At 48.3% G+C, this 250,783-nt stretch overlaps 1 protein-coding gene and 2 long non-coding RNA genes across 4 annotated transcripts; 2 read left to right on the top strand and 1 right to left on the bottom strand.

Moving 5' to 3' along the window:
* The first annotated feature begins 19,834 nt into the window (after positions 1-19,834).
* LOC116796966 lies at positions 19,835-21,764 on the top strand. Its single transcript, XR_004360550.1, has 3 exons — positions 19,835-19,991; positions 20,852-20,980; positions 21,678-21,764. It is a non-coding gene; the product is annotated as an uncharacterized LOC116796966 (long non-coding RNA).
* A 72,184-nt stretch (positions 21,765-93,948) lies between these two features.
* Positions 93,949-242,199, top strand: COL5A1 (collagen type V alpha 1 chain). 2 transcript variants are annotated; one of them, XM_032708398.1, is made up of 66 exons: positions 93,949-94,268; positions 127,339-127,506; positions 133,072-133,285; positions 133,885-134,047; positions 158,880-159,011; positions 160,681-160,827; positions 160,963-161,211; positions 165,801-165,953; positions 166,249-166,305; positions 170,437-170,478; positions 170,720-170,782; positions 176,648-176,722; positions 178,387-178,479; positions 181,147-181,203; positions 181,334-181,387; positions 182,013-182,066; positions 182,904-182,957; positions 184,579-184,632; positions 185,526-185,579; positions 186,978-187,022; positions 189,777-189,830; positions 191,382-191,426; positions 192,111-192,164; positions 192,783-192,827; positions 193,926-193,979; positions 196,467-196,511; positions 198,034-198,087; positions 200,189-200,233; positions 201,235-201,288; positions 202,859-202,966; positions 203,588-203,641; positions 204,881-204,934; positions 209,402-209,446; positions 209,729-209,782; positions 210,717-210,761; positions 211,395-211,448; positions 212,031-212,084; positions 215,424-215,477; positions 216,952-217,059; positions 217,225-217,314; positions 217,407-217,460; positions 218,093-218,200; positions 219,888-219,995; positions 220,598-220,651; positions 221,350-221,403; positions 221,584-221,691; positions 221,786-221,839; positions 221,929-222,036; positions 222,174-222,227; positions 222,571-222,678; positions 223,738-223,791; positions 224,151-224,204; positions 224,654-224,707; positions 225,150-225,203; positions 225,932-226,039; positions 226,453-226,506; positions 226,600-226,653; positions 226,773-226,880; positions 227,311-227,364; positions 228,014-228,049; positions 228,812-228,865; positions 229,222-229,480; positions 229,900-230,012; positions 232,143-232,211; positions 235,880-236,113; positions 239,193-242,199. In XM_032708398.1, the coding sequence occupies exons 1-66, from the start codon at positions 94,169-94,171 to the stop codon at positions 239,337-239,339; spliced, it is 5,514 nt and encodes a 1,837-aa protein (XP_032564289.1). In that variant the 5' UTR covers positions 93,949-94,168; the 3' UTR covers positions 239,340-242,199. The 2 variants fall into 2 exon arrangements, with proteins under 2 accessions (XP_032564289.1, XP_032564288.1); XM_032708397.1 differs by lacking the exon at positions 232,143-232,211 and adding an exon at positions 232,020-232,088.
* Positions 160,382-179,055, bottom strand: LOC116797132. The gene is made up of 4 exons (XR_004360577.1): positions 179,044-179,055; positions 172,125-172,133; positions 171,337-171,341; positions 160,382-160,548 (listed from the first exon to the last, which is right to left on the bottom strand). It is a non-coding gene; the product is annotated as an uncharacterized LOC116797132 (long non-coding RNA).
* Positions 242,200-250,783: the final 8,584 nt, after the last annotated feature.

Raw genomic sequence — 250,783 nt, 5'->3', positions numbered from 1 at the left:
GAGTCAGTTCACCCATGGCAGAACCACAGGGGGAACCCCGAGTCTCAGCCAAGGAACGTTTTTCCTTTTCCTCGGGTGTTTTTCCATGAGTGATTTTCGCATCCCATTGACATCTCCAGCTGAACCTGCTGGGGACCCTATTGCCCCCTCACACGTTCCCGTTCTCCTCCCCTTCCAGTGGGACAAGTGGCCATTGTGGCCGCTGGGATGCCCGTGGCCGGACCCGCAGAGGGATGTGCCAGCCGGGTGCCAGCCTGTCCCTGCCTGGGTGGCACTGAGGTGACCAAGGCCGCCCTGGGCACACCAGGGTGATCCCTGTGCCGTGGCAGCACGGGCGGTGCTCAGCTTTGGGCAGAGCCAGGAGCGTGGAGAGTGGGCAGCACCCCCAGCCCGGTGATGAGTGTGTACGGAGCGTTTTCCAGCGCCCATCCCTGCTGGAGTTACCCCATGGAAGCAGGAGCGGTGCTGGGAGCAGTGGGTGGGAGAGCAGGAGCCGCTAGCGCTGGCCTTCCCTTAACCTGGGTCTGTTGCCAGGTACAAACAAGATTGAACTCGCTCTGGGGTTTACAGCGCAGATAAATCCTCCCCCGACGGCTGCAGAGCCGGTCAGATAGAGACGGAAAATCAGTGTCTCAATTTGGTTAGTGACGATCCCCGGGTTTGCAGCTCGGCTGCGATATTTCTTCATTTGGGAAGCGCTGGGAGGAAGCTTTTGGAGGGCGGGGGAAGGGGCACGGGGGGTTATCCCCCTTGGCAGCGACCTGCTGCTCCCCAGAGCTGCCCATTCCCACTCCCTGCCCCATTTTGGGAGCCCCCAGGGACCCGGGAGCACCCGCCCGGCCACGCTCCCATCTGCCGGCTCCCGCTGCAGAGGGTGGTTGTGTGTCTCGTTAACCTCCGGGCAGCGGTTTGTGTTTGGAGAGTAAATATTTACCTCCCTTCCGGAGGGTTTTTGTCCCTCCATCCCCCGGGTGGAGCGCCTTGGGGTCTGTGGGGCAGCACTCGCCGGGATGCTCCGCGGGCTGCCCGGGGTCACTGCTGCCCGCGGCGCTCCAAAACCACATTTTGCTTTGAAAATCGGGTTTGCTTCTATATTTAACGATGCTAATAACAGAAAGAAAAGCAAAGCCAAGCTGGCCCCTGGTTTTCTTTTTTTTTTTTTTTTTTTTTGGTTGCTGCTGTCTTTCCTGCTGCATTTTCTGCTGCCACCCACTCCCCAAAGGCGGGGGGCATTCCCAGCCCCCCAAACCTGGGGAAGGACTCTGCTCCCTCTCCTCTGCTGCCGGCGAGGGAGGACATGGTTTGGCCAAGTCGTTGCTGTTTTTCCAGCTTCTGCGGGGATCAAAGTGCCTGTTTTGACTCTCCTCCTGATTCCTTGATAAGAGAAGATGATTGTAATGCAATTAAGCATCTCACACATGCAGTGGCTTTGGGCTTTTGTTGTGTCTCCGGGCTGGGTGTGCGCAGGATTCACCCTTGCCCTGTGAGCAGCACGGAGACAAGGAGCTCAGGGACAGCGCACACAAAGGGGCTCGGAGCCCTGTGGTTTTTCAGGAGCCTCCTAACACCAGATTTCCTTAAACCCTGAGCTCTCGGAGATGTGGGATCAGGAGGAGACTCCAGCTTCCCCTTCAAAATGCTATTCCTTGTCCTCTGGGTGCTTGAGGGGGTGGAGAGTGGAAGATGCTGTGTCGGGGGGTTGGGGGCAGGGCATCCTCGGGGGGCTCACTCTTGGAAATACATTTTGCTTGGTGGCACCGGTCTGGCCACTTAATTTCTGTGCATCCCCCGTGCTGACAGAGATGGAGTGAGGTGTCAGCGGAGTGTTTTGAAACCCTTAAGAGAAGGGCTGTGATCCCGGCCCTCTCCGTGCCTCGCTTTTGTGGCGAGGAGGGGCTCTACAAATAAATACAGACAGATGAGCTCTTTCACTGGTAATTTGTCACTTCATAATTGCCAAAGAAAAGCAGGTTAGTTTTCTCCTTCTGACCTCTCTCAAGTAGCCTTTTCACCCCAGCTGGCCCCAGGGCCGGGGTCGGGGTCCCGCCGTGCCCCCTCGGGGCAGCCCCCGCCCGCGCTGGGGCCGCAAAGGGCACCTTGGCCTTCTGCGGCACGTTTTCCAAGTGACATTCCCATGGGTGTCCCCATGGCATCACCAAGCCGCAGCGACACCCACCCCCAGGCATGTCCCAGGGTACCCTCGCTACCTCGCCCCTGCGTGGGTGGAAATGGGAGCAGTTGGGAGCACTGGGAGAGCTCGGAGGACCTGGATTCCAGGGTCATACTCTGTTTCAAATAGAATTTGGGAGTTCGAGCAGTGGAGACACTCTAAGATCCAGCTGATCCTTTCCCTTGCCCCTGTGCTTTCCTCTCCATCCTTGGGTCCCCGGGGGGGGGGGAGGGGAGCTGCACTCCAGCTTTTTCCAGGTGGGCCTTCGTTCTGGAAAGTCCTGGGCGGTTCGTGTGCTGGAGCGAGCGTGGGTGAGCGGGGATGAGCAGGGCGGGAGGCTGCGGTTACAGACGGGGGCGGGCGAGCGGCTCCGCGGAGCGGGGCTGACCCCCGGGGGATGCGGGGCCAGAGCCTTGGGGAGCCCCCGAGGGCCGGCGTGGCCCGTCCGAGCAAAGAGCAAAGTGCTGCTGCCATCTCCCGACCGGAGCGAGCCCTGCCCGGGATGCCCTTCCCCTGCCAGGGATCCCGCTTCCCTTCCTGGGATGCCCACTCCCCTTCCCGGGATGCCCACGCCCATGTCCAGGTCCCATTTCCCTGCTCTGAGCAGCCCCGAGACTGGAAGGAAACAATATATACTATATATTTGACATCATTCGGGAAGCCTTCAAAGACCAGGAAGCAAAGCTCTCCCTCTCTTTTGTGCTCCATGGTGCCCAACATCAGGTCCTTCTAAGCAGCTTTCTGCCCCTGAGAGATGCTTTGCTATCAGTCACCCCCATCTTCTTCCCTCCTCCTTGCCCTGACTCCGAAACTTCTGTCCTGACTGAAATTTCTTGCTGAGGTGACTTGCACAGATCAACAGCCCACACACTGTATCTGAAGTATTTTTAACTCATTTCCCCCTCAAAGCACCAGCTCTGCTCTTCCCTTGCAGTCTGACAAAGGGTTAACAAACTGCTTCAAGCAAAGCATTGCCTAAAATGAGGATCTTTCATTTCCAAAGAGCTCGAGATCCCAAGGCACAGGCGAGAAATACTGGCCACAAAAATTTTGCATCTCTCTCCCTTACAACACTGGCAGTGAAAACCTTGTTTGGCTTCACAGGCAAGATTTTCCATACCGTGCTCCAACGCAACTCAATTCCACTAAGCCCACATCTTGTTTTTCTTCTGACAAAGTGAGGTATGATTCTTGGCTCGGTGATTCTCTGCTGTGGAAGACTAAATGAAAAGATGCTTTTAAAGCTCATTCACTCAACACTCAACCCAAAACCCAAGGGGAGGGTCAAATGGAAATTCGCTGAAGTTGTCAGCCAGGCTTTTTGCTGAATTTCTTTTATGGTGGGTATTAGGGTGAAGAGCATTAAATGAAGACACAAGTGTTTGCTGGGATGCTGTTAAAGGTAGAACAGCCTGATGAGTAAAGCAGCAAGGCCATTTAATTTATTTTCTTATAAAAAGCTTGTGTTTGAGTCACGGTGATTCCTGAGGACTCAGCTCTCGGTGTTCTTTTGTCTGGACCTTTTAATTGATAACATAAAAGCACCCTGCCTTGTCATAAGAGGGGCCACGTCCTTCACAAGGTAGGAGCTGCCTTGTGTGAGCTCACTGGAGAGCTGGAGAGAGCCAGGAGGGAGGTGAGGGGATGGAGGGGGAATTGCCTGGCTCGAGGTTGGCCAGCAAGCCAGGGGAAGAGTGGGGAGAGTGTTCCCACCCTTCACAGCCTTCCACCATCCTCCTGCTTTGCTGCTTGGGAATTTTGCAGGCTGGAGTCTGTTCCTGGGGCTCCCTGCCCCTTCCTGCCTGCTCAGGGGGTTGCTTTCCACTCGTCCTGGTTGTGGTGGGTATGGCACAGCCACCATCAGTGGAAGGTGGTGGGGCCCTGAGGACACTGTGACACCAGGAGGGGCTGGAGGAGCTGCAGGGCTTCATCTCAAGGGCAGGGAAAATGATCTCCAGTGTCCTCGAAGAGCCTGGCAGAGGGTTACACCACACACTGCAGACAGCGGAAACCTTTGTCCCTGCATGTCCCACCAGCCCAGAGTGAGGGAAAAGCCTTTCCTCAGCCCTGGACTGGCAGTGAAATGGGCTGTGACCATGATGTGCCACAGCAAAAGCAGAGAGGAATGGCACTGTCCTCCTGCCCTGGGTCTCTTGCCCCCCATCAGCCACCAGCCAGAGCCCATCATCCCTGCCCCATTCCTGTTCTATGCCAACCCCATCTCTGCCCCATTCCTGTTCCCTCCCTGCCCCATCCCTGTTCCATCCCAGCCCCATCTCTGCCCCATCCCTGTTCCATCCCTGCCCCATCCCTGTTCCATCCCTGCCCCATCCCTGTTCCATCCCAGCCCACGCACTACAGCCGAGCAGGGAGGCTGACAAGGTCAGGTTTGGAGGGAGGGCTGCTCCTGTGTGTCCATGGCCATCAACATCTGCCTCCCCTCCCAGCTCCCTGCCTGAGCACACACACCAGGACGTGGGTTCCTGGGCGATCCAAAGACATTACCTAATCCTCTGAAACTGGATCCTCCCGTCAGACTCCGGTTGGATGAGAAAAGCTTGCTCTGGCCTGTCTGTTCCTGCTCCAAAACTGTTTCCCTCCTCATGGCAAAGAATGTGCTGTGCCCGATTTCCTGCTGTCTGGAGGGTGGAGGTGGGTCCCCAAAGACCCCACGGATTAACCCCTGCCTGGAAGGGTTTGGTCTCCATGTGCTGATAAATCTTGTTTCTTTTTAGGGACCAACTGCCCGTGCCATCTTTCTGCGCTGGAAATTCCCACCTCTCCTGCCCCTTGCCCCTTGGAAGAGTCCCACTGACAGGAGATTCCTTCAAGCACATCAGAAGAGCTCACCATGAGTTTCAAAGCCAGACGAGCTCGGTTCAGCCAGTTTTTAGCTCTGACCTTACACGGCCCCATGTCCCACAAACCAGACTGTTCTGGTGACAGCAGGGAGAGTGAGGATGCTCTCGGGGCCCAATTTGTGGTAAGGAGCCAAGGATGAGCCACATGAAACATTCCCCACTTGCAGAGCCATTTGTACATCCAGCTGGCTGTGGATTCACTGGTGCCCAACGTGGGATGCTCCCAGAGAAGAAAAATCTATAGGGGTGTGAGTGAGAGGGTGCAACAGGGGCACCTGCCCAGGGCACCCTTGCTTGGACCCTGCAGGCAGGAGGAGGGCTTGGTGGGATTTAGGGAGACCCTCTGTACGGCTTGGTGGGGTGTGCACAGCCTGTTTCACCCTCCTGGCTGGGTTCTGGAGGCTCTCTGAGCATCTCAGCCTGCTGACAGGCAGGAGAAAGGCCGGCAGGAGACACAATTTGTGGCTGGTTATTTGCTGTTGTCACTCCAACCATTTCACCTTACGAGGCAATAAAGATGAAAGCCAATAATAAGCAGCCAGCCATCATTTGGAGGGAGGGGGGGGGGAAAGGCTGTAATTTACTGTGCCAGGGCTGCAGGGAGTCCATCTGAGGCCGAGGTTATTGACAGCAAGTCTAGATGGTTGGTTTCTCACAGTACTTACGTGCGCTCAGAGCAGTTGAGGGTGACATTTTTAAAATCTAAAAATATATAGCCAGTAGCAAACTTCCAGCAGCATGGAAGGGAGGAGGAGGAGGAGGAGGATTTATGCCCAGAACATTTTGAACTTTAAGGCAAATGTGTTTGTAGAAAAGGTTTTAAAGGGGTTGCAAGAGGGGAGCAGGCCCCGGGCTGCTGCTTGGCTGGGGGTGTCACTGGTGATGGTGGGTTTTGCTGAGGGTCCTTGTCCAGATGCTGTCACATCTTCCTAGGGGTGTAAATTAGGACCTGGGTGATCCTGCTCTGTGGTTCTTGTTCTGTAGCTGGACCAGGTGGTGGCTGAGAGTGAACCCAGCTATGGTAGGAGCAGACATGTGCCCTTTGGTCTGGAGCAGAGCACAGGGCTGTCACACAGCTCCGTGCAGACACAAGAGAAATTAGGTTTTCAGCCTCAAAGGAAGATGATTTGGATTCTCATTTTCTCCTGCTCAAAATAAGCAGTAACCTTGCTGAAAACAACACTTGCCCTGGGAGTACAAGGGCTTGATTCTGCAAATCTGGGGAACCCTATGATTAAGAGATGTCACAGACTCCTTCACAAGGAGATTCAATCCATCCTTCCCTTCAAGCCATCGTCCTGTGGGGGAGGGAGGAGGTGGTTTCAGGAAACACAACGAATGACTAATCTCTCTCCTGCCTCTGCCAAGGGAGAACAACCAGCCCCACGAGCACCCCTGCTGCTTGCAAGAGCTCTGGGATGTCAGCAGGGTTATGATTTATGGCAATCAATCCCTCAACCTTATTTATAGCAGCAGCTCTATGTGAGATTTCACACATGAAGATTGGATTTTTCTATGGCCTCACTCTTGCCAAAACTGTCTCTGGCCCTCCCCGCCTTCCTGGGGGCCCTTGCCATGTCTCTGCCATGCCCATGTTGGGAGGTGCCTTTCCTACCCCGTTCCAACCCACTTTTTCCATCTTTATTGCCTCTATCAGAGCATGTTCTCACAGCCAGAGGTTTCCAGGCTGGTGGGAAGTGGATGAGATGGGAAGGGAGATGTTTACTCCTGCCCTGCAGGTAGACACAGGGCTTTCCTTCTACCAAGAGTGTGGGGCTGCACTTTCTTCGTTGAAAATGTGATTTTCACCTCTGTAAAATGCCCTTTTTGACTATTCAAAATATTTTCCTGCTTGCCAGCTGTTGTTGCTCAGGCTCTTTTCCATCCTGCTGGTATTTTACCTGTTTGTCCTGCTGCTCCTGGATGTCTCGGTGGCCGCTGGTCCATGCAGGCTGGCACTGGTTTCCAGGACCTTGGGATCTCCCAGTCATCTGGGAAACTCTGTTTTCCTCTGGTAGCTAAGGGAGGCTTCTAATCTGCTTCGAAAACTGTGACTCAGATACAGCCCTGAAGCTTCAGCAAACATATGGCAAATAAAGGGAATGAGCACATGTGAACCCCTGATCCTGTGACAGGAGAAACGAGCGGGGGTCTTGGGGATTGCAATTATGTTTTCTCCCTGATTAATTGGGAATGGGCGCCCTGGAAACCCTTTCTCCCTGTCATAATACACGGTGACAGTGAGGGAAAACGTTGCAGCCCCTGCTTAAGGCTGAACCTGCTCCCAGCGGTTGGGTCAGCCCCGTTGCTGCTGCGCCGTGATGAATGGAGCCCCGGGACCTGCTGCCTGTAACAGCCAAATCACTTACCTTGGAAATGCAAACCTTATGGAGAGGGAATCAATAATTTCTGGAGCCTGGGCTTCGCTGACACGCGGCCCGAGCCCGCAGGAAATAAACCCTTTGTTAATCTTTCTCGGGAGGCACACGCAGCCCCCTATAAAAAGCTCCTGAAGTAAGTAACTAATTACAGGCTGCACGAGGCTCCAGTCTGTCACCCCCGACAGCTCTGTGGGAGAAGGAGCTGTGCTGCTGCTGGCCAGGATGATGGACGAGTGTGCACGAGCTCCTGGCTCCGCTCTGAAAGAGGGAGAATTAATGGGCAAATAAATTACAAATCAATTATTAAACCTTAGCAGCGTGCAGGGCCCTGCTCAGGCCGGGTATCAAATATACATTTCTAATTAACTCAACAACTCTTGTCTAATGTGCACTGGATGCTGCCTGCTCCCTGAAATAGGAATTTTTGTCATGGGCTCTAAATAGAGTATTTTATTTCTCCCTTCTTGCCTGGAGAGGCAGTTGAGGCCACAAGTCTGTAAGGCCCCTTTTTATGCAGAGGCAGCACTGAGGGACCCTCAGCTTCATGCTGAGGCTCAGGACAGCCCTGGGCAAGCTGCAATGTCTTGGGGAACAAATCTGACACGTACTAAGCACTCGGGGTGCTGAGGGATCCTGTTGGCTTTCCCTGAGCCCCAAATCCCTGATTAAGAGGAAGCCACAGTATTTTCCTCCCCTCCCAGCTTTCCTGGGACTGTCTGTCAGCACCTGGAGCTATTGCCATGAGAATAACCACTGCCTGATGATACCTGCCTGCAGTGTCTAGACAGATCCCAGGCCAGAAGTTCTTCCTGGAGCTCTAAGAAAATAAAAGGACTTGGCAGAGGGACGGCTGCACTCGCACACCCACCTCTGCTATCCTTGGATGAGTCGTGTCCTCGAGCTCTCAGCGTCCTTCCACATTCAGCACCACTCCTGTGTGAGGGCTGAGAAGCCCCTCAGGGAACTGGCTGCCACTGGGGTGTGGATGGAGGGTGATTTTACAGGATTTGTGTTGGAATGAACGTCAGGCCCCTCGAAGGAGCTGAACCTCTGAGGGATTCAGCCTCTGCGCCACGACAATATTTCTGCAGCTCACTAATCAATTATGATTCTTAGACAAGCTCCCATATGGTGCCTTTATAAATCACTCTCTCCAGTTATCAAGCCTGTCTTGTTTGCCTGACATGAGCTATAAGGAGGGTGGTTTTTAGGCTAATGTTAACTCAAGCACGCAGAATGTGATTTATTTATAGGGTTTTATAAAAGTGGTTTTTAAAAGTCAAATTCCGGGTCCTAAGGAGATAACCAAAAAGCTGGAGACTCATCCTGCCTGAGCATCACTGTAACAAGCCCTGGTTCAGTGGGCTGGGCCATAAATACATGTCCTTGGTAACAGCACAGAGACCTGGGCAGGGGTCAAGCCCCTACTCAAGGGGCTTTGGTGGTGGTACCCGTGTCTGTCCCCCCTGGAGCAGTTCTTCATCCCAGTGCTCGGCCTGTGGGACCCTGGGAACAGACAGGACACTTAGACAGCGACCTGAAGGTGAGGACTTGGTGGAAAAGCTGCACAGAGAGCTGGAACAAAGGGTGTGAGGAGGAACAGGGCAAAGAGAGGAGCCTTTCACCTCCTCGTCTGAGTAGAAACCAGCACAAGGTCTTTGGAGCACGGATCTGAGCACACAGGAGAAAACCAGGGGTGTGGCAAAGCCATGTCCCTTGTCACGGGGCAGACAGAGTAAAGGCCAGCCCGGAGTGGATCCTGATGCTGGGTTTGTCTGTCAGACACCTGAGCTGTTCCCGGCTCGGTTCCCTCACTCCGGCTCACTTGCTCCCCCCAGTGCACTCAGCCGGCTCCCCGAGCATCCCCGCGGCATCTCCTGCATCTCCCGGGATGTTTCCTCCATCCACGAGGAAATTCCTCTCTTTCTCGACTCACTACTAATCTCCAAACCCAATCCTTCTTTCTGGAATCCTTCTTTCCTGGCCTTGTCTTCTTTTCAGAGTAATAAATCCCCGTTTTTCCTGATCTAAATACTCAATATGCAGGAGCACAGTGTGTGATCCAGGAGCTGTCTCCTGTCTCTTTATTAGTTGTAGCATTCAAGATATTCCACTTTATGTTATCAAAATATACAACCAGCCTGCTCTGTTTGCAGATTTGCTTCTGGTTGAGAGCTCCAAAGTTTGCCATTCCCCTCCCCATAGATACACCCCTCAGTTACCTCCCACCTGCAAAATGTCACAATTTCAGCTGTGGATTTTTCCTATGACAGCCCTGAACTGCACTAATTCTCTCCACTCTGCTCAGAGGCCAAACATTTTGGGTCCTGATGCTGCAGAGTTCAGCCCCTCTCCCCCAGACCTTTGGTTCTAGCACCCTCGATGCCAGGAGTGTGGGTATGGGGGGGCTGTTTCCCCTCCAGACAGCGCATAAAGAGCGTTTTTCTTTTTCCCATGGGAAAAATTCAACCTGAAAGGAAAATCCAGCACATCAACATGGTGTCATGTGGAAAGAGCACCTCCCTGGGCCTGTTGTGTTTCCAGGATTTGCATGATCTGAAGAGGATAAGCATGTGGAAGCCAGCGTTAGGAACCAGGAACAGAAGGCAGTGGTATGGGCAGGTTTCTCGGGAAGCCTCGGGAAGTTCTCATTGTCCAGCTTCATTTCCTGGTGCCAACAAGTCCGAGCTTGCCCCCGTTAAGGCAGTTTTAGGGAGGAAGGCTGTGGCTTGTTAACACGACAGCGGGTTTATGCGAGGAAGAAAGACTTTTAAACTTGGGTCCTCAGGTTCCCGCTGGGTTTATCAAGTTCAGGAGCACGAAAGAACTCCCTTGACTCCCGCGTTCTGCTCCCGCTGGGCTGCCGTGAAACTCCAGCGGGATCCAGGATTACATGGAGATACCTCGGCGTGTTCCCGTGGGCCCATCGCCGGGGTGGGGTCGGGGTTCGGGGGTCCCGGCGGGTGCCGTGTCCGTGCCGGGGGGGTCCGGAGGTGCAGATGCGATGTCCCCTCGCACCCAGCAGGTGACGCCCCAGCCCCGCGCATCCCCCAGCGCACCGCCCTCCCATTGGCTGCGCCGGCGTGTCTCCATGGCAACGCGGGGACCAGGCCCCGCCCCCCGCATCCCGCATCCTTCATCCCTCAGCCCGCATCCTTCATCCTTCAGCCCGCATCGCTCGGGGCTCCCACGAACTCTCTGCTGTTCCCCTTCCCTGTTCACCCCTTTCCCCTTCCCTTCTCTCACCTTTCCTTTCCCTTCTCTCCCTTTCCCTTCTCTCCCTTTCCCTTCTCTCCCTTTCCCTTCTCTCCCTTTCCCGTCTCTCCCTTTCCCCCTCACTGCTCTGCCCGGCTCAGCCCCGCGGGATCAGCAGCAGCAGGGGCACGGGGTACCCACAAGTGTCTGGTGACAGAGGGTCCCGAGTGGGAGGGCAGTGTGGTGCCAAACACAGTCCCACTGACACAGGGAGGGCTGTGCCAGGGCACTCTTTGCTGCTGCTGTGGCTTTGCTGCTCGTAAATTCGTCTCCTGAACACAGACATGTAGTGATAGGACAAGGGGGAATGGCTTTAAAGCAAAAAAAGAATAGGCTTAGATGGGATATTGGGAAGAAATTCTACCCTGGGAGGGTGGGGAGGCCCTGGCACGGGTTGCCCAGAGAAGCTGTGGCTGCTCCATCCCTTCAAGTGTCCAAGGCCAGGTTGGACAGGGCTTGGAGCAACCTGGGCTAGTGGAAGGTGTCCCTGCCCATGGCAGGGGGTGGAACTGGATGAACTTTAAGATTCCTTCCAACCCAAACCAGTGTGTGTTTCCATGATGTTTCTCCATGGACACACACAGGGCTCCACTGAGCAGGGGCAGTGCTGCAGACGGGCTGACCTTGGGCAGTGACCTGAGACGGCAACATCTGCTTGGCCTGGGATAAGAAGCACAAGCACAGACTATTGAGAGGCTCAAGACAATCTTTCAGAGGCCAAATTCCCTTTCCTTGCTCGGGCTCCTCCAGCCAGGTCTCATTCTTGCCCTGGGTGGAGCTGCATTTCTATCCCACCGGGAGCGGGAAACTGTGCTGAGGGTAGAGAAGGTCCTTCAAACCCTGCCCGTGGATCTGTACAAATGGGATGTGTTCCCATGTGGATTGCATTGAACCCTTTCTGTGCCTGCACTGGGAGGTGGAAAACAAAGATTTTGCACAACTGAACAACCCTTGAGCCTGTTACCTGTTCTGAGCAGGGAGATGGGATGCATCACACTCGCTGTTGTTTCTAAAACAACTCATCACTAGACCCAGGGGGCTGCAGTTATGGTTCCTCCCTCCTCTCCATCAAGGGCAGAACATCTGGAATGGGTTTGGATTAGCTGTATTTGCACTCCCAACAGGAGGCTGGAAACCACCCCCTCACTATTAGGAGTTTGATGCTCTGAAAACACTGGATATGACTTAATTTTGAGGTCTTTAAGTCGATTCAGAGATGCATTTGAACCAGACTCTCATCAGTTCTTGGCTGGCTGCATCCCTTCCCACCCCCTCGTGCTACTGGTTCTGCAGGCTCTCTAGTTCCTGGGAAGTGCTTGATCCATTTTTGGTGAACTGTACCTGCCTGGCTGCCTAACAACTATTCTGGACTCACTGCTCAAGTGGTGTCCTCGTGGTGGTGTCCTGGGGCTGCAGCCCCCTGTGTGCTCAGGGGAATGGTGCTGGGAGCACTGGTGCATCCTCTGCTCTGTCAGCTCCAAGGGAAGGTCATTCCCACCCTTTGGGGCCATCCCTGCTTTCTTGCAGACGCTACAAAGCTCCAGGAAAGCACTGGAGATGGGATTTCTCTGCTGGGTGGGGAGGGAGGCAAGGCTGGTCTGGCTCCCACGGCCTTGTCCCTCCTTGGAGTCAGAGCTCACCCCTCTCCACCTCCTCAGTGGGCACTGGGCCTTCTCCTCCCATCACAGAGCAGGGAGTGGCACGAGGTGAGACTGGCACAGCCAGTCCAAATCCATAGAAATGGTGGTTTATCAAGGTCCTGGAAGTGCTCAGAGGTCAGGAAGGGGCTGGCAAAGGTTCTATCAGAGCCATGGCTTCAATAAGGGGTGAGGAGGCAGATCAGGAGCCTGGTCTGAGTTACAAGGTTGCAAAAAGTCCTGCATGACTCTGGAATTTCCCCAAAATGTGGGGGCTGACTGTGTTCAGGACACATGTTGATGCTCAGCATCTTTTGCTCAGCTCAGGACCTTTACAGGCTTCCCAGCCTGGACCATGAGCTGATGGAGAGGCTGAGGCAGCTCCCAGGGATTTTGGGATGGGATGGGATGAGGGGGAGTGGTCCAGAAAGGTCTCTGTGCCCCAACAGCCTGGAGATGTGCTGCTCCAAACCCAGGCTGCAGCTTCCACCACTCCCCTCCTTTGCCTGGGAGCTCCTGCTGCCACGTGGCCTTTTCCACTACAGCACCCTGTAGTCTGTGCCTTGCTCTGCCTCTTGTTCTTTTTCTTTTTTTCCTCAGGAAACATCTGGAAGCTGAGTAAGAAACATTAAAAGTGGGAGGGAAAAAAAAAAAAGAAAAGGAAAAAAGCAAGGGGGAAGGAATCTTGGGAACACCATATGATTTCACTTTCCTAAGACAAATGCAATTATGCCTTTGAGGCTTTACCAGTCACTGTAGATTCAAACCATGTTGGATGATGTAAGTGGGAAAATATGAAGGGCCTACTGGCTGATAAAAAAAAAAAAAAAAGGTAAAAAAGAGAAAAAGAGCAGTTTCTGGCATTTTATTTAACATTCTGAGTCAGAAAAAGGGCGTCGTCCAGATGGACTTTTTCTTTATTGCTTTCCTAGGCTTGGTTGGGCCTTGCTGGTCCCTTGGGAGAGGGGAATTGCCTCCTGTATCTCTCCAAATGACCTGCTCCTCTGTCCTGCAGCCTCTGCTTCTGTCACGAGCCCTGAATTCCCCACGGACAGTGTTGGGAATGGATTTCTCCCAGAAAAGACACGTCCCAGGCTGGGCTCTTCTTGCTCAGGGACCACTTACTTTTTGGAAGCTGGTGAATGGGATAAGCAGGAGATGTCAATCCCAGTTCAGCACCCATGAGAACTCCTGTTTTCAGGCACCTTCCAGATAACCTGTGTGTTTGACACTGGGTCCTGGGCAGTTTTGGGAGCTTTGGATGTGGTGTCTCCATGCTGAGCCTGGAGCTTGGCACTGGGGCAGATCCATTGGGAAGGATAAAGGTGCTGCTGTGAGATTTAAAGGAATTTCCGGAGAACTGGGATTTCAGCTGACAGGGGTTAAACTGCCATAAAATAGACTTGGGAATAATTAAATATTTCCCACCTCAATTCCCAAGGGAGGAAATCAGCTTTGGAGAGAGACAATGCTGGGCATTGCTCACAGGGCAGGACTGGGGCTGTAATCCCTGTGCAAGATCCTTGTCAGCTCCAGGGTGATGCTGGGATCCTCTCTCCTTGTGGGTCAGAGGATGGTGGGGGGGGAATTGGCACAGCCCAGACAAACATCTCTGTATGGAACACTGTTGGAATTCCATGGAAAAACCTCCTTTTATAGAAGGCATGTATGTGTGTTTGCTCATCAGAAATGAGGGAAGAGGAGATTCTCCAGGAGTTTTGGCTGAAAAGCAATGAATTATTTCCTAATCTTTTGGCTGCTGAAACTCAGAAAACGGTGCTCGGCTGGAATTTCTCAGCTCACTGTCACTGAAGACACAGACCCTGATTATTTCAGTACAAACCTGGGATTGCTTGAAGGAAAATATGCAGTGGAAAAAAACTTGGGTTTCACCAGTTTCTCAGGAGAAGTAAAAAACCCTCTAAAATCCAATGCAGGGGAAGCCCTGCCCTGCCTGGGTGACCACCAGCTGAGTGAGGTCCTGTCACAGGGGTGGCACAGACTGTGGGCACAGACCAGGGCAGTGGGTGGCTGTGGTGGCCCCAGTGATGGTCCCCAGCACCCCTGCATCCCAGTCAGGCCTGGGCTGAGCTGCTGGGTTGCATGGCTGGGGTTTTTGGAGCTGCCCTGAGCGTGGCAGGAGTGGTGGGAGATGCTCTACAGCCTCACTGGTCTCCCAAACTGAAGTTCTGTGTGGAGGCGAAACAACCCTCCCCGTGCTGCCTTCCCTTCTGCCTCCCATCCCTGAAAGGATGGGAAAATTCATTCAGCTTGAATAAAACCCCCCCACAGACCTGCCTTGTGTGACAGACACCTGCCTGTCCTGCCTGGGGACTCCCACCCTTGGGGCCTGGGGGCTCCTTGCCTGTCCAGCAACCCCCTCTCTGGGCCTCCTCATGGGCTGAAAAGCCAGAGTGAGCCCATCAGCTCCAGCACAGGAAGGTTTTGCTGTGGATTAGCCCTCCTGGGGTTTTCCTGGCATCTCTCCATCAGCTTGCAACCTTCTTTTTGCTTTGCAGTTTAGAACAGCAGAGAGGGATCCTGGCAGAGCTTCGGCTGTGTGGAGGGAACTGGTCATAAATCCAGGGAATTCATAAAACCCAGGGGTTGGAGGGAGTCCTGGGGGCTCCATCCCCCAAATTCCTGTCCACCCAAGCCAGGGACCAGCTCTTTCCTGCTTTGATGTATCCCTGAGCACATGGAGGGACCAGGTGCTGCAGACTCTGCTCCTTCCCAGGTTCTGAGCATCCCTATGGAGAGCAAACCCAACCACACTGCTCTGTGCAGGGATCAGCTTTAGCTTGATTTCCCCAGAGCTTAAAGATGCTGCTTCCCCAGCTTCCCAAGGCATCATCCTCCAGGGATTTGACTTTTTACAGCTCCTTTTTTACCAGGGGAAGATCTATTTGCAGATTAAAAATTCCCTGGATCTGCATAAACCAACAGCCAAAGTGTATCAGGCAGTGGGAGGCTGTAGGAGGGGACGCCCCTCTGGGTGATGCTGGAAAACTTTCCAAGGTTTCTTGCAGCAAAGGGAATCTTAAATTAGAGTCAAAAAGTGGGGGACCACTGCCTGGAGGTGAAGGAAGGAGGAAAGCTCATCCCATCCCAACCTCTGCATAAGGGGAGGGAGTCAGTGCACCCACAGAGACACCCCAGCACCTGCACTGACCCCAAAGTTCTTCCCATTTTCCCAAGAGAGGCAACAAGTAAAGCAGAGGGATAGGAAGGAGCAGGACTTTTCCAAGGACGCCAAAGCCTCGATTTTCCTTTTCCTCTGAGCAATCTGGTCCACATTTTGTCATTTAACCAGTGAGTCCTGCAGGGCTTTTGCAGAGTTCCTGCACCCTTCTCCAATGAGATCACTGGAAATGGAGCATGAATTTCTGCAGAGCCCAGCTTTTCCCTGGCACTGCCCTCAGGATGAGGCTGTGTTGTGACACAGGGAGCTCCCAGCAAAGCAGGGCAGCCCAAGGCAGCCAGCCTGGCTGGAGCTGCCTCCCCCAAATCCCAGAGTGTGCTGTGATTGCAGACAACAGCCAGGACTGCATTAAAACTCACTCAGGCCAGTGCAAATCTTCCACTCTCTCCAGCAGTTTTGGTGAGGCTCGTTTTGAGGCAATGGGATTTTGCTGCTTTTATGGGTTATCAAAGCCAAAAGTTCATTTTCATGCAGGCTGGAAACACCAGAACACAAATGTTCCTGGAAAGCAAAGACATCAGGACTGCAAATATGGACACAAGAACAGTTGCAGTTGGATTCCAGCAAAGGCACACACAAAAGCCTCTCGGAGGGAGGGATGTGAGGAGCATCCTTGGGATGGTGGCCCAAGGTGCCTTCTGCTCTAGGAACAATAACACCTACACAGCTGGCACTGGTCAAGTTTAACCTGTCCAGACTCACTCTGAAGAAGGAGAAGAGATCAGATCAGCAGGTCCCAGGACGTGACCTCTCCTTGCAGCACAATGTGGCTGCTGCCCCTGCCTTGTCCCTTCCAGGTGGCTGTGTCAGTGAACATCCCGTTTATACATTCAATCCACGCAGCCACTTTACACCCCAGCTGTCCTGGGTGTGTGTGCTTTCCCTCCCCTGACCTTTCCAAGCTGTTAACACTGCCCATGGCTGATGTCCTGAACCCTTTACAAGATTTTTTGGCAGTGACAGCAAATGGCATCTCCTGACACGTTTGTGGTGATGCAGGTCAGGCCTTTTGATAACACACCACGAACACCCTGCACACGATGCTCTCAGCATCCTGAAAGGCTTTGCTTTGCTGGCTGTTTGCAAATCCTCAGGGAGAGGCAGGAGTGCAAATGAAAATTCAAGTGTTTACAGCTCACAGCCTATTCCAGCTCCTCCTTGCAAGGGATTCTCCTGTCCAAACATCCCTTGTGTCCCAGAAACACAGAGACAGCACTGCAAATATATTTAGGGACCTGAGTCACACCAGTTTCCATCAGCTGGGTGTTGAACGGGAGATGCCCAAACCCTCTCCCAACACCCACCTTTGCTTTCCTCATTGCCATGTGAAGAAAATATTCCTTCACTACTATTCTTTCCACAGGCTATTACCCTGTGCTATTTCAGCTCGTGTTACAGCTCCAGCCTCACTGTTTGAAGCCAAAACTAATCCTAAATCGTGAATGGATATTAGGCAGGTGAGGTGAAGGCGAGGGCACTGCACAGTGTGCCTGGCTGAGCTCCCTGAGCACGTGGAGGAGCCCTGGCAGGGCTGGGGGCTGGAGGAGCTGGTCCCCATCAACCACATCCTACTGCTACCTCTGTACTGCTGCTGCCTCCTCCTCCTCCTCCTCCCTCCACTCCCAACTGCATCTCCTCCCCAGATGGTCCCCCAGGGTTGTAGCCCCAGCACAGCGCCCACGGGTGCCTGGTACCTCTGGCTATTTGGCTCAAAAAGTGCTTTACAGCACTGAATTGCCCTTTGCAACCCAATTAAAATGTTCATTCGAGGACTCCAGCAGTCGGATTACAGCAATTAATTCCCTTCCACGTCCCCAGGCACATCCTGCTCACTTGCTCCGGTGAAATCAGGAGGAGCATTTCGGTTTCTACCCGAAACCCCCCGACTTCAGCTCTCCCTTTGGTGGCTGGGAACTGAGCCTAGACGTGAAATAATGAACTAAAATCCTTCCATGCGTTGACCAAAGAAAACAGGCTGTCAAGTAGAAATATTCCCTCACTTCTTTTCAAGGCAGCCCGACTCTCCTTCCCATCTGTAGGTATCGCTCTGTCAGGGAGGCAGCGCAAGTAACTCAGCAGGAAATTGTCAGCGACAGCATGTGATGCTGTTTGTAGAGCATAAATCAGCCTAGGAAATGAAAAGCACTATCCTCCAGGTTTTTTTTTTTTTTCCAGGTTTGCTCAGCGTTTTATACCTCTGCGGGGATGCTATGAAGGAGATTTTTTTGGCAGATTAAACCCAAGTCCAACATTTGCTGTTAGGGCCTTAATTATGTTCAGTCTTCTTAGTGCTGTTTGCATTAGGCCATAATATCTCCCTCTCCAGAGCTCCAGTGACTTCACTTAAGCATGAAAATGCTGGAGGAGAGACTGAATCTCTGCAGGTTTTCCAGCTTTTGGCTCAGCCTGGAGAGTGACAGAAGCCAGGACGATTTCAGTGCCTCTCTCACGTGGGTTTCCCACCACGGGAAGCTGAAGCTGTGAGGGGGGATAATGCAGGAAACTGGGCAGAGATTTCTGGGGGCTGAAAACTGAAAAGGGGTTGTGAAAGGGCAGATTTGTGCAGAGCCCCCCTGCAAACACCAGAGGTTTCTGACCTCCACGGCCGAAGCTGTCAGGAGTAGCCCGAGCTCAGGCACATCTGTGCTGCAGAACTCACAGGTTGATGTGGTCAATACTCACCCTGAAGCAGAGAAACTTTGCAATTGCCCTTTAATCCTGGTTAAAGATGACCTGCACCACCTGTATTGAACGCTCCTCTAGCCTAAAGCAGAGTCACAGAATTATAGAATATCCAGAGCTGGAAGGGATCCACATCATCGAGTCCAACTCCCAGCCCTGCACAGGACACCCCAAGAATCCCACCAGATGCCTGAGATGATTGGCCAAACACTTCCTGAACTCTGACAGGATTGGTGCTGTGATCACTTCCCTGGGGAACCTGTTCCATGACATGCAAAGAGGCTGTTTCCATTCTCATCTGGAGCAACACAGGAGAGGAAATGTGTGAAGTTGTCCAATATTTGCCAGAAGACAAGTGGTTCCAAGTCTCATTGGAATCAAATTGGTCCAATCTTACCACCAAGTGGCATCTGGGTGGTGATGGCACTGCTGGGCCAGGGCACACTGTGCCTGCATCTCCACAGGCTCTTCCACGTCCTTCTGCCTTGGTACTGAGAGTTTTAGGGCTCAGCTCTTTACCCCCAGTCATCCTGCCCCTCTTCCTTCCCAAAAATCAAACCAGAGCTGATTGTGTTCCTGGGATCCCACCCCTGCTCTAGTAGCAGTTCAGGCTGCAGAGCTGTGAATTCTCCAGCAAAGCAACAATCAGTACAAATTCTCCCAGCCAGCTGCTCCCATCTGCTCCCTGGGTTGTTTGTGTTTGTGGAGTGCAGAGAGCAGAGTTTTTCCTGAACTCACATGGTTCTTGCAGATCAGTTTGATAGAGTGAGATGAGCCATTTAATTTAAGTCAGTTCCTTCCTATTTTTTCCAAAACCTACCTGAAAGTTTGGAGTTTGGCTGTGTGATGATGCTGCATCTACCAAAACCTTGGGGGAGGCCTAAGATTTTGGAATGTCTTGGCTGCTTGGCTGATGAGCTGTAAAAATGGAATGAGCTTTTACATGGCTTTGTGTTCAGCCAATCTTTGCATTTTTGCGTGGTTTTGCTCAAAGGTGCAGGTTTCACTCAAGCTGCACAGGGAACAAATTCCTTCTTCCCTCCCTAGTCTCTCCTGCTCACGCTGCACAATCAGCTGGAGACCATGATGATGCATCAGGGCTGCAGGTCCTGGAGCTGCAGAGCCCTCAGGAAATGCTGTTTTTGAGATGCTTTGGTCTTGCAGGGAAGAGGGTGACTTCAGGCAGGTGGTTTCTGCAGAAGCCCTTGCCTCAGCCTTGCAAGGGTTTAGCCATGGCCAGTCAAACAGCCTGGAAATTCTGGAATAGGAAGAAATTCTTCCCTGTGTGTGTGGGGAGGCTCTGGCACAGGTTGCCCAGGGAAGCCTGTGGCTGCCCCATCCCTGGAAACGTTCAAAACCAGGTTGGATGGAGCTTGGAGAAACCTGGGCTAGTAGAAGGTGGCGTTGCACCAAAAAAATAAGCAGAGAGGTCTCCAGCAGTTCCCACAATCAGAAAGCATCTGGTCCTCAAAGAGAAACGTCCCCCAGATTCAAACAGTTCTGTCCAGTGAGGAGTTATTATGAGGTGTCGCTGGAGCAGCCTCACAAAGCTGGACCCTGCCGTGCTCTCCTGTCATCTGGAATGCATTTGGGATAGCGTGTGGCTCAGCCCTGCATCTTGAGCCCAGCCGGGCTCTCGGGTCGTGGCACAGGACGGCTCCGCCACGTGGTGATGCTGCTCGGCCCGGGGTGGTGATGTAATGGTGGGAAGGGCCAGGCAGAGCCTTCCAGCAAACCTGCTGGCTCCTGCAGGGAATTGATACGGGGGCAGTGGAAAGCTGAAGTGTGAACTGGAGATAATAGGTGAATAATCTCCTGATTTTTATGTGATATTGATGCTCTGCAGGATGGTTGCCCTGGTCCTGAGCACAAAGGAGGAGGGGGGGGGAAAGGCAGCGTGGGCTGAAGTGAGCTCAGGCTGCTCCAAGCATTGCCCCAGGGACATGGGTGTCCTCCCTGCCTCGTGCCATGTCCCACAGCCCACCTCAGAGCCTGCCTGTGCCTTTTCTGATCTGTATTTGAGGAGTGAACACTTCCCAGGAGGCCACTTCCCGCTTGGTTTTGATTCCTATCTCCTGCCAAGCTGCTGCTCCCCCTTTACAACTCGCCATCTGTTTCCCAAGGGAGAGCACAGTGAGAAGGGCCCTTTGTCCAGCTGCCTTTTCCATGGAGCAGCAGGGCAGTGTGAGCTGCTGGGATTAAAATGGGGCTTTCAAACCTCTTGGCCTGTGGACTTGGCAGGAAACATCCCATCTCCACTTAAAAAGCACTGGAACACGAGTATGGCCAGGCTGTGCTCCCTCTGCCCTTGTGCTGTAGATGTTGAGGCCTCCCTGTCCCCACGAGATCTTGTCCTTGCTGTCCTAATGCCCCTTGGTCCTGGGAAACACCAACAGTCCCTTCCCCATGCCTTTTTCACCTAAACCCTCCTCTCCTGTCATGGTTATTGGCCAGAGAGATGTCACAGAACCATGGAATCACAGACTGGTTTGGGCTGGAAGTGACCTTAGAGATCATCATGTTCAAGCCCCCTGCCATGGGTGGGGACACCTTCCACTAGAGCAGGTTTCCTCAAGGCCCATCCACATGTCCTGGTGCATGTTCCTTTTGTGGAGCATTTGGAAGCAGGCAAGCAGCTGCTGTGGCATTTCTGTCCCCACCAGGTTCAGGATGGTGAACCACGAGCCCAGGGAGGGCTGCACAGCACCGGTCCCAGCAGGGCCTCACAGCATTCCAGGGTGGAGAGCAGAGGCAAAGCATCCCATCCAAAAAGACCTGTGCCAGCCTCACCTGTGAGCCTCCAAAACTCCCCTGCACAGCCCAGGGATGCCCACACCAACCCCAGTGTCTGCTGAGGGGGATTCTGGAAGGTGGTGGAGCTGACAGGGAATGAATGGAGCTTCTGTTCAGGGGGAAGGGCTTGGATTTCAGCGTGGGGAGGGAGAGTGTGCTGGAGGAGGGAGATTGTGCTGGAGCAGTGGGAGAGGCCCTGGTTTACAAAACAAATAAACCACTGTGGCTTCTAAGCACGGGTGATCTCTTAGTCCAAAAGGATCAGGCATAATTTACCACCTGATATCAAACTCCTCTGCATTTTGAAAGGGAAGTTAACAAATGGAAGCTGAGACAGAGAAGGGGAAAGGCTGTTTTTTCCCAAAGTTGCTCTGTTTTGGAACTCCCTTAACCCAGGCTGTCCAAACCCAGTACATTACTCTGCCTCTGGGGACAGGGGTGAAGGTGGCCATAGCTTGTCACTGAGACCAGGCAGCACACTGGGGCTGGGGGTGCTGCCATCCCAGCACTGTGCATCCCATTCCATGGGCTGGGGATGCTGCTGTACCCCTCACCCTGGTGCCTCCTGTCCCCTTTCTCCCACCTCAGAGGCCGTGCTGATGGGAGTACATGAGGGTTTATCCCACCTGCATCTGCTTTGGGGTCAAACCCTGCAATTCTCAAAAGGAGAAAAAAAGTGATTATTTTCTTTGGCAGCTCCATCTGACTCCTGACAACAACTGTGGCCACCCCTTCTCCATTCATGTGACATCATTCCAGCTTAGTCTGTGGTGGTTAGAGTGGGCCTTTTTGTTTGGACTAATTTAATCTTTCCATTTTCAAAACTGCTGATTCCTATAAACAGTTTTAAGCCAGAGGCTGAGCTGGATGCTCTGTTTCCTTGGAGTATGGCACTTACCCAGCTCAGCTACGTGAAAATGCTGTCTCTGGACAATCCCTGGGCAATTCGTGTCTGACATTCCCGGTGATGGGAGCCAGCAGGACCCTCCTGCCCCGCTGCTCTCGGGGTCCCGTCGGAGGTGCTGCCGCAGCTCCGGGCTGTGCTTCCCTGCCTGCTGCAGGCTCTGGCAGCAGGATCCATGAGGAGAACACTAGATGGCAGGTTGAGGCCGTGTCTGAGCCTGCCGAGCCCAGAGCAGGGCGATGTGGCATCGGGGACGGCTCGGAGGGTTGTGCTGGCTCTGCCCAAAGGATCTTCCAGACGGGGCGGGTGCAGGATCCTTCCGGCTTTGTCCAGCTGCACGTTTGCATGAAACTTCTTCCAAACTCTTCCCCTCGGGCCTCTGGGCCTCTGCCAGGTTTGGCAGGAGTTGGCAAGGAGGTTTTGAGAGGAGAGCTGGCAGCTCTGCAGGCAAGGGATGGTCTGAGCAGTGGATTTGCAGAAAGTGAGGATGGAAACTGGAAAGAGAGGGAGTGTTTCAGCCCTGCTCTGTAACCCCCGTGCCCCTTCATTTGCAACCCCAGTCACTTCTGAGCTGCTCAGCGTGACCTGGAATGAACCCCACACAGGATCAGAGCAGGTCCCACGCCCCCAGAGCAGAGGGCACAGCACCCCAAAACACAACCCCTGCCAGGCATCATCTCACCATCCCCATGAGACATGTCCTCTCAGCAGTGCCTGGGGCAGAGCACAGCACCCTCTGCAAGGTGCCCCCAAAACCAGGACAATCTGGGATTTCTGTCCCAGAAAGGGCGACTTTTGAGGAACAGCTTTTCCTGTCTCCCTTTCTTAAATTTGAACAAGCTGGAATCCCAGATTTATTACTATCCAGGGATCCTGCAGGCACATGAGAGACTGATTAGAGACATTCCAGGGCTTTTTAAGGACAGGGACAAGAGGTAAGGCCATCCTCTGGCATGACACTGGTAGTTACCAGGTTTTTGTGTTACCAGGTTTTTGTGTATCTAGAACGTAGTTTGTAGCTGCTCAGTGTCTCCAAGGGCTCCCAGGAGCTGTGAAAAATCAGGGAGTGAGAGAAGGGGAGCAAGATGCAGAGGTCTGGGCTTCAGGTCAGTGTATGATAGTAAATATGCCTGTAGCTCTTTGATTTCTGGAGCAAAGCATCACTAAAACAAAGGAGATGGGAGCTGTGGGGTGCTGGTTCTGGGCTCTGAGCTGAGTTCAGTGTAAAACCTCCCAGACAGGGGCTGGATTTTTATCTGCTCTTGGGATTCTGACTTTTAAGAGAAGCCAGTGGTTGGACACAGCTTTTCTAGGCCAATTTTGCAGATTGGAGTTGTTTCACATCAGCCATGGCTGAACTCCTGAACTCCCACACACTTCCCAGAGCTGCAGCCTGGCCCTGGGGCTGGTTCTGACTCCAGGGAAAGCCTCTCCTCCAGAGTCCCTGGGGACAGCAGGGATGGGGCTCCTCAGGGGCAGCTTTTTCACCCATGGAACCTCCAACACTCCTGACACTTCCTAGTTCAAAGCAGACACTTGGACCTGACAATTTTGGGTGCCAAGAGCTGGAGGAGGCGACACCCAAATAATCAACAAAAATGGCAAACCCCAGTGTTTGGGCTGGGCAGGCAGAGAGCAGCTGATTCACTGATGCTCAGGCAATAATTAGTGAGAAATCCCCCGGGATCTTGCTCTGAAAAGGGAAATCCACTGGTGTGGCAAAGGTTTACTGAGCATTCCTCAGAAGGGGACTGTGATGAGAGCTTGCAGCTGAGGGAGGGTGGAAAGGACCTTAAAGCCCACCCAGTTCCAACACCCTGCCGTGGGCAGGGACACCTTCTGCCAGACCCATCCAAACTGGCCTTGGGCACTTCCAGGATGGGGCAGCCCCTCCAGGCTCTTCACCCCCAGCTCTGTGGGTCGTGCAGGTGCTGGGGTTGCTGTCGGGGAGCCGCCGTGGCCGTGCCTCAGCAGAAGGGAATGTTCTTCCCGAGCAACTGAAAGGCGGCCTGGAACGCTCGGGCCAGAGCTCATGAGTCACCTCCCACTGCACACGTGGGCTCCGCCACAGCCAACATCCCCCAGCGCCAACAGCAACACCACGTAGCCTAGCAATGGGGAGCAACCCTACAATAACAACCCCGAGGGACCCGCAGCCCCGAGCAGCAGCCCCGGATCCACTCGTTGTGTCTGAGGAGGATTTTCCAGAGGGCAGCCGGCACGGGCTGGGATCGTGAGGAGGGAAAGCAGAGGGAAACCATTTGTCTGGTGCAGCCTCGAGGTCAGGGCTGTGTCTGCCTGCTGCTCTCACACCTCCTCCAGCCTTATTTTCCAGTCTCCTCATCTGTCTCCCTCCGTGAAAGCTTTTTTTTCTGAATCCTTTTCCCCGGGTGTTACTCGCCTGCAGTCACTGCCACGTGGAGCCCCTCAGACCTCCCCTGGCCATGTGATGTCCCCAGAGCCCAGCTGATATCAGTCAGAGCTGCTGGCCATGGCCAGACTGTGTTGGGAGCCAGGCCCACAAGCAGCTGAACAGCAGCTTGAACTTCTCCAAGGATTGCAGCAGGCTCTGAATCATGCCTTGACTGCTCATTGCATCTTGTCTGGATGGTGCTCCCACATGTGGTCGGCTTTAACTGAGCTCCTCCTTGAAACATTTGAATATATGAATATGCTTGAACCCCTCCTCCAGCACAGGATCCCTCTGCCATGGTCAAGGACAGAGAAGTTCCCTGACCTGGGGAAAATTGTTCATCTAAAATATGGAGACTGGCCCAGCTATGGTCACTTGTAATGTCTTTCAGGTTTTTCAGTCATAATTTCTAAGGATTTAATGTCTCCACCTGCCTCTAATGGGATTATTCTCACAGCTATTGCCATAGGTAAAGACTTAAAGTCAGACAATAATTACTCCCACGAAAGAAACACTGTTTTCTTGTCATGTTCCATTAAATTGTTCACTCCAGGAGCCAAAGAATCACTGACCTTATTGCCTGGCCTTCAAAATAAATCATATTAGAGAGGAGAGAAGACACCAGGAGTGCCAGTGCTCTGGACAATACAGCTACAAGGCTGTTGGGATGTTTAACATATTTTATCTCACTATTGGTTTAATCAACAAGGGTTGGAGGGAGATTTTGGGGAAGGACCCTGGCCCGGGGAAGGTGGCTGGGCAGAGATGTTCCCTCTCTGCTGGGATTTGCTGAGGTTTATTTTTCATCCTGGCCAGTGCCATCGGCTCCATCCAGGCCTCACCTGGGGTGGGTGTGATGTGAGAGCTATTTTTGCTGCTCCATGAGGGCTGGAATCCACACACCTTCCCGTGGTGACAGATGTCAGCTGGGGAAGCGAAGGTGCCACAGCCACGTGCTGGCAGCCAGAACCTGAAATTCATTTGATTAATGAGCATTATTGTCATTTCCCCTCGAGCTGGAGAGCCTGGCAGGCTCCAAGGGGCTTGGAAGTACATCAAATCCCCCAAGGAAGAGAGGCAGAGTTTCCAGCCCTCCTGCACGGGGAGGATTCGGAGCGGTTCATCTCCCGGACACCTGCAGACACCCTCATGCCTGTGCACGAAGGTTTGGCTCTGGGGGCTCAATTCCTCCTGCCCCAAGGGCTCATCTTCCACCTCCCTGCCTCTCTGGCTCTGAGGATTAAGAGATTTGCTCAGTGGAACAACACTCAGCTCCTGAGCTTCCTCAATCCAGGAGGGAGGCAGCTCACATGGGGACACCGGGACCTGTGTCTGCCAACAGGACATATGGCACAGGGAGACCAGCACAGGCCAAATCCAGGCCAGGTCTGCCTTGGCCCTTCTCAGGGTGCCATACTTCCCTAGGACATGGTTTTAGCAGCAGACCTCGGGATATGAAATGCCAACCCACTGCCACACACTGGGAAAGCCCAGTCTGGGCTGACTCCGTCTGCATTTACCTCATGTCCTGGGAAGTTTCTCTCTGGCCCACACGTCTCCCTGGACTCCCTTCCAAACGTGTCAGGCAGCCCAGGAGAGCACAAAACAAAAAGGAAATAAATCTTCTTTAAATTGCTTCGAGGTTTTACTTTTTTTTTTTTCCCCCCTTTTTTGGTTTCTGCTGCACCAGTCCTTGCAGACCAAATGTTATCCCTCACCTCTGGATGGACACAGCAGCTGTAACCCTTTTAACAACACCTTCCTCTCCTAAACACCAGCCCAGAAAGCTCATGTTTATGTCCATTGGTCTGTATTGATTTCTTTACCTATTTCTCTTTCAGGGCTGAAAAACTTAAACTGCTTTTAAGACAGAGGGACGCTCTGCTGCTGATTTATGTTCTGCTTCAGCCTGATGACATTCAGCTGGTTTGAATGATTTTTTAATTAGGGGGTCGAGGCCTGATGGCACTTTAGGGTTGAAAAATGATCTCTACACACTTACAGGGTGTTTACACCACACGGCCCTCGTCCAGCAAATGTAATTTTAGTCGAGGCAGTGAACTCAGCTGAGGACAGTGGGACGCCTTGGAGCAACACCAGACATGCAGGAGCACAGATGCTGTTGGGGTAGGAAATATCTCCATCAAAATCAGGCTCAGAAAGAACCACTGGATGCCAGCAAACACCCTGAACCTGCTTTCCTTACCTAAAAAATTGTTGACACGTGAGGTGTAATCAGCGTGGTGTTTTGCAACATTTTCAAATGTTTATTTAACATTTAATCAGCTTCTTCAACATTTGTTCAGTTTCTTCAGGCACTGGGAGTGCTGTGGCTTGGGTTTGTTTGGGTTCTTCTTCTTTATTTTCAAAATGTTCTACTTTTCCCACACCGAGGGAACACTTTCTGCCTTCCTCCTATTCCACAGAGGCAATAAAAAGCTCAACTGTGAGGAAGAAAGGAAAGTCAGGCTCACTGTTAGTATCCAAGCTTCCTTCTTATGGCTTTAGGATTCACAGGCTGATACTCCCACAGTTCTACCTGTGCACTTGGAAACGGATTGTTATCCAGAAAGTGTCTTGGATTTCTCTGGATAGGGAAAAATACAAATCTAATGCCCTCTTGTGGCTCCTCCCAGCAGTGTCTGGCTGTGCAGTGGTGGCAGGGATGTCTCACCCTCTACCTGTTTTGGGGTAGGAATGATAACTCTGAGGTGGGAAAGACAACAGGGGGTGTGTGTCCCATCTCTTCACCCCAGGAGGCTCCTGGAATGAGTTGAGGGGAACTTCCTTCTCCAAGGGAGAGAGGAGAAGTGTTTTGCAGGATGTTCTCACCGACGGGGAGGGGGAATGTGAAGCTCGAGGGCAGCTCTGGCTGCAGTGCCCGGGACATGTTGAGCCACGGGCTGTCATGGAAGGCACCCAGTGACACACCCGAGCACAAGGACAGTGGTAGAAATGCTCTGTGACTGAGAGCCCTCGTGCCTGTCCCCACACCAGCCTTCCAGGAAAGACCTCCATCAGCATCTGCTTCCTATTAAGCATCGTTGGGTTCCAGCCCAGAACAACTCCAAAGATTTATTGACTTCCATGATTTCTAAACAGCTCCCAAGGAGCAGTGGGGAGCCTGGTGCTGGCTCTGCTAACCCAGTGGGATCAGAGGGTTCTCCATGCTCCTGATCCCACAGATTACCAGAATATGGAGCCAATCAATCACCCTTTGAATATTAACCTAAAACCACTTCCACTGTGAAATTTTAGGAATTTAGGACTCGTAGAATTGCTGAGCAGATCTGCAATCAAACCAGTGGTCCACATTACTCAACAACCCCGCCCCTTCTCCAGCAGTGACCTCCCACTGCCTGGGAGAAGTTCTCATCCATTAGAGAGGGTGTCCTAAAATAGGATGACCACAGCTCCTCCCTGCTTTTGTTTCAGTCCTTGTTCTTGGAATGAGGAATAGTTCCTCATTCCAATTAAGTGCTGAGCATCTGATTGAGCCCTGTGAGTATCTGGTGGTTGACAGTGCCACAACCTCCAGGATCAGCATTGCTGTCGAGGTGGTTTTTCAATATTTATTTTTATTCACGAGAAATTTCAGCAGCACCAACTTCTCTGTCAAAATACTGCTTTAGAACATCTGCAGAGATGTTTTCAATTTGAAGTTTTCCTCTATAAAGCTTCTGAACTTAAAAAAAAAAGAGAAAAAAAGAAAATTTTAACTTTAAAATTTTTATTTTCAGCTCTTTGGCAAAGACCCAAAGTTATTTTCTTAGGAAAAGTGTGAGCTGAGAGGGGACAAAGTTCCTTTAGTGATCACTGCACACACCATCAGGAGGATGCTTACAAAAATAACAGCTGAAGAGCTAAGACATCTTAGCCAACTGCAGATGTCACATGGGCTTGTCCCCACTGTGGGCAGGGGCACTCTGCTGGGCTGAGAGCCAGGAGCATCCAACATCCAGCTTTTTGCTCTGGAGTGAGGATCCACATGGATCCTCCCTGCTGGGATGAGTCTTTTCTACCCCTTACCTTCTGGCCAAGCAAATCTTTCCCCCTCAGACATCCCTCTGTGGTCTTGGCTGCTCCCTGGCCAGCAGAGAAATGGAACATGTGTGGGCACAGCTGTGAGCAGAGAATCCCAGACTGGTTTGGGTTGGAAGGGACCTTAAAGTCCCATGGGCAGGGGCACCTTCCACTAGACCAGGTTGCTCCAAGCCCAGTCCCCCCTCATTTCCCGTGGGCTTTCAGTGAAGTTGGGCTGTGATATTACTGCTGTGTGCTGCGTATGAGCTCTCAAATCTGGGAGGAACTGCCCCATAAAACAGCAGGGAAGTTGTCAAGTGAGCCCCTGTTTGCTGAAGAGCAGCCCCAGCTCTGCTCCCCCTTGCCTTGGCCAGGTGAGCTCTTTCAAGACCCCACGGGATGGCTCAGGTTTACCAGTGTGGGACTGTTTTAGCTTTTCCTGGGGTCTTCAACACCTTCCTAGGGAAAAATGTGTGATGCTCACACCCTGAGGAGCCCCTGGAAGTGTTCACCAAGCAGGGGATGCAGGGGAAGAAGCGAGCAGGGGTTTTGGCTGAGAGGCATCATCACACATCTGGCCCTGCGAGGCTCCATGTGCAGTCCCGGCACTCTCTGCTCGTTTCTCACTTTTTCCTTTTTAAATGTCCACTTCAGAGAGAGAAATGGCTGAGAAAGGAAGGATGATCAGCTCTTTTGGCCCCAGGCCTGGAGAGGATCTGGCAGCTGGTGGTGCTGGAGGCACCCGGAGGCAGCGGGTGCTGCACGGGGGCTTCCAGGGTTCCTGTTACCATGGCTTGTGTTTGAAAGGAGGGATGTGGGAGTGGGAGGGGAGCAGATGGACAGTGTTGGAGGCCTAGTGATGGTCTGATGGCTGAGATGCTGTGACAAGGGGAAGGGTAAGGGGTGCAAAAGGGAATTGGCAGCTTCTCAGGACGTTTCTGGTAGGATTTCCCTCCTTACTTCCAGGCTCTGTTCAAACCAGGTTGTTGTTTTCTGCCTTGAAAGCAGAGGCTCCTTAGAGGGGCTTTTCTTTCTCTCAAGTAAACACAGATCTACTAAAAAGCATGGCTCTGCTCTGTGCCAAGAGCTCCATTTCCGTCAGGATTTCAGGCACTACTCAGTAACTCCATTTCCTGGGAATCTCTTTCCAAGAGCTTTGTGCTGATCCTTCCTCTCTTCACTGTGGGTGTTTGGGACAAGCACTGAGACTCTGGAGGGTGGGGGGATGCTCTCATCCAGCTGCTGGGCATCACATCCACGCTGTGCCTCATGTGCCACATGAAGTGGTTCCTCCAGGCCCTGCCACTTTTGTTAATGTAAAGCAAAGCCTTGAGAAGACTCAGGGAATTTTGCACTGGGTGCTTTGCACTGTCTCAACCTGGGCTGCACTGGAGATGTGCACATCAGTTCCTATGGCAATAATCACTGAGCAGGTGAGAGTCAGGACACAGTGGGAACATCAGCCTGATCCAACACTCAGCCCCCTGAGGGGTTTTTGCACCAGAGAGAAGGTCTGGGGGAGTTACCACGCTCTGCACAAGTCAGAGCTCTGCTGGGTCTCTTAGTGAGAGGGGCAGGAGGGTGCTGCAGGCAGGGGATGGGACTGTCTGCCAGTTGCTGCTGTTCCCAGACAGAAAAGAGATGGAAAAGCCTCAGTCCTCACGCTTCTTTTGTGGCCTGGACAATGTGAGATTCCCTGAGTGCCTGGGCCACCCAAGGCTGCTGCCTGCTGTCCCCCCATGCCCCCAGCACTCTGGCTCCCTCTCTGCCCCCTTAACATGCCTTGAGTTCAAGGGGGAATGTAGAGGGACATATGGGAGAGTATGGAGTGACAGGGAAATGGAAGGAGAACAAGTCCCAGGCAGCTCCGAGCAGAGCCGGAGTGTAGCAAAGGACTCCAGCAGGAGCGTTCCCAAGACCTAAGGATCAGCAGTGGGACAGAGGAGTAAATTCAACACATATTTTCCATCCTCGGCTGTCCACATTGCCCCTAACCTGATCCCAGTTAGATACACAGAGGCAGCTGCCAAGGAACTTTTATGACTCATTTGAAAGGGAGCCTGCACAAGAACCTCACATTCGAATCCAGCTGTCTCCTCTCTGCTGTTGTTTAGGGAGGACATTTGTGCTTGCTTAGCTCACCTAGGAAAGGGCCAGCGGGCCCCTGGATACAGGGGAAACTGGTCTTCAGCCCAGCCTGGGAACACACTGTGTATTCCTTAGGAAAAGGGAGAGCCAGAGTTGAGCTGACAGGGAGCACGGCTCAGCATGAGGTGGTGTGGGCAGCAGATCTGAGCTCTGGGGAGCCCTCCTTGCCACGTTCCCTTTGCCTTCACAGGCTTGGCTGTGAACAGAGCCATTCCCCACCAACACTGCCTCAAAAACACCTGGGAAGTGGAAAATCCTGGGGCTTGGCAGCTGCCCCCGTGTTGGAAGGGACATGACCCTCTCCTCTCACAGAGGCACCAGCAGAAGGGAGAAGCAGAGAGTGTTTGATGCACCCTAAAAATGGGCTGGTGTTCAGCAGCAGGTCTAATGACACAACCAAACCTTGCTCAGGAAATCCCAGGTTAAATGAGACCTTAAACCCACCTGGGTCTCTTACAGCAGCCAGATCCTGCTGCTCTGGAGCTGGTGGAGGATTTTCAGAGCAGAGCATGTTCCTGCCCATGCTGAGTCCCATCCCAGTCTTTAATAACAACAGATCAACCTAAACCCTGAAGAGTGAGATGGAAAATCCCTTCCCAAATGCTTTCTGGTATTATAACTGCAGTGATTCTTGCTATTGCCACAGTCCACAAATTGCCTGCCTGTCCCCTGGTGTGCTTTAGGTGTCTGGGACAAGGTGTATGGGATGTTCTCAGCTGGAATTGGGCAAAAAGGTAGAATATGGTGAATATTTTGTGTCAGGAGTTCAGAGGCTGTCAAACTAGTCTTTGTTAAGAAAATGCATCATTTCTGATTCCAGTCTGGTACCAGAAAGCAGGAGGTTTATCTTCAAAGCCGTGACTTTAAAACAAAACAGACAAACAACCCCCCTCCTCGTGAGAGAGCAGAACAGGTTTTTGGTGTCTCTGCATTGCTCAAAATTCTCATTGATTCTACAAAACTGGCCTGAAGATGCCTCAGTCTCAGAGATCCCTGTCCCAGGCAGGATTGATTTTTTTGGGCAAATTCCCTGACTTCCAAACATTTTGCTTTCCATATGTAACAGGACACATTTTCCCTCAATACCTTGAAAATTTTCACTGAGTGGAACCGTCCTTTTACCACCCATCTCTAAAATTCAGTATCTGCAACACCTGGCTTTTCAAATTTCTGAAGCCCTGCCACTCTTTTAGCTCATATTTTCCCATCATTTCGAATAAGTACCATTAAACAAAAGTTGAGACACTTATAAATTCACATGAACCTGGAAAATGGATCATGGAGAAAAGCACCTGAATGGATCATTAAGTAAAGTACCTGCTATCCCAAAACCCTTCCTAGCAAGTGCCATCATGTCTCACAAACCCAGGTGGGATCCTGCTGCCATGTGCATCCCCTGCACTTCCAGGGCAGGGAATTTCACAGCCTGAAGCTGGCTCAGCATCCTGCAGAGTTAACAACCCTCTGCTGCAAAAAAAGGGGTGGTGGAAAGCCCATGATGAGCTCCCAGGAAGGGCTGTGCCAGAGGCTGATGTGAAAGAGTGGGCATTGCCCCCATCAGATGGATGAGCAGGGTCGGGGAAGGGTTTGGACCACCCAGGAGGTACTCTGGGATGGGATTCCCTAGTTTCCCTGCTGCTAACATTCCTCTTATCTCTCCCTGGGGCTGGAATGCCACACACAACACCCAGCCCTGCACACTGGCAGCCGGCCCAGCACATCAACACCCAGCCCAGCACACGGGTACCCAGCCCGGCTCCCGCGGGGTTTTTGGGACCGGCTGGCTCAGGGCCGGCCCGGGCAGCCCGCACGGAGGGGACCGCACCGGGACCGCCGGCAGCATCACTAGATGGTGCTCACGCCTGCCTTTTCCCGAGCTCCCGGAGCACCGGAGCCGCGGGCACCCGCAGGGATGCTCAGGTGGCTCCCGGCGGTCCCCGAGGCCTCGGGAGCCGTCGCGGCGTTGCCATTAATAATAGCGGCCACGAGGAAGATGATTCCCGGCTCTCCGCTTGTTTCCAGGCTGCCAAGGGGGGGGGAACATGCTGCAGGATGCGTCCCTGGGGTGTTCACGGAACCTGTTCTCCCTCTGCTGCTCCCTCCGAGGATGCCTCGTGCCAGCCCCAGTGCACTGGGCTCCTCTCCCCAAATTCCTCCACCTCCCGCAGCCGTGAGTCACCGCAGCCAGCCCTGCACCACATCCTCTGAGACAAACCCACACAGGAGCAAGAGACGCTCAGGGCATTCTCTGGAGAAATTGCTTTCTCATGACTAGATATTAACATACGAGAAAAAATGATCTATGGCCATAAATTTACTTAAGACCCATCATCGACTCCCCAGCCCAGAGGGAAGTCTGGTGTTGCTGCTGTGGTGTGAAGCAGATGAAGGGAGAGGGGTTGGGTGTGTGGGTGAGGGATGCTCCAAGCACCTCCTTTCCAAGAGCTTCCTGTGGCCAGCTCATGACCTGGGCTGCAGGGAGCTCGCTGGGGTGGCCTCCAAGAGGACAACTTCTTGGCTTTATTCTTATAAATAAGGATCTATTTATTAGCAGCTCCTTGCAGCACAAGGGAGAGGAGCAGCTGGGATTGCACTGACACGCAAGCTGCTGGGAAAGCTTCAAATCCGTTCTGGCTTTCGGCGAGTCCCCAAGTCCCCTTCCCCAGGCAGAGCAGGAGCCACTGCCTGCCAGGAGCCCTGGGGTGGGGTCACCCTAATTAAAAATCCACTCCAACCTGCAACAAGGACACCCTCATTTTGCTTTATCATCTCCCCTCTCCTCGGGTTTGAGGTTAGAAAAGTGCCAGCACCACACGAGACAGAGAGTTCTGGTAGGCATAGCTGGGTGCCAGTCACCCTTGGAATTTTGTTAACAAGCTGATCCAGGAGCAAATGAAACCACTGTAAGTGATATTGTTTCTGCACAGTCATGGTCAGAAAAGTTTCAGGCTGTGTCCCCAGCAAATTTTCTTCTGCAGGATATGATTTGCCCTTGGTTATACCAGGACTGGGCTGGCGTTGGGAGCATTTTCAGTTCTTTAATAAAAATGTTGTCTGGACAAACCAGACCCTGCACTCCAGAGCAGAGAGTAGAGGAGTGGGAAGGGCAGAGAGCAGGGTGTTGACCACAGGGACAAGCTGGCTCAGATCGAGCTGGGAGGGGAAGGACAGGGGTCCAGGAGAAATTTGAGGGAAAACCTAAGGAGGCAGAAGGGATTAGTCCCTGCAAACGTTAGCCAGGATGAGCTAAATACCTGGCTGGTCATGCTTTCATCCAGCACTGCAGCTGAGAGGATCTGCACACATTGCAGGAGGATTTTGGATGGTTTGGGGGAGTGCAATGCCTGTGGGATGTGATCCCCTGAGGGGTGCTGGGCCCTGTGCTCTGCTGAGAGCTGCCTGACCTCCTGCTCTGCACCGTGGAACTGGGGAGAGAGCGAAAAGGAGCCTGAGCAACACGAGCAAACCCAAATGTGTTTCCACTTAGCGGCTCCTCCGAGGCCAAATGATGTAACTCCCGCGAAGCTCTGCAATATGTTGGCAGGAGGAGCCTAGTGACAACTCCAACTGTAAGTTCCTGAGCTAATGAGCACAAAAGTTGAATAAAAATAAATAAAAAAAAAAAAGAGGCTTTTTTTTTTTTGGCTTAACACAGCGATCCTCCCCGGGACTGTTTCCTGAGCAGAGAAACAGCACACTGAAGGAAAAATTCCAGCCCCAAAGACCCTGGTTCCTCTCCCCTGGGTCTAATGGGGCAAAGCCAAAGGGTCACCACCCATCAGGGCAAGCATTTCAAAGCAGCAGAGCTGGGGTTTGCTCAGCCTGACGAGATGCTGAAGCAGATCCCTGCTCCAGAAGGAGCTCACTGCCATCCTCTGCTCCAGCCTTTATGGAGTTAACCACAATTATTATTACTAAGGTTGGGTTTTTCTGTCTATGTGTGTGTGTTACCAGCAAAGAATGTTTTACTACAGCTCTCCACTCAGCCACCAGCCTCCAAATGGACCATGTTACAGTAGAGCTAAATATTGTGTCAGGGACCATGTGTTTCTTGTAAGATGGGCTCGAGCCACAACTGTGTAGGAAATTGTTTATCTCTCTCCCCCCTCTCCCTCTTTCTGCCTTTATCCTCCCACGGGCTGCGTGGACAGACAAGGCTCGGATGATGGGAACTTTCCTGGGGATGCTGGCGGGGTTTTTTCCCAACTATTAATCCAGTGAGGGCAACTGCAGGCCATGATTCATCCCTTTCTGGCTGGTGACATGTCACTCCTGCTCCCAAGGGGCACAAGTGGCTCTGTCACTGGGCTTGGGTGACACCAGGCAGTGGCCAGCACCACTGAGGAGGGCTGGCTCAGCACCACAGATGCCTGGGGAACCTCTGCTGGAGGGTTGGGATGGAGCAAACAGCATAATGTTGATGTGTGTTTGGAGGTGTCACAGAGGGAAATTTGACCAGAGAGGTGTTGGTCAAGGTGGAGATGAACCCTTGGAAATCTCGATGTCTGCAGGGTGGACTGCAGAGCCAGATGGTTGGCTGAGAAGCAGAGCAAACCCTCTGAAAATGGATTTATTGCTGCTGCAGCCAACACAGAACAGAGCAGCCCCTCTGGGTGCTGGTCTGAGCTGAGCCTTTGCCATCCATGCCACTGGTGTGACACTGCTGTCACCGTGGGCAGGGCGAAGGCTTGGCTTGCACATCCCTCCATGATTCCGTGCACAGCAGAGGCACCACAGACAGGAAACTCCCTTTTGCCTTCACTGAGACAAAATCAGCAGATCTGGGACTTGTTTGTCCCCTCCACTGCTCTGCCAGAGGGATGTCAGGGAAACCTGAGCCCCTCGTGCCTTCCCCTCCTTATCCATCCATCTCGACGCCATCCCCAAACGTAACAAGGCACTTTTCCTTTTTGCTGCCTCTGCTCTCTCCTGGCCACTGATCTGTACAAAAGCATAATTGTACATAAACATCTGATTTCTTTTACTTTGCCTCAGTAATAGCTTGTAGCAACCCTTTCCAACATCTATTAATACTGTGCAATGTATTAGATCCAGACTTCAGATCCCCAAATGTGACTGTCTTCAAATAAAGTGGGGAAAGGCTGAACCCGGATCAAACATTTGCTCCCTGGTCATTTTTAAATACAGTATAATCTGTGTGTCTCTATACATTTAGCAAAGGCTCTTGCTTTTAAGCACCTTGGATTTTTCTCTGGGTGAAATATTATGGATGAGGCCCACCTGGATCAGACTGATGATCTCCAAACAGCAGAATCCAGAGTTTCAGCCAGGTGGACCTGGCAGGGCAGTGATGCTCCCACTGCCTCTTATCTAGAGCAGAGCTGTAGGAGATCAGGATGTCTATGTGGGGGAGGGAAATCACGAGCACAGAGATGAACTGACCCATCCCAAACCACCCAGTAGCCAGGTGGGAGGTAGAAACCACCAGAGATTAATGATGGTTGCTCCCTCCAGCAATCCCAGGACCTGGGGTGGGTTTTGGATGGGAACAATGCTGAGATGCAGAGATGCAGAGACTTCAGAGGTGCAGTTGCTTCCTGAATCAGCAAGGCTTGCATTTAACTTAATCTTTGGAACAGGAGGGTTTTAACAGATAGAGAAACTAATGTTTTTCCAGACAGACTTTTTTTTCTGAATCGTTTTGACTGCAGACAGATTTGGGGGCCCTGTCATTGAAGGTGACTTGCTTTATCCCTGATCCACCTGCAGAGGCAGAAGCAAAAAGCAGCAAATATAGCTAAAAATATGGACCATATCTAATTCCTATTCCTTCCCACTATAAGACAGGATAATTTTGAGCAGTCTTGTGCTGGCAGAGCTGCAGGGCCTGGCTGTGCTGGCATGCAGGGCACCAGGCAGGACCAGCACCCTGCCTGACCAAAGGCAGAGCTGGGGAATGGGGCAGCACTTCCATTGGGAAATTGCCTTTCTCTGCAAAAGTAAAAATCCACACAGCTTATAATAACAAAAAGGTGTGTTAGCCCTGACTGTATCTCTGGGAATGAGAAAAACAGCCAGGGTTAAAACGTCCAGCTAGTTATGGTTCCTGGGAAGTGCCCCCTGCCCTTCCTTATCAGGGCACCATCAGGGTATAGACCCAACTTTTTTGTGCAAAAAACCCATAAACCTGTGTCCTCAACTGTATTTTTCTTCCCTTGCTCCATGCCATGCACACACCACTGCTGGTGCCAGTGGTGGCTTTGTACATCCCATTGCTCCCTCAGAGTGATCCAACAGATGATACTTGAGGAGAAAAGGACACTGAAGAATTTGGCTTGGAGAGAAAAACTGTCTGTGAAGATCTTCTGGGGATGTCTTTAGGTTTTCAGGCTAAAAGAGATCAGGCCGTTTTTCTTCTTCACCAGAAACAGCAATTTAGGGATTTCCCTGGTTCTGCTTTGCTTCTTTCTGCTGGTCACTGGTCTAAATCAGGAAAGGGACTCTTTCTCTCTTCCTTGAGGTCATTAAAAAGCCTGAATTGTACCATGGGCTGGTCCAGCCCTTCAGATGCCAACCTGTTTTACCACCAGCCTGTGCCCCAAATTCCTGCATCTGGGAGTCTTTCTCTTTGATCCATCCCTGCTATTAAACAGCTTCAGATAAAGCCACGAAGCTCATTTCTAGGAAAGGGAACTGAACAACCTGAATCTTGGAGCTGAGCAGCAGTGGGGAGCCGATCTTCAAACTGCGTCTCCTCACCGGCTTCAAAAGCAAAGCAGCTCATTTTAACTCACTACACGACACTTCAGCAATGATTAAAGCACCTTAAACGTGCACCTTTTTCATCACAGCCCCGTCTGCTGACAGGGTGCCAAGTGCAACAAACCCCATCAAAAGCGTCGTCCCCGTGATGGATTTAATTGTCGTCGTCTTGTTTTTCTTTTCGGAGCAAAAAAATAGAGCCTGGAGAAATATGCACGTCCTCACACAGAAATAACCCCCTAAAAGCAAAGTGAAGCCGTGGAGGAGCCAGTCTGCCAGGCACAGACACAAAGTGCTGAGCCAAGGAGATAACTGGCTGGTGAGCACCGGGAAATAATGCCCTGAAATCCTTCCGAGCCCATTCATCACCCCGGCTCTAGTGATCATCTCAGCAATAAATTCCCTTATCATCCTATTGGAATTTGACATTAATGACCTGCCTGTTATTTCAGAGGGAGATGGACTGTAACTGGCGGGTAATTGGTAGGAAAAATTGCCGGTTATAGCAAAGATCTGATACCGTCAGAGTAGTTACACCACGAGAGAGGGAGATTAGGGAGCTTTGTTTACCACAAGGGGCTTATTCATCCTGAATAAATGTGTTCACTTCCCAGAGCCTTCCTCTTACACCCTGATTGCCCTTCAGTGGCATCTTAATATCAGCACTAATACATTTTTTTTTCCCAGTGGCTCCGGCACGAAGAACAGCAAAGGAGCTGCTGTCAGTGCACAGATGTCTGTAAAAATGATTAAAAAGTTCTCATCAAACCCTCATTAGTTTATGCATTTATTTCTGAGCTGTCTCAGCAAAGGCAACTGTAATTTCTTAATCATTCACATTACTCAGAGTGCTTCTGCAAGCACCTCTGGTCTGCAAAATTTTTCGCAACCAAATTGTGCCTGGTTTAGGTTTTGTTTCTCTTTCTCTGCTGGAGCGACACAACTGGTTTATTAACATTTTTCTTTGCACCTGCGGGTCAACTTCCAGTCTGCTGTGCCCAAATAATCGAGCCCATGTTCACAGGGGGAGCCTGCAGCCTTAACCAAAAATAGGACAACTGACTTCCCTGGAGCGTGTTGGGAGAGAGCCAGAAGCAAATCCAGAGGTAAAATCCTGGCTTTGCTGCAGTGAACGATACCTTTGCCCTGACTTGATGAGTCTGTGCCTTTCTCAAAGGTTTCCTGTTCCTTCCATCCACTTCCCAGCTACAGGACCAGCAACAGAGACAGAACAGTTATTTTTTGGTGAACATTCCTGCTTTTTAAATTAGCTCCCTGGAGTGTTCACAAGAACAAAGCTGCAAGGCATGGCCACAGGAGGACTGAGGCTGCTGCAGAAGTACCGGCACAGGTTCAGAATAAACCATCTGCATTCTTTGCACAGCTCTGACTGTAACTTCCCAACACATCCTTCACCTTTCTGGGAAGAAAGAACTGGTGATGGTGGTGGGAAAATTGCTTCACAGGAGCTAAGGGAGGTTTTGCAATCACTTTCACTGGAGCCAGGGCTGCTTTTAACCCTCTGTATTCCCCATCTGTCTCGACCACCCTGTGGGCTCCCACCACTGCAAGCAGTGATAGAGGAAAATCAATGTTCCTTTTCCAGGCAGATTCTTCCTGGAGTGCCTGCAGGTGGAGGGGGTGGCTCCAAAGGCTCCTTCAGAAGGAGACTGGCTTTCTCTACATCAAGCCTGACAAAATTCACCTTCCAGGCTCTTCTGAGCACTTGGATGTGCCAGGCTGGGTGTGAGTTCAGGATGATCATCACAATACCTCTAGCCATGGCAGGCCAACAAACAGCTGCCTGGCCTTGGCATCACCACAGGATGCCAGGATTTGGGAACAAAATACATGGCAGCAAAATCCTTCCAAAGCAACAAAACTACCCAGAGAGAAAGTCTGGCTGGAGCTCTTCTCAACCACTCTTTAAAACAGAGGTTTGAAATCGGGCTGGGAGCAGAGATGGAGCATCAGACCCCTAAAGAGGGAGCAGAGCTTGGAGGGATGAATGGAAAATTTGAGCTTTGCCTTAGCAGCATCTGAGACAGGAGGCTGGAACAGCCCTGGAGCCTGAGCACACTGCCCTGGAGCTGAACCGTCCCCTGCAATGGCTTTAACAGGGGTTGGGAGTCGATTCCCACGTCTCTGGTGCCGGGAGAGGGGAAGGTGCAGGTAACGAGCTGTGGCCGTGCCTCTGCTGGAGACAGCAGAACCAGAATCCTGGGGGCTGGATTTCTTCCCTGCAGCCACATAAAAGCTGTTAACTGCCAGTGCAGGAACGGAGCCTGCGGATCCAGCACTGCACTCTTTTTTGTGGAAGGTTGTCCGTGCAAAAAAAGCATCATCCAAATGAATTAAGCACCCTGGTAGTGGCCACATTCCTGAGTGTTCCTTGTGCTCTTCACTTGACTCACCAATAAGGAAGCCAAGGTATTTTGTAGAGGCTGTTTTGAAAACACTCTAATTGATTTAATTCATTGCCAGAGCCCTTCCAGCCCACTTGCTGGACACCCCTCCCAGGAACGTGCTCAATCCCTGGTTGCCCCATGTCCGTGGATTTGGTGTCCTCCAGCTCGTTCCCTCTTGGCTGCAGCGCTGTGCCTGGGGAATGGGGTTTTGCTGCTGGTCTTTGAGGCCATGCACAAGAACAGAAATATTGGTGGCAGCCTGAAACAAGCCTCAATTCCTCCCTGCCTTGTTGAAAGGCATGTTGTTTACCGCAGACAAATCGGAGATGAACACGCCATGAAGAGTCCAGGGAGTTCATAAATTAAACCCTGAATAATTGCAGTATTCCTCCAAGAAGGGTTTTCTTATCTTGATTTCCCCCCTTTTTCTCTCTCTCTCTCTCTTCTCTCCTCCATCTTGGACTAATCACTACCAGAGCAGGAACCCTCAAACAGATTTGTTTGGAGACTTGGCCTGAGCTCGTGGTCGCTGAAGCCGTCGCTTCCCCTACGAAAAACAGAGCCTGCTTGGAGGGGAAGGAGAGCTCCAGTCAGAACTGAAGTCAGAGCCTAAACAGCACACGTTGCAAACCAGATGAGAAGTAGAAAGCTGCTTAAAACATCTCTGGTGCCTGCCCTGCACATCTCCAAGAGAACCACTTTCCCTCCGGGTTGTGCCGGAGGAGTCGCAAACGTGGCGGGGATCGACCCTCCTGTGGTTTGTTCTTTGTGTGTTTGTGAGGCAGCTTCCAAAACAAGTCTGGAGGCATCAATCTCATCTCTCACAGCCACGGACAGTGATGTGTCAGTCTGTGGGAGAGCCCGGGAGCTGATTTGCACCCAAGAACTGTTTTAGCTCCCCTATGCCCTGCCTGGTTCCATGCTGGAAAATAGGGTGTTGTGGGGTGGGATCTTGGGCATCTGTAGTAGAAATAGATTTATGAAAGCTGGTGAGAAGACCCCCCAAGAGCTGCCGTGGTCTGGAGCAGCCAGGCAGCCCCTCAGCCCTGGGGAAATGCTTGCTGATGCCCAGAGCTGAAACACAGCTTTGGGAAGGGGGTTGTGCTTGTGGCTGTGCCCTGGGGAAGAAAACCCTGCCAGGAGGTTTCTGCCCATGGGGCAGAGTGAGGGGGTCATTTTCTAAGGGTGGGAGAAACCTTTCTGCTCAGCCCACAGGGAGGAGTGGTGAAAATTGGGGATTTAATACCTTTCTCAGCTGGAAATTTCAGCCAATAGCAAAACAATGGAAAGCACCCCAAAAAGATGAGAGTCTCAACCAGAGGGATTGTCCCCCAACCAGAGGCAGGGATGATGCCTGGGAAAGAAATGTGTTGGCCATATGAGTTTGTGAGTCATCCTGGTTGTGAACAGCACACTAGTCAAGCGCTGGCTCACGATACATCAGGACATATCCAGATAAATCTCCCTCTGAATCCTTCTCTTTACCTTTCTGTCCCAGAAAACAGCCAAGCTGCAAACACTCTGAGGAGGATGACACAGCAAAATAAATGTTTTAGTAAAAAAAAAAAACAAAAAACCAGAGAGAAATGAGATTTGCATGTGTTTTTCTGGGAAAACCACCAAGTTTTCCCTGCTGGAAAATGAATGTGTTGGAAACCAGCTTGTAAAACTCCAAGCCTGTTCTCGAGCAGGCTGTCACCTATGCTGGATGTTCATGAGAACTCCTCAGCCCTCTGTCCAAAAGGGAGGATTGCTGCTGATATTTTATTGAGGGATTTGTGGAAGAGCAAATCCTGGTCAGGGAAGTGACTGGAGCTTTCTGTGAATTTGGCAGCGGGCGAGGAAAGTTTGTGGAATACAGAATATCTCCGTGCTTGCTGCTGAGCTGTTCCCAAGGAGATTGGGAGCCCAGTGATAAATGAATTTCAGGAAGCCTGGGGGTTCAGCTTGGCTAAGGGGAAAACTGCTGGTGTCCATCTGAGCACTGCAAACCTGATTTTCCTCTTACACACCAGATTATAAATCAGCACTAAATGCACTTATGGTGACATGCCAAGTTTTCCCTTGGATGTCGTTCCATAGGCACACACTCCTTCGACCACAGGTGATTAGGTTTGATGAAGGAACCACCAAGAGAGGTGCTTTGGTGGGTATCAGTGGGAGATGTGTTGCTTTAGACACCCCAACTGGACGCCAGCAGAGACTGCAACCCGGTGGAGACCCAGCCAGCAGGAATCCTCTGTTTGCAAAGCTCCTCGAGTCTGGAAAAACTGGGCTGGAAATCTCTTAAGAGGTTTTTGATTAATGTAAATTGAATTTTTTTTCGCAGCAGCAAAGCAAAGCTTTGGTTTATATTCACGTCCCCTTGAGGCTTATTGAGTCTGAGGTTTCCTTGCTGAGGAGTGTGCACAGCTCTTCTCCCTGCTTGCTGTTAAGAAGGACAAAAAGCATCCCAGTGCCTGTATTCTCAAAGAAGTCAAGTCCTGAGCCTGCAAACCAGAGCCACCAAAACACAACTAAAGCCACGAGAACAAGTCCAGCACTCCAGGCTCCTGCGAAGGGCAGGAAAGGAGGCGCTTGGAAACTGGGGCAAAAGTTGAAACAGGATTTAACTTTATCTGGATTGATTCATCTGTCCCTAATTACTAATAGCTTCCCAGTGCATGATGTAAGAATATGCAGAGGGTTTTTAATGAATAACTCTCAGCTAAGATAAAGTGTAGCCATTCTCAGAGAGTTCTTTTATGTGCCAGCAGAGATTTGGGCAGTCAAAGATGAAAAATAGATGAGATCCCACAATCACACATGTTGAAGGTTAAAATCTTTTAGGATATAGATCCTGTCTTCTTACCAATTTATTGTGGAAAAAAGCAGTAATTTTTCCATATCCCCTGCTTTAATAACTGTATTTATTTTTACTGAGAGAGGACTGTTAAGCTCCCAAAACTACACAGCACATGATGCTGTACAGAGGGATGAGGTCCAAAAAACTCTCTATGATTGTTCTGAAAGTTCCAAAAACAGTTGGCAAAAAATGGCCATGTTTAATGGCACGTCAAAAAAAAAATAAAAAAATAAATGAAGCAATTAGTTAAATTAAAAATCCCCGTTTTCTAGTTTTTCACAGCAACAACATGAAACTGGGCCATGTCGATCATCTCATACTGCACAGTTCTTCTCTCTTCCATATCATTCCCTTGCTCCCAGTCATACCTCCTTGTACCATCCCACATATTTCATCTCAGTTCTCCGTGCTCACACCCTTGAAATCCTTCCAGGCTGCCTTCATATGCATTTCTCTAACTCACCTCTCTGAGCCAAGCTGTAGATCCAGGCTCTAATTCTTCCCTCTAAACTGATCCCTCTGAGGCCCTGACCATTCTCTGATATTTCCATGAGCTGTGCAATGTGTGAGTTCTTTGTCCTCTTTTAACATCAATAAAAGTCCAGAAACTTTCACCAGGGTGAGAGAAGAATCAGGTTTCTGGGTTCCTTTGAGCAGCTCGGGGATGCTGCTCGTGGTCCTCACCCAGCGGTGAAGAACCGGGGCAGGACACGTTGAGCAGATGGTGATTCTGGACTGCAGATGAGGGCTGAATTGCTGTGTTCAAATCACATCTTTGATACCCTTCCAGCTTTTATCAGATGGTTCCACTCAATGCTTGGCACAGCTGAGGCAAAGGGAAGGCCAGGAGAGCACTCAAACAGCGTGAGCAGCTGAAGCAGCCCCGCTCAGGAGAAGGGCCCTGTCCCTGAGGTGCTCTGGCTGTCACACTCCATCCCCACCACACTGAAGCGGGGACTTCCCTGACTGCCCTCACTCTTCCAGCACTTGCAGAGCTTAAATATTTACCCCCACATGCCAAAAAAAAAAAAAAAAAAAAATCCCAGTAACTCACTGGCTACAAATCCTCTGCTCCTCCTGCCACATCGCTTCACGTTGCGAGCAGCAATTGATTGTAAATCAAAATCTCTGGGAGGATTGATGGCATGTGAGCAATTTCTCAGAGTTAAAAGACTTCCCTCCTCAGGTTTTGGCTTTGGATGACCCGTGCTCCTAATGCACTCTTCACTTCATTCACCCCTGCCAGTGCCAATGCTCTTATTTATGAGGTCGGTAATCGCTTTCCATCAACACGCTCTGAAAATCTGCTCCTTCCCCAGAACATTCCTGCAAGTAAATCCTTCCCCATGAATATTCTCAGTACAAGCTGAGTCCGGGGCCTGCTCAGGGCAGAGGAGAGGACTTTCAAAGGACTCCCACTGAGTTCAGTTGGCTCAGACCCCAAGTGAACACACACCCACACCCACAAAGCTCTGTTATAAATGGCCTCGTGGAAGTTCACAAGAAGGAAACCAAACCTTTCCCAAAGCCCTTAGGAGGGCCCGGGGTTGTTTTGCCATCCTTCTGCTGCACATGGACCCCAAGGTTTTACCTCTCAGGAGGAATCTCAGGCAGCACCACAAAGCACACAGCTGAAGGGCTGTGCTGGCTGAAAATCCTTCCAGAACACTGAGCCTGGTTCTCTTTTTTCTCCCTTAACTTAAAAGCCAGAAAAATATCTAGAAATGCCTGTGCAGGAGAATCAATCACATCCAAAGGAACCTTCTGGGTCCCATGAAAGAGCCCGTGTTTTCAGCCTTGGCAGTTTATTCTTCCTCCTTTTGGGAGGCAGCACAGATACGTTTTCCATTTGGAATATCCCAGGGGTCTTGCAGCTCACGCTGAGCCCTCAGAAGTAAACGAGCCACTTTTCCCAGCAGCAATCTCAGCTACAATTAAGAAATGTTATTTTTTTTTTTTCAGCATACCCAGACTGGTACTTGGTTCAAGCCATAGGAAAGCAGAGGCACAGGGGCCACACCAGAGCAGAACCAACAAATACATAAATAAGAACATCTTTAGCTCAGCGTGTTCTGCTCCATCTCTCTCAGCTGTTTCACAGCCCAGGTAAAGCTCTTTATTGGTGTCATTTACTCAGCTGTCAAATGGGGTTTTTATCCTAAAGCTCTGCAGTGGGGAAATAGGAACCTGCAATGAACTTGCCCCAAATTGAAACAGATATTTAACTAGAATAAACCAGTGGCTGGACTGAATAAACACAGCAGGCAGTTTAGAAAGAATGTGAAGCTGACATAAGATCTGTTGGGTGAGTCCAAGAAATGGGAGACTTTGTGCTGGAGTCATAAATCTTCTGGGTTGAAAAGGGGATAGTGCTGAGCTCTGCACCTTGGTGCCCTGCTGGGAGAGACTGATGCAGGAGGTTTGCTGTCCCAGAGGTTGTTGGTGTGGCCAGGGAGGTTTCTTCCCCATCAGAGCTGCTGGGGAGCATGGACTTCATCTCTCTCTTGTGCAGCTCTGCAGCTCAGTGAAGCCTCTGGCAGAGGGTCCTGTCCCTGGCTGTGTGAACCTGGGTGTTCTGTGAGGAGCTGAATCTCTGCTAAGCCCTGACACACAAACACCTTAAAGCCCAGGGTCTCTGGGCCAACAGCATTTGTCCCAGCTGGGACAGCCCCAAATGCTGCTGAGGGTCCAGGCAGCGATGAACCCCAGTGGGGCTGCTCTGCAGCTCCTGCTGTGTTTGGAAAGCACAGTGCCCTCCCATGACCCTGACTCTGCTCTCCTTTGCCTCTGAAAGGCAAGGATGGGTGAAAGGGTGGATCTCGGTCTTGGCTCTGGATCTCCTCCAAGCAGCCTGGATGATCTGAGGGGCAAGTCAGAGCTCATTTCCTCCCGGTTTTGCAGCTGCCAGAGGTGTGAACTGCCCGGGGCTGGGCTGGGCATGGGGCACCCAACCAATTCCTGCCCCTCTGAGGGCAGGCTGGAAATGCTGACAGCCCCAGGTAACCTTCAGCTCTGTTCTGGGCAGAGCAAAGCCTTCCACAGTGCTGAAATCCCATTTAATATGGCTTTACCAGGACAGTCAGCTCTGCCATGGGTGGTTGTTGTCACTGTGTGGTGGCAGCCAGGCACAAAAAACCTCTTGGTTTTGTTTCTTTTATTTATTTTTTTTTTAAGAAAACTGCACTTATTAAAGAAAGGTTTTAAAAAAACTGGGTATCACTGAAAACCTTGACACACTACCCTACCTACAGTGATGGATTGCCTGGGCTGGCAGGACCTTCTAGTGGAAGGTGTCCCATGGCAGGGGGTTGGAACAACTTGAGCTTTCAGGTCCCTTCCAACCCAAACCACTCTGTCATTCCATGACCTGTGGGCTTTGCTCAGCCACACCTGGCAGCTGAATGCCTTGGGGAGGTTTGGACCTGACTGTAGCTCTGCCTCCATCTGCAGCCCCCACGTCCTGAGCGTGCAGGTCACGTTCCCTGGGGAGTGGGCTGATCTCAGCAAAACACTCTCCCTCCGTGGTACCTGCAGGGTGGACTAATCCATGGCCCACGGGGTGAGAGCCCTGGTAAGTCAGCATGTGCTAAAGAATCCCAGATGTTTAATATTTCTGGCCCCTGCTCCAAGGAAAGGCAGAGAGGAGCTGCAGAGAGCACAGCAATATTTTTTTTCAATACATTCCATATGTTTCCTCCATAAGTCAAGATTAAGCAGCCGTGCTGGTCAGAATAGAAATCAGCCAGCCGGCTGTTCTACTGTCTCTGGAGGCAGAAGGAGCCCCAGCACAGGCTCTGACCTGACTCCAGAACACACTTCCATGGGGACAGGTGGAATTGTCATCCGTGCTGTCACCGCTCCCACCGCTGCTGTTGCCTCTGCAAGAAGGACTGGTCAGCCCTGGCCCCACCTGCACGGTGGGGAAACCTGAATTTTGGACAGCTTCTTGGAGGTCACACAGTCCTCGTGCTGCAGCCCAGTGTGGCACTCCCAGGAAAAACTCAATGTCCTTCAGATCCCTCAGCCCCAGGCCAGTGTAGCCAGGTATGTCAAAATGAAGGTGGCACAAGGCTTCCAGCTTGTTCCTCCTCTATCTCGAGCCCTCAGTTATCACCCATCCCACCAGCACTCACAAGGTTTTATTTAAATTAAAAAAAAATTAAAAATCATATTTTTTTTTCCTATTTTTCCCCCTGATTTTCTCACTCCAGCAGCACAATTTCGGTCTTGTTGCCACCACCCCTCAGGTTGCTTAGTCAGCCACTGCAAAAGCCATCTCTGAGGATGGCAGGTCCACAGGGAGGAGGAAAACCCAGCAACCAGGAGGGGAAGGAATTTGCTCCCTCCTGAAGGGCACACTTGGAATAATTGTACCAACCAAGTGTGTGCAGAAAGTCCTCAGTAATTGCTATGGAAATCATCTCACATGTGTGGGATTTTTTAGGCTAAAGTATAATTACAGCTAATTGCTGTTTGATTTTATTCCTGTTTATATACCCATTAAAGGAATTGTTGAAATGTCTCTGCTAAAAGACTTTCTTCTTTCTTGTTGTTTTTTTTTTTCCTTCTCTTCTTTTTCTAAAATCATAATGGGAAAAAAAGGGATTGTGTTGCAACACTGGGAGTTCATGAATGGCCATTAGCTCTCCAATGATCTTACAACAAAGAACCATGGAAAGCCCACAAGAGCCTGATGTTTTCCCACTGTTGGGAACCAACGGGCCTTGAATTTGCAGAAGTAAGGAGAATTTGCAAAGATCTTGGCTGTTTGTTAAAGAAACCCTTCTGGGCAAGAGGCTGAGGGGAGATGGGAGGGTTGGAGAGGTTTGCAGGCAGGAGGAAAGGTGCCCTCGACCAGCTGGTTTGGGGAGGGAAATAAGTGACATTTCTGCTGTGTGTCCCCCATGGGAGGTTGGTCCAGAGTACAAAAATGATGGCCTTTGTTTTGAAGTGTCTCATTATTTTTCTTTCCCTGTCTCACACTGATTTTACACTTTGTCCATCTGTTAGAGCCAGCAGAGAGAGAACTGATGCTGGCAGAGCTCAGTGTGTGTGTCCTGGGATCCACTGGGAGCTTCTGTTGGCATGGTTGGTACTGGTACCATCACTGATTATCTTTTCTCAGCCCTGGTTTTTAGCACAGTTGTCCCAGGGCACAACTTGGAGAGAATTAAACATCATGTGTGCTCAAAATCTGGCGAGCTCTTATGTTCTAATGGCCTGCAGCGAGGCCAGAAAACTCCCTTATCAGTTCATCAAATAAAATATATGTATATATATACATATATATTCATCTTTGAGCCATCCTGCAGAATGGCTTTTCCAGGTTTTATTGTTCTACAGGAAAATTGACTTTATGTAGAGGTGTCGAGCAGGTTTTGGGAGAAAGAACAGAAGGAGTTAGTTTTCCTGTCCTGGGAGAATCCCCCACACCCTTGTTTCATTTGGAATGAAAAATGGAACTGGGAATGATGCTAAAAGTTGAATATATTTTTTACTATGTCCATAGAAGTGCTTTAGGTTCCTTCAGCATTTAGCAAATAAAGAACATGCACAAAAAAAAGCGTTGCTTCCTGGGCTCCACTATTTCAGCATCATTTTCCCAGGAGCTTCTCCCTTACCATGTGGTTCTTTGGGGGCTGAAGCACTTGGCAGAAGCTCATGAGGTGGGTGATGGCCAGTGGAAAACTGCTGGAAGAAGGGCTGGAGAGGGACTTTTATGAGTCCTTCAAAAACATCCTGGGAGAGGTACCAGGGGACCCCCTTCCAGGCTCTCCTACCTCACTGAAATGCAATGTCCCTGTGGAGGAAGGAGAGGCTGTGCCTCACAAAGCTGTAATATTCTCATTCCAGAGGTCTGTGCTCTTCAGAGAGGACCCAGACCACATGAAAAGTGTCCTGGCTGTGGTGAGCCACAGGCGATCGCTCCCGGCCCTCGGCAGCGCAAAATCCGGAGCAGGGAGAAAGAACAGAAAATACAGGATTACGTTGCTAAGGGACGGGATGGAAAGAGGGGCTGGTGCCATCACAGCCCTTTGCCTTGGAAAACAGGGAGCTTGTTTGCTCCATATTATTTTTTCCTTTTTTTCCCCCCCTTTCTATTTGGCTTCTGCCTCTGCTCTGAGGAGCCAAATTAGCTCATGGTCTGAGGCTCCAGAGCTGAACATAAGGGAGATGACATTGGCTGGAAATAGAGGTAGAAATAGAGCTGTTTACCATCCTGTTTCACTTCCACACTTGGAGGGAGCAGGAAACAATTCCAGGGCATGGACGCTCACACTACAGCCACCAAAAGCACCTCTGTAAGCACAATTGGTTCGTGGAATCACAGAACCACGGGATGGTGTGGGTTGGAAGGGACCTTAAAGACCATCTTGTTCCAACCCCCTGTCATGGACAGGGGCATCTTCCACTAGACCAGGCTGCTCAAAGCCCCATCCAACCTGGCCTTGAGCTGGATGGGGAATCCACAACTTCTCTGGGCAATGTTTCCCACGTGGCAGATGCTTTATGGCTGCTGCTTATCCCCACCCCAAAATTCTATGGGACAGGACATCCCCTGCTTCAGTTGGCAGCCCATCCAATGGATGTTGAGATGGTTTCCAAGGGACTGCATTTCTCTCCCTGAGCAGATGGGAGCCCATATTTCATCCAGGAATTGGTGAGGGAATATAAAACAGAGATTGAAACACACAGTAACCCAGCTGATTGCTTATCCCAAATTGAGATCCTGAGCTGGTGACTGCATCTGGAAGCTGCTGCCCCTCTCAGCACCACAGCCTGTAGTGTATTTTTAACAGGCTCTTCTGAGGAGGATAATGATACAGTGGTGCCTCTTCCCTGCAATTTTGTGAAGTCTCTGAATTTGGAACATGATTTCAGCCGTGGCACTTGTAGGCTAAATAGCAGGAGGAAGAAGAATGAGCTCTTGATTAAAATATGTCTAGACAGAGAGAGCCTTCTGTATTTTTAGGTCCTAGTTTAGAGAACACAGGTATGGAGAGATTTACATCATTTCCAAAACCTGATCAGTTGATTCTGATGGTTGTAGGACAGTTCTCTTGGTCAGTTCTCAATTTTAACAACAGTTTTGGTGTTTGGTGTTTTCCTGGTGGCCCAAATGGATCCCAGAGTAAACAAAATCTGCAAATGTTGAAGTTTCGGTGGGGATAGAATTGTAGAATCATAGAATGGTTTGAGTTGGGAGCTGGAAGAGACTTTTTAAAGATGAAACAACACTGCCATTAAATGGGATATTTTGAGCCATCTCATGACTTTTAAAGGCTTGGGGTTGCTGTGCCTATAGAGAAGACCCTCCTAACTTTCAGTCCACTTGTGTAGCTTAAAATCCCCAGTCCTGAGTCCAGAACTGCCAGCAGCCTGCAGGGTTTTTTGACCCAGCATCCACCAAACCCTCTGAAGGGAAACTCTGTCACACAGGAATGAGTGCCCCTGGGGACTAATGTGGCAACTGAGCCTTTCCACTTGAAGATCAGCTTGTTCCAATTCCAGCCATGTCGGCAGCATCCTGAGGATAAAGCCAGTCTGAGTCGGGAGCTGCTGCTGGCAGGACACATTTTCCAACAGTGTGAACAGACTCAACCTAAGAGCAATTTACTCTGCCTGTGGAAAAGCCTCAGAATCCCAATCAGCCATGCTCCAGGTAGCTGTGACAGCACAAAAAACCCCCTGATTAGTGGACACATCGAGCCCACATCCACTCCACTGTAATTATCGCTGGCACTCAGCGTGATTTGGAAATCAAGTTACCTAATAGCCTTATTATTTCAACTTGTTGAGCAGACCCAAAGTTGTGGCTGTACTTTCCATGCACTGACAATCAGCCTGAGTGTTTTTGCACCACTCAGCCCTGTGTTTGGTTACAAACTCTATTGGAGAGCTCCACAATTATTGACCCCTTGAATGCAGACACAGTTGATAACCAGGGTTAATCTTGCTGAAACTCTTTGCACTCCACCAAGAACAAAGAGTGGCATGTGAGTGTATTTTGCAGAGCTCTAGAGAAAAGCAGAGTCTGGAGTGTTTGGGTACAAAATTACTTCTGCCAAAGTCTATTTCTTCTGCAAGGCATGAGGATAATGAGAGTTGGACAGCTTTGTCAGCACCTCAGAAAACAGGTTTGCAAATGGTCACTTTTTGATCTGGTGAACTAAGCAAAGGAAAAGGGAGTGAGACACTAACTGAGATGTAGTTAAGTTTGTATTAATTCCTAAAAAAGCTCAAAGGAGAAAATCAGAGATTTTGCTCCTGGTAGAAGAGCTGATTTTCAATTACTCTCATGCCCAGAAACATTAAAATAATGACAGGATAAGAAGAAAAATGAGAACTTCTGGGCTTTTTAAAATCCTCTGTTCAGTTGGGCTTAATGGCTCTTTCTTTTTGAGAAATGCTTCATCCTGTGAGCGTGTAACCAGCCTCAGGACGAGGATGGCATTGCACACATCTGGAATAATGCTTCCTGACAGCTCTGTGGAGGTGGTGGGACTTGGAAAAGTTAATGAGAAACACAAGCTTTCAAAAAGTGGGTGGGAAAAAGGGTTAGAGATACAGCAAAGTGGTTTGCATCCAGATCTCAGGAACGTTTAATGACTCAGTGTGTGCTGACTTTTGAGCTAGAGACGTTGTCAACTCCTTAATGATTTCTCCATCCACGGGCCCACGAAGAAGGGTTTAATGTACTGGAGATGTGAGTCACTATTCCAGCCCTTACAAGGCAGAGAAACTCAGGGAAAAAGATGAAATGGATCTTTATTGTGCCTGTGGATGAGTAACCCCAGGAACTCTCTAACTTACATCTCAAGGGTATCATTGAAAACCAGTCTGGGAACCCTCCCAGTGCCACACCACGATGGTGGCTGGGCAGCCTGGGCCACGAGGCAGGGTTTATTTTGGGATGTGTGTCTTGCTTTCGAGGGCCATGATCCCTGCTCCCATGGCCTGTCAGCCTCCTGGGCTTCTCCTAGCCCGGGACCATCCCAGTCCCTTGGATGACTACTCATTTCAAAGGCAGACAAGGCTTCCCACAGCTATTGTCCTGTGGCTGTCTGCATATTTCAGCCCTTCACTATTCCTGCTCCCAGCAAGAATCCAATCAGAAGCTCTGAAGTTCAGCTGAAAGCACACAAATAAAACTTTGAACTAAATAAAAGACACCCCCCTCCAACTTTTACTGAAATACTCTTTAAAAACAAATCCTTATATATTCTAAACTCAAAACCATCTGGGTTTCCAAGCCCCAGGAAATTACAGCTCCCATACTGGAAATAAAATTCATGTTTGTCCATATATCGTATTAATTATACCCCATAATATGGAAAGAGGCCAGTGAAATGTTTTCCTGCTGGTTGGCAGATTTGCATAGCAATTTATTATATTACCAATTGTTATTAATATGATTATCATCATCATGTATTCCTTCATGTCAGCTGTGAGTAGAACTACAGAGTGTTCTTTGCTGATCAAGAGAGAAAATAATCTGGTCTCACAGCGATCTGATTATTATTTATCTGCCCTGGTTCACACTGGGGAATCCCAAAGCCTTGTGGACGTGCTGGTTTATTGATTGTAGCGTGTGATTTTAGCAAGGAAGAGGTTCATAATTGGATGTTGACACTGGTAATTTATAAAAACAAGCAATGACAGACTGAGGATGACAGATCTGTCCTCCAGTCTGCTCCTGGAAGGGCTGTGGTTCCATCCCTCCACTCCCAATGTCCCATCTCCCACGGGGAAGTCCCTCATGGATAGAATCCACCCTGTGCCACCATTCCTGCTCCTGAGCCGTGTGCCTTCAGCTCCTGGCCTGGGATGAGGGTGGCAGGAAATGCCACATCAGAAACATTCCAGCTACCGAGGAAAATGATCTGGGGACTGGGAAAAGTGCAGACTCCGGTTGTTCTTCGTGGGTTTTGCATTTTTTCCTGGTGAGGTACCGTGCCCAAAGCCCGTCGTGCTCCATGTGGTCAGCGTTTTACCATAAACAGAGCAGTTGCACGTTGTTAAATTACTATTAGCTCAGCTACCACTGGGAAGGTTGTGTCAGCTCCTCCAGCAGAGCTAAACCAAACACTCACTGGCAGCACGAGCTCTTGTGTGAGTGTGGATGGTGGCACTCCATGAAAATGCCCTGTGTCCCCTCTGTCCCCCTGGACACTGACCCTTCCTCTCCCCCCAGCCCTTGGAAAGGAGTCCAAGCCTCGGCAGAGGGAATTATTTTCAAAGACATGGGTTGACCTTGTGGATCCTGAGCAGAGGCCAAATTGCCTCAGACTTCAATACATGCCTTCATTGCCCAAGTTGTGTTGGCCCATCCTAAGTTGAAGAAGCCGCTGCCAAAGGAAATCTGGATGCGAATTTTGGATTCCAAAAACCCTGAAGCTGGCAATAGTTGTATCAAGAAATATGAAAGAATTCGGGAAGGTTTTCATGGCTAATTTTTTTCTGCCTGGACACAGCTCATGCTGTTCAGGTGCTCCAACATCAGCATCGATTTTGTGAGGTATTTTTATGGCATTTTGCCATGCCTATGCCACGGGAAAGAAGAGCATTACTTTATCAGAAATGATCCATAGAAAGACCATGCAGTAAATCCAACTTCTCATCCCCATCCAAGGGGCATCCATCAAAACAAGGTTAGGACTAAAAGCAGCTGTGAGTCTCAGCCTGAACCTGGAGTGCCCATCCCAGTGCTGTTGGGGAAGGAGGAGACAGCCAAGAAACGTGGCAGTCTCCAGCTGTAATCTCCAGCCCAGCTGGTCACAGTGTGTTATCACCACTGGATGGGAACGTGCCCTGCATCCCAGCCCCAGCTCACTGACCTCCCCACACCTCCTCAGCTGGAGTTCAGGGATGCAACTCCCTCAGCAGCCCAGGCAGGTCTCATCCTCTCCAATTAACAGTTTTTGGCAGCCAAGGAAGTGTATATTCCATCTGTGACACGATCTGGTGACAGCAACCTCCCCTCCCAGGGCAGGGGATGTCGAGCGAGACAAAACATCCCATTGCCTCTCCTCCCTCGTTAAAATAAATGTCATATACTCTGATCAGCCTCTGTGTACATGCACACAGCCAGCAGGAGAAAATCAAACATCAAAAGGATGAAAAAAAACCCCAACAACCCCGAACAGGATATTGCCATCAATAGGAGTTCTGTGGAGAGAGATGAAATGTAAAATTGAGCCGCAATCCGGCTGATGGAAGTTAAAGACGCCGTTAACCCTTGAGCAGATCCACTGCTGACATGAAAGGGAGAAGAGTTTGGGAAAGCTCAGGGCTACTTGTTCTTACACGGGCACCTGGGCTGTGCTTTTCTTAGGAATCTGGAGGGAATCTGGCACTCAGATTCCTTGGAAAGCCAAACACATAATGCCTTAAGTTCCCTGGGAATTGGCACTTCAATCACAGTTACAGGTCCAACATGTCGTGGGGGAGAAAACCAATTTCCTTCATTTTTCTCTCACCATAGTTTTTCCATTGCTTCTTTCCTAATGGAAAGAGCTCTTTGTTCCAGTGATGAAGGAGGGGGAAAAAAATTATGATAAAGGGAAAAGAGAGCAAAGGTGCAGGAAAAACTTTTCTGCCAGATTTATTGGTTTGGGATGAGAAATAAAAAAAAAAAAAAGAACTAAAAGAAGTTCCTGACGGAGAATTCTTGGCAGCTTTAATGTCACAACCTCTGACCTTTGGCCACGTCAGCCAAAAAGCTCCTGCAGACACTCTGACGTATTCCCAGCACTGTGGTCTGGGCACTGGGTCTGGATTAATCCACCCTTGAAGAAGCAAAGCTCAAGTTGGGAAATCAGAGCCCAAATCCAGTTCTGGGGGGTCAGCAATCCAACCCCACGCCCACTGGCTTGAACATCCTATATAATGACTGTGCCCTAGGGGGGCATGACCTTCAGCTGCAACCTGAAATGCCTGTGATGTTCATACTTATCCTTAGAAAACTCAGTTTATTTTCTTAACATCTCTTTTTTGTTTATTTTAAGAAATAATCAGCCGTAGAGTTTGTATTAAGGACAGTCTCTTCTTGCACATTTTTTTCTGACAGAACAAAGGGATTTATTTCTGCAGTGAAGAAATAGCAAAATAACTTGTAAAGACAACTGTAATTCCATCTATTTGAAGTTGTTTCTCACTCTGCAGCAGCCCCAGATAACTTCAGAAGTAAGTTTAGAAGGGATTTTTATCTCATTGCCTGGATAAGCATCTCCTTGACTTTATCCTTGGTTTCTCAACATGAGGCTGTTGTCGAAATAACAGGAAGCGACATCATAAAATCATAGAATTATTAAGGTTGGAAAAGACATCTAAGATCATTGAGTCCGAATCCCTGGGTCCAAATTTGCCCCAAGATTTGGGATGAAAGCCTGGCTGAATGTCAGGGGACCTCTCTCCCCAGAACAGATCAATCCCATGGCTTTTCATGCCGTGGATGAAAATTTGGGAGAGACAAAAATGTTTTGCTGGATTTGGACATCCCCACCACTTCAGGGGACAGAAGTGTACAGTGAAGTCTTGATGGAATAAAGCAGAATAATTCTGTGCTGAGGCTTCCTGGAGCAGGGCAGGGTGAGCAGGTCCCATCCCTGCCCCAGACAGACTCATCCCCACCAGGACTTGGGTCTGACCCTCCGTCGCTCCGTCTGCTCCGACGGTGCCAGTTGTTAACCAGCACCACTTGCTTGGCCTGAGCTGACCCGGCCTGTACCTGGAAGCAATGAAGCAAAGAGGCCACGAAGGCAAAGGGATTGTTATTTAACAAGTTTGAACAGGAGGGGAAAGGCAATTTGCACCATCACTCCGAGGTTTCCAGGCTGCTGGTGCCCGGAGCTCCCCATGCCGTGATCCAGGAGCCCAACCTCTGTCCCCTGTGCCTTCAGGGTTTGCTGCTTCTCAGCCTCGGGTGTTCAACTTGCATTTCTTCTCCTGTTCTGTTGAAATAGCCTTAATTATTCCCTATTGCAGCAGGATTAGGACAAAGTCGATGAACTGCAGGTTTTCCTGCACACGAGCTCAGGCCAATTCCCATCTGAGCCATGCTGCAGACCCGGGCATTAACAAGCAGAGCAGTTGGCTTTGGATTTGAACTTTTGGGACAAAATGCACGTGGCCCCTGCCCAGAGGGGCAGGCAGGGGGCTGGGGGTGCTCAGCTCCAAGCAGGATGAGCAGTGGGTGCCTTCCCAGTTCGGTTCTGCCGCTCAGCCCCAGGATGCTGGTATGTCACAGGGGCGATGACACAGGACATATGGAGCTCTGTGTTTCAACATACATTTTCAAAAAGCTATTTAAGACATTCCTTCGCACCGAGTAATGTGCTGGAAAGGATCCAGGCTCGGGGATATTTCTATAAACACATCATCTCTTGCTGCTCTTCTACCTCTCTCGCTGCGAGCTGAAGGATATGGTGTTTCCCTCTCGTGCTGTCACTTGGATGTCACTTAAGAGTTTGCTGGTCCATTAAAGCACAATTTTTCATTCTTACTCAACTTTCCAGTCAGTGCAGACCACGTCAGAAAACCTCAGGGTCTGTAGCTTTTCATATAGTCTGTGCCTCGAGGAGATGATTTCCTAGAAACAGCCTTCGATTTCTCCAGCTATGAAAACATTCCCGGTACATCCTGTGTGTGGAGATGATTAGACACAGCACACCCCCCCCCCCCCATTAGATTGTTTTGCCTAGCTTTTTTGTTTGTTTGAGTTGTTACTCGAGATAGGTGACATTTCCTCACAATGCTTGAAAACAAGCAGAAAATGCAGGTTCCGAAATACCAGAGGGCTTTAAAAATGTGCATCAAGCCTCCGGTTTCATCATCCGGGAAAAGATGAGCACACAAAGTTATTTTGAGATAGCAAGTTGGTAGGAGCAAGCTTTAGATCTGTATTTCTATAAACCAGCAAACAAATATGGATGACTGCTGAAAATATCAGATCCATTAGGTTGGGATTTTTGCTTTAAAAAGAACAAATATTTTAAAGCTTGGACTCAAACCTGGATGCTTTCTTTAAACCCAGACAGATGTATTCCAGTTGGGAAGGAGCTATTCCAAACAAAGTTTGAATGCTTTCCCACAATTTCTACATTGCCAAAAAGCCAAATTTTGGTTGTTACAGCCTGATATTCAAATCCACCCTTAACTGAGTCTGAAACTACAATAGTGGTTTATTTCCTACAGAAGAAAAACTCAGTGTTTAAATGCAGTGGGACATGGTATGGAAAAGCTTTCCTTGTCTCTGATGGACTGGAATCAGCCTCTGTCCCCAGCAGCCCAGGGATACCCAGAGCATCCTGAAGAATGTGCTGAAATTAGGGATTCAGCAGTGAGACTGACTGAAAATCACTATTTTTACAAAATAGTTTGCATCTCTAAAATGCAAATATTTCAGAGGAAAAATATTTTTTTTGAAATCATATATTTTTTAAAAAATGGATTTCCCCAAAATTACATATTTTGGGGGAAAAAAATTCTGCAGGAGTGGGGTGGTGGTTCCTCAGCACAGAGTGGAATAGCCAGTGGAAATGGGAACCATCTCAGAGCACACACTGGGAGAATGGGGGAGAGCCTGATCCAGGTCTAACTGCCCTCAAGGGTCCATCCACTGCATTTTCTCCTCTTCAGTTGACTCAGTTTGGGCCAAAAAGACACAAATTGGGCAGAACCAAGGCCCTGGAGCTGAGGACTCTGAGCTGAGTCACCCTCCAGCCCTGTGCTCTCTCCCAGGGAAGTGGTGATGGATGGAGAGCAAATGCCACGACCGTGACCTTGCCACTGCTGCAGCTCTTGCTCTCTCCCCAGCCCAGCCCAGCGATTTTCCTCATGGCCAGGAAATCATTTTCACGGCCTTTAACTTACATTTTTAGTTAAGTTTTCAGAGCTTGTCCTTAATAATTTGGACTTTATTTTCCTATCAGTTCCTGGCTCTGCCCCAGCCCATCATATCTGGAAGGAGCCTTTACTCAGCAAGTCTCCACTTTATCTGTCTTTGTGTGTGTGTTGAGGTTCTTGGTCACCAGGACAAATTCTTTCAAAGCAAAGCAAAATGTAAGAGTTAATTGGAACTTAAAATGCAGAGTGTCCTCCATGCACACAGAAATAGCCATTGCTGGTCTAAATTCTTGGTCAAATTACTCAGAGTGAGCAGCTCGTGGCACCAGTAATTTTTTAGGTGTCCAACAAGCAAAGAACTACACAAACCCTGCTCATTGTCCATTAGATCTGCTTAATTAGAGTCAGAAGCATCAGACAATAAGTTAGGGTCATGTTTCTATTTTATTCTAAAATTTCATTGATGTCTTTACAGCCGAGATAAGCAGGTTGTGCTGTGCTTTGCTCTCCCCCTTTGCAAGCACAAAACATTGCTTTTAATAGATCTTCATCTTTTTCCCCAGAAATACAGAGTGAACATGTGTAATTAGAGCAGGAATCACACGTCTGCATTCAGAGGGGGATTCCAGTAGATGCAGTTTGCATTCAGAGCAGTCTGGAGTTAAATCTGGGTGCTAGATCCAGACACCTCCAATTTTATTCTAAATGCTAATTGGAATCTGGAAGCTTTTTACTTCAAGGAACAAGAGGAAAACTCAGTGTACATCATTTTGCACAGTTTCCACTAGGCACGAGAACTGGCCTCCCAGTTTAATTTATGTTGTGAGAATCCCTCACTGCATGATGCCTCTGTTTCCAGATATTCTTAACAGAGCTGGAGTGTCCTTCCATGTGTTCTGGTGGAAAGTAGCTATAAATCAAATGTGCTTCTGGGATGATTGCAAAACTTCCATGAAACTTGACTCACAGTCTAAAAATGTGCCTGTGGAATGGTGGTTGCATCATGTAGGTGCTGCAAAGCAAACAGAAATTGAGGAACCTCCTCTCCTCATCCACACTCTTCCCTGCAGCACATTGCCACGCATTTCCTCCCCGAGGGATTGGGAAACGCTGGAAACGCATCCCCAGGAATCTGCAGTGCTCGTCTCCTTCTCTGCTTCCACTTTTCTTAGCAGCAAAAGGATCACTGGAGCAGGGATTCGAGAGCTCAGTTGCAGCTCCTGAGCTTATTCCTGCAGTGGAGGAGACCAAGGGAGAAGGGAAGGGAGAGGAGAAACATCTGGAGGCTGGTGCGTGGCAGCTTGGCCTTTGCTTCCAGGGAGCAGCCTCTGGAGAGGAAATTCCCTTGTGGATAGCTGATAGGAGTGTTTGCTCAGGGGGGAGCTGTGGGCCTGGGCAGGGGGGGGGGAAATTCCTGAGTGCCAAGTCAAATACAAGGAAAAAATCTGGATTCTGCAAGAAAAAATCTCCACTGGAGTGAGGCAGCCAAGTGCTGGCTGGGCACTGGGATGGGCAGCTGAGGTCCTGGAATGAAGCATGTCCTGGTGCTCTGGCTTCCTGCATCCCATTGTATCCATGGGCTCCATGCTTGGTCCATGCTCTCCCTCTGGCATGGCTGTTTTGCATGGCCAGCTCTCCACTTTAGGACTCATCTTGTGTCATCTTCCAGCTTCTTTATGACATGGAACAAGTAGTGAGGGAAAAAGCAGGGAAAAAGCAAGGAAAAAGGAGAAAGGAAAAGAAAAAGCAAACCAACACAGTTTTCTGTGACCCTCCTCTGGCTTCTGCTGACTAAAAATCCTGGCATCCACAACCATCAGGTCTCTGGTTGAACAACATTTTAATTTGGGCTGTATTAAAACAGTATGTTTTCCACGAACAACCTCGGCACAAAAGGGGAAGAGGAGGCTCTCAAGAACCTCTTCAGCTTGAGAGTCCCAACATGTGCCCCAGATGCCCTCACAACATCTCTGACAGGCAGGCCAGTTGATTTAAAAGGGGTCAGGGGGGCTCAGTTAATTGAAACCAGGGGTTTATGATAACCAAGTGTCCTACATCTTGTGCATCTCCCAGAGATGGCAACGCAGACTGTAAAAAAAGAAAAAAAAAGAGAGAAATAATAATGCTGCGTCCGTTTGCAGGGAGAGATCAAAGGATCTCCTGGAAAGAAGAGCCCAGTTGTCCCTTGAATGCATCTGGGCTGCAGGCAGCCTCTGGAAAAGCCTATTCCATTCATTCACGAGGCCGAGGAATGCTGTCTGGATGCTTTGAAAAGTGCATGGGCTGGTTGAGGGAGGAGAAGGCTCTGTGTAAAGGGAACTGAGGGACCTCAATATGGTTTTATGACCAGCCATGGGCAGGTCTCCTCACCCTCTCTTGCCATTGCAATGGGGTCCTCTGCTCTGTGCTCTCAGCACAAGGATCAGCTGGTGCTGTGGTACCTGGAATGCTGACTGGGGTCTGAAATGGGAGATAACTGAGGAGTAGGAGATCCAGCATGGCAAACAAACAGGTGTTGAGAAGCCAAAGCTCCCTTTAATTCCTAGGATACCTCAGGGTAAACAGCACTCTCAAAACTATTCCCTTTCTTTGGATAATTAAGGCCCAGGAGCCAACATGCTCCTTGAAAGCACCTTGGCAGAAACACATTTCTTCCCCCAGCCAGTGTCCTCTGAGGTGGCTCTGCCCACACCTGCTCTCACCTTGGATCTGGACCAGGGTTGGTGGGTGCAGTGAAGCTTCCTCTGCAGTGGAGGAGATGCTGTCTGGGTGAATCAGGATCATCCCAGCTCTTCCTCCTGGGATCGCCCCGACACGTTCCCCTGCAGAACATCTGCTCCTGCACACCCAGCTGCTGCTGGGGCCACACTCACCTCCCTGCTCCTGAGGCTCTCACCTCATCCAAATGGCTCCATGTGTCCCAGAACCACTTACACAACAGCTTTGGCTCATAACCAGGGAGATATTCCGTTCATATAGAAGTTCTCACTGTACCTGCGGTAAAGGAAAGGGCAGTGCCTGAGCACCAGATGATCTGAAGGAGCCTTTGATGGCTTTAAACTGAAAACCAGTGGGTTTAGATGAAATATTAAGAAGAAATTCTCCCCTGTGAGGGTGGGGAGGCCCTGGTACAGGTTGCCCAGAGAAGCTGGGGCTACCCCATCCCTGGAAGTGTCCAAGGCCAGGTTGGATGGGGCTTGGAACAACCTGGGCTAGTGGAAGGTGCCCCTGCCCATGGCAGGGGGTTGGAACACAGTGAGCTTTAAGGTCTCTTCCAATCCAAACCATTTTGGGATTTCATGAGCCTTGCTGTGCCCCAAAATGAATGGACCCAATTTTCCCCCCTCAAAAGTCAAACAGACGCCAGTGACCTGCAAACACAGCTCAGACACCTGAGCCCTCATTCCCTCCTATAACCATAGCACCAGCCCTTTTCCTCATCAGAGGGTGAATCCCAGCATAGGATAAATTAAAAATAACATGGACATGATTAGTGCAAATTAGCAGCAGGATATGGAGGTGAGAGATTTGTGCCTCCAAATTTGCTCCTCAATTTGGCTCTTCTCTGGTTGCCTCCAAGGCAACCTTCCCTTGCTCAGGAAGGCATTTCTGAGGAAAAAAGGGGAAGGTCTGGATGATTTTGAAAGGCATCTGATTGCACCAGATGGTAAATATATATTTTTTCACTCTCCTGGGAGGATGCCCTGTGAATCACCTAACAGGGTTTTATTGCTTTCTTCTGCATCCCCTGGCAAATTTCTGAGTGCAAAAACTCTGTTTTGTTTGCATTTGTAATGAGGCATTTGGAAACATCTGCCAACAGCTCAGCTTCCCATGCAGACAGAAAGCCCACTTTCATTTACGGGTATTTCAAACTGCAGTTAAAATTACAGACCATCTTCTCGTACTAACATGAGCAAAAATTGGGGAATGGCCTCTAGAAATCCAGAGTAACTGGAAGCAGAGCTTGCTCCCATGCTTTGACAAGTGTTATTGTGAATACAGAACACAGCAACCAGAAAAAAAAACACACAACCTTTTAATAAATGCATAGCACCGAGTGGATAGTTTTGTTAAACATTTATGAGATATTGGAAAATTCAAGTCCAGCCCTCATGTTTCATCAGCTGCAGCTAAATGCTTCAGCACAGATGGACAGGACCCAGATGGCAACCTCGGCTCTGGAATTTGTCTCTGCCCTGGACCATATGCTGCTCCGAAGGGAAAAGGACACGGAGCTCGCTTTGAAGCCTGGGCCGGGATGCTCTGAGGGTGGATGGTGCCACATGGACACTCAGAGCTCCTCATCTGCATGTGACCAAGGCATGAACTGAGCCCTGGTGACATGGCAGGGGCGTGGGGCTGGCACTCCCATCACTGTGTGCTCGTGGAGATGTGTCCCACCGAGGAGCAGGGAGCGTCCCAGGGAGCTGTGGACATTCCCATTGGGAGTTTTTGGTGGCATTACTGGGATGGTGAATAAGACAAATGGGGGTGTTACCAGAGTAAGGCACACTTTTTAAAGTGGAGTTATCAGAGTGAGAAAGCTTTGGGAGTTTGGGATGAGCATTTCCCTAAAAGCAGGGAGTTTTTCTTCCGTTTTTCTTTCTGGAGAAGGTGAGATCTGAGCAAGCACCTTCAGCAACAGTCTTTACAGAGACTCTTTTTGTCTCCTTCCCGAGATGCTGCTGCTCTGCAGGTAGGAATCAGCCTTCTTGATGCCTTCCTCATTCCCATGACATATTCTGTTTGAGGTGCCAAGCTTTGGATGAGTAACACTCCCCAACTGTGCACCAGTTTGATCATCTCCTGGTGAGCCAACCAGCAGAACCAGTGTGAGAGGAGGAGGAGGAGGAGGGTTCCCAGACACAGGCCTAATTGCTGAGTTGTCACCCTCACCCCTGCTGTGTCTGTCTTGGCACCCAGTGGCAAACTGGGGGCAAGGCTGCCTTGCTTCAGCACAGAGGGGCACTTTTAATGAGCCACTCAGAGACAGGATTTGGGGACAAGATGCAAGTGGATGCTTGATAGAGACACTAATGGCTGGTGGAGAAACCATAAGAGGGGGAACAAACAGATTTAAACAAGCTGTGTTTACTCTCCTCCATTTTCCTTTGCTCCTGGGCACGGGATGCAGCTCATGGCAAACTCTAGACCTTCTCCATTGGCATCTGTGTCCTTGGAAAGGCAAGTGCAGAGCAGCTGGGTGGGCTCCATCCCACCCTGCACCACGATTCCCAACTCCTTTCCCTGAGTTGGGACCAGACAAGGCCTTCAGAGAGCCCTGAACTGTGCTTATGTTTCAGAGACATATGTTTTTAAAGGTAGCAGATGTTAGAGAATGCTGTTTGCCAGCTCTCTCTGGTTTAACCAGAGCTCTGGGAGCTTTTCCCTTATTTATTACTTTTGAAAAGCAGGAGTGTGGGATCAGCCTTCATGGAGATGCAGTTTATTGATCCCCATTTTTCATCCTTCCCTTGCATTACACAGTTGTTTCTCCTTTCCCAACCCCCTGGCATCACCGTGGGCACCTGGATCTGGGCAGTGAGAGCAGTGCTGGACCCTTCCTTTCCCATTTTTGCCCTCCTGTTCCCCATCTCACATTTTGGCATGGCTCTAATGGAGAAGTAGAGAGGCATTTTTATTGCCCACACAGCTCTGTGTATCTTTTCCTCAGCATTTGTTTTTCCTAGATATACATGTGTTTATCCACAGCCACTTCTACAGCCAGAGATGTTAATTTGGCATCATATGTGGAAAGTTTTAGACATCTGATCAGAATCAGCACAAGCTTCTGGGAGCTGCTTGCCAGCACAAGGAGAAAGAAAGGCCAATATTAAAAAGAAGCCTTTCCTTAATAAACATAAGTACTGCAAACATAAACACTTAAAAATGCTATTAACTGTATTTGGAAGGTTCTGGTGAATCAATGGAGTGTGGAGGTGAAAGAGTCAAGCAGAGGCAATGAAAAAACTTGGGTTTTTTTTCTTTGAGTGCCCTGAGAGATCCAAGCTTTAAAAATCCGTGTCCCAGTCTGCAAGTCTGATTTTCTTTGTGCCACCTACAGTGTCTGCTTTGGGAATGACCCAAAGTCCCTCAAGGTCATGGAGATGGGCTGCAGTGGTGCTTCACCCCATCACTTGTTGCTGCATGAGCTGCAGATTGCTCAGCCCTGAGGCAGAGAATGTCTCCAGGAGGCCTCAAGCCACGGTGTCACCCAAGAAATGCCACCAGGTGAGGGCTTGGCAGCTGTTCTTCAACAATTCCTGCTTAGGACTGAGGTGGAAACCCCTGCATCTTTAGGTTTCTCCTGGACCAGGCAGCTGAGCCAGAAGGGGAGTCTCACATCTGGTCTGGTTTAGGTGAGGTATTGGGAAGAAATTCTTCCCTGTGAGGGTGGTGAGGCCCTGGCACAGGTTGCCCAGAAAAGCTGTGGCTGCCCCATCCCTGGAAGTGTCCAAGGCCAGGTTGGAACAACCTGGGATAGTGGAAGGTGTCCCAGTCCATGGCAAGGGGTGGAACTGGTTGGTTTTTAAGGTCCTTTCTGACCCAAACCAGATTGGTTTTGTATGATCCCAACTCCACCCTCACTCACATTGGTTCAAGAAGCAGCAGAGGCAGAAACTGTGGATTCAGGTAACTCACCCTCCTGCTACAGAGAGCTTGGTGACCCTGCGAGGTCTCTCTTATCTTCTCTCTCTGTTTTTGCCCTCAGGGCCCCAGGTTTGGCATGTCCAGCACTGCAGGTGCGAAGTGCACACAAAAGCTGGCTGGTAAAAGACCACAACCTTGGCAGAGGGGATGTGAGCATCTCACCCAGGAGGATTTTCCTGGTTGTGCAAAAAGCACAGTGCTCTTCAAATCCCCAGGAAATGCTCCAGGGACTTCCAGAGCACAGTGCTCTCCTGCCTTGGCTGCTACCAACCCAGAGCAAAGCCTGGCCCCCACCCACCCACACACCAACCCACAGCCCCCAGCACCAGTGCCCTCCCTGCAGGGCACGTGTCAAAAGGCCTCCTTAATTTTCCTGACATTCTTTTCCTGCTCCCAGGGCTAAATTAACACTAAATGAGACCCAGATTCCTCTGTAATTAAGGGCCTCTGTTCCACATCAGTCTGTTACTGAAGATCCTCCTGTCTCAGTGGAACTTGCCTGGTGCTTCTTCTTCTCCTCCAAGCCCAGTATCCCAAGATTCCTCCTTTTCTTTACATCTCCTTGTCCAATTCCCCTGGGATCCAGCTTCATCTTCTCCCTGCTGTCAACAGGGATGGGAGCACAGAGGGATTTCTCCCACCACTTGCCCTGTTCCTTGACCTGAGGACGGAGCACATGTTTTTCATGAATGAGAAAGCAATTTGAGGCCATGTAAATAAAAAGAGCAATGCCAACCAAATCTAACAGAACGACTCATGCTTGAGAACGGTCAGAAATTCTTGTCTTCTCTTTTCCCATGCAAGTTTTATTTCTCCCTATTCTTTCCATCATCCATGCTTTCCAGCTACCAAAGCTTGAGGAATCTCAAGATACGGTCGGCCCGTGGTGGCCCAAAGAGGAGAGAAAAACCTCTCCAGAAAGCTCATTTGGAAGTGTTCTTCCATATCCCTGCGATTTTGCAGGTTGTGGTAGGATTAGGATTTGTCTCCTCCACTTAGGCTCCAGCACATGTGTTCCTGGCTCCCAAGGAGGCACCACTGGACAGTCCATGCCAAAGGCTGCGCCAGAAACTTGACCTTCTCGTGAACTTCGGGGCTATTTTCTGTTCTGCTCCCAGCTCTGTGCAGGCAGGACTGTCTGGCCAGTGGATTCTGGCCCTTTTACATGGAAAATGAGCTGTGTCAGCCTGCATGGCTGGGTGACTTGCCAGCTGTGTCCCTGACAGCACTTCACAGCCTCCTCCTGCTCCTCCCTTGTCCAACGAGTCGCCTTTGCTCAGATTCTCTTCTCACGTGGGGCTGCAACGAGGGGATCACCCCTGGGGGCCTGGGGCCAACTGGACGACCCCCAGATTCCCCACTGCAGCAACCAGCTCTCTCCTCAACTCAAGAGAACTTTGTGGGACTTTTCCCTTCTTCTTCCTCTTTCCAGAATGCTCGATGTTTTGGTGACATTTTTCCCCATTTCCCCACCTTCCCCTCACAGCAGCTGGTGCTGGATAGCTGGTCAAGGTCCAGCTTGGGCTGGACATCAACCCAGCAGCACTCCCAACTCAAACCAGGATTATCTACCCAGCCCAAAGCCGTTTATGCTGATATTAATAACGAGGCACCAAGTTCCAGCACTAAGGATCTGCAGTGAGCTGTAGTTGAATTTCACAGCAACCTCTGTGTAGTTCCTGGGGTCACCAGCATCCTCAGGGGCCCCCAAACCCCACCTGGCCAACCCCACCGTGCAGCCCCTTCCTCCCTATCTGTAAAATCAGATTCCCAGATTACTTCCCTGTTTCTTCTGTGCTCACTGCATCAAAGGGAGATCTCTGGTTAAGTGGCTCTTCCAGTAACCCCCATTAACGAGTCTTTTAATTAGTATTTTTTTTTTTCCTAAGTAATTGCTACAGCATGAGATCCACTTGGGAGATGCAAATGAACTGGAAGCAGGATGCAGGAAGGCAGTGGAGGAGCTGAAAACTGCTGTTAATATCTTCTGACAGGCTGTGTTAGGAGGAGCAGCAGCCCCAGCCCTGGACAGGCAGGTACCTGCCAGGGATTGGGAGCTTCCCTTCTCCACCACACACCTGCCACGGTGCCAGGGGCTCCTGGGCAGATGCCACCTGCCTGCCAGTGGCCCCTGGCTGCTGCTCTAGCCACCTCACTGACCTCAAAAGATGTCACACGTGGTGTGAGTTGCAGCAAAGGAGACATTTTACCTGCATGAACCATTGTTCCAGACAGAGGCCAGGTTAGGCCATGGAAAGGAGTAACAGCTGCAGAGGGGTTGCTGTTCTCAACAAAATTAGATTGAGTTTGTGCCTGCACAGCTTTTCCAGCCCCACTTTGACATCCCCTCACATCAGGACAGCTTGAATATGGATATTACAGATGTCACTGGTTGTCACCATACAAGTGTGGAGGGGAAATTTGGGTGAGCAAGCGAGCAGCCATGCCCCAGGCAGGAGCTAAATCCCATCCCTAACCAGGATCTCGTCTCATTTACTGCACAAAGTGCTCCTTCACAGGCCTGGCTGCCCCAGCCCTGCAACAGCCACACTGCTCACGTGCTGAGCTGCCTTTTGCTCTTGAGCCAAGGGACTCTGTGTGGAATGAGCTGCTCAGCACTGCTGGCCGAGGCCTCAGCAGGTCCAAAGTGTGACTTCCCCCAGTGTGGCTGTTCTCCTGCCAAACCAGGAAAGCAGCAGCCTGTCCCTTCTGGAAAGTGGCTGAATGAAACTCAGCCAAAGCTGCTTTCAGTGTGAAAAAGGAGCCCAAAGGGGCTGTTCTGGGGAAGGGCAGTCCTTGTGTAGAACAGGAGGGAGATGTTCGACTTCAGGCAGCAGATACTTGGTGAAGACACTCAGTCAGATCAGCGGGGTGAGCCTGTTATCAAAAAAGCATCAGGCTCTTGGCACATGGTGCTGGATTCTGGGGAAGGCTCAGAAGAGATTTTGCCCGCTGGCCACATCCTTCAGCATCCACAAAGCAAAACACACCTTCAACAAAAGAGGGTTTAGGTGAGATATTGGGAAGAAATCCTTCCCTGTGAGGGTGGTGAGGCCCTGGCACAGGTTGCCCAGGGAAGCTGTGGCTGCCCCATCCCTGGAAGTGTTCGAGACCAAGTTGGACAGGGCTTGGAGCAACCTGGGATAGTGGGAGGTGTCCCTGCCCATGGTAGAGGGGTTGGAACAAGGTGATCTGTAAGGTCCCTTTCAACCCAAACCATTCTGTGATTCTGTGAAAAGGGACAGCATGAGAAGCCTGGCAGATTTAATTCTGCCCAGGCTGCCTCTCTCTGTCTGTTTGTCTGGGTTGTTCCCGTGCACCACTGTACCACTGCAGTTCTGCTCTGGCTTCTTTTGGGGGCCCAGCCCTGCTCCCCCACGTGTGTGCTCCTGCAATGGCCATCTGTGAAGTCCAGCAGGGAGGTGCAGCCATCCCTGCTCTGGAAAAGCCGGGCTCTGGGACAGGGAGGGCTCTCCAGGCAGCAGATGAGCTCACCGGGTCGAGCACCCTGGCATTGCCACAGCAGCTCAAATTCACAAGGAAAAGCAGAAAGAAGGGTCTGAAACCCCACTGGGAGCCAGGGCTGGAAGTGCTGCCTCAGCTAAAGCTCTCTTTGGGAAATTTCCAGCTTAGCTGAGTTCTGCTGGTGCACAATAAATGGAGACCTTTGTAGCAGAGTTGTTCAAGGGCACATTTCCCCCAGCACCACAACCACTGTTCCCTCTGTCAGTACAGCGAGTTCCCCATGAATTCACATCTCACCTCTCTCCTGGAGGCAGCACCCACGTGGCCATCAGCTCTGCTGCTGTTGCTGCCTTTTATCCTCTGCATCCCTGAGCAGAGCTCACAAGTGATGCTTTGTGCCGGGGCTGGAAAAAAATGAAAGCCGTGTGCCCTAACACACAAAAGGAAAAAGCCCCATCTCACCTCCTGTGTTTTTCCTGGATGTGTCAGTGCCTTTAATGCATCAAATAATTAGGATCACTTCTCCCCCTTTGTTTGCCTTGGCCCTTGCAGCTCACGTTGAACAGGCCAACATAAACCCACGCGTGCCGCAGGAATTTTGGGCGCAGCCTATTCCGTAGCTTTGGGCTCAGGCTGGGGAGTGACTCCCAAAAGCCAATTCCCTGGCTCTGCTTTGTGGCTCTGAGCAGCTCTGGGTGTAGGTGGCCACTGCCCTGAGGAACCAAGATCCTGCTGGTCAGTGTCCTGCTCCACTTGACTCCAGGTGGAACATTTTTTCCCAGGGACCCACCTCTAAGAAAACCCTCTGGCATCAGGGAGGAGAAAACTGGGAATGCAGTTCGTATGTGGAGGATATTTTGACTGGAAGTTGCCAAGACTGAGGAGCACTTGCCTGACTCAGAGCAGCCAGGAATGTGCAGGAGAGTGATGGGATGTGCCAGGAACCAGTAGGTTCAGCATCCCCTCCACACCTGACATGCCATCCATAACGGATGGATGGATGGATGGATGGATGGATGGATGGATGGATGGATGGATGGATGGATGGATGGACAACAGAGCCAGAGTTAGATCCAGGGGGAGCAGACAAGGGTGGCAGCACAGACCCTGCACCTCTGCTCCCATCACTGGCTCTGATGCCAGGTAAAATTAGGCCAATAGATCATTAAATAAATATTTTGAGGATTCGCTGAGCTGTAGGTATAGACCCCTTTCAGATTGGCTATGTTTCAGCAGGCATAGTTTCAATAATTAGCTAACACTTTTAAGAAATATATAAAACCTATGTTGCATAATTAGTCCTTCACTTATTATAAGACATTTATAAAGCAGATTTCTGAAGCAGAGCAATATATAAGGATCTCTTTTTAAATTGTAATACACGTAGTTATAATGAGAATTATTAGCTATCATCAAACATACACTAATGAAATAAAGAAACCCCATCACTAGTAACTTTACAACCAGACATACTCCAGGAATAAAGGCAAATAGGGGAATTTCCCCTCATAACAGTTTGAGATTTCACAAGACAAATGTGTTTAGGTGTCTCTGCATCTTTGAGGATATTTATAGACAAACTGACGGATTTCTTGAGAAGTTGTGTAGTTTTGGAAGCCAGTTTTTCTCCTGATTCCTGGTCATTATATCCCCTTGAAAAGCTCAAATTGGAAAAGCACCTTGCTGCTGCTGTCACTGCAGAGGCTTGCTGATGGTTTTTTGCAGAATTACATTCACTGGGAGATTTATTTGTACAGAGATACCAACATTGCCTTTCTTCCAGCGAGGAAATAATTGTCCAAATTCTTGGTGAGAAGAGCCACGTGGTTTTCAAATGATTTTTGTCTGAGAATGCAATCAGCTGAGGTCAGTCCTGCTCTCAGAGACCTGAGCAAAGCTCTTAAATATTACTCAGGGAGTTATTTTCATATTAAAGGGAAGAAAGTGGCCCTTGCTGTGTGCACCTTCCTAATGATCTTCACAGCACTCAGTCCATCTGAGCTCTTCCTCCTCACTGCACCACGCTGAAAACACACATACAGAAAATAAAAGCTGAAAATAGGCCATCCTTCCCTTACAGTGAGTGTAATTAAGCTTTGGAAGAGGTTCCCCAGGGATATAATGCATCCACAACTGCTTGGAGAATTTAAATCGAGTCGAGTGGAGATGCTTTGCTCAGAGCAGATGTGAGAGGCAGGCAAGTCCCCTGGGACACACCACTGGCTTTTGGGGTCTCCAGACCAGCTCTTACTGGGGTTTTGGCAGCTCTTTGGGCACCAACAGACTCAACTGCTCCCAGTTCAGCTTCTGATCTTCCCAGTTCAGCTTCCTGCGCAATGACTTTTGTTATAGGGCCAAATCAGGGAGGCTCCACTGGTTACCAAGCCCACTGGCTGTTTTGCCTGGTGTGTTTAATGGCATCTGTGTGGGAATGGGAATAACCTGGAGGCAGCCCAGGCTGCTCCATGGGTGTCTCACACCACGGCTGAGTCCTCCGTGCTGTGTCTGCTCATTTTGGGCTGGAGCTCTTCTTGCATCAGCTCCTTCTGTTCAATGGAACAACCCCAAACCCCCTGGGATTTGACCCAAAAAGACAGAGCTGCTCCCTGTGTAGGGAATATGATATTCCCTGATATTCCCCATGATATTCCCTGCTTCCAAGTCCAAGGACATCAGCCCTCAGACTTCCCGAGCCCATGGATGCCCCACAGCTCCACAGGTTTCAATATTGTCACCAGGTGAGCCTTGTCCACATCAATTTTGCTTTCTTACTTTGTTTCTAAGCTGGTGCTCGAGCTTTTTGGCTCATGGACAGATTTTCCCTTCCAAGATTTCAGTGCTGGAGGACTGTTTCCCTAATTCCCAATGGTTTAAGATTATCTCTGGCCAACTATTAATCAAAATCAGAATCTAGCACTGTTTGCTTTTGCTGTTGCACTTGAGCACATAAAAAAGAAATCTTTTTCCTCTGAAGAAACACAGTTGGTAGTTTTTTTTCATGTGTCCCTGATTCCTTTAGCACCAGCTCCTCAGACACAGAACAGCCACATTTCTCATTCAATACTCAATATCATACCAAGATGCCACAAGGACCAAGGGGGGCTTTAAAAACTCTGGTAAAACGAGCAAACACCAATTCAGGAAGGGCTTAAAACAAGCTAGAAAACAACAAAGAAACTCTGTTATATTTTCTCCTTCCACAGTGTCTCCTTCGAGTGCAGAAGAATGAATTGCCCTATAAAACCCTGGCATATTGATAGTCAATTAGCTCCTGCACTGACATGGCTTATAGAGCAGAAGATGGATTTTTACAGCACCTCCCATATGCCAAGTCTCCAAAAGCCTTTCCAGAGAAGTGAATTAGATGCCACTGACTTTTCAGGGTCGAGAGCTGGAATGGACCCTTTGCTTCACTAGTGTTTCAAGCCTGGCTGGTGTATTGCAGAGGAGGAATCCCACAGGATCCGAGGCACAAGAAATCCACTTAAAGGAGAGTCTTGCTCCCCCACTAACCTGGGAGCAAATTCCAGCTCGGCCACGCACAGGGTTTGTGCCTGGGGTAGGGATTTCTCCTGTTTCCCATCCTGTTTTGTCATTAAATCAATTCTGAACATCACCAAGCTCTCGTGGATGGTAGACTGGCACCCAGGGACCTGGCACTTCTGTAGTTGCCCTAAATAATTGATTTTTCAGTGCACAAAATGCCAAGAGGTGCTCTCTGGACACTGCACCTTGGAGAAATGTTAAAATGCAATCTAAATTCCTTAAGGAAAGCAGCATCCTTTCTCCCATGCCAGCTTCTCCCTGGGACTGCTTGGCACAGGGAAAGAGTCAATGATCCCACTTTGGACTCCCACAATCCCAAATCCTCCATCAGGAATTCCTGCTCTCAGTGACCCTGGAAGAGGTTCAGCTGCACCTAAACTTTCCATGCAGACCCACTGCAGACCCTGCGTGGGGAATTTTTTTCCACAGTCTTCTGATGGGGCTTTCACCAGCTCAAGCCGCCTCTCTATTTACATCTCTCCGGGCTAAAAGGAAAACACACTTCCCACAGCAACCCAAACCAGGGAAACTCGTGCTGCTTTGTCAGATCTAATTTCAGGCAGCTCCTTTCCTTAAGCTGGTTATGAGCAAGCGAGGATAATGCAGCACATAACTCGCTTCCGAGATGATTCTCCCATGCTGAGCCCTGATCTACTGCTGTCTGAGGCACTCTGCTCAAGAGATGACAGCACGATGCCAGCTCTGGCTGGCAGACAGCATGGAGCCAAAGCCACAAAACAGGATGGGATTTGCATTTGTCCCACTCATCCCGAGAGCTGTCACAGGGGAGGACGGAGCTCTGTGTGCTGAGGAATCCCACGTTATCACCGCTGTCATCTCCCGAGCTGGGTGTTACACAGAGCAGAAGAGCTGCCAAGTTGCTCCCTAAGCCAGTAGGTGTTCCTGGAGGCAAAACCCAAACTGGTTTTTGAGCTTTGCTTGGGTTTTATTTCCTCGAGAATTGGACGCCCCTCTCCCTCTGTCAGCTCGGACCAGACCTTGTTTCAAACTGAGGACCTGATGTAGAGCTCAGCAAGGCCAGAGGAGCAGCTCCCACTGCTACCAGGGCTTTCTGGGTCAGGCCCTGAGGGTGCTGCTCAGGGACTCATGTCCCTGGAACCCGTGGCAGGAGTGTCAGTGCTCAGAGCCTCCCAGCCCTCAGCTCAGCCTTGCTTTGAAGTCAAGATGTGCCTGGACCTTCTGCTGGGGAAGTTTTACCAAGGCTTTACCCAGCTGAAAATGGGAAGTTCACATAAAATTGTCATATAATAACCATGAAGGGTTCAATTTGTAAATGCTGGAATAGTTCTGCCTCCTCTATTTACCAGCCAGCAATTATCCTCACTTGAGTTACTTCTTATTTAGCTGCTCCCAAATTGAAATGAGCAGGAATGGCATTTCCTTGCTGAAGTATAAAATGGAAATCTTGTCTTCACTGAGGAAGCACCAGACAAGCACCAGCTCTGGCTGCATCCTCCACTTCCAGCAGTGACATGACCTGGGCACAGGCTGCAGGGAGGGGGGTGTTTTTAGGGAGTGTGATTATCTTTTGTGTCTCACCAGAGGCACAAAAATCCTGCTGGGCTAAACAAGCTGAGCTGCTCTAGGGAGGGCAGTTCTTCATCTGCAGGTGATCCATCTGTTCATCTCCTTTACTGAGGGACATCTGAAGATCTCTTGTGGAACCCACAGTGCTACATGTGCACGGTCAGAGAGCGCTGCCAGACCAAAATCAGGTGGGAGTTACACAAAGAGATAAGGAGTGGGAGAAAAGAGCCCTTGGCTTGTTTGCAGCCAAACAGCCCAGGCATGGAGCAATTAAACAGCTTGACAAAGGTCATGTAAAGAACATGAGGCAGAGCTCAGATGAAATCCAGACCCAAGCCTTTAACCATAAGGCTTCTCTCTCGTGTGTGCTGCTGCAGCACAGATCATAATTGATCCTGAGCTTTGTCCCATTCCCAAATAAATGTATAAAAGCTGAGGAACGACTTTCACACCCCAGAACTGGAGAGGACACGTGTGGCCCTGCAGCCTTCACACTGATCTCCTCTTCCAGGGTGGCTTCTGGTGTCCTGATGTACAACCTGGAGGGCTGAGCTCCAGCAGCAAAGAGCCAGACACCTCTCCAGTGGGATCTGCTGGGGCAGATGGGAGCTGGAGGAGCATGGAGGGTCCCAGGGACATGGATCAACCCAGTGTTTGCTGTGGCTGCAGCAGAGCCAGAGGTGCAGCCCGAGGTGCCAGGGAGGCCCTGAACCCTTCTCCGAGGACATGCTCCACCTTCACATCTCACCTACGTCAGAATTACCTCATGTTCATAACTCCAGGAATTTCCAGCTGGTGCAGCCAAACCTTTAGCTGCTAAATTAAAGTTTCTACCTCTTCCCCAGAGAGTTATTTTCCCTCCTTTCTTTTTTATTAATAAATTAATAATAAAGTATTGTACTGGAGAGACACGGTGGATTCAGCTGCAGGCGTGGCAGAGCAAAACAAGTACAAACATCAGCTTGTTTATGAGCACAGCTGTCTGCAGGGTTTGGGTACCAGAAATCAAATCCTCCATTTGGCACTTGCCAGAGCAGCTGGAAGGTGTGATGGATGTTTTCACAGGAAAGAATCCTCCTTCTTTCTGCCCAAACAGCCCAGCAGCCAAGCTCTGCTCCTTGGTCAGTCCATGGCACCCTGTCCTCGTGGGTGTTGGTGGGTGCTCCCTTCATCTCCTAAAATCGGAATTTCTTCAGTGTAGACACAAAAAACACTTAAATCCTCATGGACCCAGAGCAGCAAAGCTCTGGGCTTCCTCCCCACTCATCAGTGAGGTTTGTTTAGTGACAAAGACCTGCTTTGTCCCTCTGCTCTGCCCAATGTCAAGTTTCCAGAAGTAAAACCAGTCCATCCCCTCCGTGACTGGCAAAGCTGGTAAGAAGTAAAGCAAGGCTGGGAGTCAGCTATTTTCCTATGTTGCAAACCAAGATCTCATCCCTTTTCTCTATGAGAAGAGACATAGAGTTACTTCTTACACTTTTATTTTTTTAAGTCACCAATAATCAAATTCAAGGACTGTTCCTGCAAGGTTGCTTCAGGTTTTGACTTAAACAATTGTATTTGCTGCTGAATCAAAATATTTTTTCTCTTATCTAATTTCTAGCCCTGGAGGGAGCAGCAGGCAGCTGAAACATGATGGTGGAGGCAGGAAATTTTAGATGCAGCCACTGACCAGCGGGGCTGGGCTTTGATTAGGTACCGATGGCAGCCCCTGACGAGTACAAATGAGTTGGTTGGTTCAGAGAATTCCTGAACATGTGGAGGAGCCCGGGCTCAAACTGGAGCCAGCCCAGAACTGGGATTTCTGCAGCTGGTTCCCATGCCTGTTTTCCCTGCTCCCACACACCGTTGGTGCTGCAGGAGGGTCCTGCTTCCCACGTGGAGGGATGGGGAGCCCCTGCCCCAAACAAACCCAGTGCTGAGGGGTGTTCAGGTACAGGATTATATCTCAGGGAGGGAGAGGGCAAAATAAGGGAGAGCAGGTGGACTCTGTGCCAAGGCTCATCTTTTCCACATTTTCATGGCACTCTGCAACATGGTGTTGCTGCTGGTTTCCTAATATGAACCTGGAAAAACCAGCTGAGATGCAAGGCAAGGAAAAATCTTCTGTCTCCCATGAATAATCCGAGCCTCAATGGGCAGCTCTGTGCCAAGGGTGCACCTGCAGTAGGGCAAGGTGGGCTTGGGAGGGTTAATAAATCCCTGTGTTCACTGTGTCAGTGAGTTAAACACCACAACACACAGTGAACAGGGGTGGCCCCAAACACAGCAGATCCATGTAGATGTTATCACCCAACACGTGGGCAGATGTCCACGAGGGCAGGACATATGGAAAGCTATCTCTGGTTCCTGCTGTGATCCCAGCCCTGATGCCAAGGCACATCTCACAGCTGTAAACACAAGCAGAAAACTGCCCAGTCTGCAACCTGCTGGTTCGTTACAGCCTATATATGATTTTATCCATTAACCTGGGACCTGGTTTTGTAATCTCTGCACAAATCTCCAGCTGAACATTGATTTAGGGTGGTGCCTTTCCCCCCCCCAGCCTTTTGAGGCTTTGCAAGAACCACGAGCTGACCACACAGAGGGATTTTTTTTGGCACTGGGATGTGCAGCCATCTTTGGGCTGCAGCGTGGAAGGGCTTTAATGATGTACAGTGAAATGGCTGAGCCCTGGAACGTGGAGATGGGAAGGGAAGAGAAGAGGAACAGGCGCTTCTTGAACCTGTAAAGCTGTGACACGGCAGCAGTTGATGTTCCCTGAAATGTCACTCTGTGATGAATTATACATGTGATGTTAGGGAGGCAAAGTTGCCATGGGTTGGTTGGAAGTAACACACAACCCTGTGTTCATTCCCAGTGCAGTGGGAATTCGTGTCTGCAGAAGGCTCATCCCTGACGTGGAAGTTGGCCGGGAAAGCGGTGGCTGACACCTCCACTCTCCCTCACAGCACAGCAGGGCCTTGCTGGGAGCAGAACTTTTGATCTCCCAGCAAGAGAACTGCAGCAGAGCATCTGCTTGCCTGCTCCAGGACAATCAGGACAAATCCCATGGCACGTTACCCTGACCTGCTGGCAGAGGTCACGGGGCTGCTCTGGCAGCACAGCCAGAGGGGCTTCTACCTCTGTCAAGGGAGAAGGGCAGCAGGACAGGAGGGAAAGATTTACAGGGAGCACCCTGGAATGGCCAAGCTTAGGAAAAAAATAAAGCAGCAGCAGGTGGATGAGGTTAATCATGATCTGAGCTCAGCTGAGGCCCCAGCTGAGCCCAGTTCTGTGAGATTGGGGAGGTGGGAAGGGGCTTTATTAGGAGCCCATCAAGGGCTTTTTATTTTTTTTTTCTTTCTGCTTCCTGAGGTGGTGCTGGGCAGGCTGAGCTGAGCTGGAGGATGGACACATGGCCACACCAGGTAACAGCTTCCTCTGGGTACTGCTGAAGGACAGCAGATGTTTTTCATGCACCTTTGAGATGCTGGTCCTCAGCAAGAGCTGAATACTCTCAGGGAACTCCCCTGGGAAGTGTTTTCCTCTGTCTGGTGGTGTCTGGGGAACACTAGAACCAGCTCCATCCAGAGGATGGAGCAGCTGGGGAGGGCTCTCCACCTGGGAATGAAGGCAAAAAGAGTATTTTTTTTGTTTCTTTTAGTGTTTTCATTCCTTGTGCATTGGTCTATAAAAAATCTGTATGCTTTTGATGTGGGCCAGGTTGAATACTGTGGGTAATAATGGGATAAAATTCCTCAGTGGCCCTGTGGAAACAGCTGGTTGAACATTAGAGGTTGAATGAGAGCAAGTTAGCTATGGCCTGATCCAGAAATTATGGATATATCCCTGCATATAGCTATAGAGAGAGGGGTGTTAATGGGGGGAAGGAATATTTATATGTGCATTCCTAGTACAAAAAAGAGACTTTAATTCCAGTACCCTTATGTGGAAACAATGTATTGATATTACAGCAGCACCCCAGCAGTAGACTGGGATGTTATTTTGCACAAATGGAAAATATAAAGCAAAAGGTGTTTCCTTGTCCTATGATCTTGTAATCCAAAGGGGCTGAGGAACTGCCCAGGACACAGGGGCTTTTGGAGAGTCAAATCCCCAGGCTGGGAAGAGAAGTGTTTTTCCCTGCCTGGGAATAGGGAAGGAAGGTGAAAGGAAGGGCTGCTTTTGATCCCAAATCCTATTCAGGATACAGTCTTACCCTCTGAGAGTCTGTCTTTCTCTTCCTCCAATCCCCTGTAAAATGGGAATGGCAGATTTTTGCTTTTCTCCCTGGAATAATGTCTGGGTTGGTTTTTTTTCCAAAACTTTGGGATTAGATCTTGACTTTGTGAAGTGTATTTGCAGTCACACTAGGCAGTTTGTCAGGCAAAGCTCCCCTTACCCAGGCTCATCCACTGTGATATTCCCTTTTCCCTGTGCTTTGTAGATTGGCTGTATCCTCGTGGCTCCTGAGCTCACACTTTGCTACTGAGCAGCTTCCCAGTCAATCTTCATTAACCACCACCAACCTTGCAGAGCTCCTTACCCTGATTTCATGCTGAAATGATTCTTTAATCTTTTCTGGAGTTATATAAGCTCTCTATAAATTGTTTGGCATCTCCATGTTACAATTTAAGAAAGGGGGGGGGAAGGGATACACACAGAGAAAAAGATTATTTAGAAGCTAGACTTCAATCTCCACACAGCCAACTCTCTCCTAAATGTACATTTGCTGCACAGGAGAGCACACTGGTGGATTCATTTCAGAACCACCACGGGGATGGTGCTGCATGTTATTCATTGTGCTGCTGAATTCAGTGGTGCAGAGAGGTTTAAAGCTCCCCCAAATAATTTCCTGCCTGGGACAAACCCTGTGCCATCACCCTGCTGCAAAGCAGAAGGCACATGGGCCTCCTAATTTAAAAAATAAAGGAAAAAGGCATAAGCAGGGCTTTGAGAAACCACTTATAATTCCCATCCCAGCTTGCAGAAGTGTCACCTTGCCGTGTCCAGCCAAGAGAGACAACCATGTCCTGGAGCTGTTTTCCCCCAGTGTCAGCTCTTTCCACCATGTGTGAGGGGTTTTTGGGATGTGTGTCCTCCCTCCCCAGCCAGAGATACAAGTGGAAGCAGCAACAAGAGTCACCCTTCAGCCCCTGCCAGCTAAATGGAAGAACTAATCCATCTGTCTTGTTCTGCTTGTTTAATGTTCCTCTTCTGCAGAGAAGTGAGACACTTACTTACACTTTCCAATATGTTGGGACAGTCTTTTGGCCTCAAAATGCTCCAGAATAATGAAAAGGTCTATTTACAGTAGCAAAAGCTCAGTCTGTTACCTCCTGGGATTAATTTACTACACTGGGATTTCTGGGAAGACTGTTTTCTGTCTCAAAATAAGTGTCTTGGCAGCTCCTTACTAATGCCAGGTATTAAGTTTTTGCAAACTTACCATGTGATTTATTTCTTAAAGATCTGTGGGACTATTTTTTTTCTGAGGGGGAAGGGAATAACCTCTGTTCTGTGGAGATGGCAAGAGTGGCAGAGCTGCTCCTGGGCTGAGTTTGCATCTGGAGAGGCTGGAAGTCCTGTAACCAGGGCTGGAAGTGTTTGCAGAAGGGTCAGGCTGTGGCAGAGCTGCCCAATCCCTCCTTGTCCAAGGGCCACTGGTATTCCCAACCTAAAGGTGAAGGTTTTGACCCATTTGCTTGCAGGAGGCAATTGCAGCCCCAGCTCTGGACTGGAGCCAGTGTAGCCACAGCAATCCCTTCACTTTGCTTGGCTTGATGACTGGCCAAAATTTCTGGGAGCTCCTGGGCCACTCTCCTTGGTTTGAGTCACTATTTCAATTTACAGCTTTGGAAGCTGGTTTTCAGGCTGTCCCTTGGAGCTGGGAACGTGGTATTTTGTAGGGCTGGTTGCTCCTTCAATATATTCTGGTGCCTGAAGGGGCTCCAAGAGAGCTGGAGAGGGACTTTTGACAAGGGCCTGGAGTGACAGGACCAGGGGGAATGGCTTCTCACTGGCAGAGGGCAGGGTTAGATGGGATAATAGGAAAACAGTTCCTTGCTGTGAGGGAGGTGAGGCCCTGGCACAGGTTGCCCAGAGAAGCTGTGGCTGCCCCATCCTGGAAGTGTCCAAGGCCAGGTTGGACAGGGCTTGGAGCAACCTGGGCTAGTGGAAGGTGTCCCTGCCCATGACAGGGGGTGGATGAGATGAGCTTTAAGTTCCCTTCCAACCCCAATGAGTCTGTGATTCTGTTAGGATGGGTTTTGCATTGTTGTCCCATGTTTTGGTGGATAAGTGAAGAGGACAGCACCGTGAGCACCAGGCACATCCTGTTATCCAGGACTGGCTACATCTGTTCCTTTTGGAAGCTGCTGTGTTTATTACAGTTATTGTTTGCTTTGCTGTTATTTTGCTTTGGAGGAGAACTCCAGGAGGTTCTGGCTCTCAGTGCATGTAAATGCTCATGTAGCACTGAACCCTGATCTCTGCTGCCCTGATCTGTGGGATCTATTTATTTATTCTGCAAACTGGTGCCTGGAGCTGTGCCCCAAGGGAGGGCTTTTCTCTGGCACTGGTGAAGGAATGCTACCCCTGCTCATCCCAAGCTGTGCTCCAGCCCAAGCAGGGCAGCTTTTCCCACTGTAGGTGCAATTCTCCTCACGGGTTTCCACTCTCTGAGTTGCAGTTGCACTTGGAGCTCCTGCTGCAGCTTTGATTCACAAAACTCCAAGCTCATGTTGCTGCAGGCAGTTAAGAAAACAAAAGCACAGAAGAAATGGAAAAGCCAGCTGTGTGGTGTGGTAGGAACACTGGGAGTTTGCTATTGCAGGTCACAACTGGGAATCTCACTTCTGTCTCTTGGTGCCAGCTGTGGTACATCAGTCCCTGGGCTGCCCAAAGGGGTTACAGGTTTCTTCCTTGCAGCCTATAGATCCTAGAGGAAGACAGCTGATTTTCCATTACTGAGAAAGCCTCTGGATCCCAGAGGGTCCCTGAACTTAATGATTCCTAAGGCTGACCAGCTCATAAATTTCACATTCCATTAAATTGATTGCTCTTGTTTAAAAACAACATCCCAGCTGTTGCCTGTGTCCATCTCAGGTCTAACAAGGGGAAAAAGCAAGGTCTGTCCAACAGCCTTGAGGGCTGGAGCTTTTTCCATAGGATAACTGGAGGGGCTGGTAGACTCATTATGGTGTCTTGGAGCTGCAGGATGTGTTTGGCAAGAAGAAATCCCTTTTTCTCTTGCGTCAAAAGCAGGCTGTGGTATGTGTGAGAAATGCAAAGAGTTGGGTAATTTTGGAAGTCAGGGAAGATGATGGCCTGGATCCCACAGAGTGGGATTGAGCCCTGGCCCTGGTTCTTCACACTGTGCGTATATTGTCACCTGTAGCTGCTCTGTTGTCAAACCTCTGGACAGAATAAGTGATGAAGATGGTAAAGCCAGAAGTAATTCAGCTTTAGGGGGAGGCTGATATACTGTGCTATTTTTTTTTTTTCTTGCAAGAAACTTAATTAAACCTTACTAAATATCCTGAAAATGTTCAGGTTTCACTCTTCCATGGATGTAAAAAAGAAATACGCTGCTCTTCCACACGTGCCCATCTGTGCTGTCTGTTCACTAGAAGCAACAATGTAACTTGAATATCCAAATTTTAACTTTAAAGGGCTCCAGAAAAAAAAAAAAAAATTATGGCACTTTCCTCATCTTTCCACCTTTCCCTGAAGTGTGGCAGAAGTCGTGTTTCTCACTGAATATGAAGACTTTTCCACACTGATTCCAAGTGAAGCAGGTGAGCGCGCTGAGCTGGAAAGAGGCGACGGCAGCGCCACGAGGCAAAACCACGACAGGGTGACAAGCTTCATTTATTTCAAGCTCTGTGGTAGCAGTAGCTGGCATGTTTGCACCACTGGCACAGATGTGTTTATGAACTGGTGGCTCCTCCAAGGCACATGCTGGCAGTAATTCCCTCTAAGGCCCCCAGGAGCTGTTGCAGTCGCTGTGACAGCTGGACTCGGGAAAGCGGGGGGGATACTGGAGCAGTGCCTCTTGTTTTTGGGAAGAAACAAATGGTGAGTGCCCCAGAAGGGACAGCGTGTCTAGAAAGGGCCATTTGACAGCCTCTGAGCAGTGTTTTGGCAGGGATGCTCCCAGAATTATCAAAAGCCATAGTAAGCTGGAGTTTGCAGCCTCTCCTTTTTCCTAACAAAGGCCGCAGATTATCTCCTCTTCATATTACGGAGCTTTAAAAGGGGTGGGAGTGATGCTACAGAGAGAACAGCTCTTCTCCTCATCCCCAGGGCTATTGATGCCAACACAGCATTCGGGGGAACAACAGAGCTCCTGTTTAATCTAATAATATTAACTCCATGTCGTAGCAGAGCCTGTGAGGGGATGAATAACGCTGCGCAGTTAATTGCCATTTGGCTTGAGCTCGAGGATGAAAACATGCTGCCTATATTGTGTGACCTTTCCTGTGCAGGAGAAATGATCCTGATGGTGGGTCCTGGGGCAGTGTGGGGATGGCTGGAGCCTGGGAAGGGAAGGGCAGAGCTCTTTGCTGGGAGGAGAGCTCCAGGACAGGGTTACGATGGCCAGGAGGGCTCAAGAACTCCTGTTTGCACACCCTGCTTCTAACTGGAGGTGGTAAATCAGTGAGTGAAATCTGTGAGGTGGTAAATCACTGAGTGAAAAGCAGAGGCTTTTCTGGGTTGCTGATGTGCTCCACACATGGAGGTCTTCCAAATCCATGTAGTGTTCCTGGAAGAAATGTTTGCAGGGTGCTGGATTCACCCCCCGGTGAGCTGCCCTCTTCAGCACTTTCTCTTAATGCCAGTGCTCTCACTGCACATCACTTTCTCAGAGCTGCTGTAACAAATCCTGCAAATAATCTGCCCCTGGGGCTTTGTGCAAATGGCCCAAACTTGCTCTTGATTCTTGTGCTTGATCCTTGATGCATCTTGATCCTCGCTGCTGCTGCTGTTGTGGAAAATGCTGATTCTGCACAATTCTTGGCAGAGCTTTTTTGTGCATGGGAGGGTCTGCAGGTGAACTGACTTCAGTTGCACTGAACTGACATTTTTAACAGCAAATGTTGATCTCAATCCATGAGTTAAATACTTGTGCTGAACATCTGCAGTGATCTGAGATGCTCAGTGACTCTGAAGGCCACACTGATAATATTCCTTCTGTATTTGTGGGACCTTAGTGAATGGAAATGACAAGGAAGACATGGATATGGCTTATCAGACTTCATGTATCGGATACTGCAGCACTCAGAAGGTGCAGCTGGCAGCAGATAAAACAACCACCAGGCACATTTTTGCCATGTCCCATGGGGATGATGTGTGTGGTAGAATGAATCACAGGAAGGAATGAGCCAAGTGAGTCACTGTTGGGGTTGGGGGTTTGATCTGGGATTCCAGAGGGTCCCTTTCAGTGGCTGTCTGAGAGAATTTGGACTGTAACAGTGAGAGTGCAAAGCAGCAACTGGGCTTGTCTGGCTTTATTTACACCGAGGGGATTTGTGTGGGATAACGATTTTTCATTGGACTGTGGACTGATATTTTCATAAATGTGTTTCCAACCTGTGTGAGGAATTTGCTCAATCGATGCTTAAACTACAGACTGGAGGAATGGAGATATTCAGAGGTATTTAGTTATTCATTTGGGGATGCAAATATGCAGGTGCTGAAGAGGTCAGCATATAGCTTTATTGGGAAAGGATTGAAAGAGCACATCTGTTATTTCCCAGCACTAAGATGCAGTTCAGCTACTATAGAATACACCAAACCCCCTAAACTTCACATGGTGTGACTGTGCACTTTTCAGTACAACATTGCACAGGCACCCATCACCAACACTCCAGATTTAACACTGAATTAAACCACAGCTCTTCATACCTGGAAAAAAAAAAACAAACACTTCTTAGTTTTTCCCCCTTATCCTGCCTTGGAGCAGATCAAGTGAAAAGTCACAGGTGAGAGATCAACAGGATATTTTTCAGAGCTGCCTGAGACTGATTTTGACATGTTTTGCTTCCTTTGGGGTCGGTAAGCTCTGCTTCTCTGGGACTAAACCTTGTGGAAACTTATCATTTATCTTCCCTAGCTGGGAAGAAGGAGGCCAGGTGTAAATCTGTGCTCTGAATCAGGCACACAGCAGTGCATCTCAAAATCTCCAAAATCCCAGTGTTTTTTCCCAAAACCATCACAGGGACTGCTGTTTAACTTCTGACTGATTCACCAAGAGTCAGTAGAGGAGCTGGGAAATGTTTTAGGTTTCTTCCCCATGCCAGTGACTCAGTGAAAAGGCTCTTTGCTTTGGCTTTTATGGCCAGCTCCCAATCCAGGCGGGAGCTTCGCTCATCTTGCTGCTGGAAGTTCTCAGCCTGGTCCCCGCTGCTGTCTCTTGGTATCTCACAGGCTAGACTGCTTCCTGCAGTGCTAAGACAAATGAGCAGAGGATGTGGGAGAGGACTGGTTGGTTGGAGTGCCTGTCTTTGCTCCAGAGGCTTTTCATTAGGAGTGTGGAAGTGGCTCTATGGGGCAGGTGCTGTTCCCGCAGGCTCCGGCTTCCTCTCCGTGTCCCCTGCAAACCCGATTTCCTCCCCTCACACATCTGCTTCCCACATTTGCTGCCTCCTGCTCCAGCAAGGGGCTCTCAGAGCTACTGGGTGAGATCCCAGCTCCCCTTCATCCTTGGGGGCCCACCCAGCTGAGATCCTCCCCTGCTGGGAATGGGGAATGCGTTGCCTGCTGCTGAGCGTGCGGGAGGGATGGGGATGCCAGCAGGGAGGGATGGGGATGCCAGCAGGGAGGGATGGGGATGCCAGCAGGGAGGGATGGGGATGCCAGCATGCAGGGATGCAGTTCTGGCTGTCCATGGATGACTGTCCCTATTCAGATCCCAGTCCCAGCACCTGGGCTTTTTTTTTTTTTTTTTTCCCCCAAGAAAAAAACCCCTCAGTGAAGTCAAGGAAATTCATAGACAAGAGGAGTGCTGGGGTGGAAAGGAGTTCTATGGACACACTTGGGTGTAAGACAGCAGAGGTCAGACAGGGGGTCTTCAAGAGGAGACTTGATTTCTTTTTTTTTTTTTTTTTAAGTTATTTTTTGAGGACTTGTGTTGGACTGACTCTGCTTCATAATCATATTTTTTCATAATATGTCCCTGGTGTGTCAGGTTTAGATGGTCCTGGAGAGCTCAGAGGGAGAGAAGCAGCTTGCAAATTCCCTGTGGGGTTATTCTGTGGACATTGCAATTTCCAGTGGGGTGTAACAAAAATCAGCTTAGAAAAGCAGTGTTTGGGTGCTTAACCAAGCAGCAAACCTCCTGCAGGTCACATCAGAGGCAGGAGAAACTGTCCTGATGAAAAGTGAAGTTATTTGGAAGTTGAGAGACCTTTGCAGTTGAATGCAATTTTGAAAATGGTTTTTAAATCGTTTTTCTTCAGGAACTGAGCATCTTTTCCAAGTACAAAGAGCCTGTTTACGTGTAACAGTGTGAGGCATTTGGGGTAAAAGCTACTTTACTTCAGAGATGCAGAATGGGCGTAACAAATCCAAGGATGGGCATGGCCCTGAGGCTTTGCCTTGGTTATTGGTGTTGGAAGCACTGACAGGGAAAAAGGAGAGTAGAGTCTGAGGCTCTGCATCCTGAGAATCTCAGCTTGCACTACCTGCTTGTTAAAAGCTGGTGTCACCTGCAGTCACCCTGTGTGAGGCCATTTATCCCAAGCAACTGGACTTTTGCAAGGTTGTCCCAAAATCAGTGGGATACAGGAGAATCTTAAAGACAGGTTAGCTTTTGTATTTGTGGGATTTCCAATGCTGTATCGTGTAAACTTCTAGTAGTTTCCTCCCAAAAATCTTTAAATGTCAAAGGAAATAGTCTTCTGCTGAGTCTCTGCTCCCTTTTGAGGGAAAACACAATCCCAGAGGTGTAAGAAATGCAAGGAAAATCAAAAGGAACAAATGCTTTCATGACATAATGCCTGTGATGTGACTTGCCAGTGCAAACTTGGCTGGCCTGTTGATGTTGCATCCACAGGGTAAGCAAATGGTGTCACCCTCTTCCCAGATCCCCAACAAGCTCCTCAATGTGCAGGCAGCAGCTGCTGATCCTCATGGAACAAACATGTCCCCTTCCAACAGGAGAGACAACACAAGGTCCTTTGATTCCTCCTAATTGCATTTCAGTGTCTGTGGCTGAATTGTAGAGTTTCTGCAGAAGTTCAGCAATTTTGGTTGCTGGCTTCCTCTCCTCGCTGACCTACAAATACCAGTTTTCAGGGCAAGATTTATGAGCAGCATGAAATTACCCTCTTGTAAAAGCACAAATCACAGCTATAAATAGGGGTCTGGAATATGCACAGGAACCCCACGGGAATAGGGACTTGCTTTGTCTGTGCAGGACAGCCCTGCTAAACTAACCCAGGTTGAGGAGGAATCCGGTGCTTTCGACTTTTCTAACTGGCAGAATGCCAACCAACCTTCCCCTAATCCACATCCTCGCAAGGATGGGAATAACATCTGGCCAGACTGACAGTAGTCAGGCTTGGGAGTAACTGAGAGCCCTGAAAACTGAACCTTCTCAAGCCTTGTGTGCATTTATCTTCCTTTCCAGAACATTAGCAGGCAGAGTTTGTTTTCAGTGAGTTATTTAGCAGAAAGAGGGATTAGACCTTGGGCTAGCATTGATTAACCCCTGCATGTTGAGTTGTTTAACAACATAATGGATTAGTCATGTTTGCTGGTGACCTTTGTCAATTGAATCCTTCATCTGAAGCCTCGTCTGTCTTTTTAAATACACAGATCCTTAAAAGTGGAATATATGCTGCAATATCCCTCAAGGGAATGGCTGAGCACAGAACTGGGGCAAACAGTCCCTGGAATTTCTGATTTTAGGTTTGACATTGCACGGGTTGAGTCATGGGAGCCCCACTTACGGAGCTGCCCACGGAGCTGATCAGTGAGTGCTCGAGTCCTGCATGGGCTGGGAATGAATTGTTGCCTGAATGGAAAAGTATTTCTGGAAAGGGATTGAATTTTTTGTGGGTCTTGGGGAAGGCTGCAGAATCAGGGTCCAGTTAGCCACAGGATTTAATGTTGTCCTGGAAATTAAATCAGTCATGTTTGGTGATTGAGTAGGTGACTCTTTCATTTAAAGGCAGGGATGGGAGCAGAGGTGCCTTGAGCAGAGTTGTGTGAAGCCTCACTGCCTTTGATGGAGCTGTGAATATTTAAATCAGTTGAGCATCTTAGCTGGGTAAAATGTAATAAAATGTACATATAATATACAGGTAATTCTGCTGCTGATGCCAGGGACCAAAGGGAAGAAAAACTGCTCAGTGGGATCGAAAATGACACCAAAGAAAGCATCTTAAACTGCAGGAAGGCACCAATGGCAATTTAAGGGCTGCCAGAATTGTATAAAAGGCCTCACATAGGTCAGATTTGGACCCAGCAGAATGTGTCTGAGCTGAGGGTGTCTCTTCAGACCTTCCATTCTCTCAGCAGTGCCACGAGGAAGCTGTTTTACTTGACTCCTCAAGCAAAATACCTTCCTGCTGCAGCCAGGAGTTCTTTCTGGGCTCCTCTTGCTGCAGTACAAGTCAGGTCAAGAAGTTTGTTTGGTTTACTAAAAAAGATACTCTAGTTCAAACAAAACTTAATTCATTGAAGCCCCGTGGCCTCTGTGAAACATGAACCCCTCTGGCCTCATGATTTATGAATACAAAGCCATGGGGAAGTCTTGGCAGAGGAAAACAAGCTGTATGACAGGTAAATAAAAGGCACTGAGGCAGGAAAAGGGGTAAAGGCACCCATAAATGTGCAACCAGGCAGCTGGAAGGTGCAATGAGCTGCCAAGGGCTCTGCTGGCCCAGAGGGACTTTCCTTCTGTGGGAGGGGAGATGCTGAGGGTATTCTGGAGTTGGTGGCTTTCAGCAGAGGGTTTGGGACAGGTCTGCTGCAGCCCTTGACTTTTGGTTTGTCTGTGCAAACCTGGATAGACTTGAAAGGAGAATAAATCTACAGCAGCATTTTAAGGCTTTGTTTTGTGATGTTGAGAGGGGGAAGGGACTGAACCAGGTGAGAGCCGCTCAGGACTCAGCAGAAGGTTATTTCCTTTGACATGTAAAGATTTTGGGAAGAAACTTCCCATCAGAATAGGTCTTGGGGAAGAGGCAGGACTCAGCTGAGTCTCCCAGCCTCTCTCCCAGCTCTCCTGTGGGAGATGTCCTGCCAAATTCCTATTGCTGTGATCACCAGCAGTAAAAAACCCACACATCTGGTCCTGATCAGGATAAAAGAATCCTTATGGCAACTTGTTAATTATGCAGATATCTATTTCTTAATGTTTAGGAGTTGTTTGCAGGCATTAGATGTCTGGGGGTTTCTCTCAATACATTTGCAAACCTCCTAACAAGGCCAGGGCTAATTAAGCCACAAGGAGTGATGAAGCTGTGGCTGTGCTTGGTCTGGGACATTGTTTGGTGATGCAGCAAATCCTTTTAACCCAAAAAACCCAGAGGTACACAGGGTGAGTGGAAGTGCTCCTTGGACTTGTCAGAGGTGTTTGAGAGACATAAAGAATGAATTATAAAAACCCCAAACCAAAATAAGATGAGGCTTTAGGATGCTGATCTGGTCTGGAACTGAACTGGGAACAAAACTATTATTTAAAAAAGTAATTCAGCAAGAGGTGACCAACCCATCTGTGGTTTCAGATGGTTGTAGAACCTGTAACAACCCCAGCAGACTGTAAGACACCAGCACTGGGAGGTATCATCCCTAAACAGTGTTTGAGTATTCATAGAAATATGGTGAATATGTGGGTGCTGCATCCTGAAATCCCAGCTGAAATAAGAGACTGGAGCCTGAGCCAGTATTAGCAGGCAGTTGAGTGACCTGGGGAGTGGTTTTGGTGCTGAATCCAGATGGGTGAGCTTTGTGTCTCTGGGTGAAAACGTCACTGATCTGGTACCTTGTTCTGACCAAGGTCTGCACCTTTGGCCTTGCATTTTGGTCTTCCCAGAGCTCCCCAAACTGGAAAATTCATCTGTGTGGAGAGAAGGGAGTAAGTTACTCTGGGGACTTGTGGAAAGGTGATGTGTTTGAAGGTGACTTACTGGAAACACTGAACTGAGAAGTAAAAATTAGTCATGTTAGAGCCCACTCGGTAGCTGGATTGGATTCCTTGAGTGATTCATCCACGAAAAAGACTGCTTTGCCTGACATTTTATTTCCCCTGCCCATTTAGACAGTAGCTTACACTTAGTAAGACTGTGTCCCGTTGTCTGGATTGCTTTTTGATAGCTGGGTGGTGCACACAGAATCCCTGGATTCTCATAATTTCTAAACCACTACTTCAGCAAGGAGGGGAAAAGACAACAAAATGAAGGGTTTTGTCACTGCAGAAGCCCTGGGTGGAATGAACCTGTAATCTTGGAGAATCAAAGGGGAATCTACAGAATGTGCCCTTTTTTGGGGGATGGCTAATGCCACAAAATCAGAAATGGAAAGAGCTGCCTGGAAATTGTGTTACGTGGTTCATTGATGGAAATATTTAGAGGAGGGTAAATGTGGATGGAAATTGCTTGGTAAAATGAAATCTTTAGGATTTAAGTGACTCTAGTCCCTTCTTAAAAAGAGAAATAGAGCATGAAAGGACCATCAGATGATGCAAAATGTACTGAGGTGCTTTAATCAGTTACTAGACCTGGGTAGAATAATCCATAGATGATGTTAATTTGGGGTGTGCTTGGACATGAATGTTTTCCTTAGTTTATTTTGGTATTGATGTATTTGGAGAAGCTGCTCTTGCTGTGTTTGACATCCTTGGCCAGATTTAAAAACAGATGGGCCTTGACCTTCCTTATCTCACTTCTACTTGCTCTGATAACATCTCTTAGCAATGAAAATGTTCATCACACCCCAGTGGTGCTGATGAAGATCCTCTGATCCCAAGCTGAACCCCTGCAGCCAGAGGGGTGATTTGGGACCTGTGCATAAACTTTGTGGTTTGGGCTCACCTTTAATCTTCAGACATGATTATGATGGACAAACTGGAGCTAGAAAACGAAGCCTGTGGTGTTCAGCCAAACCTTCCCCGGGGTCAAGGAGAGTTTAGGAACTTCTTCATTTTTTTGCCCCTGGTGGAGATCATAGGGTAAGTCACAGGTCCCTGTTATTGAGCAGCCTCTTGGTTTAACATAACACTTTGTGCAGCCCCAGGGATTATCTCCTCAAGTCTAGACAGATTATACAGGGTTTAGCCTGAGCCATTGACCGCAGATCATAGGGCAGGGGGAAATAAAACCCAGGGATGTGAAGAGGGAATGGCAGCTCCTGCCAGGCCTCCAGGCTGGCACTGGGCATGGAGAGCAACAGGATGAAAGGGGAAAAGGGTCAGCTGAGTTCATCCTTCTCAGTAGGAACCGTGGAGCAATTTATCCTTCTGCCTTTAATAGATTGGGATGGTTCAAACACACAGAAGGCTTGGACTCATTAACACAAAGCTGAAGAGAAGGCAACAACACTGGAAAAAGGGGAGGAGTGGAAAGTCTGTTCTCTTTATAATGCTATTTCCTCTATTAAACAGACCTCTCTGACTGTGAAACATTTAAAACATACAAAAAAACAAGCCCCACCTTGTGTTGGCTGCTCTTTCCACTGGTGGGGCTTGTCCTGGTGCCACCTCATGGCAAAAATCAGATTTGAATTTCCACTGGGATCTGGGAGAATTGGCTACCCAGTTCCCAGCACTGGAGCTGTTTTGTAAAGAAACTGGATTGCAAAGCCAAAACAGGTGCTTATCCACAGGAGGGGAGGGAATTTTGCTTCTGTGATCCGTAATTTGTCTTTCTGGGGGAAAAAATTTAACTCTAGAAAGAGTTTTACAACGTGTTTTTTCCTGTTTGGGAGGTACCTGTTGAATCTATTTGTCATATCACCAGCCAGCCTGGATTCTAATTAAAGGATAAAGTATCTCCTCTATGTGGTTATCACCTGATAGCTTGAAATATTCCACTGGAAGTGTTGATGTGTTACCCACCACCATCTGCAAATGCAGATTTGTGATGGCCTCTGTTCAGAACAGTGTTTTCAGAAAGGTTTTTGGGCACTGGGGAGGTTTCTGCCACACTGCAGTGGGAATGGATATGAACAGTCCTGGATAGTGCAGTAAACACTTTGCTCAAATTAAAGACCACACAGGGCTCTGAGTTTGGGACAGTGTTCAGCTCTGGGATACCAGATGTGAAACTTCCTCTGTGGAGAAATGAATAACTTTATTTTTCAAGCCTCTCGATCCAAAATGTCTCAGTGGTGTTAAATTCTCAATTTTATTTTTTTTTTTTTAAGCTGAATTTGGGAGCAATCATTTTCAGGGCAACAGGTGTGAGATCCTAAGTCAGGATTGTGATGTAGGATCTCACTTCAGCAGGGGACAATTGCTAAAAATTGAGTTAAGGGGGAGGGCTGCAACTGTGTTTATATGTTTGCAAAGAGTAAAGGCAAACACTGAGATTGTGGGGGGGAAAATTGTCTGTTTTATATGTGTGCTCTTCATAAATATTATTTGTAATCATCCCTGAGAGCATTATATATGCATATATATATTATTTATACAGCAGCTCAGATAATTCTAATATCTCACTTTCAGTCTGTTCCCATCACTTGGCCATTGAGTGTTATCAATAACAGGCCTTTTTGATTCTCCCAATACTTTCAAGCTACAGAACAATGGCCTTTTGGGGGTTTTTGGCTGAATGCTGGTGATGATTTCATAGAACATAAATTACTTTTTAAAAAAATTACCTATATTTCTTAAGCTTTTTTTTTTTTTTTGGAAAGCTCACAAACGTGTCCTCCATCCCATAAACAACGGGCAGCTGGGCTCAAGATGCATTTAGCCATGAAAATACTTGTATAAACTGCTGTTCCTTAAAGATGTTTGGCCACCTGCCACTGCTGCAGTGTGTTCCTTTGGCTGGTCTGATGTTACCTCGGGTGGGATGGAGGGATTTGGAGTTGGAGTGAACCACCCCAGCCCTCATAAACCTCCTTGGAGCTCACCCCACCAGATGATCTGGCCCCCTCCAACCCAGAGCTTGGCTCTTTAAAACTTGGCACGTGGATGCTGGAATTTTCCAGTTTGCCATCGCAGGCTTATTTCTTTATTTCTCTGTTATTGTCGAGGAGGGGCAAACAGGTCTGTGCAAGCTTTGAAATCACCTGGAAAGCAACTGGAAACTCAGAGTTGCTGCTCAGCAAAAGCTCCCTGGGCCAGGTTCTCACTTAGTTGAGTTGCTTTGCATCTGATGTGGGTCCAGGTTTGGATATTCTGACTCGATTCTGGAGTTGAGAGCCCTTGGAAAATGGGTGGGGTGTGAGTGCATTGCTCTGAGCTACTTTTATTTCCTTGTCTGCAGTGCTTTTGGTGCTTTAGGTATTCCCCTCTCTGCAGCTATTCCCCTTCCTATAGCTGTATGCCTCTGGAAGGGCAAGGAATGTCAACACTTGCAGTGTTCAGGTGTCAGTGGGTTTTTCACTTGCTGCTGGAGAAGACAAAGTGGGGTCTCATTCCAAAACAATGGGCTGTTTGTATGGCCAGAAACGCCAGCCTGGGGTGAGCAGACCCAGGATCCTGGGACTAAAATGGTTCCCCACATCTGGCAGTGCCTCTCAAGGGTGATTAGACATCCAGAGAAATACTGTGGATCAAGTGATTCCTTTGGTGTCATAAGAGGAGGTTACTGGGAATCATAAAATCACAGAATGATTTGGGTTGGAAGGAACCATAAAGGTCATGTAGTTCTGACCCTGCTGCTGTGGGCAGGGGACAAGGGGAGGGCATTTGCAACCCATAGGGCCTGATGGTGTTTTCAGTTGTCCTGGTTCCAGGTCCGTATGCCTGGGATACTTCATGGTCTGTACGTGGAAGGGAGAGAAAGGATCTGTCATGGTGTGTTTGGGAGCCCAGGAACAACTTCTCTGCTCCACACCAGAGGCACTGGGGGCCTGTGGGAAGGACCAGCTGTGAGCAGAGGGGTATTTTAAAGCAGGAGGGAGGTGCAGCATTGATGGATGTTGTCACTGCTGGGCTGCACCCAGTGGGTGCTCAGAGAGGTGGTTGCAGGGGGTGCAGGGCTGTGGGACTGGGAGAGTTTGCCCCCAGGCTCCTCCTGCACATGGAACACCAGGTAATTTGTCTCACCAGCCTCCAGTCATCTGGTTACTCATGAAAGGCAAGACCTGGAAGGGGTTTTCATCTGAGAGATGTGCCCAGGAGTGCCACTGGCACTGTATCCAGGCTACACGTGGCTGCAGGCAGCACATGCTGTGTTCCTCCTCCCAGCTCGGGGGCTTGCAGCCAATCTGCCTTTCACCTCTGCCTGGTGAAAGGCTCTTTCAGCAGAGAATCTCTTCCTGTGTGTGGCTCATGCTCCAGCCTTTCCAGTTTCACAGGGAGGCTGGGAGGAGGGGGCAGGTATCTCAACAGGTTTGGAGGTAAAGGGAGGGATTTCCTGCAGCTCTTCTCCATTGAACCATTAGGAAACTTCATCACCAGGCTACAAGCCGAGTGGGTTGGGAGGACCCCTTCCCTTGGCTTGATCTGGGGGCTTTGGCCTCCTCTGCTTGTAGGTTTTGATGTGTTTGATAACAATTATCCATCCAAGTAACTCTCAATGCATCAGGGCAAAGGTTTATGCCGAGTGAATGGCTGAAGCTCAATATAAACCCTTGTGGTGCCGAGTTCTTCCACCAGGCAACCCAAATCAGGGACAGGATGAGTGATCCCTAACTCCTTATTGCCCTCCTTGTGTGTCCCAGGATGCCTGGTGACTGCTCAGGCTCCTGCTGTGCCTAGTGACCAAACCCACAGACAAGGAAACCAGAGTCCAGGGTAGGCAGAGTTTGGGAATTCGAGTCATGACAACATTTTTTTCCCCTGTGGATGATGAAGGCCTTAAGGATGATGCTGGGCAAGCAGTGGGGAGGGCTGGGATGCTTTGGTGTGGCTCAGGGTGAAATCACTGCTCCATGAAAACTCAGTACAGCTCAACCACCCAAGGAGCTGGGACTGCCACCTGGATATGTGCCAGGAATGATGGCCAGGACTTCAATGGCACTGACAAAGCAAGTGTTGGTGCCAGCAAGTGTCTTTCAAGCATTTGGGTTAAGGGAGGGGGCTGTTTTTTGTTGTTCTTCCTTCTCTGGTCTCCTGATAACCTGATTTTGATTTTGAGGGGTCTTCAGCAGTGGGGGCCACCAGTGTGATATCCATCCTCCTCTCCTGGCACCTGAGAGAAGGGGCTGGTGTAGGGGAGTCGTGTCAGCTTTTGCTTTTTTCTATAGAATAATGGAAAGATTTGAGTTGGAAGGGACCTTAAAGACCACCTGGCTCCAGCCCTCAGTGCCATTCTAATATTGCTGCCATACAATGCCAGGAAAAGAGCAACCATTTGAATTTGGGGTTCACCAGTGTGATGCACCAGTTGTCACAGGGGAATTGGGGCTGAGTGACACAGGGACTGGAGCAGGGCAGTGCTGGGGCTGGACTCAGGACCAGCCAGGTGTGCAGGGGGGGCTCAGCTCTCCATTCCTTCCCAGCCCCCTGTCTTGCCTGCCAGGGGTGGGTTTTGCCACCCAGCACCCAAGGGATGCACCATCCCTTTCCACTCTTTTTCCTGCTTGCACTTTTGCATGCACATTTTTTCCTGAATCCTTGCCTTTTCCATACTTCCACAAGCTTCTAGGCCTCATCTCAGAACTGTTGAATTCTGAGTAGGAAGGGACCCACAAGGATCATTGAATCCAGCTCCTGGCCCTGCACAGTCAATCCCTCCAACAATCCCCCCTGTCCCTGAGAGCATTGTCCAAAGACTCCTTGAGGAGGAGGTTTGGGGCTGTGACCACTGCCCTGGGGAGCTGTTCCAGTGCCCAACCACCCTCTGGATGGAGAAACTTTTCCTGATATCCAACCTAAACCTCCCCTGACACAGCTCCAGCCATTCCCCCGGGGTCTGATCGCTGGTCACAGCGAGGAGATCGCTGCCACCCCTCCGCTTCCCTGTCTCCTCTCCCCTCGGGATCGGGAAGAGCTGGGAGGGGGGTGTGGGGTGGGAAGAGAAGGAAAACTCCATCTGGTGCTGCCCCAGCGGGGGGAAAAGGGAGGCAAAGGCTTTTTGGGGGGCCGGGACATCCCGTGGCCGGCTCGTTCGAAGTTGCCGCGGGGCCGGGCCGGGCGGGGGGCGGGCGGGGGGGCCGGGCCGGCCCCGGGAGGGGTTTGGGGGGGCTGCTCCGCCCGAGCCCTGATTTGCTGCGCGGCTCCGAGATTGACAATTGGGTTTAAAAGAAGAGGGAGAGAGAGGAGGAAAGGGAGGAAAAAAAAAAAAAAAAAAAAAAAGAGGGGTGGGGGGAAGAGAGAGAGAGAGAGAAGGAAAAGTTTTTCCGCTGCAGGAGCAGGCAGGGCCGGAGCGAGCGCGGCGGAGCCCCCGCAGCCCTCCGCCCGCCCCATGGCTTTATAAAGCGGCTGCTCCCCGGGGGGGGCTGGCGGGGGGGGTCTGAGCGCCTCTCCTTCGCTTGTGTATATATATATTTTTATTTTTTTTCGCCCTTTCCCCCGCCCCGGGTTGTCCCGAGCTGGTGCCCCGTTTTTTGTGGACCATGGATACGCACACGCGGTGGAAAAGGCGCAGTTGGATACGGAGCTGCTCGGTGCCCGCTGCCCTGGTGCTGCTGGCTGCCCTGTCCCTCGGCCGGGCAGGTAAGGGGGGTCCCCGAACCCCCCAACCCCGGGCGGAGGGTCCTGCGGGGTCGTGGAGGGGGAGTGGGGGTGTCCTGCGGGGTCGCGGAGTGGGTGAGGGGGCTTTTGTGCCTTGTCTTTCCTTCCCCAACGCGTTCCGGCAAAAAAGAAAGAAGAAAAAAGAAACCCCAACAAAACCCACCCAACCTCCCTTAGCTGCCCTAGTCTCTGAATGCCATTTGTCAGGGGGCCCGTAAAAGGGGGAAAAAACTTAAAACAATACTTTATTCGCCTTTCTTGGAGCAGAGCTGCCTGTTGCCGGGCTGCCTTTTCTGGAGGAAAAGTCAGGACGAGTTTCTGGAGGCTCTGGTTCTTTACATATATCTACGTGGTTATATCTGTGAATGTATATTTAGTCGACTGGAAAGCTCTGGGCTTGCGTAGTTCCTCCTCCTTGAGGAGAAGAAAGTTTTTGTCCCGCTGGAATCTGCTCTCCCTCCGCACATCAAAGCACCAGAGCTCGGGACACAAAAGCTTTGGAGCCGCTCGGGACTCCAGAGCTCCGCTGCCCCCTCGCCAGCCCCAATCCACGGGGTTTTTCCCTAAAATTGGGGCTGTTGAATGCGGCGGGGAGGAAGCTCTGAAGTTCCAGATGTGCAACAGCACAGAAAACCCCTGGAATGTCATTTCTTTTCCTCATCGTGCAGAAGGGGGGACTTTAAACACTCCTGTTTCACTTTGGGGTTGTGGAGCGTTTTTTCCAGAGCTCTGCTTCCCAAATGTCTGCCTTACCCCCGGGTGGGCTGGGAAATGCCGGAGCAGGGCAGCTGGGGGCTTGTGGGGCTGCTGGAAAAGTTTTCCGTGTGTTTGCAGAGCGTTCCCTGAGTTTGTAGTGGACACTTGGAGGCATCGGCGCTCTGAGCTCTGTTTATGTTGGATTCCAAGGGAATGACTGAGGAGCGGTTTGTTGGCAAAGCTGATTTTTTGAAATCCGAAAAGTTAAACTTGAGAAACTGAGAAATGCCCCGAAATGCTGAGCTGTCTGGGATTCAGCTTTTAATTCAGCTTTCCTGCCTGAGTTTTGTGTGCTCCGGGTATTTTTCCCCGGGAAGCCCTGGCAGGGGTGTTTGCAGGGTTGCTTGAGTTGTTACCAGGACAAACGCCCGTGGGATTCTGTTCCTAGCAGTGGGATTCTGTGTACAAAGCAGCGTGATTGCGAATTACTGTCATTTCTGGGTTCTTAAAATGACATTAAGGAAGAAAAGGTTGGGCGTAGGAGGAATGCTTTCATTAATGGTTTGCTTGTGAAGGCTGAGCAAGATGGAAAAGCAGTTGCTGGTCAATGAATAAAGTCTCTAGAACATCCCTGCAGGGAAAAGTTCAGGGCGGTGGGAGCTGCCACAGAATTTGTGCTGCTGTTAAAGCAGTTTTCAGACCAGCAGAGCGCTGGAGTGACACCAGCTCCTCTGGAACTCCCTCTTGTCCCGCCAGCTCCTCGGGCCCCTCGGTTATTGTGTATTTATTTTGTATCGGTTGCAAATGGAATTATTTCCAGTTTCGTCTATTTCAAAGGGTAAAACCCCAAAGTTTTCCTTTCACTGTTGCCTGTGCTGATGCTGTAACGGTTTCAGAGCATCCTTAGGCGTTTCTCTGTACGTGTGTATCCTCCAGACAGACTCTTTTCCAAAGTTACCAGGTAACTTTTTCAAACTTCTGGGTGCAGCTGGGGGAGCAGAGGAATGGCTGGAACCTTTTGTGGGGCCACTGTGCAGAGTAATGACTCTCGTGGTGAAAGGCTTTGAGTTTTCCTAAGGAGCCACCTAATAGGACATCAAATAATTTGGATGAGGGTGGAGTCAGACCGGGACTGCTGATGGCATTGACTAATGCTCTTTATGGCTTTTTTTTTTTTTAATTTTTTTTCAACTTCTCTTTGGTTTTATTTCAGTTCAGCTCATTTCAATTTCATTAGAGTTGGTTTCTCAGTACAGAGAGGGGAATCTTCCCTGTAATCCATTGTGTGGTCCCAAAGAAAGGGGGGAGGACACTTTGCAGAGAGGATTTCCAGAAAAATAGAGAAATAGCAATGTCAAAGGCAACATGATCTGAGCTGCTTCCATACACAGCCCTTCCAGCTCAGATTTTCCCATATTTTAACAGATGATGTCACGCAAAAATCTAACCCACAGACAAAGTTGGAATCTGTCTCTGCTTTTACAAATCCCTGTAAAATCGAATCAGGTTTCTGGGTGAAAATTTTTGGATGCAGCAGTTTCCTTTAGTGGCAAACTGTAATAATAAGAATACATGGTGTGCCCTCTAAAATAAAAATGCTGGAAATTGTGAAGTATCCTGTTACCATCTGTTGCTTCTCTCCTTGGCTCTTCCCCAGTCACCTAAATGAGCTAAAAAAATAATCTTGATCCAGCCAGTTAAAAGTGTGTTGTTTTTTTTTTTTTAAATGCTTTGCCAATCAAAAGTGTTGATACTGTTTTACAAGAAGAAATATGACTTTATAAGTCTGGAATTGATGGCAGATCTGATTTCCACTGTAAAAACCTGGATTATGCTGTCAATGTATTGCCAGATTGGAATGGGAATTTGTAACTTAAAAGCACCCAGCTGTGGGACATGCCCTGGCCAGGGGCTGCAGCAGAGGCATTTGGCTGAGGTAATGTGTTATTCTTCCATGGGAGCAGGGTCAGGAGGAAAACCCTTTGCTGGCCATTCCCTTCAAGGTGGTGTTTGGAGGCTGCTCCTGGAATCTCCTCCTGCAGGGCTGAGGATGCTGTGAGGAATGTGGGAGCTGAATTTGGAAACTGGGCAGTAATTTGGGGACTGGAAGAATCATCTCTTGTCTTCAGGGGTAGCTCTAAGGCAAAACCTGCTGAGTTGTTGTTGATTTTTGTGCACAAAGAGGGACAGCAGTGAGGACTCACCTGCTGGCACTGCTGGCTCTGACCTCTCGTGCTGGACCCTCAGATATAAAACCTCTTTTTAATGGCAAGTTTAATAAACAAAGCTGTCTTATTGTTACTCCTAATGCTTACATAGTCTGTAATAGGGAATAATATTTACCCTAGGACAAATCAGCAGGGCCTGGAAAGGGGATGTGCATCCTTGTTTTAAAGGAGTGCTGTCCTTGCCCAATACAATTTGGAGTTGGAGATGGACTTTTCAGGTTCATTCCTTTCTGAAATACAGAGCAAACCCATCTGGGAGGTTTCTGTCTCGTGGTGACCTGCAGTCAGGTGGTAGCACTGCAGGGGTTGTACTGATACCAGAATTGAGGGGGTGACTCAGTAAAGTGGCTCCTGCTCTGATCTCCCCCCCTGTGTGACACAGGGCTGGAGGTGAGAGCCTGATTTACCCTCCTGGGAGTGCCCAGGAAGTTCATTTGAGTTCCACTTCTCTGTGTTCAGCTGCAGCAGCTGCACTGGATGGGCTCTTCAGCACAGAATGACAGAACCATTCAGGTTGGAAAAGACCTCCAAGTTCAACCTTTGCCCAAACAGCACCTTGTCGAGTAAACCACAGCAGATCACAGCTTGAATTCTGAAGCAGCTTTTCTTCTTTTTTTCTTCTTTTTTTTTTTGTCACTGTCCCAGAGGCCCAGACCCTCAATGACACATAGATGTATGTCCCCATCACCCTGGGCAGCCTGTGCCTGCTTGCTTTTCTCCTAACACTGAAGATGTGATCTGGTGCTGATGCTGTCTGTCCCTCTGAGTCAACATCTGCCTGTCTGTCCTGCAGCCTGGCTCCAGGGGCAGAGGCTCAGAGCCTGTGTTCTCACACCTGCTTTGAGTTACAGAAATAATCTTTAGGATGAGACAAAGCGTGGCAGCAGATGCTGAGCAGCAGAAAGCACTGCTGTGGAATATACCACTAATGCATATTAAGGCATCAGTGGGAAGGGCCATTTATAGATGTGTTTTAGGTAATCTGAGTTTTGTCTGTGCTTCAGAAATAAATCTGTGGGTGTGCTTTCCAGGAAACTTCAGTCTGAGGGATTTTATTTTTTTTTTTTTTTACTGTAGAGGTAAAGCAAATTTGCCACTGATTTTTTTACAATTACTTACTGTCTTATGTCCAGATGCTTTGACCTGCTCTCTCTGTGCTCTCCCTCTGGATCTGGATGTTCAGGATACCCTTCCCAAAGTGGTGGTGGATGGGTGCCAATCACTGTGTAAACGTGGAAGTCTACACTTGGGAAAACTGCAGGGAGCAAAAAGCTGGGAATGCTCTCATAGGAGCAGGTTGAGGGTCAGGGGCTTTTTGGCCCTACAAGGGGGGATGAAGGGAAGGGGGGACAGGTCAGGTGGACCCTGAGGGAGGTAGTGATGTAAAAACTGCTCAAGTGAGGTATCACCATGGTGATTCCTGGTTTTACCATTTGTTTGTGTAGTTGCTTTGGATATGCCTGGGGAATGGTGGGACCTGGGAAGAGTGGGGAGCTGAGACACCTGAGTTGTTGGATGACAGCAAATGCTGCAGGTGCAAAGATGGGTCTGGGACCCTCTTCAAACAAATGGAGTCACAGAATGGTTTGGGTTGGAAAGGACTTTAAAGATTCATCTCATTCCACCCCTTGCCATGGGCAGGGACACCTTCTACTAGCCCAGGTTGCTCCAAGCCCCGTCCAACCTGGCCTTGGACACTTCCAGGGATGGGGCAGCCACAGCTTCTCTGGGCAACCTGTGCCAGGGCCTCCCCACCCTCACAGGGAAGAACTTCTTCCCAGTATCCAATCTAAACCTACTCCCTTTCCATTTAAAGACATTCCCCTTTGCCTCAGGTCCCTCACCAGTTTTCTTGCAGCCCTTTCAGACACTGGAAGGGACTCTAAGATCTTCCCAGACTCTTTGGGAAGAGCAATTCCATTTGGAGCTCATTCTCTGCTGTCTTGGGAGTTGACTTTGAAGTGTAGCAGCCCCAAAGACAGGGGAAATCCCTGCTGAGTTACAAGCACAAATTTGGCACTTCCTCACCTCGGTACACCCTTGCCCAAGGATCTCCTTGCCTGGTTTGTTTTATCATCAGGATGCAGCCATTGTTCTATAAAATGGATGATTTTGCAGAGAAAGGCTTAAAATATTATTTGAGTTCTGTTGAAAACACGGTTATAATCTTGTAATACATAGATTTTGGTAAGTGGGAACTGCTGTTTAAAATGAGAGAATTGTCTGGGAAATAAACCAGGAATGAACCACAAAACACACCTCAAAACATTTCCTCCTTTTTCATGTGGAGGAAGAATTCTTCCAATCTGTTCTGAGCTTTTATTCAGCATAGACTTCTACCCATCACATGTTTAGGAAAGCCCTGACTCTGCTGTGGGTCTCTGATGCTGCTGCTGCTAAGGACATTTTGGGAATGCTGAGGCCTTGAAGGGTCAGCTGCTGGAATTGGATCCAATTTATGATCTGCAGAAAAGTCAGTGTCAGCCACAGGCACACACGAGCTGCTGGAGCTCAGCTCGATCATCTCCACTGTCTCTGCAGGTCCTTGACTTTCAGCTTCTTTTTAGCATGGAATGTAACCCCCTCTCTTGGATTTATGGCAAGTCTGTTTGATAGAAGCAGCAGGACCTGGGACTGGCATCCTGTGGGAGATGCTGCCCCCGAAAAGGGGGTTCCCCCTTGGATCACCTGGGGGGGCCCCAAGGGAGGGCTGATGCAATCAAAAGCATCTCCTGAGCTTCCTTCCAAGCTCTGGCTCTGCTGAGGTTTGGAGGCTCCTTGATCCTTTATGTTCTTCTGGATCAGGACTGCTCAGTGCCATTTTTTGGCTCTCATTCCTTTTATTTGGATTTCTCTCTGGCTCTGACCCCTCTGGAGTGCAGCTCCTGTACAGAGATGTCAGTAATAGCAGTTAAAAGGTGTTGGTGGGTTTTTGTTCCCTGCTAAGGGCATGGTGGCTTTCTGGGGAGGTTTTAAGAGCTTTTTTGGAAGGGAAACCCTTTCAGGTGGTCACTCTTATGTGTTCTGGAGCAGGCAGAGCTTCCCATCTGTCTCAGGTTGTTGGGGTTTGTCCCCTTTGAGCATCAGCAGAGCCCAGTGGTGTCCTGAGTTTGCAGCTTCAGAGTTTGGCTGTGGGTGCAAATATTTCTCCAAGGCAGCAAAATCCAATTTTCAGATCCTTAATATATTTTATTCTACATCCTGGTGTTGCTTTTACCTACTTATACCTTCAGTTGTTTTTCCAGGCAGTGCATTCCCCTTTCCTTTACTCTCCTGGCTTGCTTGGGAGAGCTTCCTGCAACTGGCCTTGCTGTATATATTTTAAATATTTTACTCACTCCAGCTAGATCACAGCTGATGTGATGTGTACTGACTTTGCAAGCTGGAAGTTTTCCTTAAAAATATAAAAAAATCCTTTGTGTGAAACAAAGAAAAACTCAGTATGGGAAGAATGAGCAAAAACCAGGAGGTTAAAAAAAAAAAAAAAAAGGTTGAGACGTGAAAGAATGGAAACATTTTGTTGAAATCTAATGTTATATGGAAAAAACTTTGGTTGGCAACATGGTATAATTAGCCACTGGGTTACTGTTGGCAAGTTCCAGGGCTCTTGAAATGCAGCCTAGCACTGAGGGAAGCATCCAAATGATGTCGTGGTTTCTCTGTGGACGTGTCTGGAAAATGTGTAGAACTAAAATAAATAAATGAAGGAGCTACACAAAAGGCATTTTTTGAGCTTGGTTGCTCCGAGTCTGGGCTCTTTTTCTCTCCAGAAGCTGGGAGGGTTCTCAGCATCACCTGGAAGCTTTCATGAGGATGAGATGTCACTCTTTGAAAGCAGGAAAATGGAATTAATGTATTTACAAGGTTGGAGTTTTTCTTCCAGTTGGTGTAACAAGCCTGAGAGAAAAAGGATTGTTTGGGGGTTGAATGAGTGGAACAACCTACATCAGAGTTCATTCCTAACCTCTGCTGTGGATTTTCTTCCAGCCTTTAGGCAAATCCCTGTGTTTCCCATCCCCTGGGGCATGATCACATCTCCCTGTGTGGAACCTGACATTGAGGTGTTGCTCTAACACAATTTTACTGCTGATATGCCAACAAGACACGTGTTTGCAAGCACTGAAGTGTTTTAAGAGGCTCTTTTCCATCCCTGAGCCTCGGGTTATATTAGTGGCTGTGGTCTTTCTCCTTTAAAAATGCTTTTCCTCCCTGGGATGGGGTTTTCCCCTCCAGCAGCACTAGTGCCTCACACTGCAAATCCAGGGGGTTACTTGGATTTTGTCTTTAGATTTGGGCAGATTTCTTGCAGGTTATATCATGGGCTGCAAGAACCACCAAGCTGTTGTATTGACTGCTCTCAGGATCCTTTGGAGAATTAGATCTATAACAGAAATCTGAAGAACAAGATTTCTTGGGCAGCCACACATTTCAGTTTATTGAGGGGAAAAAAAAAAACCCTCTGGAAGGTGGAGGGGTGCTGGATCCTGAGGAATTGGGGGTTTGGATGTGCTGTGGGCAGGAGCAGGAAGCCAAATAAGCTTCTGTCAGGCTGCCACTTACCTGCCCTGGGGTGGTGACATTCAGCTGTTTTGCTGATGTGAGAAGGTAATTCCAGTGTTTTGCTGAGGGCTCTGCCATGGGCTCAGTACATTCACCCCTCTGGGTTAGGTTGGATTTCCTGGGAAGTCTCCCATGCCTGATGCTCCAGCTCTGGAGTCACTGGAAAGAGGTTTGAAGGCCAAACCTCAGTCTTGCTGTGCTCAGAGGCAGCTTTCTATTGATCTGGAGGTCCCCCAAAGGAGCAAGACACCCTGTTTTCCTAATGAGGAGTGTGATGTGTGTTTGGGGGAGCTCTAGTTCTCCTTCAGCTTGATGAAAACCTGAATTATCCTAAACACAGCTAAGTCTCACTGTTAGCATGGGATGACTCCATGTGCCATCCCTGCCTGGATCAACCTGTGCATCTGCAGCCAGGGAGATGCTGATTCCTTCAGAGTAAATAAAGCGATAAGTGTTTTCTTGGCTCAGGTTTTAAGCAAACTGCTTAAAGCCCTTGCCTTGCCTCTCTGCTCTCGGACAGGGGAGTTTGCAGCTCTGAGGGAAGTGCTGTGAGTAGTTGATGGAAGAAGCTCCCAGGGAGAGGAGAGGTCACTAAGGGGTCTGTGGAGCCCCTGCTCAGGGGGAATGTCAGGTTTAGTGACCAGATCTAGGGTTTCATTTCATGTCAGCTGGAGCTTCTCTTTTTGAGTGAGGACATACAGGAAGGAGCCGGCTCAGCTCTGCCTGAGCCTGTGTCTTACACAGCCTCTCTGGCCTCTCCTCCTCTGCCTTTCCTCCCTCCACCCCCTTTTTTTGTTTCCAAGACAATACTTAAGTAAGAATTCACTGCAGCTGAATTCCTGGAGATGACACTACCTGTTTCCCAGGGTCTCTTGTACTCCTGCTGCATTTTACTCAGCGATTTTTACTGTGTCTCATTTTCTCCAACATGAATTAAGCAGCAAGTTTGTGTGATTTTTATTTTTTTTTTTTTGCCTTTGAGGGGGTTCATCCTAGATGTGCTGGAATGAGATACCTACTCTGTGTGTGCTCTTGTCTGCTGCAGGGTAGAGATTTGGTCCGAGGGCTGCAGTTCACCAGCTGAATAATGAACGTATTGTCTGTGTGCCCTTATTTCCAGCTTGCACCATTAAAAGTGAATAGAAAGGTCAAGGAGATGAGTCACTGTGAATACAAGTGTCATTCTGCTCAGGACAAATGGAAAAAAAGGAGCTTCCAAGCGAGGTGTTTCGGCTGGTGCCAAACTGCTCTGTTCCACTGGAGTTACGGGGAGTTACAAGAGGAAATCTGGGCTGAGATTTGCTGGAGTGTTCAAGCACCTAAAAAGCCCAGCAAGGGGCTGGAGCTGGGCTTTGGCAGTTGTAGCTGCAGTGGGCTCTTTTTGGAAAATCAGGGTGATGCTCTGGAAGCCTTGGGCTCCTTGCTGCTGTCTTGGAAAACAGACAGCTGGAGTGTGTTGGTAGCTCTTGTTCTCAGCTCCATGACATACCCAGTGGTACCCAGAAGAAAAGTATTCCTCCAAATCCATGTGGAAACTCCTGATACGGAGCCAGAGCACCTTCCTCCAGACCCAGAGCAAGTGTTGGTAATGGAGTGAAGGTGCTGTCATGGGACAGTGCTGTTGGAGAGGGACTTTGGACCAGGGTATGGGGACAGGACAAGGGGGAATGGCTTCACCCTGACAGAGGGCAGGGTTAGATTGGATATTAGGAAGAAATTCTTCCCTGTGAGGGTGGTGAGGCCCTGGCACAGGTTGCTCAGGTAGGTTGTGGATGTCCTATCCCTGGAAGTGTCCAAGGACAGGTTGGAGCAACCTGGGCTAGTGGAAGGTATCCCTACCCATGGCAGGGAGTGGAACTACGTGATCTCTCAGGTCCCTTCTAACCCAAACCATTTACAATTCTCTTGAAACTCTGGTGAGAGAACTGGGTGCACCAGGGTGTCAGCAGGGTCCCACTCTGTCCCTGCACCATCCCAGGGGAAGGAGCAGGGTGGTGACATCCATGGGTCTGCAGGGTGCCTGGAGCTGAGCCTGGGCCCGGCCCCTGCCCCGGCTCTGGTAAATGCCCATTTGTAAATTAAGCTTTTTTAATTTCCTGCCCAAAAGCTTGATTCAACAAGCCCCAGGCAGCTGGTTAACCACGCTGGAAATGGAAATAGAAACGTGGCTCGTGGGCTGCACGTGTGGAAGGGGGTGGTGAGCTGGGGGTGGGTGTGTGCCAAGTGGGTGGGATGGGATGGGGACCCGGCCAGAGCTTTTGCCTTTAATTGACAGTGTAATTCCAGTAAAACAGCAGCAGTGGGTGGAACACAGAAGCCAGTTCAGGAGCTGTTAATGTTTTTTTAATGGGGTGGAGTTGCTTTATGTCTTGGACTCCTGTACCTGCGGGTTTCCTTTTTCACGTGGCTCAAACACCCTCCTCTGGGCTGACCAAACACCCTCCTCTGGGCTGACCAAACACCCTCCTCTGGGTTCAGCATTTTGGCTGATTGCTTTCCACTGTCCTGGAAGGGAAACGGCCCCAGTGCATTTGAGATCAAGGTGTGCTCTGGCAGATACCCCTGCACATTGTCCAGCACTGCTTTAGTATTTTGACAGAATTTCAATCCTGAGCAAAAGCACATAGGAATATTTAAATTTTTGATTTCTAGCCACCAGATTTTTCTGTTCTGAAGTCACTCTTCTGGTGTAAAATATTCTTCTGAAAAATAGCTAAAGCTTTAGAAGCTTGATTTATCCTCCCTCATCAAAATACACCTTTGGCAGGAAACTAAGCCAACTATTTCTCTTGCCCACCTAATCCAGGATCTTTTCCATAAACAACTTGCAAATGAATTTGCCAGTGCAGCTTTGATCCAAGGTGGCCAAAAATTCAACACAAATTCCAGCTGGTATCAAATGACTGGGAGCTGGGACTCATTTGCTGATGATGCAATAGAACCATGGAATGGTTTGGGTTGGAAAGGACATGGAAGTGTGATAGTAGTGTGATGCTGGCAGGGCTGGGGTGAGGCAGGAGCTGATGCCTTGTAGCTCACCTGCATGGAGGGGAGGGGCTGTGCCTGGTTTTTGGGATTTTTAATCTTAGTGTTGATATTTCCTGGAAAGGTTTCTGCAGGTGGATGGGGTGGGTCACAGTGTGGGACCAGCAGAGCTGCTCTGGGTTGCCGGTGTGGGATTCCATGGGAGAATCCTGCTGTGGGGCAGGAGCCCCTCTGGAAATGCCCCTTGGAGGCTTTTCCCTGGGAGACACGAGGCTGTCCATCCCCCGAGTGCAGCATCTACTCCCTGCCCCTGGGCTGCTCAGTGTGTCCCCTTGGAAAGCTGTCGATTCCTTGAAGGATAAGCTCTGTTTCCCCGGAGCCCGGGGCTGCGAATTCTTGCCTCGCTGTTGTTTTGCTGCAGCCCGTTTGGGTTTCCTGCTTTGTGTTACAGGGAGGGCAGATCCCTGAGAATCCCCTCATCGTGTCTGCGCTCCAACAACGACGCGAGGGCGGGAGGAGGAAGCCGCTTTCATCCCGGCAGCTGCCTTTGGCGCTCGCTGGCTGGTTCCTATCGGAAAACTGCTCGGAATGTTCCCTCGCAGGGGTTTGCAGGGACCGGGAGAGGCACATTATCACGTCTTGAGCACTTCGGGAGAAAGTCCCTCGCTCTCTGCCTCTCTCAAATGTTTAAATGAAAACAGTCTGTCTTTCTGCAACTCTTGGATGCTTTCCCTGCTGACCTCAGGAGCTGGGATGGGAGGAGGAGCAAACAGACCCGAACTGGCTCCGGCTTTCCTTTTTTTCCCCCCCCTTTTTTTTTTTTTTAACTTCAGTCCTGATTCCCTGCAGGATGCAAAGCAGAAAAACAATAAGGGCCATATCTGCTCTGGAAACATCAATTTTCCCAGTGCTCTGTAATTAAGGAGCTATATCAGGAAGCAGTGGAGTCTTTCTGCACTGGAGGCTGTTGGCAGCTGCCAGAGCCCTCACTGAGGGTTAAGTCCTCTGCTGTGTCTTACCAGCTCTTTCTTTTCCAACCACAGACATTCCCACAGCAGGGTCTGCACCCTGTGAGCAGAGAGAAGTGCTGGGTTGGATCAGCAAAATGGGGGGAGCAAAGCTGAGACACTTCAGAGCTTTGTCTGACGCCCGTGCCAAGGACGCTGGAGGTGACACTTTGTCCTGTGGTCCCTATGCTGGGAATTCTTCTGCCCCAAGTGGTTGGACGTGATGATCCTTAAGGTCTTTTCCAACCTTAACGATGCTGTGATTCTGGGGAAGTCATCCCTGTGCCTGGGCCAGGGTTTTTGGGCTGACCCTTCAATGCTTACGCCGAGTTTGGTCTTGGCCCAGGGCCCCATGGCTGGGCAGGGATGGGACTTTTTTCCTTCTTGGATGTGAATCAGGCTCTTGCAGCACTGCCCTGTTGCAGGAGTCTGTCTACGTGGAGCTATGGGCGGATACAGGGCTGGGACTGGGCTCCTGTTGACTTTGGGAATTCAGGCAGTGAAGTAGCACAGCATCATCAGGCCTGAATCACAAAACCACCCTTCATCTCTTTCTACCACTGCTGTTGACTTGCTGCCTTCACTGCCCACAGGCCTGTATTTTTTTATTTTTTTTTTTTTGGCAGTTTATGCAGCATTTTACAGTCCTGATTGGGATTCAGCACAGGAAAATGCAATGGGATTTCTTGTGGCTGTGTGGAACAGGCATGGATTACACCAAGCTGATTCAGATTTTTCCTATGAAATATGAACCAGAACCAAAATTAGAGCGTTTTTTTGTTTGTTTGTTTTTTGTGGGGTGTGGAGATACCCATAAAGCACTCTGGGTTCCTTGTTTGAAGGTTCTTAAAAATCCACACCAGTAAACTTGGAGATGCTCTGAAACAGAGTCGGAACATGAGTTAAAGATGTGCACATTCAGAGCCACTGAGCAGCCCAGCGTGTTTCCCTCCCTGCAGCTCCTTCTCCAGAGCCTTGGCCAGACAAGCCGGGGCCCTCCTTGCCCTGGGGACACTCATCCCAAATAACCAACAGCCCTGCTGCTAAAAGGAGCACAATTCCTGCAGCCTGGAAATAGCTGAGTCTCTGCTGCTGGAGCAGAGCTGCCCAATTTGTGGGCTGGGACTAAGCTTTTTATGCACCAAGCTAAAACATCTGCTTTCGGGGGAGGGAAATGTGCTGCAACTTTGGTTTAGCTCAGGAACCCTGGTGGGATTTGGGGCCCCCTGTACCTGCCCCTGTTGGGACTTGTGGGGTCAGGTTGGTTTCTTTTTCTGAGGGTGGCAAAATGCCCAAATTCACAGGAAATTTTAGTCCAGTGAGAAGGCTAAAAATAGATGTGGGAGATGAGAGGGAGCTTCTATGAAAGTGAAACGGGTGGTTGAGCATCAAAAGGTGCAGGAGTAGCCCCAGGAACTGTATTTGGGGGAACAGTTCTGCTTCAACACTTTGCATCCCGTTTTAGGGAGCCAGGAATGGCAGTGCAGGGTTAGTGCAGGCAGGTGGGTTGTGCCTGTGCAATATCAGTCGACACAGGATTAAATAAGGCATGTGGAAAATTCTAAGTAAAGCCTAGTGAGGAATAACCACTGGGGAACTCAGGAGGAGAAATAACTTGCTCTAGACAAGCCACAGTCCTCCTCTGTGCCCCTGGAAGCCACGGATCCATCCAAGTGTGCTGGATCAGCAGTTGGAAGGCAGTGGCAGAGGTGAGGCTGGTCTGAGAGCATCCTGCAGTGCAGGGAGCAGTTTCTGTGCTCAGGGGTGTCTTGTCATCTGTAAAACCTCCTGGAGCAAGAGGAGGGAGAGAGGGATGCAGGGCAGGAGCTGCTTTGAATGGACACAGTGGTGAATTTGATCCATAATATCCTGGGGTTTATATTAAATTATTCTGTTATCCGTGCACGATAGTGATGGACTTGCAGCTGGACCCTTTCTGCACACACCCTGATGGGTTTGACAGGAATGGGCAGAAAGAGTCAGGATGGTGCTGGAAAAGGGCAGAGTTCTTTCTGAACTCAGAGGTTTGAGTCTTGCATGCAGCTGATGTATATTTTCTAGGATGTCTGTCCTAATGTCAAAGGGAATGTCTCCTCCCTTCTTGCTCTGGGATAGATATCTCAGCATACTGATGAAGAGGAACATACTGTGAGTGACTTCTTTGCACTTGAAGGACAAAATTGGTTTTCCTGTAGCCCTGGAAAGTCTGTCTTCCCATTGAGTTAGAAATGAGGGAACACAAAATGTGCACAGATTACTTTTAAGCTCTTGGTATCCTCTAGCATGAAGTTCTTCATATATTGCTTATTTTAGTGATGGAGAGAGTATCAAGCATGCTCCATGTATAAATCAGCCTTCCTAAAATACACTGATAACTCAGCATTTGCCTTGTCTCCAGCCTCCCAAATATTTCCTTACCTCATTTAGCTCCTTTCACTCCTCGATGTGCCTTTTGCTCATCTTTGCTGAGTGCTGCTGGGCTGGGCTTGTCTGCAGGGATTGAAGCCTGGATGTGTCATTTACCTTCCCTCTCCCACATGTAAAAAAAATACCAAACATCACTTACACACGCTCACGAGTGGCTGCACAAATGATTGGAAGTGTCAGCGGGCGCTTTTCCAGATGGTGGAAGCGTGTTCCTTTCCTTCATTTCTTTCAAATGTCAAAGCCAATGAAGTTAATTACTGCCAGACTCGAAGTGACGGAGTGATTCTCGTCTCGGTTTCACCAGTGAAGCTGCACAATCCAGAGCAGGAGCCTCCAGGAGTTGAAATGCAACCACTAAACTGTGACCCCGAGCGGAGGAAAGATCTGGATTTGCAGCGGGATGACCAGTTTTGGGGGTTTTTTTATTGGTTTTATGGGGGAGAAAATGGGTTTGGGTTGGGCAGGGAGGAATGTCACAGTGGGTGAAAGATGAATTTTGTCTTGCATTTCTTCTCTGCTCTGCCTGGCAGGAATGCAGCAGCTTCCCTGGGAAGTGCCTTGCTGTTGTCCTGCTTATTCCTGCAGCTTTGGTGTCCTCATGGCACTCCAGTGAGCTCTGCATCTACCCTTAATCTCTTGCCCTTCTTTATCTGTAAGAAAGTGATGTGGTGTTTTCTTTTTTTCAAATTTATACAAGTGTCTTGTTAAATTCTCAGGATCTTTAGCGATAGAAATCATCCAAAAAAAGTTTGAACCAGATGATCCTTGAAGGGTCCCTTTTAACCTGGTGTTCTATAACTCTGTGCTAATAATTGTAGAAATCTGGCAGTTGAAGGGAAGTTGCTCTGGTCAGATCCTGGCAAAGCTCCAGGGGATAAACATTGGATTTGGGTGCCCAAGGTGAGGCAGGGAAGGACTGAATTTCAGCTTAAACAACTCTGAATGAAAGCTCTGAGTTCTCTGCATGCTTGGAATTCGGGGTGGAGGAGTCTCAAGACAGTCCTACTGCAATGGAAGCAGGAACAGAAAAACTCTTGCTTGCTGCTGTTCCACTCCCTGGCTCTGTTTGCATCGTGGCTGTCCTGCTTCTGGGAACTCTGCAGAGCTCCAGGGAGTTGCTTGGAATTTTGTGCAGCCCCTGGGTCAGAGACAGAGCTGAGAGGCTTCCCAGGGACAATAACTCTGCCTGTATTTTAATGTGCTTATTTTTCACCCTGCATTTTGTTTCATACAAAACAAGCATGTTCTTGTAAGGGCTTTTCTAGATAATTCTTTGTATTAATCCTTTGCATTTCTGACATCCTTATTCCTCTTTTCCAAGGACACCTTGCAGCAACTATTGAAGCAGAGTTTGCCATTTACTTCAGGGAAATAGTTATCAGAGAATCTCTAACTGTGCCCAATTCAGGATTCCCCATTTTTAACCCCACATTCCCAACACCCTTCAGAAGGTTCTCTGGGCTGATACCTTCCCTTCCTCAGTGGCCATTTTTTTCCAGTGCCACTCCCAAGACTTATCTGAGCCTTCCATAGCCAGAAAAATAAACAGCCCCATCTCCTTTTGCCCTCTATTGTTCCTCTCTTTTGTGCTAAGTACAGTAATGCCTCTGAGCTACCCCAGGGCTCCCTGGTTCCCATGCTTCCCCATCCCTCTCACAAAGGACCTCTTTTCTCCCTCCCTTCTGGGTGTTTGGGGCTCTGCAAATACGTGCCAGCGACCCTTTGCTCTGTATGAAAATAGCCCCTGCCTTTTTGTAGCTGTCACTTATTCTTGCTCCTTTAATTAGACTTGATCCTGCTTGTATTTTTTTTTTCCCTTTGACCCTTCTTTTTTTTACTGCAGGGAGTAAGGTTTTTTTGGGAAGTTTTTTCAGCTCCCTTTCTACCTGTGCTGGCTCACACGAGTCTTCCCTCTTTGGATTAAGCTGGAAGGAACTTTAACTGCAGGACTCCAAACTTTCCCAAATATTTCCTACTTGTGTGCTGTAAGGCTCTCCTGGGACAGGACTGAACACTTGTATTTCAGTTTGTCTTTCCATCTGCTTTTGCCTAAAGCTGGCAGCTATTTGAGTGACTCCCTCAAATTCTTGCCTCTGTGGATATTTTAATACTTCCATCATCATTGAATGTGAAATATTCGTACTCATTGGCATCTTCATTCATCCTGGCTGACTGCTTTTCAAGGATCACAGCCAGACAAAGGACCTGACAGCTCCTCATGCACCGACTGTCATGTGCTGAGACTTTTCCCTGTGTGATGGATCTTTCCCTGCAATGAAGTTCCCCTTCTGCTGGGATTTCGAGGGAGTGATGCTGATTTACACCACGTGAGGATCTGCTCTGTGGTACCTGGCTCTGCCCAGCTGAGCTCTTTTCCCATCTCATCAATATCTCATCACTCAAAAATCCCTCTCCTGCTGCTGATCAAAGCCCAGGCATGGATTTAGTCGGGAAAGCGTTCCCAGCTCTGTTTTCAGTGACCACCCTGGAGTGCAGGCTGGAGCAGCATCCTCAGCCACCTGACTAATTTAGGACCTGCAGCCATACAATGCTCATCCTGTCATCCAACTCCTTTGGAACATCTCTGCAGATCCAGCTTCACCCCCTGCCAAAATTGATGCCTCCTCCTCCCTCTGCCTTCCCCTCCTCAGCTGCCTCTGCTGCTGCCTTGGGTTGGTCCCTCTGGTGGCTCCTGCCACACACAGTGGGTGTGATGTGCACTGGCTGCTCTTCCAAATTCATCTTGGAGTCAGCTGTCATAGGGTCATTTTAGGTTGGAAAAGACCCCTAAGATCACCGAGGTCAACCCAGCCAAGCCCACCACTAAACCATGTCCCCAGGTGCCATGTCCTTCCAGAGCACCCCTGGGCATCCCTTTGCCTTGGGGAGGGTTTTTTCATCCTGGATTTGCCCGGATGATGCTTTGTTTGTTTGAGTGGAAGGTTGTGCTTGGCAGAGAACAGTGTTTGTGTCCTGTTTAACCACGGTGGTTTCTGAAGTAAAAAACCACTTGGAAATGCTGCAGGGCTTCTCCAGGAGCAAACCTGAAGGGTTTTCCACAGGCTCTGCAGGGATGGAAGTGGCCAACAGCTGCTTTGTGTGGACAGTGTGGGAGCAGATTCCTGCCCAGGAACAGCTTGGGGTCATGTTAAAAGCTGTTAAAGGGCAACAGGGTGAGTTAGTGCTCATCCTCAGGGATGACTGACACGACTTTATGGGGCTCTGCTGAAGGGTCTGGAAGCTGAGGCAGGTTCTGTGTGCTCAGAGGGAAGGTTATGATGCCTTTGGGACTGAACAGCAGTGGCTGAAAAACTTCCAGTTTAAGGCTTATAAAGCACATGCTAAATTAACACTTAATGTCTAACACAGGTGATTAAGGGGAAGTCTATTGGCTGGGCAAGTCAGTATGGCCTGATGTTCAAGGCTGTAGATGAACACTCTCCTCCTCTCTCTCTGACTCCTGTACCCCTGCTCAGGGTGTTATCACCCTTCTGATAACGAAAAAAAAAAAAATTAACAAGAAATGCTGTGAGCCTTTAAAACAAATAAAGGGATAATGTCAAGGGAAATGTCTTGTGCCACGGAGAGAACAGTTTAGGAAGTGGTTAATATATCAGGGTATTGATTTCTTTGCTGCTTTTTACTCATCTGCTTTTTACCTGCTGCATTTTTGCACCCTTTGGAGGGGTGGGAATGGTGTGGGCTCTGCTTGTGCTGGAGCTGAGACGTGTAGAATACACATCAATACCAATCTCTGCTCAGTCCAGCGATGTGGGATTGATCCTTTGAAGGCAAAAGGCTCTTGGGGGGCTGCAGAGCTCAGTGCAGGAGCAAAGTGTCTCATCCTTGGACTCTGAGCCCCTGCTTTGCTCATGAGTTGCTGTGTTACATCTTGTTTGAGTGTCTGTGCTGTGATTTCATTGCTCAACATCACATAAATGAAGGCTTGCTGTGCTGTGTCCTTATATAAAGGCATTTTTTTTGTCACCCATCTCCTATGTGCAGATGCTGCAGCCTTTTCACCTTATTAAGGAAATTGCCACTGAACTTATTGGGGTTGTTTGAAAGCAAAGGAATGAATTACTCCTCGATGGGAATAAGGCTTGGAAGAGTTATGTGGGGAGCAGATGGCTGGGATCTGCACAAAACCTCCCCTTGCTAAGCAGTTTTCTTTACAAAGCTGGAGTTTAGTTGTTTCCCTTTAGGGAATTGTCTGATGGAAAACCAGTTCTTTAGCAAAAGTCAAAACAAAATCAAAAATACCCATTTTTTTTTTTTAGTGGCCAGTATATCAAGGTGTTTCTCTTGTGCACTTCACTGGCTTTGAATGAATTATCTGTGATTTGTGCCCTGGAAACTCAGGATGGTTTGAGAACTTTTTGTCTCTCAAGCAAAATTCTGAACTCGTTTTTTGAATTTAGCACCATTTTAGGTTCCAAGAACCTCATCCCTCTGCCAAGCTCCTTTTTCAACGTCATCCAAGTTACCTTCTTGCAGTTAAGGAGCCAGAAGTAGAATTTGCTGAAAGCACTTGGAGTATATGTGTATGTATTAGGGTATAAAAAGTATCATTATAACCCTATATATACTAAAAACTGCTGTATATATAGTCTGCAGATATTACAGGCCTGACTGATCAAAGTCCTGATCGAGCTCTTTATACCTTTAAGTATGGTTATAAGAGGTCATGCCATGAACCAGTTCCAGGCAAGGGAAAATAAGATTGAGGCTGGAATCAATGTTTCCCAAATGCAAGGGTTTTTTTAGCTTACAACCAAGAAAAGGTGTCCTGCAGATAGAAATGCTGTAATATAAATTTCTTTTCTTACCTGCAGAAAGAAATGGGACACTGGTCAACACCTGAGCTGAATATTGCAGGGAGAAAGCATTCAGTTAATTCCACGTATTAGCTGGAAAGGAATGAACAGCAGAAAATATATTTTAATTTTTTTTTATTGGAGCTTCGGGACTGGTTTGTGAGAAGGTTACCTGGTATTTATTGTCTGCCTCTTTACTGGGAGGGAGCACTAACTGCTTCCTTACTTGGGTTAAATGGGTTTGCAGTGATCAAGTTCTCCCTGGGAATGCAAACAGGGGGTCACCTTCCATCAGCATCCCAGGAACAACTTGCACAGGGACTTGTTGGACCAAGGAAGCAGAGATGACGTGCCAGGTCTTGGCACTGCCTCCTGACTGGGAAGGAAACAGCTTCCAACACAGCATTTGCTGTTGTATTCCTCTCTCCAAGTCTGTCCTGGGGGTGGGAAGACCAACAGGAGGAGTGAGGAGTTTGTCTTGCTGATCTAGTTCAGTTCTGTGACCCTGACATGCTCTGATGGGCTGTGTTGCTTCCAGTAACTTGGAATCCCACTCAAAAGGCCTCAGGAGCACTATAAAACTGTGGGAAAAGATATTTAGCAAGTGATTCTGTATTTCAGTCATCCACTGCTGGATACCAGCTCATGGGGGAGTGGGATGGACAATCCTTGGAGCCACATCTGCAAAACGAGGAGCAAATATGGTCACTGGTCCCTCCCCGCCCACTGAGCAAGGCAGGGAGGGGAATGTCATGTATCTCTCTTTCTGGGCAGATTTGGCAAAACTGGATTTAGGGAAGGGATTTAGGAACCAGCAGCTGAAGCAGTGATGGGGTTTGGTGGCTGGACTTGCAGGGACTCAGTGAAACAAGTCAGCAGGAGAAGGTCCTCTCCTGAGGATCAGGAGCACGAAGGGATTTAGGTGTTGAACTGTTTGCTCAGATTGGTGAATTTGAGAGCCAAGTGTCTGAGCCAGGTCACAGGGAAAAGGACCCTGCAGGGAGGTCCTGAAGGACCTGTCTGAGAAGGGACATTTACAGCTGCTGAACTAAGCACAGTGGGAAAAATGCCCAGAAGGAAAAGTGTCCTGGCAGGAGATGGGCTGCAGAGCAGCAGATCTCTGGCTCCTGCAGCTTGTCCTCTGCTGTCACTGCCTCTGCTGAGCTCCCTGTTGAAGTGTGATCCCCAGGGAGAAGCTGGAGGTGGTGTCACCAGTTTGGTCCCTTTCCAGCAGGGGAAAGAGGCAATTTTAATAATTGGATTGATGAGAGGAGCCTGCATGTGCAGGGAGCCCCAGGGATCTCCATCACTGTGACTGGAGGCTGCACAGGGATGGCTCTGAACAAATCTTTCAGAGATTGTTGTTTCTTGCTGCAAGCCAGGAGTGGGTTTCCTGATCTTCCACTTCCCAAGTGGGCTTGAAACCTCACCTTAAAACTGGGTTGTGCACATTTTTATTCTCAGCAAAAAACCATCCCCAGGACCTTGTCCTGCATTTATCTTGCTCTTTCTGTGCTCAGTTGATTACTTTTTAGCCACATTGTGTTTAGATGCTGCAGCAGGACTTGAGAATCGAGATCCAAGTTGGGTTATCTGCATGGATTCAGGGAAAGGCTCATCCCAAGAGCTGATGTGTAAGGCAGAGAGGCACAAAAATGACTATTTCAGGGTCATAGCACAAGAACCAGCCACGAGTGGGCATTTCTGCCAGGAGACCTCTTACCCTTTCCCCATCAATTTTCCATTTCCCAGCGCGTGGTCAGCCAGAGGCAGGAGCCAGCCCTCCTCCATCACCTCATCGAGTCTGACAGTCCCCTCCCGATTTTCCCAGAGGAGCAGGAGGGCTGGGACAGCCCCGGTGCTGCCCATCACTCAAACACCACTTCCCCCTCCCTCTCTCTGCACTGACAAGGAGAACTCAGTGATTTTTATAACTGTCATTGGCCTCTAATTAGATCCTTGATGCCAAAGTAATGATAATAAAAGGCTCTTTATTTAAAACAAACCCATGTGAATAATTATGTAAATATTTGTCTGGGCCAGTGTTGGTTTGAGTCCTGGGAAAGCTTTTTGGATGACTATCTTGGATACTTCTTGTTAGCTTTTATAGTAGCATATTTCAATTTAGATGCTATCTTTGGGTTTGAATTCTCCTTCGTGTATAATGGAAGACCTGAAATGACATCTGGGCTCTGAAGTGCAGCAGATATTTCCAAGAACAGTCAATGCACAAGTCACCTTGTAACCAGTTTGATAGGAAATATCTGAAAGGGGGGGGGAAAAACGATTTTGCAGCTGTGACCCAGATTATCTAAAATCAGCCCTTGTCCCTGTGTGACTCGTGAAACACCATCGTGACAGTTCTGGCTTTCAAAGAGGTGAAGCCAGGATTTTATAGGAATATTGGTACATGACGAGCAAAAATCCATCAGTTCCTGGAACTGTAGTGAGAGATGGATTCTGCCAGTGGCTTTGCTGCCTCTAAGAGGGTTTGTATCCCATCACAGGTAGGATGGTGCAGGGAGGAGGGGCTGGCGATGGGTAATTAGCTCTGATTTGGCTCCTGATAGCTGTTTGTAATGGAGATGCTGCTCTGAGGGGGTTAATGAGTTGGCTTTCTCCCCTAATGACCGAGGATCAGAGATCACAAAGGTCTGTCAAGGCCGAGCAGGACTTTCTTGACGTTCCCCTAATGCCTCTTGAAGTGCTCAGTTAATGGTAACAAACCCCTTCCACCGTTTGGTGCTGCCTGAACAGAGGGATGAGTGGGGAAGGAATCCTGTGCTTTTAAAGCAAAAACCATTAAACCACCAAAATGTGCCATTTCTTAATTTGGGCAGAAGGGAAATACACCCTGTACTCGTGTTTTATTTATAATGGGACTGGAAATCGGAAAGGAATGGGAGCTGGAGTGTTGTGTTTGGATGAGCCTCTTCCGCATGTTTGAACATCACCAGATTATATATTATTCTAGCTGGTCCATAAAAAACCCTCAACTGGCCTAAAGTAAAATAACACTCGTTCCCTGGTGACGTTAACAAAGAAATCCATTTAAACACCTAATCGGGAACAAGATCTGCTGAATAAGTGGTGGATTAGAACTGAGAGAATCACTAGGAACGGATAATTCAAAGGGTGAATCTCTCCCTGCTCGCAGATGCCCCTTGAGGGCGTCACAGCTCCTTGTGGGGTTGTGGTGCTTGCTGAGAACGATAGAACTCATGGCAGGGGTGTTGATTCAGGGCTCTGTCTCCCTCCTGCTCTTCTTCCCTTGAAAGCAGCACCCGCGTCACGAAACTCAAGGATTAATGCTCCTGAGAAAACTTGGGAAACACGTTTCAGAAACGCTTTTCCTGAAGTCAAGCAGATATTAATTTGAAATTTGCCTTCTGGCTGTGTTTTTGAGGAAAATCAGAGAGGAAATAAATGCTAGGAGTCGGTGGCTTTAAATATCTGAGAGAAAGAATCAGTTTTATACTTCTTTCCCTCTGTAAAAATATTGAAGTACACAGTGGTGCTGGAAAGAATTGTGCAGGGCTTTTCAAAAGTCACCCAGTAAAATATTTAAAAATAAAAATTACTTCTGTTTGGTTCCATTAACTTTATAGAGATCTAAAAACCCCACGGTGCATGAAAATGAGCCTTTAGCTTCTGATTTCCTGTGTTCTGGGAGCATCCCAGCTGGGCTACCTGGGTAGTGGGGTGTAGTGCCCTACAGGGAAGCCCTGGGTGGATTTGTTCCCTTTGAAGTGGGGATGGGATGTGCCAGCCATGGGAAGCTGCTCCTCAGCCTGACTGGAGCTGATTTACCCTGCTGGAAATGATTGTCATCGTGCAGGTGCTTGGGCTGATGTGTTTAATTAAGCTCATGGTCGGGCAATGCACTTGCAGCACCACAACAGGAATTAAAGGGCTGGCCGTGGCTCTGGGGAGGCTGGACAGAGGGTGCTATTCCAGAATGGATCCTGTTCCCCAAAATTTGTACATTTTAGCTGCTTTTTCCCCAGATTTATTGGTATAGCTGGTAAAAGATGCTGCTTGTCCTGTGTGTCCTCACACCACAGCAGCTCCAGGCAGGGGTTTGGACACTCTGCTCCAAAGGTACCTCTTCAGCATCTCCCACTTTCCCTGAGTGCTGCTGGAAGATGCCAAGAGGGAATACAATCCTTTGCACTGCAGGGGTGAAGATGGTCCTGTTTTCCTCGGCACAAACTTCCATTTAAAAAAGTGGCATCATGAGCTTTTTTAATAACCCTGAAGTGTCCAAGAAGAGATGTGGTGTTGGCCATCCTGTGTGGGTGTGTGGGCTGCTCACGTGTGTCCTGCTGTGCTTCCACTGCAGAGGAGGAGGAGGAGGAGGAGGAGGAAAAGCCCTGCCCATGGCTCACTGTGCTCCTAAACTGCCCTGACATGCACAAGGGCTGCTGGATGCTTGTCAGCATCCCAACTAGAAGGGCTGGGATTTCCTGGATGGAGGGCATGGCTGCATCAGCCTTGCCTGATGCAATTCCCATCCCGTGTCTGTGGGGGCTCAATGACATCCTTGGGATGCAGAGGGATGCACATAAAGCAACCCAGAGTGTTGCTTTTGCAGGAAAATCACAGTTTAGCTGTTGGAATTTGGTTTCTTTCTGGAAGTTTTCTCTTAGGGAGGTTTTGGGGGATGCCATGTGGATGAGGTGGTTGCCTCGATCCATGAATCCCTGTTTTCATCCAGAGGTCATGCCCTTGTTCTTGATTCAGTGCCAGGGAGCTTTGGACACCAAAAGGAGGAAGGAAGGTGCCCTCTGATGTGCTGGAGCAGCAGGTTGGAGCAGATGGCAGCCCTGGCAGAGGAGGATGCTCACACTTGCTCTGACAAGGAGGCTGTTAGGTCAGGTCTCTGTGTGTTGTTTCCCCTTCTCTGGGGGATGTTTATGCCAGTTTGATGATTCCTTGCAGGAATAACTGTTCTGCACCCCATTAAAACTGGTTGCAAACCTTCTGTTGACTTTAATGCGCTGCAAGCTCAGACCCTAATTAATTCTTGTAGAGCTTTGAGTGGTTGATTATTATAAATTACTTTGAAAATGTAACTGCTGTCCAGATGCCAGATGATCTGGAAACACGTGGTGCTCTTTGCAGCAAAGACAAAAGGTTGAACTTTGCTTTTCCACCTGGGTGAGAGGTGCAGGAGTCCACGTGCTGCTGACTTAGGTGTGAGTCCCATGCTAGTGAGGAAAAACTGGGAAAGGCCTTCCCAAGCTCACAGGGAAGAATTTCTTCCTAATATCCCATCCAAACCTGTCCTCTTTCAGTTTAAAGCCATTCCCCCCTGCCCTATCACTACATGCCCTTGTCAAAAGTCCCTCTCCTGGAAAACCTCAACACTACCCCTGCAGAGCTGCTTTCCAAAAGGGTGTGCCAAGGTTCTGCTTGGGAAGGGAGACTCTTTGGATGTGATTTCCATCTCTTGCTGCTACATCTCCATGTGTTCCCTCCGGGCTGAGGCAATTCAGGGGCCTTGCAGAGATTTTTAAAGTGGGTTTTTTGAGTAAAGGAACCAGAGCCTGGGGGTGGGAGGGAGGGGAGAAGAGAGTGTCTGTTCCTTTGCATGTAACTTGCATCCCTTTATGGCTGGTTTTCTGAAACTGCTCCTAAAACTGAGCTCTCTTTGAGACCTCTCAGTTAGTCATTCCGAAGATGGAGTCATGCTCCGTCACTGTTTCCTTTTGTGGATCTGCTGAGTGTGTGAGTTTGGAGCTTTAATAGCTCTGAAAGTTTCAGCCTCCATTCACCCTTGGTCGTTTAAAGGGCAAGGCTCCCGCCAGTAATGAAACTTCTGCTGGAATGCTTCCCAAAATGTCACAGTGACCCAGAAATGCTTGCTCCAGTTGGGAGGTGTGCGTGTGTGGGGGGATTGGAAAGTTCCCCTGGATCCCAGCGTGGGGGTGGCTGGGGTGGGGTGAGAGCAGTACAGGGCTGTGGGCAGGGTGGTATGTGAGGCATCTGTGTGAGCAGAGGCAAGGACAGGGACTGTGGAGCTGGTGATTCACCTCATTCCTGCTGTCAGGATGGGCCCATGGAGCCTCCTTGGACACTGAACAGTGACACGGGGCGCTGACAGGAGTGGGGCATCCACAGGGCTCGGGTTGGGCTCCATCCTAAAAACCTTTGTGCTTTTTGCTCAGTGGATGGGGTGTTTCCTTCAGGGAGGAGTGGGTGGAAGGAAGGACTTGTGTCACGCTCCCTGTGTTGGGGACAACTGGTGAAACCCCGTGGGAATGCCACTGATCCCAGCTGGGGTGTGGGAGGCTGCCCACGAGCAGGCAAAGGGGTGTTGGGCGTTGGCTTTGCACCCTCAGACCTGCCCTTTTAGGGACCCCACCACCCCTTTTCCCCGTGCCCTGGGTTTTGTTCATCCTTTTTTCCCCAGAATTTGTGGCAATGAGGGTCAGCAGCTCCTTGAAAGGGGCAGAACCCTCCTGTGGGTGCTCTCCTCTGTGTGTCACAGAACAACAGGCTGTCCCCAGCTGCCCGGTGACAGATGTGTCACTGGGATGTTCCCTGGCCACAGAGGGATGTTCCCTGGCTCCCACACTGGCTGGGGCAGGGGTTGCTGGATGTGCTCTGCCTTAAGGAGAAAGCCCATTCCCTTCCCAACCCTTTGGCACCCCCTGTGAGCCATCCCCTGCTCACAACCACGGATTCTTCCTTCCCCTCTCAGAGGAGCGTTCAAAATCCCCATTTCTTTAAAAAACTCGTGAGCAGGGCTGGGATTTCCTCCCAGACCCTGAACATTTGCCTGTTTTCTGGGCATTGTATCTTTAAGTTCTGCATGGCATTTGCAGCAGATTGTTACTGCGTGGTTTAATTGTATTCCACGGAGGAGAGACTTGCTCTTTGCTCGCTGTTCTCTGCTCGCACCACGGCTTTGTCAGAAACCCAAATGATTGATTATTTTAGAAAAAAAAAAAAAAAGGATTTATCCTCAAAGGAACAAAGATTATCTGATTTTTTTTTTTAATTTGATGGAGTCTCACAGAGCTGCTCCAGTATCAGTTCTGGGGGTTTTTTTCTTTCCCTTTTGGGATTACAGGGACGATCTTTCAGATCTCACTCCACATAATGGTTTCCTTTGTTCTCAGTCGGGACTATTTGGGCTTTACACACACAAAAAAAAGAAAACCATAAGGGGATGACATGAGTCACTGGTGAAATATTCAGCTCTCTGGAGCAGTGTGAACTGACACAGCTCTGTGGTAGCTATTGGAAGGAGTAGATGAGTTCTGACCCTTTCCATAGCTGGCCTGTTTTTTCCTGTTTTATACCCTTTCCTAGGGAACAAACACTTAAAATTTTCAACCCTGCAGTTCATATTCCTCGATTCTCCTCCTTAAAATGCCTTTTCTCTTTGTCCAAATGAATTACCCTGTTTTATTGAGCTGCTGGGATGCTGAGGAATTTAAGAGGCTGTGTTAAGTCCATCCAAATGATGCTGGAGCAGTGGCAACTGGAGCTTTATATTCTTGTTTTTCCTCTGTATTTCATTTTGGCCTCTGCCATCTTGTTTTAATCAGTTATCCAAGAGCTGCAGCCAGGTCAGCTGTGGTCAAAACTGTTTGGATAAGGAGTAGAAATGGTTGAAATCCCACAAGCATGATATGGAGACTCCATTAAAATGCATCACCCGGCAAAGCAGCTTCCAGTTCTCATCTGCCTTTATCTCTCATGGATCTCGACACAGGAACATCTACCCCGTGGTATTTAGTTCCTACTGGAAGTCCAGATGTTCATGTCAACCTCTGGGCAGCTGCCTGGGGAGTGAGAAACCCAGAGCCCAGGGAAAGAGCATCCTTCCCCCTGCACACTCTGCCCTGCCTGGAGCCGGGTCCTCCAAAGGCAATAATTGAGTGTTTATTTAGGGCTAAGAATAAACTATCTTGGAAAAGTACTGAAAGAAGGAAAAACTGGTAAAGATGGGAGGGAAGGGGCTTCTTTGAGCAGTGTGTTCTTTTTCCTTGCTGGAGCAACTAACCCCTGGCCCTGCCAGGAGCTCTGTGGTGTGGATTCTCAGCTCCCTCCTGGAGGGACCCCGACCTTGGGGGGGTTTCCCAGGTTGGGATTAAAGCTTTCGCTGGATCTGCCCATGCTTGGAGTTGTGTTCTGCTCTTGGAGGTGGTGATGGAAACCTGGGCAGCTCAGATTGATGAATTTACCTCGGTGTAGTTGAGCCCAGGATGCAACTTTTTTTAAAATTTACTGTATTTAATCTTTCATTTTTTGAAATTCTCCTGTTTAAGGTCTTGAGTGAGATTGGTAGTTAAGGAGTCAAATTGATCCAGGAAAGCTCTGGCAAGTATCTGGGCACAGGTTTTCCATGCCCAGCCATGGGGCTGGGGTGTAGGGCTGGGATACATGGATCACTTTGGCTATCAGGAGTCAGGATAATGGGATGGGCACAACAGAGCCACTCCAGGCAGCCTGGATGTCACCAGAGACCTGTGTGCAGGAGAAACAGGGCAATTTAAGTCACTTGGTTGATTGTGGTCAGATTAACTGCTTTGCTTGTTCCTTGAAAATCACTCTTTTCATCTTTCTATGGGACTTGATATCCCTTTCAAGGAGACACTGCTCTTGAAATAATCCTTTTTTGCTTTATTTACTGTCATTGCTTGCTGTGAGATAAGATGACAATGTGGTTTTATGTTCCTTGTTCATACAGGAAGGCTTCACTTGCCAGCAAAGCTGCTGATGTGATTCTTGGATACAAACCCCCAGACTGCTGGGATGTGTGTTAAATGATGAGAAAGTTGCAGAGGGCACCTGGAATGAGCTGGGAACATAAATGCTTATTCATTCCTCACCTTAGGACCTCAGATCTCTGGCAATAATTGCACATAAACCATAGCATGACTAAGTGCTGCATCATTAAGTCCTGAAGGTCTTTGGATGTCCTTCAGCTGTTCTGAAACCGAATATGGAAGAATGGTTCTCCCTTCACAGGGTGGTGACCCCTTCTCCAGGCACCCAAATGTCTTGGTTATTGTGTTAATGCAGCACCAGCTCAGCTGGGTGCAATAAATTCGGGTCTCAGGATGCTGAGAAGGGATTTTTTTTCCCCCACTTTGAAGGATACTGTGAGGCAAAAACTTGATGAAAGGGGGATTTCCTTGAGTCTAAGCTCTAGGAATGTGTTCAGTGATCATCACACAATGGTTTGGGTTGAAGGGACCTTAAAGCTCCTCTCATTCTGATCCCCTTCCACTAGACCAAGTTCCTCAGAGCTCAACTTTATAATTTACTGGAATCCAGACCAAACCCTTTTTGTAGGCCTGGCTCTACCTTTTGACCAGTCCATGTTGGTGCTGCCCAGTTCACCCTGATGGGCTGTGTGGGGTGACTGGGAAGAGCAGGGAGGACACAGGGAATGTCTCTCCCCAGCACTGCAGGGCTTAAGTAGCTCCAGCTTTCAGCTCAGTGGCAAGTTTAAATATTGTGGATTTCCTTGGGGATAAGGATTTAATTAAAGAGCTTGAAAAATGAGATTTGTTTTGAGGTTTGTTGCTTGTAATTTGGTAATTTTTCAGACACTGGAAACATGGATACTCACAAGTAACACACAAGCAACTTATGGACCCTGAAGTGCTTTGGGGCCCATTCATGAGCTTTGCTTCAGGTGTTAAAAATTATTATTACAGCCATAAATGTAGCTTAGATTAATGACTTCTGGCTAATGCTGTGTATGCTGGGATTTTTCAGTGTGGTCTACAGAAGCTGCCGTTCCATCTTGCACAGAATTTCAAGAGCACAATTTCCATTAGATTCTTGAGTTGTTTTGGGTTTCTTGGGATTTTTTTGAGGGTGGAATAATGTCTTATTTTTCTGCTGATCCATCCTGCCTTTAAGAGCATCAAGCTGTGGAGTAGGGAACTGGAAGTGTGGGTCCTCTTTGGGCTGACTCCCATGAGCCCTCACAGGAGTGCAGTGAGGACAGGATACCTTTCCCTGGGGAATGCCTTGGCCAGGGAAGATAAAATTAGGAGGGGAAACCACAAATTAGGGTGGGGAAATCAAGCTGTTCCACCTTTGCACAGCGGTCACGTGGTAGATGGTGTGTGGAGAAAGTCTTTAACTGACCTTCGCTGCAGCCAAACCAGGGTTGGGTGTCCCCTCTCTCCTGCTCTGTGACTGGCAAGGGAAATGGCATTTAAATAAAATCCTTGTTCATTATTGCACGTATCCTGGAGGATCAGCAGGGCTTAAGACTTCTTTTCCTCTTCAAATTTGTCTTAAGCAACAGCCAGGGGAAGGAAAGGTGAGGATGAACAGCCCAATCCTGTTGGGAATGGGGTTTGCCCCCAGGCAGGGGTGCCTGGTGTGCTCTGACATTCCATGTCACGTGTTAATGATGCTCTGGTCTCCTTTTGAGTCCTGTGGGGGTATTTCTGCTCCTGCATCCCATGGCTGAGTCCAAGAGGGTGGTTTGGCTGTAGAGGGGGTGGCAGAGTATGGCCACACCGATTCTGTGTTGACTGGAGCCCGTGCCCAGCCCAAAGCCAGGGAGTTTGTTCCAATGAATCCTGCTTGATTTGCTCTAATATTGATGTGTGAGAAAGAAAACGTGTCTGGCCATTGCTGGGTCAAGGCAGAGTTACAGACTTAATGCCAGCTGCCTCTGTTCCAGGTTTTAACAGGTATTTAAATAATTAGGAATCAGATGATCACAGAAAGATTGGTCTTGGGTTTAATTGTGGTAATGGAAGAAGTGGAGATTTAATTCCTCCTTTTGCCACTCTTGTTTCATCAGAAATCACTCATAGAATCACAGAATGGTTTGGGTTGCAAGGGAATCTTAGAGATCATCTCATTCCACCCCTTGCCATGGGCAGGGACACTTTCCACTACACCAGGTTGCTCCAAGCCTTGTCCAATCTGGCCTTGAACACTCCCAGCTCCACATTTCCTTGGAACTGAACAAAAGCCAACCTTTTGACACTAATTCTTATCTTTCCATTCCTTCCTCCAACACTCTCTTTCTCCTCTGAGCTTTATGGAGCATATTTAGGTCCTGACATCCCTGCCCTGCTAAAATGGGAAGCAATGCTCCCTTTTGGTCCGACTGAAGGGCTTAACAGGCTGCTGGGTGCAGTCTTTTGGGGCAGCCTCTGCTCTGATTTTTGGTCTATTTTAGTTGTTTGGGGTTTGCCTCTCTGTGTGCTGGGTATATTGACACAGCAGGGACAGAGCTGCTCATTTCTTTGGGGGACCTGTGCACCTTGAGCAAAGAATGTTCCTGTGTGTGATGCTGCACAGAGATGTTATTCATAAAACAGCAAGTGAAAAAAGAAAAGCTTTCATAAAGCAACAGCTAATTCAGTTCTCAGGTGAAGGCCAAGCCCAGTGCAAACTTGTAAGAAACACCCTGCAGAGCCTGAATTTGGTCAGTCAGGTCTCTGTCCTGGGCATGAGGCTGTCACAGCTCCTACAGGAGGTTGCTGAGTTTGGATGTGGCTGAAAAATCAAGGGGAAATAAATGAACTGATTTAGCTCTCAGGAATGAGAGCTGCTCCTGTGTGCAGCTCATCTTTCTAGGAAGAGCTGGGGATTTTCATGCTGCTGGAGTCCTACTCAAAGGATGCTCTTAGTGATGAAGTGCAGCATCAGTGGCCTGTGGGGCTGTAGCTGGCTCCTCACCCCCTCTTTGATTTCCAGGAGCAAGCAGAGATGAGACACTCATGCACCTCTGTGAACAGAGGGTTGTCCTCTCCTGCTGGCCACCTGTGAGGTTTGCAGTTTGTTTGGGCAATATTCAGATTGTTTTTCTACTTTAATATCTCTTTTTGACCTAATTCATCACAGTTATGGAGGTACAGGGGATCTTCCTTGGCAGTGAAGATGGATTGCAGGTTGTGTTTGGAGGCTCCCAGCGGTGCAGGGAGGTAGCAGGTGCTTGAATCATCCTTTACAAATAAGAGCTGTACCTCTCACACTGATGAAGGGTTGGGGTTACTCAGAAGGCTCCAGGCAGGAGCTGGAGCTCCAAACCTGCTGGTGGCTCCTGGAGGAGGCCCAGCTCCCCTGAGTGCCTGTAGCCACTGCAGGAGCACTCCCTTGCCAAAGGAGAGGATGTTCCCATAGCTTTTGTCATAACAGCAGCTGAGCCTCCAGGCTGTGGGTTCATCTGCAGATGTTTCTCTTCCTGCAAACACCTCTGGGTGGCTGATGTGCAGCCTTGAGTGAGGCTCAAACCCCCTGCACCCGGCGTGGGGACCTGGCTGATGGCAGGACTCTGGAATTCCCATCTGCTCCCTAAATAAATGTTGGAGGTAGATTAGGAGCTGGCTGTTCCAAATTTCTTGGAGCACAGGGATGTGACTGGAAGTAGAGGTGGAGTTTTATTGTAATTTTAGTTGCTGTGTGTGTGTGTGCAGACACTTCAGTGTGAAATAAGGCACGGTGGAAGGCAGGGGGAAGATCCAAGTGGCAAGGACAGCTTAGACAAATGTGTCATCCATACACTGCCTAACAAGAATGAGAGATGAGGAAATATTACAGCTGTGTGCTGCTGAGGCCAGGCTCCCTCAGCTCCTTTATTATCTGCTGTGCTCACTTGGATTTGCCATATGTTTGTAATCTCTCATTGAGGGCCCAGTTTCTCAGGATTATGGAAACTTTTAAAAAGTGCCTAACAATGTACATGAATTTTCCATGCAAATATTAGGCTGATCTTCTTGGTAACCTTGGTATCAAAGCTTTTTGATATCATAAAAGATGTGTTCATGCTGTTTCTTTCCATTGCTGGAGAGTTTGTGTTCAGTGCTGATGGACATGGTGCAGTCCTTCCCCCTGGATGCAGCCAGTGGGGATGGGGTAGAGAATCAGAAAGAGTGGAGGGGAAAAAATAACGGTGGGTTGAGATAAAAACAGTTCAATAGGTAAAACAAGGAAAGCAAAGCAAGGAATTCTTGCCCACTTCTCATGGGCAGACGGTGGAGAGCAGGGTTTCATCACACATGATGGTGTTTTGGGAAGACAAACACCATCACTTCAAGTGTTCCCCCTCTGTCCTTCTTCCCCCAGCTTTATATGCTTGACATGATGCCATATGGGGTGGAATATCCCTGGGGTCAGCTGTCCTGGTTGTGTCCCCCCCAACTCCTTGTGCATCCCCAAGCCTGTTCATTGGTGGGGTGGCCTTTGACTCCACCTGAGCCCTGCTCAGCAGCAGTGGAAACATCCCTGTGTTATCAACACTGTTTTCAGCACAAATCCCAGATGTAGCCTCATATCAGCTACTATTGAAGACATTGAGCTCTAGCCCAGCCAAAAGCAGCACAGGCCAATTTGCTCTGGCCACTGCTGGGGTTTGAGTTGGGTGGGTCATGTTTCTGACAGCATTTTGCTCCAACCATCAAGTCAAAATTCAGAATCATTTCTTTTAAGGGTTTTAAGTCAGATCTGGTTATTCCAATTCTGGAGACTCTATCTCTCCTGACATGAGCAAGACCAGATTAGGAAGTTAATGAGACGTATCACTTGCATTACTTAATTGATATCCTGGAGACCTGAACATCTGGAGGTGAACCAGCCCTGACTGTGCTGCTGTGGGGAGCTCAGGGTGTCAAACAAGGTCTCTTCATTATCTAAGAGCCTCAGGGTATGAGCCTGATGGGATGTGGTTGAGGAAAGGAGCCTTTGGCTTCATGTCATTAGTGAAAATGCAGATTTTTTTTTTTCCACTTCTGTGAAGCAAATGTGGGGTTTTGACCATCCAGCTGCACTCTCGTGTGCACTGGTGGTTGTACAGAAATCCCAGCGTCAGGGGGGAGAATATCTGGGGAATAATTTGGTGGCAATTGGGCACCTGGCTGCCTGAGGTGGAGCTGTGCTGCATCCCTGCCCTGTGTCACCTTGCTTCACCCCGGGCAGGGTTAGACCTGCATCAGCTTGATGGTGACTTGTTGATTTAAAGCCTTTCTCTCAGATCATGAATTTCCTGTCTAAATGCTTAATCTTCAGGATGCACTTGAATGATGGAGACTGGGTGAAGACATCCAGGAAAATACAACTACTGTAACTAATAAGACAGCCCATTCTCCCTCCTGTCCTGGTGCAGACAGCTGATGAGTTGCTCCTCTCTGCATTGAATTAGTGTCTTTGACCAGCAGCACAACGTGCTGGCTTTGAAGCTGTATTAACATCATATTTGCAGATGTATTGAAAGCCTATTTCATCTGTTTTTAAGGTTGTGTTGATGGATTTGTGTGTTGCAGGCTAAGACTGATTTGGATCTGAGCAAGTGCCAGTCCTGTTGCCTGCTAATTCTTGTTTTCTCCTTTTCTCTTCACAGCTGACCCTGCAGACCTCTTGAAGGTATTAGATTTTCATAATTTACCTGATGGTATAACAAAAACAACAGGGTTTTGCACAAGCAGAAGATCTTCAAAAGAAGCAGATGTTGCTTATAGAGTAACAAAAGATGCTCAGCTTAGTGCACCGACAAAGCAGCTGTATCCTGGTGAGTCCCCAGCTTTTTATTTATCCTATGGAAGCATCTGACCCTTTCCTCAAATTCTGCAGGCATACACAAGGCACACTGTGTGATTCCTTAATTTTCCAAGTGTGTTTGCACGCTCCCCTTGACGGGTAGGGGTTCTGCTGCTTCAGGGGGGCTGCAAACTTCCAGCCATCCAATAGAACTGCAGTAGTTGTTCTTTTATCACTGCATTTGCACGTGGTGATGGGTTTCACTGCAGAAGATGTGGCCAATGGCTGCATCTGTCCCCTCCTAGGTTGGAAAGTTTCTGCTCTCTCATTATCACACGGTGACATCCAGCTGGGGAGAGAGGCTTGGAGGATGCAAAGGAACACAGGCTGTGTTTTGTTCTGTGTTTGTGGAGTGCCAAGAACAGTGGGGTCTTATTCTGTGGCTGTGGTGTCTCTCATAACACAAATAATCACCATATAAGAATAATAGACTGTCCCACAAGAACAGATGTCCCATGAAAAGTTGTTTGAAGGACTGGGAGGTTCATTAGAGGAAGCCACGAAGATGCAGGAGTTCACAAAGCCCTTGGAGAGCACGTGGGCTACTGACCATTTTATTTCTGACTGAGGATGCACTGGAGTCTAATTTTTCAGGGAAACTGCCAAACAGAGTGAAATGTGTTTGTAAAAAGACTGGACCCATTATGGACCTGAATTCCTCACTGACTGAGATCCTCAGTCTGGAGCGTGTAGCCACCATCAGAAATCTTCCTTCCCAAGCCATACAGGAGCACTGGGATATCCCTGTTTCACGTGGCAATGCTGGCAACAGGCATGGCAGGACTTTCTAAGTTTGGTGAGAGAAGTGCCTTTGCTGAGGAAGGTTTAGCAGTGAGGCAAAGGCACTGCCTGAAACTCGTCTGTGAGACAGGAGGTGATTTAAGCAAAGCAGACACACACGTTCTCCTTCGGTGTTCGTGAGACAGTGAATGTATTGGCTAAATCAGAGCTAATGTTCTGTGCCACTATCAATGCTTTTTAATTAACAAGCTGTTTCTATCAGACCCAGCCTGTCAGTGGCCCAAATGAAGACCTTGAGGCTGGGCTGCTGATGTGCTCCCATCCTGTGCTCCTCTGTTTCCTTCGTTGCTTCATTGCACGTGTTATCACTGAGGTTATTTTCAGGCTTCATTATTGTCCCGCTGTGACAACAAGCAGATGAATTATATTTAATCTGTGGTGAGCAGGAGGACAGCCTGTGTCTTGCACACAAACTGAGCCTGACACGAAGATAGATGAGAGCAGTGCTTGACAGGCTTAGCGAAGGACCTGCCTAAAGCCCTGTTTAAATGTCTGCAGAAAGGCAAAACAGACCCTATATTTGTCTTTATTGCTGCCCAGGGCAGGACAGTCCTTTCTGACTACAGATAACACCATTGTGTGCCCAACTGCACCCCTCCTCTGCCAGGCTGTGCCTTCATGTTCCATCATGTCCCTCCACGACATGTATCTGAAATGACTCAAAGTTTTGGTCCAGCTGGTGTCTACAAGCTCATAGGGGTTTGAAGGAAATGGTTCCAGTTTGGAATATACAACTGCAGTGGATTTGAGAGCTTTCCAGTAGCTTCTGTAGCCACTGTGAAATTTTGCCTGATCGTGTTTATGTAAGAGAAACCAGCAAACAGTGGTGACCCCAAGATATAAAACAAAGGATGGAATATTCTACCTGATTAATGTAGCAAGGAGACTGGATCACACTGGTTCTGACACGGGTTGACACAACAAGACAACAGGCAGGGACCAAATCATGGTCACAGGAGAGAACTTGGCACTGGAGGAGACTTTCTTGCTCTTGTCCCACCTCACTACTGGTTATGTCCTCAATGAGTTCTTGGTTTGCATCTTCCTTGGGTTAGAAGACCTGAATGGTGTTTCCTTGGTGTCATCAAGCAACTTTTGAATCACTTCATCATCTGGACAGCCATGGGGTCATTGAAGCAGCTCAGTCCCTCTCTGGAGGCTCCCAAAGTCGTGGAGTATTCTCTGCTGCTCACTGAGGAAATAGGGAAGAGCGAAGCGAAGAACTCCTGGTGTTTTCCATCAGATCAACAGATGTTTTCTCTTTACATCTCCATAACTAGATGTGACTTCAGCTCACACCACCAAATGAGAGAGAGAGGGGGTGAAGATAACAAAGTAATTGCGGTGCAGTGTACCAGGGGAAATGTGGGTTTAGTGATTTCCCCTTACCAGGCGGGTGGGTTGGAGCGTGACTTTCCCTCCCTGCTATGGAGCACCCTTGCAAACGTGCTCTGTACAGAATATTTTGTCCTAATTAGAAGTCAGTGCTTTTCTAAGATGGTAATTTGATGGGCTTTGCATTCTGCTGCCACAGCCAGCAAAGCAAGATGTGTGTGTGTGTGTATATATATATATAAACTTGTTTTTTGCAAGCTCTGAAGAGTGAGAAAAATCTGCTGAGATGCTTTCTGTCCTTTCTCCCTAAATAAGTTCTGCTTCCCAGCAAAAGCCATGCTCTTCCAGCAGAAGCAAGAAAAAGGCAAGGTTTTCAGTGGCAGCCAGCAAAATGTCCTTTGTGTTTTTCAATCAAATTTTCAATTGTCACTTGCATTCTTGAAAATCTCTGTTACAGCTTGAACAGTCACCTCTGAGGAAAATAAGTCATTTCACAATTGAGTCTTTTCAGATGAAGGAAAAGGCCAGAAGTTGGTAAAACCATTGGAGAGCTGTTTTCCTCTGAAAGCTGGAAAGGTTCTGGAAATGACATCACCTCACCTTGTGTTTTTGTCAGGAACTGGATCAGCTCCTTGGTTTTGCTCATTATTTTTTGCTATTAAGCAGCTAAAGCTTTGCTGCCCTTCCCAGATCAGGAGCAGGGCTCGCTCTTTATTTTAGGCTGTGTCTGGATACACCTGGATTAGGAAGAAGGTCCCAGCTGTCCCTATTTTGAAGACCATGAGATTGTACCCAAGCCTTTAATCCCTGGTCATGGTGCTCAAGGAAGGAGACTCAGCCTGACCCTGCTGGTTTATCTGTTGGAGCATTACACACATGCACTTGCTCCAGGGAAGCTGATGGCATTGGGCAGCTTTTTCCATGGCTCCACCTGCAGAACTGGGGCCTTCACCCCTTGTTGCTGCTTTGCAGGAGGTTCCATGTAGTGAGTTTGAGAGGATTTGGCCAGGGGGTGGAAGGAGGATGCCAAGCCAAACACGTCACTGGTGCGGTGCCTTTAAGTGACGGATGTGCAACATCTCTCAGCATGAGCTCGTTTGAAGAGTGAATCAAATATGAGGACTCAATCCCAGACTCTTTGTTGGGAGGGGGTGTCCCCATTGTTTTTAAGGGGATTTGGGTCAATTTCTGTGTGCTTCATATATTTATTACGTTGTATTTATTAGTATTGCTGTCTGTGTGGATGTGTTTTCATACATCAGTCACCAGCCTGGGTCATTTCTAGCTATGACAGTGAAGGCATTGTTATTTTGCCAGGACAGCAGAGCAGTAACAGAGTAATGTCAGCTATAATTCATCCATTATGATTATTTGGGTTGAGAAATTCGCATCACCATGGAGACATTTTAATAATAATGAAAAAAAAATTAAAAGCAGCTCTTTAATGAGTTGGCAGCTTGGCCAAGTTGAAAGGTACTGTATTGTGGCTTCATAATGAAATTTTGGACATGAACTATTTTACATAAAAGGCCCAAATCTGTAGCCTGTAATTGGAACCAGGAAGGCGTATGGTCTTGATTCAGAGCTACAGGAGGATTTGTGTACAGCAGGAGGGAGATAAAGCTCAGTGCATCCTATGGGAGGCACAAAAATCGGATACTGCATTTGCCAAATATCTGGGTCTGTGTCCTGGGGGGAAATCAGGCTATAATCCTGGCATTTAATTACTGACTGCGAGCCCTCTCTGCAGAATGCTGCTTTCTGCTGCTTTGCAAATATTATTTAACCAAGGTGAGGGATATTAACTGTGTTTGTCTCTGTAGGTATCCCCAGTTCTCCCCCTCAGTGTCCCCTCAGTGCTGATTTTGATGCAGCCCAGATTTCTCCTGCCTCCTCCCCTGCCCTGTGCTAGGCAGATAAATGCATTTAAGACACTGGTTGTCCATAAAAGTTAAAGCAACTCCCAGGCAGAAGAGGAGAGGTTGAGCTCGTTTGAACTCTCTAACTTTGCTGTGGTTGGAAGAATTCCCCACTGCCATGTCCCTCATCCCCTCCCTGGTCCAAAATCCCTTATGCAGCCCTTGGATAACATCTAAGAAAAGCCTAAAGGAGCAAAGGAAATATGTTTGAAGATTACAGGCACCGAGCTGGATGTTTTCTGTGGTTTATATGGCTACACATGTGCAGTTTAAAAGTGACCCATTGTGTTCCTTTCCCTGTGTGCCACCAGATGCCACAGGGGGCTGGTCCCACTGGTGGGGCTGTCCCATTTTACTCTACCCTGCTGTGGTTTAAGATTTCTCAAGGGGATATCCAGGGGTACAATGTAATCCTTGTTTTGGAAAGGTGGACCTTGAAGGAAAGATTCCCTGCAAGCCCCACGCTGCTGAAATGCAGCATCTGAGGAGTTTATGGTGCCCTGGATGTGCCATCTTTGTTATTTGATCAAGAAATCTTCTTTATTAATGCTTCTGGTGTTGATGTCCTATTTGGGATGTGCATCCAGGCTCATTTTTTTCAGTTTGAATGGCAGAGAAACCCTAACAGAGGAGTTTGGGTTTCTACAACAGGGTGATGCCCAGATTGACTTGAAACTTTAAATGTGTGTGTCTGGCCTTGCATGGATTGACCCTTCCCCTGTGCAGAGCATTACCTCTGTATTGACAGGACTTTAAGGGCTTTAATCCTCCAAACCTGGCAAAAACAAAGACAGAAATCACCTGTGTGATCAGGCAGGGTTGCTTTCCTGAGTGGAAAACCAAAAAGCTAGGAAATCAGATAATACACAGACAAGTTCAAATTAGCACCTCCTACTGATTGCCACATTTATTTCTGGTTTTAGAATGATTTTTTTTTTTTTTGGTGTGTCTGCACCAACCCTGAAAGCCAAAGCCACAGAATCCTCTGTTCTCATCTGGAATGGACAAACCCTGATGCAATTCCCTCCTCTCTCGAATAAACCCCTTCAGTATTGTGTGTGCCTACCTGGCACAGGATGCTTAATTCCCTCTGTCCCTCTGACATCTAAAGCTCTTTTTTGGGACCTTAAGATATATGAAACAAAGTTTTGCCTTGTCTCCTAAAAAGCTCTAGAGCACATTAAGGAAGGGTTAGGAGCACAGTAAGGAGGAGTTAGGTGTCCCTTGGGGACACTGTTCTACACTGGCTTTGCTGGTCCAATCTGCTTTGGGATTCAGCCATTCCCAACTCTGTATCTCAATAAGCTTTGGGTGAAAGCCAGATTTCACCTGGCCTCATATAAATTTTTAAGGTTGCTGGCGTGCACACATGTGGAGAGAGAAAGCAGAGGTCTCCCCATGGGTTATTAGACAGCAGGACTCTTTCTGTAGGGATTAATTTTCAAGGAAACCTGACTAACCTCTTTGCTTTTCCACTCCAGCTTCCCCATTCCCCGAGGACTTCTCCATTCTAACCACTGTAAAAGCGAAGAAAGGAGGTCAGTCCTTCTTGATCTCAATTTACAATGAGCAAGGGATCCAGCAAATTGGTGTGGAGTTGGGTAGATCTCCTGTATTCCTGTATGAAGACCATACAGGAAAGCCAGGCCCAGAAGACTATCCTCTCTTTAGAGGCATTAACCTTGCAGATGGCAAGTAAGTGAAATTTTGTGCACAAAGGAAAAACAGTTCATTGTTTATATCAATACCAGCATGTTGAATGTTGTGTAAAATAGGAGTCATGCCTATATAAATGTATATACACTCCTCTGACTGCTGCCAAGTGTCTCAGTCTGTAATTTTGGCCTTCAGTGAATAAATATTATATATTTATATATATAAGAAGTGTGAATGACTAGTTAGTGCAAAACTGTCTGACACTGATGGGGACAGGAATATGGACTTCAGCTGCAAAGGGCCTTAAGAAATCAGTTTGTCTTGCAAAATCCCCACTGAGACTTTTGCAGGACATAAGGAGGGTGGAAAAGGGGGATAACCAGGGAGTCACTGTGTGGTTTTTATCTCTGCCTCTTGTTGAAGCCAGAACTGACATTCTCTTGGAGGGATGAAAAGTGAATGGCATCTCCTCAGTCAGCCTTTGTATTTCACATGAAATCTTTAGCTGCCCAAGGAGAATTTCCAGGAAGGTTTTCAGGACATGAGCTTGTGAAACGTCACTTGTTACACAATCATTAGTTTGCTCTGGGAAAAGCCCAAGGCTGCGTTTAACACATCTGTGGGCTGTGTTCTTGTAGGTGGCACAGAGTAGCTCTCAGCGTGCAGAAGAAAAATGTCACCTTGATTTTGGACTGTAAAAAGAAGATAACCAAGTTCCTGGACAGAAGTGACCATCCCATCATTGACGTCAACGGCATCATCGTGTTTGGAACGAGGATATTGGATGAGGAAGTCTTTGAGGTAAGTCGTGGCAAGGAGCAGCTCTGGGGTTGTTCCACAGAAAGGATGAGCTGGCTTCTGGATGTTGAGATATTTACAGCTCAGTTTTGCCACTTGTATTGGGTTTTTACACAGCAGAATGGTGTTGTGTGTAATTTTTGGTTTAAGTTTTTATTTTGACTAAGTAAATGTTTCTTGTAGTAACGATTAAATCGTGAGCCAGATGACCTGTTGGAGTGAGCTCCTCTGGTTTCATGCCTTTGCTGGAATTCTGGATCATCTCTGCCCTGGGATTCTGTAGATCTGTAGCTCTTGGCACATATAACATGGGAAGGGCTCACAAGGTTTTCATTCGTCCCTGTTAAGATTTAGATAAAGCTGCAGGGGCAGCAAACGAAGGCCGAGGAAAGCAGCTCCCTTGCAAGTCACAGTTCACTCTGAGGCTGTAGGAATTTGCTCTTTTTTCCATGCATTGGCCATGGATTCTTGGTTTCTTGCACCATGACAAAAGGGGACTCTCCTTGACAGCTTGTTTGGCAGCCCTGTCACCTCCCACACGGCGACTGCTTTCAAAAGCAAAGCAAAATCCTGATGGGTGGAAAGTTCCCATGAGTTCCTCTGATTTAAGCAAAGAGATAGAGGATTATTTATAGACAAGGTACATATGGCAGAAGTTTTTCCCATAGTTCAGCAACTAGTTTAATGTATGCATTTCTCTGGCAGTCTCGACTTCTGTGCTCTGCTGCACTTCTGAGACTTCCATGTGGATGAGGATCTTGTTCCTGATCTTTCTTGCAAGCTAAAAATGTTCCCTGAAATCAAGCCTAGTGCAGTGGAGTGTAAACCAAGGCCTACTGATCTCTATCTCCTTACTTTTATTGAATTTATGTGGAGGAAGAGCTGTGTCTGCTGGGCCTCCCCCAGCCCAGCAAAGGGATGGGGAATATCTCCTATCCATGGATAATTAGAGCTGTAGCAAAGCCAGCTCTTGTCTGCATTTTGCTGTCACTTGGAAGGAAAGTTCCAGCCTGTTTAATATTACCAACATCTGGGAGCTGGGCTGCTGTAAACAGAGCAAGAATGCACGGACTGAGCAGTGCTGCCAAAATCCCAGCTACAGAGTTAGAGCTGAATTTCTAAATTGTATTAAATTAAGGGACATTCCCTGGGAATGAAAATGGAAAGTAAAAGCTGGGTTTAAGGGGCACTGGGGTGTCTTTAGCAGGCTTTGGTTGTTCTGTCAGATATTTCAGCAGCTGCACTGGGTGCTGTGCTTTGAGTGGAGCTGTCATATGAAGTGGTGAGCTCTTCTGGGGAGAGCTGATGGATCCAGGGATCTACTAGATCCACGTAAAGAACTTGGAATCACATCCAGAGCGAGTGAGAAACCTGCACTTTAGAATCCTTTGTTTTGCAAAGTGGTACCTTTTCCATAAATGCCTCTGAAGCTTGAGGTGCTGCCAGGGGGCTTTTAGGGCTCACCTGGATTTAGGACAGCTGATTCCTCTGCCAAGAAGGGAACACGTGTTCATAGGTGGCAGTGGTCTCCCAGCTCCTCTCTTAAACCTTTCCGTGGGCTTGGCCATGGCTCCCTTGCTGAAAAGGTCTTATTTCTGGGTATAGGCTCAGAGGGGCTGTGAAACCTCCTCAGCCTTGGGATGTGGGATAGAATGGAGTGAGCTTTTCCTCCACTGGAGCTGTTCCCTGGTCTGGGTACGAGATGCAGCTACAAGATCTTGCAGTCTTTTACTGAGAACTGCATAACCAGAAAATACTTTTCTCCTCTACCTTATATGTACTGACATTATACAACTTGTACATAAAACCCCCTCTAGTTCTGGTATTTATCCTTTTTTTTTTTTTTTGTCACCCTTAAGATACCAGCAGCTTTAAACCCAGTGTAATAGGTTTTCTGAAGGCAGTGGACTATAACCTAATTTCCTTCATATCTCAGCAACTTCATTTCCTCTGGCCCCTCCTTTCTTCTTTCTGCAAGACTAAGCAGCAACTCTACAGGGAAAACTGTGGCTCACAACAATGGGAAATGGGTGTAAACTGGTAAATTTATGTAGTCCTGGAAAGCTGATAACTTTTGGACCTCATGCAGATGAAGCTGCTGCTGTCCTGCAGGCAACTGCTCTGCAGACCTCAGCTAACAAGATGTTCCCCAATGTTTTCTGCATCCATGGCTCTTATGTGTTTGTCACTTATGCTGGAAATTAAAATAACCCAGTTAGGTGGGAGTGGGGTGGGAGACAGCGTTGGGGAGGGCTGGGATCGGCTGTGTCTCAGCACAAGAGCTTTAAGCAGTGGGAATTCATATCCTCCCGGTCAGGACTGAAATCAAATCAACCCCCAAATGCTTTTTGTTTTGAAAGTTGCAATTATTTAAGCTCCAGGTCCGTCTGGGGTTGTGAGGGGAGCAGCACAACCGAGTGGTGGGATGGGAACTTCCTTGCTCCTACTCTGCCGCAGAAAAAGCCTGGCAGGAAAGGTTAGAGGAATTTCAAAATATTTCTCTAGCACGACATTCTTCCAGTGGAAAAACGACTTCCTCTCATTAAAATTCAATTAGCTGGGAGGCTGTGTGGGTCTCTGTCCGGCCAGGGGAGGTTTGAAAAGGGGCCAAGCCTGGAGCCCAGGTTGTACAAGTTAAGTTTTGTGCTGAGTCGTTGCTGAAAACAGGAGTTCACAAATGTCAGGACAGGCTCTCGCTCCAGGGTTGGCAAGTGGTGTCCAGCCTCAAGCTGGGAGTGAGGGGATGCTCCTGTGAGACAGCAAAGGGCTTTTTGCAGTGGGAGAGGGAAAGGGAAAAGAAATAACCTGTGGGGTAGGGTAAATGCTTTCTCCCTGCTTGCAGGCTGTAGTGAGAGGTGTTCCCGTGGCTACAGCAGCACTGGGAGGGAGTCAGAAGACATGTGAATGTATCTCAGCTTTAGAGGGATGAACTTTTGACGTGCTTTTGACATGCTTTTTTTAAAAACATAAATTACAAACCAAGTCCCAGTACAGTTCTGGTGCTTTAGTGTAGGAATAGAAGGAGGATGAAGCTTGGGAAAGTCCCTTTCCCAGAAAGCAAAGCATCTTCTGCCTGACAGCCAGGGAGACTTTGCAAAACATCCCAGTGACATGATGGCCCCATTCCTGCCTCTCCTCAGGGGTGCAGGGCAGGATCTGCCTGCTCAGTGCCTGTGGTCTGTTGAAGGAGTCACCTTTCTGTGCAGGATCCCAGCAGTTCTTGTGTGGAGAACAAACTGGAAGTGTTGATCCCTTCCTTGGCCAAGATGGTCTGGTGGCAGTTCAGCTGGCTCTGGGCTAAGGCTGCTCTGGTTTAGCAGGTGTGGGTTGAAACAAAGTTCAGATCCTGGCTTAGGAGGGTCACTGGGGCTGTGATTCAGTCCTAGAAGTGGCTGTGTCACAGCAGGGACCAGAGAAACCCCATAACCCACAGCTGGAGGATCTTTATGCATAGGAATTGCTGCACAATAGCTGTGGCAGGTAAATTTTACCATTTCTGGCCTGGCTTAGGTGGACTTAACCCCCTCTGTGATAATGTTTGGAAATATCTCATGTAAGAAGTTTGGTTTCTGCAGCAGTGAGTGGCCCAGCCTTGTTTTATTGCTCAGTGTTACTCCAGACCAGTGTTTCAGTGATGGACTGATGAGCAAAATGAAGTTTGTTCAGACCTTCCTATGTCATATTTCTGCTGGATATCCCATTTTGTCTTCTGATCTGCCAGGAGAAGGCTATTGTGTGCTGATAAAAGCACTGTGCAGCCCCTGGCTCCAGTGCTAGAGCTGGCATCACTAAATTGTGATGGGGACATTGGTAAAAACAATGATGATACCCTAGTAACAAGTGGGTACATTTGATGCATATTATCTTTGGTTCACCTGTTTAAATTCTGTAGGATTGTCCCACAAGGTAACTCTGGAAATAACTTTGGTTTGCAGCAGTGTCTGGAGTAGATGAAATGAGTTTCCCCATAAGTGGAAGAGCTCGGTGCATGTGTAGATTGCTTTTTAAGGTTTATGTCCTTCTCTCTTGGCTCATCTAGAGAGACAAAGAGGAGCTTATTTTGTCCAGCTGAGCACCATAACTATGTCTCATTGGTCTAGTTGGTGTTGTAACACTGAGTGCTTTCCTCTGCCCCTGCCAAACAAGGTGCAAAGGGAGAGGGTCTGGGACACCTGTGGACACTGTTCTGCCAAACCACGAGGGGCTGACAAAGTATTTGCTGTCCCTTGTGCCAGAGCCTGTCCTGGGATGAGCTGTGGCACACTGTGTGTGTGTGTGTGGGGGGTGTTGGATGATGCTGAAAGGATTTTGCTTTTTATTTTGTTTCCTCCTTTGTGGTTTTTTTTTTTTTTTTTTTTTTTTGATGACCACGAGTGAAATCAAGACATCAGAAATGGAGGGAAAGCAATTTGGGCTGGGGAGAGCCAGAAAGGCCGGGCAGGGAGCCAGAGGTGCTCTTAGGGCTGTTGAGTGTTTCAAGGCACAACAAGACAAAGCAGAATAGAAGCATCAATGCTCTCAGCAGAGACATTGGGGCCGTTCAGGTGCTCTGTTGCTCTTGGGTTGAAATGCCAGCTCTCTTTTCATCTTCTGCCTTGTTTACACTTAAAAAACAATTATCACCGTGGTTGATAATCCCAGATTTCATTTCACTATCGTCAGGGCTTTCTCCTTCCCTTCCCATGCTCTTGGCTGTAGCATTTTTGTGTCTGTAAAGTGCTCTTATTTTTTAAGTTTCTGTAGGTTATTTTTCTCAGACACCTCTGAGATTGGATCAGCTTTTGTTTTAGTGAAAGGTGTAGAAATGAAAACAGGTTCTTATACACACAGGTGCATTTTATGTTTTTTTCTGGTAAAGATGGAGAAGTTTAGGAGTCTCCTCTTTGAGGCAGTTATTTGTTTATTCACAGGAGAAGCAAGAAGGTTCCCAATTCAGGAAGAATTTCTTCAAGGAAAGGATGCTCAGGCACTGGAAGGGGCTGCCCAGGCAGGTAGTGGAGTCATTATCGTAGGAAGTACTTAAGAAAAAACTGGATGTGGCACTCAGGGCTCTGGTCTAGTTGACAAGGTGGGAATCGGTCAAAGGTTGGACTTGATGATCTTGGAGGTCTTTTCCAACCTAAATGACTCTGTGATCTTTAAACCAGAGGCACTGGAACAGCTCCACTGAGCTCAGTGAGGCTTTTCACGAGCTCAGCACTGGACCCATCGTGTTCTGCAAGATCTGGGCTTAGCCCAGAGGGTCAGGAAGGAACTGGGCAAAGCTCGGGTTTATTAAGTTTTTGTTAACCTTCAGAAGGCATTTCTAAAAATTGGGGTTTTTTTGCTAACCTGGATTTCTCTGTCGGGATGCAGCACGGATACACGTTCCCGTTTGTTTTCCCTACCTTGGCAGACTGCTGAAAGAAGCTAATTTACAGTGCTGGCTGCCTGCTTTCCTGGGCCTGCCAAATCTGATTTCACCTCCTTTGCTGTGGAGTCTTTCAGGGAGTGCAAAGAGTCGATGTTTTACACCACCAGCATATACCATGGTGTGAGATGATGGAAAATAAAACATCCTGAGCCAGCATTTAGGGTTCTTTATTGAAGATGTCTGTAGCTTTCCCCAGTCTCCTAATAATTCTCCATTTGCTTGCTGGTTTTCTCGTCATTTCTTCTGCTTTTGTTTGGTTTTTTTTTTTTTTCAAAGGATCCTCTTTAAGCAAAATGGTGCACTTGAGACATATGGATTAAATCACAGCACTCTGCTCTTCCAGGAGAGCAAAGCTGCCTAGAAAATGTCCACAGTTATTGAAGGTTATGCCTCTGGATGGGTTTGCAATTAACGGTGGGGTTTTTGTGCCAGAGTCCAGGCCATGGAGTCAGTCTAATCAAAACCCAAACGTGATGTTTGGCCCCAGCTGGCAACGTCTCAGACACAGCATCGTCTTACACGGGTGCCCAGGGACGTCATCTGCTTTTATCAGCGTGTCTGCATCAAGGGAGGGGCAGGACCTGCTCCAGAATAAGAATTGCAAAACAGCTTGTAAAAGTTAGGCTGTGCTTCAGGTGGTTTCATTTCAACCCTAAACTGACACCGTTTTATCTGACCTGTAGCTGTCAGGTGCCAGCAAGGAAAGTGAGAGCTGGGGTGGAAACATCAGCTGAACTGTTTGCATACACTTGGGTGAAACTCTTGCTTTTCATTTAGATTTGCTGGGTAATTGGGGTTTGGCCATCTGGCCTGCAGTCAAGCTTGGTGACTGGGTCAGGGTTGCCTGTAATGATGGAGCCTTATTAGTCATGATTACAAAATACACATATTTAATGTTTCTAACTTTTTTATTATTATTATTTTTGGTTGGTTGCTTGATTTGGGTTTTTTTGTTAGTGCTAAATTCCATAAACTGTAAAAGAAACTGCCTTGGCCTGTGTGGATAATTAGTGCAGTTTGCTGGTATCAAATGCCTCCAGGCCTCTGATAGCTTACAAAGCACTTGATTGTTCAAACAGATCATAAAAGTGCTTTTATCGATGTTTAGCAGTCATTCAGTCCATCATTCATCTTTTAATATTGCCAAGTTACACATCAGCTTAGGAAGCTGCAGGGTCTTAGAGCTTCTTAGAGTTTGCCCAGAACTAAAGGCCAGTCTTACAGGAGGACCCTGCTGGGGTGGAAGGTGTCTCTACCCATGGTATGGGGGTGGAATGAGATGAGCTTTAAGGTCCCTTCCAGCCCAAACCAGTTTGGGATTCCGTGATCCCACTCAGGTTTTGCCTCAGGATGGTGCTGTTGAGAGCTACCTTTGAGGCAGTGGGTGTCTCTTATCCCCTCATGGTCCTTATTTCCTCCTGACCTCACCTGAGGTGGTGACTGAAAGCTGTGGTTATCCACAGCACTTCATATTCCCTGTGTCCAGCAGAGGAGACAAAAGGATTCTGGTTGGAAGGAGATGGGGAGACAGCAGAATCCCAGGAAGTCTGGTGGTGTGGAATAGCTGTGTGTGCTTGGCTGCCCACCCTGACCTCAGTGCTGGTGTGGATTGTCTGTCTAGAAAGGGAATTTAGTCCTTTTGATGTCATTGTAAGGGCTTTTCAATTGATGCTTCGCTCTGCTGGTGTCTGTGAATGGGAGAAAACCTCCAACCAAGAGCAGTTTCTTGTAGAGATGTCTCTCCTCACAGTTCTGTGAGCAAAACATGGTGAATGCTGAGGATACAGAAATGAAAATCCAGAATTAATGTTCTCTGAGTCGCTGGTGGAGGATGTGGGACCTCACCCCTGCCTGAGGGACCACTGACTTCCCTGCCTGCTCCTGGACCATGGTCATAGCAGCTGTGATGGGCCATGACTCCAGCAGCCACCAAAGGGGAAAATCCACAATTATTTTTTTATTATTATGGTTCAAACAGACAGTTTGGAGCCTGATGGTTGCCTCACCAGGGACCCCTGCAGGCGAGTTGGTTTGGAGGAGTGTTTTCCATTTTGGAGGGCTTGGCAAGGACACTGGGGGGAGCTGCCAGGGGGAGCGATGCTGAGCTGTCCCCTGCAGGGCTCCCCACCCCTGCTGTCTTAGGCCATGGCATGGAGGGGTCAGGCAGGTTTTTTCCCAGTCTTCCCTGGCCTGGGGTACCTCCTGCAGAGTGGGGTAATCAGCTGAACCTGCTATGGAGGAAAACTGAGCGATCTCTGGAAGGCAAAGCTCATCCTGCAAAGCAGTTTCCATCCAGCACAGGGGCTGTGGGGTTTGGGGAGCAGGGTTGTGTCTGGCTGTTCCTGACGTTCACCTGGCAGAGCTCTGTGTTTAAATGCTGGCAGGCAGAGGGCCAGGCAGGCTCGTTAGAGGTGATGGATGCTCTCAGGTGTAGGGTCATTACTCTTCCAGCTGATGGCTTCGTTTCTGCTTCGCTCCCCCCCCACCCTTGAACAGTGGGAGGAAGGAGGAGGGGGCTCAGTTTCTTCCATGGAAACTCTGAGGAGCAGGAGGCTGATTGCTGAGCCCAGACAGGGTGATGTAATGCTGGAAACCTGCTCCTCTCTGGTGACATCATGCCGAGGTTTGCAGTGCTGCTGTGGACAGGGGTGTCTGCAGGGAGAAGGTTGAGGCTTCAGGAGCAGAAAAGGCACCACAAGGGGACTTGGTGTGTCTTGGACAGGCACTGAAGGGAGAGCAAATGGAAGCGTTTGGGAAAGATGACTCTCCTCAGCTTGAGCATGGAGGAAAAGCCAAATCCTCGTGCTCTTGGGGAGAAGTTTCCAGCTGAACTTTATTGGCAGTGTGGCTGTGCAACATGGAAAAGAGCTTACTGAGAGCAGAGCATGACAGCGTGTCCCCAGCCCAAACCAGGGCATGTTTCCCCTTCCCTGCTAATTTGGGAACCTTGTTCTATGTGGGAGGTGACTCACCAATTAGCCTTATTTGCATAAAAGTGAATTTCTGGAACAGAAGCCTCTGAATAGGAAAAAATCCTCTTCTATACACAAACAGCTTGATTGATTTGCATTGTTGCAGTGAATTGATAGGAAGTAAAGGCTCATCTGAGCCAAACTCATGGGATTGTCAGGAAGAGGATGGTGAGCACCAAGCTCTGTAAAGCTGGTCATGCAGGGAGGTGGGTTTGTGTCCTTGTTGACCTGGTGGTGCTCAAGCTGATGTTTCTCTGCAATTTAGGTCTTTATTGTTATTGTTCGCACAGTTTGCAGTCTGCACCTCTCTGAGCAAAGTTTTTATTCACATAACCTCTCCCTGCAGCAAGGGCAGGCTAAACCCAGCAGAGAAAAGACCATCCAAACCTAGAAACCTCTTAGCTGACTTTGTGTTCAACCCGTTCCCTCGTCACTTAGGTATGAACAAATGAAACACATGTTCCTTGCACATGGTGAGGTCTTTCTATTTCTTTTTTTTTTTCTTTTTTTTTTTTTCTTTTTTTTTCTTTTTTTTTTTTTTTTTTTTTTGAGGCAGTCTGGGCTGGCTGCCAAAACCCAAAGGAAAATCCTAACCCGCTCCAGACATCCCCAGTGTGCAGGTGGACTGCTTGCTCCGACAGAGCCGAGCGGGATCGAATGTGTATGTTCACAATAAATACATCACCCTGGGGATGGGAGCTGGAAGAGGGTATTCCTAACGAGTTGTGCAGAAGGTTGGATGGGGCCAGTGTGTTTGTGTGGATGTGTGTTTTCTATTCCCTGCAAGAACACGGAAAAAAGCCTCTAACCGTGGGCTCATTGTTCTGCACACGTAGCCACACTCTGGCAGGGGTTCGGGAGGTCAAACCTGCTTGAACAAACAGTGCTCTGGCCACTGAAGTGAAATGTGTGGGGAGATGAGAGAATTGGTGCTGAATATTACTTTTGTGCACTGTTCTCAGCTCTGGAATGTCTGCAAACACAGCGAGGTTTTCCTGAGGCTTTGATGCCTTGCAAAAGCAAATTTATCTGCAATTTGTGTTTACCCTCTTCCAGCCCTGCTGCTCAGAGTAGTGAAATCTGAGCTGTGATGCTCAGCTACCTCTGCCTGCATCCATTCTTGTTCCTTAATGGAAAACCATATTTCTGGGCTGAACTTCACATCTGCTCTTCAGGCTGTAGGGTGTTCAAACCCAGCTCTCTTTCTTGGGATGAAAAGTTTGGGTAGTTCCAAATTAGCTTTGCGATGGAACTACACAGATTTTGTGTTTGAAAAAAAAAAAAAATCACAGGATATCCTGAGTTGGAAGGGGACCCATCAAGGATCATCAAAGTCCAACTCCAAGGCAAGATTTGTTTTGAATGCTTGCATTGGAGATGGCAGATGCTGCACGGAGATTCTTTTGCAGGAATAAATAAAACCCAATTAATTTTTCATGGACAATTAGCACTATTGAAACATAATTGAAAAAACTGGAGTATGAAAACATCATCAAAGGACACATTGTAGTTTCCTGGAGGAAGAGGGAGAAAGATGTATGGACAGGAGGTGTTGCACACTAGCTCAGCTTCCCATTTTCAGCTCTTTCCTGAGCAGCCAAATTTCCAGAAGTAGTGGCAATTAGCAATAGGAACCTGCACAAAAGCTCCTTCTTGGGTGGTCCCACCAGATGTGTCCTGCTTGGTGTTCCATGGTTTGGTGATTGTCGCCAGCCAAACGCAGGAAAATACTTTTCCAACCAAAATTTGGTGTTAAGTTAAATTGTGAGTGTGTCAGCAGATACCCCCACACCTAAGCATGTAATCCCACTTATATCCTGAGATAACTTTGGCAGCCAGGTCTATTTTCCCCCCTGTTCCCTTTAATCCGTGAAACCTGGATCCTGTATTCACCTCCTGGGGCAGAAAACATTCCAAGCCGTGATGAAAAGCCTCTGTGCACACAAACCCCTTGATCCTGAGCCACCTTGGTGTGGAGGAAACCTCAGGGTGGATCTTGGGGTTGTGGCAGTCGGGGGTGGAAATCCTGTCTGTGGGGCCGAGAAAGCGGCAGCTCCACTTCCAGAATAATTTGGCTATGAAAAGAAAAATGGAATAAAAGCAAGTTTTCAGAGGAGCTCCAGCTGCTGTGGGATGGGAGCAGGAAGCCCTGATGTGCTGCTAGAAGCAAAGGGCCACCCTTTGGCAATGGAAGTGAGCCCAGACCAGGGGAGGCTGAGGAGTTCCAGCAGGAGCTGTGGGCCTTGGAGCTGTCTGAGGGCTCACCTGGGGTTTTGTCCTGGAGTTTGGGAAGGGGAAATGATGGGAAATCCAGAGTAGCAGTGTGAGGCTGCCCCTGGTTGCTCTTCCTGCCCTGTAGCAGTGGTGTGAGTTGTCTGATGGAGCTGTGAAATGCAGCTGCTGTTTGACCATCACAAATGACTGTGGCAAGAAGTTTGATGGAGATCTGAGGTCCCCAGCACAGGAAGGGCATCAACCTGTTGGGATGAGTCCAAAGGAAGCCACAAAGATAATTAGAGGGTTGGAGCACCTCTCCTGTGAGGAAAGGCTGAGAGAACTGGGGATGTTCTGCCTGGAGAAGAGAAGGTTTTGGGGTGACTTAGCTAGAGCCTCTTAGTACCTCAAGGGAGCCAACAAGAGAGGAGGAGAGACTTGTCACATGCACCTGGAGTGACAGGACAAGAGGGAATGGTTTCAAACTGTCAGAGAGCAGGTTTAGATCAGATATTAGGAAGAAATTCTTCCCTGTGAGATTGGTGAGGCCCTGGCACAAGTTGCCCAGAGAAGCTGTGGCGGCCCCATCCCTGGAAGTGTCCAAGGCCAGGTTGGAGCAAGCTGGACTAGTGGAAGGTGTCCCTGCCCATGGCAGGGGTTGGAACAGGATGAGCTTTAAGGTCCATTCCAACCCAAGCCATTCTATGACCTTAAATAAGATTTCTTTCCTGTCACCTCCTTTTCTGTGCAAAGACCAGCTGCCCCTCAAGTCTCCTGTTCACCACCTTCCCCAAACCATCTCTTTTGCTTTGCATCCCCTGTCTCCCTTGGAGCCAGAGGTGGGAATGAAGCCCAGAGCTCTCTGGGTCAGTGAGACCAACACCTCCCAGACAGACACTGTGACCCTGTTTACACAGGGCTGGTTAAAAGCTGAGCAACTGCCTCCACTCGGGCTCAGCGCGGCTCCAGCTGCAACTCAAGCCAAGGGCTTTGCTCTACTACATATTTTCCGCTGTGAGAGAGTCCCCCTTACAATCCACTGGCGTATCCATCTTCACGTGGGCGGCACAGCCGGCAGGAGCTGATCTGGTTCCTAATTTTCCACATAGGAAAGGGGAATAAATCAATATGAAACCGGAGCCAGGAAGCGGCGGCGTTCGGCGCGGAGCGGGGGGGACGCAAAGGAGCGACGGCGTGATGTGCGTGTGAGGAGGGAGAATCGGGTTTTAAACTATCCCTTCATGGCTCACACATATGTCATTGAAAAATAACCCCTGTAGGAAAAAGCCAGCCCTTTAGCTCGGTTGTTAGAGGATTATTTGATTTGGAGGGAGAGGGGAAACTTGGAACGGCGTGATGGGCCCTCGGTGACACCGGGAGGTGAGGTTGGATGGGGAGAAATGCAGCACTCAGTGGAATGGCAAAGAAAATAGGGAATTTGAGTATGTGGTCAGGTCTGCATGACCACAAGAAGAAAAGTTGAAGGCTGGGCGGCCTTTGGCAGCCCTGCAGCCTCTAATTTGGGATTACGTGGAGTTTTCAGAGACTGCGTATTCCCCTCCGCTCTGCATCGCCTCTCCAAGGAAAACTGCAATTTCCTCCTTTCCTATGGAAAAGGTAGCCTGGATAACAGGGTAGTGCCCAGAGCTGGTCCCTGGACTATGGATGGGGACACCAGCCAGGCTGTGGGGCTGCTCAGGCCCTGCTGCAGTGGGGGATGACCTTCAGCAGGTGACAACTGGGACCTCGAGAGTGGTGGCAATGGTTGTGCTTGGGCTACCTGGTGCTCAGAGAGCAGTGGAGGACAAGGGGAAATGGGGCCTTGGGTTTCTTCCAGGGATTCCTAATGAATGCAGCGAGGAAAATGGAGAAAATATGTTTTTTGAGCGTGTCCTATGGAGCGCAGGGGATTGAGTTTGTGCTGCAGAAAGGCGGCGTTATTCGGAATACACGGGACGCAAAATGAGGGGATTATTTCAAAATTGCTTATGGGTTCATCTTCTCACTCTCTCAGCATTATTAACTGCTAGTTAAAGGGCTGACAGAGCAGGACAGACAATGACATCCATTCATTTTGCCCCATTCATTTCTCAGAGGCCTGGGCTGGGCTTTTGTGGGATTTTTCTTTTCCTTTTTAATTTCCATGCTGGACACTGAAGGTCAGGCTGACCCTATCCCCCTTTCTGTAAATGCCTAACACAGTGTGCATGCCATGAGTTAATGCAGCTTTCCAGAGGGTCTGAATGAGTTCTGTGGGATGCTGTCCATGGGTCTGAGCCTTGCTGGCACGCAGGACACTCGGGGTGGTTCTCAGGGACAGCACCACCATGTCACACTGTCCCATTGCCTTGCCCTTGCATGAAAAATTTCTTTTCTTGACTATCTAACTTGCTAAATCCCATTTCCAGGTGCCTCCTGAGCCACCCTGCTTAAGCATATCCAGGGAAGCCAACTTTCTGAGCAAGTATAAAGAGATTTTTCTGTGAATAGTCTTAATTTGCCGCTTGTGAGGTTTCAGAAGCATAATCTGACTTGATGCTTCAATTAGGGAACAAAACCACACCGTGTGAATGTACCTGAGCCAAATCAGCTCCTATTGGAAAACAATTGGGAAGAACTGCTGGAAAAACTGCTGCTGGGGGGTTATTCACACTGGTGGTTTTATGAATGCTTTGGAATAGAGAATTACCCAAAGAAAGGGCAAAAAGAAAAGCGTGTTTGAGTTCTGGAGAGATGTCTGAGGGATAGATTTTGGGGTTTTGAGTAATCTTGTGCTCTGAAGTCACTCTCAGCGGGTGGTATTAATATTGTAAACAGATGGTGGGTGCCTCGATTGAAAAATACCTGTGAACTTGGTGGTACAATTTTTGAGCAGGTTTTAAAGCATTCCTTTCAAAGTTATCCTATAGATTTCCACTAAGCATTTATGATCTGGAGAAGGGGGGGAGAAAAAACCCAGCTGTTTAAGTGACCACTCTATAAAGGTCTGGATGTAAAAGCAGTGACAACACAGCACATGGTGATTGTGGGGCCTCTATTCTTAGGGCTCAAGGCTGTAATTTGTGTGGAGCATGACATAAATGCTGATTTTAAGCTACCAAATGAGGAGTTTGAAGGCAGAAATCACAGAGGGACGGGCTGCTGTGTGGTCATAGAGGAAAAAAATAGCTCCAAGGGTTTGATCCTGGTGTGTTTGAAGAGCCAGTAACAATTACAAGCGTGTTGTGCAGATGGATCAGCTGCTGTCCTTGGATAAAGGCTCCTCTGAGGTTGCCTGGGTGGCAGTGCCAGTCTGAGCATGGTCAGCATCTGATGGCAGGTATCAACAAACCCTTGGGCTCTGCTGTGTCCCATGAAATTCCTTTGGGAAGGGCAGCTGGCTGAGCTGAGACCTGGAGCTGCTCATTTCTCTTCTTCATTCTTCTTGTGTCTGGAAAACTGAGGAGAAGAGGGTGTTTTCCATGTATGGGAATGGATGCAAGAAAACCTGCTTATTTTGTGGTGTTTCAGCTTCATCTTTTCGCAGTCTCTGCGGGAACTGGGAATCTCAGGGATGCTTTGAGATTAGTCAGGTCTAGATTCCTTCTAATTTGTGCCTCGTGGTTGCTTCAACTTATGGCAGGAACATTAAAGAGATGAGTTCTGTGCATGCCTGTGTCTGCAGGGATGTGAACTCACAGCAGAGCCTCCCCAGACAATGCACTTGGATGATGGATTTTACTGAGCTGTCTGTTTCCATGACATTTATAGCACTTTAATTATCTCGAGCCTTTTTTCCTTCTGTCAAAAGTGATTGAAATCAGGTATCAGATCCAAGAGATATTGGGATAGACGGACACACCTGTGGCTGCATGAAGAGATCACACAGGACTTGGTTTTGGGGGGAAACCAGCCAAAAAAGTGCATTGCTGTCCTAATGAATTTGTTAGAGGAGAATGCTTCCTCATGTGTTAGCTTAAACCTTCAAATTAAATACCTCTCCACATGGTTGCTGGTATCCGTGGGGTGAATATTTAGGTACTAGCAGTTGTAATCACAGAGTTGTGTTGTTCCTCTGGTGAAGGTGTTTCCCTCTGGCATATGCCCACAACAGCTCTTCTCCAAATATTTCCTCTCCCTACAGGGAGAGATCCAGTTCCTTGTGCTGGCAAAAAATGCAAGAACTGGTTCTGACTGGAGGCCACAGTTAAGATCCCCCATCCACAGAGCAGATCTGCTAAGGACCTACACCAGGTCTGACCTGAACATCTCACACATTCCCTGGGAGCTGGTCTGAGTGTGCCAAGTCCTCCTGCCAAGCTGGCCCTGCCTGCAGAGTCTCAACCTGCTTTTCTCTCATTCCAGCTCTTCTCAGAATTGAGTTTCCTACTTTTCAGTCAAAACTGGAGAGGGGAAAAGAAAGTCAGACTATTTACCATGTTCATGGGAGTTTTGGAGCAGCCAAAAAAAACTGAGTCACCTTGGAAGGGTTCTCTGCAGTCAGGTTTTTTATCTTTTTTTTTTTTTTTAATTTTCCCCTGAAATAGAAGGGACACCTTTGCCCAGCCATCAACTCAAAAATAAGCCAGCAGAGGAGTTATTCCTTCCAGTCAAGCCTGGTTAGTAGCATGTTCTAGATAGATCCATTGCAAAGTTTCAGTTCCAGCGAGCCAAGGAGCTCCTGTCCCATTTCCTGCTCCTGGGGAAGGTGTCACTGCAGGAGATCTGTAAATGGTTTCTCAAGAGAAGAGTGTCAGCTGAGGATGGTCCCTGCTGTAGGTGATGCAATTCTTCATAGAATCATAGAGTGGTTTGGGTTGGAAGGGACCTGGATGATAATGTGGTTCCAAATCCCTGCCATGGACAAGGACACCTTCCTCTAGACCAGGTTACTCCAAGCCCTGGCCAGCAATTCTTCATCCTCACAAGATGTCACATTGACATCTGTAATGTTTCTCAGCAAGCAGGGGACATGTAGGTATAGGCAGCTACATGTGTGTATGTGTACATACACAAAACATCTCTTATGGGTAACCTACCATGCAGCTGCTGCTTTAGAGAGAAAATATTTACTTCAGCGTGATGAAATTTGAACTAAAAGTCATGTAGTTTAATAAAAACCTGTGGTTCAGATTCCTTGTTCTTCACATATGTTTCTAATCTGCTGGGGGGGGGGGGTTCAGACCATCTGCTCCGAGCACACAATTCAAAGCAAAAGTTTAAAAATACTCATTTTGCAAATATAAAGACTCGCCTTACAATAGGCAAGTGAAATTTGAGAGTAATGTTCTCTCTTTATTGGGGTGGAGAGAGGTGGGACTGTCAGGGGGTTCTTCTTTTCTTTCTTTCTTTTTTTTTTCCCCCTTTAAAAACCTGAACTGTGCTATTATTTTTCCCCTCTTTGCAAAATAGCTGCAGAAACCTCTCATATTATTTTTGCCTGTGTTACCACAGTGCTTGGCCAGGCTATAGAGAAGGAGTGAATATAAAGCAGCCTTTTGTCACACCAGTCTGTGCAGCCCCTCTCCCAGTCTGTCTGTCCTTCCAGGCTGGGGCTGCAGGGCAGGGCGAGCCATTCAGCCCCATCCTGCTTTTCATGTCCATAACTGATTGTTTTGCACCCAAAAATCCTCGTAGATAGCTTGTGGTTTGTTTAACAGACATAAATATATAAAAATAGCCAGCAGAGTGTCTGAGCACGACGGTTGTTGATTTAAGGATATCTGTCTCTGGGTGTTTTCAGCAGGTCTTTGTACTTGCTTTGTTTTTTTAAGGCACCTTGGCTGCCTTTTCCCTTTCCTGCAGTCCCAACTTTTTGGCTGGTTCTCCCTGGACATACCTTTCTGTCCCATAGAAGAGGTTGTGGTGTTTGTGCTCGCTCAAAAGAGGAGGAATGCAGACAAATCCATGGACAGCAGTGGTTCTAAGAGAGACCTGGGTGAGCAGGGAGCTTGAAGTGGAAGGGAAAATCAGAGCTTGCAAATATTTTGTTCCAAAGGACTCCAGTGTGTGGTGATGCTGATGATACCACCACGCTCAGGGTGGCTGATGTCAGGCTGCCTGCAGGGAGATGGGAGGATAAACAGAAGCTGAGTAGTCATTTCTCCTCTGGGTGGGTCCTGCTCCCTGGGGTAATGAGCTGCAGCAGATATTGGAAGTATTTGCTCTGCACTGGAGCACACAGCCCGTGTCTGGGGTTTTGCAGCTCCAGACATGAGTCAAGGGGAAGCTGGACACATCCTGGGATATGTGGGTGTGAGGAACGCTGCCTGACCCGGGGTACTCCTCATTGTAAGGACAGGAGACTTAAATCACAGTCCAGTTTCTCCTGGTTGTTTTTTTTTTCTTTTTCTTAGCTTAAATTTTCCTATTTTCTGGAGAAAATCCCCCTTGACACCAGCACCTGTGGCTCTGATGCAGCCTGGCACTGCCCCATCCATGCCAGGCTGGACGGACTGTGTGGGGCAGAGCTGCTCTTCCCACAGAGTCTTTTCCAGCTTGGAAGCAAAACCCCTGGAGAAATGCATTGCTAGGATGGCCTTGCAGTAAATACTTTGTAGGTCTGATGCTTTCTGTGCTCCTGCCAACACCACCTGCTTTCTGAGCTGCCTCTGTCTCCAGGATTGTTTGTCTCTCTGCCCTGTGTCCCCGAAGTTGCTGGATCCTAATTAAGTGGCAGGTTGCTAATTTGCCTTAGCTGGTTTTTTCCACTCATTTGGTAAGTTCTTGAACAAAAACTGTCCTCCAAGGTCTAGGCACTGGCATTTAGCTAGGAAAGATGGATTGTCCACTGGAAGCAACGCTCATTTATGGATCGCAGTGGGAGACACGGGGTGAGCCTCTGAGATGTGCGTGTGATGCTTCATCTGAGCACTGCAGCCCCTCAGTCAGGCAGGGCCAAGGTTGACTAAGGTGAAATACAATTATCTCAAAGCATAAAGCAGCCCCAGAGCTTTTGGGGATCTTTAAACTGGTGATTAGATGTGTCTTCTGAAAGGATGGAGGCTTCAATTAGGCGAAGTGCCTGGGGATGAATCAGCGTTGGCAGTGAAGGGATGGGGAGCTGGGGCAGGGAGAACGTGTGGGGAATTTGGAGCTTGGCTTGGGCTCTTGCCCCATCATTAAATGTCCATTTGAGCTTGGTCAGGCTCTTGCATTCTGTCCCTTTCCTGTTTTCTCCCTGCACGAGAAGCTCTCAGGGCAGGATGTGATGTGGAGCAGGGTGGCAAAGGGCTGAGGGTGGCTTTAGAGCTCTTACAGGGACTGCAGAGAGCAAAGGGTTTGTCAGGATTTGGTGAGGATTCCAGGGACTGAGTGGCAGGAAGGAGTCAGCCATGATTAATGGGTTTGACAAACTCAGCCACTCGGAAAGGCAAGAAAACCTTTCACCCGCTGAGGATGGGAAGCTGGAGCAGTGGCTGGATCCTGTAAAGCACTGCCGTGTAAATAATCCAAACTGCTGGGGAATACTGTGTATGTTGTCTTTGGGAATTAGCTCTGTGTTCACAAACAAAGAAGGACTTGGGCATAAGCTCTGGCTTCACTTTTGCTCCAGTGAGTGCAGAGGGTGCTCGGTGTCGTGCCGGTGTCTGTGGCTGCTGCTGGGGAATGTTTGCATTAGGGCAGGGGGTTATTTACAGTGGGGTTATCAGGGCTGGGTGGGAAGTAAACACCTGGAAATAAACCCTGTACTAGTGTCTTCTGCTCTGCTAATGACTCGAGTCCTTGACTGGTATTTGGGTACTGGCAGAGCGACAGCTTCTTCAGGAGAGCTTTCCAGAATTAGCAGAGCCATCTGGCTTTTGTTCTCCTCTCAGGGAATTGCCTGTCCTTCCCTTCCAATAAGGAGTCCTTGCTAAACTGCTCCACAATTGTGTTGTGATATCACACAGACAGACTTACAGCGTGCTGTGGTCTCTGCAAGCATGGAGAAAATGCAGCCCTTTGCTCCAAAAAGCCTCCTAATTTTAAGAAACAGCCATGGGGGTGCTGATGCAGGGATCCAGCAGTTATGGATGGAGGAAGCATGATGTGGTGTTGTCCATCTGTTGGAGCAGGGCTGGGTGTTGGGGACAGCTTGGAGATTCCCAGGGTTCAGGGAAGAGGAAGAGGAGGGGACAGCACTTCCCCGCCTCACTCCTTCAAATCCAGCAGCTGGGACTAGCAGCGATTTAGTGGATTCTCATTTGATAGGAAATTGGGTTCCTCCCTGGGATTGTAAAATAAAAAGGTTGAAAAATTACTGGGGAGGTTAATTACCACTGAGCCGAAGGGCTTATTTTCTTCTTGTTGCTGTGGTCAGGGAAAGAGGCTTGTGTGTTGTCCAAATAATTACTGTGTGTTCTGCAAGTCTAATATCAGAAATGCTCATGGCTGATCTGGGGGTGGGGATGCAGGACTGGGCTGATGTGTTGTCAGAGGGGGTTTCTTGGGGTCCCCAGATGGAGATCCATGGGAAAGAGAAACTTTTATCAGCCCTTGCTTGAGAGGGTTTTTCTTTGAAGCCATATTTAGTTCTAGTGAAACTTCTATCCCCGTTCTGCTTAATTAAACCCGTTTTTGCTAAAGAAGGCTCGGAAGAGGCACCTCTCTGAGTGCCAGAAGCCAGCAGGAGCTGTTCTTGTGGTAACTGGAGCCCAGGAGGGGAAATAGCAGAGGCCTCACAGCAAAGCTACCCTGGCTGATCCCGCAGCCCCCCTGTGCGGGAGGGGACACAAACATCCGGCTGGACTCCTCCAAACCACCGAGGACTCGGAGCTGACTCATGACTGCATCTGAGTCAAGCCTGGTTGTTTTTTTTTTTTTGTTATTTAGCCAGCCTTTGAACAATTGCCTTCTCATTTTGGAGTGCAAAACTACCATTCCTGTTTGTGGCTGGACAGCAAGAGGGGCTCAGGCTGCAGGTACAGGGACTGGTGGGCACTGATGAGGCTTCATTTGACCCCAGTGCTGCAGCTGGGCTTCTTTTTCTGGAGCAGCTGTGCTTTAATGAGGGATTCTGGGATGAAACCAGTACAACAAAGGATGCAGAGGTGCTGAGCACTTAAAATACCTCTGACTGTTGGGATCTCACTATGATAGAACTGGGAGCACACTGAGTCCTGGGTCCCCCCCTTGTTTTCCTTCTTCCCTGACATCTCCAACATCACTTTTACTCCAACCTGCTTGGAGCCTTGGAGCAGGGCAGCTGCTGCGTCCATAGCAGTGAGCATCCCTGGGCAAGTGCTGATGACTGGTTTTAGCAAGTGGAACATCTGAGGGCTGGCAGGCTGTCTCTGAGACAGGGATTAGGTTTTTTGGAAGCTCACTTTGGAAGCTCTCTAAGCTTTCACTTCATCATAGAGCTGCATTGAACCTCTGCCACTCTTCAGCCTGGGTTTGGGTTTATGGAACCAGTGAGTTTGTTATAATAAAACTCAGGAATATCTCAGTTACTTCCAATAATTTTGTAGACTTTTTTGATACAACTGTAGATCCCAGGCCTGTGTTTATCCAATTTAAACGCAGGAGTTTAGAAAAGCACATCAAACTACCTTTATTCTTAGGGATGCCATCTCTCAGACTTTTGGGTAATGCACTAAACCAACAGTGCAGTTAATTATCAGTGCATTGCAGTGAGAGCCCTGAAGAATCCCAGTATTTATGGAGCTGCTGCCAATGCCAGATGAAGTCACTCTGATTATCCAGGCCAGCTGTTTTTTTGGTTGCTTTTTTTGGTTTTTTTTGTTGAACCACAACGATTTCTCCAAGTTACTGCAGTTGATGTCATTGGAATCGATGTGACATTTTTTGCACGCATATAGAATAAGTGTTAAAAAATGCTCCAGAAAGAGCTTTTCCAGTCTTGTCTGGGAGCTGGCTGGGGAGTTGAATTAAACTGGCTTGATGGAACTTAATCCATAAAGCAAATGAGTCATCAGGCATAAATGGCTTTACCATAAATGTCAGACAGATTCTTACTGGTCCTGACAGTCAGCACTTACATCTGTTTGGTGGAGCAAATAAAAGCCTCACAGTTCACAATCATTTTCATAAATGTGCTGTCCTGCCTCTTCCTCTTCACAAGAAGCTCTAGGAATAAAGGTCGAAATGTGATTTATTCCCCTTTTCTAAAAGCTAGCTCTTCTGATGGATGAAATAGTGGTTATTTTCAGGCAAAAAAAAATAAATTAAAAATTAAACCTTTTTATCCTCCACTTGAAATTTTCTGTTGAACCAGCAAAGCACAGCTGTGGTTTGTACACAGGTACAGGGACTGATGGGGATGATGAGGCTTTGTCTGACCCCATTGCTGCAGCTTGGCTTCTTTTCTGGAGCAGCTGAGTTTAAACAAGGGACTCTGGGATGATGCTCAGAGGTGCTCTGAGCACTTATCTTACCCCTGACTTTTGGGGTCTCATTGTGCTGGCAGAGGAGGGGGCTCAAGCCACAACTGTGCTTTGCCTCTGCACGCTACAAACTACCCCAGTTACTGGAGGACTTTCTTGAGCCCTGAGTGCCCAGATGTGCCCAAGAGAGAACTTGTGCCAACTCATTCATGTGCCAAGAGAGAACTTTACCCACTTGTGCGGGTGGCTGAGGGTGAAGGACACTGCTGGTGACTTCTCCTTCAAAGCAACACCAGAGCGTTAGTGACCAGAGAGTTAGATCCCTCTTTGCTTGAAAATAAGGCTTAAAATGATATGGCTGGTAAAGCCTTTAAAGTACTTTATTGATGCAGCTGTAAGTTCCCTCTCCTACAAAGGCTCCCTGGAAAACCCGCCGGCGCTGTGTGCGCGTGTGAATTAACGGTGTCGTCGTTGTCTCCGCCGCAAAAAGCAGATGCTGACATGGGAGGGAGACAGGCTTTGGGTGGTTTGTGTAACCATAACAGGGGAACAAACAGACACTTGAGCGAGGAAGGGGAGCAGGGGGCTGGCTGCCCCTTTGTCAGCCCGGGCCGGGGCAGCGAGCTCCTGGTGCAATTTATTAGCGGCAACACACTCGAGAGGACACAAAGGGCTCGCGACCCTCCCAGCACGGCTCGCTCCAGTGCAGGGAGGCTTTTTAAATCAAAGAAATGGGGCTCTTGACAGCACAGCTTTGTGCATCTTTTGTGAAGTTCAGATAGTGGGGCTTTTTATTGCGGGCTAAATTAGCCCATTTTATTGTTTTGCGCCGAGGGATGAGGTCAATTGACTGGGAATCTTGCTAACAAGGTTTTTACTCCTGTCTGCTTTTTACAAGTGTTAACACGGGGTATCCACCAGTGCTGTGCACTTGCTGTTAATGAAACAAAGATGAATGGTCTGGTGACTCCCTGAGCTCTCCTCCTTCCCCCACCACTGAGCTGCTCAGCCCATGTCACCGCACTGGTGCTCAGATGCTCCCTGGGGTTCTCATTCCCCCAAAATCGGGTGCCTTGGTTTTTCCTTGATTTTCACGCTGCCGCTGGAACAACGAGAAAAGGATGAACTTTGGGCAGGGTGATTGATTGGGTTTGAAAAGGAAATGGGAAAGTAGTGGCCGTGTGGAATGATGCTGGTGAAGCGTGGTGAGCTCTGAAGGAGCTGTCTGATGTGGCTCACGCTTTTTCCTGGCACTCTCTGCATTCCAAATTTATTCAGTTACGCACTGATTCTCTCAGGTTCTTGACCCAAAACGAGCAGGAAGCTTCCCCTGTTCATCCTCCCCTGCTCACTCATCAGCAACTGCTGGACCAGCACTGTCCTTTGGTGTGTTGAGTGAGTTTGGGGTTTCTGCCATGGTCCCGAGACTGGAGCCTGTGGCTCCTGGGACTTGCAGGTGGTTTTTTTGCCATGTACTTAAAGGCACTGCCAATGCCTCGGGCCATCAGAGCCAGAGGATGCTCAGCTCCTGCAGGGAATCAAGCCAGGATTTCTTCTCAGGAACTGCCATCAGCTGAGACTAAAAGCAAACTCAGCTTTAACAGATTCTCTTCTGCTTAACCTTTTGCACCGTGTTTAGCCAACATGCCTTTCCTTGCTTTATCTGCTCCTTGAGGAAACACAGTCCTGGTCACTTGTATGATGCAGACTATCAGCTCTCCTTGAGGTGTAAATCCAACCTTATCAGGAAGAAAAAGCTTTTTCAGCCTTCCTTGCCTCTTGCAGACAAGCACCACCTCTGCTTTGTGGCTGCTTTATTTCAGCTTATCCCAACAGAGCCAGACACTTCCCATCATCCTGTGGAAAATGGGGAGCTTTAACCACCTGAGTGAGAGAAGGGCAGGAATGGCTTAACTCGGGTGTCAGTGAGGGTTGACTGAGGTTCCACGTGCAGAAATAGCAGCTGGAAGGGTCTTCACATCATCCACCAGGTTGGGCTTCCCCTGCTGGAGGGAACTCCAAAGGAGCAGCCTGTTCTGTTGCTCTGAACTGCCCTGGAAGACCAGGGATGGTGATATTTGATGTGAGGAGCCCCATGACACACCCAGCTCCTTCCAGTCTCTGCTCAGGGCTGGGTGATGTCCTGTAGGTCACACCACGGCCGAGTTCCCCGTGTGGGTCCCATTGGCAGGTGGTGGCCAGAGCTGATTGGAAATGGGAAGTGTTTGACAAGACAAAAACCTGGCATTTTCTGTTTTCCTAATACTCCCTTTCTATTTTTTGGTGGTTACATTGAAAAAGAAAAAGCCAGAACACTAATGACAGAACTCTGCTCTATGAATTTAAAAAAAAAAAAAAAAAAAAGAAAAAGGGGGGAAGGGAAGGAAAGATTGTTTCTCTTTCTTGAAATGGAAAATTGAAAACCACTTTGCAGACATTTCTACTAATTTTCTGAAGGTTATTCGCTGGAAACAATGACTAATAAGCTCAAACCAATGCTCAGTTTTAGGGTTACTTGTGTAGCATTTGAAAGGTACCCAGATGTTACAGTGAATTTCTGCAGAGAGGGATGTGATAACCTGGAATTTGGGGAGGGAAGCTCCATACAGCTGTAAGCTCCTCCTTTCCCTCAGAGTCAGGCAGGTTGTGGCCAGGTCCATATAGTCCTTGCAACCTTCTTTCCTGGTGAATCTTTGCCAAAAATGTGAACAGCACATTTTTTTAGAGAAGTCAGTGGTTCCATGTTCACAGGAGGCTGAGCTCCCCAGGACCCAGAGACACCCACGGCTGGACCATGCAGACCGAGGCAGACTCGGTCTGTCATTTCCAAAGTAGCCTTTGGTTTTCCATGGGGATGTTTGCCAATCTGGCCAGGCTCCATTTGGAGCTTCTGGTTCCTATTACATCCCCAAATCATCCTCCCAGTTTTGCTGTAATGCTCCTGCTTTTTTCCCCGATGTTTTAGCAGTGTTTTTCTATTATTAAACAAGAAACTTTTCCCCCTAATTAAATACCAGCTCTAACCATCCAAGTAGCAAAGTCTTATGTAATTGTCTAAATAAACTGGGCTGAATAAACTGGGTTTTGGTGTCATGGTGAAGCAGTGTGGTGGTTCTTCAGGAAACTACAGAGCAATTTCTGCTCTGACCCTGGGGCTGTGGTTGGAGCTTCGTCTTCTCTGCAGCGAGTGCCCCACTAATGAGCCTTGGTGCCTAATGAGCTCCCTCTGCACCTGGTTTTTAGTGAGCCACTGCAACCCCCCTCCCTCTTGGCTCTTTTCTTGGATTAGCAGGTGCATTTCTAATCTCTTTCTGTGTCTGTTGCGGGTGGAAAATCGAGGTGAGGCAAGATGTAGGGAGGAGGAGTGATGCCTTTTGTGAGGCCAACTGATGGAGCAGGAGAAGCAGAGAAGTTTTGAGGCCGAAAAACAGCTTTTTGGACAGGACAGGGCAACTCTGGAGCCCTGTAGAGCTGCACAGGACCAGGTGGAAAGGAGTTTTGTTTTATTGCCCCCAGCTGATTCGGGGTGTGTAAAGCCCTTTTCTTTTATTTTTCCCTGCATGCACCATACCTGGGGTTGGTGGTGCTGTCGTTCTGTAGGCACGAGGGTGACCCCTCTGCAGATGTGCTTATCTTTTGGGGAGGTGCTTTTGGGACCTGGGATGAAGCACAGCAGCTTCACACCTCATGGAGCAGCCAGAGATAAGTGGCTTCTTAAACCAGAGATAAGTGGCTTCCTAACCCAGCCCTGGACACGGAGGGTTTTCGCCTGGCTCATCTCAGGGGCCGTGCCCGTGTCAGGGAGGTGACTCTGCCAAGTGTTTTGCTTTTGATTTCTTGGTGTTGTTCATGCCTTTGACTGCAGCACCGTGCTGGTGGCTCCATGTGCACCATCCATTCCCTGACCCTCTGTCCTCCCTTCCCTGCAGGGTGACATCCAGCAGCTCCTGATCGTGGCAGACCCCCGAGCAGCCCTGGATTACTGTGAACACTACAGCCCCGACTGTGACACCGCCATCCCTGACTCCCCCCAGTCCCAGGACCCCAACCAGGATGAATATGTAAGTGTCTCACAGGTCTGGGGATGTTTTGGGGCAGCAGCATCTGGTTCCATGTCATGGTCACAAAGGCATTCAGCTTCTTCCTCAAGCTCAGCTTCCCGGCGACTCTTCTCTTAACATCCAAGACAGAGCTTGTTTTTAGGATTTGTAGGTTCTGGTCTTGGGTCTTGCCTTTGGGAGTTTTTCTTCCTTCTGCACTCCTCTCATTTCCAGAGACTGTAATGAACATTCACTTGGAGCTCAAAAACCTGCAGGATAGACAACGTGAGCAGAGTGTGAAACATTGACCTTCCCTGGCAGGTCGAGTCCTGTCTAGAACAGGCACCTGTTTCTAAATTTCAAATGTTACTGTCGAACTTGTAAAAGGATTAAACAGTTCTTTTTCAACATTCTTCGAAACAACAGGTGTTAAAAGGAGAGGGTAATATTTTTGCCCACGGATTTGTCATTTGAATTTCGTTTTGGCAGAAATGCTCCTGATTCATCCCCGTAAGCTGCTGTGCTCAGTAGTTTTTCTATGAAGAATTAGCCTCAGGTCTTTTCTTAAAAAAAAAAAGAAAAAGAAAAAAAGGCTGATGCAGGATACATTTTAATTTTTGCTGCCCAATTAAAAATGTCTGGGTGTGACTGACTTCCACAAGAGCATCACCTGAATTTTGACCTTGTCTGGGAGGTCTCAGGCTCAGCCCCCAGCAGCTGGTGCCCGGCATCATCAGTCACTTCTCAACAACTCTCTTGGTTGAGAGTTGGAACCCCTGGGTTCCTGCTGAATCCCCACAAAGCTGTAATGCCCTCAGCTCTCTCAGTTTATTTTTGGAATTGAATTAATCCTGCACCTAAGCAGGGCTTTGGGGAGCAGCACAGCCACCCAGCCCCAGGCAAGTGCTGTAAGCAGCGCTTCAGGAGAAACAATAAATAAGAGAAATAAAACACACTTTGGTACGGTCGAAATACGTGGTAGTAGGAAAATAAAACTCTTCTTTTGGAGCCAGCAGTTCAACAAGAGCTGGCTTGTCTCGGGGCCGTGTTGCTCCATGTAAGAATAACTCTTCCACGCGCCGCCGGCGGCTGCCAGCGAGAGCGTTGGGCTGGCGAGGAGATTCTCCATGCCCGGCTGTAACCAGCTGGTTTGTTTGGATTTCATTTTGAAGAATGACTGACGCCTTGTGGAACACACTGAAGTTTCCAGAGCCCTTCTGCCTGCGGGCTGTGGGTGGATGGGAAGCGACAGGGATGCTGTCAGTGCAGTCGGATGAGTGGAAACAGCGGCTCCGGTGCTTCCTTCCCCTCCCTCAGGATGTAAGATGGGTGACCTGGGAGGCCTCAGCAATCCGAGATTAAAAAAAAATAAATCACACAATCACTGGTTTGGGTTGGAAGGACCTTAAAGTCCATCTAGTTCCAACCCCCTGCCATGGGCAGGGACACCTTCCACTAGACCAGGTTGCTCCAAGCCTCATAAAACAGGGTCTTGAACACTGTCAGGGATGCAGCAGGCACAGCTTCTCTGGGCAACCTGTGCCAGGGCCTCACCACCCTCCTAGGGAAGAATTTGTTGCTAATATCTCACCTAACTCTGCCCTCTGCCAGTTTGAAACCATGCTGTCTAAAGGAGCTGCTAGGAATATGCTGGGGTGCTCATTTTCTGCTTCTCATCTTCTCCCTGCAGTACACGGACGGGGAGGGAGAAGGTGACACCTACTACTATGAATACCCCTACTATGAAGATGTTGATGACTCTGTAAAACCAGAAGCCCCCACCACCAAACCTGGCCCTCCTGAAGTGGCTGCTGGAGAGAGACCTGAAATCAAGGAGGTACCGAGGCGGGGTCCTGGCAATGATGAGGTTGATAAACAGCATCTTTATAGAAGGGGAGGTGGAGGATGATGCAGAATCTTCTTTTTTTTTTTTTTTTGTTTCTCTGATTCTGATGTTTTATTTCTGCCCCAGGATTATCCTGCTCCCACGGTGCCACCGGAGAGAGGGAACCCCGGGAAGCCACCGAAGGAGGACGGGACAGTGGATGATCCCCTTGTTGATGAGTACAACTATGAAACCATCAACGAGGAGTACTTCACACCCATGCCCTATGAAGACATCAACTACAACGAGGAAGTAGATCCCCAGGGTGGCCTCACTGAAAATGCTGTGGAAGCTGAGCTGCCCACGAGCACCATCATCACCTACAACGAGACTGATGTAATTTCAATGCATTTTGTTTGTTATTTCTGGTGTTTCTTTCATTTTGTTTGTTATTTCTGGTGTTTCTTTCATTTTGTTTGTTATTTCTGGTGTTTCTTTCATTTTGTTTGTTATTTCTGGTGTTTCTTTCATTTTGTTTGTTGTTTCTGGTGTTTCTTTCATTTTGTTTGTTATTTCTGGTGTTTCTTGCGTTTTGTTTGTTATTTCCGGTGTTTCTTGCATTTTGTTTGTTATTTCTGGTGTTTCTTGCATTTTGTTTGTTATTTCTGGTGTTTCTTAGCCCCTGAAAGCAAAGGAGACGCGAGCACCCAAATGGTAAAACCCGTAAGTGCTTTAGGCAGCTGCTGGAAGAGGAAGTTCCTTGTAAAATATTTTCACTCCAGATATTTCAGGGTGGGGAACGCAGACACTTAGAGTTAAGGATTATTCCCCTGGAAAAATCTGTTCATGTTGACATCTGCATTTCCTTGCATGAAGTGGTTTTCTGACAAAAAGAGAAATGAGGGTTGATGTTAAAATCTAACTAAAAGCATTTTACTTCGAAGTTCTTAATATAAATCCTCAAAATGTTGATTCGATGGAGGACATCAATATTTTTCATTTTGGCAGCCCTACTGAATAGCATCTTTGTTTTTCAGTTTGTTGCTTAAAAAACACCCAACATTTCAACACTGGGAAAGGAACCCAGTGATTTCAAACAACTGCATTCACCCAGAACGAGCCCCTCTGTTCTGTGCACAGATCAGCTCAGAGATGAGATCAGTCCAGATCCCACAGCTGACGTTTCTGTTGGAGCATTTACACTTTTCTCTACCCATATTTTAATCTGCTTCAACTGAAATATGTTGCACTTGAGACTCTCTTATCCCTGAGACTTGCCCAGTTCTCGCCTTTTATACGGATGCTCAAATAGATGAATGTTGGTCTGAGCCTTAGATGAGATGGAGATAAATTGCTGGGGAGCTGCAGAGCTGTAGAATTCACTGTGCAAGGAAATAATGGCACTAGATGAGGCAAATTCTTCATTATCCAGGAGTATCAGCAAGGAGAATTCATAGTGGGATAACATGGAGGTGCTCAAGGCAAGGCTGGATGGGGCTCTGAGCAACCTGCTCTGGTGGAAGGTGTCCCTGCCCCTGGAGTTGGAACTGGATGATCTTTAAGGTCCCTTCCAACTCACACCATTCCACGGTTCTCTGATGTTGCCAAGTCCCATCCTACCCCCCAGGAAGAGTTTGGTGGTGGTTTCTCAAGTGGAGAAGAATTACTTGCTTGACGGGGATGTCAAAATTCCAGGTTTCCCGGGAGGCGCTGGAAGGTGGCAAACCAGACAGCGAGAGTTGGCCGAGACACTTGGAGCTGGAAGTTTGAATGAAAAGGTGTCGGGGAAAGTGTCCAAGCAAAGAGAGGAGCAGCTGGAGAGAGGCGGGCGTGGATCCAACCGCCCCGAGGGCTGGGGCGTGGGGGGATCCACTCCAGCCAACTGGGGATGAAAAATGTGCTGGAGAAGGAGGTTGAGCAGCTAAAAAAGATACACAGAGGGAAACAGAAGAGGCTCCAGCGTATCGAGGGAGCGAGCGCCAACCTGAGGGAGCCCAGGGATGGGAAAGTTTTCTGTTTCCTGACAAAGAGCCAGAAATCTTTGGCCAAGATTGAACTTTCTAATAGAGAGGAATTAAAGATTGGATAGTGTGGCCTTAAAAAAATAAAACTGGGAGAGGAAGTAAGAGGCTCAAGGGCCGCTTTACTGGTTAGGAAAAGGAAATAGAAGAGGAGGAAAGTTCAGGTAGGGAAACACACGGTGTGGCTTTCCGATGGGAAAGCTCAGCCAGGCCTTGGCAAAGCATCTGGCTGCCTCTGGCAGTTCCAAAGGAGCTGGTGTTTGGATGGGAAGGGCTGTAGGAATGCTCCTGGGTGGGATATTGCTCCAGTGGATCTTTAGGCTGATGAGCAGAGGAAAGGACACAACCTGCCTGGCTGGAGGAGATTCCCGTGCACTGAGGCGAAGGCTAACATGGCATGACATAGGGAAGACTCCCAAAAAGTGCCAGCCTGAGGGACAGATAGCTAAGAGATTCCAGGTTTACACCTTGGAGTAGGAGCTAAGGGTCCTGTCTGCAGCCACAAACTCCTGGGGAAACCAAATCTTGAGTCCAGCAGAATGGAAGCGGGGATTAGGATTGTACATATAATTCCCTTCCCAATAGCAGTTATTAGGAACAGAGTTCCAGCAGGAATACAGCCTGCTGCAGTGGATGGAGAAGTTTACATGTTCTTCAAAATAATTACCTAAAAAACTCCTAAGTTTCTTGGCTAGTTTAGGGAACAAAATAGTGCTCATGGTCATGAGGAAGTGTGGCATAATTTCAAGTTGTCCCAGGTTTTTTCCAGCAGTCGGAGACCCTGGACTGCTGTACAGGGATGCAGAGGTGGGCTGGGACTCTGGGCATTCCTCATGGTGCTGGTCCTGCACTGCTCAATTTTGGTCCTGGGATCAAACAGGATAATCTTGGTGCAAAATGGTCATTTTGATCATTCCTTGGCAGACTTGCTGCAAGATCAGGATGTGTCTGTCACTATTGAAGTTCACTGTCTGTATTTTGGGGAGATTCTGATTCCTATAACAGGAATTAAAAGGGGATTTAGTTCTACACAAATGAAACTCTGTGAGAGCTTTGGAGGCAGGAAGAGTCACTGGCTCTCCTGGGCTTGGGTTTCATTCTGGTTGGTAACACCCTGCTAAAGGCCAGGGAAGCAATTCCAGGATTTAGTAGGCAGCAATACTCCCCTGAGCAGGAGGAGCACAGGACACACAGATTTTGTTCATGCCCTGCTGTTCTTCAGGCACTTTGTTTTACTTGTCCAGATGTGATACCAGCATTTCCCATGGACATTGCTTCTCAAAGGGAGAATTAAAAGTGGTTTAACTGAAGCTGTTACCAGCCAAGGAGAGTCACAGTACTCACACACTGATTTTGGGGCCTCCACTTTTCCTTCTTGACTGTTTTCTCATTCAGCTTGTAGAACGACATTGTTAAGGAGATTATTGTTAGGCTTTTGGTTTGGTTTTTCTCCAAAGCACCTGCAAGTCTCAGCATGGAGAACTTTCCTCCCTCTCTGCCCAGTTATTCATAATATCATCTTTCCATGCAAATAGACTCGTGGACCTTAATTAAAATATCAAACCAGACATTTTTGATATTCACTTCAAGACATGCAATTTGCTGTGTTGTCCCCAAACCTTTATAGCCAGATAACCAGGTTTTAAGGTTTCGAAGTGTAAAACTAGGTAAAATATTTCAAACAGGGTAAAAGACATGTGTGATAGCACTAGATCCAATAACGCTGATTTGGCCAAGTTTTCTAATTGAATAATTACCAGACTGTAATTTCTGCCAAGGCCAGTTGGTATTTGCAGAGGTAAAAGAAGGTGGGGTGATGATTGCCTTAGCTCTAGGCTTATTCTTACTTTAAACCCTCTTGAATTTAGATCCAGATGCTCGTGTTTATGAGTTCTGAGCAGTTTTGGCACAGAAACAGGGTCTGGAAGTGGTGATGGCATTTAAGTGATTCTGAATTCATAGTAGTGAGGAGATAATTTCTCCGGGAAGCACTGGAAATAATTCAATTTATGGACTATTTTGGTCATTACCTGGATAGGAAAGAAAGAAAATAAATATCAGCAGCACATGTTGTTCTTCGCAGTGCTGCTCCAAGCAAAGGATGCCAAGGGACTGTGCCTGCCAGGCTGCTGGAAGCACAGGGATATGGAGAGGAGCAAGGAAATTCTGATGCTTGTCTAGATGTCCTTGCTTGTGGCCCATAGCATCTGTTGCTGTAAGGATTCAGGAGGGATTCAGGGATTAAGGCATCAGCTTTGTAAAGATTTCTGCTTCTGCTCTTTGGACAAGAACAGTTGCAAATTGGATCCCAGACTAAACAAACAGGAGGTTTTCAGAGAAGCCGACTTGGATTTTTCCACATTTCCTCCTGTAATTGGATCCTCAATGTGACACATTGTGGTTTTGATGTGCATTTTAAATATGGGAACGGATGTGTGACTTCTTGTGCTTGATAATCCAGGGTCTTGGATGCTGAGGCCATGAGAGATGAGGAGGACTTGGAGTTGGAACTTCCATTCCTTCTTTCTTTAGGCATTCAGAGTTTGCAGGATCCTCCTGACGTGAGATGGGCTTTGTTTTCCACACTCAAACTTTCGTATTGACAGTTTTATCAGGGATCAACAAAGAAATCCCAGGGAAAGCCAGAGTGTGCCTTTGACATAAAGATTCTCCTTTCATTCTCGCCTGCCACTGGAGAAGAACCTTGGAGGTCACTGGAGACCTTAAAACTCCAGAATTTACTTATACTCAGATTTTTTACATGTAACTACTATTGTAAAACATCCCTCACTTTGCACAAATCACATATGATATTAATATTATATTATATGTAATATAATATTATTAATATTATATTATTATATTGTTAATATATAATATTATATTATTAATATTATTGATATCCTGGCGTGTGTAACCAAGAGAGATTTGCAGCCTGACACGTTGCTGCTCTTTCCCTTCCAGGCTGCTCAAGGAGGAGATGACCTGGACAAAGATTTCACCGAGGAAACAATAAAAGAATATGATGGGAATTATTATGAGAATTATTACGACCGGACGGCCTCTCCCGACATCGGGCCCGGGATGCCTGCGAACCAGGACACCATCTATGAGGGGGTAAGAGGGCTCATTCTCCATCAAGGAGAAGACTAGTTCATAATATTTGCCTTTCCATGATTTAGAGCATAATTAGCAACACAAAAACCAGTGTTGGGAGCATCATCTCGCTTGGATTCACCCACCTGCCCCGAGGCGAGGAGGAGCTGCCCCCGTGTCCCTCCAGCAGGAATTTCAGCAGCTCCTTGGGTTGCAGTTCTCCCAGGACCTCTAGCTGCAATTCCTGCTCAGACTGGAGATGCTGCTGCTGAAGGATTGTCCTCTCTGACTTCTGTGTTTCCCTTGTGTGCTGCAGATCGGTGGCCCACGGGGCGAGAAGGGGCAGAAGGGGGAACCTGCCATTATTGAGCCGGTAAGGACCATCTGACTTTTTGGCTTTTGCTGTTTTTCCTCAAGGAAAAAAGGCACAAAGGATTTGTTCAGTGAGTCTTAGTGGTACTTGGTGGTTCAGTATTGTCTCAGTGATACAGCTGGGAGGCTGAAAAACTTCCCACGAAAGAATTACTTGGTTCATTTGAAAACTTTTAACATAAAATACTGTAATTACATATTTAATTTTTTTTAAAAAACTTCAAGAAGCGACCTAAATCATGAAGGAAGTGCAAAATTTCCCATGAAAGAATTACTTGGTTCATTTGAAAACTTTTAACGTAAAATACTGCAATTGCATATTTAATTTTTTTTTTTTTAAACTTCAAGAAGTGACCTAAATCATGAAGGAAGTGCAAAATTTCCCATGAAATCTCTCATTTAGGAAGATAAAAACTGGAGCTTCAGGCAGGGGGCACATCTCACCCCTCCAGAGGGTTGGAAGTGCCCCTGGCTCCACAGCAAACCTGCTCCCCTGAGCACTCGCAGCCCGTGGCCAGGTCGAATCCTGACCTGAACCTGCAGCCTGGGGTTGGCTTTAATTGTGCAACTAATGGGTTCATCCCTCTGGAAATAAAAGGGTTCTCCCTGCACACAGCTGTGGAAAGGAGAGGTTTGCTCCTGCACCAGCCCCGGGATCCCACCAGATTCCACTTGCAGAGAAACTCTCTGTCGCCCCAGGAGTGGAACCCAGCACACTCTTCCTTTATAGTTCTGCCCTGGGCTGTTTCTGAGGTTGTTTTTCTTTCTGAATAATGGTTATAATCTGCCTGTGCCCTTTGCAGAAAACGTGGGTGCCCAACTGAGCAGCCCTGAGGTGAGGGTGGAGCTGCTGCCCAGCTGCCCCACGGTGGGAATGGCTGGGGCTTGCTCAGAGGCTCCTGCTGAGCAGAGCAAGGGGCTGTTGGTTGGTGCCCATCTGTCTGTCCCTCTCAGTGTGTCAGGACGCCCAGGTACCCCCATTCCTGCTCCTCCCCAGGCTGGAGATGGAACTTCAGGCCCTTGCACCCACCTCCCCCGAGCAGGTCCCCGGAAAGGCTGAGCCCATGCTCGCTGCTCACCACCGGCTCAATTAACCTAATTTTCCTTGGCAGAGAGCCAGCGTTGCAGCAGCACTTCCCATCATCCCGAGGCCACTATTTTTCTTCTAATTCTTCCTTCCTTTCCTCCTCTGCCTGAAACTCCTGCCGGTAGTGGAGAAGGGAGCCAGGGAGAAGCTGGGCTGCAGCAGCGGGGCTTGAAAAGCCTGAGTTCCTAATAAAAGCATTCCCGACCTTCCCTTTTTTCTCTTCCTTTCTGGGTCTCGCTCCCACTCTGCAAACAAAAGGAAGAACGAGTGATTTCCTTATCGGAGGGGTGGGGAGAGGACGGGGGAGGGGAGCAGCCAAACCCCGGGGAGGGGTGGGCAGCCAAACCCCGCGAAGGCGATGGCAGGAACCCGGCCCGAAACGCTACACAGCGAACAAAATAGTTAAGTTTAATCATCCAGAAAGAATTTGGCCGCCTGCACGATTTCCAAACACTGGAGCATGTACAGCTTTTGCCAGAAAGTAAACAAGACCAAATGCTGCCCGGTCCCTCTCCGTGCGGCTCCTCTTTAGCAGGAAAATTCGGATTTGCTGCGCTTTTTAGCTCCCCCCTTTTTTTTTATTATTTAATTTTTTTTTTTTTTTTGTGGGAGCTGCAGGAGAAGGGAAATAAAAACCAAACGCAAAGTTGGATTCTGCTGGATTTTCTCTCCTCCTCGTTCAAACCGCCTGTCCTTCAATCCTTGCTCTGTGCTGACACTTGCTGGAGGCAGCAGGGCAGGACAGAGGCAGGGGGAGAAAGGATGGAGAGGAGGGATGCAGGGACCCCAGACATCCAAGATCTGGAGCCATCAGGGTGCTGCCGCCTCCTCAGAGCCCTCTGTCCTTTTTGGGGGGACCCTGATGCTCACATCTACTTTTAGGGAGGGTGTTGGTGCCAGACTTTGGGCTGTTTCTGTCATAGTGGCTTCACTTGTGTTGACTTAGTGGAGGCAACACCCTGTTTTCCTCTGGGACAGTCCCAAATCCCTGGTTTGCCTGCTCTCCCCGAGGTGATTACCCTTGGTGGCACCCCCCCCCCCATGGGTCCTGTCCCCAAACCCTTGCACGTTTCCATTGCTCTCATTGATGAGAAATCACGTAAACAGTGGAGGTTTCTTGCCAAGGAGAATCTCCAGATGTCCCTAAGGCTGGAGCTCAACATAAACCAACAGATAAGTATGGGAAGATGCCAAGGATGTTTGCATCTCAAATTAGCTAATTAGCCTTGACTCCTGCCCATGTGGAGGAGTGTCCCCAGAGTCTGAGGTGGCCATGGGAAGCAGAACCTCGGTGCTGTGTGTGCTCAGGCCAGGGTAATGCTGGCACCCAGCAGCCCAAAAATCTCCTGGAGAGTCCTCTGTGGGCTGTGACTCTCTGTCCCAGCCCAGACACTGATTAGTTTTTGTTTTAGAACCTGTCACACCAAAAATGTGCCATCATTGGTCTCAACAGGGATGGATTTGGGGCTTTCCCTGCAATGTCCTTCACTGTGTGTCTGAAAAGGAACCAGTGCTTAGTGGGTGTTCTGGGGGAGACTTTCTCCATCAACAGAACTCACCTCTCCATTGAAGTCTCCAACAGCAAGAGCTCATAGTCAGTGCAGGCTGGGGGAAGGGGGTGTGGAGTTCACCCCTAATTCCCACCCAGAGGAAAACAGTGTCTCCATGGCCCACAGGGGAACCTGCTGTCAAAATATGGGCACAGGGTGAAACCTTGTGACCTAAATTCTTTCCTGGTGAAGAACGACTGCAGAGGCACTTCTGTGGTGGTGGCAGCAGCAGCAAATTTCCCCTCACACATCCAACTGAGGGAGAGGCCAGGTTTTAAATGAGATTTTAAACGAGGTGGTAACAAGTAGTGTGGACACTGGGAAAGGCAGAAAATAGTGCTGGCCACGCATTAGCAGTGCAGAAACGTGTATCCCGCTGATGGAAGCAGGGATGGTCCATGGCAGCGTGTTTTATGCTATTTTTTGCTCCTCTGGGCTTAGAGACTGTGGCTTTTGGGGCAGGAATGCCTGGATTTTCCTCTAGACACTTCAGATTCGTTCAGCTCAGCCCTGTCTGCTGGAGTGGTTGCCCTGGGTCAGCCAAGGCTTTTGGCACCAGAGCCTGAGAACAGTTAAGGGTGTCCCAAGAGCAGCCCATGCACTTGCTTCCTCCAGGCTTCACTCACGTGAGCCAACTGCTTATCTAGAGATTTTTAAAGATGGATTTCATCCCATAGGAGAAATGTCCCTGTTTCCTACAGGTGAGCTGGGAAGTGGTGGAACTGCTCTGGCTTGACCTGGCTGTTGCTGGGCTCCAGAGATAAAAGGGGCAGTGCTCTCTGTGGGGCTCTTCCCAAAACATCATCCTGGAAAACATTTGCCAGGTTTATTGGGAGGTTTCTTTTTTACCTCTTACATACTCAGAAAGAAAAAAAAACCACCTCAATTCTACTGAGCACATGATAGATCTGATATGAAGTTATGACAAAATATTTAGATTAAAACGGATGGAGAAGCATTATTTTACCATTTTGCCCACACAGTGATTTCCTACTTACACAGAGTAAATCACAGCGTGCAGTCTGCTGGAAAAAATAATTTTAAAAAGCATCTTGCTGTTTGATTGCTAACTACTTTTTAAGTTCTTTGGGTCTAGAAACAGCTTTTTTTTCCTGAAGCTCCAGCACCATCAAGGCTGGCTGTGCTGCAGGGTTTGCCTTTGCCTGACTGTGGGCAAAGAGAGAAGGGCTGTGTCTAGGAAGGTGACCCTGTGCTGGGGTGAGGATGGGCCTGATGCTGAGAGTAAGGGCTGTTTGTCATGCCCTCAATGATTTAAATAGACATTATTTGGCTTTTCAATGGGCCTTCTGTGCCTCTGGCAACAGGGACACAGGAGATACCATCCAAGAGGGTGGAAACCCTTCATCTCTGGGGTGTCTCCATGTAGCATCAAGACCTGAAATATTTAAGTGCAGGGTTTAAATAAAGCCCTGGAATCAAAGTGACCTGAGGGATGTGCCTTGCTAATTACTTTTTTTTCCTTCCTCTTGCCCAGGGTATGCTGGTGGAAGGCCCACCTGGTCCTGAAGGCCCAGCAGTAAGTGGCACTTTTCCCTTACTCCAGGTTTGGGGTGCACATGGAGGGCTCAGCACACGGCTGTCCCCGGGCTCTATTGCTTCCATATGCCACATATGTGCACAGAGTGCTTTGGGGTGGATTTTCTGGTGCAAAAATAAACAGAAAGCTCTGAATCTTTTCCTGCTAGTTGTATAAATCTGCTACAAATAATAACACATTTTAGTGGCTTACTTTTTTCCTGTCTTTTTTTCCATGCTAGGGCCTTCCAGGACCTCCAGGACCAACTGGACCCGTGGGCTTAATGGGTGACCCCGGGGAGAGGGTGAGTATTTGTGTTTTTGTCCTCTTTGCTGAGGCTTTGGGTGCTTTTGTGTGTGCACAGTGGGACTGTGATGTGTCCCTGGAGCCCTAAAATCATTCTCATCCTGTAATAGCACTTTCCTCTGAGTCAGTCCCCAAAGGAACTCATGGTGGGGTACAGTGCTGACCTTTGGGGCAAAGGGTTGGGGAACAGCCACGTTAGTCAAATATATTAAGCCATTTTCCAAGTTAAAACCAATAGTTTGGGCTGAAAACCCTCTGCTCTCTGTCTGTGCTCTTTGGCTGCTCCTTCCAGTGCAGGAGCTGGGCTGTGGCACTGGGGGAACAGGATGAGCAAATACCAAAATAGTCACTAACACAGTAAAATGAAGTTCAACCACTCTTCTGAATCCTCATTGCAGCTGGTGCTGTGAGTCCTGGCAGAGGGTCTGGTTTTGGTTGGGACCAGGATGGTCCTGTGGTCACACCAGCACTGTTGCTGTGGGTCTTTCCTTATGTTCATTTTGTGTCCCAAACTTCCCCCTTCCCAGTGGGAAAGGGGCTCTTGTGCAGCACTTCACCTTTGCTGGACGTGGATTATTGGTCTGTACCAGCAGCACTAGAGACTGATTTATGTGCTTTAACAATGCAATAACTTAGGTTTTGATGTTACTGTAAATCAGTTTTGTCCCTGGCAGCCACTGCTTTGTAAACTGCTGCTGCAGAAGCCTCTGGCTTCGGGATGTCTCATCAAAGGCAGCTGCTCCCAAATACTTTTGTGGATTGTGTCCCCAAATCCCATAATTTAACACCACACTTCAGTCAGAACTGTGTATTTATTTGTTATTGCTGAGTCTCCATCTGGGATCAGCAGTGACCTGTGTTTTGGGAGCTGCTGAACTCAAGCCTCAGGTCAGTGAGTGGTGCATGAGCACCATTCCAGCAGCAATTCCAGTGCTTGGCAATGCCACAAATTAAGACCCACTGTCCTTGCTTCAAGAGCTGAGTCTCTGGAGTGACCTTGTTGCCAATGCACTCCTCACTTGCTTTTGTTCACCCACAGTTCACCACAGCATCCTCCATGGAGCCAAGAGCTCAGTTCTAGGTGGGGAACCACATCCCCTTTGCCTCCTGGGTGCCCAGCAATGACAAACTGGGGTGACCAGATGCAGACTCTCTGCCTTTGTAGGGCTTCCTACTTTTCTGGAAGATTTTTTGGCTTGGACAAGGTGGGAAAAGACAACGGGAAGGTCTGGCTGGATAAGGGAGTTGTGCTGTTCTGATGTGTGTCTCACACATTTAATTGCTGCAAATTCTTTAAGTGTTCATGTCATGACCTTGATTATATACATTTTTTCTAGAACATTCTTTTTCTTTGGTCTTAATTGAGCAACCTAAGACCCAGAAAAAATAGGAGGGAGAATTCCTTTAATTACAGAAGATCAGAACAAGATCTCTGTGCCCCCAAGGATCTCCCTTTAGCCTTGTTTTTACTGTTGCATTGATGCCAGAGGTCTGCTGTGGTTTCCTCTGTGGTGGCCATCCCTGTGTTCCCTTTTCTTTCTGAAGCACCCATGTTGCAAAATGCAACCACTGAGAGAATTAAAATCATTGCTGGCCTGCACTGGGAAGTGAATGCAGTGGTTTTAAGGTGCACTTCAGGAGATTCCTCAGCTGTTGGGGCGTTCCTGTGGCAATATCCATAACCTGGGCCCAGGATTTTTTTTAGCAGTGGTTCTTTGTTGCCTTCTTGGTCCCTGGGGGATTGGCCGGAGTCTGCTGGCTGCTGCATTCCCACTTTTTCCCCTGGAGCACTGCTGGAGAGACCCTCACCTCGTTTACACTCCTGGTGTATTTATTGTGTTTTTGGATGGAACAGTAATAACGTTCCTGGTGGTTGTGACATGACTGAGAACGAGGGGCCCTGACTGTGCTCCATCGATCGGTGCCTGCGAGCTCAGAAAGTCAATACAGGCTGCAGGCTCAGCCCAGGGCTGTGAGCCAGGGTCACTGCTCCTGGAGAGCTGGGCTTAATTAACCCTTGTGGCACTGCAGCCCTGGACCCTCCTGAAGGACCAAGGGCAGCTTCTTCATCCTTGGTGTTGGCTTCCCAGAGGATGGGTGAGCTGGGCAAGGCCCCAGCTGTGTTTTGCATCTTGCAGTGGTCCAGGATTACTCAAAAGAGCTGTGTGGCTTCATCAGATTCTTGGTAGGTCTTCGTCCTGCTTGGGTTCCTGCGTGATGCCCAGCTTCCTCTTCTCCTCCCTTGGATGTACTGTATCTACTCCTGCATTCCTGGCAGGCTGGATGCTGCCCCTGGTGACAAGGGAGTGTGTTTCTGTCATTTGTCCAGGCAGATGCAGACATTTGCTGGCCAAGCTCCTCTTGAACAGCCCTGCAAAGCCAACCAGCAGCAGACACGCTGTCCCTGACGATGCTGCTCCACACCCTAAAATGAAAGGAATAATTTGCATTCTAGCACAGGCAGCACATCCCACTTTTCCAAGTGTCCAGAACAGAGTGTGATACAACATGCTGTGCAGAGAGGAGTGATGAACTTGCAGAGCCAGGAACTGCAACTGTATTAAAATACTCCTTTTCAATTAGAGCAGCTCCACTTTTAATTTGTTTATTATTAACCCTGCGCGTGGCTCATGAATTTACATGAATTCCCCGTGTAGGGGGAGGAACGTTCCTTCTGCCTGCATCTGACAGAAAGACTTTTTATTTGCAATCAGGCAGGTGCACTGAATTAATGTACTGACAATATTCAGGTATGTTAATATTGGCCAACATTCATTTAGCTCTGGTTTATTCATCATGTCAGCTCGTTCATTTTTTCCCAGTTATTTTACAGCATGCAGAGGAACTTGTGTCAATGGCAAAGCTGTGGAGCAGCCTGTTTGTGGGAGGTTTCAGGGGGCTCAGCTGAGGGGAGGGCGGTTGGGGATGACTTAGGCAGGTTTCTTTGAGCAGTGGGAAGAAGGAAATGCGGCACTTAGGAGACCAAAGAGTTATTTCATGGGTACTCCAGGCTGGAATGAAGAAAGTGGGAAAATGTGTTGTTTTGAACAGGATGAGCTGCAGCATTAGGGCAAAATGCAGCTCCATCACTCTCCCCATTGTGTGTTTGGAATTTTGGGGTGTCTGGGTGCCCTGGGGTGCTCAGCACACCTTGGGGAAAGGCTGGTCACAAAGCAATAGCTGTGTCTTCCAAGACCATACAGCCATTGAGTCCCAAAAGACTTATTCCTCTGGGGACAGTTTTGCACCTCAGAAGTGCAATAGGATCCCTAAAATCCTTATTGAGCTTCTGCAAGGCTTGATATTTTCAGGGTGCTGGTTTTCCCATAAGATAGCAAGTGCTGCCTTGCCTAGCAGACCCCAAAAACTGCAAGAAAGGTCTTCTATTACATAATTTTCTGACCAGGGCTGAAAATGGCACCAAAATAATCAGAGAGAGAAACACTCAGTGAATGTTGAGTTCCAGTGCTGTGGGCTGTTGGGTACCACTCTCACTGCCTGCCACTCGAGGAGCCCCAGCACCAACACGCTGAGGCTTCAGTTTAACCACTCCCTTGAAATATTGCACCAGTGTTTGCACTCAACGTGGCATTTTAGAGCACTGCACCAAATGAGAGTTGAAGTCCCCATTCCTGGCTCCCATATATCAGCAAATCCCTATTTACATAACGAGGGCGACACAGATTTACGCCCCGAGCCTGGCAGGCCGCATTTCTTCCAGGCATTCGTGAATTTAAATTTACAAAGTGCTTTATGGGTTTGATTTTCCTCCGTCCCCCTTGCCCCCCGCTGATCCACCCCACAAGGAACAGACCTCCCACACCCAACCTGAAACAAAAAGAGGCATTTATGGGTATAAAAGCATTGCATCAACATTTGTCAGGCAGAGTACACACACGCACGGAGAGATAAACAAAGCTCATTCCTGAGCCATCATATGCAGGACTGGAGTTAAAGGAGAAGAGGGAGAGAAAAGAAAGTTTATTATATAAAACAAGTCTGGCCTAAATTATTTATGGGGCTTCTGCTCCAACAGATGGGACTGGCCTCTGCACCTCATCAGCAGGGTCAGGGGCTCCGGTGTTGGCCAGACTGAGCAAACAGCGCGAACGCAACACCGTGAGCCTGTCTTGAAAAATGGATGGGCTGGTGTGTTCTGTAGCCTCCCTTCGCTGCTGAGGGAGCTGCTGGTCCTTTTTTCCCTGTATTTTTTTGCTGATAAATCACTGGCTGCAGCTCTGGCTGCTGCAGCAGTGCTGGGAGCAGTGTTGTTATTCCGGGCTGGTCACGGTGCAGAGCCGGGCTCCGGGTCCGCGGGGCTGCGGGGCAGCTCTGCCCTGTCATTGTGGTGCAGGTCCCACCACAGCCCTGTCCTGCCTGGGGCAGGGTGGAGTAGCCACAGCTCCTCACTCCCCTGCCTGGTGCTGGGCTCTAATTTAGGGCTTGGAACTCTGACTTGGGTGTGTTTTGGGTTCCTCTGTAAGCGGGAGACATAAGGGAATTGTGAAGTTGAACACAGCATAGAGGGAATGGGAGAAGGAGGAGCACAGAGGTGTGAAATGCAAAGAGACTGTTCTGGAAGACAGTGGGGCAAGGATAACACACCAGCTCTTTTGGTTTGGTGGTTTGGGATTTTTAATACTCTGATTTTTAGGGACTTCGTTACCTATTTTTCTTTCCCTGATCCTTTTCCCACCTTTATCCACCTCCCTTTGCCTTATGGGGTGAACATATGACTTTCTGTGACCCTGCAGCATGTCCATCTGTGTCTGAGATTTGTGTCAGGGTTTTATCTTACTATTATTTTTACTATTGCACACACTGGAAGGCTTCAGAGAAGTTGAAGAGAGTGAGAACTAACATAGGTGTCTGTTGCTTGCCCTTCCAACAGCATTGGTTCTCTATAGGTGGATTTATTATTGGCATTTACTAAATAAAGGAGTATCCAGCTCCTCAGTCTTGAGCTGTTGGCCAGGCAATCCTCTCTGTCTGGCCACAAAATGAGCACCAGGATTTATTTTGGCCTCACTGGGATGTGGTCAAGTGACTCCTACCATAAGCTGGTGTGAAAATTGCAATTAGACACACATATTGAGTAGTTGGATGTCATCCTCGTTTGCATGCAGGATCACTGGATGGATGTTTAAATTGGGGTTAACTTAAACTTTTTGTCAAGTCCACAGTTGGGAATACAGATAATCCATGGGCTGTCTTGGGAAAATTGGCCATATTTGATTATTTATAGCTTCATCAATAGATCTTTTACTGTACACTCGTTTCTTTAGTACGAGTTAAAGACACTCAAACTGATGTTAATCAGCACAGCTCCATTGAGATCCACAGAGTTTGGCTGATTTACAGCTGCTGACAGGATCACTCCATTGGAGATGGAAGTGGCCTCATAGGACTTAAAAAAAAAAAAAAAGGAAAAAAGCCAGAAGAGAGAAAAATGGAATGACCCAGATGACTGAACACTACGGAAATGAATTTATCTTGCTCCGTTTCTATCTCACTGTCCCTGAGTTATGAAGTTTCATATTTTTTTTTTTAATAGGTTTTAACGGATCCAACTAAACATTGATTCCATTAACTTGCAGCATTGCAGAGATTTTTTTGTTGTTCACTCAAAAAGAGTTTGGAAATGTGGGGACCAGGATGGAAGAAGAGGGAATTACTAGGAAAAGTCGTGTGGACTTACAGATGCACTTCCACAAAATTTGTGGTGGCATTGGGATGTCTGCAAGCTCAATCCCTGTGTGTCAAGACAATATCATAACATATCCCTTTATGACCACAGCTGCTTATGTGTGGACATGATCAAAATGGTGCTACAGAAGTTTATTTTTATTTGTTCTTCTTGCAGGGACCACCTGGTCGCCCAGGTCTTCCAGGAGCAGATGGTTTACCAGGACCACCAGGGACAATGCTTATGTTGCCTGTAAGTACAAGCATAACTAAAAAAAGCATTTAAATGATCAGGTCTCTTGGCTTTGTTGCTGTTCAGTGCCCATTCCTGCAGAAGCCTCCCATCTCTTTCACACCAAGGACACGTTTTCCTTGAGGTAAAAGACGGATCCTGATGGTTTTCCTTGTAAATTTACTTTTTGCAAAGCACTGTAATTTCTCCACTCGTCAAAAGCACTAGGTTAAAATTTCCAGAAGTTATGAGTAGTCATAGAATTCATAGGATACCCTGAGTTGGAAGGGACCCACAAGGATCCAACTTCTGGCTCTGTACAGGATACTCCAAAAATCCCACTGTGTGCCTGAGAGCGTTGTCCAAACACTTCCTAAACTCTGAAAAAGCTTAAGTGTTTCTGCCTGGGCACAGCGTTGGAGACAAAAACACATGAAGAAGCAACTGGAGACATTTCCAAGGGCCAAATTTCCATGCAGAACCCTCCCTCCTACTGTGAAGAACCTCGAACAGTTCTTCAAAGCCAAAATTATGAGCACCTGAACAAACTGGTCTTCTTTGATGCCCAGTGGTTAATTTGTGTTATTTTTTGTCTCCTACATGAAGGCAGTAAGTACCAAATCAGCCTTCTTGGTCCTGGGATGCTAAAGGAATGGTTATATTTTGTGTCTGCTTTGATGTGAGACAACCCTATAGAAACCAGCTGCTGAAAATAAGTAGTTGGGTCCCAAAGGGAAGGAGTTTTTAGTGACAAACCTCAGCACACTTGGACAGGTTCCAAAGGCCTGGGTAAGGCTTGGGTAGGTTCCTGGCAAGGTTCCTGAGCAGGCTGGGCCAAGAGCTCAGAGTGGAGCTCAGCTGGCCATTACAATGCATTTGTTGGCCCCTCCAGAACAAACCATGGGCCTATAAATTGCATCTCTTTGAACCTCCTTGCCAAGTCGGTGTGGTCACACAGCTAACACCAATCAGGGGAAAGGCCAAGGTGAAATGGAGGTGATAGAACCATCCAGGTAGGTTCTGCAGCCGGGTCTATCCTTCTTGCAAGGCCCCAAGCACACAGCTAAGGCAGGAGGAGGGTGTGTGCCCAGGAAAGTGGGGCTTTTTGGGGTGGAAGAGGCAGAAGGAAACATTAACCTCCTTCTCTTTCAAGTTTGGAAATAAAACATTAATGCTTGGGGTTTTTAAATCCTTTGAGTGCTGAGGGATCCTGGCTTGAACCATAGGCCAAACTCTGGTTTTTGGAGCAAACTGCCACGCTTGAGAAACCCGGCCTTTTTCGGGGCAAACGGGGAGCTACAGCCAAATGACCTGATCCAACCCCGTCTGCTCGGGGTCTCCTGGCCAACAGCATCCACACAGGGAGTATCAGCCCTGTGAGAGCTGTGCAGTGAGTTCTGAACGGTGGTGTGTGAGGTCCTCACGTGCAGAGCCCACAATCCCCCCCATTGTGTGTCCCTCCGGGCTGGCAGAGCTCGCGGGGCGGGCGCGGACGTGGGAAACACGGTTGGTTTTTGTGGCTCTGAGCTGGGTGACCTGAGTGTGGTGGGTTAATGGGATGGGCTGGAAAGACAGTGATGGATTTGGGTCAGTCATGCTGAACCAAATTGTTTAGGAGTCAGGCTACTGTGAGGGTGGGAGGACAGCAACCCGGTGACCTGCTTTCTCCGTCTTGTCCCCATCAGTTCCGCTTTAGTGGAGGAGGAGATGCTGGATCCAAAGGACCTCTTGTTTCAGCCCAGGAGGCCCAAGCCCAAGCCATCCTGCAGCAGGCCAGGGTAAGTGATGGGAGGTGGGATGTCTCCTACAGCAGGTTCTCGTGGAAGCAAAGGAAAACCAGAATAAATATATCAGAGGAGATATCTTCATACTCACACCCTCTGTGGTGGTGGCAACAACTTCCCATCTGAGGTGGAATTGCTCGTGTACCTTGAGATGATGGCACCTCAGTTTGGATTTTTATTAATGGCCAGTGAGGGTCCAGGTCCCAGAAAGCTGGTTTTACATTGCCTACAGCCTTTGGAGCAGACCTTTTGCTGGTTCCAGACCTGTTGGCTCCAGTGCTGTTTGTGCTGACAGTTTTGAGGGTCCATATGAACAGTTGCGGATGTGCTCTAGGGATTCCTTTCTTTTGTGTGTGCTTTTTTCTTCCCAATAAATCACAATAATTAACCGTAAGTCACTGATGGAAGCTGTTCCCAGCCCAACGAATCTCAGCAGGCAGATCTGTAATTTTCTTTAATGTATTTATTTGGAAATACATGATGGTTATCCGTGCAATGTTTCTTTCCGTGGATGACCTTACTGATTGATGATCAAATCACCCCTGGTTTACTGGTTACAAAAAGCTGGTTGTGCACATTCCCAGTACAGCTCCTGTTCCCTGCCTGGATGAGTGACTTGGTGTCTAAGGCTTTTTACTCATCTATTCAGAATGAAAGTTAATTTTTAGGCAGTGCAACTTAGAAATTTTTCTTCCAGGAGTGGTTGTGGTGGTTTTTTTGGTTTTGTTTATTTTTTTTAGTTGAGTTGTTTAACATTATCATTGCCACGTTAAAAGCAGAGGTGCAAGAGTCACAATTCCAGCAGAAGGGAACAGCCACAATGTGGTGTTTGCCCCGATCTTGCCCCAGAGGAACCGAATTCTGGCTGCTTAAGGAGTCATTTCCCAAAGGGACACGGCTTTGGGACATTGCATTTGGGGACTGAGCAATACAATGAGAGCTGAGATGTGCTCCTCAGGTCCAAAGCCCACATCTGTCTGCAGCTGGAATGTGCTGTCTGTTATTCAGGGCTGTTTGCAGTCACTTCAGCACAGACTTTTTGGGGCTGGGCTGCTGAAATGGGCTAAAAAAGCAATTTATTTCACCCTGGAATGAAATAAAACCCATTGGGATCTCCACCCAGCTGGGTGACACTTGCTCCTTTTGGGTTTATAACAAGGAATTTGGCTTAGCTGGGGCTATTCTGGATTCCATCCAACTCCCCTTTTACAAAGGAGTTTGATTTTATACTTATTCAGGTAGAGTACAGGGCCTTGATTCCACCAGTCACTGCATTTTCCTGTCCATTAACCTTATTCTGAGAATAATATCAGTGGATTATGTTTCTGGTGTTGCCTTGTCAGTCTTAATTTCTAGCCTGCCTATGGGTTTTCCATCAGCATCTTATTTTGCTGGGAAATAGGGAGTTTGACCTGATAAAGGTTTCATAAGAAGCACCTGCTTTCTTAGATTCTCTGGTTTTGTTCTTTTTTTTTTTCCTGCCTGTTGAAAATTGTGATTTATGGAAAAAAAAAAAGCTCCTTCCTCTCACTCCAAGTCCCTTTCTTTTTTAAATTTTTGGGTTTGAGGAAAAAAATTTAAAAACCAAATAAATCCTGGGTAACTTTGGAACACCAGATGAAAAGTTGTGTACTTTTATAAAGGAAAAAATTAATTCCTTGGTTGACTTCAACATTTTTGGCTGAAAACTTGGATACCAAAGCAGAAAGGGAAAGAAATGTAATTTTTTTTTTTTTTTGTGGTGAAGCTACAGGATATGGCAGGAATGGAAAAGGAGTCCTGCAAGGGGGAGGATGCCTTCTTTCCTTTTTTGGGTTTGTTTTTCTTGTTATCACTGCTGTTAATTGCATTATTAGGTTGATTTATTCCCTTAAAATTTGGCTTCCATTAGGCACCAAACGTTATCCCAGCCAGCAGTGGTTCAGAGCATCTCCCTTTTAATGGGGTGTTGTAAAAAGATGCCACATAATCCAGCATTTGTGCAATATTTATGCCATTCCAAGTGCAATCACGGGTAGATTTTAATTACTGGAGTACACAGATAATTACAACTCTTTGAAAGTGTTGAATTGTCACGAGGGAACAAATTGTCTGAGTGATGTTTTAAGTGTGGACCAGCTCCGTTACCCACCACGGAAATTACTCACTTGATACATGGTTACATGACTCCTTAATTATTGAGCTAAAAGCCCCCTGTTGCAAATAGAACTGTAGTTCAGTTTGGACCATAAAGAAAAAAATTCTTATAAACTGAAGTGGGATCATAAATATTTATGTCCTCTCAGCAGGCTCGTGCACCAGCCAGGGGGTTTCAAAGAATCGTGGAACGCTTTGGGTTGGAAGGGACCTTTAGGATCATCCAGGAAGGTGGGCAGGGACACCTTCCACCAGACCAGGTTGCTCCAAGTCCCATCCAGCCTGGCTTTGGACACTGGCAGGGATGGGGGAGCCACAGCTTCGCTGGGCACAGAGGAGTTTTTTGCCCGTTTGTGGGTGGCAAAAGGAGCCGGTGGGGCAGCACGTGGCGTTTCCTGGGGATAGAAAGGATTGGTGGCCTCGGGGCACGGAGAGAGCGTGTGGCTGGTGGTGCAGTGGTGGCTTTGTCCCCCTGGAGCAACAAAGCAGAGACACAACTGAGCCCCTTCTCCCTTTGTGTTGCAGCTGGCGCTGAGGGGACCCGCGGGGCCGATGGGGCTGACGGGGCGGCCGGGCCCCATGGTGAGTGAGGGGGCAGGACAGGAGGGAGCTCTGGAGGGTGGGCTCTGGGATACCTCCAGGAATGGCTCTTTCTTTACGTGGCGTGATTCTGTGGTGGAAAAATGTAATTAATTGTGTTCTCTGCCCAAAGGGACCCCCGGGCAGTGGAGGACTAAAGGGAGAGGCTGGAGAAATGGGACCGCAGGTGAGTGTGGGCAAATGGGGCGACTGGGGGCAAGCGAAGGTGTGGGGCAGCCAGTCCTGCTTTAGAGGCTGTTGGGAAGGAGGGATTCAGTAATCCAATGCCAGTGGAAAGTAGGAAGGTGTGGGAACATCTATTTTGCATGTAAATGTCCCTCCAAGTGTCTGAATCTGGACAGGATTTTAAGCCAACAGCATAAAACCCTGCAGGTGGTATTCCCTTCCTGCCAAGACATCCATGGAGGGGTCCTGTAAATACAAGATAGGCTGGAGTACAGGGAGCTCAGGAATGCTCAGGAAGTTGTTCTTCCAAGCTGTAAATCCTGCATTAAGGGGAAGCTCCCATTTTCTGCTGGTGGAGGACGTGATTTATCTACCCTCTGTGGAGCTGCTTGCAGGGCAAAAGCTTCCTCGTGGATAAATGCCCAAAATTCCTGCTCAGAGATGCTCAGTCCTGAGCCTTCCCTGTGTGTTTGGAACTACAGGCTCTGCTTGAGGGGTTCACCTCCCACTCTGTAGCCCTGGTGACCCTGACAGCCCCAGCAGTGCCTGCTCGGAGCCCTGAGCAGGGTCTGTTCTTCATGCCCTGGGGTGATGCCATTTCATCCTCTCTCCTTGATGCCTTGCAGGGTCCACGAGGCATCCAGGGCCCTCCCGGTCCAGCAGGAAAACCAGGCCGCAGGGTGAGTGTCCTGGCAGCTACTCTGACACTGCATTAGCTACGATTTCTGCTGGAAACTGTTTCTGCTGCCAAACAATCCCCGAGCACAGGGAGTGTTGCACAAGAACCGGCTGAGGGCCAGGCAGGGGCTTGTGCGGGACCTCTCTGGACATCTGGACAGACAGGAATGGGGATGAGAGTTAAAAGCTGGGCAGAGTGGTGAGAACTGCAAGGCCACACATCCCACTCTTTTTATCCTGTTTTGGTTTTTTTTTTTTTTGGCTCTGCAGCTTTGAGGTTGTCACTGCATAAATGCCTTGAACTGGTTGGACAGTCCCCAGGGCTGGTGGAGTGTGAGGAGGATCCAGCCCCTGGGGGGGGGTTCTGGTTTTAGTATAAATCCTGCTCACTCGCTCTGTTGACATCCCCAATGCTGATTTTTATTTTACTCCATCCTCTGCCTCATCATTTTACACCATCCTTCCTGCCAGAGGAAGAAACGAGCAGGTCTTTTGTGTGACCCACTTCTGGCTTCCTTAAAAGAGAAACGATCCCATTTCAATTTGCAGCCGTCATCATTAGCATATCCTAAAGTGTGCTGGAAGATAACTATTTCAAATAAAAATCAATGACCATGCCCCAGCATCCCATGTAGTGAAGTAGTTTTGCTGCTGTTTGTCTCTCACCTCTCATTAGCTCCAGGCTGAGCATGGATGTTGCTTCAAACACAGGGAAGTGTTGTTTTTTTTTTTCACTCCCCAAACTGCGAGATCCAACTTAAATAAACCCTCACTTTGCACAGATGTCCCTGTGGCCCCAACCTACCCTTTGTGTGTGACTTTGCTTGTCTCTGTTGCAGGGTCGAGCTGGCAGCGACGGTGCCCGGGGAATGCCAGGCCAGACAGGACCAAAGGTAGCACCACATATTTATGTCTTTTGGGAACCTGCATCTGCTTTTTAGCAGGAATGAACTGAGGGACCCGTGGAGAAGGAGCCCACCTTGCTTTGGAGGAGGTTGTTTTGGTGGTCCAGAGACTCCTGTGGAGTTACGGAAGTTGAGGGAGGGAGGTTAAACACACTCCCAGAAGGCACAATAGCAGTTTTCCTTTTCTCTTTCTGTTTTTTTTTTTTTTTTTCTAATACAACTTTTTTTAATTGCTGGATCCTCTTAAGGATGAAATATGCTCCCTTGCTTAAGAATGAAATATGCTGCAGTTGTAGAACAAATACTTCAGAATCCCAATTACAGAAACCAAACATGAATGAGTGGTTGGAAACAACCTAGAATATAACTACCAAAAACATACCTATTAACTGAGTGAGGAAATGCAGGAGGTGTGGTGAGGAATTCTAATTCCCTGTGCTTTTTAGACAAAATCCCTTCATTCTGCTGGTATTATCAAGCAAGGAAGAAGCTGCTCCACTCAAATTGAATGCAGAGGAAGTTTGCTCAGGGAATCATGTCTTAGAAGGTTTAAGTACTTTATTATGTAGATACTTAAGACTGGAATAGATGGGGGGTTTTGATACAGAGACAGGAGACTGCAAATCATTTATCCAGTAAAGTGCTTTAATGAGCGTCGACTGCCCTCAGAGGAGGGGATGCCAGGGAAGAAAGGAAGCAGAATAACGAGCAGTGCTGGGAAGGAGAAGGAAATTTGCTGTGAGCAGAGGCAGAGAGATGCTCCAGGACCTGCCAAAAGGAGGGAGCTGGAGGTTACTCTGGGTGCATCCCAACCAGCCTTGGCCAGCCCAGTCTGCCCTCCCATCTGCCCAAGTGTGATGGAATTCCCTTCCCTTGCTTTCCTTTCCTTTGTAGAAGGGAGGAGCTGGTACTATTTTAGCAATTTACATACCATGAGGATGTGAAAACACAGGTGGCTTCACCCCTTTACAGAGAAAAAGGGACTTTTCTGTCCATGGGGCCTTGCTTGCTGTCACCCACGATTTGCAAACATCCCTGTGCCATCCCTCTTCTCCAAAGATTTGAGGCATTTGGGAAATAACTCTCTCTGCATTCCTACTCTAGTTGCATTAAGATAACTTCCAGAATTTATTTACATATGTTTCTTTCCCTGGAGTGTCCAGGAGGGTTAAAAAGGATGTATGGGATAGATTGTGGCAAAGCTCAGGATGGTGTTTGGGAACCTGTTGGTAGGTGAGGAAACACCAGTGTCCAGTTTGCTCCCCAGTGGATTGCAGTTTGTAATTCCATGGAATTAAAACTAAATAAATATTTGGACTGCAAAAACCTGCTTTAGATCATGGAGGAGTCACTCAGAGAAACTCTGAAATCCACATGGAAAAGCATTTAAACTGTAGGTGTTGGGAGGAGTTTAACTGCAAATAACTTCGAGGTGGTTTTTTTTTTCTCGTTTTAATCTATAACTTTGAAATCATCACCGGTCTGATGGAAGGTGAAGGCTGAATGTCTGAGGGAGAAAATCGATTCCTCCTTGACACGAGAAAAGAAACAAATTGGAAGGATATTCAACTGCAGGTGGAAATGTGCTCTAACCTGGGTTTTCTTTCAGGGTGACCGAGGGTTTGATGGCTTGGCTGGTTTACCTGGTGAGAAGGGAAACAGAGTAAGTTTTCTTTCACTTGTCTTCAGGTCACTGGTTGGAATAAAACCTTGGCAGGATGAGGTGTCTGGGAGAGACTGGGAGGAGGGCAGCTGTTGCTGGGGATGAGCCACAGTGGTTTAATTAAGAGAGGATGAGTGCCCCTAAGAACATGTGGGATGTCACAGCTTCCCTACCAGCATTCCTGTCCCAGGAAGCTGCAAGATCCTTCTCAGACTGCTCGAAATTGGAATGGAGGGAAAAAAATGCCCTAATAAAGTGCAACCAAAAATTAAAGCAGGAGGCAAAAGCTTCTGTTGGACAGTGCAGTTGGGAATGGAAAGTGCCAGAAAGGACAATGGGTTAAATCTCTTTGCTTTATAATTAAACACTGGGGGGGGGGAATGCCAGGAGGTGGTTATTTTGGCAGGCTGTGTGTCCCTCCCCTCCCTGGAGATGCAGACACTGCTTTATGAAGCAAGGGAGTGTTTGAGCAGCAGAGATTGAATCGTGATTACGAGTTACACAGGGAAGGGCAGATGATGCCTGGGAGAGATGTTTGATCAGCCAGCACTGGAGTGGCATGGCCTGGGCACAGCAATAACTTTGTGCAGAGCATGAGTCCTGCTCCTCAGGGAGATCCTTGGTTCCCAGTCCCCCGACAAAGTATCACCAGTAAATCCCATGAGCTGCAGCCCCCGAGGATGAATCTGTGGGTGCTGTAGCCCATGAGGGGTAGAGAGGGGCTGCTGCTGCTTCAGGAAGCACAGAGTCAGCAGCTATGAGGGTACAAGCACCTTCAGCAAGTGCAGACAGAGAAGTCAAGTCCATCACTTGGTTTATCACCATTCCCTGATGTTTTCTGCTGCTAAAGTGCTTCTGCCTTCTCTGAAGCATTCTCTGCCTTTCCTTTACAGGGTGAGCCAGGCCCCCACGGACCCCCAGGGGCACCTGGAGAGGATGGAGAGAGGGTAAGTCTGTCTGTGGATTCAGCAGCCCTTTGAATTCCTAATGAACCCCAGCAAACAAGAAGCAGATGCACCAACAGCCCAGAGACGTGGCAAGAGCAGCCGGCACACGAGACCTCGGTCCTCGTGCCCCGGGGATGCTGCTGGTGGCTGTGGAGGGAGGGAAGCAGAGCAAGGAGCTGGGAGTAAAGTGAAAAGAAAAATCTGGTTTTAAAGATCTCGTCAGAAAACTTTGGTTTCGTTAAAAGAAAAAAAGGCAACCCGAGAAAAATGGGAGCAAAGTATCGCTCCTGATTTCCTGAGACTCAGCGAATCGTAGCAAAACTTGGGGAAGAGAAATTCTGGGCAGATGCGGGAATCAAAGATTAAATTGTTCACTTCTCTTTCCACTGTGTTCAGTCAATAATCAAAGGTCTCTAGCAAAGCTCAAACTAAGTGATTACAGCTCTAGAGAGCCTGGTTTAAAGGGAGAGATTGAAAATGCTGAAGCCGGGGGTGTGAGGAGCGTGTGGCTTAACCGGAGCGGCCGCTATGGATTTCCCAGGCTCTAATCCCCTTCCATGATATTTTCTTTCCACCTTTGGCTATTTGTTTCCCGTGTAAAGCTCAGATAATAACACCTTCCTCACCACAGGGTTGGCAGGATTAATTAGTTGCGGCTCTGAAGTGCTTTGAAGTCGAACAGAGCAAACCCGTGTCTTGCGGGGGAAGAACGAGTGTCTGGAGAACTTTAATCCTAAAAGAGAAAAAGGAACCATTTGAGGTGTGCAGGGAGAACAGAGGGCATAACTGAGGAGAAGAGCATGAATTTTATCAGCAGAGGAGGAGGGTTTGCAAGGCCTGGCTGCTGGGATTGATTTCCTAAGAGGGAGCCTCAGGTTTTGGGTTATTTAAAACGACTCAGGGGAAGCACCATCTAATAATTTTGGGGTTTTGTTGGGACATCAGCAAGATATGGGAGTAAGGGGATGAAGAATTACCCCTTTGTTGCCTCTGGTTTATCTGAGGAGCCCTAATTTGGCTAAATCACATTCCCAGGGTGTTGCTCCCATACTGCCTTGCCATTCAGTTTGGTGTTAAATCTTGTGGTTATTGTCTCACATGCCCTGAATTGTTGCTACAACGTCTTGTCTGGTAACAAAATCCATCTTTATAAACATCAACATGAATTATGAAGTATCCTTAGAGTATTTCTAATCCCTGGTAAATTCTGCACACACAACATTAGTCTCCAGGCTTACAAGGTCTTACTCATCCACAGATTCCCTTCCAGTCCTCCAGGGAAGCTGCTTCCCTGTGTGAATATTATTTAACAGGAACAAAACACCTGTGATGTGACTGAAATATAACTGGTTTATTCTGTCTCTCGCTGCTTCTCTCCTTTTCTCTACTGCTCAACAGGGAGATGATGGAGAAGTTGGACCCAGAGGTCTTCCTGGAGAACCTGTGAGTATCTTCTTCATTGGCTTCATTGCTGCTTTGGGCAAGGTCTTGATGTGATAATGGTGTTTTTAAGGGTCCCATGGGGCAGCTCTCCTGGTACTAAGCAAGACTCTTGAGGTCCTGCAGGGACTGAGCTTCTCTTGCTTGAAAACCCACATGAAGAGTTTAGAGATATCTGTGCTGTGACAACTCTGGTTTGCTTATTTTCACTAAGATACCCACCACAAAGAGAAGATGCTCTGGGATTTTCTGTTTGATTGGGTTTTTGTTTTTTGGTTTTTTTTAGTTTTTTTATTAATGAGCAATATTGTCATTGATTTTGTTTGCTCGCTGGCTGGCCATTGAAAAAATTTTAACTGTAAATGTAAAAAGCTTAGCTTAGATTAGTTTTATACTTTTCCTGCCTCTGCTCTTCTTCCTGATTTAGAATAGAGGTAAGTAGGCTGGGGTCAAAATTAGACGTGGCAAACATATGTGAAAAACAGGTTTTTTGAGTGTTCATAGGAAACTCCAGTGAGAAAAAGCTTTTTCTGCTATCCCGGGGCAGTGGCAGCTTCACCAGGCAGCTGCTGAGCACTTTGTTCTGTGCAGTGTTAGTGATCCCTTACAAACCTCAGGATGAAACCCTGGCAGGATTGAACTCAAGGGCACTTGCAGCACTGATGTCAGTGGGGTCAATATTCTGCTCACAGTGCACAAAACGTCATCAATTTGCAGTTTGTTCCTGTTTGGGCCCCCACTGGTAACAGCTGAACCAGGAGGTGGGAATTCCTGGTGTCAGTAAGATTAGAGGAGATGTCAGTGGTGTTGGACAAAAACCTTTGGACCAACCCAAAGAAATGCTTTCACAGAATATCCCACTGAAAAAAACCAATTGGGTTGTCAACTAGGTACCCTGAAAAAGCATTTTTTTTCCCCTAATACTGAGTATTTCTCTCTTTACTGGCAACAGCAAGCCCTGCTTCTGGCTGGGTGTAGATTTTTGTGTGTAGTACAGTTGTTGGCTGCTTATTTCACCCAAAATGCATTTCCTTTGTTATGAAAAGAACATTATCTGTCATTTACAGTTGGCTTTGCTTTCAAAATGTCTTATTTGGTTGTTCTGAGGCCCGGCGTGGTGGCCCGAGAGTAATTGATGGGAATTGTTGGACACAGTTCATGTGAGGAAGGGAAGGGTTGGCATTTACAGACTCACTGGAACTAAATTATAGACAAGATGTCTGATTAACTTCTGGGAAAGATTAATCAACTCAGCTATCTCCTTAGCACATGTCTAAGCAATAACTTATGGGTTATTAACTTCTTAAAAGCTTTTATGTGCTCAGGTAACACAGCAACAAAAGAGGAGCTTAAATGACAGGGATACAGGCAGGGAAGTTTATTTTTGTTTCAGCAATGTGAGTAAAAATACCTGGGATGGCCAGAATAAAGGTTTCAATTGCATTACAGGAAGCTTAGTCATAAATATAAACACCCTAAATATGTGTGGTTTTCTTCTTCTCTGCCCTGAGTCAAAGGAGGGTTTTTTGGTGACTGAAGCTAGTGGTGGGACTTCAAAATGGATTTGCCTTCATCCTGCTCCATTTCCTTCCAGTTCCCATCAACTGACACCAGCAGAATTCCTGCTCTGCTGGGGTTTGTGCAGAGCTTGAGCTCATGGAGTTTTCAGTGACCAGGACAGATCCCTTGGTTGATGCATCCATTTTTTGCTGCAAACGGCATTTTTTTGCAGGATCAAAATCCCCACAGCCTCCAGGATCAGACACTTTATTAATGTAGCTTTACCCTGTAACATTTCATTTTAATTCCTTGGTTCTCTCTGCATCATAAAAAGGGGCACATATAATATTTGGGCAGACAGATAAACTGCTCATCAATCACGAACAATTTTCCTCTGTGACAATGAATGAGCACCATCCATACAAATTCCCAGCGTTCCCTCATGTTCCCTCATTTCAGAAAGGGCCTGTGTTTAAAAGATGAGCTCTCAGACCTGCAGTGAGTACACACAGACCCCATCCCTTTCCCTCTACTACAAATCCCCCTGAAGGCTGGAGATCCAGGAGGTGCTGGGATGTGATTTGTGGGAACGCAATTCTCCTGCCATGTTTCTGCTTATTCAATGTGATTTTCCAATCCTACCAATTTCCCTGAAGATGACATGAGGTTAAATGTGGTGAGAAAGCTGGAAATGGAAAGAAAACACCAGGATACCAGGAGTCCTGGCTGGTTAAAGCTGAAGAACCAAATGGCTTTGAAAATGTACATTTATGCTGCAGGCTGAAAACCTTTCCCAGCCTTGCTGAGTTGTATAGATTGCTGATGATAAAAGCTGATTCTGGAGAGATTTTGAAATGCTGACCCTAACAATCCATTAGTGTTATCAGGTCATCCTTCATAATACTCCCCATCTAGAATGACTTGGCTGCAAAGTGTTTTGCATCCTCATGTGCCTTACAGGGTAATCCAGGAATATGATTGCATTAATAAAAACAAGTTGCTTCAAGTGGGTTTTCTTCCAATCCAAAGAATAAATGCCTGTGCCTGTATTATTTATCTTTATAATTCAAGACTTTGTGCACACAGGATTTCTTCCCCACCAGTTTGTAAGTCAAGAAAGCTGCTGTTGCTGCACTGCCAGCCCTGACGTGTCCCTGGGCAGTGCAGTGCTCAGCCAGGCACGAGCTCATCCCAATCCATGCTCAGGGGAAGGGGGGCACTGGGAATGCTTAACCTCATTTGGTTTTTTCCCCACAGGGACCCCGAGGACTTTTGGGACCGAAGGGGCCACCAGGACCCCCGGGGCCACCGGTGAGTTCCCGGGGCTGCTGCCCTGCCCGAGCCTTGCAGATAAAAAAAACCCCCCATCCCCATCAGTCATTCAGGCAGATTTTCTACATCTGTGCAATGAAAAGCAGTGGTATTTCACAAAAAAAAAAAAAAAGGAAGAAAAGATGGCTCAAAGTCTCTATTCTCCCCCATTTTCAGTGGTGTCACGTCCATTTAGGGCAGCTGAAGATTTGGCCCACCTGAGTAAATATTAATGCCTTGCTCAGGCTGAGAGGGAAGAATAAGAGTTATTAACACAGTGGCTTTGCTATTAACTTTTGCCTGAGGGCTGGTGAGGCTTTAAAGCAGTTTGTTCATATTTTGGGCGAAAGCTGAGGAAGGAGCACATTGGTTTATATTCAGGAGACAGTCACCTTATTCCTGGAAGTGCTGATGCAGGGGCTGTCTCCCTAAATCACTGCTGCCTGCTGGAGTCCCACAGCTTAAAAACCCAAACCCTGCTAGAGCTGAAGGGGTCAGTGTTTAATGGGGAGCGTTGTGAAGCCCTTAACCCCTCCTGGGATGTGGAGACATCTTTGCTGGGAGCTCCCAGACCTGCTGAAATTTAATGAGGAGAAATTTAATGCAGGATTTGCTCCAGAACTGTCTCATCTCCCACAGCCGTGATGTTATATCCAGATACCTTGTGCTGCCCCACAGCAAAAGTTTAGCCTGGAGAACAGGGGGCTCAGGGAGAGCTTCTTGCTCTCTACCTGAAAGGAGGTTCTAGTGGGGTGGGTGTCAGCCTCTTCTCCCAGGTAACAAAATGAGAGGAAATGGTCCCAAGTGGCACCAGGGGAGGTTTGGATTGGTTATTAGGAAAAATGGCTTTCATGGAACAGGTTGCCAAGCACTGGAATGGGCTGCCCAGGGAAGTGGTGGAGTCACCATCCCTGTAAATGTTCAAAAAACATGTGGACATGGCACTTGGGCACATGATTTAATGGTGACCGGGGTGGTGGTGGTGGGTTGATGGTTGGACTCGATGATCTTTGAGGTTTTTTCCAACCTTAACAATCCTGTGACTATAAAGCAGTGACAGGGGGACATCTCCAGCTGACCATGTACCACGTTATCCCCTCAGTGACGATGTTCAGGGCAAGTTTGACCCCAGCTGCCTTTTGTTTTGGCTCAAGGCAGCTCAGCCCTGTTGCCTCTACCTGCTGCCTGGTTGAATGATGCCTTCCATCCCAAGGCAGGTGTTTTTTCCTGTTTTCCTTTGCTGCTCTGTGCCTGCTCACTGTCAGAGGCAATCCAGCTGTGGTATTTAGCCAGGATTTGCTCGACCTGGTGCTGATTCTGCCTCCCAGGCAAGTTAAACCAGTGGGGAAAGCACTGAAATGATTTTGTTAAAGTGTAAACTGGATCCATGGAATTGGCTGCTGTAACAAACACCTTTAAAAAATTGTTCCCTTCCCACGTGGCCCAAAGGGCCTCCTGATGTTTTGCTGGTTTTTATGGCAATTTCCCTACTTTTCTGGTGCAAAATAACGAGAAATTTTCTCACTGCTGTTTTTATAAATCCTTTCTCAGGGTGTGGCTGGTATGGATGGACAAACAGGTCCCAAAGGGAATGTGGTAAGTTCTCACTGCAAATTTTTACAGGCAGCTCAGATATACAGAGCAAAATGTAAAATGTACTCTATTAGATTAGATTTGCTAATTGCTTTTTAGCCTGGTCTAGATTCCTATCAGAGCCTGCAAAAAACACGGAGAATATCTTCCTACAGCAAATGGATGTTAATTTATTGTAATTTCTGATGGAATTACACATTATTTCCCCATGAAAGATGAAACATTTTCATCGAGATGTCTGTTGGTCTAATGAGTATCAAAATACAGTAATTTAACTGAGAGGAAAAAAGTCTTTCTATGCCTTTCTCTGCACGAATTGGACGGAATGGATTCCCTGGAGAAGAGCTGATGCAGAGCCAGGTAGTGTCAGAGCCTTGCTCAGCTCATTTGGGCTGCAAATCCCTGTGGAGAAATGAGTGTGCCTGGAAGTAACTTCTCCCCTCCCTATCCCACTGGGAGAGAAGCTGTTTCCAGGAGCTTTTGGTTGCTGGCAGAAGGTTAGAGAGGGTTCAAGCTGCTGTGAGGGTGTGGATCTGGGAGTTCAGGTCTGTCCAGGCAGTGGGAACACAGGGACAGGGTTGGGGGGACCCAGGTGTCCATACAGGGCAGGAGTCGTGGTGACTGAGGACACACTGGCCCTGCTCCCACCTTTCCTACCTTCATCTCTGCCCTTGTCTCTCCTCACAGGGTCCTCAAGGTGAGCCAGGTCCCCCAGGACAGCAGGGTAACCCAGGTGCTCAGGTAAGAGCAAAACTTCTTTTCCACAGGTAGGAAAAAGGAATGATACTCTAGCACAACTTCGCTCCCCTGCCAGGGATGGGACCACCAACATGGAGATCTGCTGGGAATTGGCTTGGTGATACATTGCTGGTCCAAAACCTTCCTGAAAATAGTCCCAGTTCAGATCCCCCCAGTTCTTACCTGGCTTTTGCTGCGTGTTGCAAAGCCAAGCCCAGGTCTGAGGGGTCTCTTTGGCTGAGTCACATCTCGTGGCTCACGTCTGATTTTTAGCATCCCACAGTCCAGTTGCTCTGCAGCCAGCTGGGTAATACAGATGTCCAGGCCTTGCTGTCAGCCTTCTCCATGGCTCTCAGAGAGTTTTACTTCTCAGAGCAGCTCTGTTTCCACCCTGCTGCCCATGACCAGGTGGAGCAGCTCCCCCAGCTCTGCCACACTGTGCTAAAAGGCAATTTCGTCGTTCCTCACCAGATATTTTGAGAATGAATGGAGCTGGGGAAACCCCCAGCCGTCACAGGCACTAGAATAATGCTCAGCTGAGACACTGCCAAGATGCATTTGGAAGGAATAACTTGTTCCTTAATGACTCTATTTTTTTTTTCTTTTTTTTGCTTTTCACAGGGTCTTCCAGGTCCACAAGGCGCGATCGGTCCCCCAGGAGAGAAAGTAGGTTTCAATATTGCAGCTCTGGCCTCAGACAACTGCTGCCATTGATATGCATTTGCTCCCTCAGCTGCTCCTTTGCCCCATATGCAACATCTGTTTGCAGCTGTGTCCATGGAAGTCTAATGCCTCTCATTCCAGACAGAGGAGAGATCAAGACAGCACGGTTTACCTCGAATTCATAATATTTGCATTCATTTCCCCTCTGAGGAGAAACATTTTGAAGGCAGTAAAACATTAGGAGAGGATTGAAAATTGTCTTTTTCTGTGGGCTGAACACTTCAGATGGTAATGGGAAGAGCCCATGGATGTGGCTCACTCAGCTGAGTTCCCCTCCCTCTGTCTCTCTGATTTTCGGTGGCTGTTGCCATGGGATGAGTGCTGGCCTTGGCTCCCCCAACAGCCCTGGGACCATCAGATTTAGAGAAGGGGAAGTTTTGCCTACAGAGGGTTCATTTTCCAGGGCGTTGCTCAGCTCCAACTGAGCGGAGATACAGTGTGTATCCTGGTGTGTGCACAGGAGAAGCCTCTGCTTGTGTGGAGTGGACTCAAGTTATTGATAATTCCCTGCAAAGGAGCACATTAAAGTTCTGTCAGATAAGTGGCACTTCCCAGTGGAGTGAGAAATCAGGGGCTGCTTAATTAAAAGGTACTGACAGAGCAGTGTTAGAGCAGCAAGTGTAGTCAGTTGGAGCAGCTCCTTTCCTCCTTAATCACCTCGAGATTTGTCACCAAAGATTGGGCATTTCTTGATCCTGTAACTCCACAGTTCGACCTCCTCCACCTTGTCCTTGTGTCCCTGTGCAGCATCGTGTCCCTTTGGCAGGACACAGGTGGTGCCCATGCCCTGAGCTCTCAGTGCTGCCTCGTGTCTGTGTGTGTGAGGTGCCAGCACAGATCCTGCAGCCCCTCAGGGTGCTGGAACAGCTCTACCCACAGAAATCAACAGACTCCCTACAAGTCATGGAAGCTTTTCCACCAGACTCGTGGCTGTGCAGCCTTTCACAGACAGGAAAAGCAAGAAATGTGGCTGAAAAGCACTGTCCTCTGATGCTCTGGAGACTCTGACCACTGAACTGTTGACTTTCTGTTTGTTTTCAGGGGCCACTGGGCAAACCTGGTCTCCCTGGCATGCCTGGGGCAGATGGGCCTCCGGTAAGTCATCCTTTCCTGGTTCTCTGCTTGGCACTGGGTTGGGTTCTGCCCCATCCACCCTTGGGCTTGTGAATTCATGAGCCCACATCGTGGTTTAACCCCAGCCAGGAACCAAACCCCACACAGCCACTCCCTCACTGCCCCACCAGTGGGATCGGGGAGAGAATGGGAAGGGTAAAAGCTGGAAAACTCGTGGGTTGAGATAAAAACAGTTTAATACGGAATCAAACAGCACAGCCCACAAGGTCATGCTCACTCTTGCCTGTGTGTTGGCTGGTTTGGGAAGCCCCATCCCTGCTCCCAGCTTTGCTCACCCTGGGTGCTTCTCACCAACTCCTCGGGCCTCTCTTTCCCTTCCACCCGTTTCTCCTTTCAGTTCTCCAAACTTTGGCAGCTCCCTGAGGCAGGGACAGGTCTCTCTGTGTATTTATACACACCACAGCACATGCCTGGGGTGCTCCTCACCTCTCTCAGGGCTGCCAGGCACGGCTGCACAGCGGTGATAAGAGCAGGGGGAAATTACATGTCACTGTTCTATTCTTGCAGCTTCCTCCTGTAATCCTGCTTTAAACATAATTTGCTCCTTGCTCCAGAAATCGGTCTTAAAAATCTCTGGCCTTTAAACCTGAGCTCATTTTTTACCCATCTCAGTGGCACCTGGTTTTAAGGGTGAAAAATGTAAAGCAGTTGTACTCTATTAATGCAAATGCAGAGCATGGCAAAAAAAAAAAAAAAAAATTTAAAAAATTACGCTTCCCACCCTGGGATCATCATTCCTACTGAGGGCACTTGGAACATCCGTACAATTGTTAGCTGAGTCAACAGAGCAGGTAAAAGCAAAGCCCAGAACATCTCTAAATCTGTAGGTTTTGATGTGAAATTCCTGCAGCAGCCTCCAGGGAGGTTCTGCTGGAGAAGCCGCCGGGTCTATTTTTATGCAGCCTGGAGTCTGTGTGAGACCCACAGGCTGAGCACGTGGGGGGGGGGGGGTGTGGCCACAGGGCCTTTCCCACAGGTAGATGAGTGGATTTGTGTGGATTCCCAGGCTTTGGAAGCCTTTCCAAGGACAAAAACCCGCCCGTGTTCTATTTATAGAAAGCGGTGTTGGAAGACACCTGAAAACCCCTGAGGGCCTGACGTGTCTCTCTCTCTGCGAAGGCCAACTCAGCTGCTCATCAATTTTTGATCTCAGCAGCAGTAATTGAGATGGGCATTTTTTGGAAACGGCGGTGATTTAGTGCAGAGCTGGACCAAGGCTTTTGAAATCTCTGCTGCACGTCCCTCGTGCCTCCCCTGGAGTGCAGGGACACACCTGGAGCTGAGGGCAGACGTGGTTCCGTGAGCCCCTTCGTGCACTGACGCTCTTGGTGCCGTTTAAACTCACAGGAAAAATTGAGGTTGTGTTTTCTCCCACTTTTTTTTTTTTCCTTTTTTGATCTAAAAATGACAGCTGTCATTTGGTTTCTTTTTTAATCCAGCTTATTTTGTGAAATGCAGCTCATCTGACATTCCTGTTCTGAATCTGATGACGGAAAACACTCTTAGAATTTTCTTGGTTATAGTGGTAGAAATTCACTGGTGTATTTGAAGGAGAGAGTTCATAAATAAGGAATCCGTTGAGTGCAGAAGGTCTGAGTGGCTTTAGAGCAGCTGGATGTGTTTTCATCATCTTCATAACATGAAGGTCTCTGGGTGTGAAGCCCTTGCAGGGGTTATTTCTGTTGTCCAGACATTGCCAACCCAAGAGTCGCCTCCCATCCTGGCTCCATTTTGGATCCAACAGTAGGGAAATCACTAAAAACTACTTTCATGGATCTCCCTAATTTCTCACCAATCCTCCAAACTGTGTCTGAGGCAATTCACACGTTTGTTCTCCACTGCAAAAAGAATTCCAAAGGCTATCGATGAGAATGGGTTGGAAACTCTTGGATGTGGAGTTATTCAGCATCAAATCCCGAGAGGAATGCTGGCCAGCATCCAGCCTGCCTCTCTCTAGCAGGGATGCAGGTTAGCTGAGCATTCATCATGAGATCTTGTACTGGACTCCAGGAATTAGGAATTTAATGAGGGGCTCTGACCAGTCTGGGCATCTTGTGACCTTCACAAGTTTACTGACACACGGACTTGATTTTATCTGTTTTCCTATCTGCAAAATTCAAATGCTGCTGAACTCACCAAGCTGTTCAAATATACAAAGAATATTGAAAAAATGGCTTGTGCTTCTCTGCTGAAAGGTGGTGAAGAGCAAAAATAGAAATAAGCAGGTAGGAACCCCCTAAGGACCCAAATGCTGCTCTCTTCCATTTGGAACAAGCTTACCCTTGCAAGGTGGTTTCAGGGGGGCCACTTGTCTTGGTAGGAGCTTCCTGGGCAGCAACTGTTCTCTAACAAATAACTCTCAGCTGCCAGAGCAGCTTGTTGGCTTCTGAAGCTTGAGATGTGCACTAAACCCCCAAATCCTCTTCTCTTTGCCTCTTTTATTAACAGGGTCATCCTGGCAAGGAAGGTCCTCCTGGAGAGAAGGGCAGTCAGGTAGGTGTGTCCACAAGATCCTCATCACTGCTAAGGGGAAGGCCCTGGATCTGCATGGAGACAGATCTCCACGGACTGTGGGAATGGCTGGGCGGGCAGGGATGTGGGGCAGGGGAGGTGGCAAGGAACAAACCTGGCTGAGATTTGATAGCTGAGCCCAGATTTCATCTGCTTGCTTGCCTCTTCTGATGCTTGGGTGGGTCTTCTCTCAGCTCCTCCCAGCTCTCCTGGCAGTGAGGCTCTGTAGCACAGTGGACAGAAAAACTGATCCTGGGAAGGAAAGCCTTCACTTGACAGACACAAATAAATATCCTTTGTGGCACAGGGAATGCAAAAAATAGCTTTTTTTTTTTTTTTAATTATTACTATTTCCTGATCTCCCTTTTTCTTCCCCTGCCCCTCAAAGTCCCCCTTTGACAATGTATTTGAGATTATTGCTGGAGGCCAGAGTCCATCTGTCCAGGAGATTTACCATCTGCATTCCTGCTGCCTCCCATTCAGTCAAAAAAAATTACATTTGTCAAAAGTCTTTGATTAGAGCTCTGGCTTGATGGACATTGAGAGTGCTGGTGCTGCCAGAACAAAACCCACGGCCATTTACCCGCCTGGTGTCACACAAGGCTGAAAATTCCAACCTCTGCAGAGCACAAAAAGCCAAAAAATGGTTGTGGTGGTGATCCCTGTGCTGGAAGACATCGAGCAAATGTCAGAGAGGTGGTTTTGGAGCAGCACTGGTGCTGCAGGGCCCTCCATCAGCATTCATGTGAGGTCTGGGTTGCTGGAGAGCACGTCGGCTTCATCAGGCTGGAAAAAATGGTCTGTCTCAGGCTGGGAGAAGTGGAAGTGTGTTTGTTTAGAGAGGAAACTGGGTAAAATAACAGCCAACTGGGGTCAATAGAGAACCTGAATCATTTGCAGGTGTGAGGGTGGAAAGGAGTTTTTGCAGGGTGTGTTTTAGGCGCTGTGTCCAGCACAGCCCGTGGTGTCCTTGAGGATTTTAAGCTCTCAGAGCCGGAAGGGAGCTTTGGAGCATCTCCCCTCCCACGTGGCTGAGGCCAAAGGACATCACCCCCAGGCTTGTGCCTCAAGCAGTAACTCCTCTCTGTGATCATCATCATGAGTTCTGCTGTGTTACTGCAAGCCAGGATGGTTGGGAAGTGGGGACAGAGCAGAACGTGTCCCTGCTGTCTTGAGAACTGGTTCTTTTCTTTAATCCAAAACACAAATTGTCAGCCTTGTGTATAAATCCCCTTTCTAACAAGTTGTTGCTATCCTGACTCCTCTCATCCTCCTTTTCCTGTGGGATGGATCTTTGCCATCAGCTTAGCCCAGCACACCTGCTAGAGGAGCTGCTCCTGCAGCTCTCAGGGCTATTTTGGGCTATTTTCAGGTGGTCACTGCCATTCCTGCCCGGTCTGAAGCAGCCAGATGGCTGGAAATTTGTTTTCCACACACTCTCCTTATCACTGCACCTTTGTTTTGATTTTGACACGTTTTTCTTTTTGCATTTTGTTCCCCCCAGGGTCCCCCAGGCCCTCAGGGCCCCATCGGTTACCCGGGACCACGTGGAGTCAAGGTAAGGAGGGCATAGGAACAGTGTCCATGGCATTGCTTGTCCAGCTGGAGCTTTCCAGCTGGTGCTGGAGGTGGACAGATGTCCTACCAGGGCTCTTAGGGCCACCTCAGTGACCAACACCATCTATTGCTCGAGCGAATCTTGGTCCAGCATCTTCTCCCATCCACGAGGATTCCAAATTCCCTGCTCCCCCACAACCCCTCCTGGCACTGTTCAGTGCTTTGGAGAGATTCCCCTTGTAATTCCCAGTGAGAATGGCTCTCTCCCATTCCCATTGTTTCCAGTTTACAACCAAAAGTAAAGCTCAGCCAGAATGTGAAGACTTTAACAAGGCTTGTTAATAAAACAAACCAGCCTATTGCTAAAACAAAACGAGCTTTTCTTGCTCCTCATCCACAGCCTTGTTAGATGGAGTTTGTGCATCTCAGCAATGAGCTTTGTCAGTGGATTGAATTCCAGCTTTTCCTTGCTCCTGCTGCCTGCAGCCCTGCATGCTGATGACAAGGCAGTGGGGTTTTTTTCCCCGTTCAGCTCTGGCTGTTGTACCCATCAAGATGTATTAGTTCAGGTGCAGATGCATCCTGCATCCCAAAGGGCCAATGAATCTGCAGGGATCTGCACTAGCAGCTACAAACACAGCTTGGGGACTAACTGGAGGTGAAGTTAAACCCTCTTAAACCCCCTTTTTTTCCAATAGCAGAAACCCATTTGCTGTTCTGCCTTCAAAATTTAAGCAGGATGTGTTTAACCAAAGCAAACTTCCATCTCATTTCTTGCAAGGTTGCAGATTGAGACATAGTGGTCCATTAGGGAATGGTTTGCTGTGGTGTTTACCACTGAAGTGGAACAGTTCCACATTAGAGTGAGCTGCAGAAAGTGTGTCATGCACCAGACCCTACAGACAAGGTTTGGCTTCCTACAGGCAGAATTCTATTAACTGCACCAGCCTCCAGGTTGGAAAAAAATGTTTGGGTTAGTAGCTATAAATAACTTTTAGACCTTGCCTTGCTCACCAGAACCCTGTTCTGTGGCACAGACTTGTACTTCTAATTATACTTTTTCTTGACATGTTAAAGGGAAGAAAAAATTAAAACACCTCAAGCAAATTGTTCCTCAAAAAACCCCCAAAATATAGGGGTGGCACTGTACAGCTGGTGTGGATACTCAAAGGTGATGGTTTATCCTGAGAGACAGGATAGTGTGAGGGTGGGGAGGCCCTGGCACAGGTTGCCCAGAGAAGCTGTGGCTGCCCCATCCCTGGAAATGTCCAAGGCCAGGTTGGATGGGGCTTGGAGCAACCTGGGCTAGGGGAAGGTGTCCCTGCCCATGGCAGGAGGTGGAACTGGATGATCTTTAAGGTCCTTTCCAACCCAAACCATTCTGTGACTCTATGACAGATGAGAAGTGAGGAGGTCCAACAGCTTTGGGCTGGTGGCATAAAAATGGGCAGATCCTGACCACACTCAGCACCTCCAGGCTGAGCACCATGGACTGGTTGCCTTGGTGAAGGTTTGGAGAGCATCTGCTCTGTGTCACAAATGCCCACATCAGTTGCATTTTCTTTTTTTCTGTCTTTTGGTGCCTAATTGTACCTTAAAATTATAATGCATGCACAGAGAGAAGCATGGTAAAAAAGAGCTGAGTTTGCCTTTGAGTGTTAGACATGGATGTTAGACTCCAGCTCTGAGATTTTAATATGGATTCGCTTCCCAAGTGTCCATGCACTGGTTTTCCTGTGAATAATAATCAAGTGAACTCAGCCTGCTGGCAAGGCATTTATGGAAATGTTTGTATTAAAAAATGAAAAAAGACTTTTCAAAGTGAACTTTATCCCTGGAAACAGAACTCATGGGTAGAGACCACCAACCCAAAATCAAGTCAGCGGAGGTTGGTGACTCTAAGATGCTCTCTGGTGACCCAAAAGCCAGAGGTCAGCAGCTGATATTTAATCAGCAATATGTTTAGGAACATCCTAGTTTGTAGAAATCCCATTGTCCAGATCAGAGAAAGCAAAAATCACCATAATTAACAGTGATTTTTAGTTTCTTCACTCTGAACTGTAGTGATACCATTGTAACATCTTGTTTTTATCTCCTGCAAGGGAGCAGATGGAGTTCGTGGATTGAAAGGCACCAAAGGTGAAAAGGTGAGTTAATGCTGCACATTTGGGTTGAATTTCTAAAGCCTCTGAGCATTGTTGCAGATGAGTCCCACAGGATGCTCCCTGGGACATTTTCTCCTGCACAAGGGGTTTCTCTTGGACAAGAAGTGGGACTGAGCACCCAAAGGACCTTTGTTGTGGACTGGGTGCAGGATGGACAGCCCAGAGTCCAGTGTTGGGATGATTTCCTCCTGACAAGATTTGTAACTGGAGTGATTCCATGGAGCCTGAAGGGTTTGTGTTACAGCTGGATAACAGCACACAGGATGTGCTGCCTGGGACCCAAATCAATGAGACAGTCAACACAGTGTATCCCTGCATGTCCCAAAGATGCAGCTGGTTTCTCCCAGAGGAAGAGCAGAAGGTGGAGAAAAATCTTACTCAGTCCCTTAAGCAGATCCATGTTCCTTCATCCTTGCCCCCCCAGCAATTCAGCAGCAAATCCAGCAGTTTTAGCAAGGGAATCCTTGCAGGGACCTTCCAAACTCTAAAAGTCTTTCTGAGAACTGTGTCTTCATTGCCTATCAAGGATTAGCTGTAGGATGAGATGCATTATTGATTGGAGCTCTGCAATTAAATCTTCTTGGCTGAAAGAAGTACTGCCAGTGTCCTAGAGGCTGCCTGGGAGCCTGGTGTAAAACATCCTCCATGAGAAGAAAACCAGTTGTACTCCAGAAATAATTGGTTCCCAGTAGTGCCAAGGTGGTGTTACTCACATCGGGCCAGATCTGTGTTCTTGGCTTGCAGCCAGGATGGGATGCAGGGAACAATTGTTGGGATCCCTTGGGATCAGCCACAGCCCAGCAAGGTTTCCATGCCTGTTTGTTCACACCAAAGAACTTAGAGGAGACAAAGTGATGGGCACTGTGGGATCCTCATCTTGCCCTCTCTGAGCAGTGACTCTAGAGAGGGTTTTTTTCCTGGTTTTTTTTTTCCCCCTTTTATACACTCTGTCTGATTTTTTCCCCCCCTTCTCCATTATTTAGGGTGAAGATGGCTTCCCTGGCTTCAAAGGTGATATGGGCATCAAAGGAGACCGGGTAAGAGTCTGTGACTGATGGGATCTTGTTGTGCTTTGCTTTTCAAACCTGTGTGTTACTGTTCAAGTGATGTTCAGGGAGAGCAGCCAGGTGGGCTCCTGTCAGAGCCCTTTTGGCACGTCCAATCTTGAGTCAGGAGTGCAGGAATTTCGTGTTCACCTCGAGCACAGCAGTTGTGAAGCCCTGAATTTTCTAATCTCACCTTGAAGGTAAAAGAAGCCTGAGTGGTAATAGAGAGCCCTGTCTTGCTGTTTTGACTGCAAGGAATGCTGTGTAATCCAGCTGAATCACATGTTTATTTTCAGTATCTCTTTCCCCTCATGAAATTCCATGTAGGGCTTGGTAGGCATCTTTATTTGCTCTGCCCAAGGTGCTTCCATGCCATCAATGGGAAGTACAAAATTGCCAGGAACACAGTTTATTAAAACCAGGGCAGTGCTGTGGAAACTGCCAAGGATGTGGAGTGTTCTGTGAGACTTGATCTTCACACCAACAGGATTCCCAAATCCCTCTTGGATGCAGGCAGTGGCTGCAGCACTTGGCTTTACAGCACTCCTGTCCATCCTCTGTGCCCAGTCCTTGGGGACAGGGGTCTGACCTGTCCCCTCACCAAGTGATGTAATGCCTGGGACTTGAGCAATGAAACCCTCCCAGGGATCCAGAGAGCTCTGCCATCATTCGTTGCCACGTTTAAAGGGAAAATGAATGTCTTGTGTGAAGGCTTGTAAGAGTAGACATCAAATCCTCCATTTTTCCTGGTGTTTAATTGAGCATTTAAATCAAAAGCTTCCTCAGCCTCCACTTCTTGTCAAGGACTAAAGGTGACACCTCAGGGAGGTGACTCCTGTCCTCACCATAAGCACAAGATCTTTCAACCAAAACTCAGCCTCCAGTTCCCACCGTCGAGCTCTTTGTGCTCCACGATGAGCAGTGAAAGGACAGGGGATACTCAAGAGCCTCATGGATAAATCTGTGTCCACCAGCTCCTGGTGAGAGAGGAGAAGGTTGCCTGTGTTCCCAGCATGGAGGCATCTCCTGTTACCCTGAGTGACAAAGTGACAACTGCTGTCCTGTGAGCCGGAGCTGGCAGTGTCACAGTCCCTGTTAACAGCTCAGTCCTCTCCACCCTCCAATTTCCTAATGATTTTCAGCACAAAAGCTCCAGTCCTCTCTTTATTCTCCAGTTGCCTGGTTCAGCCCTCAATTAAACACTTCCCAGGGTTTGCCTGCACATCAAACCACAGTCTGGGGAAGCGGGAGGAGGGTTAAAGGGCGTGTTGCAATCAGAGCTAATGAAGGCTCTTTCTGTGGAGAGATTCCGTGTGTGGATGCTGTGGGAAAAGATGGATGTTGCGTGGGAGATGATGGCCAGGCTAGGGGAATAAAAGTGTGGTGGTAACACCCCACACTTTACAGCCTTGCCTGAGCCTCCTGGTGGAGAGCAGCTTTCTCCAGGAGTTGTTCTGGGAGCTCCAAGGGGGATCTGATGGCAGCTGTGAGGGTATTTGCTGGCAGCAAACACGGGGCTGGGACTCTCCTGCCTCATCAATGCTTGTCTTCTGATTAACAGGGGGAAATTGGACCTCCTGGCCCCCGGGGTGAGGACGGTCCCGAGGGTCCCAAAGGTCGCTCTGGCCCCAATGGAGATCCAGGTCCTCTTGGTCCTGCTGGAGAGAAGGTGAGTCTCAAGGAGGGAATGGCCCAGGGGTGTTTTAACTAAAACCCACTTTTATTTGGGTGTGTTGGGTGGATGGCCAGAGCATTGCCCAGCATGGGGGGCACAGTTTTAGGGCAGGGGGATGAAGAGGAGCTGTAGGAGGTTTGTGTGAAGGGAGGCCTGAGTTGTTCAACACAAAGACCAGAGGAGACCCCAGGGAGGTGGTTTTAGTGCAGCAGCATGACTTGAGTGTGTTGACAACGTGGTCTCTTTGGGGTTATCTGTTTGGGCACAATTCCTTGAAAAAAAAAATAGACTAGAAAATAGAGAAATTGGAAGTATCACAGACTCCAGTCTAATTTCTGTGTTCACCCAGTTGAAAAAAAAAAAGGTATAAAAAAGCAACCATTCCCAAGAAGCCCCCAACACATTTACAGTGCTTACTCTGTACCCCCCCCCCCGGGTGTCTCTCAGGGAGGGCAGAGGATGCTCCCAGTGCCCCAAGAGCTTTATTCCACCCACATCTCATCTGCTTTGCTCTTGACTTCTCCGCACTTGGCGTCTCCCCTTTCTGCTGGTGCGGATCTGAAGCTGCTCCCGAGGTCTCTTGCCCAAGATAACACACTTTTATTTGTGTTCCAGGGAAAACTCGGCGTGCCAGGACTGCCTGGGTACCCGGGCAGGCAGGGCCCAAAGGTAACTGGGTTGGGGGGGGTCTCTGGGAGGGGTGGGGTGTCCTGGGGAGCCCAATGACACAGCCAAGCCTGGCAGTGCAGCCGTGCAGAAGGCTCAGCCCCCCCCACTCGTGGGATGAGGTCTCTCCTTTCCACCCAGGCAGGACAAAAATATAGATGGATAAAAATAGCTCCCAGCCCTTGGCTGGTGGAATTCAGGGACTGGCTCTGCATGGCTTCAGCCTCCTAAAGTGGTGGGAAGAGATGGAGAGGGATGGGGTGTGCAGGGCTGCTTTGGTGATGGATGCAAACAGGCTGCTTGTGAGTCTTTGTGCTGGGATTAGGCATAATAGTCCTTCCCCTTGTATTATGCTTTATATCTTCCAAGATCTGTGCTAGTGTTATCTAATTAATTAAGACTTAGAATGAATAATGAATCAGGGCCTCCCTGAAATGAAAATAAAAGTGCCATTTTGCAGATTTGCAAACATCCTTTGTAGCTTATCTACACTCCCACCTTCATCTGGGCCATTTTCAAGTCATTTTTTAAATTGAAACTGTGAATTCCACTACACAGATGAAGCCTGCAGCCCAATTTTTACATGCCCTGGAGGCTTTGGGAACTTATGTTTTTGTTAACTTTTTTTTTAAGAATCATATTTTATTATTCATGTTCATTGCTTAAAAACAAACAAACAAACAAAAAACCAAACAACAACCAAAACAGGCTTGTTTAATTCTGGAGACATAATTATCTGCAAGAGATTGTTTCTTCAGTTTTGTGTTTGTGGCGTTGACGGTTTATTTTTTAATTTGCATTTTATACTTTGGGGTAGAGGTTGGGAGTTTTTTTGCATTTCTTCGACTAATTCATATTTTAAAAGCGGCAGCAGCTATTCTCCAGGCACTCACATCAGAAAGGAACAAGCCAGGAGTTAAATTTTCATGTGTAACGCGGTGACTTAGGAGCTAAAATCCAAAATCCTGCCTGTTCCCTGGGCACCCACCACAACTGTAGGCTTGGTCTTTGCAGTGACTGCTAATGAAGCACGGACCTTCTTCTTGTTGTTGTTATTTCTGGATGAAATTTCGTTTCTGAGGTCATTTCAGGTCTGTCTGTGCTTGTGTTGTTTGTAAGGTTTAAGAAACGAGGGCTGGGAGCTGTGGATGTCGGCGGGTCACCCCGGGCTGGGGTGGATGGGCTGAGCTGCTCCTCTGGGCATCCAGAACCTCTTACTCTCTCTTTGCTCTTCCCCCAAAGGGCTCAATCGGCTTCCCGGGATTTCCAGGAGCCAACGGAGAGAAGGGCACACGGGTAAGAGCTGCTTTATCTGGCTGCTTTGCTGACTTAATTCCCTCCAAAGCTCCTGGGGCGGGACACAGGGATCAACTCTTTGGCTTTTGCCCACGGAGTCTCATGCCAGGACGAGATTCCCAGCACAGGACCAGTGAGAGGCTCCCAGTGCCAGCTGCTGGGAGAGGAGGATGCTGGGGATGGCACAGTCAGCTCTGCAGCTTCCCAATTAAACCCTGGAAATTTCCCCCTCAAGATATTTTAAGAGACTTCTTTGAACCCGGATCCTTCCCGCGCTGTCAGACTTCGCTCAGGGCACGAAGAGCTTTTTAATTAACAGTAATTATTAGGGATGGGTGAATCTGCTCAGAACCAGCAAGAACCATCGTTAACCTAACTGGAAATTCAAAATGCATAGCTGAAAATCCATACAAGTTCCTCCTTTTAATAAGCTCTTCAAAATTCATAGACACCTTTAAAGTGTGGGGGCTCCATCCCCCAGACTTGTCTCTACCTCTCACCCACCTCCACAGGCTTTGCTCTGAATAGGGATTGTCTAAATATACAGATTTATTTTTTATCTTGTGAGAAACACGCTTGAATTAAGGGATTCAGAGTACAAACAAAGTCATTTTCTGCACCAGCTCTGGTCACAGTGACAAGAAGGGGGAGTGAGGATAGCAAGTGGAATTAGTTTCCTTTTTGCTCTCATTTAAATACAAATGACTTCTAACAGACGGGTTTGAGAGGAGCCCAGAAAATATAAATCACTTTGCACTGCATTAATATCATGCCACCGAAATTTGGTTTATATCCACCCCCCTTCTTTTTTTTTTTTTTTTTTTTATTCCACTGAGTAATTTCATTTCATTCTGAGCTACAAATGCATCCTCATCCCTCCCTCCACTCTGGCCTGGCAGGAGGAGGGAGCCCATGAATAAAGCAGCTGCCACTACAGCCTTGAATTCACTGTAGCCCTGTAATTACCACCCATCTTATCAAATATACAGCAATAAAATCCTTAGGCTGGGGGTTTGGGTGGTGTAAAACAGCAGGGAGGAGATGGGAGATGTGCTGCTTTGCATCCCTGAGCATCCACATCCCTCCACATCCCTCGGCTGATTTTGTCCTGGTGCTGTGGGAAACCTTTCAGGTACCAGGAGTTGGTGGTTTACAAGCTTGGAACAAACCCCAGGGGTCAGGCTGGTTGAATTTTGGCATTATCCAGCCTGAAAGGGATGCAGAACGGAGCAGGCTTGAGGGGAAAGGGCCCAACTTCAGAACCAAGCAATAATAAGAGAAAAAAAAGGCAAAAAATCAGCTCATTTTTAGTATAAATGAGCTCGGTGCCTTTAATGGAGGTAGTGAGGACCCTCAGTTACACCCCTTGGCAGGCCACCATTTCTTCAAGAATTAAAAAGAGTTTTCTCACATTTGAAATGTTGGTTTACTCCACAGTAATTTTAATTTTTTAAAATTTTTTTTAATATATTTTATTTTCAATGTGTGACTGGACCATTTCTGCCATTTTACACCTGATCCAGGAGCCTGTGCTCATTTGATCAGTGTGCTTGTATGTGTGTGTGAGAGAGAAGATTTTCAGGGACAAACCTTTCCTTTAGCAAAAGGAGCCCAGCTTGAAATTTTTTCTAATAGCAACAACACTGATTTTCAGTAACAGTTTTGTTGATTTTTTTTTTCCTCCCAAGTATCCCATTTGAAATAGGAGAAAAGAAATTATATACAGAATTACAGGTTGAGCTGGGATCACACTGCTCCAGTCCAAATGGAGACCATCATCTTAATTTAAGCCCCATTGAGTTAGACTTGATAAATCCCCCTCTGTTTCTCTTAAGGCCACTAAATCTGCTGGTTTTATAAGTATGTGCACACAGAGTCAAGAAAGAGAATTTCTAAGATTTGCTTCTCCAGTGCCTTGTGGAATAACCCAATTTGCAGCTGAAACAACCCCAAATCATTTATTTGTCTTTTCTTTAACACAGAATTACAATTACACTGCTCAACGTGGTTTATGTGTCCAAAATAACGTGAATCACTCCTTTCTCTTACAAAATGGAAATAAGCTCTGCAGCTTGTTATTTCAGCAACACAAACAGTCTTCCCAAGCCCTTAAATAATTTAAAAAAAAAAAAAGGTGAAAATCCAAGGCAGAAGGATTTTCCACACCAGCATAGGTAGCTGAATTTTGGTGTTGCAGTGCTGAGCCCCTCCCCAAACCTGAAATCTCAACTTCTGGCTGTTCAGCTCCACAAAAAGGGCTGGAAAAATTAAAAATGGGAAGGGAAAAAAGGGATGGAGATGATTAGAGGGATGGAGCACCTCTCCTATAAGGAAAGGCTGAGAGAATTGGGATTGTTTAAGCTGGAAAAGAGAAGTTTTGGGGTGACCTAACTGGGGTCTGCCAGTACCTCAAGGTAGGCTGCAGGAAAGTTGGAGAGAGACTATTTCCAAGGGCCTGGAATGACAGGACAAGTAGGAATGGCTTCACACTGCCAGAGGGCAGGGTTGGATGAGATATTGGGAAGGAATTCCTGGCTGGCAGGGAGGTGAGGCCCTGGCACAGGTTGCCCAGAGAAGCTGTGGCTGCCCATCCCTGGAAGTGTCCAAGGCCAGGTTGGATGGGGCTTGGAGCAGCCTGGGCTAGTGGAAGGTGTCCCTGCCCGTGGCACGGGGGTGGAATGAGATGATCTTTAAGTTCCCTTCCAACCCAAACCATCCTGTGATTCTATGTTTGGTGTTCTTGGAGAATTATGACCCATTAAAAACCCCAACAGTGTTGGTGAGCAGCTGCTCATCACCCTGCCTGTCCTCAGCCCCAGGTGAGCCCGGGGGAGCTTGCTTGGATAAATCAAAAACCTGATCATAAAATCAATAGCTGCACGTGAATAAGTGATCTTATTTTTAGAGCTGATGGGCCTCTGCCATTAACAGGGGGTAATAGATCTCCCTGCTCGCCCGCCCTGACAGAGCCTGGGGGGTGTGGAGGGACCCAAAGCCAACCATTTATTTGTGTGCCTAGAAAATAATCAGAATTTAGATGCCTTTATGTCAGAATCTCTGCTTGAAAAATATAGGTCTGTGTGCATTTACAGTGCTATATAAATTCTTTGCAGCAGTACATGGGGCTGCATGCATGATTAATGACAGCAATGAGAAGGGGGAATTTTGCTTAAAAATAGAATTGAGGAAGAAGGAGAGGAGTGTGTGCTGCCTCCCCTCAGGTAGCCCCCACACTCCTCTCCACCTGCTCCAAATTTAGCCTCCCAGAGCTAAAAGAAAACCAGCTGGAGTACTTTAAAGTGATTTTTGTAATTAATTTTAAAAAAGTATGCCAGCAGGGTTTATTAAACGGAGCCGCAGAACAAGGAGGATTCAGCAGGACTAATTTTAGTAGCTTGAAGAAAGTTGATTGTAAAGTTTCCCAGCTCCTGTTTTATGTTCAGCTGGTTAATGAGTGCCAGACACGGGAAGGCAGGATAGTGAGATGATGGATTTGGGGCAGAAAATGGCAAGTGATATTTTAAGCATTCAGTGTTCCTCGCACAGGAATCAAGTCTCCCTCATCCTTCCTTTAACAGGTGATTGGTACCATTAATGAGCTGCAGGTCCAAAGAGGGAAAGTTAAACCTCTCAGAACTTTTTTTTTTTTTTTTTTGGAGGCTTGACACTGGCCAAAAGAGTGTTTTCAGGCCATTAGTTTGCTTTGAGGCACAGGGTAATGGAGCTTAATGTAGTGCCAGATTTAGGACCCTCTGTCTTTTCTCTGTCAGGATTAATCACAGTCACCCATCCTGGGGAGCTGAGTGCATCTGTCAGATCACATGAGCCTCCTGCTCCTGCTCTGCACAACAATCACTTGTTTAGCACAGAGTTTGCAGCGACCAAGAAAGATTTGTAAATATGTAGGGCAGCTTAATTGGCCTGTGTGGCATAAAATAAGCGCTCTGAGCAGGAATCCTGCTCTGCTGCTGTCAGTCCTTAAATGTTGAGCAGCAACACGTGTGAGCAGCAGGATGAGGACCAGCCCTTCCCCCTGTCGGGAGCTGGGGGAAGGGATTAGCAGGGATCAGTGGGGAAAAAAAGGGATTATAGGTGTTGGGGTGGCAGAGTTGAATGGGTTTTTGCTGGTTGTGCCGTGAGTTTTTGGGATACTGTATGGTCTGAGTGGGTGGCCTCGTCTTTGAAAGCTTTGGTGGAGTTTTAAAGGACTCAGAATACTGTTCCTTAGGAGAGTCATTCCCTCAGATAACAGATGTTGCCTGGGCATAGGGATTATTGTCCAGACCTGCCCAAGCATTATAAATTAAAACAAATACGAGAAAGAGAACATGAAAGTGAACCTGCTGTTGACTTTTTCATCACAAATGAGAACCAGAGAGGTTCTGAGGCACTTCGTAATGGGCTCTGTGACAGGATCATCTGCTCTGGTGCTGGTTGCTAACTCCTCTTCCTTTCTTTTCATTCCAGGGAACACCTGGCAAACCAGGTCCGAGGGGGCAGCGCGGTCCAACGGTAACGAGCCAATCTTGTGCATTTGGAAAGCTTGTCATGGCCAAGGGAAACTGGGATCTGATTTGTGTCTTCACTGGGGGGTAGGATCTGGCCTTCAGCACTCACAGCTAAGCAGAAGGACACAGTGCTTTGGGGAACATATTTTGAAGTCATCAGACTCCAGGGGGAGTGATGATGGCTCCTGTCAGCCCTTGCTGCTGGTGGGATGACTTGTAGCCCGATCACAATGTAGCTGTGGGTAGCAGAAAGGGCTAAAATGTCACCTTTTGTGTCTTTTTTAAGGGTCCACGTGGGGAAAGAGGGCCTAGGGGAAGCACTGGAAAACCTGGCCCAAAGGTAAGGTTTTGGGAAGCCTTTGGGGTCACATCCTAACAAGTGTTGTTTTTGAGAATGTCTGGTTCGTTGCCCTCCGTTTCCCTCCTCTCCTTTCTCCACTGGATTTGGAAAGCTGAGCCCTTCTAAGCTTTATTCCCAGATCATAACCCAACTGTAAAATACATGCACAGGTTCCAAAAACGTGTTGGCCCACAATTCCACATCAAGTGCAGGAATTAGAGCCATCTCAACAAGAAGGGAAGGGAGCTCCTCCACATCAGCACAACCCTCCAACACCCTGACACGTCCCCTAAACCCTCTTTTTTGGTGTTTAAGTAGTGTTTGAACCACCTAAGGCTGTGCCATGGGTGAAGGGATGTGTTGCTGCTGATCTCCAGGTCCTTGCACCTTGCCAAGCCACTTTACCTGCCCACTGTCGGCCCAGGATGGGTCACCAGGCAAAATTAGGTATTTTATTCCCAGCCAACCTGGGGAGGCACACTCAGCTCCAGAACCTGCTGCACACCCTGATTCCCTGACCATCAGTCTCTGGGTGTGATGGAAGCCACACTTTTGTAGTGAGGCATCATCACCACCACACTGCCAGATTTAAAAATAAACGTCTCACCTTTGTGTTGGCATGAATTTTTGATAAATACCTCATCTTTGTGGTGGCATTTATCTCTCAGAGGGAGGCCATTGTGAAGTGGAAATATCCCTTGCTCACTGACGTTATCTTTCCTGTATTTTTATTAAGCAACGTGGGGAGGAATGAGCAGCTGCTTATTTGTCACTGGGTGCTGCTCCTGATACAGAATTATTATTAGAGAGGGACAGGGGAGTGGGTGGTGTGGTGCTACTGTGGGCTTGGTGCCATTTGAAGTCTTTGCACACAGCAGCTTCAATGGTGATAAATGTATTTTTAATGGTCTCTTGTTTTCTTTATTCATAAAAGGGCAACTCTGGTGGTGATGGCCCCCCTGGTCCTCCTGGAGAAAGGGTAAGACAACCTGATGGGGTAAAACAGGACTCAGAGGAGGGTTTGCAGGGCTGAGATGGTGCTGAGGGGTTTTGGCAGTGAACATCCTCCAAGGTGACCTGTTAAGCAGGGATGAGTGGGCAGCTCACAGGAGCCGGGATGCAGCTCAGCACACCTCGGTCAGCAAAAGGAAAAGTCTGGTCAGAAATCCAGGGTGAAAAGTGCTTGTGTGGAGAGAGGTCCCACAAGTCACCTCCAGCCCTTAGGTCCTTTCTGAGCTCTCCAGGGAAGGCTCACGTGGGACCTTGGGTGTCCTGTGTAAACATCACTCCATGGGAAAAGGAGGAAGTCACCCCAGGCTTTTGTGCAGGCAGCCAGAGCCCCTGATTTCTGGGGGATGTGATCCTCTAGGATCTCATAGTGCTTTCCCCAGACTGGTGGAAAAAACTGAAACAATGGGACTTTCATGATTTTAGCCTCAATTTCTGTCTTTTTTTTTTTTCACTGGGTTTTGTTTTTAAATTTTCTACAAAATCACCCAGTGTTTGGCTTTCCAGACCTTTGTATTCATCTGCTGCTCGCACAGAGCTGGTGTTTCACAGTGAAGTGTTACAGGTTCCTTAACCATGTTTTCTGGCTTGTTTTCCACCCCAGGGACCACCAGGGCCTCAAGGACCGACTGGATTCCCTGGACCAAAAGGTCCCCCTGTAAGTAACTCACTTTCTAGAGCATCCAAAGAAATCCAAAGCCTTTCCCACCCAGCTGTGACTGCCTGTGCCAGCTCAGCCTGAGCTGCCTCCCTGACAAGTGGTGACGCCCCCAATGAAAGGCTTCACTAAGACATCACGATAATGACCCAGTGGTTTAAGATTTTAAATAGCCAAGTAAATTGCAGCTGATTATAAATGTTCATTTCCTAATGACTCAGAATCTCTGGGATCTTTCCTGGGTGCTCTGTTCCTTATTTTCCCTCTGTGTATGGGGAGGACAGCACAACACTAACACTGCTCTCTCTGCAATTATTATACACTGGTGGGGGACCTCAGAAACCTTTGTGGAGTGATTTCCTTCCCTGTGGTGAGCAGCTCACTCCTGCTCTGAGCCTGTAAGATAAATCTTTCCTTCGGGAGATGTGTGGGAAAGGGATGTAGCTTTCAGGGTTCTGAGCCACCCCAATTTCACTGTAAAATGGGTGGCAACTGAGACGAGCAGGGTTGATTCAGCTCTTATCACAGTTTTATTACTGAGCACTCAGTGATGTTCCTTCTCACCCTGGTTTTCTGCTGTAGGGTCCTCCTGGGAAGGATGGATTGCCTGGTCACCCCGGACAGAGAGGAGAAACCGTAAGTAGCCAAAAACCTTGGGCAGATCATTAGTCCTGAGTCTTGTCTTGCCAGGTGGTTTCTCTAAACCCTCCTGTGCAGCTGGGGAGATGTGGTCACACCTTTGGATTCCCTGGAGGTTTGTGTCTCTCCAGCTGCACGGGATGGTCTGTGGGAAGCAGCCCTGTTCCGAGCAGGACAGGTTGGTCTAATGATGGTTTACCTGGAGGCTGTGACCAGCTCCTTTCTCTGTGTCCCTCAGTAGATTGTGGAGGTCAATGTGTGTGGTTTGAAAGCATGAGCAGGGGTGTTGTGGTGCCAGTGACTGGCATCGGGGGCACTTGGGTTTCTTCTGTGATGGGTGTTGCAAGAGGCAGCTCCTTGAGAGCTGGGAGGATGTTTTGATTGAGTTGAATCTTGGTCAGCACCAACACAAGCCAGTGCTTGGTCTAGTTCTTACTTGGACAAAGTGGAGAGGAAGCTGGGGATTGAATTCTGAGCAGGCCTTGTGGCTGGGACTCTGTACCCCAAGGACTCATTGTATCTCTTGTCCCTTTACCTTCCCACAGGAAGGCTGTGCCTCTGCCTTTTGGGGTGTTATGGGTAACCCCTGAGCTTTCTTTCCCACTGTCCTTTGGAGATGTTCAGGTTTCATGTCTCTGTTTGAGAGACTTAACTCTAGGCTGTGATAGCAGGGGTTTGGCACGTGAGACAGGCTCCATTCTCCACCCTCTCAGCTTCCCACACCCATGTGCCTGAGACCAGGTGCAGTTTTATTTTCTCTGGCACCTGGAACAGGGAGAAATAAACACTTCTCACTTCTTGGTGCACCACGTGGCCAATGTCACAGCAGAGAAGAGTTACAGCCCAGTTTTGGCTGTGCTTGTGTGGAGAGGAAGGCAATTCCTGTCCAAGAGGAGACATGGAATGATTTCCCTCTAGTTTTTGTGTCTACACCAGTTCCTGCAGCACCTGAGTAAGAAGAGATGAGCAAAAAATTTGTGGCTGCCCCATCCCTGGAGGTGTCCAAGGCCAGGTTGGATGGGGCTTGGAGCAACCTGGGATAGTGGAAGGTGTTCCTGTCCATGGCAGGGGGTTGGAATGAGATGACTTTTATAGTCCCTTCCAACCCAAAGCAGTCTGTGATCCCATGATCTCTGCCCACGTTGTTTTTTAGCCAAAGCTACACACAAGAGCCTCCCCCAGTTGTGCCTGTGCCCCCTCCAGCAACATTCCCTGGGGAGCAGCTCCTGGCTGGCATTTTGGTATTTTGAGGGATGTTTATTGGTTTTCCTCAGCTGTTTACAATCCAGCTCAGTCACTGCTTTTGGTACACCCCTCTCCCAACACTGCATGCTGCATGTTGGCAGATAGACCCTTTGTTCTGTCTCTGTTTTACAGAGGAAAAAACCAAACCCGTTTCCTCAGCTTTGCATTTTTCTCTACTGCCTTCCTGGCAAATGAGCATAAAAAAGGCTTTGCACATTATGCATTTTTTCCCCTCAACTTATCACACAATTTAATTAACTTGCCTGGCATTTGCTAAGCAAGGCAATGCAAACACTGCTCAGCAACACCAGATATTTATTTACACTCCACAAGACTGACTTTAGGGCGGTGGTTGGGGTAGTTTTAAGCAGAGTCCTCAGGCCAGGATTAACTTAAAGGTGAAGAGTTTTCACCTGCCAGAGCCTGACTGACATTTAGTCTTCCTTCCTTGAGTTATCCATAACATCCAGGACACTACATTTGAGCTGGAAGAAACAATAGAAACTTTGCTTTTGTCTGCTATTATCAACTTCTGAGACTGGAATAAAGCATCAAACTCCAAGTCTGCATGACTAGGAATGGGGAATGGGCTTTCAATTATTTTAGGTCTGAAAGTTCTCCCTAATAGCTTTCCTCAGTCACTGCAGCAGTAGTTTGCCTCTCCCAGGCAAAATCTCTGCCAGAAACCAAAATCTCTATTAATCTGTGTCATCAAATTTGCAAAACTCCCTTTCCCCTTCAACCCCTTGGGGTAGGAGAATACTCTTTTTGTCCCCCTTTCCCTACACAGTGCCAGAAAGCAAGAGAAACATAAAAGCAAATTAAGTACTATTTCTCCATCAATAGCCTGGTCAGTGCAATGTGTCTTCATGCAAGAAAATCTAGGCTTGAAATCTCTGTGTGAAACACTTCCCTTTATTTTACTTCTCTTTCAGTGGCAAACAGCCATGCTGAAATATTTGGCCATATTAAATTTAAACAAAGATTGGATCTAAAAAACCATGACAAATTGTAAAACCCCTGTGCCCGAGGCTCAAACAGCACAAAAGGAAACCCCTTTTCTCCAGGTTAACAAGAAAAGTCCTGAGCAGAAAATGGTCTAAATATTTCTCTACGATGAGAGTTTAAATTGTACATTCATTTCCCCACGATGTTTTACCATTTCCCCGTCAGTGACAGGATATTTTCTGCGATCTGCAGGCAGCTAGAATATCATGGAGGAGTTGTTTTAGCACGACACATTAGCATTGACACGGGATTTATCTGATCCTCTTTTGTGGCAATGAGAAAATAGCCCGTACGCCTTAAATGCCATTTCTCAAGCTTGTCAGCGTGCTGCAGTAAGAACGATAATTAATGTGCTTTTAAAGAGTGGCTTAGGAGAGCTAAACAATTGCAGTGGTGATGGCTCGTTATTGTCACTCTTCAAAATGACATTATAAGGAGCTGTCATGGAGCCTTCACTGCTCATCAGTGTTCGGGGACAAACACTGTTGTGATTCCTTTCAGCAGATGTTGGTGAAGGAAATAAAGCTTCACTCACCCCCCCCCATGGCTGGAGGGTTTGGGGCTTCAGCAGAGCTGGAGATGGGAGCTGCCGGTGCCAAAAGTGGAAGAGAGGGTCACCCAGCCCCTGAGCTCCTGGGAACTGAGCTTATAACAGAACTGAGCCTAAACCAGCACCAGAATGGGGAGTAGGAGAAGGGAAATCAGCTTTTAAGAATTGCTCAGTGTGAAGAAACTCACTCTGACTTTTTAATAGCCCTTTAACAGGCGTTGCCTCAACAGGTTTTATGAGCGTAGCAATTTTTTTAATATATATGGCCAATCCTTCAGCCAAACCACAGCAGCCCCATCAAAACAGCAGAGCTGAGCATTGAGAATCCCTTCTTCTTCCTCTGTTTCACCCCTGTATAAATTCAAATACGTATTTTCCACCTTCTTTTTGATTTCTTCTTTTTCCCTTGGGTGTCCATCCGCTCCCGGTCAGTGGTTTCACCGCGGGAGGAGCAGTGGGGTGGCAGTCTGACCCTTGCTGGAGCAGTCCTTGGTAGAAGTGTCACCTCTTTCTCTTTTGCCTTTCTCTAACAGGGTTTCCAAGGCAAGACTGGCCCTCCAGGACCCCCTGGTGTCGTAGGCCCTCAGGTAAGAAGCAAATACACTTGTACCAGCCCTCTGCAACTCCTCTTCCCCTGGTGGGCACCGTGGGTTCTCAGAGCTCTGATGGTTCAGCTGGAGGTTCTGGAACCAGGGTTTGTACAGCAGGGACTCCTCTTCCAGGGAAGGCAAAGGCATGTCAGATAGCTTTGAAATTCCTGGCCAAGGTGTGAAATATCCCAGTGGTTCCCAGCCCACTTTGTGGAGGCCTTTGGATGGTGTTTGGGCAAACGTGCCTGGAGGCTGCTCTGAGTAAGGTGGTTCCTGTGGACTTAATACAACTACCCTGGTGTAAATTGGAAAGGCCAGCTCCACACAATTCAACTAAAAGACCTGTAAGCAGACAGTGAGTTAAACAAGATCTCCAAGGGCTGTACAGCTGCTGGTGTTCAGGGCACTGCGAGCGTGATGCAAGAGTGCTCTTACATGTCGCTGTGAAGAAAGTCATCCCTCTTTAATCTGAAGTGCTGCCAGATTCTGTCAGAGCTGGGCTGGTTTTTTTCAGTCACAAAAAGCCCTGTGCAATCTGGAAATAGTCACTGCATAAGCAGAACTCAGAGCCTTTAGGTACAGGCGTTCAGGGCTTGTGGGTCAGTTCTAGGCAGAGTCCTGGACTGAGTAGGACTGGCTTTGGGTCAAGTCTTCTTTGCTGAACTGCTGGGGAGCTCACTCTTTAATTAGAAAGTAATTAATTTGTCCTCTTTAATGACAGTGTGTAAAGTCCCTGATTTGTAAATTCCCTGATTAGGGGCAATTCCCTGACGACTGTGTCTGTCTTCTCAAGTGCAAATTAAGTTCTGTGGCAATTTTATCGGGCTCTGCTGCGCGTACTTAGCGTGATCTGTGGCTGCTGAGCGAGGCAGTGGTGGAGTTCTGCTGGCACTAAGTGGCACCCTGCAGCAGGACATGAATTACAGCCCCTGTCCCAGCAGACACCGACGGGCAGGGATGTTACAGGCTTGTGCTCATGGCTCCTGTCCTCCCCTAAAATGGGCCAGTGGGGAACCCTCTGTGCTGGGCTTTATCTTACACTCGTCACATTAGTGCCCGCGGAGGGCACGGAGGCAGTGGATAATTGCTGTGCAGTACAAGCCTAATGCATTATTTATGCCCCATGGAAGGGAGAATCAGCAGGGTTGTAGAGTGCTTAGGAAGTTTTCAATTAAAAAGAAAAACCTAGGCATAAGGGTTGTAGTAATGACATCTCATTTCTGTGAATGCTTTCACTCCAGAGGTTCCCCGTGCCTCTGCTCTGCCAAGTGCAATGTTACCCACTTCCAAAACACAAGGTTCCTTTAGGTGCCAAAGGAGGTGTCTCTTCAGGGATTCCTGGTGGCACTGCAGGGGACACCTAAGGGAATAAGCATTTCCATCTTATTGCAACCCAAAGGACTAAACTGATAGCCTGCACCTCTTCCTTCCTCTGTTGTTCCACCACGTTCTCCCTGATTGTTTTTTTCAGGGTCCAACTGGTGAGACTGGGCCGATGGGTGAGCGGGGACACCCAGGCCCTCCGGGTCCCCCGGGTGAACAAGGTCTTCCTGGCCTCACTGGAAAAGAAGGGACCAAGGTAGGGACTGGAATTCACCCTCCCTGCCAGCCTGGGCGCCTGCCTCTCCCCAGAGATGGAGAGGATGATTCAGAAGAGAAATGAAGCTTCTGTCTCCCCTTGGAGAGACAAGCTGGGTCTCCATGGAGTCTGCAGGGCCTCAGCTGTTCATCTCTGTCGTTGCAGGGGGACCCTGGTCCCGCTGGCCTCCCAGGGAAGGACGGTCCCCCCGGCTTGCGAGGCTTCCCCGGAGAGAGAGGGCTCCCTGGCCCCATTGTGAGTAGAGGCTGCTCGGTCCTTCCAGCAGGAAGGATGCCTGGGAGGTGCAGCACCCACCTCCCAAAATGACTTTGTTTTCCTCCCTCCAGGGTTCTCCAGGGCTGAAAGGCAACGAAGGTCCCCCAGGCCCTCCAGGCCCAGCAGTGAGTATCCTTGCCCTTGCAGGCACCACCTAACCATTTACAAGCTTGGCAGGCCAGAGGGGGGTTAGTCACAGCTCCAGGCTTTATCCCTTATTTCCTTTGCACTAACAAACAACTCCCTGGATGTTGCTTTATTTTACAAGACACGCGTGTAACGACGCAGTCGTTTTGTGGTGTCAGCTGGGAACATACGTGACCAGCTGAGGGAACTGCAGTGGTTCAGGACATCCAGAGTTTTGCTTCTGAGCCACCTGCTTTCCCTCTGGAAGTTGTCCTCACTTGAGATCCATGTTCAGTGCCGCCCTCCTGGAAGAAAATATTCATCATCCAACCCTCCCTGCTGCGTTGGCTGTGAAGTGGCTCACGCTCTCGTTCCAAGCTGTTAATGTATCCCCAGGAACTGAGCTCCCTGCACCATCCAGAGGAGAAACCAGCCCTTCCAGGGATTTTAAATAAAAAAATTATCTGCAGGACCCCTTAGGCTGGTGGTACCAAGTCATCACATGGTAGTTATCCCATCAAACGTGCTCACATACTGACAGCGTGTTTGCAGCGTCCTGCTGCTGAATTTCTTTGTCTCTTCATGAAGCTTGATACTGCAATTAGTGCTTCTTTCCTTCTTCTCCCAACAGGGCTCTCCTGGCGAGCGTGGCCCAGCAGGATCAGCTGGCCCAATAGGTTTACCAGGGCGACCTGGCCCCCAGGGGCCTCCGGGACCTGCAGGTGAAAAGGGAGCTCCAGTAAGTACCAGTATAAAATTTAAAGGTTGTGGGTCAACTAGAAATGTGCACAGCAGGGAGCTGAGCATGGAACCAGTCCCTGGGGGAGGTGGATGAAAGATTTAAATGAATAAATAAAATAGGAATTCAGGTAGAAATTCATTTTCTCATCTTGAGCACATCAAGCCACTAAATGTTAACGGCTCAACTGCCCCGTTTGGGACGCCCGTGCTATCAAAAACGGATCTGATCCCAGGGACCAACGTGTCCTCAGGCAACAAGGGCTGAGCAGGTGAAATGACAGCCTGTGTGACCTCCTAGTGACAAGCAGCCAAAGGCCAGGCCTTTGGGAAGAGGAGTGAGCCAGCCCCATCCCTGCTTACAAGGATGCAATGGTAGCAGCAGTTTCCACGGAGCCCAAATAAATCCTTCCCCGGACGACGGGCGGCACGGGAAGGCACTGCAGAGATTTTGGGATGCTGCATGGTGGTGGTGCAGCATCAGTGCTCCCAGGGATCCACCCCGCCGGTGCCTGTGACAGAGCTGCTCCCAGCAGGATCCCGAGCCCAGCAGGGCTGAGTCCTGCCATATGGTCCCTCTCCGGAGCGTTCTCCAGCCAACCCGCGCAAACTCGCACGTCTTTCGCTCCCCCGGCACGCGCGTGAAATGTCACGTGCGGGCAGGAGGGAGTGGGCTGGGATGTGACTATTTCTGTTCCTGGAGAGCTCGGCTCTGACAGTCCCTGTGCCTCCAGTTCCCGCCCAAACGGGTTGGAAGGGGTGTTTGGGTTGCCTGCCTCAAACCTAAGCTCGGCTTCAGGCCCAGCAAGATGAGCGAACGGTGGCATCGGTGATGTCAGACTCCATCTCATGGGTGATTGATGTTGTTATCAAAAGCGTTTAGCAGCCACTGTATTCCACATTTGCTGGCTTATTAGAAACTCCGGCAGCTAATCCAGAGGCAAGAATTTCCTGGTGAATCAGCTTTAGGAACATCTGTCCTGCCGAGTACCTATATGATGTATCAGTCAGTGGGTAGATGAATAGGCAATTTATGTGGCATGTAATTATTCAGAAGAGAGCACCCAGGATTCAGATGCAATTAAATTATGTACGAGGAAACTGGAAAATATTCACTGTTCAGTTCCTGTAAACAAACAAATTTGATTGAAGGCTCCAGCTTGGAGGAGTGCTGGTAGTTGTTTAAGCAGGAGGCCAGCAGAGATTGCTTTATTCGCTTCAGGTGTTTTCCTTTGTCCAGAAGCTCGGGAGGGGGAGCTCAGGGCCTCCTGAGAACCCCCCTTAGTTGGGGATCAGCCAGGGAAGGGAGAAGGCTGGGGCAGCCTGGAGCACAATCAGCAAAAACTGGCTTGTGGGAGTAAAAATTAGTTGGGGTCTTGTTTGTCATCTGGAGAGAGATGGCAGAGGGTTCAGATTAAATCTGATTATATTGCTATAGCAGTGAAATTGCAGCTGGGATCTGGGTATTCACTGTGTAGATTTGTTTGTTCCTTCGTTATCTCTCAAGACAGAAATTTTGTCTTGTTTCAGACAGCGAGCCCAGAGCCTGATGAAATATCAGCTGGAACAGGTTTTGCTATTCATGCCCAGGGGTTGTTAGCAGCTGAATAAAACATTAATGGGATGTAATGGGCTGGTTGGAGGGTGGAGGAGAGCTCTGTGTGACCTGCTTGTTCTTCTGCTTCCAGGGGGAGAAGGGTCCTCAAGGACCAGCTGGCCGGGATGGCATCCAGGGCCCCGTGGGACTGCCGGGTCCAGCAGGTCCTGTCGGCCCCCCTGGAGAGGATGGAGACAAGGTGGGAACACCTCCCTGCTGCTCAGGGTCACTCTGGGAAGGAACTGTGCCCCCTTGGTGCTTCCACCACATTGGGTGGGATGTGCTGCTGGAGGATGTTTTGTGGTGCTCACAGTCTGTGAGATGAGCAGCGTCCAACCTGGGGAGCAGCAGCAGATGGGGCTCTGTGTGCTCTGCCAACCACAGCCACACCATTCCATGAAATCCAGTTTACCTTCCCCTAAAACCTGCAGCAGCATCTGCCTGTGGGTGCCTGGCCTTTCCAAATTAAATACTTTTGTCCACTCTCTCAATAAGTCCCTTCTGGAATGGAAGATTCTTAGAAAACATAATCTGGGATGAATCCCTCATGGCTGCTAAAAGGGTCTGCAGAATGATGCTTCTTGCGTCGCATGGCAGCCAAGGAGAATTGCAGGATGGAAAAGGGTTTGGTTATACATGGAATGGTCAAATCACTGGCATTATTCAGCACACTCTGGGCTGTTTCTGTGGGAATTGGCAGCTTTGGGATGAGGATACAGTCACACAGGACTGTTGCTTGAATGTTGAGATGGGGAGGTGGTCACCAAGTGAACTAACTTTGTGCCCCTTTGTTCCTGGTAGGGTGAGATTGGGGAGCCTGGCCAGAAGGGCAGCAAGGGCGACAAAGGGGAGCAGGTGAGTGCAGTAGACATTACAGCTGCTTCTCTTGAGCAGTGTTGCTACGTTGTGTGACTTGCTGGAAAACAATATAATTTTAATGTATTTCTTTTGTTGCTTCATCCCCTCCTCTTCTTCATCAAATACCCACATGATGTTAAAAAGAGTGAGAGCCTCCAGCTCCCAGGAACACAATGAGACATTTCCATGTCACCCATGTACCATGTAAAACATCTGTGAAACATTAATAGCCCTTGCCACTAAAGTTGGGTCTTTGGCTGAAGTTCCCCTTCTGATCCAGTTGAAGATGTCCCTGCTCATGACAGAGGGGTTGGACCAGGTGACCTTTAGAGGTCACTTCCAACCCAAACCATTCTGTAATTCTATGATAACTCTAGCTGCTTGCAGCACACTGAAGCACCCTCTCTGTGCTGCCCAGAGCCTGAGGAACACAAGTCACACACGGGTATTTAGATGGAACTGAGTGGTGTGACATTGCTTTTCTGGAGCAAAAATGTGTTTAGACATGTCTGCTGTGCCATTGGCACCAGGACTGAGGAATGGTGGTGCTTCCAGAGACACCTGACCCTGTTCTCCCTCTCTGGTTTGGGAATTAATGCAGGTTTAATGGAGGCTGTGTTGAAGGGCATCACCTTTTCCAAGGGAACTTGACACTCTGCTCCTAATGCTGACATTGCACTTCTGTTTTGTGACAGGGTCCACCAGGTCCAACTGGCCCCCAGGGTCCAATTGGTCAGCCTGGCCCAGCTGTGAGTATTGCTCTCCTTTTTTTCACTAAAAAGCCCTGTAAGGATGGGCAGTTTCTGCCTGGCACTGCTGATGCCCAACACGAGCCAGGCATGGCCGTGGGCTGCAGCAGGAGATGGTGGGGATGGGTTTTGTGTCTACCTTGTGTTTCTGCTGAGCTGTGTCAGACCCTTTCCTTGTAGGGAGCTGATGGAGAGCCAGGACCCAGAGGACAGCAGGGCCTCTTTGGGCAGAAAGGTGATGAAGGACCCCGAGGTTTCCCTGGTCCCCCTGGCCCTGTGGGCTTGCAGGTGATTTGTGGCATCGAGGGAGGGCTTGGGGTAGTGAGAGCTGGGGCTCACCTGAGATGTTCACAGCTAAAACTCACCCTCTCCACCTCCACAGGGCTTGCCTGGACCACCTGGGGAGAAAGGAGAAACAGGAGACGTTGGGCAAATGGTAAGATGGTTCCATACTTCTTTTTTCATCACTGACATTGCCATTGCTCTGAGAAAATGTGTCTTAAATTTGTCTCTCCCTTCTCTCAGGGTCCACCAGGCCCACCAGGACCCAGAGGCCCATCTGGGCCACCAGGAGCAGATGGTCCACAGGGTCCTCCTGGGGGAATAGGAAATCCTGGTGCAGTAGGAGAGAAGGTAAAGCATCTGGACAAGCCTGATTGAAGCTCACAGGAGTTTGCTACAACACTCCTCGGTCAGCTCTGCTACGTCAGCAGAAAATCTCATCACCCTGCTGAAATATAAGTATTTCCATCCTCTTTTCCCTTGTGCAGGGTGAACCTGGTGAATCTGGTGAGCCTGGTCTTCCTGGCGAGGTTGGACTCCCGGTGAGTACACTCTGGGAAGGCATGGATGTGGATGAAGAGGTGTGGATGTGGATGGAGAGGTGTGGATGTGGATGGGACAGCAGCCCTGTCCTTGGTTTGGGTATCAGATGACACATCACCATGTTCCTGGGTATTTATAGTATCACGTTTAGTCACCAAATATGGGCTACCCACGACTGAACACCATGAACACCATTTAATCTTTATGGGAAGGGACTGCTAAATCATGTCCTTGTGTTTGGAGATGCAAATAGAGGTTCTTTCTCAGAGCTGATTAAAGGATAATTAGAGATCAGTACATTGTTTTCCTGGATAATAGAAACACCTTTTTTTTCCTTTACAGGGTCCTAAAGGTGAAAGAGGTGAAAAGGGTGAAGCAGGTCCCTCTGGTGCTGCTGGTCCACCTGGCCCCAAAGGCCCACCAGGTGATGATGGTCCCAAAGGCAGCCCTGTAAGTACCCCTTCAATGTTTCCTTGGCTTGCCCAGCGGGGATTTCTGCATAAAAATAGGTTTTCCAGAGATATCTGTGGAAATTTGAAAGCATTTGCCACCCATAGAATTGTTCCTCTAATGATACATGATATGAGCCCCCTTCTTTAGGGTGCTAATGAGGGGAAGACCCAGCTGTGCTGTATTTTCCAGCAATACTGGAATTATTAGCCCTTTTTGCAGGCCATCATAAAACTCACCCCCATGGAGAGGGCCTGCACTAGATTTACTTGGCACTTCAGCATATGGATTGCCAAGGTCTTCTGCAAAGAGCAAAGCTTCCAAAACAGCACAGAGGAGATTTATGTGGATTTGGGAGCTGTACCTCCACGGCCAGATCCCTGCTGCTGCTAATTGCTGTAGCTCTGGTGAAGCCAGTGGAGCTCTCCTGATTTATACCAGATGACAATGGTACAGTATTTATCTTGCCCTCTCCTTTGATGCTTGCTGTCTGGAGAAATTTATTCTGAGATAAGCAAAGATGGCATAAAACAGCAGAGGAGGCAGGGGAGTTACTCATCTCTCTTAACAGATGGGGTTTGGGATGTCTCGTGATTGGGTGAAATCTGGTTTTTGAGTGCTGGTCTTGGAATCATTTGAAGTACCTGACAGACACTGCATGAGGAAGAATGGTGAAGTGTTTTAGTCATGAAATGCTTTGAGAGGACTTTCCTGGGAAAAAATGTTACGCATCATGTAGGAAGCAGAAGCAAAATCTTCTAATCTGCACATTCCCCAAAGCTGTGAGGATTTTGCTGTCGCCTGTCCAATGTCTTTATGAAAAACTAAATGAAACCCCCAGCGTTGCCTTTGGAGCTTTGCACAGCCTGGATGCAGAGCTGGACTGGCTGTGACAGGATGAAAATACTGAAGTTGCAAAGATGGGATGTGATCTGGGATTGTGTTTGAGGGAATTGGGGCCTGCTCCATAGGGTGACTCTCCATGCTGTCCACTAGTGCTCTGCAGTTCTCCAGATGCAACCTCCCTGACTTGGGACTATCCTTCTTCTCTCTTTGCAGGGTCCAGTGGGTTTCCCTGGCGACCCTGGTCCTCCTGGAGAACCTGGTCCAGCTGTAAGTGTTTATCTCACGGAAGGGCAGATCAGTTCCTCCTCCTGGTTTGGTGAAGTGTGACTGTGCTGCTCATTCCCCAGAAGCTCCTCTGTCAGTTACTCTTCTCTTACTTGGGAAAGGTTAGGAAGTCCCACCACAAGCCTGTCTGACTGTGCTCCAGCCTTTGGGGCAGTAGCTATATGAGTGCTGTTATGCCTGTATTTGACATTGGACATCACTGTTGTCAGTGTTCCCAGTGGGAGGTGGGAAGGGGTGATGCCTGGTGACATGAAGACCAGCTGAACCTGCTGCCAAAACTCTGCTCAAGTCCATTCATACCCTAAATACACCTCCTTGTTTCTTTTTGTCTCCCTGTCCAGGGTCAAGATGGTCCCCCTGGTGACAAAGGTGATGATGGTGAACCTGGACAGACTGTGAGTAACTGGACAGATGAGATCTGTTCCCCACACTCCCTGTGTGCAGGTCCAAGGACACTGAGCACCAAATTCCCACCAGCACTGGTCCCCTGATGCCTGTCCATCCTATTTGTGGCAGCCTGGCTGCTGCCATCCATCCACCCATCCATCCACCCACCCACCCACCCATCCAGCTTAGCAATACATCCCGAAAGCATAAATTACCTCATGGAAAAACAACTTCCAAGCCTTTGCTTTCAGCTTTTCCGTGCCGTATGGTACTTCATGGTGGGAAGGGATAAAACGAGATACCACCTGCACCCCGAGGAGGTGTTGGGAGTTGTACTGGCTGCCCACGCCTCAGCTCAGCACAAACTCGAGATCCTGACTCAAGTTTTACACATTTGCTGCTCTTTCACACGTCTCGTGGTGCATTTATGGCTTGTTCTCCTCCCCTCTCCATTTAGGGTTCCCCTGGTCCCACGGGAGAGCCAGGCCCCTCCGGACCCCCAGGAAAAAGGGTAAGCTGGTTGTTTTAGGAGGATTTTTCCAAATGTATCTGTGTTGACTTTTTAAAACTCATTTTATTGCGAAGTCTCCCATAAATGCTGTGTAAATACTGCGTAAAATGTATGGTAATTAAAAAAAGAAATTATACACCGTCCACAGCCATTGGAAATGGATGGGAAGCTGTCAGCTGAATCCCATGGATTTATTTTTTTTTTTTTAAGGTGTTAACAGCCAAAAGAAAATACAAGTATGAGGTGCTTCTGCTCTTCCTGCATTGCTGGCAGAGCTTAGGGATTCATTTAGCAAGCAGCTAATTCAAAAAGCTTTCCAGAGATATTTGTCTCCATTTTGCCTCCTTCCCTGGGGCTGCAGCATCATTTTGCTAATTCCAATGGACCGTTTCAGATCACTGTGATCTAATTGTGTTTTGCATCTATTTTGTGCTTTCTTTAGGGCCCTCCTGGTCCAGCTGGTCCCGAAGGAAGGCAAGGAGAGAAAGGAGCCAAGGTAAGAATTAAAGGGGATTTTACTTCTCCTACATCCTTGATATGCCAAAAGCATCAGCCTCTGCAACACCGGCATTTGAAAGGCAGGGATTTGATTTTACTGCGTGTTACAACAAATTAGCCTGGATTTGGGGGCATTGGCCTCAAATCTGAACTTTTGTTTCATCCTTTAACAAACTCTGTGGAGATAATTAGGGCTTGGTAAGGTCATGGGAACGTTTTTTCTTGTTTTGAAATGACAAAGTGCTATATTTGGCCATTTAATGTCTTGTAAATAATAGGGCGTGCACGGCCCCACATCCCTTCCCAGGGCAAACACAGCATTACTGGGTCATGATTGTTTTGGTAGGAGTGGTGGGGAAATGGAGAGAGGGATTGCAAATTATAGATCCAGTTGTTGTGGCAACTGCGGGAACACTAGTGGTGGAGGATTCCCTCTTGTTAGCTCATCTCCCAGGACTCAACCCAGGAAAGCTTCCTGCCCCACAGAGCTCAGAGCCAAAGGGTGGTTCCTACTGGAAAACAGGCAAGGCTGAAAAGTGAAGGAGTTTGGAGACCTCTCCTCAGTGCACAAGGGGGAGGGAGCAGTAGGAAAACCAAGGAACAGAAAGTTTTACTTGCTTTGCATGGACCTGCCTCCACACCGTGACATCCTGGCAGCAGCCACAGGGTACTGAAAATCATTTGATGCCCCAGCACAGATTAAACCATCCTGCCTCTTCCCTCCAGGGTGAAGCTGGTTTGGAAGGACCTCCTGGGAAGACTGGCCCAATTGGTCCCCAAGGTGCTCCAGGGAAGCCCGGCCCCGACGGCCTTCGAGGGATTCCTGGTCCAGTCGTGAGTATTCCCAGTCTGATAAAGCTTCTGGGCAGGGCTGTTCCTGGTGCTTCACCATATCCCATCTGCTTGGAAGATACTTTTCTTCCAGAGTAACATTCTGTCTGTGCTTAAATATCTGATAGCAGATAAAACACATTTAGTGGAAATAATAGAACGGTGAGTAACATCTCCCACTACATGGTATTTGAGTCTTGGGTCTTCTCAGCCACTCTTTTTGGGTGGGAGTTTCCTCCCAAGTCCCTGTTCCAGTTAGAGATTTGAGCATGAAAGGACCATACATCCTTTTGCCTTTGCCATCTGGGAAAAGCCAGGACAAACATTCCTGGGCACAGGTGAATAATCAGAATATTCCCAGCTGGGAGCACTGCTGTCATGGATGACTGTTTTCAGGGAATTGCACTGTTTTACAGGGTGAACAAGGTCTCCCAGGATCCCCTGGCCCAGATGGTCCTCCAGGCCCAATGGTATGTCCATAGTATCAAATTCCAAGAGTTTTTGAAATGGGTGTGTGTAACATGAATTCATCCTCTCTTTTATTTTCCCCCTGTCTCCCAAAGGGCCCACCGGGTTTGCCTGGTCTGAAAGGAGACTCTGGTCCTAAAGGGGAGAAGGTAAGAACAGCACCTGGGATATATTTGGGTTTGTATCTAGAAATGTCTTTACTGTGTAGCTTTGGTGTTCAGTTGCCTCCAGTGAGAATTCCTAATTAACATCTGCTGTTTTCCCTTAGGGTCATCCAGGTTTAATTGGCCTTATTGGGCCACCGGGAGAGCAAGGAGAAAAGGGTGACAGAGGTCTCCCAGGCCCCCAGGGCTCAGCAGGACCCAAAGGAGAACAGGTAAAGATTCCATTAGACCTTCATGGAACTTGCTTTTGAGCTGCAGGTTTGCTGCCCTTGAGGAGGCACAGCCCAGCAGAGATGGTCAAAGGGACTCTTGCTAATTTTCAAAGGAATATTTTCTATATTAATGTGGTTTATTCTACTTGTGAAATGTGGATATGCTGCAAAATGACCCATTTTAGTGGGAAGCAGATTCTCAAGGGTAGTATGAAAAGAGTTGAATGGACTTGGAGGGATGGTATCATTAAATATTCATCTAGAGGGCTGATTTTTAAAACTGCGTGTGCCTAAATGAGATATGGGATTCCTTGTTCATGCTCCTGTCTGGATCATGTACATGCTTAAAAACCAGTTAAAGCCCCAGACTGGGATGGAGTCCTCTGAAGCTGGGTGGTCAAATCAATGCTGTTCTGCTGTTATTTTTCAGGGTATCACAGGTCCTTCTGGGCCCATCGGACCTCCAGGGCCACCAGGATTACCGGTATGTGACAGCTGATTATCCTGGAATTCCTTGGCAGCTGCACAGTCCTTCAGGAGCCACTTTGGTGCTCTCAAATACCCAGCACAGTCCTGGCCTGACTTTACCTTGTCTGAGGGTTCTGGTCACAATGGGTTTGCTCAGCTGAGCCCATTACAAACACTTGAATGAGTTCCAGGGGTGCTGGGAGGTGACGTGTGAGATGGGCACGGCAGGATGAAGGCAGGGAAATCATCCCACCCTGCTTCTCTTCCCCTTTTCTTTTGCATTATCTACAATCACATGGTGATTTTTTGCACTTTTTGCCGCTATTTGTATTTTTTCCCAGTGGATATCCTGGGATGAGCAGCTGGGTGTCCTTAGCACAGAGCCAGGATCAGCCTCACATCACAGTGAGCCCCCAGCAGCTTTTCCAGTCCCCATCAGGGCAGGGCTGTGGGGTACTGACACACATTGCTCTGACACAAATGCTTTCTGTGTGTTGGCAAATAAAAGCAGCACCCAACTCAAGTGGATGTGGAAAGTGGAAATAGAAATAGAGTGAATTTTAAAAAAACCTTTTATATAGCACTATTTTCTCTCTCTAAGGAGAGACTGATGACTTCTCTGCTTGGAAATGTACTGACTCTTCTCTGTATTTTTCTCTACACAGGGTCCACCTGGTCCCAAAGGTGCTAAAGGATCATCAGTGAGTATAGACACTGTTAAATGAAGAGGCTGAGGAGCTCTTATTAAGTGTAGAACCCGCTGTGACTCCTCCACATCAGTGGCATTAAAGCAATTAGCCAGAGATGACTGTAGCAAACGCGGCCTTTTCAGGCTGTCTGAGCCCGGGAACGGTAATTGGGAAAGGTTTTTGTGCCACAACTGTACTTCACTGAGCAGCAGCGCAGCACAGATCGTAAGGAGGAATCCAGTGCATAGTCCTTGGGAGAAAACCTGCTGCTGTAGAGTGGAGGGTATTAAAAATAGACTGAAAGCGGGAGGTGAGAAGCTGAAGAGCGAAGAACTCGGTGAGAAATACGACACTGAAACTTCGTGGTGCAGATCTCCTTTGCAGGCGGCTAAAAATTCCTCTTGGGCATCTTCCTAGTGTCTTTTTCCCATTCAGAATTCAATGTTTTATTAATTTTAAGATTTTATTTGACTTGTAAAGATGCTGGATTGATTTGGAGGGGTAAAGTTTTCATGCATTGGAGGATCCTTCCTCTTCTGTAGGGAGCCTAAGCAAAATTTGTGTTTAGTCCCCAGTGTTTGATCTTTTCTTTTACCTAAACATCAAAGATAACCTAAAGAAACATTTTCTTGGGAGGTGGGTACAAGAAGACTCCTGTAGTGTGCCTGAAGAATAAAGTTTTTGCTGTGAAAGAAATAATGTTTGGGATGTGATATAAGTAACAACTGCTTTTTCCCTGAGTGACTCGTGGTTTTCTCTTGTTTTTCCACCCAGGGTCCAACAGGTCCAAAGGGTGAATCAGGTCTTCCTGGGCCCCCAGGGCCTCCTGTAAGTAGAATCCATGACATGAAGCATGAAACCATGTTCAGATTTAATGGATGTTGTAACACTGGGAAGTAGAAGCTTTCTGGAAAAGGATTCATTGCCAATCCTGGGAAGGGAGTGGCATCTCTTAGAGATGCTGGGGGAGAAAGCAGGATGTGAAGGGAAAAATTACTAATGGGAGGGTGGAAAGGGAAGGTGGGCCCAATGTTTCAGCAGCACCATCAGGGGTGTTTTACATGTCTAACATGCATCTCGTGATGCTGTTTCTCAGTGCCGGGAGCTGCTTTGGCCACCTCTCCTGCCTCTCTCCTCCACTTCCAGTGCAATGAGAAGTTGTATCCTCTTTCCCCACAAATCAGGGCCCTCCTGGAGAGGTCATCCAGCCACTGCCCATCCAGGCTTCCAAGAGGACCAGGCGGAACATCGACGCCAGCCAGCTGGTGGACGACGGGAACGCCGACAACTACATGGACTATGCCGATGGCATGGAGGAGATCTTCGGCTCCCTGAACTCCCTGAAACTGGAAATCGAGCAAATGAAGCATCCACTGGGCACTCAGCACAACCCAGCACGGACCTGCAAGGACCTGCAGCTCTGTCACCCCGACTTCCCAGACGGTGTGTCCCGGGACAGAGGGGATATGGAGGAAACACCAGGGGGTTCCCAGCTCAGTGCAGTGAATAGAAGGGAGGGCGGGAAGAAGAGTAATTTGAGGAGTCCCTTGTCCTGGTGCTCCACGAGGAATTTGGCTGGCAGAGAAGGAATTTGTAGAGTTGGGCTAGATAATCGTTGTACATCCCTTCCAAGTGAAATTTTCTATTCTAAGAATGGGGATATAGGGTGAAAACATCTCTTCTGTAAGGTGCCACAGTATTAACTGGAACAAGAACTTAAACCAGTTTTGCATAAACTACATATAAATAGTAGCCTGTGGCAGAGATGAAACATCCCTGGTAAGATGGTTGGGAAAGTGCCCATTTTCCTTTCTTCCCAGTGCTAATTCTTTCCCCCCTTTTCTCCCTGCTTGTGCATCCAGGTGAATACTGGGTTGATCCAAACCAAGGATGTTCCAGGGACTCTTTCAAAGTTTACTGTAATTTCACAGCTGGTGGAGAGACTTGTATCTTCCCTGACAAGAAATCTGAAGGAGTAAGTCCACACAACCTTTAATTTCCCCCTGTGTTGTGGTGATAGATTGTTCCCTAATATGAATATTCATAGACAGTCAATTTCAGCAGAATTGAACAATAACCAGTAAGGATCAAAGATCCAGAATATTCCTTCGTTACACAACATTGCTTCTAAAATAATAAGGAACACGTTGACAAAGAGAATTTCTTTGAGTAAGTCAGATTGGAACAAGCCTTTGATGATTTCCCAGGCATAATAAATGCTAAAACGTTAATTTTTTTAACTCTGCTGCACAAAGGCAGATGAGTGTGATGGGGCAGGAATTGGGGCTCCCTAGGAGCTTTGTTTAACTCATTCCCTGTCTCCCCTCCCAACCAGGCTGTCACCCCACTGCCTGCATGTCTAAGCACCACTGACTCCTCTCCCCTTACTGTGCCTCCAAGCAGAGCAGATAAATGTTTATCTCCTGTCATTTTTTCCTGCTGTTGCCTGTGGGCAAATGATCCCAAATGATTGCAAGTATCCTCAGCTCTCTCCCTGGTGCTGATGTGCAAAGTTGATGAAGTTATTTTGTGTAATGATCCACTTAGCTCAACCAAACTCATAATTTTTGTCCTGTATCCGTGCACTCTGCTTTCCAGAGCTGCTCTTCCCACTGCCTGGGGACCAGCTCTTGCACTGGCCAAGCAGAAGCTCTTGCAATTCAGCCTGGGGGAGCTCTGCCAGTGTCACAGTTGTGCTCCAGCTGTGACAAAGCTGAGCCGTTCACTTGCTGCATTTCACCCACCAGAAATATGTGTCAGAGCTGAACAAATAACATGCACCATAAATATTCCTTGAGTTTTTCTTAGGGCTGTTTAAACAGGAGATAGATTTCTTCTCCTGTGCATCAACTTGCCGTGTCTCTCCTCGAAATGTTGACAGCTAAAATTGGATTCTGGCCATGATCTTACAGGATCTCAGAGTCCTGCCATGCTCGTCCTGTGAGGGGCTCTGTGTGATACTCCTCAAGTGCAAACTGTGCTACGCTTCTGCAATACTTTATTCATAAGACAAACCTTCAGCCTGCTCTTTTTCCATCTAGAGGAATGCAAACATTGACCACAGAAGCACTGAGTACTGGCTGAGTGGTTTTATTATAAGCCACAGCAGAGTTTGAGCCATAACCCCTCTCAGTTCATCCCTCAACCAGCAGAAACACGCCGACTTGCTTTACAGTTCGTGTGCTGGAAAGGAAAGAACAACCCCAAGACACCTGCATGGAGCTTGGCTGTAGTTTTTGGGGAGATTTGAGGCAGAAGTGAGGGGGTTTGTGGGAGGGTGAAGTAGAAGAAGGCAGACATGTTACTTCCTCGTGCTCTGACTCAAAAAAAGTGCTTCAGCTGCTTGGCTGGGGCTGATATAAAGGGTGCTCTGATGGCTGATTTTTTTGTCACGGTCACCGTCGCTCCGGGTCGTTGGAGCTCCATCACGTATGGTCCAGCACCATCTGCACAGTCTGTGCTGCACCTTAAACACAGGAGAGAGGCTGAGGCTCTTCCTTAATCACATCCTTTGCCTTTCCCAGCCCCACAGCATCTGGATTTGGCATTAGAGTGGCAGAAGCCTCCTCAGTTTCCAGCACTGCCTCTCCACTGCAGCCCTCCCATGAAGATCACTGCACCTTTCACCATCTGTGTTTCCTTTTTCCCTCTCTATCTTTCCTTTTACTTTTCCTCTCATTAGACTGCGCTGCTGGATTTGCATCCAAAGTGTCTAGGAGGCAGAGATCATTAGCCCTTAACTAAGGAAGGTGGTGCCAGGGCACCACTGGGTACCTGGGGGAGGACCACACCATCCCTCTCTGTTCTAGAGGCACATTAATGCTCTGCCCACCACTCATTATTGGTGTAAAAGATTAAGAAATTATTCAGAAGGAAGTTGGACACTTCCAATAAGACATGCTGCTTGTGGAACTGAATGTAACTGTTTTAATTTCTTTTTTTTTTTTCTTTCTCTCTTCCCTCCTTGCCGTCCCCAAACTAGGCTAGAATTACTTCTTGGCCAAAGGAAACCCCAGGCTCCTGGTTCAGTGAATTCAAGCGCGGTAAACTGGTAAGATGCATCTTGGTGCTTTCTGTTTTCCTTAACCCCTGTCATATTTTACAGAGTAAAATGGCTCGTTGGCCCAAAGAACAGCCTTCCACATGGTATAGTCAATACAAGCGGGGGTCTTTGGTAAGTGGCTCACCTTGGCCCTCGAGCCTGAATCAGAGCTCCTCATCTGCTTTGGTATGGCCAGACCTGCTGCACTCTGCATGCTGGACTAATCCCCACCACCAGCCATGGCAAAACATTTAAGGTGGAATACTGAGAAAGAAACAAAACTCCGTGGAGGCACTTTTTTTCCCAATCTGCTTGACTGGGAACTCGGGAACAGGTGACGAGCTTTGCCCTGGGTTGGAAGGGGACACGGTGATGTGCTGGGGGACCCTGCAGAGATGGAGCTGTTATAGGTTTGTCCTCACAGGGCACTGCAGGATGTCTGCATCCCACAAGGAGGCTGTTGCTGTCTCCTCATCAGTTCCCATTATGGCAAGGGCAAACTGGGTGTCCCCATGTCCTGCAGCGATGGGGCCTTATCCCAAGAGCTGAGACACCCCTAAAGTGATGCTCCAGCCCAGAGCTGTCACAGCCTGTGCTCACGGGTATCCAGGTTGAGGGCATGGATCTGCACATATGTGGTCTGGGGCAGGTTTTCCCCAAAGGATGGATTTTGTCTCCCATACTGGAGATGAGCCACACCAGGGACTCCCACATTCCTCACGGAGCTTGGGAGACATGAAGTCACTGTTTTAGAGGAAGATTTCAAGTCACCTGCATTTGCCAAGTCTAGTGGGCAGGGTTTTGACTCAGTCACAATTGAGGATTTTTTCAAGGGAGAAGAGCTGCTGTACTGTCAGCCAATGTTTGATGTCAGAAAGACAGCAACACATAAAGCAGAGAAAGCTCCTGTAACGGGACATCCACTTTGTGGATAGATCACTCCCACAGAGACCAAGTCCTGGTCAGGGATGTCAGAGCAGCAGCTGATTAGGGTCAGCCAGGTCTCCTTAAGCAACAGAAATCTCCCCCTTGTGTATCAGTTTGTGTAGGATTAGCAAGATGCAGATAATGAGCTCAGTCAAATGCGGAGAATTAGGGAAGAAGATAATTTATCCAGCAGATAAAACCGACCTGCCCCTGAAGGCAGATGCTCTGCTGTGTCACACTGAGCTGCTCCATGCAGTTGTCCTGTCCCCAGGGAAGGGGGTTCTTGCAGTGCCCCCCAAACTTCCACCTTAAAAGGCAAACAACCCGGAAAATCACCACGTTGTTTCCCTGCACCGCATTTCATCGCCGCTAAACACATTTTGCTCTGATTCTGCCCACAAGAAGGACGTGGCTTCTGTAGCTTTTCTGCATTATCAAGTAAGGCTTCAAAGCCAAGGCTTCAGCCTCGTGGCTCCTTGGAGGGCAACTACTCATAGCTTAATTACAGAGCACTTAATCAGTTAATATTACACAAGTACCTTCACTTCTCCATATTCTCTGCTTCTTTTTTTCCCAGTCTATCAGCTACATTAGAGGCTCAGTTGTCAATCTAGAGCTTAGGGCTTATTTTTTTTTTAGATAGGAATTTCTGGTGCTACTTGGAGCTCTTTGTTCCATCTTTTTGTATTGTCATTTTCTTGCTTTTTTACCTGTCCTGCTTTTTCTATTTGGAAAAAAAAAAAGCCACCAGCACGTAGAAGACCTACCTAAGCAAGCCACAAAACTGTTAAACACGCAAGCCATGAAAGCAGAGTTTTATTTATCTCTTTATTTTGAAAGGTCCTCTCATTTCACCCCAGTCTCTACTTGGAGCCATGAGACTGGTAAATTGAGGAGATATTTGCCTGGTGGATCCCAGATCAGCTAAAATCTGTGTGTAGATGGAGGGAATGAATAAGTTTGAGTTCTCCTCTGGGTGCAACCTTGCTCCTGTTGCATGGAGAAGGTCCCTGGTGTCTTTCCACGCAGTCTGAGCAGTTTTTTTTGTGGCTGAGCCCATGGGAAACCTCAAATTGGAGGGGAAGATTTTCACCTGGATGCTTAGCACTGCTGACAGGGAGCTCCACGTGAATCCTGGAATTGCACAGGGTGTGCAGCTGGGAACACCCAAAGTAAGAAGGATGTAGTAACTGTGCAATACAAAGAAATCAGCTTGTTTTGATGCTTCCACGCTGTCATTAATCAATGACACAGAGTACCTGGAGCCAATTTCTTACCTTTTCTCATGATGCAGCCAAGCTGAATTTAGAGGGATGAGAAGGTTGCAGATGTTTTCTTCTGCTTTCCTTCTGCGTGTGTTACACACAATTCCCAGTAGCTCTAACAAGGCCTGCCACCCATCCCATCCCATTATCCTTCACAGCCATATGGCATCTGCCACAGGGAAATAGCAGCACAGGAAAAAGAGGAAATGACTGATTTTTGCAAAACTGTTCCCATGAGCAAACCTTATGCCCACAGCCAGTTCCCAGTGGCTGCAGTTGCAAAGCTGGGACAGGGCTTCACACAATCTGCAGAGGCTGAACAGCATCAGAGACCCCTTAACGAGCAGCCAGGCTCCAAAACAAGCTCTAAACTGAAATAAGACCAAATAAGAGCAGTAGGTCCTGCAGGTCAGTAGTGCCACAGGGTGTGTGCCAAGTGCTTGGCATTTTGTGTCCCCTTCCTTCCACGTCCTGGTGGTTTTCTGGTAGCTCTCCTGGCATGCCTGGCTCTCTGCTGGTCAGTCATATTTAACTCTCAGGAGGACAGTGCAACAGTATCCTGACAACCGGTTGGTACATTTATTTATTTTCATTGGTACATTTATTTTTGTTCATTGTTTTATTACCTGGTTATGAATCTCTTCTACTGTTTGCAGCTTGCACCACAACTTGATGTCTCGTGGTACCTTGAAGGAAACTCTGCTGTTTTTGTGCCTGTGTTTTTCTCCTGTTTTTTCCTAAAGAAACCCAACTGTCCCTGGAGGGCAGTGGCTTGGTCATGGCTGGAAATGCCACCTCAAGCACAGCCAGTTCATATGTGCAAACTCATTTCGTGTTTGCTTCTTTGGTGGGGCACAAAACTCCCAGAAAGTCCTGAATCCCTTAAGTGCTGGAATTGGGTTTCAGTAAATTCCATTTTGCAGAAATATATTATAGGCACCGTTCTCCTGCTTGGGAGAAAAGCAGCCTGATGGGAAGAACGGAGCAAATCTCAGTGTGCAGGGGCAGCCCTGTGCTCACAACATGCCCTAAGGGCAGCAAATCCATTTTCCCTTTACCTGAGTGCAGCCTTGCCAGCCAGGGCAGCCCCCAGTCCTTATCAGCAGGAGCAGGATTGCTGCAGATCAAGTGCAAAGACTACTTGAAACCCCAGCATTTGGTGCCCAGGAAAAATGAATGGAAAATACCGCAGAGTGTGCAGAACAAAAGACCCACAGCAGCCAGGAAATCTCGTCAAACAGGACAGAAAAATAAAGCCCCAAACCCTTACAGGAATCTGCTTTCTCTCCTCCTCAAAAGCTGGAGAAATATGCTCAGTATTGGCTTAAACTTGAGACATATATCCCCAACTGTGCACCCTTTTGGGTTGAATTCCCCTTCCTTTTGTCTCCTGCCCTGAATTAGCCTTATTTTTTTAGCTCATGTGCAGCAAGAGAATAAAATGCCCTTTGTTATCCATGCCCTGGCCACAGGAGGACCAGAGCAGCCCTGTGGCAGGAGCAGTGCCTGCACCCTGCTGGGGTGGTGGCACTGGTGGTCCTCAGAGCCCCCCAGACACGTTGCATCCCCCCTCACTGCCCAGCGTTTCCCCTTCTCCTCCCCTCACAGCTCTCCTATGTGGACTCGGACGGGAACCCCATCGGGGTGGTGCAGATGACCTTCCTGCGGCTCCTGAGCGCCTCGGCCCACCAGAACATCACCTACAACTGCTACCAGTCCGTGGCCTGGCACGATGCCACCACCAACAGCTACGACAAGGCCATCAGGTTCCTGGGCTCCAACGACGAGGAGATGTCCTACGACAACAACCCCTACATCCGAGCCGCCCTGGACGGCTGCGCGGTACGTGGGCAGGGCTGGGAGGGGACACCCTGGGGCTCTCTGTCCCCCTCCCTGGGTTGTCCAGCACCATCTGCCTCAGAGAAAATCCCCTCCAAATTTCCTGTGCCCGTTGGTGTAGTTGCCTTGAGGGTGGTCCCCGGCACGGGAGACATCGAGCTCGCTCTTCCATAAGCTGGGAATACGTGATTCCACTCCAGGTCAGGAGAAGCTGCAGCACCTCTAGGAATCAAATTGATCTGATAATCAAATTAACCTGCCTAAAACCTCAGTTTAGACTGCTTTTAAATATCTCCCCCTTGCCTTTGCTCTCCCCTGTTTCCTCACAGGGGGTGAGGTGAGCGATGACACCCAGTCGTGGATGAGTTTTGCAGGTTTTAATAATGATCTTTTTAACTACCCTCAGGAAATCTTGGAGGGGAAAGTATTAAGGGTTTGGCATTGGGTTGGATGAGGTTTTTCTGTGTGCAGCCCCAGTAAGGCTCTGGGCTGTGCTGGTCGTGGGGGTGCATCCAGCCAGGGGGGCCCAGCCCAGAGCTGGGCTTTGCTCTGTGTGTCCCCCAGCCCTTCACAGGAGCCACCAGTGCCCCTGGGAGAGGACAAACCAAAGCAAAGCCTGACTCTGTACAGATAAGATGATCTAAGGGATGCAGGAGACAGGTTCACACCCCTCCTCATGTTTCAAATGTGACTTCTAACATTTTTCTCTTTAGCTTTTTCCCCCATTAGATTTTTTTGCCCAGAATGAAGCTCTCCCCTCCCTTTCCAGCCCATCCTGCTCCTCACCTTCCCTTCAGCCATAAGGAGCAGCCACAGTTTCCAGAGGGGCCCAGCATCCCCTCTTTGCTTCTGCCTCTTTCATTGGATGCCTGATTTGGGTTTAAACTCTTAAAAATCTGCCATCAGGAGATAAAAATTTGGCAAAGCAGGTGCTGCCTGTCTTTATTTTGAGACCCAGCTTGCTGGTGCAAAAACATGCATAATTCCCACCCTCTGGAACTGCAGTGCTTGAAGCCCACGGGACAGAAAGATTGAGATGTTTGACAGAAAAAGCTCCCCACATAATTTGAGATTAAAATGGTTCTGTTCTGGCACAAACACGATTTTTGCTGTAGGAGCAATGAGGAAAATCAGATTAGAATCACTTCTTTTAACATGTTCGTGGAGAGGGAAAGGGCATCCAGTCTGCTTCTGGAAACACTCAGAAGTTTATCCTCAAGTACCTCATATCTCCTGCTGACACAACATGTCCTTGGTAAAACGTGCCTCCCTTTCCCTTCTGAAGTCTCAGGGATGTTGTAGGATCACACATTTCACTTTTTAGGGTGGGTGTGCCAGCTGAAAACCCTTTGGCTTTAAATGTGCCATCATTCCTCTATCTAATGAGGAATACTAGGCCAAGGGGGAATTGCTTTAAGACAAAGAAGGATGGATTTAGATTGGCTATTAGGAGGGAATTGTTCCCTGTGGGGGTGGTGAGGTCCTGACACAGGTTTCCCAGAGAAGCTGTGGCTGCCCCATCCCTGGAAGTGTCCAAGGCCAGGTTGGACAGGGCTTGGAGCAACCTGGGCTAGTGGAAGGTGTCCCTGCCCATGGCAGGGGGTGGAATGAGATGATCTTTAAAGTCCTTTCCAACCCAAACCATTCCATGATTCTGTGATATTCACATGGAAAGAGGACTGTAGCCCCTTTGAATTTATTGCTTGGTTGCTTCTCGGAGGCAGCTGTTACACAGCCAGTCTCAGTGCTGCACATAAATGATTGTGGCAAGAACTGAAGCTGTGGGAGCACCAGGAGAGGCTGGTCCAGCCCCAGTGTGATGGTGGAGCACAGAGAAATCATCTGGGCATCACTTCTAAATCAGGGTGCCCCAGTCCTTCCTCTGGGTGAGCAGGCTGTCAAAGGGAGGTAAAATGTACCTTGCAGAAGGAGGCTCTGCATCACCTGGACTCCTGTAACCTCCCTGGTAGACTGTGCTGCCCAAACCACAGGCAGGATATTTAAGAGTTATTTACTTATTTAAGGGAGTTTATTGTTTACAACAGGTTCTCTACATGAAAGATGATTTTAATCCGAATCTTAGACCAACTAAAAGGCTGTTAGAACCCCGCCAGAAATTTAGAGATGCATTTAATCCATTTGTGGGAGTGAGTACTAGAACTCATTCAGGTTACAAGACTTGGCCATGCTGGGTTAAATGGTTGGACCTGGTGATCTTAAAGGTCTTTTCCAACCTAAAAGATTCTGTGATTGACCCCTGCTGTGTGGAAAATGAGGCTGATCTGTCCGACGCGGCGTTGCCGCAGAGGTCCTGGTAGGACCCACGCTCTGGCTGCGCTGCAGTCAGTGGATCTCCAGGGCTTATGTTCAGACCATTATTTGAATGTGTTTTTCCTGATCTTACAGCCCTTTCTCAGTAGCTGTGATACAGCCAACTCTGCCGAGACACACAAATCAGAGGGAAAGGTAGAGCCAAAAGCTGCTCCATAAATTCACTTGTTTGTGCAGCCTTGTATGCCCTCGGGTGCACTTCTGCTCCTCTAATAATTATTTATATTTTGGAAATAACTGTATGGCTACCAGGCACAATAAAAAGACAACATCACCTTGTGAATTCCATCAAACTTTAAATGTGATCTTTTCGGTAGCGCTCGGGTAATAGTCAAACTAATATATTCAAATTAAATCGCTCCCATTTGCTCAACAACCCATGCGTGTCCTCGGGGAGGTAAAACAACTATTGCACAGCCACAACAATTTTACCAGGCTCCTGTTCCAGCTGGGAGATGTGCTGACAGCAGAGTTAGCGTGTCGTGATCTGCATGGCAGCAGAGTCTGGGCTCAGGGTGAACATCTCCCAGGGCTTTGCTCAGTGGTCCCCATCCCACGTCTGGTAAATCTGCAGGGCAAATAAATCCATATTTTGTTGCTGGGTGACTAATTCGGGTCAGAAAATGCCCTGGGTAAGGTATCTCTGGGCGTTGCCTGAGTGGTGAATGCTCAGTCATGATATCTTGCTGATGTTGGCTTGGAAGGCATCACCAGAGCTCCTCTCTCTCTCTCTCCCTCTTCTCCCCACCAGGCAAAGAAGGGCTACCAGAAAACCATCCTGGAGATCAACACGCCCAAAGTAGAGCAAGTACCTATAGTCGACATCATGTTCAATGACTTCGGAGAAGCGTCACAGAAATTTGGATTCGAGGTGGGACCAGCTTGCTTCATGGGCTAAGAGCCACCCGAAAACTAGTCTCCAAATGAGCAACCTCGTAACCTCATTGCGCCATTTAATTAAAAAAAAAAAAAAAATTTGAATAGAAAAAAAAAAAAAGAAAAGAAGAATTCCTTGTCACATGCACATTGTGAGACTGGACAGCGATGGGTTATTTTTTTTGTTGTTGTTTTCGTTTCATCATCCCTCGTTTTTCCCCTGAGTTTTCCTCTGGGACACCTCTGACCCACAGTCACCACGGACGCAGAATTCCATGACCGACCGCCGCACACGTGGCCTGGAGACCTGTCCCTGCTGCTCCAGGGCCACTGAGCAGACCCCGCCGCCATCAGAGACTCCTTCTTCTTCTTCTTCTCGTGAGCAGCAGCGAGCCCTTGCCTGTAGATTGTTGTTTGTCTGCTCGTTTCTAAGGAAAAAAAAAAAAATGGGGAAAAACTTGAAACTCCTCTGTTCAGCTTGATGTTGAAGTCCTGGCTCCAATCCAAAGCTCATCAAAGGCATTTTGTTGTTATTCCACGAGATTTGGCTCAGCTCTAGCAAGGAGGTGTCGTGGCCAATCCCAGAAATTTTAGTTATCTCCACTGAGTTGCCTAATTCTACGTTTTCGCAAAATTTAGCTAAAGGTCACACTGGGCATCTCCCATGTATTAAAGGTGCTTATATTTTTGTATGTTTGTAAGTAAATATTTGTATTGTATATTATTTTAAATGTTTGAATGTTTCTGGCTTCCAAACATGCACGTGACCTTGTGTGTACTAAACCCACCGCCCTTCCCACCAGCAGCCCAGCCAAGCATCCACCTGGGAATAAAAACTCCTGTCCTCACTGCCTCTGCCTCTTCCCAGCCCTGAGCCAGGAGGGCCTCGGAGTTACACCCAGGATGAGTCTTGGCAGGATGAGGTACAAACCAGCCCCCCGAGCCACAGTTGCCTTTTGGAAGGATTCACTTCAAAATTAGGAAATTAAAGCCACTTTTTCACAAATTTTCTACAAAACCCTGATCTAAAAGCAGGATCTGCTTCGAGTCTCTGCCTTTTTATGTGCTTGCTTGACATACCTGTTTTAAATTAATTCTTCTTTTTTACCTTCAACATTCTTTTATAATAATAATTAAAACCAAATCCATCCCCAGTGGCAGATTGCAGTGGCAGGGGAAGTCCATTTGTCCTCTCTGAATATCAAGTGTAAAAAATTATAAAAAAGGAAGAAAAAAAAAGGTGCTTTTTATTTTTACATGTCTCTGTGGTGCTATCTGTTTGATAACTTTAATATAACACTGGTGATACCCTGCCACTGGCCAACCTCCCACCAGCTCTGCTTTTCAACCTCTTTCAGACACTTATAAATGCATGTCACCTTTATATTTGTTAAGTAGAAGAGCCTCTCCTCTCCTTTGTATCGCAGCAGCTTTTACGGTCCGTGCAGAAAAGGTACTAAATGTGCTTTCCGTTATTTCTTACCTCTTTTCTTTTTCCTTTTTTTTTCTTTTTTTTTTTTTTTTCTCCCCAAGACTATCCACACGTTTTTCCCGGTGGTAACCAGAGCAGATTGTACTCAGTGCTGAACGTTTGTGGTGCTAATTTATGTAGATGTCGGGTGTCCTGACGCGGTGCCGGAGCCGTGTGGGTGCTGCCGGGACTCTGCAATTCTCTTGCTGTTCCCACAGTGGCTTTTTTTTTTTCTCCACGGCTCACAACGTGCTGACACCATCTTCTTTTTCCCATTTGTTTTTTTCCCTCCATGGCCGTTTTCCTCGTTTAGATCTCTCAGCTGGAAAAATAGATGTTACGGGGTGGGGGTGTTTTTTTTTAATTATTATTATTATTATTATTATTATTTGGCCTGGAGTGTTACAGCAACGCTTGAACCAAGGGGGATCTTTCACCATAAAGGAAAAGACATCACATTTACTGTGAAGAAAAGCCTATATATGATGTTTTTTCCCCCCTCCTTCCCAAGCAGAGAGCAGCAGCATCCGAGGAAGGGAGGCCAAGCCGTGCTGGAGGGAGCGGCGATGCCGCGTGGTGCTTTTTGGCCTGGGAGAGCCGTGTCCATCCATCTCCCTTCTTCTGGAGTGTTCTCTCATGGGGTTTGTTTCTTGGGGGTTTTTTTTCAGTTTAGGAGAATAAAAGAATAAAAAGGTGCTACCCTGAAAACTGCAGACTCCGGCAGCAAAGCAGTGAAAAGGAATATATAATAATATATAAGGAATTCAGCTTCTCAGTCACCTTGGCAACAGCCTTGTTCAGGAACAGCGGGAAGGTCAGGAAAGGTTGCACATTCCTCTCTGCAACAGCAAAGCCATATATTGATGTATGTCCACACGTGTGCGTCCGTCTAGGTCATGTGATTCTGTTATAAATTTTCATCAAGGGAGCTTTTTTCTTTTATTTTTTTTTTCCTTTTATTTCTTTGCTTTAAGTAAAAAAAAAAAAAAAAAAAAAAAAAATTCCTCTGTTGACTTCCACAGTGTTGTAATTGTACTGAGCTCCAAACTGTTCCGATTTTCCCCAGACCACTTAGCTCTACGGTATATTGCAATAAAATTACTACTTGTATTTGCAGACCTTCTTTTTGTGTAATTTTATTTCCCTCCTCCCTTAATATATATGACTTGAACAAATGTTGATAAGAAAAATAAAACCTATGGAAAAAAAATTTTTTAGTACATAAGGCCCTTTTTAAAATATAGTGTCAAATGACATATTGTACATTTCTTCAAAGTCCAATAAACATGTCATAAAATTTAAGTGTAATGCCCATAAGAGCTATTTTTAAATATTTTAAACCTGTGTAATAAAGGAATAAATGTAATAGATTTTTTTTCAATAAATCAAGTTTACTGTTTCCACCTAAACCAACGTGATGTGAATGTCTTCTTGAAGTTGATTGCAGCAGGATTTCTCCGCGACCCTGAGGAGCCCGAAGAGTTCATCAGAGGAGCTGTGCAAGTGCATAAAGGTAATATGTACTGTAAAATATAAACCAAACCCAGCAGGGAGAGAACTTCCAGGCCTGGAATTTTATGTTTTATTCCTTAGTGAGAATCTCCAGTTGACCCAACAGCGCAAAAAGCCAACCTGGGGATTTCGGTGCCTGGGAGCTGGATGAGAAGATCGGGTGGCCACCTGCTCTCCACCTCCACACCAGCAGAAATGTCACCAGAGGACACTTTGCTCGGCACCACGGCCTTTGCTCTTCCTGATCTTCTCACCCTGAGACGAATCCAGGAACAAACATTTTTCCAGCTTCTCGGTGAGCTCCTCAACCCCTAAACCCATCCTCGGGGCGCTGTTGTGTGGAGTTGCTGGGGGCAGCAAACGCGAGGGACACTTTGCTTACTCTCTCCTCCTTAGCTCCGTGGGTTTCACTCCAGGGATGTGCAGGAAGGTGATGGATCCTCTGGGAAGCACTGCAGGAATTGCAGGTCCCTGCCTGCCAACACCAGCACCGGCCGCCGGACCCGTGTCACTCTGGTTCTCAGGGGCTCCTTGCAAAGAACATCTGGTTGGTGCTGCTGCTCTGCAGGTTCAAGAAGATGTTTGTACCTTCCAAATGTGGTGTTTGCAACATTGCAGGTGCGTAAGGTGCAAGAACAGGGGCACAGGCACGAGCCAACCCTTGCAGTGACCAAGCCAAGCTGTGTGTCCCCTTAGTCTCTCCCCTCTGTTCGTTGGCTGCAGCAGATCTTTGATGACCTTCACTCTGTGCTGAGGTAGATCTCAGGTGGAGGCAGATGTTCAGATAACGAGCCAAGGTCACAGAATCACAGAATGGTTTGGGTTGGAAGGGTCCTTAAAGATCACCTCGTTCCACCCCCCTGCCATGGGCAGGGACACCTTACACTGGACCAGGTTGCTTCAAGCCCCATCCAGCCTGGCCTTTAAAGTCCTTTAGTCTAAGGATATAATTAACTTATAGGAGTAATTGTCAAAAATTTTGGGGTATTATGGCTAAATCTTCATCCAAAGGGACCCCAGAAATGCAAGGGTACCACAGCTGAAGGAATAAATTAGGGGAAAGTAACTTTAATTACTTTAACCTGGCTAGAAATGTTTAACTTACATCTTGATCTTGCTTCAAGGTGACACTAACCCATCCATGCTGACTTGCCAGTTGTGATTTGCACTCAATAACTGCTGGTTGCAGCAAATGCCTCAGAGCCTCGCTGCTGAGAGAAGCTTTGATCTGCTATTAGGAGAAAACAGAGATCTGAGGAAGGATCTGACTGTTTCTGGCAGTGCCAGACACAGAAGCCGTGGCAGCTTTTTCACCTCTTTTCACATAACAAAGTCTGTGATTTAGTGCTGGAGCTACAAAGCTGTGACTCCACCAGGTGAGATACGGAGGGGAATTTTTAGAAGATCCACAAAAAGAGCAGCAGATAATTGAGACAGAGTGTGAGTGCCCAAAACAGCTCAGTTTTCCTGTGAGGATGGAGTGGGGATGGGGCTGCTCATCCCAAACTCCCACAGCAGCTGTCCCCCCACCTTGGGGATGCTGCACAGGGGCAGGACCAGGAGCCCAAACCTCAGGATGCAGCAAAGAGAGCAAGAGGACCAAGCCCAGTAGCCAGGGCAGCCCTGGAGGGAGCAGAGCAACACCCACCCCTGGTAGAGCTCAGGGAAGGGGAGTTATCCAAGGGCAGCTGATCCCGATGGTGTTTCCAACAGCCTTTAAAGCAGCTGAGCCAGCCTGGGCAGGGAAGGGGTGTCTGCAGGGTTGTGGGGCTGCTGCTTTGCTCTGCATATGGTATTTTTTTCTGACAGGCAGAGGTTTAACTGGGCTGGGATTTATGCAATTCTGTGTGTTAAGGAAGCAGGTGAAGCCTGAAAATTTTCCCTGTCCACTTACCCGAGCTGACCCAGGCGTGAGGACACGTGCATGTGCTTCCTGGCTGCTGCCACAGGTAAAACAGGAGTGGCTGTGGGACTTGCTTTCTGCCTGTAAAATGGAATTGTTCTTCGGTTTATTTTTTAGCCCTGCTCTGGAGGAAGAGGCCCAGGCCCTCGTGATGGCTGTGTGTCTGTTGACTCCCTGTCTTTTATCTTGGATTCCCTTGGCTCGCTTCACTTGGACTCGGTAACCTTAAAGGTTTGTCTCAACCTAAACAATTCTATGATTCAACTAGTGGAGCTCTGGCTGTCCCTAAAAAAAAAAAAAAGCACAGTCCTACATGTTTTGTAAGAGTGGGAAGTGGGGCAGAGAAAAGAACCTTTGGAGAAAAGAGCAAAGCAGCTGTTTGGAAACACAGCTCCCTCCGGTTGTGCTTCAACCCCGGGGCTGCACCACCAGTAACCAGCACAATCCTGTTTCTCCTACGAGCTGGTGGGGAAGGGAACCAGGATCAGCAGCCCTGTACCACTCCTAGCCCAAGCTGTGCCATGCAGGGACACCTTGTGATCACACCATTTGCTCTCCACGAGTCACAGCAGCTCTGGTTGGGTTGTGTCCTGCAGTTGTTACCTCCCAAAATTATGTTCCTCCCAGCTCCTTAAATACCATCTTTACAAGAGACTGGTAAAAATAAAAATGGCCAAAAAAGAAGCGTTGGCAATGATTAAATTTAGAGACCAGATCCTGGGCATCCCTTCCCTGTGGTCTAGGTGAGTTTGGGGAGAATTAAAACTGTGAATGGGTGTTTTATACAAAGTATTGAGCATCCTTGGTGAGACTAAAGCTCTCCTGGAAAGACAGGAACAGCAAGACCAAGTGGGAGGCTTTAATGAGAAGGGGAGAGGACTGTGCATGAATTAGCATGAAGAAAATATGCAAATTGTTGGGTAGAGTGAGGCTTTCACAGCATACAAGAGAGCTGGAGCTATTCTTGTTGTTCAGCTGCTTTTTGTCCTGCATCTTCTCCCCAGCCAGTCTTGATTTGACTTGGGTTTATTTTTATTAATGTCTCAAGCAAAGGATTAGAATTTATCTGACCCACAGCCCTCAGAAAAGAAAAAAAAAAAAAAAACAAACCAAAAAACCCTCTCCATGACTTCCTATGAGAAAGAGCAAGTGAGCTGGAGGTGCCTCTGGCAGTTCACCACCACCTGTAAATTAAGCTACAGAGTCCCTACAGGAAGCTAATACAGTGCAACTCAAATGTGTCTCTTCTCTTAACACCTTGCACAGGAGCTCTGCCTCTGCAAATTCACTTTCCTGCAGCCCAGACAGACAATTTCCATGTTTTTTTAATATTTTTTTTAGCATGGATGGTCTGACAGGACATATCGTTGCTGCACCAGGGAGAAGCATCAGCCTGATCCTCGTGTCACTTGGTGCTGAACATTGGTGTCCCTCTGCCATGAGCAGGTGGGAAAAATAGTTTATCATAATTATCCATAAATTATCACTGCATATTCTGGTTTTTCTTGGCTTTCTGTTTGCTTTCCATGTACTTCCCTTTTAAGGCAAAAGCAACCTTTGATGGCAAACTGGGCTGGTGTTCTCAACATCTGTCAGGGGCTGTTAAACCAGGGCTGCTCTCCTGCCATTACACGATGGCCCAAAACGTTACATCCTTGGAAATAATTTACTCTTAACTCATCCCTCCCTCTGTGCTTCCAGCTGTGGGGAATCCAACCCCCTCTCACATCAAGGAGAGCTTCTTCCCACCATCTTCTCTGGGCCTGCTCTCATCAAAATCTCAGCACTGAAAACCAAGTTTGCTTTTGAGAGGAGTGTTAATGTGCTGTAGTTTTATTTATGGCACCTATTGCCACTTCATTTATTCCTTGTAACTTCTCCAGTTGCAGATTTTTTTTCCCATCCTGGGGCATCACGGCAGCAAAGTGATTTTCTCCAGAGGTACAAACTCAATAGCTCAGACAGACCCTGCGTGTTCCTACCTTCCCAGCAAACAAAACTTAGCAATTTGTGCTTGTATTTAATGGGTTTTCTCAAATAGCCTGGAGCAAAAATAAACACCCCAAAGAAATCAAACACACGGAAGACCCTGAAGAAGAAGCTGTTTTCCTCCTTGTTTTTTAAGAGATGCATAACGAAGGGAGCTCTGAAGCGCTAAAATTACATCTTGTAAGGCACAGGCTGTCACACTCAGAGGCACCCCTGGAACTGCTGCTCCACACAGCTGAACACAGAGAGCAAATGTGCCGTCGTCAGGCCCTGCACTGGGACTTAATGTTCTCATTCTGCCTAATTATTAATATGTTAATTTGACAATGAGATGTTGTTCTTCGCAGAAAAATTTTCAGCTCTCTGCTTGGCTGCTTTTTTTTTTTTTTTTTTTCCCCTTTTCAGCTGCTCCTCAGCTCAGCAAATTTTTCTTTTTCTCTGTTTCTTGGCTCAGGGCAGAAGATCAGGGGATGCACCTGGGGGCTGCTTTTACCCCATCCCTGGAAGTGTTCAAGGCCGGGCTGGACGGGGCTTGGAGCAACCTGGGATAGTGGAAGGTGTCCCTGCCCGTGGCAGGGGGGTGGAACAAGATGGGCTTTCAGGTCCCTTCCAACCCAAACCATTGTGTGATTCTATGATTCCCTGAGCACCTCCACCAAGGATATCCAGTTCAGGTGAGCATTGTGCTGGCACTGGCTGCCAACCTGACCTTGGAGACATTCCCTAGCGTGGCCAAACTATGATCCCAGACCTGGCTGAGGTGGATGCTGGGCTGAAGCACTGCCCTGCAGCCCCAGGGATGGGTCTGGCTGTGGCTGTGCCATTGCCTGGGGAACCAGAGGGAAAAGATGCCCTCACTGTGCCTTTATAAGTGCAAAACTTCACCTGGGCAGTTGAGCAGGGACCACGAGCCAAGGGTGGTCTTGTCCACATTCACAAGCATGGTGAAGACTTTGGTCTTTTTGGAATGTAGCAAAAATTCACATCCAAATATCTTCTGGGGGCTTCCAGACAGAAACCTCGGTTGGAAAAGTGCCTCCCTTCAGCCCCCACATCCCCCAGAGCTGAAGCAACTCTGTCACAGGCCAGACCCCATCTCGGAGCTGCTCCTTGCTGCTACCTGCACAATGTCAAATTTCAAGAGAAGGCAGGAGCCACCAGAAAAAGAAAACAAAATTGCCCCTCCTTTAGGTTTTCTTTTCCAGCAGGCTGATCAGACATCCTGTTGAAACGGAAATCAAAAAGCTGTGCCAGACTTGAAACATTGATTAAGATACACAACGGGGAGAGAGGGGGAGAAGGAAGGAGGGGAGACTCTCTTCATGAATTATCTGCTCTAGGAGGCGGCGGCTGTGGATTCCACAGGCATCTATCATTCTGGAGGGGAAGGAAGGCAATTGAATCAAACTACACAGGAAGTTTGGTCCACCAGCGTGGATTTAATTTTCAAACTTTCAGCAGGCAAAGATTAACCTTGCCGAAGGGCGTCAGCAGAATGGGCAGAAATGTAAAAATTAATCCCTGCTATAAGTTTCTTCAGGAGGAAACACTAAGCAGTATTAAATATTTATTGTATATAAATACCTTCTTCCCCACCTCTCCCACTTTCTTGCCTGATTTGCATTTCAGTTGCTTCTTCCACCAAAGCCTCTTTGCCCAGCAAGGCAGCGAACCCGGTTCTTGCTGTGAGAGTGCAAGGGTTTGTTTTCTCTCCTGGGTAAGGTGGAATAATTCATTTGCCACCTTGATTTTTCCACTCCCTCCCCTCTGAAGATTGATACCGTTGCACTTAGAGGGGAGAAAATCAAGTTGTGCTGATCTATGACCAGACACTATTTATTCTCATAGAATCTCATCTGCAATTTTGTTCGGCGTCTTCGGAATTAAAATCCCTTTGCAATCTCTCCAGCTGGCTCAAAATGTGCCATTTCCCTCCCTTTCCCTCTCAGATGTCTCTTCCCTCTGCTCAGGGTACACTGTTATCCATGATGTGATTCTGCTTTATATTCAGGTGGTTGTGGAAGTCTTGGACCATAAATAAAGCTCCAGTGCAGCTTGTGCAGAACAATTCTGATAGGTTTTTATTTTTTTTTTCTTTTATTATTTCTTTTCCTTCTCTCTTTCCCCTTCTATGTTTCTTTCTTCAGATCTTGGAATGGGTGATAAATTAATCATTTCTTCCCCCGTAGCAACCGCCAACGTACAATATGGAGCTGATTCCTTCACACCTGTGATGGAGACTTGGAGGTGACCCTGCAAACGGCAGAACAGAGCCTGTTCCATGGATCCTGTGCTGCCTGGGAGGAGCAAAGCAGCCCAGCACAGAAACATGGCTCAGCACATTAGTCCTAGAAAGCAGCTTACGGTCCCAGTGTCCCTCTGGTGTCCCCAGCACAGGGAGCAGGGACAGCCTGGCCAGCTGAGTTCACACCTGAGGGCATTTCTGGAGCAGACGAAGCTGCTTCCTGCTTTTTGCAGGGATTAAGGTGGTGTGCATGGGTAATTCCTGCTTGGTGGGATGATGGGACTTGGGCTGGTGGGCCCATGTCCTCCAGATCCTGCCCCAGCTACCTGGAGCAGACAGGATGTGACCAGCAGGGCTGGCTTATTGCAGAACATTTATTTTATTTTATTTTATTTTATTTTAGTCAGGTTAGAAATACAAAAGCACCTGAGGGAAGGTGGAGATGAACATCCCACCAGGTAGCACAGGGTCCTTGGGGCTACAACCCACCTTTGGCAGACCCAGCTGCCTGTTGCCCCCTCTATGACCTGGCTAATCACTGCCTGTTATCCAGGGCTGCTGGTCAGCAGAGGCAGGAACATCTGCAGTTACACCTGTCTGACCTCGATTTGCTGAAATAAGTGGACTCAGTGAAAGGGAACGGCCTCAAGTTGTGTCAGGGGAGGTTTAGACTGGATATCAGGAAAGATTCCTTCACTGAGAGGGTTGTTCAGCACTGGAAAAGCCTGTCCAGGGGAGTGGTAGAGTCACCATCCCTGGAAGGATTTAAAAGACAGTGAGATGTGGCACCTGGGGACATGGTTTAGTGGTGGCCTTGGCAATGTTTGGACTTGGTGATCTTACAGGGCCTTTCCAGCCTTGATGATTCTGTGATTCTGTGACCTGAACTCTGGATTAGCCCACCCTGTTCTGGAGGCTGCAGGTTCCAAGGGCAGAGCTGCAGGGTCTGGTTTGTGTTGGTGTTTTTACCTCAGGAGCAGAGCCTGGGTGGCTCCAGCTGAATGTGGGGGGTCAGGACCCCCTTAATCTGATTGCAAGAGGCTGCCCAGCCCTGGCATTGCTCCAGAGCTGGTGGTGTGTGGTCATGGAGGAGACTTCATTCATCCTCCTCTCTCTGCTCAGGAGATTTCCTTCTGCTGCCCAGGGGAAGGGCTGGAAAGGACTCACAGAACCCACCGGGATGCATTTTCCTACTGTTTGCTGGATCCCTCCCTTTGATTTCCAGTACAAATAACAATTTGTGACTAAAAGGAAATCCACCTGAAAATGTCTGTCCCATGGAGTCATTATCCACTTGAAAAGGCTTTTCTGGGGCTGATCCAAGCCCTTTCTCGCGGCTGAATTTCTATTTATTTTCTAAAAGCACGAGATTTCACGTTGTTTTGTTTCTAATTTTCTAGAGAGCTAATCGGATTGGCAAGCAGAGAAAGGAGCTTTCAAGGGAGGCAGCTGCTGAATAGCAGCGAGTGTATAAAGCTGGGTGTGTAATCCAAGCTTTACCCACAGCCTTATTAAGATCTAGATGTTTTATTACGGGCATATATCCAGCTGGATTTCATATTAAGTTTTGTGATTTCTCCCCTTCCCCCCCCAACCCCCGCTTCCCAACATTTTTTTTTTTCTTCATATAATTTGCTGCCTTTTGCTGGAGGAATCTCGTTTAACTGGTACACGTGTTGCACAGAGCAACATCCTCAATTTAAATGGAAATTCTATCAATAACAAATGCACTACCTCTCCTCACCCAGGGAAGGGCTTAGAAACATCATTCAGAGATAAAAAAAACCCCACCAGAGCTCCAAGAAGAGCCCCAGTCCTCTTGCAGAGGCCAATTGCAGATAATAAACTGCCCATTTGTTTGCAGCCAAGATAGTGTGAATTATCTGGAGGAAATATGAGTCCGGTAATCAAGCCTGAAAACTGAAATGAAGGCGAGGGGAAGAGGGAATCTCATTATGTGGTGACTATTATCGTTTATTGCAGCAGCCCTGAAAGGCTGGGGCTGGAAATAGGGGCCAACGTGTGGACAAGGAAACGGAGACAGAAGCTCCGGGAGCAGGAAGGAGCTGCAGCAGATGTGAGGAGCAGCTGGGGAGAGGAGGGTTTGAGTGACCCAGCCAAGGGCACGAGGAGTTTCAGGTGGAGAAAGGGACTAAATGCATGGCTGGGCCCCAACCTGTCGCCCTCTCCGAGCCTGCAGCTTTTCCTACCAGTTTTCTCGCCTCATAATTAATTCATTATATTTATTTCAAGCCTCGCAGGGCACTTCTTGGGGCAGAGGTTTTTCTGTCTCGTGTAATGCTGTGAATGCCCTGCAACACATCCCTAAGCCTAAGCATAATCATG

Source organism: Chiroxiphia lanceolata, chromosome 21, assembly GCF_009829145.1.
Source record: "Chiroxiphia lanceolata isolate bChiLan1 chromosome 21, bChiLan1.pri, whole genome shotgun sequence".
NCBI lineage: Eukaryota > Metazoa > Chordata > Aves > Passeriformes > Pipridae > Chiroxiphia > Chiroxiphia lanceolata.
This window is presented reverse-complemented; position numbering and strand designations above follow the sequence as displayed.

What these genes read in the sequence shown, in the direction of transcription:
- COL5A1 (XM_032708398.1), top strand. Translation starts at nt 94,169, where the DNA reads ATGGATACGCACACGCGGTGGAAAAGGCGCAGTTGGATACGGAGCTGC. An exon ending in ATGGTCCTCCAGGCCCAATG is followed by an intron (nt 226,507 to 226,599) that starts GTATGTCCATAG and finishes TGTCTCCCAAAG; the next exon opens with GGCCCACCGGGTTTGCCTGG. An exon ending in CAGGACCCAAAGGAGAACAG is followed by an intron (nt 226,881 to 227,310) that starts GTAAAGATTCCA and finishes GTTATTTTTCAG; the next exon opens with GGTATCACAGGTCCTTCTGG.